We start from the raw sequence: 288,358 nt of genomic DNA on the forward strand, positions 1-288,358 counted from the left end.
TGGCCACCGTGCTTATCAGCAAGGGGCAAAGTCTCCAGTCCCATGTGCTCTGTACAAGCTCCCTGCTCTGATGGCCTCTCCCTTCACAGGGAGGGCAAGTCACTTCTGACCTTCAGTTCACCTTGGGGTCTGCTCCCTGCCCCCTGCCCTCTCTTGATGATTTGGCCTGGCCCCTCTATTATAAGCAGAATGTACTCTATATAGTCAATCTGAGATGCTATCCTTAAAGGTGTATTCCTATAAAGAAATCTGCCTCAGCTAGATGGAATAAATCACAGAACTGTTTTGTGATTACTCAAGGTGGTTTTCTCCACCTGGTCTCATACATGAGTATTTGGCAAGTGATGTTACGGGCTCTGGAGGTGTGAGGAATATCTGGTTTATCAACGGGAGCTAATTAAAGAAAAACCTAATTAAGAAAGCTGATCACACAAATATGTAGCAGTTCAGCTGTGATTCAAGTCCCTATTGGGAATTTCTTCGAGACCCTGGAGCACCCTGCTGTGAGCTCTTCCAGGATCCCAGTCATTTAAACAGGATTTCTGGCACATCAGGCAGAGTGAGCTCTTCCCAGACTCCCATTCCTGCCTGCCTGCATGTGAGCTCTTTGCAGACCACCACTTTTCCTGCTGCAGCTGCTGCTTCTGAATTTTTAACCAGCTTTGGGGGGTCTTTCCCTCCCAGTACTTCTGGGACTGCTGGAGGGACTCTGTGTAAGTCCAGGCTCTCTCTTCGGAGGCAGCACAGCTGAGAAGTATGCCTCTCTGCTGCCACCTCCAAGGCCTGGGCCTTCCTTTTCAGCTCCTTTTCTTCTCTCTCCCCCAGCATGCTCACAGCTGGGTCATTCAGTTGCCTCTCCAGTAATGCTTCTTCCTGGAGGCACCGGGCCTGGGCCTTTGCAGCTGTCTCAGCTGTGGCTTTCTTTAGCTCCTCCTGCATTGTCTGCAGCTCTCTGTACTCCTCCCTTCCCAGTGGAATGTCCCTCACTGCCTCCCACCACTGCTGGAAATCGGAGACCAGCTTTTCTTTCTCCAAGAGAAAACTCTGAAGTTTGTATTGCATGTTTGCAGGCTGATCCTTGTCTTGGTAACATCTCACCACTTTCTTGGGCATATTTGTCCCACTGATTTTCCATTTCACTTTGATACTTCTTAGCATTGTTGGTCAAGTCCACTATCACGACTTTAGTGTTAGCCCGGAAAGGTAACTTTTCATTGAGTAGCCAGCTGGCTTCCTCCATTACCACTTCTTGTTGGGTTTGAGTTTCTCTTATTTGGTGGTCCAGCTTCATCACTTCCATTGTCTTTTTTATGAGGCCCAGCACTGCTACTGTTGGTTTTTCTTGCTTTGAAGCAGGATTTTTTAAAGGAAAATGTGATATGGGGGCTACTACAGTCCTCCGTTTTGGGAAGTATTCCTAATTCCTGGGGTCTAAACCTAACACCAGTGTCCATCATCCAGAAGCCTCCTGGGTCCCAGCTCACCTGGATACTGGCCAGGTAGGGATTGGGTGCCATGGATGTCCTGGTCATTGCTTTGGCCAGGAGTGGCACTGAGGTTCTGGTTGGTGCTGCAGACCTCAGCAGCACCATGGTTCCAGTGGTGGATGCTCCAGACATCATTGGCACTGTGGTCCCTGGTTTGGGGGCTCCGGACCTGAGGGGCAACAAATTCCCGGGGATGGGAGCTCCAGACCTCCACGGCACCCTGTTCCTGGTGGTGGGAGCACAGACTTCAGCTGCCCTGTGGTGGTGGTAGTGGGTGCTCCGGACCTCAGCTGCCCTGTGGTGGTGGTGGTGGGTACTGCGGTACCTGGTCTTCACCAGTCTCTCAGGTGGATTCCCCCACCAGGTGAGCACAGGAAGATGCTCCTGAGTCCCTTCACTCTTTCCTCTCCAACAGCTTACACAACTCTCCTCTTTCCTTCTCACTCTTCCCTCTCCAACATCTCAGAATGTAGAATGTTGGCATCTTTCTAGCCAAATGTCCATGGTAACCGGGTGAAGGGGTGGAGCCAGTGAGCTCATAAGAAGGGCTTTGACTCCAGTGTGCATAAGTGTTGGGAACATTTTTTTTTAAACAAAAAAATATCCGAAGTTCCTATGGAGTTTAACCCAGTCACCCATTGACCACAGGTAGCATTTGAGTAATCCTCACAGTCCTCAGCCTCCCTGGGCCTGGTGGGGAGGACACATTTCTTTCTAGGGTTAATACACCTCAAGGTCCAGTGACAGACACCTTTGCCACGCTTGCCCAATCACTCTGACCGCACTCCGCCTCCCACGTAGTCACGCAGTCCTTGCCCTCACAGCACTGGCCAGAGGCGGGTTAAGGCCCAGCACAGTCCCTCTTGGGACCCTGATCTTGGTTTCACTGCTTAGTTGTTGTGTGCACGTCAGTTGTCTGCTCTGCACCCCTTTTCCCTGGGTTAATAAACTCAGGGCCCATTCTGTCATTAGTTTGGCCATTCAGTTTGGCATGGCTGCCAAATTCATTGCATTTGCAAATTTGTGGGTCTGGCTTGGCGAAGTATTTGCATTTCTTATTTTTCATGATGCTGATTATTTTGGGTCATGGCTTTTGTGAAAGACGCTGTTGACTTCATTTCTCCTGCACATTCCTGCAGCTTGCAGAGATATTGTCCATGGCCCTGTGTGCCAGGGTCAGGATTGGCGTGGACCAGCCCTCCGCCACTGTTCTCCTGCCACCTCGCCACACTCTGTGGGTCCCCTGACCTGGCTACTGGCTCCGGTGCAGGATCTCTTAACTCTTTCTCTGGGCTCTGGACCAGGCCCCACCCCACTGAGGAGTCCTGTCCCCAAGTCTGCTGACTTGACCATGTCACCGCCACAAAAAATAATTTTTAAGAAATAATTTAGAAATGTAGCTCCCCACAATTTAAACCAGCCACTGACAAAATAATTCCTTCACATATTTTACTCTCAAACCGTGCCACTCGTATTCCTATACACATTTTAGCTGAACAAATGTGCTTATTTTGTAGTTATAAGGGAACTTCAACAATCTGCAGGCAACCTAGGTATGTGCCCTAACCAGGTATCAACCCATAACTTTTCAGCTATGGGATGATGCTCCAACCAACCAAGCCACAGCAGCCAGGGCTACAATGATATTTTTATAAAATTCATCTGGAGTCCTTCGGGTGCAGGTAGGATAACCTTACCTGGTCTTGTGGCATCTGAGGTACATAGTGTCATAAGGAAAAAAAAATCAAGAAAACTGGGTTCTATACCCAGCCCCGCATCTAAACTGGGATGTAAAACTTGGACAAGATTACCACCTGCTCTGAGCGTAACACTGAAATGGAAGTGCTAATATCTGTCCTCTGTAACTCATCACATTGCAGTAAGAATACAAGTTTGCTTTTCAGGGAAAGACACCTCTATCAAGAAAATTTAACGCTGGGAAAGGAATGGTGCAAGCAGTTTGATGCCAAGATTGTCAGTCTCACAGACTAATGTAAAAAACAGTTTTAAATATAATTTTCCTGTTAGGGATGTAGCGATGAGAGTGATTAGTAAGGGTAAGGTGTTGGTATATGATGAGTTAGCGGTTTCACTAATTATGACCTATAGATTTTAAAAAGAGACTAAAAGACACATAAAATCACACTGTAATATATGCAATTTAATCAGATCCTGCTTGAAACAAAATAAGTTCCTTAAAAATTGACAAAATGAGGGAAACTTGAATGCTGATTGGATATTTGATAATATTAAGGAATTGGTAAGTGTGATAAACACATTGTATTTATGTTGTTTTTAAAAAGCGTTTGTGTACATATGAATATAAGGGAAGAAATGGTATGATGGCTAGAATCTGCTTAGTATTAGTTAACCTATAAGTAGGTTAATTGGGAAGTAGGTGGGGTTATAATTGAAAAAATATCACCTATAGGTTGAATGAGGTGATGGACACTTCCTAATGTTAGGTATTATTACTTTAAAAGTTACCTCAGTTTACTAGATTAAAAACAATGACAGCATTTATTTTGCTCACAAGTCTGTGATTTGGGTAGGTATTGATGGGGATAACTGAAATCAATTCCACTTGTCACCTGAAAGAATACCATAAAGGTTGAATCACTTGTATTCCCAGGACTGGGGATTCCTTCCTCCATAAAAGCGAGGAAAAAGCTGACAAAAATAGTCAGAATTAAGTTTTCTCAAAACTGTGGGAGATTAACCAAAAGCTTATAGAAACCTGGGGTGCATTTATTTGAGAAAAATGGCTGAATCTCAATAAGATCAGCCAGCTTCATGGCATTTTGACTTGCCCCAACCACATCCCACTCTCCAGCTCTGCTGTAACCCTGAGAAATAGTAGTCCACATTCCTGGTAAAATCCACCAGCCTGACAATAACCAGAAGGAGCAAAATAGGAGCTTTATTCCAAAACTGTCATTGTCTGACCAATCCCATGGTTCCCTGAAATACTTCACTTGCAAGGATGTCTGCATTTGACCTGACTCAGAGCTTTTCCATTGTGGAAGCCTTTTCAGCAGGAGGTGCTTGTCAAAAAAAAAAAAAAAAAAAAAAACAGGAAAGTATTTAATTTTGAAGTTGTCTGAGGCAGTGACTAAACATTGGGCAAATAACAGACTAATCAAAAAGCTTAAAAGAAAATTCTGGGGAATAACATATCCAGATAGACTTTTAAAAAACTCTGACATATACTTCGACATCTAGGAAGTCACATAGGTGTAGCGTGTGCATGCGGGGCTGCGTGCACGCTGAGGAAAGCCCAGAAAGGCTCTAATCTATCATCTCAGCTGAAACTCTGTGCAACAGGAAGTGAAGGCTAATGCAGAGTCGTCATGGCACAGATGAGTGTTGAAAGCAAGCCCCAACATGCTCACACAGCCTATCATAAAAGACTAGGAGGCTTATTGTTTCCATGTGGATTTAAGAAAAACCTCTCTGTTTAATGACTAACTGACCACTAAGCTAACCAAGCAGACCTCAGTGGCCAGGCACAACAAAAATACAGACTTTGCAAAATTAGATCAGAGAAGTCACTAAACAATTAACAACAGCAGCAACAAAAACTTAGGGGAGGCTGGAGGATTTAATTTCCAGAGCCACATTATATTATTTAAATGTTTAGTTTTCAACAAAAATTGAGATTGGCAAAGAAGCCAGAAAGTATGGCCTAAAACAGAAAAAAAAAAAGCAATCAACAAAAATCATCCCAAGGGAAGTACAGATGTTGATGTTAACCTTATTAGATAAAGACTTATTGTTTTAAATGTGGTCAAAGAACTAAAAGAAACCATAGCTAAAGAACTAAGGGAATTATGAGGATGTCTCACCAAATAAGGAATATCATTGAAGAGGAAGGAATCTAAGATAGAACCAAATAGAAATTCTGAGGTTAAAAGCATAAAAATGAAATGAAAAATTCACTAGAAGTGTTCAACAGAGATTTAAGCAGAAAGAAAAAAAGGATCATGGGAAAGAAAAAGAACTGGTGACCTGAAATTGGCCGGTCTGAAGAACAGAAAGAAAAAAAAAGAATGAAGAAAGATAATAGGGCCTCAGTGACATGTGGGACACCATGAAGCATGCCAACACACATTTGTATAGGTTTGCTGCTGTAACACGGTACCACAAACGGAGTGGCTGAGACCCCAGAAATGTACTGTCTCACAGTTGTGGAAGTCAGAAGTCTGAGAGTAAGGTGTCAGTAGGATATGTCCCGTCTGAGGGCAGTGAGGGCAGGCTCTACCTGAGGTCTCTGTCCCTGGCTTGTGGATGGCTGTGTTCCCCATCTCATCCACTGTCTTCCCTATACGTCTGCCTCTATGACCTGATTTCCCCCTTATTCATATGGACTCCAGGCAAATTAAATTATGGCCCAGGCTAGTGGCCTCACCTTAACCAATTACATCTGCAACAACCCCATTTCCAAACAAGGCCATATTCTGAGGTACTGGGAGTTAGAATTTCAATATTGGAATTTTGGGGGGATACAATTCAACCCATAACATGTAAAGTGAGTCTCAGGAGAGGAAAAGGGGGCAGAACAAATTTTAAGAAATAAAAACCAAAATGTCTCAGTTTAATAAAAAGCATTCATCTACACATCCAGGGAGCTCAATAAACTTATAGATAAACTCAAGAGATCCACACCTGTACACATTCTGATCAAACTGTTGAAAGATGAACACAAAGCCAGAATCTTGAAAGCAGCAAGAGAAGGGGCTCATCACATACAAAGAACCCTCAACATGATTAACAGCTGGTTTCTCACCAGAAACCATGGAGCCAGAAGGCAGTGTGAAGACTTATTCAAATTACTGAAGAAGAAGAAAAAACCTGTAAACCAAGAATTTTAATCTGACCAAATTATCCTTCAGAAATGACGGAGAAATTAAGTCATTCCCAGGTAAACAAATACTGTGAGATATAGTTGCTAGGAGATTTGCTCTACAAGAAACACCAAAGGGAATCCTTTGGGCTGAAATGAGTCCTCACAGAGAAACAAACAGTGCCGGTGAAGGCAAATACACATAACAGGGTAAACATAACAGACGGCATAAATGCATGTCGTGTTCGCAATTCTATTTTTCTGTTTAAGTAATCACTGAGTAAAATATTAATTATATATCTGCATTTATGAGCCCGGAATGTATAAAGATTTAATTTGTGTGATAACACAAATTAGAGGGGAAATGAAGCTGTACAGGAGGAAAGTTTCTGTGTAATAATAAATTGAGTTGGTATTAATCTGAACTAGATTGCTATAAATTATAACATTAATTGCAATCTCCAGGGCAGCCACTAAGAAAATAACTCAAAAATATGTAGTAGAAGGAATGACAAGGGAATTAAAGATTGTATGCTAGAAATACTGATTTAACACAAAAAGCAAGAGACAGGTAAAATCAAAGTAGACATACGAATAAAACTGAATAAAAATAGCATCCCTGCAGATAATAAAAACACGCCAGAGACATGCCCACAAACATGAGATCTATCACCTCGTATTTCAAAATAAGCTAAAAGAAATTAAGATGCTAGAGGACTGAAGAAAAACTTAAACCAGGAAAACAGAAGTGAAAAGACTGAAGAGTTGACAGAGAAGAAAAAAGTAAGAAAATACTTAAAAAGAGAAACATAATTTCAGAACTAAAGCCTAAACCAGAACACCACAGCAAATATACACAATAATACTTTAAGAAAAATAAAACACAAAAAGAAAATCTTAATTCAAAAAAAATATATAACAATTTGAGAAAAAGTGATAGATGTATAAAGTAGACAAAGTAGATGCAAAATATATGCAGTTGGAGTTACTGAAGGAGGAATCAAAGAAATGGAATTAAGAAAAGACTAAAAATTTTAAAACTTTTAAAAACCTTTAGTCTATATATCAAAAGGGCACATCACACACCTGGGAAAATCAATTTAGTATAGTCTATACTAAGTAATATTTTGAAAACTTTTTTCTTCAAAATATAACCAGAGACATTGAAGTTAAGAACAATCTAACAATGGTCAGGGGGGAGGGGACAGTGAGGAGAGGGGATTACAGGAACTACTATAAAGGACACATGGACAAAATCAAGGGGGAGGGTGGAGGTGGGGGAGGGAGTGGGGTTCAGCTGGGGTGGGGTGGAGGGATGGGGAGAAAAGGCATACAACTGTAATTGAATAACAATAAAAAAATTAAAATTAAAAAAAGAAAACTTTTTTCTTATACTCTACTACTAATTAAACATTTGTTGTTTCTTTTCACTACTTTACTTCTGACACCAGATTTTTTTTTCCCCTCATATCAACCAATTCTCTGACAACAGCTGGGTGTCCGACAACTCAATTCAATCCTGATACTTTCTACCTGGAGTTCATGTAACATCCTACAAGACTGCCCCCACTTCAGACCCAAACGGGGCCTGTCATAAATTGAGGGTTCCCACCACCCCCTTCTCAGCTTCCATATTTACTAGAATAACTCACAGAATCCAGAAAAGCACTTTACTTACTAATACTTCTTTATTATAATGGATATAACTCAGGAAGAGCCAAATGGAAGAGGTGCATAGGGCAACATATATGGGAAGGGCACAGAACTTCCATACCTTCTCCAGGTGCACCGCTCTCCCAGCACGTTAAGGCGTTCACCAATCTGGAAGCTCTTCAAAGGTTGAAACTATGAACTAATACAGTTAAAGAAGAGAAATCATTAAGGTGTAAGAATGGAAAGGAAAATGGAAAACATTTCTACTTATGGATGGCATGATTATGTACTTGTACTTTGGAAAACATAATAGTAAATCAATGGAAATTAATGGGAGAAAATTACTAAAAACAGAGACATTAGTGAAGTGGTGCATTATAAAATTTTAGAAAATCAACAGCTTTCATATTTACAAACAAAAAAGCAGTTAGAGAATATAAATGGAAACCATAAAATATTTCTGAAATACACAAAAGTAGATTTAAACAATAGGAAAGACAAACCACATTCTTGCTTAGGAAGATAACATACAGATGTTCATTCTCTCTAAATTAATTTAGTACAATCTCAATAAAAATACTGTAAAATATTTTACTGGATCTAAAAGAATTAAAGTTTCCCTGGAATAACAAGAAAAAACAGCCACAAAAAATGTCAAAAAAAAAAAAAAAGTGAAAAAGGAAGCGTCGGTCAATTATGTCTATCACTGAGAGTTTGGTAGAGGTGCGTACGTAGCCAGGCCCACAGAAAAGGGCATAGAGAAATGCAGTGTCAGATAGTGGCAGTTTCTCAGTCAGTAGGGAAAAGATGGATTTCCTAACAAATACTATTAGGATAGGTGGGTAATCACACAGAAATCATTAAAACTGCATTCCAATCCTTCCACCAACATGAAAAGATGTTCCATCTTGCACATGGGAGAAATGCAAACTGAAACTGTACTGAGCACCAGTTCTCACCTATGAGACTGGCAAATAGCCATGTGTTTGACAACGCTCTATGGGCATTCTCATCCATTACTGGTACACACTGTTCGCCTATAGAAGGGAAACGGACAGTATCTGGCAAACATGCCCACACACTTACCCTTTGATCCAGCAGTCTCACTTCTAGGAATCTTCCAGTGCTACGCTGGTAAAAATGCAAACACCACCAAGTTATTCATTGCAGCACCATCTGTAATGTTTTAGCACAAATGTAGAAATAATCCACATGTTCATCAATTGGGAAAGGTTGAGTAAACTTTGGAGGATCAGTACCGATGCCGTGAAAAGAAATGAGGACTATCTCTATACACTATTATGGAATGGCACATTTATTAACTGAAAAAAAGCAAGATGGTAAAAACTGTATATACTACTCTTCTGCTTATCTAAGAAAGAGTTTTGAAAATACACATTTAAAATAATTTTTATTTTTAATTGTTCATTTTTACTGTGTTTTTCCATTACCATTTATCCCCCTATACCCTCTTCCTCCTTCACTCACCCCCTCCTCCCCACAACCACCACACTGTTGTCCGAGTCCCTCTATAAACTATAAAAAAGCTTCCTGTGGGAGAGGCGGGTAAACAGGATGAACAGGGGATAGAAGTCAGATTTCTTTGAATATACTTTTTTTCTCTACATTTAACTTTGAACTATGTAAATATTTCTTGTAATTATAAAGCAAAACTAAATTTTAACAATTCCTAAAAGACAAAATGAAACACACAACCCTATGCACGCGAGTGACTTTAAAACACAGCACTTGGAACTGTACACCCCTAGTAAGTTGGGGGATGGATTTTAAACTGCTTTCACTAGTGTTGTTGCTGGTAGAGTAGAAATTGTTATTCTGAGACTATTGTGTGTGAATCTTGCATAAAACAAATGGATAATTGTTAGTGTCATGGAGTACAATTTTCAGCATATTAAGAAAGGAAATACGCAGATGTAAAATCACTGAAATTGAATTTTAAAATGTAATCCTGACTCTGAATTTGAAGTATCAATATAAACAGAATATATATTTATTTCTTAGCTCTGTTAACTGAGCAATGATAAACCAGATGAAATGAACACCCCTAATGCCAAGATTACTGTGTGTGTGTTTCTGTGTATAATATGTAATATACCATTTCTCAAAAAGTAAACAAAGCTCTTGGAAGGAAAGGTCTAAGGAAATATACAAGATAAGCCTGAAATATCTTATTAGCAGAAAGCAAAAAAGTTACCAAAGACTAGTTAAATGCTAAGGACGGAACAATTTGAATATCAATAAGAATAATAAGGAAAATGGATTAGAGGAAGAGGGGATAAAGGGGATAAATGGTAATGGAAAAAACACAATAAAAAGCATCCCAAAGAAAATAAAATGGATTAGAATATATCAAGAATCTGTTTAATATTTAAAAAGTATTGATCATCTGAGTTAAACCCTGGGGGGAACCAAGATGGCGGCGTAGGTAGACACACTGCGCCTCCTCGCACAATCAGAACTGACAGAGAATCAAACAGCAAGGGGGACTGACACCAAGGAAATATAAAATAATCATTCATCCAGACTGGTAGGAGGGGCGGAGACGGGCACCGGGGTGGAGAGGACTCGCGAGGCTGTGGTGGGACTGAGACTGGCGGAGTGTGGGACAAATGGCGCAGGCAGTCCGAGCACTAGCAGACCCTGCGGTCCCACATTTGCACAGATAAACCCAGAGGGCCGGACTCAGAGTGGCGGAGAGTGGGGCAGGCAGAGTGGCGGGTAGCACCCTGCGGCACCACATTCATCCACAGATAAACCGGAGGAATGGCGGGCAGCGAAGCAGACCGCTGCGTGACCCAGGGCTCCAGCTCAGGGAAATAAAGCCTCAAACCTCTGATTGAAAGCGCCCGTGGGGGTTGGGGCGGCAGCAGGAGACTCCCAGCCTCACAGGAAAGGTTGTTGGAGAGACCCACAGGGGCCTAGAGTGTGCACAGGCCCACTTACTCGGGAACCAGCACCAGAGGGGCCCAGTTTGATTGTGGGTATCGGAGTGAAAGATTGAAATCCGGAGGAGAGTGAGGCGGGCGCCATCGCTCCCACTCGGCCCCTCCCCCACGTACAGCGTCACAGCGCAGCGACCAGCATTACCCCGCCCTGGTGAACACCTAAGGCTCCGCCCCTTAAAGTAACAGACGCGCCAAGACAAACAAACAAACAAAAAAAAATGGCCCAAATGACAGAACACTTCAAAGCTTCTGAAAAAATACAACTAAGCGACGAAGAGATAGCCAGCCTATCAGATGCACAGTTCAAAGCACTGGTTATCAATATGCTCACAGACTTGGTTGAATCTGTTTGAAAAACAGATGAAAAAATGAAGCCTATGCTAAAAGAAACAAAGGAAAATGTACAGGGAACCAATAGTGATGAGAAGGAAACTGGGACTCAGATCAATGGTATGGACCAGAAGGAAGAAACAAACATCCAACCAGAAAAGAATGAAGAAACAAGAACTTGGAAAAATGAGGAGAGGCTTAGGAACCTCCAGGACACCTTGAAACGTTCCAACATCCGAATTATAGGGGTGCCAGAAGGAGAAGAGGAAGAACAAAAAATTGAAAACTTATTTGAACAAATAATGGAGAACTTCCCCGATCTGGCAAAGGAAATAGACTTCTGGGAAGTCCAGAAGGCTCAGAGAGTCCCAAAGAAGCTGGACCCAAGGAGGAACACAACAAGGCACATCATAATTACATTACCCAAGATTAAACGCAAGGACCTACGTCCAAGATTACTGTATCCAGCAAAGCTATCATTTAGAATGGAAGGGAGGATAAAGTGCTTCTCAGATAAGGTCAAGTTGAAGAGGCTCATCATCACCAAGCCCTTATTATATGAAATGTTAAAGGGAGTTACCTAAGAAAAAGATCAAAAATAGGAACAGTAAAAATGACAGCAAACTCACAGTTATTAATGACCACACATAAAACAAAAACGAGAGCAAACTAGGCAAACAACTAGAACATGAGGGTTGTCAATAAGAGAGTGTGAGGGGGAGAGGGGGGTAAAGGTACAGAGAATAAGTAGCATAGATGATAGGTGGAAAATAGACAGGGGGAGGGTAAAAATAGTGTAGGAAATGTAGAAGCCAAAGAACTTATAAGTATGACCCATGGACATGAACTATGGGGGGGGGAATGTGGGAGGGAGGGGGGTGGGCAGGATGGAGTGGAGTGGGGGGGGACATGGGACAACTGTAATAGCATAATCAATAAATATATTTAAAAAAAAGTATTGATCATCTTTAAAGGATATTAGAGAATCAATTCATTATCCAAAAGAATCGAGTATTTTATTACTTTTCTATACATACCAGACCTCAGAATAAACACATAGTTAATTAAGGGAAGTTCTTTTTGAAAGTATTACAGATAATAAAAGAAATAAAACTTTAATGAATTAAGAGTTCTAGTTAATGATCACCAATGGCTCCTCACATCACTAGGGGACATGAAGTACCTGACACCTGTTATATAAGGCAGTACTGTAAAAACAGAGAGTATGTGAAAATCAAACCTGCATCTGGTCCAGCCTCTACATCTAGGACTGGTTTCATGGGCATCATTTGTACAAGCACACAGGGCTCTGAGCTCGGAAGGGCCCCGTACTTGGTATGGTGCTCTGCTGTCCCCATCTTAAAATTTGCATAGGGGTCCCACATTTTCATTTTGCACCGGGCCCTGCAAACTATGTAGCTAGTCCTTCTCAGCATCTATCAATTACCGTATTTTCTGAATTATAAGACGCGCCGGACCATAAGACACACCTAGGTTTTATAGGAGGAAAATAAGGGGAAAACCCCTGCTCCACCACCACCCCCCACCCCACGAGTCAGGTAAGGTGCATTCGGACTATAAGACGCACCCCCATTTTCCTCCCAAATTTGGGGAGGTGCATCTTATAGTCAGTCTGAAAAATACTGTAATAGAAAATAAAAGTGTGGTGAGTTACAAAAATGTTTACAAATTTTTTGATACTCCTCCCTTCAAAACAGTGGAGCCCAATTTCTCTCACCTTAAGGAAGGGATGTACTTGGGGATTCGATTCTAATAGAATGTGTTGGAAATGATGGTGCATGACTTCCAATATATCATAAAAAGGCACTGTGGTACCCACCTTGCTCTCCCTCTGAGGTCACTTGCTCAGGGGGCAGCCAGCTAGCATGTGAGCACGAACAGCTCTCTGGAGAGGTCCACATTGTGAGAAACTGAGGCCTCCAGCCAATAGCCACGAAGGTGAGCCATCTTGGAGTAAATCCTTCAGCCCCAAAAAAGCTTTTAGTTCACGGCAGCCCCTGGTAACAGTCTGAATGTAACGCCTTAACAGACCCTAAGCCAGAACCACTCAGCAAGCCACTCCTGAATTCCTGACCCACAGAAACTGTGTGGTAAAAAACAAGCTGCTAGATTTTGAGGCAATTTAGTACAGAAATATACAACGAATATAGGAAATACAGGGAGCATGTTAAATGATGGCATGGGGATATAACCAGCAAAATCCAGACTATTGGAAACGCTATGAAAAAATAACCAAAAGATTTCAACGAAAAAAATCACATCATGTGACATTTTTTACCTGGATTTAAGCAAACCATTTAAAAAGTTACAGGACAACTAAAAACATGTAAATACTGAGTGGATTGATAAGCTCTTGTAGGGAAAAGAGCTGAGACATTGCTTTTAAAAAGTTGAAGATAGCTTCTATTAAATTATTGGTTTTTTTAAGAAAGATATAATGATGGCATTATAGTGTTTTTAAAAAGTAGCATTTGATTTCTAGAGATACACACTAAAATATTTACAGGTGATATGTTGTGAATTTGCTTCAAAATGGCTATCGGACAGAGAAAATTGGTGGGGCGAAGGAAATAAGCTGGGTGATGGGAATGTGGAAGTTCATTATACAATTCTCTATTTTTTCCATAATAAAAAAGATTAAAAAAGAATCAGTATGCACTTACACCAATATACATAAACAAATACCAAATTAAGACGCTTAAAAGTAGGTTTAATAAAACCCAATAACTACAAGCAAGATCAAAGTCATAAGAATTTAAATTTTATCGTTTAAAACAAACTAAGTAATTTTTTAAGTGTCAAAATCAAAATCAAGACTATGCCATTACTAACTAATGCATCTATTTATGGAACTACTCTGGCTTGGAATTACATCTGACACATAGTATTTGATCCAACATTCTGTAATAACCTCACAAGTACTACACCTTTTGTTCGACTCAAATCAAATCATAGTCATATTTAGTCACCAGATGGATTTTCTTCTTCAGCTATTCCATCGTGTTAAAAAAAAAAGTGTACCAAAAAGAGTATAAATTAGTAACTCATAATGCTCATGATAGACTTTTATCATATACAGAAGAGAGCAGTGAAAAGAAGGTTATGCTCACCATCGGATGGTAAAAGAGACATAAACAGATGCTTTCAAAGGTCTCAGTGCACCAATGACAATTACCACGTTCTGCTTCACTATTGGTGCTATGCATGAAAAAGAAGCCAAGAGACAGGAAAATCATGCAGACACTAATCTTTACTGCAACAATGGTATTTTCAACTCCTTCATTAAAAATACATACCATATATAGGTAAGAGTTATGCAAGGGATATGCAACTGTACAACTATTCTAGGCTGAGACCAGATAACTATCTCAGGTTCAAAAAGGATCACCTCCATTTTTTTCCTCTTCTTTACAAATAGGAGGGAAGGGTTATTTTCTTTATGAAGATTTTTAAGGAAAAATAATCAACCCAGAAATACCTTATTTCTTATTCTTACCAATTCATAATTTGTGGTAATGCATCGCTTGAGCCCAGCTACAGGTATCATGAACATGATTTAAAAAAAGGGGGGGGGTGCATCGTCAGACTACAGAATTGTCATCTACAGAATTGTAGATACAGACTACAGGTTTGATTTTAACCATGACAAAAAAATACACTCCTCAAATTTGTGTACATTTTTTAAAAGCCTGAGATATTAAGAACATATTCCAACACACGTTAACATTTATACTGGGTGATGGTAGGATACGTCGCCATCTCCCTTCCTCTTTTTCTGAGATTTTTTAAATCATTTTTTAAATTTTTCAATTACAGTTGATATACAATATTATAAAGTATTAGTTTCAGGTGTACCCCCCAGTGAGTAGACATTATATAACTTACTAAGTGCTCATCCAGATAAATCTCATACTCATCTGACAGTTATTAGAATATTTTTGACTATATTCCCTATGCTGTACTTTATATTCCCATGACTATTCTGTGACAACCAATTAGTACTTTTAAATCCCCTCACCTCTTCACCATCCCCTACCTTTCTCTCATTTGGCAACCCTCAAAATGTTCTCTGTATCTGTGAGTCTGTTTCTATTCTGCTTGTTCATTTATTTTGATTTTTAGTTTCAGTTGTTAAGATATTGCCATTTTATTATTCATATTTTTAATATTTTCTTATTCTTAAAGAAGATCCTTTAACAGTTCATGTTTGGTGGTGGTGAACTCCTTTAGGTTTTTCTTGTCTGGAAGCCTTTTATATGTCCTTCAGTTCTAAATGATAGCTTTGCTGGATAGAGTTATCTTGGTTGTAGGTCCTTGCTTTTTCATCTCTTGAATATTTCTTGCCAATCCCTTATAGCCTGCAAAGTTTCTGTTGAGAAATCAGCTGATAGTCTTATGGGAGTGCCCTTGTAGGTAACTAACCGCTTTCCTCTTGCTGCTTTTAAGATTCTTTGCCTTTAACCTTTGGCGTTTTAATTATGCTGTCTTGGTGTGGGCCTCTTTGGGTTCATCTTGTTTGGGACTCTCTGAACTTCCTGCACTTGTATGTCTATTTCCTCCACCAAGTAAGGGACGTTTGCTGTCATTATTTTTTCAAATACAATTTACAATTTCTTGTTCTCTCTTCTGCTCTGGCACCCCAATGATGAGAATGTTGGTATGCTTGAAGTTATCCCAGAGGCTCCTTACAATGTCTTCATGTTTGAATTCTACAAAAAGGAAAATCGCTGATTTGATTCTCAGAATCATCTACTGTACTATTGATTCCCTGTAAATTATTCATTTCAGTATTCTTTGCTTCTGATTCTTTTTTATAGTTTCTATGTACTTTTTCATGCTGTTGAACTTCTAAGTTTCTTGAGCATTCTTTTAACCATTGTTTTGAACTGTGTATCTATAGATTGCCTCCATTTCACTTAGTTCTTTTTCTGGAGACTTCTGTTTTCAGCTGGGACCGTTTTCTTTGTCTCCACATTTTGGCTGCTTTCCTATGTTTATTATGTATTAGGTAGAGCTTCTACATCTCCCAAACTCGAAAGAATGTCCTTGTTTAGTAGACGTCCTGTACAGCCCAGTGGTGTAGCCTCCCCAGTCACCTGAGCTGGGCACTCCAGGTGTGCCCATGTGAGCTTTGTACAAGCCTTGATTACTAGTGGCACTGCTCATGGAGGTGGTAGGATTGTAATCTGGCATGGTCTACCAGATGCACTGGTTCTGGATCCTCCTGGGAAATGCAAAGGCAACCACCACCTGTCCTCTGCCTGGTTCCACCTGGCACAAGCTACAGAACCATCTGCAGATGGCTGCTATTTGTGCTGGACTTGGAGATGCCCAGTAGAGGCCAAGCTGTGAACCAAGGCAGACTGCTGCTAGTGCTGGGCCTGGGGTTACTTAGCAAGAAATAGGGGGTACAGAGGCCAGATACTACTTGCTGGAGATTTTAGGAAAGTCTGAAGCATGAGGCAAGAGAAGCCAGTTGTATGGAAAAGCAACTGGACATGGCTTGGGTGGGCCCGCAAGTTGGGTGGGAATGGGCTTCAGAGAATCACCAGGATGGGGAAAGTGTGTGAGCCACGTGGATAGAGACTCGGATATGGCACCTGCCTTTTGGCTCTGTGGAGGGTGAGGTGGTTCTCAGATGAGGAACAATGGCTTCTGCCAGTATTTTTGTCTGGCACAAAGCTGTCTCCCTCAGCTCTCACCCTGATGCCAGATAAATCAGTTCCTCCCTGTATGTCCCTGGTTCCTTTAAAACTGCTGCCCCAGTGCTGTAGCTCAGAGGGAGTCCTGAGTAAGTTGATGTGCATGCAGGCCCTTTAAGATGAACTGTCTGGGACTCCAGACACCCTCCATCTCACTCAGCCACAATCCCCACTGACTTTTACAGCCAGAAGTTATAAGGACGTGTCTTCCTGGCATTGGAAGCCTGGGCTGGAAGGTCTGGTGTGCGGATTTGCCCTCTTCCCACAGAACCAGCAGACTGGTGCAGTATCTAAGATTCCATCAACATGGCTAACACTCTTTTCACTCTGCCAAAATGAAGAGACAAAGAAACATGACCCAAATGAAGAACAGATCAAAATTCCAGAAAATGAGCTAAATGAAATGGAGATAAGTAATCTATAGTATGCAGGGCTCAAAATGCTAGTTATAAGGATGCTCAAGGAATTTAGTGAGAACCTCAGCAGCATAAAAAAATATCCAGTCAGAAATGAAGGATACACTCATTAAAATAAAAATTTACAGGGAAACAACAGTAGAGTGGATGAAGCCAAGAATCAAATCAATAATTTGAACATAAGGAAGCTAAAAACAACCAATCAAAACAACAACAAGAAAAGGGAATCCAAAAAGTGAGGATAGTGTAAACAGGCTGTGGAACAACTTTAAGCATTCCGACATCATTCACAGGGGTGTCACAAGAAGAGAAAGAGCAAGAAATTAGGAAATCTATTTGAAAAAATAATGAAAGAAAACTTCTCTAATTTGGTGAAGGAAATAGACAAGCAAGAAGGACCATTTGGTGAATGGTCCTTCTTGTTTGGGACCAGAAGCACAGAGTCCCAGACAAGAAGGATCCAAAGAGGCCCACTTCAAGACACATCATAATTAAAATGCCAAAGGGCAAAGGTAAAGAGATGGAGGAGGGTGTGAAAGAATGGGTGAGAGGTGAGGGCATTAAGAAGTACAAATAGGAAGTTACAGAATAGCCATGGGGATGTAAAGTACGGTATAGGAAAGGGAGTAGGCAAAGAACTTACATGCATGACCCATGGACATGAACAAGGGTGGGGGTATTGCCTGAGGGAGGGAGGACTACTGGGTGGAGGCAGACAAAGGGGGAAAAAATCAGGAAAACTGTAATAGCATAATCAATAAAAAATATTTTTTAAAATTTTTCTTTGAGTATTTGCTTTACATAGAGGATCAACTCATGAGATTAGAAGTGCATAGTTTTACTGGTTGTTCCCCCAAATTGTTAAGACCTAAAAATAATGATCATGAAACTGAAAATGATCACAGTCCTAGCAACTTCACTAGCCCTGTAACCACTTTCACCATTTAAAATCGTTCCAAAATAGACACACCTGCTGGCACTAATTGTACTGAGAGTTAGTTCCTCTTCAAACAAATATTCCTAAGACTAAGTAAGAAATAGAATTAGGAGAAAGTGAAAGGCAAACCTTTAGATGAATTTTTCAACTCCTCTCTATATTGACTCCATGTTGAGGGAACCATCAGGTCCAGAGAACACATGCAATTATTTACATTCTTATTAGGATTAATACTTGGAAGTTTTTAAGAACCAACAAAATTACAGAATTTTAGGGAGTAACCAGTCAAAAATATTCGTATGTCTTCAGCCTGGACTTGCCACAATACTTGAAGATCCATAAGCATCACAATGTGCACACAGATCTACAGATGGACTTAGGTGGGAAGGACAGAGTTAAAGTTAGAAATGGCAACTGGCTGTACAATATAAATATGACACAAGCTGTGTGTCAAGGATTATCAGCCACAGGTGATCATGGGACACGGGAGGAGTATAACTGATCTCTGGGAAGTTGGGCCACCAGAAAGCTGCATATCAAGACACTTGTTACTTGGCAAAGAGGAAAATTTAAAGAAACTGTTCAGGTTACCACTTTTGTATCAGATGATTACAGAAAGATATCCTGACATCAAATGATCACAGAAAAGAATGTTGGATTGCTTAAAGTGTAACAGGGAAGATCAGCAGGAAATATACTTAAAAGATAACATCCAATCAAGGAAGGCTGAAATCTTGGCAACTGTTATTATAATATGATTTGAGTCCAGCTCTGGTAATATGTTCCTCTATTGTATGGGATTCTTCATTAGGCTCAAAGTAACTTTGAACAGAATTAAAGAACCACTGTGCATGTAGGGCAGAGCCTAAGGGCCACACTAACTAGATGTATCATTTTGATCAGAAACTGTAACTATAACTCACCAACCTCTACGTACTTTTAAGTTTTCTTGCTGACTCCTTGCTATAGGTCATAAAATTCATAAATATTTTATTATAAAATATCTGAAAGATTTATCATACATAGTAAGTAAAACCATTTGTTTTAATACCAAGGGCTTTTAAATCTCTCTGAAATATTAATTTTCAGATTTTTAAGAATAATGGCTCAATGATGTTATGGAGAGTTGAATTTTTATTTTATATTTGAACATGAACAAAAACACATGAAAAGACTCAGACTCAAATGTAAATGGTTTATTTATATTTGGCCCTAACAAAAAACTGGTTATGTTAAAAATCTCAGGTTTGAAAAAATGAAGATTAGGACATCTTCAAAATACTACATAGTACATACATTCTTGGAATTTTATTAAGTATCAGCATTTCCACCTGGTTTTCCATATCCTCCCTATTTCTGCCTGTATACCCACCTTCAAACTCTATCCCTACTCCATAGGCAGCAACTATAGCTCTAATTAGCACTGAGTTCAGTCGGACTGTTCACAACGCCTCCATCATTTGGTCTGCCTTCATCGTTGCGTTTATCAAACAGCCAAGGACTATTGGAGATGGACCTGGCTGACCCACTCCCATCTATTTTAAGCCACAGGATCCCAATAGGACAGAAGACTTGCCCTCCTTTGGATGCCATCTCTAGGTGTCTATCATGACAGTAATGCTCCCGTAACTTTTCTTTCAAGGTTAGTCCCCGGAGCCTCTTATCACAGTTCATTTGATCCAGTGTTTAGTCCTCTCTGACTCTAGATTCAGACTGAGCCATAGTAAAATCAATGAGGCAGAGTCTCATTAACCTAGGACTCTGAGGTCTAAATTTCATGGATAACCTATCTTGATAATAAATCTTGATGACCTATCTAGATAATAAAAAAGAAAACACTATAATATTAGTAGAATTGGCGATTTTGCTTCATAGGGTCAAAGCTGCCCTCTGATTGGAGGCTGAATGGAGCTTGAATGTATTTGATATTAAGTAACTCAGGAATACATACCTTTCTGCCCCTTCCAGTCTCCTGATCAGTATTCTAAATATAGCAAAATGCTCGTTATCCCAATACCAATGTAATTTTTTTTTCAACTGAGAATATCTTTGAGGTTAGGCTGTTCCTGCCTTTGCAGAAATAGAGTCTTTTTTAGCCAAAGAGAGTATAAAGGAATTGAAAAAGAAAAAAAAAAAAAAAAACAGCAAAACAATTCATTTTCTACATTCTTTTTTTAAAAGAATTCTTCTGAGTTTACCCAGGAAAAGTCAATGAATATCAATTCTTCATAAAAATGACTAAAGTAAGAAATAAGAACAAAATATAAAATAATTCCTTTATGAACATAAGAAATATTCAACCTCAAATGCAATAATGATAATAACAGATCAACCCCACTCTGTGTCCGCTTCCAGTCAAGTTGTACGCAGTACAACCTAAGCCCCAAGAGCGAGATAAACACAGAATCATCGGTGGGACTATGCCATGTGCAGCACTAGAAGCAGAATCACAGTTCGTTACTAGAACAAAGCAAAAAATGGTAGGTAAATAAATATCACAACATAAAATGTACTGGTGATAAAACTATATAATAAAGTAATGGAAGTGGGGTTTACAGTATTTTTGATCAGGAAGCCCCTAGTTGCATTAAACTAATGCCTCCCCCACAAAAAAGCCTAAACGACCACTGAAACAAAAACCATCTTCTGTGACTATAAAATCATGAAGATTTTGTCTCCACGGCTCTTAGTCTTGGTGGTTTTCAAAGACAGACATAAGGTATGTTAAGTAGTTTCATTGATTTCTCCATCTTGAATAACTGTCAGTTCCGGAACTTCATTCATCCTTAGAACCTCTGCATAGAGCAAATAATTATGTAGGCTTCTGGGAAGTGGCAACTGACAAATAAAACTGTCAGATCGTAGGTGTTCTGGTTTTAGACTGGACCGAATTTCCAAGCGACAAAGGTGGGTCAGGGATGGAACAGCGGCTAAAGAAACAAATCAAAAAAGGAAGATGAAAAAAATTTAAGTGTTAAGGTAAATACCTTTTTACCCCATATCTACGTAGTAAAAGAGAAGTGATATGTTACTTAGACTTACTTTGAAAGATTAGTTGGGCCAGGATGACCATAATAAACTTTGTTTTATAGCCTTCACCTGGTTCCCCTCCCTCCACTTGCTGGCCACACATTCAAAGTCAATACCCAGGGCCATGTAAAATTAAATGTTCAAATACTAAAGATCTGGAAATACCAGTTGTTTCTTAAGAAATGGATGAACTAACATTAGAAATGAGAGCTCACAACAACATATGTTACATCCCTCTTTGTTTCTTTGCCAATGGTCTCCTACTACATTAAGTAAATAAATGTGTAGCTTACAAAAGTTTTCCGCTTCTTATCCATGACATAAAATTTAAAAACTGACACAGAGTGAAAAGTAACTACCACGCCGAATGCCCGTACAGTTCACACACATTCTCTTTTCATTGTTGTCATTGCCCTATGAGGTATATGTTACCACGCTCTCACAGAGATAAGAAAACAGAGGTTTCAAAACAGGCTTAAGCAACTTTCCAAAGGTCATACATCTAGTACGTGGTAAAGCTAGGGTTCAAACTCAAGTGCTTCTGACCCCGAAGCATGTGTGTGCATGCACACACACTAAAACAACTGCTGCCAAAAGCTAATTACCAACGAAAGGATAGTCCCCATACACTTAATTAAGAATCAGACAATAGCGGTTCCATTTTCCACAATGAAAAGTGTTCACTAAAGAAATTAATGTCCATGGAAATTGAGAGTACTCAAAACAGCTAGTGGTTTTATATGAATGAAATGTAATGCCTTTTATTAGTCCAAAAAATCTTGTATAAATTCCCATGAACTATAACATAATTAACAGACTAGGAACACAGCAACAAAGACAAATAGTATGAAGAGCCCAGCTGATACCATATCAGCTGGTTTGACTCCAAGTCTAGGATTTCTTAAACTTTAATACCCCATAAGGCCTGAGACATACTAATTCTCTAACACCTTCAACACCATCTAAACCGCTGAAGTGAATCCATCATCTTACAATTTAGTTTAAGCATAATGGTTTCAGTTTAGTTTATGCAAGAGTCTGGGAAACTCCTCAAACCACAGCTTTTCAAAATGCCAGATGAGGAAAGCATAATTACCTGATTTCGTACAAAAACTTGAGTCTAAGAAGAGATGAGTTTTTTCTTAAACCATGAGTGATAGACTCCCCATTGTAAAAACACTACAGCATCTATGATGTATGGCACATGCATTTCCAGGGTTTTCACATTCTTATCTGTTTAAATTTTACCCTGCTCTGCAAACTTAAAGAATCAGCATTCTCACTTCTAAGATGGGAAAACAGGTAAAGAGATCACTGGAGGGATCAGCAGGAATACATATGGAGAGCCTACCCAAACTGCAATGCTCCCACCCCCAGGTTTCCAGAGGAGTAAGCAGGTTCAACCTCAACAAGTAGGTAGAGTATGTTCAACTATTACATACAAAGAAGGCTTCCTACCCGGTAAGATCAGGAACAATCATTGGCCCTAACGTCACTGAGTATGCACAAATGTAATAAAAATTTTGGAACAAGCATAACTGATTCTTGGTAAGTACACAACCAAGCTGGCAGGGGAAAAAAGTGTGTTGGCATACTAGAGAGCAGCCTATCAGCTGCAAACACTGAGCATGCCAAGGGCACAGCTAAATGGAACTGCTAGAGGAATTGACGAGACAAGTGCATGGGTCAAAGTGAAGTTGGTTACGAGAATTTTTACTTATGTTCAGGTGGAGTTTAATATGCATCTTGTCCAACCGACATCTCTTCATTCTGCACATTCTTGCTCATGTAGATGGCTGTGCAACCCAGAGAGCTGCTCACTCAGGGATAAGGGGTCCTTAATGCTTCTCCGGCTTCTCCGATTTGACAGACTATGCTGACTTACAAACTCCTCTGGCTGACTGAGGAGAATTCCTATGGCTGCCCCACAGCCTTTTGAAGTGCTGACAAGCCTTCCCAGGCCTTCTGACTATACCACTGTAGCCCCATCTTTAAAGCTAAATAAACCATTTGTTTGTTTGCTAATATATGCGCAGAAGCTTAATCATTTGCAGTCAAGCCAAATTGGACCAGTACACATTTGTTATGGGAAGCTTAAGTGACCAGCCGACATGGACACTGTCAACCAACAATGTAATTGACACCAGATCCAAGTGATTTGACTCCAAGTCTAAGATTCTTCAAACAACAGGCGTCCCCAACCTCTGGACCTCAGACCAGTACTGGTCTGGGCCTGTTAGGAACCGGGGAGCACAGCAGGAGGTGAGCTTGAATGTAATGTGCTTGAATCATCCTGACACCATCTTCCCCCACCCTGGTCTGTGGAAAAATTGTCTTCCACAAAACCGGTCCCTGATGCCAAAAAGTGTGGGGACCGCTGCTTTAAACTGTGATAAGCCCCAAATAATTCTCCAACATCTGAAACACGCAAACTTTCAGAAGATCTTTCCATTTAATAATAATGATAATAAAAAGGAAAGAATATAGTTATTTCGCATATTGGTTCCAACTTTAATTGCACCATTTTGATTTCCTCCCAACAAGCACAATAGATCTCTGGACTGATGAATAATTAGAGGTCATAACCATATTCATTTGAACTAAGGAAGTCTTTCATCTGTAGATTGACAAAGACAATAATACACCCATCAGCACATCTTAGTTTATTATGCCACTGAATCTAAGAGAATTTTATAATCATATATGCAGTATTTCAAAGCATGCAAAACCCCCATGGAAGTTTTAGCGATGTGTAGGTAGTATTTCCAGATGTGTTGCCACGAGGCTGCGAGAAGATCAAGCCATGCACTGAATTTAGAGTATAAAAAGGCCCAGAAGCTACACAACGCACTTCCGCTAGAACCAGATTTCAGTTTTTTAAATAAATCTCTCTCTTCTTGGGTTGTAGCGCTGATCATAGCTTAGAAAATAGTGTCTGAACCATGCTATACGTTTACGTTACCTTCTGACGCAATCACTTTCAACTTAGCATGTTAACCCTACCCGGTTTATCTATAGATCTATTAACAGATAAGCAATCTTTAATGCTCACTCTCCTATAGAGTTCTTCGATTTTGTTCACTCTGTTGTATGCACTGACAGAATAATCCAAATAGGCTACCCATTATAGGAAGTTTTATTAAAATCAAAACAACGATCAAAATAAACCCCTCAATTTTTTTGGAAATTAAATTCCCTTGACTGCATTTTTTCCCATCCTCATTTAATTCCCTTACACCCCTTTCCACCCCCCACCCCCGCAATCACCATACAGCCGTCCATTTAATGCCAACTTCGGTAGAGCACTGAACTCCATGTACATCACACATACCCACCACCTATACTTTCCACAACCAGGCATTTCTAGCCTGCCCCCATGCCAACATTCAAATGACCCATCTGCTAGAACTGTATTCCTATGGTTCCTTTGCATGGCTTTCCACATCACATGTATTCATTCGAATTCTGGGCCATCTACTGCAATTTGTATCTTCATCATTAATGTAGTGTCTCTCTGACCAGCTGCCATCCTTTTGTTCCCAACCTTTCTTAATTTACTTGTACAGCCTCTCTCTCCAACTGATTACAACTAGAAAGTCTAGACAAAACACAAAAGGCAACTACCTGAGGATTCTGAAAAATAAGTAATAGGTTAGAGCAGGAAATCAAAAGCGGAAGAATGACCATAGAATGGCAATGAATAGGATAAATGGAAAGAACACCATCCAGTAATAAGACCTGTGCTGGAGTGGAGGAGTTACTACTAATTGTGCGACACTGGGCAAGACACTTAAATACACTGACCCTCAGTTCCTCCTCCATAAAACGGGTATGATACCTCCCTGCATCAAAAGGTTCTCGATGAGGTTCAAGTTAGAACACATTAACAAATGCATTTTATAAACTACAAAATATCATACAAAATTAGACCACTAGATCTAATCTAGTGATCTCCAAATGTTTTGACAGCACATGCAATTAATGAAAAGTCTTTGAGAACATAGCCCCAATGTGTGACTATTTACTTACATAAATTATATGTGTATACTACTAACTTATTTGCACTACAAAACAAACAAAATTAAAAGAATGGGCTAAAATACAATAAGACATGCATTTTAAATAACTTCATTTATTTATTAAAGGTATAAAAAGCCTTTTGTTTTTACTAAAAATATTAATAGTATCTTAACAAGAGTAAGGTGATTGAATAAGCTTTATTAATTAAATCTGAGTGATCTGGTGATTCCACAATTTGGTTCTAGGTCCAGTTTATTTTGCTACTTGGTTATAAGGACTGATACAGCTGAAAAAAATATCTTACAAAAGCACGTACATCAAAATGGGAGTATATCGTGGCTTAGCTGAACTCAGCAAGATACTATCCTAATCCCATCTATCAATTATGCAAGTTTTTGTCAAAATTCACCTGATAGATTTCTATTTTTCCTGCTATCGATAAGCTTACAAGATTTTTAGAGTTTACCTTTTTTACATTTTTACAAAAAGCATTCAAAACCCATGGAAACTGTTTCCAAGTATTTTAAACATGTCAGTATGAGTTTTTCTAAGTGACACACACTGTTTTTGGCAAGAAAATAACAGTAGAAATATTTCCCAGAACCTGATTTCAAAATCATATCCCCATAGCAAAGGTGCTTTCAGAAATCAGTTAAAATGTCATCCTTACCTTAAATCAACAAAACTTTTAGAAAATTTTTACTAGATTTCATACTACTGATAGCTATTTAGCACCAAGGGAAAAAAGGTTAAGATAATTGGAACAATTGTATTTTCATAAAAGAAAAGGACATAATTCATCTTTAAGTCCAAGGACTCTTTCATATATTATGTCACAAGCTAATGAGCAAGTCTCTGCCTGTAAAAACACGATCACCCCCATCTCATTATAAAGAACTAAACACACTAATATATTTTAAAGGTCATGTTTTTATAAAATTATTTACAACATTATTATGTCATGCAATTCTGGTTTCAAGTCCTCTGGTTTCCTGTATTAGCCTATTAGTGATGCAGTAAACTCATTTCACGTATAAGGTTATACCCATTTCCTCACATTTACCGAAATCTAAGTAGTTCTTACATAGCTTTTCCAAAAAACATTTTTCTATGAAGTTGTATCTGTGGCAAATATATCTTTTCTGATACATATTTCCTTTAGTAGCCCTCTTAATAAAACAGAATCTTAACAAATACCCTAACCTGAGACATGCTATAAATATTATATATCTCCTTCCAAATTAGTATACCATACTTTCTACCTGCAGCATTACTTTAACTGTTTTCTTTAACTCTTTAGCATGTTTTCCATGCTTCTTTCAACAGTATTTGCTAACCAAGAATGTATTCTACCTTGTCCTCATATTATTTCAGCCAGTTTTACTGTGGCAGCAAGAATATGTTTCCCCAATGGTATGTGACTTTTCTTGTCACTATTGGGTAAAAAAAAACTTAAAAAGAGTTCTAAGCACTTATCATTATGCTTAGTAAATTTTGTAAAAATAATGAATTGAGCATCATATGAGTTAAATATTGATAGAAAAAGTCACAGAGTCTGTCTTCATATTCTGGATGCTTAGACTACAGAATCTTGCTGATTATGATTTTTTTCATTACCAAGTATCTCAAGACACACTACATCCTCAGGTCGGGCTCACTGTTAACACAGTAAAGGTGAACCGTATTTTAAATATTGTCCTCAACACTTCCAAACTTCTTGCCAGCTCAGATTAGTTGACTGTCATTTATCAGATAACGTGGCTATCTGATAAAGAACAGGAGTGCAGCTCTATGATTATTTTGTTGGTTCAGTTGGACTTGTACCTTAAGTATTATCTTCACAAAACACTGTTTCTTTGCGGAAATCTTTTTAAGCTGCTTTACCAATTTTTGAGAATTGTTCAAGATAAAACTGGATGACACAATCATAGGTCCACTGAACAGTGACAGGGAATTACAAGACACCAAAGCACACCACAAGTATGACTGCATGATCAAGCCCATGCACCTCACTTTGGGAGGCACTGACCTAACCCATATGGATGCACAGGTACAATGTACGAGCTCCTTGGTGGGGAAAAAAGGAAGAAAGTGCAATTCTTACAACTACAACCTCACTATTAAAGAGAGATCAAATGAAAGGGAACTTAATCATTGATAAACAATACCATCTTCCTCTCTCTCACCTTTAGGATGACTCTCTAAAGTCTGGAATATTGGAAAACTATGTAAAATCATCTAGCATAAGCATTTCCTGTGATTATCACATGAAAGAATAAATCATGGTCTCAGAATCACTCAGAAAATAAAAATCCATTTTTCATTTCCCTAACTTGTTTAGGGAACTACAGCACAGCAGTCTGATAGGAAAAAATTAAGCTCAATATTATGAAGCAAATTTTAACTCCCTCTAAAACCTTTCCATAAAGTTCTCAGAAATCCCTACTCTACCATTAACAAATTCACCTACATCTAGAACACTGTATAGAACATACTTTCTCCACCACCTGTCCTCAGAGAAGCCTGATCTTCCCAAGGAAATGACTTCCTTGACCAGTTATTAAATGGACATTTCTCATTCTTCCACACTTTCCCACACCTATCACAGGTCTCAGCATCGTTAGCATTCTCACAGATCTTCCTGCACCACCTTCAGACCCACGTTTTCTGTCCTTAAATTACAACACATTTCACTTCCGACCCTCCCAGAGTTTGCTCTCCCTCACTACCACTACACCCAATCTTTAATATCATTAAGACCTCAGGTGCCCCGACTCCTCCTGCCATCTGATCCCTTCCCTTTATCATTTCTTTTCCTAATCAGACTGAATTCTATGGGCCCATCACGTCTGTTGTTTTGCTTTATCATCTCAATTCTGTACCAGCTCTGACAACCCCCAAGATCAACCTAACCATTTTCCTTTGGCACCCCAATACACAGAAAGCAAAGGAATGCTGGGAAAAAAAGTGATCATATAACCACATAAACTAGTACTACTTCCCACCTCCACCAGGCCCACAGGGTTGCTCAGTAAATCTTTTCACTGTTTCCTAATTTGGTTCCCAAAACAACCATTCTAAAACATCAAGTCCCTTACCCAACTCTCTTAGCAAATCCCTCATCCTCCTTAGCAAGATTTTACCTCCTACTTCAAAGTAAAAACCAAAGGTATTCTAGGATCTTTCTCTGAGCTTCAAATCCTCAAACTATAAACTTACGTATACCCACCCATCCTCACGTCTGCTCTCCTAAAAGGAACGGACCTATTTGAGGTTATTCACATCTCCCTCTGACCTATCTGAAATTTCATTGCATGAATTATTGCTTTCATCTCCAAATCTTTTTTTATTATGTTTTCTTTTATTGATTCTAGAGAGAGGAGAAGGGAGGGAGAAAGAGAGGGAGAGAAACATCAACGTGAGAGAGAAATATCGATCAGTTGCCTCTTGCATACACCCCCACTGGGGACCAAATCCACAACCCAGGCATGTGCCCTGACCAGGAATGAACCTGGGACTCTGGGTTTGCAGAACAATGCCCAACCAATTGAGCCACACCGGCTACAGCTATCTCCAAATCCTTTTATTTTTTAATTTCATTTATTTATTTTTAGAGAGAGGGGAAGGAAGGGAGAAAAACATCAACCAAATGCCTCTCGCAGCATGCCCCAACCAGGGACCACCTGCAACCCAGGCATGTGCCCTGACTGGAAACTCAACCCAGCAACTTTCTGATTAGCAGGAGGATGCTCAACCCACTGAGCCATGCCAGTCAGGGCCTCTCTCCAAATCTTTAATGTTTGTGTGTGTGTTGGGTTATTTCCTCCCTTCCTCTCTCCCTCCTCCCTTACCTTCTATTTATTTATTTACAAACTGAGACGTCTTGATCTATGAAACATGTTCAGCCTCCCTTATCCTAAAAAGAAAAAGAAAATTCTGCCATGACCCTGTATCAGTCCCTTTTAGCCACTGCACTGGTTAAAGAACTACATTCACTTTGTTTTCCACTCATAGATTCTAAATCAGTATCTGATACACAGTTGACATATAATTTAAAAATCCACTCACTGAAAAATTTATGGATATAAACATCTAGATTAGTAAATGCCCACCTATAGAAATACTTACATGATAGCTTCTGTTTACTGAAACTTCTGCCTGTGGTCCACATTTAGAACTGAAATTATAGACTTTGGGGTTAAATGTTCTCAAATAAAGTTATCAGAAGCTAATGCTCTGTCCTTACTGCCTTTCCACCTTAAAATAGATATTTGGGATCTGGAAAATAATTTTCTTTTGTTTTGATTGGGATGTAGCTGCCCCCAAGGGTCTGCCAGCACACATATCCAACACAGTACATAACTGGGAAGAGTAAAATGGGCTTTCAAATAATATTGGTAACCTAACAGTTTGGAGACTTTTAAAAAATTGTTTTAATTTCTAGGGCAACAAACTCTCCTCTCTCAGCTTACCAACAGACTGCTGACAACATAAAAACAGCTTGAACAGCAAAATGTCCTAGCAAATGTGCACGCAACCCATCGGTTCCTAGATTAGTAAGGATTTCTCCACCACCACAACCACCAAAAAAAAGAAAAGAAACACTTGGATAGGAGGCTGTGTGAAGCTAAAATTATCAATGGGCACATGAAACCTTAAAAAAATGTAAAGTATAAAGTTTTCATTAAAAAAAATAAAACTAAGTCTGGCTCTTAAACCTAATAATAAGGGCAGTCTGCAGGACACTATTAATGAAAGCATGATTCTGCTGAAGTGATGTAGGCCCCCAGCATGACTGGCATCTGAGAGATGAGGTCAAAAGTTTCCTGCTCACTCTGACTGGCATCGCTCACTTGGCAGAGTGTCGTCACACAAAGCAAAAGGCCTCGGGTTCGATTCCTGGTCAAGCAAGTGCCTGGGTTGGGGCGCATGCAAGAAACAAGCAATCAATATTTCTCATATTGATGTTTCTCTCCCTTTCTCCCTCACTTCCCCCTCTCTAAAAGTAAATAATTAAAACCTTTTTTAAAAAATGTTCCTGCTTTACAAATAGATCAATGTTTCAGTTTTGAAGACGAAAGGTACTTACCGATGGGGATCTTAGTGATAATGCCTCATTCAGATTAATAGCATCCAGAGGAAATACCTCTAAGAGTTAAAAATCTCTTATGAAAGTGGGCTCTGAATCTCACCAAATATTTACCTTTATTAATTCTGTGGGCACAGCCCCTGTATACAATGAACAATTTATCCTATAGTTTTAAAAAGGCAACTCTTTACTCCCCATATGTCCTCAGTCCCCACCAAACTTTTCAGTTTAATTGAACATTTTATCTAAAAACTGCAAGTCGGGGGTTTGCAAATCAATGTTTAAATAAGCATAAGAAACAGGGAGGTGTGAGTTAAGCTATTCCATCACAAAGTATTCATATAAATACTCATTACCAATTATACTACTTACTACATTATATGTAGCTTTTATTAACCTTTCCTTGGTCATTGACTCTGGGACAGGATTTGGTTATAGGTTAGCTTGGTTACAGGCCATGCTGTGCTGTGATAACATATAAATCCTAAAAACCAGTGTCTTTTTTTTTTAATTTTTATTGTTATTCAATTACAAATGTCTGCCTTTTCTCCCCATCCCTCCACCCCACCCCAGCCGCACCCACCTCCCTCCTCCACCTCCACCCTCCCCCTTGATTTTGTCCACGTGTCCTTGAAACCAGTGTCTTAACACAACAAAGATTTACTTCTCATTGCCAGAAATTATTATAAATCAACTATTCCTACACCTAAATTTAGTTTCTGGTAGTTATTCCCCAATCACCAACTATAAATATAAAAATCTCATAAAATAAGTTGTCATGTGTCGTTAGCTTCATGTGCTTACTACATCTGGTGGTTTACCTTGAAGAGTAGATGAGGGAGGAGCACTGCTCAAAACCAGGAGCACTACTCAGAGTGTCAAAGGAAACTGTGGGTTCAACTGTGGATACTCGCTCGGTCCATCAAATTTAAAGAGTCCTCATAATGTTCCTTAGGTTCCATAACAGAGTACTTATCCTAAGACAGATATACCTTGACTTTTCACTTTTCTTTTGCCTCTACTTTTAAAATCAACTCTCTCTTAAAAATTTGTTCTCAACTCAATCTGCAACATGAAATAGCTGCACTCTGACACACCTCAGGTACTATAATTCTGAACTCATGTCTTAACTACCACTGTTGAAAACCGGGTTGAGATAGACAATATTTAGAGAGAACTGCTCAAAGGGCACACAAGCTATCCACCCCTCCAGACGTTATAAATCTAGCCCTGGTAAAGTTAGAGCAACACACACCTGAGTACCTGGACCACACTGTACTGACCACTTAACAACGGTTTGTACTGAGTTATATTTGATAGCATGTATTCCACATACACTGAAGATGGATACAATAAAGCCCCAAGAACCATGGCTACTACCAAAATACTATCTAGAAAACTGTTCCTTACAACATCCAAGAATATCTTTACTTCTGAGCAATGACATTGTTTTATCTTAAGAAATCTATAACCTGCCCTGGCTGGTATGGCTCAGTGGATTGAGCACCAGCCTGTGAACCAAGGGGTTGCTGGTTCAATTCCCAGTCAGGGCACACGCCTGGGTTGTGGGCCAGGCCCTGTAGGGAGTGTGTGGGAGGCAACCACACATCGATGTTTCTCTCCCTTTCTCTTCCCTTCCCCTCTGCCTAAAAAAATAAATAAATATAATATTAAAAAAAAACTTCCATAACCTACTATCAATGACTAGAGAGTTCACTTAGAGCCAAACTTACAGCCTAACGAGTTTCAGATTAACATGCTATGCTTTCCCTGACCTCATTTCATATCAATCTCCACCTTTATTTTTCATTTGCTTTTACTTTTAACTTATACTGTTTTATGATAGTCTACATTACAAACTGCCTTAACTCCTTTTTAGAACAAAGCAGAGGAATGCTGAAATGAATAGATCAAGAGTTTCCTAGGGCACTTTTAGGGCCTTTTGTAGAATCCAGAGACATATAATACTATTGCTAGAATTATACATAGTTGATCATTAAAGGTTCAAGATGAATTAAAGCCCAGTGCTTTTATCCATACGAATTAAATGTCTTAGACTTGATCTTGGACAGTTGGCCAGTGATTGGCAAATTTTTTTAAGTCAACTGCTATGTGGTAGTTAAACTGATGTTTTCAGAGGTATACAAAAGGCATATGATAAAAAACTGTAACTAAATATGCTGTATACCAGAAACTTTTACAAAATAATCTGAATGTCAACTGAATTGAAAAATAAAAAATAATTGTTTTTAAAGCTGTAACCAGTCAGTAAATTTACCTGGTACACATTTCCTTTCTGATGCAAGAAAAGTTTCTGAAGGAAAACGGACTCATGGACGTGGACGACAGTGTGGTGATTTTGTGGGGGAGGAGAGCATAAGGGGACTAAACGGTAATGGAAAAAATAGAATAAAGATTAAATTTTTTTAAAAAAGTTTTTTTGAAGACAAACCTGATTCCTCCCAGCCTTACTAAAATCCAGCATTGTAACTGCTCCCCTTCTCTGCTGATGAGGAGCCACTGAGGAATACCCTGTTACACCAACATGACTAGGAGGAAAGCACACACTTTTCCTAAGTAGTTTGCAGTAAGAACAGGGTTAAAAAGTCTTTCCAGGATAGTAATAAGAAACCTTAAGATTAGACGACAAGTGTCAATCAGGATTTCCCAACCTCAGCACTACTGACATTTGAGGCCATGTAATTCTTTGGTGTCAAGGGCTGTTGAGCAGCACGTCTGGCCTCCACCCCACCCCGTAGATGGTAACAGCACCCCTACCAACTGTGGCACCAACAACTGTTTGCAGACATTGCCAAGTATCTCTTGGGGGCTCAGGGGCCAAGTTGCCCTTGTTGAACACACCACTGTTTTGGATGAAACAAATAAACAGCTGCCAGGGACAACTCACTTTCTTAGTAAACAGCACTCCCACGTCATCTCACCCCCCTAACCAGAAAATAGACAGAAGGAACAGCAGGACTTGTAGAAAAAATGACAAGTTCAAATTTTGGATAAATCAAAATGTGGGATATGCCAAGCAGAAGTATCCAAAAGGCAGCTGGATATATGGGACTGGAACCAAGAAGAGAGGTCTCTTCTGCCTAATTAAACAAGAAGCCCCGATGGAGTCAGTCTATTGCAGGGTAATGTACTCATGCTCAATTTTTACCTTCACCTGGACAAACTTGCTGCACGTTAAAGTCTTCAGAGTAAACTCTCACCTGTCTTTACTAATTGATACGCTACAGTAATTTTTCCATTTGACATATGCTCCCTCTTTTGACTTTTTGTTCCCAAGTCCACTGTCCCATATCTGTTCTGAATAGATAATTGTTCTCTACTGCTACAGATACATACTTAGTAAAAACAGGTGCAATTCTCCACATTAACAGTTACATGCAAGTGAGTTTCCCAACAAATTCTGTACTAAAAGGCTCGGAGACTCCAGATTATTTTTTTCTTCAACAACAACCTCTCTAACAGTTTAAATAAGCCTCAGTTCAAGAGCATATTTTCCTGAATGTCTGTTTTTTGATTGAGAAAACTTACTTAAGTGTGATTTTCCTAGAAATAAGAAGACATTTCTATATATGCGTAAGTTCACTTGTTAAAAGCTTATTCAACATGTATTATGAGGAGTTACATTTAATGAAAAGTAGCAGTGAAGAAATAATTTTCTTAAGACACATAATCTGGGTAACAAAATGTAGTTAAAGGAAAATAAATCTGAAAAACACAATAGGAATACTTTGCATATATTTAGTTTAAACTACTTTAGTTTAAACTAGTAACCTGTGTAAAATCTTCTACTGCATGCTCTTTAATTTTTTTAATTAGCTTAAACTTCTTAATAAGTGAGAGTTAGTTGAGAATTTGTTTTAAAACAGTCATAGAAAATATCAATCAATTCACAGAATTTTCGCCCAGCTCACCTCCATAGTTATATTATACCAAAACATCACTATATATTCAGTAAGGACAGGTAGAAATAAAGCACAGTAATACTTCCCTTTAGAGATGATAACATATTTAAGAGAGAACACAAATACAAACACACCATGAAAAGGAAAATTAAGTTTAGCATTTTCTGACAAACTAAATATTCACTAACAAGATTTTTAGAACTCACTTTTGTTTATGTAATACTTAGTAAACAAAAGGATATCATTAAATTAAAATATCAGTAAATACATCCTTTTCTTTATATGCTCCTTAGGCTAAAGTTATAAAATCAGATAAGATTTTTGTGGAAGGAAATTACTATCATCTCCCCTCACAATCCCATCCTTCCTCCACATAAAGAAAATGCAAATGATGCCCAATTTAGTAAGTTTGCACAGTTCGTAAAAGTACAATACAGCTAGAGAAGAAAAAGTAGGGAGGTGTGTTTTAAAATTGTACTTTCTTACCAATATGTTGCTGTAGAGCCCAAGAGGAGTTCGAGGCCCGAGCAGAGAGCATCTTGTCAACAGCTGGAGGAAGTCTCCTCCAGTTAGTAAACTCCAAAGTGAAGATAAGGGTGTCATCACTGACTGCTTCAATCCTGTTTTAGCAAGATGTTAACACATCATTAGACACAACATACATCAGGGATTCCTCCTAAAAACACCACATATCTATTCTTACAACACCTTAATATGGAAGACAGAAAACTGGGGCATAGAAAATATTCCTGTTACTGGAGGCAAGCTCAGGGGATGTGAATAAGCATCTACAGGAAACTGAACTGACTCCGTGTGTAGTTTGTCCTATAGATGACAAGAGGAACCTCTACTGTTGAAGAGGGTAGGAACTTTCCTCCCCCTTCCCCAGCAGCAGTGTCAAGAAGAGACAGAGACAGCACCAGTGTCATCAGTGAATTTGCCATTATCTCCCCGCAACTGGACCATCTTGCTTTAACAGTCCCGAAAGGATAAAGCCTGAATACCCCCATCCATCCCTACACTAACTACATGGAAAAACTGGCTTGTTTCTGCCCGACTCCCAGGGATATACAACTGTCCCCGTCTAAGAACTTTCCACATTATAGATTCACCTCTAAAGGATGTACCAGAATCAGTTCCATCTCTAAGATCTGAAAGAAGTTGTTCAAGACAAACAGTTCTCCCTCTATCTTTACAAAATAATTTCAGATTTCCTACCAACCTACTCAAAAGAGACCTCCCCAAATTTTATAAGTACTTGAATCCTAATGAAAAGCACTAGTCGAAGAAAAGTTTTGATTTCTAATACTACCTCCACTTATAAACATATTGCTGAAACTCTTTAAGCCCTTGAGCCTGGCCCTTTAAAATAAGAATACTTACCCTGCCAATTTCAGGGGACTAATTAAAACAACAATATGAGAAAATATAGTAAACATACTTGAACACTCTAAAATGCTACATAAATGTTTGCTATTACTACAACTGGTTTGGAAGTTTCAGCAGGCCTGATGACATGAAATTCAGTCAAAGCTTACAGAGAACACCACATTCTAACAAGATTACCCATCTTGTACCCAATGACAAGCTCCCTACCATCACACTGTCTGAGGAAAAAGAAAATGACTACAGCCTCTAATAATTACTACAAATACAGAAATTCTTTCCAAAGTCATTTTTGTTTGTTGGTTGGTTGGTTTTTTGGAAACATTAATGAGCAAGGTCTAAAGATGGGGGGAAAAACAGAAGGAAAAAAAAGAAACTGAATAATATTCATCTCAAAGGCAACTTACTTTTTGTAATTCAGAGTCAAAATATCCTTGAAATGACTGATTAGAGTATAAAAATTATTTCCCAAATTCGTAATTCTCTAATATGAAAACTTCTATATAACAAAGAACTTCATGTTGCACAAATGCCTTGGGAAAACATTTTACTTCTCAAGAAGCTTTCAATGAAATCACAACTTATCAGGAAATACTGAGAACAAATGAAATTATAAAGTATGTTCAAAAGCAAAAAAAATCTCCCTGACTTTCTAGGAACCCCACACCCAAGGCTACTTGTTCTGGTTCCTTATTTCTTTTCTATGCAGCAAAATGATTTCATTTTGCCACATTAATGTGCTTTGGGTCTCACTGAGACCAAATACAAAGTCACTTTTATGCAGTTATCTAAACACACACAAGAAATACATCCATTTACACTACTTTAGATAATATAACTAATTTTACCAATGCTGATAATGCCACTAAAAATGTATTGTTACTGTACTACACTGAGCATTATGTCGTAGAGCAGCTGTACAATCATAAATGAGGGACAGTTAATCAACTAAATGCACAGATGACATTTACTTTCTATTACTTACTTGTGTTTTGTCATGTATAATGCACACTTTTTTGCCCAAAGTTTTTAGGGAAAATAAGGATGCCCATTATACATAGGTAGCGCCTGAAATAACTTGTATCTGTTCTTATGTTTTGTAATTATTTGTTACATAAAATTTCTTATACCATAACATGTTCAAAAATAAATGTTAAAATTCCTTTATAATACAAAAACAAGTATCTAAATATAAATAAGTAAAAAATTGAGTTAAAAAATTAAAACAAAAGATTTTTTTCCTGAAAGGGCAAAAACCATGGGTGTGCATTATACACAGCAAAACACGGTACGCATTACATTCAGTAGGGGGTGCCTAGTTTTGCATTTAAAGTTAAAAAAAATATTTCAACTTTGTAGATTATGTTGTGATAGGCAAATTATTCAGCCAGATACATTTTTAAAGAACATTCAAGACCAAAAAAAGCTAGGAAAGACGTTTATAATTTACATGACAAAGATTAAGCAACAGACTTACATGTGATATAAATAAGATATAACCAAAATCCACTTTAACAGCACATTGAATTTTTATGGGGGAATTTTTCTTATAACAGCTCTATGAATGTAAATTTGGTCAAAGAAAGCAAAATATTTATCATATTCAGTGTAAATGGTGGCTTTGCCCATTCAATGAAAGAACAGTGAACAAAAATGTGACCATGTTAAGCATATTGCTAAAGTGAAATTTTCTACTGTATTTTTCTAATGAATATAAAGTGACTAAAGTCACCCCTTCTGAGTAAGCTATATACAGTTGGCATTCTCAATCCAGAAAGCTGTAAATTTTACAATTTGCTTCAAAATAATTTGTAGTTTATTGGTTCTTACTCTTTTCCATCCTAACCCATGCAATAAATATAGCTCACACTATATTCAGTGGCTTATTACCACAGAAATTCTCAAATGAGCTACTCACACTGGGGGAGGAAAGTCTCTATCAGAACTGGTATGGGAGAGTAAATTTTACAAGCCTTCTAGGAGAACAAAGCTAAATAATTCCCTCTCCTCCCAGCAGTGTATGTAATTGGTGAAGAAGAATGGAAAAAAGGCAGTGTTTAATTTTTTTCCCTGCATAGGTTCTTCCTAATTCAAGAGTTGAAAGGAGCAAGCTGGCACAGATCAACAGGTTAGGCAACGGATTAAGATACCCAAAATTAAGTGATATAACTAGATAGCACAGTGGTTAGAAAGGCAGATTTGAGCCACACTACAGCACAACCCAGATTCAAATCTAAGTCCCAGCACTAACTAGCTGTGTAAGCTTGGACAAGTATGTTAATCACTGTGCTTCGATTTCCTCTTTTGTAAAATAAAAATAATAGTACCTAGCGTATTTTTTAGTAAATAAGTTAGTACAGTAAAGAATTTTAAACACTGCCTACCATGTGTCAGGTAGTATTCCAGGTGTCGGCTAAAGAAATAAAACTAGAAACCGGAAATAAATATACTTGAAACCAGAAAACTGAAAGTAGTGGGCCAGTAACATGGAGTTGAGTGAGCAGCTTCAATAGCGGAACACAGCACGTGAGGCTGAGAAGAACGTGGGTGCCTTGGGGACAAGCATCAAGTGAGGTAAGAGAGGGAAGGGAGCGCGCTGTCAAGGCTGCCAACAGCTACCCAACATGTTGGCTGGATTTCCAGCTATAGCCAGTGGGTGAATCTTAGAATGGTGCGGAGCAACTGCTGCTAGCTGTCAGGAGCCCAGACACAAGATAAAATTCACCAAGTAAAATGTTAAGGGTACTTACATAGCCTTATTAATAGCTAGATACAGCATTCATTAGTGAGTGTTTATATCTCAGTTGCATGTGTATGAGTGTATATCTGTTAAGACGAATATACATATACAAATAACTTTTAAAAATCAGAGATTTCCCAATAAACTGTCTAAATAATCTTTATATTTCATTCACTTATCTTGAAAATACAATGTCTTTGTGAAAATGTATTACAAAGGTATAGAGGAAATTGCAACAATGAGCATTTAAAGATAACTATGTAATAATCAGCTGTCGGAGAAAGAAGTAAATATAACCAAAACTCAACCCGTTTGTACATACACACAAAAAAAATAAAGTCGAAATGAGAGGGTGTATCTAAACTTTGCCTTTACTTCTACATTCCTCAAATCCCTTACCGCAGTCCTAAGCATAAAACCCTGCTGAGTGAAAATTGCTGAATTATTTATAATGGCAGACATAATAAAAAGGTGAAATGCTGGGATACTGCCAAATAAAGACCTGTTCTTCACATACAGATGGAGAAGCCACCAGGTGGAAAATGGAGTCCCCAGCAATCCAAACTAAATTTACAAGCAGAAACCATTCCGTCACCTGCATGAACGCCAGGAGGATCTCATTTGAAAAAATAAGCAACAACATATCAAAGCACTTTTCTGCTGACACGCAAAAATCTCAGTATTTGTCTAAGCATTATTTTAGTAAATGGTAGATTTTAAAGCACAAAAATTAAGCCTTTTATAATGATTTATTGAAACTTTATAAACTACCCTGGAGACTTTTTCCTGGAGACGTTTATTCTATTTTCTCTTGTACTTGAATTATCTGGCCAAAAGAGTCCTCTCACTGCTACAGTCACCTCCTCAGCCCCAACCAGACACTAACAATTTTTGCAAGGGCTAGAGGCTGTAGAAACAGTTTTCCTCTTCTTGCCCAAGAAAAACCCTAACCCAGCTTTCAATATAATCACTCATAGAGGATACCCTTCTAAGAAAATACCTGACGTAAACAAGTTATATCCTCAGCTGCTTCAGAAATTAGTAGATGTTAAGGGAGACAAAGTTCAAATAAACAAGAGGCTGCACAACAGAAGTGCTCGATCTAGTTGATTAAGGGATAACAGAAATCTCCAAAGCAGCTACACCATTCTGTCAGAGACATTTTAACAGGAGCATGACAGATGGCCTGAGTAGAAGGGATATACCTCTCAGAAGAGTTTACTAGCATCTGCCCCTTTCTACTCCCTTCCCGTTAGTTACCTCCCATCTTTTGGCAAGAATCTGTCCTTACATTCAATCTCACTATTAGCAACCCCCCAATCCAACCATCACAGTCTAATACACACACACACACACACCCTCATCCCAAAATGAGGTCTCAAGAAATTGCGGGAACTTAAAGGTCATATATTCATTCAAAAAGGTAAGGTTCACTACTGTAGGATTGCTTACCAAGAATTGCATAGAAGATTCAGTGGGTCAAATCCAGCAAGTAGGAGAGATGGCAACCATTCCTTGTATTTTGCCTGTGCTTTAATTGCATGACTTATAAATTCAGATGTATGGTTCCATGATGCCAATGGGCAGCCTTTCTTTAAAAAGTAACGAAATACCGAAAACTTCTCATACTTCAGGCAGTATGCCAAATGAAGTTCATTTAGCTGGACTCCGTATTTCAAAAGAGTATTCACAATTCCAAAGAATTCACAGCTCCACCAAAAAAATAAAAAGAAAGAAGTTAGACTTTTACATAAAAAATAAATAAGAATAAATGTTACAAATAATTACTAGTAGTTACAGCTGCAAAATAAGAACAGCAGATGGGATAGTGGATGGTTTTTATGTTTCTAGTGGATTTGAGATTAGAAACTAGGAGAGAGGGAGGGTTTTACTTTTTTCCTTCTTTCTTTTCTTTTTTCTTTTTTTGGACTTCTAGAAAGAGAGAGAGAGAGACATCGATATGTTGTTCCACTTATTTATGCATTCGCTGGTTGACTCCTGTATGTGCCCCGATGGGGGTGGGGGTGAGGGGAGTAGAGGGGACCCATCCACAACCTTGGCGCTCTAGGATGCTGCTCCAACCGACCAAGCTCCTGCCAGGGCAGAGGGTTTTACTTTTTAATTTACACTCTCCTGCGTGTTTTAAATTTTCAACTATGAACAGGAAGTGCCCTTAGAATTCTAAACATTCATCTTAAATAATTTTAAAAGTTATCATTGACATATAGAAAGCTCTTCTCAATTTGTATTTTTGTACAATCTAGTATCTCTACTACAAACTACTTATTAAACGAAGTTATTAAACACTGTGATCTGTCTCTATAGACAGATGACTCATTCTAGCAATCTCCAAAATACCATCTCCTTTGGCAATAACCCTAGTCATTGTCCCCTTTACTTTCAAATGTCTGATGGTAAAAAATAATCACATAGAAAAGCTTTTTTTTAATGAACAAAAATTTAACTTATAGCTTTATTTCTAAATTAATCTACTTTCTCAAGTACTTTTATAGAATAAAAGTATATCAATTGGTACCTATTAAACTGGTTATTTTTTAAATATTTCATCATTCAATACTGGTAAGTCGTGGTTAAACTGATTGAAAATAAGTGTGGTCCTTTTCTGAGAGAGTGAGCTGGCAAGATGTGTGAAAAAAAAGTACCAAAGCTGTAAGAGCACAGACCCCGGAGCCAGTCTGCTCAGCCACTGACTAGCTATGTGACTGTGAATGAGTTACTTACCCTTTCTGGCACAGAATTAGCCCTTTGCAAGTATTTGTAAAATAAATGATATGTGAAGTAAAACACCATATAAACTAAAATAAAATATAATACACATTAATCATGGGACTTTATCCAGGAGGTAAAATTTTTTTAAATTATATTTTATTTGTACCAATGTTAACCATAGTATTATCTATAACAGACTTTAAAAAGAAAGAAATTGCCTAAATGTTGAATAATAGAAGAGTGGGTAAGTACAAAATATAATATATTCATCAAAAACTGCAATTACGATGGTTGTATGACCACTTAAAAAAAACTATGATATAATTTTAACTGTTATAAAGCCCAATAATACATATGTTTACTATATAGACAACTGTGAAAAAAATATGTAAGAATAAAATTATTCTCCTTTTGAAACTGACATTAATGCTATTTTAAACAAATAAAAATATTTAACCATAGTGTTATAGAATATAAATAAGAGGCACTATAGATAAAAGCAATGTAACTGTTTAAACCGTTCTCAAGTGAGACCCCTACTTCTGAGGACTTACTGTAGAACTTTAAACCAAGGTTTTAAAGCAGTTAAAACACTATATACATTAGTAAAATGTCACTTAACCCATACATATTTTTATAAATCTATTTCACTTATACCCCAATCTGTGATTCTTTTCTTTAAAAGATTAAACAATATTTTCTTTACTTTTAACTATCTTCACAGCAATTTAAAAATCTATATTCAAAACCTCTTTATAAAAATTAATAACTTTGTTGTCTGTCTAGTATCTTGCTATCTGTCCCTGATAAGAAGTCCATCATTAGATCACTGTTCTTGAGAACAGCCCTGTACATTTATGTATGTTCCTCTGGCTGTTTTCAGACACAGGAAAGCTGAGGGAATTCATGGCCAGCAGTCCTGCACTGAAAGAAATGTTGAAGGATACACTTCTGACTTACAGTCCTACACAGTTATCACCAATTTATTCCAACCACTTCGACCCCATTAGGTTCTCATTATTTTGCCTGCAGTTATTATTACTTGCTGGATCCACTGTAGAACAGACAAACTATATATGGACTATTGAACATATTTCAAAAAATATGCAGGCAAACTGTAAGAAAAGCTCAAGACATTCACTTGTTACAAATGTTACATATCATTCTCAAGAAGCCTGGCAATTTTCAAGGGTATGTGTGTTTACATGTGCAGCTCAGGGATTGGCTCAATTCTTCCCTCTGAAGCCATCTTTACTGCTTTGAAACCATCAGTAGCTCTTACAGAGGACATACTTTTGCTATAGAATACAAAGGTAAATGTGAGCTGTAAATACACCTATCAGATTAAGTGTTACAGATTTTCCATTTAGAAAAAAAAGAACTACAAAACCAAGAGACTTTTTTGTGAAAATTTCAACATGAAACATTAGTCCCTGAAAATGATCCATATAAAAAAGACTCTGAAATGAAAATATTTGAGAAACCCTATAGTATAGAGTCTGAAAAAGAAAATATAAGATAAACATATTTTTATACACTATTCTAGTACATATTCAAATTATATGCTAAAACATTTTTCTTCAACCTCCAGACACCTTTGAGAAGTAGGTCTAAAATTAAAGCAAAGGATACAATCACTAACCTCAAATAAGTATACTATAGAGTATAAAGTGCCCCAAAAGACTACAAACATGGGAACAATAGTATAATTACTGTAAACATAAGTTCATCCTATGTTCCCAAACTTTTCAAACTTTTGTAGATTTATTCCCTTCTTAATTCACAAACCACCATTTAAAAAAAAAAATTCTTAGAAGCCTTCAAGAAAGAAATCTATTTAACATTACTTAACCCTATGTTTTCCAAACTTAACTATTTTACCCCATATAATATCTATTAACAATCTATAGAATTAGTATTCTACAAAAACACATTTCGGAAAACCCACCTTTAAACTTCTTCCAGTTAGCCTTGTGTTAGAAGAGACAAAAGCACACTCCTAAAAGACTTATAAAACTGCCTAGTGCTACAATATTAACCCATTTCCAACAAAACAACCCATTATATGGTGAATAATAAACATAAAATAATCTGGAGAATCACAAAACTCTGTTGGCATGCCCTGAGCTTCTGGGAAGGCTGAAGGTCTTAATTAATGTGCAAACTCCAGAAACACAAGCAACGTCAGCGCTCCCTATGATAATACATGTTACTGAGCAACAGTAGACCCTGGGCATAGATAACCTTTGATTAAATGATAAATTCCATGAACATATGTATGCATTTCTCTTAAGACTTTAAACAAATTCTCTTCTTATGAAACAAATTTTCTCTTAAATTCTGATGAAGAATCAAAAAAATTCTTCAAGTCTAAACTTTAAAAAGAAACAGTGCATCCTATTTAACCATTGCAGGACATTTGGTCCTGTCCTTGATATTTGGTCCTGTATCAAAACGTCCAAAAAAATATTTGGTCCATGCCAAAAAGTCCTTGATATAATTGGTTCTGTACCAAAATGCCCAAAGAGACACTTGATCCACACCCACCCATCTACCATACCCCATAAGCCATTACCAGTTAGGCTACCAAAGCAAAAAGGATTATTATTGACAATACCACCACAACACAATAAAACCTGGTACTATTTTTTATGTCTGAAACCAAAAGTAAAAATAAACATTATGGGCTAGCTGAACCCACGGATGTTTTCTAATCGTGGACATTTTGGACAGGACCAAAAGTCTGCTGATCCACATAATATAAATATAAAGAACTAAATTTGACACATTAAGAGACTGCATGTTATATAAACAGTGAAAAAATCATCAAATACTGAGATTGAGGAGAAATTTAAAACCTAAAAAAGACATGTCTAAACTTTATCTTTGGGCCTGTATATTTTTCCTTATTCTGCTCTTTGAAGTTAGAAAATGTGCACAGAAACAGTGCCCAGATCAAAGGAAGCACAGTAAAAGAAAATCCAACACGATTTATTTTAACAAATTTAATTTAGTAAACTTAATGAGATTTATTTTAAACAAACACAAATGGGCAAACATCTGGAGCATTTTGTGTTTAATTAGCCAAAAAAATAATCTAACCAACTTGTTAGCTGAATGATCAAAGATCATAAAGAAAGTTTTACTGAATGGCTTTCAGCCATTTGTTGAAAACAAAATAAAGACATTAGGTCTCATCAGATGTACCTATGTGTGATGTGATGGTAAGAAAAAACACAACAATTTCTACAAAATAGGCTAACAATGATCAGTATCAATTTGAAATACAAAATCAGGTCAAAGAAGCCATGAGCTCTTCCTGCAGTCTCATATGAAAGGCATTAATATCTGTTCCAATTGTCCTGAAATTTCTCAACTTCCCTCCACTTTCACACATTCCAGTTAAAGGAGTCTTTTTCTTGTATTTTCTCATTTCAGTTGAATTACTCAACTGTGCCCTTGAAAGACTGGCTTTCATGTCACTGTAGTTGTTAACTTTTTAGCCCCGAGGGACAAAGACTGCTTTGTCCAGTGGTGGAGGAGACACCTTTCCACTATTCCTCAGGGTGGTGAGAAAGCGAAAGGTCACTGCTTCAAATGGAAGCTCATCCTCTCAAAGGGATACCCTGCAAAAACCTTTCAGGATGCTAATCCTGAGTTAACGTTAAATCACCTGAATAAAACAATGAAGAAGGAAAATCGTAAAATACAGAGCCATTATTTATACTTATTATTTTCATTACTGTTTGATATTAAAATTATAGCATTTATAAAAGAGACAGAAGTTCACTACAACACAATAGGCCAAATAGTTCAAGAAGAGCCACAAATGTTAAATGTCTAGATCTCAGAGAAGTGCCAAAAAACACATACACACGAATGAGAAAACAAAAGTTGTTAACTCATTAACATCTAAAGTCAGATAAATGTTGATCAAATCATTTTATACAACAATCTCACACCAAACTAAAATTACTGTAATAACATACTGTTGCTATAAAAATTTCAAAATTTATACCACTAAACTTACCTCATTATCTATTAGCAATTCTCTCCAAATTTGACTAATAATTATTTTGAAAACTGGAGTTTTTGAATTTCCCTAGTACCATTATTATGACCAAAACTCAATTCCTCATTAATAATTGCTAAATGGAATACAGAAAATTCATACACTGTTTCATTATGGAGCAATAGAACATGATAGTTATTTTAAATAAAAATTACATTAAATTATCCTTGCTTTTTAAGTGGGAATTCTAGTTAATTTAATTAATTTAGATATGACACTGTAGAGCAGCAATTTTCAACCAGTGTGACATAAGAATTTTTAAAACATGAAATACCTGACTATTTAGTCAGAGGCACTGACCTCTTTTCCCTTAGACTGTCAAATAAAAAAAAAATGACAACAGCCAACACAATAGCCATCTGGTGTGAATGAATAAAAGTTATACCTAATTTTTTTGTCAGATTGGCAAAAAAATAAGAGTATATTTTTCAGTATGCTGCAGAATTTTAGTAATTAGTTTATGTGTGCCATGAGATTTAAAAAGTTGAAAATCACTGCTGTAGAGAATCCAAACTTTAAGAGGTGCACTTACTGAAAAAAATTAATAAATTTTTCAATTTTGATTTTTTCCCCAGACACCCAGCTATATTACTCTCTTGATATACTAAACAAAACCTACTAGGAGACCATCAGTTTTCCTCCTTGACCAGTACAGTTTTATACAGAGTCCCCAAATAATCAAATGATCTTCAGATTACATGAACAGTGACAGAATTCGAACTAATAGGCAGACACTAGCTAACAGAAATGTAGTATAGACACCAAAATTTTAATGTATATTGTTTTCTAGATAAACAAAGGATGGTAGAAAGAAGAAAATTACCTTGATATTCTTCTACTATGTGCCATGTACTATACTTATATCAATCCCTCTATAGATACCTATTAAATGCAAGCACATGTGATTATGATACTACCATCTTTCAGATTTGGCCCTGGGAAAAGATTTCTCTTCAATTAAATTCCCCACAAAGTAGTTGACAAATGGCGAAAGTGTACAAAAATGAAATCTATTGCCATGGATCCCAGGCAAATGAAAAGTCAATTAGAAAGACTAGGAGAAGTTATTCTCATGAAACAGGTATCTTGATGTTTTAGCTTTTTCCCTATAGGCTAACAAATACTATCTTCCAATGATTTCTGAAAAACTACCTTACTAATTAAGAATACATTTGGTCCAATTACAAGTTCCCACATGGAAGAAAACAGCTGACAAGCCCTTCTAAAGCCAACAAACCAGGTTTCAATTATGTTCCATAGGGCCACTTCACAGAGCAAAATTTCCAAGAAGAGCAAAAAACAAAGGTTCATAGCTCATGTCTGTGACCAAGAACCCCTATCACCACATTGCTGCTTCTTTACTTTTGATTTTCAAGAATTTGATTATATTGAACATGCTTTTCTTTGGCTTCATCCTGCATCAGTTTAGTAAGTTTCCTAAATCTGTAAATTTACATCTTCATTCACTGTTGGGAAGTTTTTGGACATCATTAGTTCACAAAATTTTTCTGTGCCAATCTCTCTTCTCCTCCTGCACTTGAATGATATGAATGTCAACCCATTCATATTGCCCCTCAGGTCCCCCGAGGCTTCGTTCCTTTTTTATTTTGTTTTGCTTTGTTTTCCCAATCTTTTTTTCTGAACTCTGTTCTTCAGTTTGGATAATTTTATTGGTCTATCTTCAAGTTAACTGATTCTGTCAATTCCACTCTGCTATGGAGCTAATACAATAAATTTTGCATTTTAGTTATTTTTCACTTATAACATTGCTGTTTGATTCCTTTTTTATAGTTTCTATTTCTCAGCTGAGAATTTCTACCTTTATTTACTTCAAGTGTATTTACCTCATAAAGAATAATTTTAATAGTTGCTTTCAATATTTGATATTTCCAACATCTGTATCACCTCAGGGTTGGCGCCTACTAAGTGTCTTTTCTCTTGAGAACTGGTCATATTTTACTGGTTCTTCACATGTCAAGTAGTTTTAGAATGTATCCTGAACATTGTGAATGTTAATGTTGTACAGACTCTGGGTCCTGTTACAATCCTTTGAAGAATATTGATTTTTGTCGCTTTATTTATTTCAGCAAACATATAACCTAGTTAGGTTCACACTGCGATTATTTTTTTAGAAACTGCTTAATTTCCACCAACTTTACTTCCATTTTGTTTAGGAGTTTGTGGAGGAACAGCTTAAGGCCACTCAGTGGTTACCCCTACCCATTCAGTGGCCTGAGCACTGAGTGAGGGGGCTACAGACCAGTCTTCAGTGGCAGGTTGAGCACCCCGGTGTTCAGTAGGAAACTGCTAAATAAGCACAGGGAGCACCCGTGTGCCTTCCAACCAGTCTGAGAACTCAGGTTGAACAGCGACAAACTCAGGAGCTAGAGCAGTCCATTCACCCTGAAATTCCTCTCTGGTCACAGCCTTGTCAGCATCAGCCTGCTATTGTTTTTCAATCTCTTCAGGATCTCTGTAGAAGCAGAGATGAGGCATGACCTCCCACGGGTGCTCATGGGAGACGATAGTACACACGCACAGAACTTTCTGGACCAGAATCCCTTGAGAGACCCACTGAGAGAGCCCCTTGTTGTTGCACGGGATGGCAGTGTCCACATACAGCAGAGGAAAGTCTGTGTCATACAGAGACTAGCAGGCAGATTAACATAAAATGTCTGTGAGAAGCCAGTGGTTAGCCCTGGGATCAGTAACCACCAGAAGTCTCGGCTCCTGGATCCAATAGGGAAGGTTCCAAAGTGAACTCCGGTGGCAGCAGGAAACCTCAGCACAGTTCACTGGCAAGTACTTCTGGATGATATGACACTGACATCTGCCAGATTTTCAGTGGTCACAATGGCACAAGCTGCCAGCAGAAGCTTCTCCCAGGTTCTCTTAAAATCTATGATGCCTATGCCATCACTATTCCTTTGGTAAATGTACTGTTCCATTTTCAAGTCCAGTTGCATGACACTTAACTGGGCTCCTAAAAGCAAGGAATTTGTGGACATCCTGCCTTCTTCAACTGCACGACATCAAGGGCTCCAGACATGGTGAAGTTCCCCTTTAAGTTATGACAGCAACCCAGGACAATGTTCTATGGACCCCACTGTAGGAAGCACAGAAAGGCCAGACTGCAGTTTCTGTTTCACCTTCTGTAGACAGTGATTCCAATGTCAGTTCGGTTCTTAAAGGCATTGCTATGCTGCTCTGGATCCGTCCCGTGAAATACGCCATTCAGAGGGTTAACCTGAGACTCGGGTGGTAGTTAAAACTTGTTTTCAACAACTTGGGTCTGTGTATTCAAAGCCTGGCGGGAGCTCGGGACATACGCACGTTCGTACACGGAATGAGAGGATCGCCTTTTCCAGTCCTCTTCTTCCCCAGGGTCCCCCCACATTCTCTGTCCCACATGGTTCTATTTACCGAACTCCTCAGGCCAGAAAAACATTAATTTTAAGGTGTTTCATGGTTAACTGGAGCCCTGCATTGTATGTTATATGTTATATTTTAATAAGATGATGAGGCAGAAAGGCTAATAATATCATTCCTCCAAAAAGTAAAATGAAGGTTAAGAAAACACAACCATCATTACATTGCACACACATACAAACTATCCAAAATCATCATGTTCTGATCTAGTCTTTAAAAGTCCAGTCCAATTGACCTAATAATAATACAGAAGGGAGTTAGATATGAATGGAGAAAAACAACTGAAACAATACTAAAGTCATCGATGCAGCCTTACTGAGGGTGAACTAAAGGGTTCGGAAAGACAAAACTTAAAATAAATTTATATGAAATCATGAAAGTTATGCATAGAGTAGGTCTCAGAGACTCAGATTAGGCAAAACCCCAAATATTCAGACTATAAAATACACTTGGAAACTTAAATTCAAAATACATAAAATGAACTATTCTACATAGCAAATTGTTAAGAGATGGTAGACTCAAAAGCTTAGTAAGTTTCTGATAAATGTTCAAATTAAATCATAGATAACAAACAGTGAATTCAGGAAAGCCAATGCAGTTTGAGGTATGACTGCAACCTCTTTTGTGTCATTAAAAACAACAGCATCTATCTGCACAACTTACCCCACTACTGTGGTCCATCATTGGATGAACCACAGATATTACCTAACACGGTTTTTCTTACATTCTTACTGTGTATTTTAAAACTTTGGGAGTCTTAATATACAAGGACTGGCCAGAAGCTAATAAAACAGCAGTAATTCACTTCTTCTACCTTATAGGATCATTGCAGGTCATCAGAAATTTTAATTTAATTATTCTGACTCACATAGACAATGCTACGTGCCAAATACAATAATATCTACAAAACTTATTTTTAGGTTTATAACAAGTCTTATAAATACAAATTACAATTAGTAAATAACCTGAAACATAGTCAATGCCTTATTTGATACAGTCATTTTCAATTTTTCCTCCCAGCTTTATTGGGGGTATAATTAACAAATGAGACTGACAGATATTTGAAGTATACGAAATGATGATTCCATAAATGTACACATCATGAAAAAATTCCCTCCATCGAATTAACACATACATCACCTCACACATTATTTACCTCTTTAGGGAGGGGGAAAGAACTTGGGTTCTACTCTCTTAGCGAATGTCAGTTGTACAACACAGTGTTGTCAACTACAAGTCACCATGTTGTTCTCAGGCACTCAGACCTTATTCATCACACAACTGGAAGTTTGTTTTAATTTATAAATTGTTTTAGAGACCAAGGATATCAGAGAATTCCTGAATTTATTTAATATAATTAAAGTAGTCTTTAAAATTGCTACACTAAAAATAGAATCCATCCTGGCAAGTGTGGTTCACTGGACTGAACACTGGCTGGCAAACCGAAAGGTCACCAGTTCGATTCCCAGCCAGCACACATGCCTGGGTTGCGGGCCAGGTCCCTGGTTTGGGGCGTGAAAGATTGATGTTTCTCTCCCTCTCTTTTTCTTTCCCCCTCTCTTATTTATTTTCCAGATCCAAAGAGGGAAGGGAAAAAAATCACTTCCCTCTTTGGATCTGGAAAATAAATAAGAAACTTACTTACTAAGCTGACATTATCACCTCATTTTTACTGTACTTGGACTGGACAAGGTACATTATAGAGGGTTTTTTCTGTTTGTGTGTTTTCTGTTTTTAAGTTTACAGTTTAGCACTAAGAGATATTAAGCTTCATCATAAAAGAAAGTCAAGAATTAGAAATACATCTCCATATAGAAAAAAAGAATAAAAACATAGCAAATATACATACTCTTTTTGGAAAGCCATACATAGGGGAGAACTAAATCCAAAGACGAGGCACATCTGGGCATCTGGGCTGTAGCCGTGCTGGAGTAACATCTCCAAGCAGTCTTCGTGTCCTCCAAACACTGCTGAGTAGACAGGGCTCACTTTGTCTAGTCCAGTGTCACAGACACGGCTAGTACGTGGTATTAGCAAGTCCAAGATTCTGCAAGTACACAAATGCAAAAGCACTTTAATGTGTTCATATGCACATAAGTATAGGCAACATTTCTACAGCACACATTTAAAGTCACCTATTGATATACGCATCATAAAAGTCTGTCTTCAGCATAGCTTCTACTATACTAAATTATTACAGGCTATATACTCCAAAGTGTTACACTTATTGTTGCTCAATACAAAGACCCTTAAATTGATTTGAAACAGAATAGTGTTCTTATAAGTAAATAGGTAACTGAGTGTTCTTTCTTATTTTTTCAATAATTATTTACCCTATCATCATGACCATACTCCCCAAAATTCACATTTTATATTAGATATTTTAGGACCTAATCAATTATTTCAAACTTCATTGTAGTAAATATAAACTTGTATCAAGAAATAAGTTATTTTCCTTCTTAAAGTACAAACTAAAGTTTTATTTTTCTAATTAATAAGAACTTTTTTTAATGGTAAGTAACATGAAATGAATAGTATTTTCATCAGGAAGAAATGTGAATTTCTGCTCAAATATTCTATTCTCTGAAAAAGAATATGAGCTCTTTAAACACTGAGAAATATTTATAAAGAAAATTGATTGATAAGCAGAAAAAGTTCTTAAGAAAATCATTAAAACAGAAGTCCTTCTATTATTTGTAAACTTACCTCCAGCACTCAGCTCAGAGAAAGGACTAGTCTACTTTTCTAAAATTAAAAATAAAACTAGAGATAATGAAAGCCAGCAAATCCTCCCTCTTTCTGGGAAAAGAAAGGCAGGGCTACTCCAAAGTATGTTCTTTCTCTCTGATACCTTTCTTTATTTAAGGTAGACCTAAGACGACAATAGTATTACCTATCACCAATAGATAATAGATGATAATAGGAGAGCTTACACTTACAGAGCTTACCTTAGAAGTAGTCTATGGAAGAAATCATCAGGGTCAAACAGAATTCTCAAAATTGAGGATGAATAAGGACAAATTCCCAAGAGGTTTTGGTACCAATTTAAAGCTCAGATTTAAAGATCTTATGTTTATACCTAAGATTTATGTTTAAATAAACAACTGAGAATTAAGAAAAATACCAAATTTTAAAACCCAAATATTGTGTTAAAATGAAGAATTTGTTTAAACCTCTTAAACATGTTTAATTTTTTTAATGGGTCAGATAAATACTCTTCTAGGAGGCACAAACATGCTCACAGGTATCTTTAAGCAAACAGTAAAATACCATGCCACCTAGTGTCATAATAACCAAATTGCAGAATCTGCTTTCCTACTAAACAAATACTAATGGCAATGTCACTATAATTTTTTAATTAAATAAAACTCACAATAGCTATAAAGTTATTATTGTAGAATTGTGACTCTAAAGACTTTAATCATATATTTTAAAAACTCGTTCATTGCCAATTTATAATAAGATAAACCACTGTATTCTCATATGTATAACCAGATTATTAACTTCCAAGATTCCTGGAACTCCCAATTTCAAGGCTTTCCAACCATCATTTATTTCTCTTTCTCTTTCTCTCTCTCTCTCTCTCTCTCTCTCTCTCTCTCTCCCCCAAAAGTTTCATGAGAACTTCTAGCTAAGGAGAAAGTAATATGAGCAGGGAAAATTACTGGTTTGGATTTGAGATTAGATAAACAAAAGTCTAATCAAAAGGTTCAAAACGGGAGACCTACTCAGACCACACAAAAGACTGACTCCAACAGGCGTCACAAACTCAAAAGTTTTCTGGGATCAGGGAAGTAAGGTAAATAAGTAATAAGACCATCAGACAGCTAACTAAAGATGCCTGGCATAAAACTGGAGAATAGTGTAAGAGTATGGCCATAGCTTGTGAAATCAGGGGGAAGACTTAACACCCTGAGAAAGCCCCTGGGGTTGTCCCATTTCCAGCCACAGCTCCTGCCTTACACTGGAAAAGTGCGTAACTAAGAGGAACTGAGATTAGTGTGGGGGACAGAGGTTGGGGTGGATCTAGTCGCTCAGCAGTTTGGTAGAGAAGAAAATACCAAGGATTTTGTCTGGAGGTAATAGGTCTGGCCAGAAGACTTACTCCTTATTACCTTTCAATTATGAAACTATTTTTATTTTCCACATTTAACACTTACTCTGTATGGCCCATCTGTGCAGCTGCATGAATAGGTAACTGCCAATTGTCCTCATTACAGTAGAGATTAGGATCTGCCCCACTGGACAGCAAAAGCTCCACACATTCGGTGTGGCCCTCTTGAGCAGCAATGAACAAGGGAGTAGCTTTGTCCAAGGCTTGACAATTGACATTTGCTCCTAATACAAAATAAAACATTTAAAAGATGATCCTCATTTATGGGGTTAAAAAAACATAATAATGAACATAAATTTCAAAGCAGCTTCCTTAAAAGGGTTTCATAGCACAGATGAACTCTTGAACAATACAGGTTTGAACTGCAGGGATCCAATTATATGTGGACTTTTTTCCATCTTGTAAACAGATGATGTGAAGTTATACTATCAATAAATACACAGTATGGTCAATGTATTCTCTTTTCATTTTCTTAATAACAGTTCTTTTCTCTAGCTTAGTTTATTGTAAGAATACAGTGTATAATACATAAAACAAAAAAAGTGTTAATCGGCTGTTAATGTTATCAGTAAGGCTGTCGGCCCACAGTATGCTCTTAGTAGTTAAGTTGTGCAGGATTCAAAGTTATATGTAGGTTTTCAGCTGTGTGTGGAGGGGGTGGTGTTAGAGCCCCAATCCCCACATTGTTTGAGGGTCAACTGTACAACAGTTTCCTCTCCTCAGTAGATATTGTTGTATAAACACACACCTAACTTGCTGGTAATCATTTAAATTGTTTTTGCTTTTCTGTTGGCAAGAAAACAAGTTATTAATATTTCGGAATTCATTTTTAAGTTAAAACAAAAGTCTTGGTCAATGAAGGATTCATTTCATTCTAACCCCTCTTTCAACAAGCACTCTGTGGCTCCAATAAATAATCATTTAAAAAGGTAAAAAGCAAACCGTCAAATATGGATAACCTTTCTGATAATTACTGAAAAATGTAAGAAGAAACCTAAAGTATGAACCTTTGTAGATGCCACTAATCAATTCAGGCTAAGTTGCATGAAAAAAGAATTCCAGCAGATAGTGACACACACGGGGCCGGGCCTGAAAACGCATACTGACTACATTCATACTGACTACTGCGCCCTTTCCTTCATGGCCAATACATGAGATGGCCTGTAATAGAAGGAAGAACGTTTATTTAAGTGGGTTCGGAGCTGAATTTTTATTTTTTAATTTTTATTTATTTATTTATTTTCAAAGGAGTTGGTTTAATTCCAGGGGGTACAGAATTCTGGATGGAACAGAGACTGAAGAACACGCTCTGACAGGATTCTGGGCTGGGTTCACTCTGACCTCACAGCTACGGTTGAAATGGCAGAGTGAGAAGAGCTAAGAAGAAGAGCCACTGCACGACTATTGTTATGATTCTTTTTTATAAAAGTTTATTCTTAAATGTCCAACAGGCTCCCAGACAACCTAGCTATAGGTGGCAAGAGATGCTATGACAGGGAATCCAGATGTTAAAACAGGAATGGAATGAAGGATCATCAGTGCCCCAGTCACAAGAACCGCTCACTTTTTGCCAGCTTTCTTAATTCCACCCGTGGCCAGGGGGCCCTTCCCCATGGCCTTTGCTTTTAGCTCAAGTTTCTTCTGCTCCTCTTTCTACTTCTGCTCAAATGCCTTATCTTCCTCGTCCATCTCATTGGCCTGCTTCTTGGGCTGTTTCAGGGGCTTCCTCTTGCCACCTTCTGGTGGCAGGGTCTGGGTAAGGGGCAGCAGGCGCCATGTCCAGCCACGAAGGTGGCAAGAAGAAGCCCCTGTGTTGAATTTTTAAAAGCATAAATCTAATCAATTATTTAGGTACCAGTATATAAATGATTTAGACACAAGTATATAAAGACATGAAGTTGAAAGTGACCTCAATATTTGTAAGGGTTTGAAAGTAATCAAAAGACTTTCCCAAACTTTTCTAACTGACAACATGTTAAATTTGCTAATTATGATGTTATTACACGAGAGTGAGAATTTTTAAATTTCTGGAATATATCTCAGTGGTAAAGTCATCATTATCAAGGAAGAAAACCTTTTTATTTAAGAAGGTGTTCCATAAATACACCTTTGATAAACCAAAGCCATGAGATGGGTAAAAAACTATGCAAAACATGAATGAGTTTATGGACCCACTTAAAGGGGTCCAACTTTCCAACTGGACATTCAACACATCTAGACAAGTACAATTTTAATACAAGGTGGATGCTTCACCTACTATCAGCCTCGGAAAGAAGTAGACACTGTTACTGAGGAAATATGAAGTCAAGAAAAAAGGCTATTTAACTTTCTTTTTCAAGCAATGTTTCATTTCAATTGACAATTTCAAAGTATCAGAGAATAAGGAACCCAGTCCCTGTAAGACTACGGGTGGAAAAGCTGGAAAAGAATGACAGATGATTCACTGAAAGTAAGTCATTTTCAGGGGTTAGAAACATAAATAGTCACATTATAAGCACACCTACATACCTTTTTTCAACTGGCTGTTCATAATTATTCAGAAAGGAAAAAAGGCAAAAAGAACAAAGCAAAACAATAGGTGCTTAACATCCCAGGAGACAGGCTTGGCATAAGGAGAGTCATTAAGGTGCAGTCTAACCTATTTTACTCTAAATATCAGTTACACACTAATAATTGCAATTTATGGGACTGGAAGCTTTAAAATGAATCAGGACAGTCCTCAGGAAGGCACAACGGAGAAGAAGGAAGATGAGAGTTGGAAGGCTTTGGGTCCAAGTCCTGATTCCGCCAAGAGATATTTTTCAGATCTTTGGCAAGACACTTAAACACTCAGGACCTGGGATTCTTAATATAAAAACACATGTCTAAATAAATGATTTTGGAGATTCCTCTCAACAAAAGACTTACAGACTCATATCTATAACAGATATCTTAATTTGGAACTCTGTTTCTTTTGCTTCCTACTTCAACTTGAGTACTTGAATGTTTGTACAGAGAAATTAAAAATAAGAAAATATGTGCCCTGCTGTATAAATACTTTCTTTTATATATTTGGAAGTAATTTATTAGAAGCCTAGGTATTATAGGAGGTATATGAAAAGCATAGGTATTTAAAAATTTCATATTGAATGTAATTGAAAATTTTTTTAATTTATCTGATGGCAAACCTGGTGTATTTCCCTTCTGCTCTTCACTATCCATGCTTCATCAGGTTAGCATTCATGCGGGGCATATGAGGTGTTTGGAGAAATTTTAAAGCCCTCACATAACATGCTTCTGGTCACAAATGTCACACAGAGTTAAGAAGCCACCACAACACGATCTTCTCTGACAATGCTGAATGTATAATGGTTGTCATGGAGAAATCTTTAGCAGGTTTATGTTGCTAGTAATATAAAAAAGTATAAATATTCTTTGAAATAAACCAATGTAAATAATCATGCAATTGATCAAAACATACAACTCAAAGACTTAATATAAAAAAATAGCTATCTAATAAACATAATCAATCCTAAAATAGTCTTCTACCCTAGAAAGTTGAAACTGCTCAGGTCCCTCTAAGAAAAGACAGCCCCATCATTCAGCTTCTAATAAAGCTGCTTTAGTGATAGATCATTATTCTTCTCTCCCAATAAATTAGTAGCTGTATATTGCATTATGTTAGTAATAGACACTTAGTAACCAGACTAATATATCAACTTGCATGTAGTCTTATTTACCACCAACATAAAACCATAAATTTCACAACGTGATTTACAGCTGGTCAAGAATTCTTCCTAGGAGGACACACAGTTAACACTCATGATCGTAACAGTGCAATGGGTTAATCTTACCTGAGGAAATAAGTATGTTCAAACTTTCTAGCTTGCCATACTGAGCAGCCACAAATAAAGGTGTGATTCCAAAGTCATCCTGGCATTCCTTGTTTGCTCCTCTTTTAAGGAGCAATTTTATTATTTCAGCATTTTCCTGAAGCACAGATTCATATTTTAAATAAGAGAAAACAAAGAAAATAGAAGGTGCCTCTGTTCTTATTGTATTTTGTTTTGTTTTGTTTTTTTATCTCACTAAAGGAAGAACCTTTTTTAAAAAGTTGGATGGGAAGGAAGTATTGGGTTGGCCAAAAAGTCTGTTACGTTTTTTTTCCGTACGATGGCTCTAGTAGCATTTAGTTGTCTTTAACTTCATTTGAAACAATTTTGTTAGATTGTATTGTGACAGCTGTCATATCAGCATGCATTTAAAAACATTTTCAAAATTGGTGAATTTTTTGCAGCTATTTTAATATTGAAGATGGAAGAAAATATACAAGATTTTCAGTGTATTATGCTTTATTACTTCAAGAAAGGTAAAAACACAACTGAAATGCAAAAAAAAGATTTGTACAATATATGAAAGTGCAGTGACTAAATGAATATCAAAAGTGGTTTGTGAGGTTTCTTGGTACTATTCACATTTTGGCCAAATATTCTTTGCTGTGAGGCTGTCTTATGCACTGGAAGATGTTTAGCAGCACCTCTTGCCTCAATCCACTAGAAGCCAATAGCCAGAGACAGCTGACATACTCAAAATATCCAAATCAATAAAGTTATTGGTGAAAATGAATAATGTATCTTTTATTTTAAGGAAAACACTAAACAGACATTTTGGCCAACCCATTATTAAATGATCAGATTATTCTACACCTTTAGCAAGCCCATTAAACAAATAGGTAAATACTGATCTCTAGGAAATATAATCCTTACAAAATCCTGTAAAATTAGCTTGCTAGCCCAAGCACTAAGGAGTTATCACAGTTTCTAAACACATTGCTATACTTAAAATAAGCCATTGCTCCTTATCAGTTTATATCCCAAGTATTCTGATGGTCTCTTAACTATGCTATCAACATCTGAAAAACTTAGATAGTCCCTGTCCCAAAGCTGCTGAAACTACTAGACCAGTTGGCGTATTCAGAGGGATCATTAGCATTTAGACTGCCTTTTCTGCCTGTACTAACCATCGTAAATCACAGGCAAGTAGGAAGCAAAAACTGTATAGAACTGTCATTTTAAAAGGGTAAAACACACAATTTACAGGAAGATGAAATAATAAATTCAGAAGTTACCTGAAAAGTAGCCTGGTGCAAGGCATTCCATCCACACAGAGAATGGGACCCATTAACATTTGCTCCATGTCGAAGCAACAGCCTTAACACATCTATCCGTCCATTCTCAACAGCTGCAACATAGCAAAGAGAAAAAAATGTCAGTAGAAAGGCATGTTTGTAGGACTAGATATTTTGGTGATGTTCTCATCATTTACTCACCTTGAAACTCACAATGCTGTGATCATTCCTATCAACAAATCAAAATACATATTCCCTATGCAATGCCAAAACATTTATCACAATTTTCGTAGCCCAAACCCATTAATACATACATCTTGTCTGTACACATAATTATTTACAATTGTGTTTTAAAAGATAGAGAAACAAAAGCAAGAAGCAAACGTTTATTCTCCCTGATAATGGAGACAACATGTTTCTGTTTTGTTAAAAATGCAACTGAGAGGAGAATGGGGCAAACAGGTTAGAAGAGTCTCAAAATGACTGAAAGGTTTCCTATCATTATCATTTGATCAAAAATGACAATAGTCACTGGCAACTAAAAGAGAAATAACTGCAAGTTCTGTACCTTAGATATTTATTTTGCCATATACAGCAATCATTGTTGAAAATAAAAATACAGCTTTTTCACATCTGGTTTGCTGCCAGAACACGTGTTGTGAAAACCGCCACTAAATCAGAGCCAAAATAGGAAAGGAAGGCTCCCATCAACACTGTGGTCATTGGGCACACAGACTCCGGCAAGTCCACCACTACTGGCCATCTGATCTACGGATGTGGTGGGGTCGACAAAATAACAATCAAAAAAATCGAGAAGGAGGCTACCGACATGGGGAAGAGCTCCTTCAAGTATGCCTGGGTCTTGGGTAAACTGAGAGCTGAACGTGAGCACGGTGTCACCACTAATATCTCCCTGTGGAAATTCGAGACCAGCAAATATTGTGTGACCATCATGGATGCCCCAGGACACAGAGACTTTATCAAAAACATGACGACAGGCACATCTCAGGCTGACTGCGCTGTCCGGATTGTTGTTGCTGGTGTTGGTGAATTTGAAGCAGGGGTCTCCAAGAATGGGCAGACCGTGAGCATGCCCTTCTGGTTTACACACTGGGTGTGAAACAGCTGACTGTTGGTGTTAACAAAATGGATTCCTCTGAGCTGCCCGATGGCCAGAAGAGGAAACTGTTAAATAAGTCAGCACCTACATTAAGAAAATTAGCTACAACCCTGACACAGTAGCACTTGTGCCAATTTCTGGTTGGAATGCCGACAACATGCTGAAGCCAAGTGCTAACATACCTTGGTTCAAGGGATGGAAAGTCACCCATAAAAATGGCAATGCCAGTGGAAACGCACTGCTTAAAGCTCTGACTGCATCCTGCCACCAACTTGTCCAACTGACAAGCCCCTGCATCCGCCCCTCCAGGATGTCTGCAAAATCGGTGGCATTAGTACTGTCCCTGTGGGCCGAGTGGAGACTGGTGTTCTCAAACCTGGCATGGTGGTCACCTGTGCTCCAGTCAACGTTACAACTGAAGTAATGTCTGTTGAAATGCACCATGAAGCTTTGAGTGAAGCTCTTCCTGGGAACAATGCGGGCTTTAATGTCAAGAACATGTCTGTCAAAGATGTTCATTGTGGCAATGTGGCTGGTGACAGCAAAAATGACCCACCAATAGAAGCAGCTGGCTTCACAGCTCAGGTGATTATCCTGAACAATCCAGGCCAAATCAGCGCAGGATCTGCACCTGTTCTGGACCGTCACACAGCTCATGTTGCTTCCAAACTTGCTGAGCTGAAGGTGAAGATTCATCATCGTTCTGGGAAAAAGCTGGAAGATGGCCCAAAATTTCTGAGATCTGGTGATGCTGCTGTCATTGGTATAGTTCCTGGCAAGCCGATGTGTGCTGAGGGCTTCTCTGACTATCCTTCTCTGGTCTGCTTTGCTGTCCGTGACAGGAGACATTTGCTGTTGGTGTCATCAAAAGCAGTGGACAAGAAGGCAGGTGGAACTGACAAAGTCACCAAGTCTGCCCAGAAAGCTCAGAAGGCTAAATGAATATTATCCTCAACACCTGCCACCCCAGTCTTAATCAGTGATGGGAGAATGATCTCAGAATGTCTGTCTCGATTGGCCATTTAAGTTTAATGGTAAGACTGGTAAATGATTACAACGCACCATAAAACCTTCAGGAAAGGAGAATGTTTTGTGGAACATTTGTTTTGTGTGTGTGTGTGTGTGTGTGTGTGTGTGTGGCAGTTTTTTAAATTATTAGTCTTTAAAATCAGTACTTTTTAACGGAAATAAGTTGACCAAAAAATGTCACAGAATTTTGAGACCTATTAAAACAAAATTTAATGAGAAAAAAAGAGTAAAACTTTGCTTATTTGAACTAAAAGGGCACTGCAGATAAACTAAAGGGTGTTGCTAAAGAAATGCACTTAACTATAGTAACTGAACCTAAAGACTCCTACTTTGGGAAACAGTATGGAGGTTCCTCCGAAAATTAAGAACAGAGCTACCACATGACCTGACAACCCTCTTCACGGTACCTACCCAAAATATTTGAAAATGTTTATTCATAAGGATATATGAGGTCTATCTGGAAAACGTCCAGCCATTGTTAATACAACAAGAACAGTTTGCACAACACTGATGTAACCTGGCAGCCAAGGAGAGTAGGCTGGAACACGCATTCGTGAACAATGACAATTTCACTGGACTAGTAGGTGGGGGTCAGTAGATGCCGTTGAGTGAGCATGTGCACTGTGTAGCTGTCACATTCAAAATGACTGAGCGAGTACAGCAACGCATCTGCATCAAATTTTGCATTAAGCTTGAACATTCCTCTGTGGAAATTACTCAGATGATTCAGAAGGCCGCAGCTACGGGCAACTGGTGATTGGCAGTTTCATCACAACACGCCCACTCATGCATTATGTCTCCACAGTTTTCTGGCGAAACATCAAATCACCCAGGTGACTCAGCCCCCTTACAGCCCAGATCTGGTGCCCTGCGACTTCTGGCTTTTCTCAAAACTAAAATCACCTTTGAAAGGGAAGAAATTTCAGACCATGAATGAGATTCAGGAAAATGACAAGGCAACTGATGGCGATTGGCAGAACTGTGTGAGGTCACAAGGTGCCTACTTTGAAGGGGACTGAGGTGTCACTGTCCTATGTACAATGTTTATTGTATCTTGTATCTTCAATAAATGTCTCTATTTTTTCTTATTACATGAATGGATACCTTCTGGACAGACCTCGTATGCACTTCTATGTTCACTGCAGCATTATGCATGGTGTCCAAGACATAGAAACAACCCAACTATTTTTCAGTGGATGACTAGATAAAGAGGATGTGGAATATATACACAAAGGAATACTAGTAAGAAAGGATGAAATACTGCCATTTGCAACAGCATGGATGGATCTTGAGAGTATCACACTTAAGCAAAACAAGATGGAAAAGGACAAGAACCAGTAACCAGAGGGGCGGGGAAGAGGGATAACAGGGGAAAGAAGGGCAAGGGTCATCAAAGAACATGTATATAAAGGATCCATGGACAAAGCCAAAGGGGGGAAGAATTTGTCTTTGAGGATGGGAGCGGGGGTCAGGGGAGAGTGGTGGTGGGAAAATGGAGACAACTGTACATGAACAACAATAAAAAAAAAAAACGTAAAAAAATAGAACCATGCGATTTCACTCATATGTAGGATATAAAAAAATTTAAAAAGTAAAAAAACAGAACCACGTAATTTCATTCATATGTAGGATATAAAACAAACAAACTCAGACACAGACAACAGAAGGATGGTTACAGGGGGAGGGGAGGAATAAAGAGGGTAAAGGGGGCAAAAATTTATGGTGATGAAGGGAGACTAGACTGCATGGTAAGCATACAATGCAATATACAGATGATGTATTATTATTGAATTATATACTTGAAACTATGTAATGTTACTAATGTCACCCCAATATACTTTATTTATTTATTTTTTAAAGATTTTACTTATTCTTAGGGGAAGGAAGAGAGAAAGAAAGGGAGAGAAACATCAATGTGTGGTTGCCTCCCACACACCCTCCACTGGGGACCTGGCCCGCAACCCAGGCATGTGCCCTGACTGGGCATCAAACCAGTGACTGGTTCACAGGCCGGCACTCAATCCACTGAGCCACACCAACCAGGGCCCAATACATTTAATTTAAAAAATAAAATATATTTCTAAAAAAAACTAATGGCTCCCAAGTTGCTGGTAAAGTAGGTCCTTCGAAGGATTGTTTGTATGCCTTTAGATACCTAAAAATCATGTGCCTTTTTACTAATTTCACCAAATTACTCTAGTTTCTTTTATTTATACATATATATACACACACATATACATATGTAACATTAAATTATATGTAAATTTAACATTAGCACAAGATACATGTAGTCTAATATCATGTACATATAACAATTTCCAAATCCTACCTAGTGAAGGTGAACACAGGTATAGTGCTACTAAGTTAACAGAACAAACAAGTAGCGCTAAACTTTCCAGAATGTTATCTACCACAAACCTTCTGCTTTGAAGGTGCCAGTTATCCTGGAGGAGTTAATGAAAAAAAAAAAACAAAAACCCAAAAACACACAATGCCGGAAGAGAACTTCATAGTACTTAATTAAATAAGTACACACAAACACCTGTAAGTAAATAAGGTATACTGTGAATGCTGTGTCAGGCTATAGCAATGACTTCTTAGAATTATAAGTTTGGGTAAATATCAGCATCTATAAAAGAAAGAGAGCAGAGATGTGTATAAAGTCTGATTTCATGTGCTTGGTAACAGGAAGGGAAAAACAAGTGAGATTTTTCATTTTATTTCAACCAGACAGTTATTCTACATCTTCTATTGTAGTAGGAAGTAGGAATCAACAACTCAAAAATTAGAAAGGTACTAAACATTTGGATGAATGGCCACACTTGATAAATGCTAATATAATTGTAACAACAGGAAAATAAGATACTGTATTTTACCATCTATAATGCACACTACTTTTTTTGCCCAAATTTTTGAGGGAAAAATAAGAATGCACATTATACATGGGTAGTACTAATTTTGTATCTATATACATGTTTTTAATTCTTTTATTTATGCTAATGCAGTAAAAGTATGACTCTAGAAAGCAATAACAATATCCATATGCAAAATAAAACCCTGGAATATGATAACGGGTTTTGTTTCTAAATATAAATAAATAATTGAAATAACAAAATTAAAACAAAAGATTTTTTTTCCTGAAAGTTTGGGCCAAAAATGTGGGTGTACATTATACATGGGAAAATATGGTACATAAAAGTATGAAATAAGAAATAATAAATGTACGCATTATTATTAAAGATGATAACATGCCATTGATATTCTATTAATTTAATATATTGAATTTATACTAAAGCTTATTTTCCCCATAAGAACTGTCAGAAGTTCTTTAATGAAGAATTCTCTTACTCTCGGAGGTTTCAGAAATTTAACCACTATGGTTGAGACACTACCACTATAGAAGTTTAATTAATCTTATTTCTAAGTTAACATTCAAGGGCATTTTACTAGGGAAAAAACAACAGTTTTTCAAGATGTTATTTTTGTATAATCAATCTAAAGTCAATCTAATTTTGGATAGGGGTCATGATAGAAAAGGGAGAAAATCTGTTTCATATCCAATTCATATATCATTTATCAGTGATTGCTGGCAAAAATTATTCTATAGCCAGACCCTGAATTGAAGATTATCAGGTTGTCAGAGGTGATATATGAAGCAGAGTGAAGGTAAGTTTGCTTTTCATAAGTTAGGCTGATCTTATAAAAATGAAAGTTGAAAAAACTTGTTTTGACTATTAAATATACTATAGAAATCAAAGACAAAAATTGTTTTCACTTTTATTATCATAAATACATTAAGATAACTGAATTCTGCATCTCTAGTGAAACCACAGATAAACAACATTTTTACAGCTCTTTCTCATTATTTCAAAATAATGCAAATTTAATGGTTAATAATTAAGAAGTGGTTTAATACATTTTTTAAAAGTGGCTTAATTACCAAAATGTATTAAAAGCTTACATCTACTGCCAAAGCCTCTCCTTTGGAAGAGGTGGATTAACCTCCTTGGTCCTTATGTACAAGTTACCACATTGGAGGAACCATACCATAACAATGTGTGTTATGCATCAATAAAAGTTTATTTTAAAAAAAATAGATTCAAACTTCCTATTTGTTGACCATCTAATCTACTAAGAAGTATACTTCTTGACAAAGGAAACCCTTATATGCCCAGTGCCAATCACAGACAGAAGACAGGCAATAATTGTTGACTAGGTGAATGGAAAAAAAAGTCTAAAGAAAAATAAGATTTCTTTCTTTTTAAAAATACACTCCCTCTCCAAACTGAATAGGCTTTGGAGTTACACTGCTGGATATAACATTATAACTGGTACTAAACTAGCCATCCCACCATAAACTATCATAAGAATGGACAAAATATATAGAGACAACTTTTTCTGTCATCAAACAACAGGCAAAAGACTGATTCCTGAGGGAAGGAAAACACATAAGGTGAGCCCTGCGATCATCTCAGCTCTCTGCCTGGGGGTATTTCTTGATTATGGTACAGTAAGCTAAAGTCTAAGCAGAGCAAGGGTAAGACTGAGGAAAGAGTACTTCAAGCAGAGGAAATAGTCCAAGCAGAGTCCAGCAGTCCGCTGAGCTAAGGAGACAGGGATTAAAGTTTAAGCAGTTGAAATCTGTGGGGCAAGGCGTCAGAGAAAACGGAATTATGCAGACGGGAGGGCCCCAGTGTGGAAGTTCTCCAAAATCCTTGGCTGTGATCTGGGCTGTACATGTGTAATGCAAGATGGAAGCCTACAAGAGAACTGCTAAAGGGCTCAAAACAAAACAGAGACAACGAGAGGTCAAACAGTGCTGAGGGGCAATGGCATTTTCAAAAGTTCTGTCCAGGTCAGAGTAGTGAAACCACAGGACCTTATGAACACCCTGGGCATCCAGCTGAGACACCCAAAAGGCAAAGCCCTAAGAGTAAGGACCACATCTGAGAGTAAACCAACTCTAGATCTGCTCTAAGCCTAAAAGATCAGGAAGGAGGCAGAGGCTGAGAGTTGCTCCAGTCCAGCCAAGATAAATAGGCTTGGGAAACACCTTAAGCTCTCCACAGATCTAGTCTAACAAAGTATAAAACCAAACCTAAACAATTTCAAGGTGATAAACCAGTAAATAATCTACCTGTTTAAAAAAAAATCAACATTTCTCAGATGAAAAGAATAGAATTCAAGTCTCTATCATATACTATCCACAAGATCCAGTATGTAAGTCAGATAACAGTCAAGAGAAACTGACCCCAAGATGGCCCATATATTGGATTTAGCAGATTAACTAAAGCAGCTATTATAAATGTTCTTTAAAATTTTAAGGAAAATATGTTCAAAGTTTTTTTTTCTAATATATATGGTATAAAGACAGGTAAACATAGAGAATCTCCTCAGAGAAATGAAGCTACTTTTTTTTTAAAGAACAAAATGTAAATTCTAGAATTGAAAAAATGAAATGATGGGCCTAAAAGAAAATTGGAGATGGCAGAAGAGTCCGTGAACTTAAAGACGTCAACATAAATCCTCCTACCTAAAGAACTGAGGAAAAAAGTCTGAAGGAAAATATCAACTGTTCAGACCTTTGGGACATCAAACAGTCCAACATACATATAATCCAAATTCCAGAAAAAGAGTAAGAAGACGACAGAAAAAAATATATTTAAAGAAATAATGGCTGGAATTTTCCAAAATTTGATTCTATAAACACAAAACAAAAGCCATATTGACTTACAGATCTAAGAAAATCAGCAAACTACAGTGGTTTTGTTACCATCATAACTATTGATGAGAAAAAGAGAAAAACCGGGAGCAAAAGGGAATTAGACATTGAGTTTAACAAACCAGGAAGAATAAACCTGCTTGCTTCTCCAGGAAGCTACAGCTTTACACACTCCAGGGAACTACAGCATTGCACTCTGCCAAGGGAATTAACAATCCTCCCTTCCCCGCTCTGGTACCAGATTGTTGGGGCGCTCAGGGGGAGGTGCTGCACCATACAGGCCTGTCAGTCTAACAAGGGGGTGTAAACCCATCTAAAGTCTGTGCAAGCTTGAGAAGTTGACTGGTTCTTTTGAAAAAGCACCTGGTATTTTTGTTTTTAAATTGTGCCCTGACTGGTGTGGCTCAGGTGGTTGGAGTACCGTCCATGACCAACGAGTTCAGGGTTCAATTCCTGGTCAGGGCACCAACCTAGGTTGTGGGTTTGATCCCTAGTTCAGGCGCATCCTGGAGGCAACCAATCGATGCTCCTCTCTGGCATTAATATTTCTCTCTCTCTAAAAGCAATGAAAACAGTGTCCTCGGGTGAGGATAAAAAAAACTGTTTTTAAACATCTTTATCCTTTAGAGATACATACACAAATATTTATGTTTTAAATATTTAAATACAATGAATGGAGTTTTCCTTTAAAATAATGAGTGGAGCCCTGGCTAGTGTGGCTCAGTGGGTTGAGCGCCGGCCTTCAAACCAAAGGGTCACCAGTTCAATTCCCAGTCAGGGCACACCCTTGGATTGCAGGCCAGGTTCCCCAGTAGGGGACATTCAAGAGGCAACCACACATTGATGTTTCTCTCCCACGCTCCTCCCTTCCCTTCGTCTCTCTAAAAATAAATAAATAAAATCTTTAAAAGATAAAATAATTATTGAGTGGAGACAGTGTGTAGAAGTACAAATGAAATAAGATTGGCCCTGAGTGTCAGGTACATGGCAATTTATTACATTTTTCTCTATACTTTCAAATTGTCCGTGAAGTATTAAAAAAAAAAAAAAAAAAGACTGCTACCAATTCTGAAGAGAATTTCAAATAGGAATTCCAAAAACACTGAGTTATCTGAAATCTTCCTAAAGTATATAAATGTGAATTTTAAAAAACATATCAGAATGAAAATCTAACTGAATACTCTCCTACTTTCTCAACATAGTATGTTAAGGTCACATTTTGTATATTAATTAAAAGTGCTTTGAAACCTAAAGAAACAGGGAGAGGGAGAAGTGACAAGTAGATGAACCTACACAGAAAAACAACAGTAATTAGAACAGACTAACCTTCATAACACTTTGTGCCTTTTATAAAACTTATAGTTTGCCTTGAATGCCAGTTATTATACTATCCCCAATTAGACAGGAAGCCCTTGAAAGCAGGAATCAAGGGCAGAACCCTTTTGATCATCTAATCAGTAGCAGATGCAAATTCAGCAACAACTTCTACCATCCAATTGATAAGCAAAGCTCACTGGCTAAGCTGGTGGTTTTTTGCTCCCTTGTCTCTCTTTGTGGGACCCACCTAGTACTGCATGCCAGGGCATAGGAGATACGTGCTTCAAAGACAGAAGAGGACAACTGCACAATTAAAGATGTATGAAGAGCTGCACTCACCAACAGAGAAGTAACTAGCCACATGTGTCTATTTAAATTTAAATTAATGAAAATTAAATAAAATTAAAATTTTAGTACCTCAAACTAGCCATATTTGAAGTACTCAAGAGCCAAACATGACTAATGACCATCATACTAGACAGTGTAGATGTGGGACATTTCCAAGGTCTATTGGACAGCACTGGCCTAGAGTTTAAAATTTAACTAAATTGGAGTTTAACCTAGAATCCTAGGCATATCTACCTCCACGTACTTGCCTGGCAGCGGGGACTGGGAGCCAGGCCACTAGTTAGTGTTCAAGGAAATAAAGGAAATGAGTAATTCTAGAAGCTAGACAAGTATTGTGGATTCCCAGAGAGAAAAGAGAAAGCAGAATCATAGGATGTGGTATTACACTGGCATTCAATAGACACCAGAGCCCAAGGATAAAGAATAAGGGTGAAATAAAATACCCCACTTTGGAAGGCAGATCTTAAAGTATCTTAGACAAACAGAGATGGGAGAAAGGCTTTCTTCCCTTCAATGTGGTACTGTCTACAAGACTCCCGCTAAGACAATGGAAGAGAAAAATCAGAAGTGCAGCGGGTAGGGGCACTGCCTCTCTCACAACAGGTCATTAGTATGATATAACCTATATGAGCAAAAATCTAAGATAGCAAGAATGACATGAGAATATCCTGCAATAATTTCTAAAGGGGCATTTTATATTTTTGAAGAAGCAAGTTTTTCCATTCTCTGAATTAGAGGGGAAAAGAAAAAAGCAAAAAAAAAAGTTATCTGGGAAAGCATATCGTAACAAAATATTTTTGAAAAGAAATTTTAGAAACTAACAGCCTCTGACCCACACAAAACTTCTAACCAAACTCTAACCCAGTCGAGGTGTGTAACATACCGAGTATTTGTCACAAGCCTACATGAAGACTTCATAAAGGCATAGACTCAATGTAGGATTCTCATCTGGGACAAATATGGCAGACCTATACACATATGTAAGTGATAAATCTAACTAGGAATGGTAAGCAATGATTATTACTTACCAGCACATTCATTAAAAAATATTTTTTTAAAAAACAGAGACTTTTGCCTGGTTGGCACAGCTCAGTGGATTGAGCACAGGCTGCAAACCAAAGGATTGCTGGTTCGATTCCCAGTCAGGGCACATGCCTGGGTTGCGGGCCATGTCTCCAGTGGGGGCCATGTGAGAGGCAACCACACATTGATATTTCTCTCCTTTTCTTTCTCCCTCCCTTCCCCTCTCTAAAAATAAATAAATTAAATGTTTAAAAAAAAAAAAACAAAAAACAAGAGACTTTCAAAAATGTAATTATCCTACTGAATGTTCTTTTGGAAAAATGCCTAAATGTGACTATTGTTCTAGGGAACTACTGTAGATAAGTTCTGTACCGAATGCAAATCACAGTAAGCTGAGCTTTACATCTATAAGCTAGAAATATACTCATGTTGAGGTTCAGATTTAGATAGTAATTCTAATGATAAACATCTCAGTTAGTGAGGCAGTAGTGAAAGTGAACAGTTTAACCGCAGGCTGTTCAACAGCTCTAGTTATAGCAGCCAGGTGCTGATTTTGGGGAGTGTCAGAGATAACCTATATATTCAATTAGTATATTTGATTTCTATATGAACATTTAACTATATCTATACTTTTCTAAGTTCTATATGTATTCTATCCTCCATTATGCTTTCCATTTTTCTATACAATTTAACAATAAAGTAATCTTTGCACTAAAACTTTTTCTCCTACCTCTTTCATGAAGCAAAAAGAATGTTCATAAGCCATTTATCTACAGCAATACTCCTCTGGTGCTGTGGTTATACTGACATCTGGTGGCACTAGAAAAGAAACCAGACTGCAAAAAATGGATTTTTTCTGCTAGTACTGCTAATTTATTCTATGTGACTTCAGAGTTTATATTTTTCTAATACTTTACCCATATCCAAGACAGTAGAACTATTAAAGTCCTGTATTAACTCCACTGACAGAATACATTAGTTGCAACCCTTACTTTGGCAAAATGACTGGCAAGGATGTAGAATTAGTTAAAGAATGTCACTAGGTACGTAGGGCTGTCCATAGTTATTCATTTCAAAATTAAAGTTTAAAATCAGAATGGTTATAAAGCAGAGCTTTTCCACCAAGGACATATATGAAACTTCAAACCATTCCATATATTCAGAGAGATTCCTGTAATGAATCTTGGCCGTGAATCTTTAATCTAAAATACAGTATTTCATTGATATTTAATTTTTTCTCAGATTATAATAAAAAGTTACATTTCTTTCTTATAAAGTAGCTCATGTCTGTCCATTGACTAACAATCTTAATCTTAAAGATGTATACCAATAGGAAAAACCATGACCTCATATCCAAAATTCATTATGACAGGAATATAACAAAAAGGTGTTACATTCCTATGCCCCAATCCAATTCTACATGTTGCCACAGACAACACGGCGTGACTCATGGCTTCTGACAGAGAAAAGTCTAATGGCTAATTAGACATCAGAAACCTTTCTGTAATTATCCATTCCCATTTTTGAAGCATTCACATAGCAGTATTCTCTTAATAGGAGCCACCTCTGTAAGTATGATCCCCATAGTATAACTTACAGAAATAAATAATTACACCGAGGAATCCCTATCAGAGAAAAAGTACATGGCAAACTGTCCTTCATCCCCAGGACTCCTATTTAAATAAGAGCAACACTTCTATGTCAGCCATACTAACCAGTGATAATCACACAGTTGGCCAACAGCAATAATTATTATGAAGAATGAAGAGACAACTGAATTAACTATGCAATGACCCAGTTTGATGGCCACACATGTACAGCAGTGCTACTCAATACTGTTCACAGACTGGCTGCCAATCTGCAAACTGTTACCAGTCCTCAATGAGGTAAGAAGTTCTGAACAGAATGTAAATCAATTACGTCCCTGAGCACACTGTTTAGTTCAGCTGACATTTTTCTTGAAACATGACTTCTTTGATGAAGGAAGCAGTACACTGATTTATATTCTGGCTCAAGCCCCTTCTATCAATATACTGACATTTTGAGTAGCACTGCTCTATGACACCTAACAGGAACAAGGATTGCACTGTATGGGTGGGGTGGTGGTGAGGAGGAGCTCATCTAGGTCTATTTCTATCATATACTACAATATTAAGTTATTGCAAAATACTAAGATCAAGAATTTTTGTTTTACTTTAGAAATTAATATGGACTTCCAATTTTCATATTGTGGCATTCCCACATATAAATAAAGTAAGCATTCCCACATATTCTTCTTAGAAAGCATACAAAAGCAATTAATCTAAAATCAACAAAGAAGAAATAAAAACACTCTCCATTATTAGCAAAACTAGGATCCAGCTAAAACTACAGATCAAAAATAGGTAAAAGAACTTCCTAAAAGAATGGAGGTCAATCCTGGGTACTCGACGGAGGATGGGGTGGGAAGATGTCTCAACTGGATGTCTCAGAAAAAGCTGACAAAGTAAACTTCTCAAAGGTGAGAGGCTCCCTCTGAGATGCAAAACTTAAATTCTCAGCAAAGGAAAGATTTCACGGGCTGACAGCAGAACTCTGGATCCAATTTTAGTCTGAAAGTCAGAAGAGCAGGGTCTAAACTAAGAATCACACAAAGAAGCTATATTTGCAAGAGTAGCTGGTCTCTGCTACTACAGAAGGGAAGCTGTGCTGCAAAGCCCACAGCTGCCTATGCCCATTGACCAGCGAAAGATAGCAGCTAAGGAAACTCACGCCCAAAAACCCTGAGTTAAAAGGAAAACTAGCTAGTCAGGAATGGCTGTAGCTCCCTACCACTTACAAGTGAACACAGCCCTGGCTAGAGTGGCTGAGTTGGACGGGGCATCGTCTCATAAACCAAAGGGTTGCGGGTTCGATTCCTGGTCAAGGCACACACATGCCTAGACTGTGGGTTCAGTCCCCAGTCTCTCATCGATGTTATGAAGAAATGACCTCAGGTGAGGATAAAAATAAATAAATGAAAATGAAAATAAAATCCGAAGATAGCTGATTTAGCACAAACTCGTGTTTCCAGATGAGTCATCACAAAGGAACAAGCATGAATCTACACAAAGGTATAAAAAGGAGGGGAGAGAAAGTTACAGGAAAAACTATTTAGTAGACACCCCAAAAACCTCTTATCATAAAAATAATGCCACAAAGGGAATAAAAATTGTGGCTAAACCTTCTGCTATGCATCTTTAAAAGAAAAATATTAAGTTATTGAAAAAAACACAACACTGGGATATATCTGTGCTCAAGTAACAGATAACTAGATGGCAGAAAACACTGGGCAACTTTAGAGAGACATAGAAAAAACTAACAATCACAGAACTGCAACGGAACTGAAAGAAATACTAGAGAGAACAGACATTGCTGAAAAAAACCAAAGAAGATTTAAAAAAACAGGACAGTAAAGTGAAAATAAAGACAAAGAAGATTAGAGAAAAAATAGTAGATATGAAAAACAGAAAGGATATCCAGCATATGAATAACCAGAGCCCAAGAAGATCTTCATAGTAACAGAACAAGTATTTAAAGATATAATTCCAGAAACATTTAGTAAAATAAAGAAAATCTGAATCTATATATTGAGAGGGTATACTATGCCTCAGAAAAAATTGATACAGAATAGACATGGAAAAATACTGGCACATATACACAAAAAAGAAGCAAATTAGGTTGGTCTCAAACTTTAACTCTAAAACATAATACATTACCATTAAAAATTATATACCTAATCAAACTGCTGTATAAAACCAAATATAAAATCATTATTCAATTATGAAGAGGCAAGAACTCAGAAAATACTATTTCCATAGGTCCTTTTAGAAATCTCTACTAAAGGAAGAATTTAGTTAACCAAGCAAGGCTAGAAAAATCATGGCAAAATAACTGGTGGTAACCTTCGGAGCTATTTAACCATACAGCTAAGAATAAAATGAAAAGAAGGAATGAAAATGCCAGAACAGGATGCAAAATGTTAACTCCACTGACAATGCATATATGACATAACTAACAAAAGTTAGGGAGGGAGGAAGAAAAATAACTACATAACAACAATATAAAGATACTGCTTTCCTCATCTTTAAAAGCTACGAGTTTAAACCTATCAATCAAACATGACTAATAAAATGACTGATTGTATAAATATATTTAATTGCATGAAGGTAAATATAAGAAAGGTAGTAAATATCTTAGTTTCCTAACTGCTTACATTAAGGAACAAAAAGATAGTCTTAAAACACTGAAAAGTATACTATAAAATAATAAAAAGTTACATCAAGAAACATAAAACCATATAAAATAGGTAAAAGTAAATAAAACATAAAATTAACATTTTTAAAATGTAGCTTGTAGTGAATGCTATACTTTTGATCCAGGAAAACTCAAACCCATATTTTCAAGAACTAACATGACCTCAAGTAAAAAGCTTATGTTACAGTCCTTAAGATGATTTATCTTTCCACTAAAAACCTAAAACTAAATCACTCCAAAGATAAAGTTTAACTGATATAACATGTACTAAGTATATGAATGCTAAACCCCCAAATTCCTCGTACCTCCAAAAACAACAGTATAAATGATTGTTTCGCCAGAAAATAGTGAAAAGTAGAATGGATGGTGGTTTGTTCACTTCTGGAATATATCAGCAGAGTTAGAGTTAAAGGATATGCCACATGAGCTGAAGTATAACACATTTTTATAGTTAAATACTGAAATAGGCAGTCTCACATAACACTGTTTATAAAACACTTTGTTCTCATTAAACATTACTGCTATGTTTAACATTGAAGGTTACAGAGAATAAGCAGAACAAAAAATGAAAAATAATCCATCAAAAGCCAGAACTGCATGCTGTGCAGTTCCCACAGAAATTGTTTTATGAAGTCACATTGGGTGGGATTTGAGCCTCCAATTTATCAGTGTTGTCTTATACACAGCAAAATAAACAGAAAATCTATTTCCTATATAATTAGCTGGATTTTCACTTAGAATCTGCTATATTTATAAATAAGGATATTCTTATTTCCAAAGCAATTTTACAAATCCATCCTTAGAATATTTACTATATTTGCATTTATGAGGCAAGGGAAAGAAAGTGTGGAAAGGCAGAGACGAGGGCAAAATAAATAAGGGGGCAGGCTCCTTATTAAAACATAAACTTTAAATTGCATGCTAATCAAAAAATATTCTAGAAGGATAATTTTCACATGGAAAAATAAGAAGCAGTTTCCTGAAGTTCCCTTTTCTTGTGACGTTTTCTAATTTCTTGTTGTCATCAAACTAAAGAGTTCCCTTCTGCACTCATTTTTATGAAAATCCTGGTAAGTTGTATATAGGGGAAAATGTTGCCATTATAAACTGTAGAGCAGTAAATGTTCTTAACTCTCTTCCTTTAACTTTTGGTTCAATCATAATCACCCATCACTGATGTCAGTGACTCTTCCAGTCATCTGGCAAGTTTCCATAGTTTTGTACTCATTTTTTATCCCTTGATCCTCTGGTTTTATATTTATAGCTCCTAGCAACAGTCTAGGTAGTAACTTGGCCATCAGGACAGGTACGACGACATACACATAGATATAGCTCCCCTCGGGGAAAGGGGACAACACAGACCAAAGTTTCAGCAAAGAAGATATCCACAGATGGGGAAGGAAGCTATACTAGGTAGATATTCCTTTTCTCATTTTAAGTCCACCTGGTCCAGCCACTCTTTCTGCCCTAGAGATTATCATCTACAGTTGTGCAAACCTTGAAGTGTTCTGGATTTGTTTCAAGAAAAGACTCTTCCATTATAGATTAAAATATGGATTGCTACGGTTATTTAAAAGAGTAGAAAGACACGGGTAAGCAAAGTAAATTGCAAAAGTTTGTCACATTATTTATGGACAGAGCACACAACAGAGCCCAGATTACCTAATGAAAAAGCCGTATGTCCATTCTTTGACATTATGTTCTTGCAAAAACTAAGACAGTACTTTTCCATTTTAAAAAATACTCTGATCTACTTCCAGACAAGGACATGATATAATTGATGCAACATTTGCATATGTAAAAGTACTATATGACTACATCTCCTTGGTTTAAACACCCTGCTTGAGTAAATTTTTTTAATATTTTATTTATTTATTTTTAGACAAAGGGGAAGGGAGGGAGAAAGAGAGGGAGAGAAACATCAATGCTTGGTTGCCTCCTGCATGCCCCGCACGGGGGAGGCTGGCCCGCAACCCAGGCACGTGCCCCAACTGGGAATTGAACCAGTGACCCTTTGGTTCACAGGTCAGCACTCAATCCACTGAGCCACACTAGCCAGGGCAGTAAAATTATTTTTTGTTATTAACCAACACAAAACAACTAGAATGGTAAGTTTGCTGCCAAAAAAAACCAACTAAATAAATCCTACTATTAAAAATAAGTAATTAAAGGTCATTCATGGGTTTGAATTATATTAGCAACTCTTCCTTAACATAAAAAATTACAAGCTAACCATATTATACAATATAAATAACTAAAAACTCTGAATCTCTAACTTTCTCCACATACCTATATAAGTAAGCACAATACTAAATTTCATAAATGGAACTATTACATTTTGAAAGTATAAAATAAGTGACCAAAGTAGCATTTCTCAAACAGTCCCATGAAATATTACTGTTCTTTGTGTTTGACAAAGAAAAATAAGATTATGGTCAAATACATTTCAAAACGCTGGGTTAGAGTCAAGACAAGTGTTGTTTTATTTTTATTTTCTTTATTTTTTTGACAAGTGTTTTATAAGAGGCCTCTTCAGAGACCTTCATTCTTTCATTCAACCAATAATTTACTGAATGCATACCACATACCAGGCACTGATCTGGGTTTGAGAGTTATGACAGTGAGTAAAATAAATAAAATGTCTGTTCTCATGGAACATTCTTTCTAGTGGAAGAGACAGTCAGTAAACAAAAAAGCTGATATATAAAATCACTGCAGTCAGTGATAAGAACTATAAAAATACTAGTAAGATAACAGAGTACAGAAGATACTTCAGACTGGGTGAACACATTAAGCTAGATGGCTAATGTTTTTGTTTTCGTACATTAGGAAATATACCTAGTATCTTCTAACAAATGTTCATCAAAAACCCTTTTATCAACGAACTTCTATTAATAGTTCAGTGAATCAATTCAGGATATACTATTCTAAACAATACACAGACAATAGCAAGATCAAGACTCAAATACACCTTATCTGATCCTAAATAGAGTGTTTCTACAATTTCCTCCGTCTGTAAAAGGGAAATAATAAGTGTATGTATCTCAGAGAATCATGGTGAAAACTGAATGAGCTAATCCATGTAAAATACCTGGCATGGGGCTTGGTATACATTCTGCTCAATAACCACTACTGTTTAATTAATACAGCACTCTAGAGGCACACGATTTCTTCCTCTGCCATCCAGGGTGACTTATTTTTCCCTCCTCTAATATCTTGAACACTTCTAACTCTTTTTACAGGACTTAATTCATTACATTCACTTCTCTACGGTTTCCTTAAAGACAGCAACTAGAGTAAAGACTGCATATAGCTGGGCCTCAATGAAAGCTTACTATGTTGTACAGAATATCCAACGTGAGTTGGATATGGGAAAAAAAGAAATTTTATATAAAAAAGCAATCTCCCCTGTGGGAAACTCAAACCATATTACATCAAGACTTCTATGAAATATCTTCATAGTGATACATTTCACATATTCAAAACACTTTTATATATTAACATTACCAGTAATGGGTCATATTCTTCCTGATAAGATGCACTAAGATATCATTTCACTTTGTGGTATTCCTGCCAGGAAAGCATAACCTGAACTCTAGCAAGGAAAAACATCAGAAAACCCAACCTGAAAGACATTCTAAAACTAAATGGCCTAAACTCTTCAAAAATTTTTAAATTATAAAAGATAAAGACTGAAAAACTTCAAAGTTACAATAGGCTAAAGAGTCATAAGAACTAAATGTAACAAGTGATCATGGACAGGATCCTGAATAATGTCCTTTTGCTATAAAGGACATTAGTGGAACAACTGGCAAAGCTGTGTTAAGATGTGTACATAAAACAATACTGTATCAATGTTAACTTCCTGATTTTGATCATGGCAGTTATATAAGTGAATTTCATTACTTTTATGAAGTTCACATTGAAGTATTTGTGGGTAGAGAAGAATTATGTCTACAGTTTAATCTCAAAAGGTTTAATACCATATGGATAAACAGTATAGAGAAATAAAATGATAAAGTGAATATGGCAAAAGAACAATATTGGGGTAAAAGGTATATAAAAATCCTTAGCACTATTACTGAACACTTCTGTAAATCTGAAATTACTTCAAAACAAAATGTCTAAACACAAGACTAATCGGGCAGAAAAGGAAGGGTGGCAAATAATCACATGAAAAGATGCTCAACATCATCAGCTATCAGAAAAAATGCAAATTAAAACCATAATGAGATACCATTTAATCAAATCCCTATTAGAAAAGTTAAAATGTAAAAGGAAAAAAGAAAAATGTGCCAATACCAAGTGCTGATGAAAATGTGGGGCAACTGAAACCCTCAAACATTACTGGAGGGAATGCAAAACGACAGTCACTTTATAAGAAACCTCCAAACAGCGGCGCCTGCCGCCATGTCTTCTGGAGCCGGTGAACACCCCACAGTACCTGGTGGAGCAGCTCAAGCTGGAGGCCGCCACAGAAAGGATCAAGGTCTCTCAGGTGGCTGCAGGGCTTCAACAACGCTACATGCAGAATGCCTGCAAGGACGCCCTGCTGATAGGCGTGCAAGCAGGAAGCAACCGCTTCAGGGAGCCCAGATCCTGTGCTTTGAACACTGGACACTGGACACTCTGAACACTGGAAAGAAGTTTGCCAAGCAATGCCTTCAGGCACAAAGGGATAAATGACTGCCTCCGAGCCTCAAGAAAACATTTTTCTTGATGTTGTCTTGATTTTTGTAAGTGAGAAGACTTTTATTTTTAACACTAAATACAGAGGCTGTTTCTTACCAAACTTGTTAGGAATGATTAATGTGTTGCGTATTAGATCTTCCCATTCTGTGTACGAAGCAGATCTGATCTTTGTCTCCTTAAGTTCCTCTACTTTATAGCTGTGGTTGTACTTTTAAAAAAATACGTTATTTCATGTTTTTAAACAACTTTTAAAATATGACTTACAGAACATTGCAAATGATTAAAAACAAAGTAACATGGAAATCTTACAACCTAAATGATTTCTTAATATCATGTTTTACTTTGATGATGCACCTTTAATTTGAGACACTTAAAAGGATACTTTACTTGTGTTTGTAATAATTTTCAAAGAGCTTGCAAATAAAATTTCTCCTTAATTCATCATTTTCTATGACAGCAGAAAAAAAAGAAACTTCCATACCATTTTCCAAAGTTAAACATACACTGACCACATGACCCAAAGATCCCAAGAATTAATCCAAGAGAAAAAAACTTATATTCAAACAAAACCTACATTTAAATGTTTGCAGTAATTTACTCATAATCACCAAACACTGAAAACAATTCAAATGCCTATCACCTAGTAAATCAATGATATTCACAATGCAACAATGTGAATATCGAGAGCATTACACTAAGTGAAAGAAGTTAGTCTCAGAGATTACATGTTATAATATTCCACATGTATTTATAACATTCTGCAAAAAAGCAAACTACAGGAAACAAAACAGACAAGTAGTTGTCAAGGGTAAAGGGAGGCATGAAAGGTTGATTAAAAATAGGCAGTAGGATGGAATTTGGGAGATGATGTAATTGTTTTGTGTCTTGAATGTTGTTGCCTTTACACAGTTTTATACATACATAAAAACCATAGAACTGTATACTAAAAAGAATAAAGGTCACTGTACATAAATTTTAAGAATCTACATTTTTAAGTTTATGAGGAAGAAAGTACTTTCATAGATATCTCATTTTATTATCAGACCAATAAAGACTGCATAGGTACTATTACTCTCATTTCATAAGCAAGGACATTGAAACATTCAGTAAATCTATAAATGTGCGAGTTACATGTGGCAGGACTAAAACTGGTCCAGATATCCTAACTCTCAACAAATATTTTATTCTCCTTTTCTCATCTTCCACTCAACTTAATGTCCCTGAAGACCAGGTCACAGGGAGGGAAGGGAAAAAAAGAGACAGGTACTAGAAGCATGCCCTTTAGGACTTGGCTTTTGCCCTCAAGGAATTAAAAAAATAGTTTATAATTGAAGAAGTCTGAATACTGATTCATATAGGCAACAAATTAACTGGCATTAAAGGATTAGCTGGTAATTTCTTTTGTAAAATCTTCTTAATACCTTAATGCTAAGAAAAAGCAAAAAAGCAAACATAAAATACCTGGTCTTCGGAACAACATTGAAAACAACAATGATGATGACAATCCAGAACAGATTTTACAACTTTAAATAAACATTTAAAAATATTCCCAGATGCTATCACCTAAGGGTGAAAAACAAGGAAGCAGCCTTTAAAAATACCTTTTTGATTTCTGAATCAAAGAAGTGGTAGCATAGTATTTGCCAAAGAACATACTTTAAGTACAACAGCATGGTGAGAGGGGGATTAAGCTTAGTTCCTTCAGCAAAAAAAAATTAAGAATAAAAAGTTGCATCAGTACCATGAATAGTGTATCTCACCTACAAACAGAGGCGTGGTTTCCTCTAAAGTGGTTGCATTAGGATCTGCCCCAGCCTCTAAAAGAATCTGTACAACCTTCCAATGTCCTCGACTTGCAGCAAAATGTAATGCAGAGAAGCCTTCAAAAGTCTTTGTCCTAATGTAGTTTTGAGATGAATCTATGAAATAAAAAGCCATCAGTTAGAAGATATCAATTTTAATTCTTGGGATTAAAAAGCAAAGATTTCAAGAAATATTAAAGCATAATTATAAATAGGAGGTCTCATAGTTTAAAACGATCTGAAAAATCAAAAAATGTTCTAAAGGGGTCACGGTGTGAACAGCTCTCTGGTATTCTTAACACAAAAATTCTGCCCACACACTCATTTCCTCTTCTCTAATTTTTGAGGAGTTGAAAGGTAACACAAAAGTAAAATCCGAAGAGGATGCAGCACCAAAGATTTGCTTAAGCAAGATTTACTGAAGTATTAACAAATTTGACTTTTTCATTTCTATATATCCATGAAAGAAATGGTCTCATCTCTAGCATTACCTCTTGCTATTCAACTAGAAACATTAAGGTAGTTTCAAATACTCCACTTCTAGGTATGTATCCAAAGAAAACAAAAACATTAATTCAAAAATACGTGCACTGCAGCATATTTACAACAGCCCAGATATGGAAACAACCCAGTGTCCACTGAACAGATAACGAAGATGTGGTATATACGTATGTACACACACTCACACACACACAATGTTATACTACGCAGCCATAAAAAAGAATGAAATCTTGCCACTTGGGATAACATGAATGGACCTTGAGGGTATTATTCTAAGTGAAATAAGTCGGACAGAGAAACACCATAGGATTTTACTAACAAGTGAAATCTTAAAAACAAAGCAAACGAACGAACAAAACTGAACTTATGAATACAAAGAACAGATTACTGATTACCTGCGGGGAGAGGGATTTGGGGTGGGAAAAATAGGTGAAGGGGATCAAGAGATACAAACTTCCAGTTATAAAATAAGTAAGTCATAAGGATGTAATGTAAAAAACAAAACAAAAGATAACCAAAAACCCCTTCCTTGTCTAACATAACACTACAATCTATTAGTTTGCATTGCTAAAATAATCAAATGCACTCCAAAGAAATCAAACAGTAGTATATAATTTGTAAGAACTTAAAGTTCACTTACTTTAAAGTTTCTGAAGTTTGTTAATAAAAATCTCAAAGTTCTGGTAACTTTCAAATTATGTAAGTAATGTTTACATTAAAATTTTGTAACTCCACAGCAAAAGATAATACTAGAAGTGATTTTCTATCTTTGCTTCCAAAACAATAAAACTCTATACCAACAACAGAAGGAAGGGGTTGTAAGGTGAATGGTGAAGGCATTTCTGAGAACTGTGATAAACAAACAAAAAAAAAAACCCCACAAAATTTTAAATATTTTAAATAATATTTTCTGGAATACCATTATTAAAACTAATCCTCCTAGGTATTACACTACCTGATTTCAAACTATACAACAAGGTCACAGCAATCGAGATAGTATAAAAACAGACATATTGGTCAATGAAACAGAATAAAGAACTTACAAAAAATTTACACCTATACGGTCAATTAATATTTGACAAAGGAGGCAAGAATATACAATGGGATAAAGACAGTCTATTTAATAAATGGTGTTGGAAAAACTGGGTAGATACATGTAAACAAATGAACTAGAAAACCTTCTTACACCATATACAATAAACTCAAAATGGATTAAGGACTTAAATGTAAGACTCAAAATCATAAAACTCCTAGAAAATACAGGCAGTAAAATCTCAGGCATCTCTCATAGCAATATTTTTTCTGGTATATCTCCTTGGGCAAAGGAAACAAAAAATAAACAAATGAGACAAAATCAAATCAATTTAAATAGTTTTTGCACAGCAAAGGTAATCATCAACAAAATGAAAAGACAACCCACTGAATGGGAGAACATGTTCACCAAAGATACACCTGATAAGGGGTTTATATCCAAAATTTATCAATAACTTGGACAACTCAACTTCAAAAAAAATCCAATTAAAAAATGGGCAAAGGACCTGAATAGACACTTCTTCAAAGAGGACATACAGATGGCCGATACATTTATGAAAAGAATCTCAACATCACTAATCACTAGGGAAATGCAAATTAAAATCCCAATGAGATCACGTCACACCTGCCAAAATGGTTATCATTAATAAATCAACAAACAAATGCCAGCAAGGATGTAAAGGAAAGGGAACCCTCATGCACTGTTGGTGAAACTGCAGATTAGTGCAGCCATTATGGAAAACAGTATGGAGGGTCCTTAAAAAATCCAAAACAGAACTTCCTTATGACCCAGTGATACCTCTTCTGGATGTATATCCAAAGAAGCCCAAGAAAGAATATAAGTACCCCTATGTTCATTGCAGTATTATTTACAATAGCCAAGATATGGAAGCAACCCAAGTGCCCATCAATAGGATGAGTTGATAAAAAGTGATGGTACATGTATACAACGGAATATTACTCGGTCAAAAAAAGAATGCAGTCATACCATATGCAACAGCATGAGTGGACCAAGAGAGTATTAAGCTAAGTGAAATAAGTCAGAGAAAAACAAATACCATTTGATTTCTCTATGTGGAATCTAAAGAACATAACAAACAAACAAAATTGAAACAGACTAATAGATACAGAGAATAGAGACTGATGGTTGCTAGGCTGGGGAGGGAGCTGGGGGACTGGATTAAAAAAGTGAAGGAATTAAGAAGTACAAACTGGCAGTTACAAAACAGTCACACAGATATAAAGTACAACATAGAGAACATAGTTCATAATATTGTAACAACTATGCATGGTGCCCGGTGGGTGCTGACAATATCGGGGAAAACACTTTGTAAAGTAAACAATTTTCTAATCGCCATGCTGTACACCTGAAACTAATACAAAATAATACTGAATATAGACTGTAATTGAAAATTAAATTTTAAAAAATAAAATCAGTGTTCCTGACTAAAATAATCATCTATATTTAAGTAATTCTTATTATTGTAACTCACTGATAAAATTGGCAAACTGAGCCATAATAATATTCAAATAACAGCTTGCAAGCATATTTACTCAAAGAAAACAGCCTCAAACTTTATAGAATACAGGACTAAATGACAAGCTAGGTAGTTACATTTTTGAAGTTCATATCACAAAACAGTTTTCCCAAATTACTCAGAAGCTGACCTTCATTCAGATATCCACAAAACTTTAAGATTTTTAAAAAATCAACCAGGAGAAGGCAGTGGGGGAGTCCTAGGAGAGAATACAGACTGACGAAAGCATTTAACTGGGTTACAAGGTACTATATAACCTCACTGAGGGAGTGAAGAAAAAAGATACTGGCCTAAGTAACTTTGGAAAATGATGTTATATGAATAGGAATAGTAAGGCTAATGGCAAAAGGAACTGTACAGAAACACTATAGTCTACTTGGTGAAGTTGTGTCTTACACGGGTACAGATTAACAATTCTGAAACCACCATATATGTACAATAAGACTTAATGAATCAATAAATGGATGGTTGATAATAAGAGCCAGGTTTCTCACTGTTGGTGAGGGAGGTTACAAAGGAAGGTGGAAGACGACAATAAACCATATGATACTGGATTAGAGTCCAGACATCAGTATGAACTCCTGTTTACCTTTAATACAGATACAGATGGATAGGTAAAGAAATACTAACAGGTATGTGTACACACGGGTGTTATAATACATATTTCCTAGCTCTGTCTGCTGAAAGGCTAAAAAGCAATAACGTGCAAACAGCAATGAGCACACCCAGTGCCCAGATGTTGGCTTTGAATAGCATTCACTAATAAAAGGAACCAGAGCTCCTAGGAGAATGGCTAATTCTAGGGTTGGCACACACAATATACAAAATGAGCCTAGAGTATCTTGTAGCTCCAGAAAATTAGACAGTGCTCAAAAACCAAAAAATGGGAGCATGTCAAAGAAATACAGGAGCCAATATGAATGCCCAATGACCAAGGCAGAACAGTATGAGCAACAAAATAAATAGCATTATATTGGATTATCACCCAATATATAAAATACCCATGAGTCCATGCAGATAAAAAATGAATAAATAAATGGAAGAGAAGATATATCAGAATTCCAAATAATGTATGTAGTAGATACTCCCCTCGAGGAAAGGTGCTTACTTCCCACCTCAGTGAGGGCCACCCTTGGTGACATGCACACACACACATCTTAGGAAAGGGAAGAAAACCTCCTGTACAATTATCTAGGAAGCAAAGAAAACCTACTTCTCACTCAGAACGAAAAACATTAAAAGCAATTTACTACTATTTAATTGAGATATTAAAAGATTTTTACCTATACAAAAAATAGATCTATTTAGCTAACTCTAAAACCACTGGACTAGGAGGTGGGTAACGTGGTCTAGCAAAAGCAACTGATCTGAAGTTGGAAGATCTGGGCTACACTTCTCACTCTGCTGGTTATGGTTTGGATGACCCTTTGGGTAGATTACTTAAACTCTCTGAGATGCAGGTTCCTCAACAGTAAAACAGGGGTAAAATATCTAGCAACCCTTAAAGAGATTCAATAGAATCACAGTATTTACATACTGTCACAATCGTTACAAATTTGGAATAGTCTCCAAAATACCATCTTAAGAAAGTTTTCAGGACCAAATATGGAAGGTTTGGAAGTTCCAATGATAAACTGCCCTCCTTAACTAATATGCGGGAGCCAAAGAGACCTTATCTACCTTGTATTGGCCCATCAACTACCGCTCTCTCTATTCCTTTCCCTACAAGAGGGCATGTACAGGAGGCACCAACTGATGTTCCTCTCTCACATCCATGTTCCCCCTCCTTCCCTTCTCTCTAAAATCAATAAACGTATCCTCTGGTGAGGATTTTTTTTAAGAATTACTATAAGGTAATATATTTACCAAATTAAAATATTTGTTAGTGATATGCTATAATTAATTACAAGATTTTAAGTGCCCTTTAGTTAGCAAATTATTTAATAATGAATGGCATGATTAACCGCCACTGATGATTATTTCTGTCCTCCAAAATAAGATCCTTGAAATCTCAGTTACTACACCAAACTTCCAATAAAAAAAGACAAGCAAATTTGTGCTAATACTTTAAACAAACCTAAATTGAAAAAAACTAGAGCTATAGAACTTTCAAATTCTGAAAACATATTTAAGCTTTTAAAATGTGAGACATAAAGTCTATTTTTGTAATATCTAACATTTCTAGTATCTTTCTAACATTCAACTGTCATAGACTCTAGAACACGTGTCTTAAAAAAAATAGCAGTCATTTGAGGAATGATTTAATGAATTTAGCCTTGCCATTCCTCATCCCTTAAGACAGAACAAAAAAAGTTCACACCACTCTTCTCCTCCCTAGCTGCTTGGAGACTGGATGTCATCACAAACAGCACATAACTATCCGGACCTGAAAATTCATACTTCGGCCAAAACAAATAGTCACTGACATCCTTCACCCTGGGAAGGCAATAGTACCTAAGACAGAAATTCTGGAAAAACTAGCCAAGATGTACAAGACCATCCCAGATGTTACCTTTGTATTTAGATTCAGAACCCATTTCGGTGGTGGCAAGACAACGGGCTTTGGCATGATTTATGATTCTTTAAATTATTCAAAGAAAAATGAACCCAAACATACACTAGCAAGACATGGCCAGTGTGAGAAGACGACGACTTCAAGAAAACAGCAAAAGGAACTCAAAAACCAGATGGCTGCAAAGGTTAATGCGGGTGCTGGGAAAAAGTGAGTTGGAGATGGGACAAGAGAGGGGTAAAGATTCAGTGACTTATCTGTGGTGATGGTGAAGATTTTTCGTGAGAGAATAAATAAACTAAAAACTTAATAAAAACCACACTAAAAACAATGTAAGGATCATTTCCTTTCCCATGCGTGAGGTAAGGAGTTAGTAATTCTGATAAACTTCTGGTGGCCCCGAAGTCTAAAATTTGAGTAGCTATACCTGGTGGTATGCAGAGTAGTATGAAGAGAAGAAATCTGAATTTCCATGACCAATGCAATATTCGTAAATGTTTCACTGAGTGTTATAACAGAGTCCAACCTCAGTTTAAATTAACTGAGTGCTGAAAATGTTTACCTTGATAAAATGTTGGAAACATGCTGCAGTGAAAAAAAAAAATGGCTTTAGGGTCAGAGAGAAACAGGTTCAAATCAAATATCCTTGTTCATTATATGACCTATGACAAGTCAAATTCTCTGAGCCTTGGGTTTTTTCGCCAATAAAATGAGAATAATATTGCCTCAATAGCAGTTTTGTATATATTAAATAAATAATGTAAATCGAGCATCTAGTATGAAAACCGTTACAAAGCAGTGCTCTATCACCACCATTTATTCTCTTCCCATCCTGTCTCCTGAGTGTCAGAATCTCCCACTTAGGCTCATTTCCTGAGCCTTTCACTCAGAAGTGTGCTGGCAAGTGTATAACTTACTCAGGAAAGGGGGAAAAAGCCCAGTTACAGCACTGGTTTGTAGCACTGACTGATTTCTGTGGTATAGATACTCCCACATAGCTTATCTCTAGTTACAAGCATGAAGTCAACTGATACAGCCTTGGAAATGTGCAGAAGCACATGAGTGCTCTCTGTGCCATTACTCTGTTTTATTTTTTCCCCACAACACTTTTACTTTTGAAATTATCTTGGTTAACTGTCTAGTTATTTATTGTCTGTTTTCCTGACAGGAATGTCAGCACCATAAAGGCAGGAACCTCGTCCATACGGTTTTTTCTGGTTGTTCTCAGCAAATACAAAGTCAAAGTAATTGAAAAGATTCCCCAAATTAAGGACACTGTAAAGTATTTTAAAAAAAGATTGATTCAAGCAAAATACTCACACCCTCAATATCAGTAACACTGGTCTTTTGTTTAGAATAAGGAATAACCATGACCAGTAGCTACCAAATGCTTAAACCTAGCTCAGACAATAACAATGTGTCAGGCACACATACTTCCATATAAAGGACAGCATTTATAGAGATGTCCAGCTGGAACACATACAACCCAAGGCAAGCAATCCTATCATTCTTAATAACACACAGGCCATTATCTTATGCTTTTAGAAAGGCAAGCAAGTCAGTCATATATTGCCATTGATCTATTTTTATTAGTCCAGCTAGCAGGCTCACCCTCCCATACCCTGATTTTACGTTACCTGCATGAATTAACATCCGCAAACATTCTATAGAGTTGTGATAAGCTGCTTCATGAATTGGCATCCATCCCCTATTATCAGCAACATCAACGCTCAGTCCCTTTTTGAGCAGTTTTCTTAAGACTTTAACATTGCCTTCCCGGGCAGCAAGTCCAACCATGGAGCATGTGTCAGAGTAAGCCTCTGAAAAATCCATTCTTTTGACCAGTCTACAAAACAAGGCAGAAAGAAAACACTGGAGTCAATAAAACAACACTAATCTCCTAGAGATTAACAGATCGAAGTGGGCCTGTCTAGCATCTCTCACATGACTGCTGAGGAAGAGCCTGAGATGGAGAAACAGACCTGTCCTGCCTCAGCCTCTGCTAGAATCTAACCCAGGAAGTGTCTCCGGGGAACTAAAATTCCTTGGAATGTTCTTGTCAAAGATATCAAGGGAATTTTAAGTGTTCTATCATTCTTTCTCTGACAATGTTGTCTGAGCAGCTCCTTCCTGCAGGCTTCTGCTCCTATTCATACCCCACTTAAATGTACTCATTAGAACTCTGTTAATGAGAGAGAGAGAGAGAGTGAGAGAGTGAGAGAGAGTGAGAGAGTGAGAGAGAGAGAGAGCACACTAAATGCCTCCAATTAATCCCAAATGCATACAGAGACGGTCATTTAATGACCAGCAATGCACAGCCTCAAGAATTAATTTATAGCCCTCTACAGCAAAATGCTAAACCCAATAAGGCTAGAAAAGAAATGAAGGACATTTTATTGAAAAGAACAAAGATATCCCTGATGGACTGGCTCAGTTGGTTAGAGCGTCTTCTCCCTACACCAAAAAGATTGTGGTTCGATCCGCGGTCAGGGTACATACCTAGGTTTTGGATTCAATCCCTGGTTGGGGGGCCTACAGGAGGCAACCAATAAATGTTTGTTTCTGTTTCTCTCTCTTTCTTCCCCCCCCTCCCCCTCTCCCTCTCCCCCTCCTTCTCACTCACTCAAATCAAAAACATATCCTCGGGTAAGAATTTAAAAAGAACAAAGATAAGTAGTAAATCTAGTTTTCCTGCCCCATGTGGTCCCTTCCAGAAGGAGCTAAACACTCAGGCTCTCCTTCTTTGATGAAACAGTGCCACTAACTAAATATATTAAAACGCATAAAGAACATCATAAAAAGATGAGTCCACCTTTCCTACACCAGCCCCGAAATTTCTTCACAGCATATTGCCCTCTTCCTCATCATCTTCATTTCAAGTAAGTGTACAATGTAACTCTCAGTGTGTGACTCACAGAGACAGTTTCTTGTTAGTCACACTATGAGGTGTATTGGGCTCAGATTCAGGATTCTCAGGGGAACAGTTAGCTCCCATGGGGTAGACTCTCTCGTAACATTCTGATCTCATCCTTCCTCTTAGTTTTCTAATCATCATAGGAGGTAATTCAGAAAACACCAACATGTCTAGTCTGATACAGGTGAAAAACTTTCTAGAACCACATTATAAATAATTTATCCAGAAAACGAAGGTTTGAGGGAAGAGGTTTCCCACATTAAGTTTAAACTTATACATGGTCACATTTAAACATAAGCTGTAACTGCAGAAGATGATTCTACAACAAGCTAAACAGCTCAGTTAGCTATGGATTAATTTGATCAGATCAACTGGACCATTATTAGTAAAGACATTTATTACAAAATATTTAATTATTCAGTTAACATTTATTTACTGAGCAATAACTAGATGATTAGCAATGGGGAGGATATAAAGATGATATGTAGATTCTATCTCAAGTTATATACAGTTTCATAGAAATTATAAACATGTGTAATTCAAAATAAAAAAGCAGAAAATGCCATAAGAGAAGTACAAAGAACCATAGCAGCCAAAAAAGAGAGAACTACTTCAACTTGGTGACGGATATGGGCTAGGCTTAGAGAAAGACAGGGAGGGTTTGACAATGGGCAAAAGGAAAAACATAACCAAACTTACAGAAATGAGCAAGCAAGGGTGAGTAAAGGACAGCAAATACGGGCAACAATTTTTCACTTTGTAAGGAGGATTAGGTAAACAAAGAACAGTAGGAAAATGAGATTATAGAGGTAACTGAAGCCAAACTGTGGAGAATCTTGAATATTAAACTATACTTTTTTCAAACCATTCTAATTTCTAGCCATAGTCATTACACCCAAGTTATACACATAAGTGCACACACATACCTTTAGGCGATTTATAAACATATTTATCTAACACAAGAAAAAAACATTTTCTATGTAGGAAAAACACAAACACAAACAATAACCCTGCTCCAAAGACAGTAAAAACAGCATTCAAGTAAAAACAGGTATGCATCTTTTTCAAAATTTAACTGACTTTTCTCAAGGTTAGGAACAATGTTAATGGATCCAGATTAATAGGAAATAATCTGGAAAAGAATATCACAACAGGGCAGTATCTTTGAGCTTCTTATGGGAAGGAGAAGTCAAAAGTAATGTACTATAATAGGAGGATCATTCCCTTCAACCCTTAATACCAACTAGTTAACATGAATAAACTGTTTATAAGATCTCCTTTCATAAAAACTTTCCTCTGTTCTAGACTAAAAGAGTACAAACAACCACATATGATGTGTAAACCTCAAAAGGATCCTGGACTGGTGGAAAAAAATAAGCTACAAAAGCAATTTTGAGATAATTAAGGAAATCTGAATATAAAGTAGACATTTGATGATATAATTAGTTAATTTTTCTAGATGTGATAATGGCACTGTGGTTATTAGGATAATGTCTTTACTCTTATAAGTATTTAGCAGTGAAAAATCATAACACACACAAATTACCCCAAATATTTTAGATAAAAGAGTATATAGAAAGACCAATACATTAAAAAGATCATCCACCATGACCAAGTGGGATTCATCCCAGGGATGCAAGGATAGTACAATATTCGCAAATCAATAAACATAATACATCACATCAACAACAGCAAAGACAAAAATCACATGATCATATCAATAGATGCAGAAAAAGCATTTGATAAGGTACAGCACCCATTTCTGATAAAAACACTCAGCAAAGTGGGAATAGAGGGAGCATTCCTCAACATAATAAAGGCCATATATGAGAGACCTACAGCCAACATCATACTCAATGGACAAAAACTTAGAGCTTTCCCACTAAGATCAGGAACAAGACAAGGATGCCCTCTCTCACCACTCCTATTCAACATAGTATTGGAAATCCTAGCCACAGCAATCAGACAAGAAAAAGCAATAAAAGGCATCCAAATTGGAAAGGAGGAAATGGAACTGTCACTGTTTGCAGATGACATGATAGTGTACATGGAAAATCCTATAGACTCCACCAAAAAACTACTCGACCTAATAAATGAATTTGGCAAAACAGCTGGATACAAAGTCAATACTCAGAAATCAAAGGCATTCCTGTACACCAACAACGAAACTGCAGAAACAGAAATCAGGAAAAAAATCCCATTTGATATAGCAACAAGAAAAATAAAGTACCTAGGAATAAACCTAACCAAGGAGGTAAAAGACCTGTACTCGGAAAACTACACAACACTGAAGAAAGAAATTAAGGAAGACACAAACAAATGGAAGCATGTACCATGCTCATGGATTGGAAGAATTAACATCATCAAAATGGCCATACTACCCAAAGCAATTTATAGATTCAATGCAATCCCTATTAGAGTACCTATGGCATATTTCACAGATACAGAACGAACATTTCAGAAATTTATATGGAACCATAAACGACCCCGAATAGCTGCAGCAATTTTGAGGAAGAAGAACAAAGCAGGAGGGATCACAATACCTGATATCAAACTGTATTACAAGGCCACTGTAATCAAAACAGCCTGGTACTGGCATAAAAACAGGCACATAGACCAATGGAACAGAACAGAGAGCCCAGAAATAAACTCAAGTCTTTACGGTCAATTAATATTTGACAAAGGAGGCAGGAGCATAAAATGGAGCAAAAACAGCCTCTTCAACAGATGGTGTTGGGAGATCTGGACAGCTACGTGCAAAAAAATGAAACTCGATCACCAACTTACACCATACACAAAAATAAACTCAAGATGGATAAAAGACTTAAATATAAGTTGTAACACCATAAAAGTCCTCGAGGAAAACATTGGCAGGAAAATCTCAGACATTCCACGCAGCAACATCCTCACAGACATGTCCCCTAAAGCAAGGGACATAAAGGAAAGAATAAACAAATGGGACCTCATCAAAATAAAAAGCTCCTGCAAGGCTAAAGAAAATAGCACCAAATTACAAAGAGAACCAACAGTATGGGAAAACATATTTGCCAATGATACCTCAGACAAGGGCCTGATCTCCAAAATATATAAAGAACTCACACGACTGCACTCCAGGAAGACAAACAACCCAATTAAAAAATGGGCAAAGGACTTGAACAGACACTTCTCCAAGGAAGACATACAGAGGGCCCAGAGACATATGAAAAGATGCTCAGCATCACTAGCCATCAGAGAGATGCAAATTAAAACCACAATGAGGTACCATCTCACACCAGTCAGAGTGGCCAGCATAAACAAATCCACAAACAAATGTTGGAGAGGATGCGGAGAAAAGGGAACCCTAGTGCACTGTTGGTGGGAATGCAGACTGGTGAGCCCACTGTGGAAAACAGTATGGAATTTCCTCAGAAAAGTAAAAATGGAACTGCCCTTTGACCCAGCAATTCCACTGCTGGGATTATACCCTAAGAACCCTCAAACACCAATCCAAAAGAGCCTGTGCACCCCAATGTTCATAGCAGCACAATTTACAATAGCCAAGTACTGGAAGCAACTTAAGTGCCCATCAGCAAACGAGTGGATCCAAAAACTATGGTAAATTTACACAATGGAATTCTACGCAGCAGAGAGAAAGAAGGAGCTTATACCCTTTGCAACAGCATGGATGAAACTGGAGAGCATTATGCTAAGTGAAATAAGCCAGGCGGTGAGGGACAAATACCATATGATCTCACCTTTAACTGGAACATAATCAACAAAAGAAAAAAGCAAACAAAATACCACCAGAGACATTGAGTGGGGGAACTGTCTAGCAGTGGCCAGGGGGGAGTGAGGTGGGGACAGTGGGAAGAGGGGATTGCAGAAACTATTATAAAGGACACATGGACAAAATCGGGGGGGATGGTGGGGGTAGGGGAGGGAGGTGGGTTCAGCCGGGGTGGGGGGAGGGAAGGGGAGAAAAGGCATACAACTGTAATTGAATAACAATTAAAAAAAAAAAGAGTATATAGAGAGAAAAAAATAAAACTATGGCAAAAACATTATTGGATCCACATTGAGGGTATATATGAATGATCATCACACTTTTTTTTCCTCCAACTTTTCTGTATGTTTGAAGTATTTTTTAATTTTTTATTGTATTTTTCCATTACCATTTAACCCCCTTATAGTCTCCTCCCTGCTGCAACCACCACACTGTTGTCCACGTCCATGAGTCCTTTTTCCTTTCTGCTCTTTCCCTCCACCCCCTAACGTTCAACTGTTCTGTATGTTTGAAATTTCTCAAAAAAGTTGGGGGAGGTGGAGGGAAACTAACCATCTCAAGCAATGTGAAACTTAAGACAAAATATAAAAAGACTTGATTCTTCTTAAACTCAGTTTTTCTTTGTAGCAGTTTCCCGGTGATTTAAGAGCACAAATAATACTTTTTGAACCTGGATGTTATAGCATTTTTTATAAAGCTAAAGGCCATGAAATAGTTAGAAATCCTCAAAAAAGAACAATTATTTGGTGAGGCTTTTACTTTCACATACAGAAACACAGTGGTGGTATTAACTCTAACCAGCAGACTGTAACATTTTTTATGACCCTCAACCTGTTGGGAGAACTCATGAAGGCTATAAAGTTTCTTAGAAAAATGCACATAGACCCCAAATATTGTACAGTTTCAGGAGGTTCCCCAGATAGCTTCCAAAGCCTGTATATGATCTGAGAAGCTCTGCCTACTCTTTTCTGAGAAAACTGCTGAGAATACTGAAGCCATATAAAGTTGTTTTGCATGTAAAATTTAAATATATAAGCAAATTTTGATGCGTTAATAGTAGCTCTTTCGCAAGAATAAAACTTCTGTAATAAAATTCCTGCTTTTATTTGAAAAGCAAGTGATTTTTAAAAGTGTAAATTAAGTTAAATACGGATTGCCTTCCCAGCTTTTGTCCCTATGGCTGCTGTTATATGAGCAGAAATCCCGTTTTTAAAGCAGAACAAAAAGTGGTTCTACGTGCCAACTGCCATACACGTATTACCTCTTCTCGGTATCCAGACCACAGCCAGGACTCCTGCCCTTCCCCTTCCCCTACCCCGTTAGCAAAAAGCTGACAGTTCCAACATCAGAGCCACAAATCCCAGACAAGGATTGTGGGTATTGTAGTCCCCCGCACACGCGCACCAAAGGAAGGTTTAAAGGTGGTTTATGGAGGCAGCAGGACAATCTTTGCTTAGCATACTGAAAGTCAATGCTACTTGCTACCCTAAGCAAGAAAATAAAATAGTAACATTGACCAAGATAGAGCCGAAAACGCACGTTGAACTTCAAGTCCCAGTGTATTTTGCGCCACCAACCAGGCATCGCTCCTACCGCGCTTGCGCCCTACTCAGCCGGTAACTCGCCTAGGACGAGCTGAGGACCCGGCCAGCACTCCCGCCACTGTCGCCGCTAAGGTGCAGGCAAAAAATGTGGGTTTTTGGTTACGGGTCCCTGATCTGGAAGGTGGATTTCCCATATCAGGACAAGCTGGTCGGATGCATCACAGGCTACAGCAGGCGCTTCTGGCAAGGCAGTACAGACCACCGTGGAGTCCCGGGCAAGGTGAGCCGCCAGCCAGTGCCCTACACTTATTGTCCCCAGAGCGCTATTCCCCACCGGCTTGCCCATCTCTGCGGGACCCACGCCCTAAAGCTTTATAGGGCCAAGTATGTGGGTTAGGGATAATGCTGTGACATTTGTGCATCTTCCTCAGCTACCTGACTCCCACCTCTCCCAAACCTGGGGTACGCCTTCCAAATCCGCTTGAGACTCTAGTGGTTAGTTTTTTGAGCAGGCTTCAAGAAACGTGGGCACAAGCACACAGGCTCGCACAAAGCTGACGTGCTGCCAAGGGGCCCTCTGTCTTGGCAACCTCTGCCAAAAAAAAAAAAAAAAGTGGTAAGATCAATCTTTGAGTCACAACGGAGTTCAAATACTAATATCAACTTGCTCAGCTTTTTGGCAATTAAATCCGTTGGCATTTCTGCATTTTGGCAGACTTTCATTGGTTTGAATTTAAACGTGTGTGTTATTTCTGGGTTTTCTTTAATATCTTTCCAAAGGTTTATTTTATAACACCTGCAGTCAGAGAACTGGTTTCCAAAATTAACTGGGGTTATTATGAAGCTTCAAATGCTCTGGTTGTCAGGTACTGTACTAGCAAAGTTACAGTAAAGAGCTCCTGGTTTGTTACCTGAGTTCACAGTATCCATTACTATATCCAGCATTATTTTAATGTTTCTCGACGGTTCTTCTCTAAACTATAAATGTGAAATATAAGTTCTTTGATCCATTTTTCAGTCAGTCACCCAAAGACATTCATCTCAATCTATTTGTACAGAATATTAGTCGCAGCTCACTGCTTCTGGAAATCAGCCTTGTAGTGGCTGTAAAACAAACACTCCATAAGTAACCTTTAGTTTGGGATAACTAACAATTTGGATAATTCAAACATTCATTTTAATTAACCTCCTAACTTTTAAAAGAGTTTAACATTTTTTATTGCTTATGTTCTCTAAAATACTCTGAAAGTTATGAGTTCAATTACTGCTTTTTAAAGAGATTAATATTGCCCCAAAGCACAATACCTAAAATGCTAGAAATCAGTTGTAGAAAGAGATTATGGCTAATTCCAAAGAAATACCTGCAGTTGTGGAAAGAGGAAGTGAGAAAGGCCATACAGTACCGGCTCACAAAGAGACATAGGATTAAAGTCACAAAAAGAACCTGAGTCAGAAGCCATTTTGTCTCTCAACTAGAGTTGAGTAATTAAGAATTTGGCTTTAAGGTAAATAGATGACTTGAAAACAGGGGAGTGACTTAGAGCAAATACACATTTATAGGCCCACAGAGAAACTTCATGGCCAAAGTTCATCTCTAAGAATGTTATAAAACAGTATTTAAGACTTTAAGGAACTAAGTTAAATAAAATGTCTTTTGAGTTATCAGGCATGAACACTTAATATTGCCATTCTGAAAAGAAAAGCCTTAGCCTAGCCTCTAGTTTTAATGATTTTTTTAAAGATTTTATTTATTTTTAGAGCAAGGGGAAGGGAGGGAGAAAGAAGGGGAGAGAAACATCAATGTGAGAGAGAAACATCGATCAGTTGCTTCTACTATGAGCTCTGAGCCCGGGCTGAACACGCAACTGAGGCATGTGGCCTGATGGAACTTACCCGTCACTTCGCAGGACGATGCCCAACCGAGTCACACTGGTCAGGGGTTAATGACCAAGTATTAAATATTTACAAATAAAGTTATAATAGTGTATTTTACTACTCTAGCCTCAACCAAAATGTACACATTTGTTACACAGTACATTGAGATATGTACAGTGTGAGAACAGACTGATAAGAAATTGCCAAGTCAAAACAACACAGTTCTTTAAAAGAAGGCAACTATAAAAGCCAGTATCTCTCTTTTTACTTAAATTTACTAAAAGGCAGGAAAGTTAGGGGAATCGCAATAGTTTTTAAATGTAATACTTTTACATCTACTTTTATTTAAACAACCCATCATAGCAAATTAAAGTCTAAGTACTAAACATTTTCTAAGTATAATGCTCTGTTTAAAAAAATGGAAAAAACATAATTTTGCTTCACATTTTTCATTATAATGGATCACCAACCTTAGGTAAATATTAACTGTCTGACAAACAAGAATACAAAAGCTTACAGAAATATCCTGCAAATTAAAAGAATAACATAGATGCTATATGGGACTGTGTTTTATTACAGCAACATATGCTCTCCATAAATCAGTCATTACTATGTATGAAAAGTAGTATTATTAAACAAACATTAAACTTATTTCCACATACTGCAATGTGTTATTTGTGGGAAAAAATAATGAACGTACTTGCTTTATTAATTTATGCTTTCTTTCTGGCTTTATTAAACTTTAATCTTTTACTAAGTTTAATCAAACATCTCATTTATACATAACAAACTGGCAATTTCTCGTCAAATTAAAGATTTAAATGTGAAATTTTTTTCACATCAGAGAAAATAAAACTATAAATTTCAATTTCAAAGAAGAGGAAACATATTAGTAATACAAGATAATCATGAATATTTACTAAATCTCTTAACTTTTCTAGATCGGAAACATTACCTATTACCCAATGAAAGCACCCACGATGACTCACAGTGGAACTGGACAACATCCTCCAGTTCCACTAAGAAAGACCCCTCCTTCAGTTTCAATCCTCCAAAAAAAGCAATTTAGTGCATTTACAAATTTACATTGTTTCTCAATAACACATATTTACATTTTAGGGAGAAAAAACTTAAGTTTTAGAAAATATTTCCTTGTAAGTATGTCAGTATTTGCCAGCAGTCTATGTCATTCATACATAAGCAGTCACAGGGATCCATTAATTTTTCCATTAAGATGATTCCCCATATAAAACTGTTTCCTGTTTCAACTGCCACCAACTAAGTCCAAGATTCTACTACCCCTCCTCTTCCTTTCAACAATTACTACTGAGCACTTACATATAAGTGGGGGATGCCTATGCAAAGAACAATACTTAGGTAGTACTATAAAGAAAATTAATAAAAGGTACAATGAGAGTTTAGGAGAAGGAGCTACTGTTGCAGTCATCTGGGGAGTCAGCCAAGCCTTTATAGAGAAAGTGGCAGAAGGATATCACAGAAATATAAAAGAAAGGGCATTCCACACTGGGTAGCGGTACATCCAAAAGTATAAATGTTTGTAAAAGTTATAAATGATTCAGTATAGCTTGAGGAGAAAAGTGGTAAGAAGTAAGGTTTGCAGTTAAGTCATGCTAAGGAATCTGTATTTTATCCTGTAGAATATAACCCTGAAAAATTCAAAGACCAGGAGTGGCCCAATTTTTGCACTGGAAAGTTACTCTAGGCCCAAGTAGAGAACAGACTGAAGGGAAGCAAAACTAGAAACAGGCAGTGAGATCCCTAAGAAAGCCCCTGAAGGATGAAAAGGAACCAGATGCAGAAGATTATCAGAAGACAGGGCTATCAAGAATTGATGACTTGGCTGGATGTAAAAGGATGGCAAGGAAAGATGCAGTACAGAACTTGTCACCTGGACCACTATATTTCTTAATGAGAATCCACCTCCTTCCAACTCTACTCTGCATACTATACACTTTCCCACAATGATCTTCCCAAAACACTTCTTTCATCATGCCAGAAAATTTATGAGAAGTAAGTTCTAGAGTGGCTTCTTATTCCCTTCTTCTCCCAAATTTCAGCAGCTTCTTATTTCCCACTGTCCCCTAATTTCAACTCTATTCTTTGGCTTTTTAAAGCTGAACTCTCTCATATTTCTGCAATTATCTTTCTGAATCATCTTCCCTACGTGGGGGACCCTTTGCTAAAGTCAGACACTTGGCCTGGTATAATTCTGCCTCTAGGCCCTCACTGCTCTATCACAGTGCCTTTATGCCAGAATTTTATGTTCCATTCTGACCACTCAAGACTCAGAATTCTTATTGCACTTAATAAATACCATACATCTTGGCCGTTAAGTATTCTCTACCTACTTCACATGTCCACTTCTTATTCCAGTATACGCTCTTGGAAGTAAGAATCAAGGTTTTATCTTCTCTACAACACCGAGTTCACTTAGAAACAGCTAATTCACTTAGAAATGGGAAGTATTACGGCAGTACCTACATGACCCACGCCACTGTATGTACTCTCACTGTAACATTACCTTATGTAGGAAACAAATCAAATCTAAATGTCCTACTGTAAACACGGGAATGTTTACACTTCACTGATTATAGAATATTACACAACTATTGAAATTTGTGAGAAGACTAACAAGGAAATAAACAAAACCCAAAAATGCTATATATTCCATGATTACAAATTATCTATACAAGTAGACAAAGACTAGAAGGAAACAACAACAAGAATGACACCAATAATCTTAAAGATTTAGGGTATACGCTAGACAATGGGCATCGAGTAAGTAAAATCATGGTTCATTAACTCAACACTCTCACTAATGATTTTAACATATCAGTACAGGAATAACCTTTGGCACCAAGCAGCAATTATACAAGTCAGAAACTCTGAGACTGTGACCTAGCAATGTCTTTATCAAGCCCTCCAGTAATTTTGATCTTGAGTTTAAGAACCACTTCCCTATAAAAAGCACCTTGGAGTGCCATGTTTTGTCCCCTAATAAACTTTATATATTTTCATTTAAAACTGCCTCTTCCTTCTGTCAAAACTTTTATTTATAACTGTCTATTCCTTCTGCCTTTCATTTCAGATAAGCCTTAGTCTCAGGTGTGTTTTTTAACATATCCATTTTAAGTCGACATAATATATACCTAATACATACAAGTTGAAGGGAATAGCTTAGAAAGGCCAAGATAGTTTGGATAAAGTAGATTCTTGTACTTAATTCACTTTAAAAGTTATCAAAAACATAAGAGCTTTCGTATGAGCAAATGAAGTTAAAATATTGCATGTCAATAAAATTGCTAATGTTTGGGTAGTTGATGAACTTTGATTCAGGAAAAAAACATTTTTTTTTTTACTTTTTTTAAAACAGCCTGGAAGAGTTGTGACTCTTGTTGAAGATCCTGGGGTATGGTATAATTTTTTTTATAGCCTTTCATCATATAAGCTGTTGAAATGTTTCTCAGTTTTAATAAAAAATGAAATTGTATTAAGTCATTACAGATGATTTGAACTGAACTAGATCTAGAATTTCTCTCTGTATTCACCTGTTGGAAAAAGTTGGAACGTAGAACAACAAAAGAAAACCAAATAGCATGTAGTCTCATTTGTTTTTCTTAATGAGTTTGTTGATTGAGTATTTTGCGGTCCTCTTTGACATGAATGGATCCAGCCCAACTACCAACTAAGAATCAAATGGGACCCGAGACTTCCAGCCAAGATGGAGGCATAGGTAGATACACTTTCCTTCCTCTCACAACCAAAAGGACAACAAATTTAAAAACAAAAAATAACCAAAACTGCCAGAAATTCAAACTGTATGAAAGTCCGACAACAAAGGAGTTAAATTATCTAAGAAAAAGAAGATGATCAAAAATATGAACAGCAAAATGACAACAAACTCACACCTATCAACAACTGGACCAAAAAAAACCAAAAGCAAACAACTAGAACTGGAACAGAATCACAGAAATGGAGATCACATGGAGGGTTATCAGCAGGGAGGGGGCAAGAGGAGAATGGGGGAAAAGGTACAGGGAATAAGAAGCATAAATGGTAGGTACAAAATAGACTGGGGGGAGGTTAAGAATAGTATAGGAAATGGAGGAGCCAAAGAACTTATATGTACAACCCATGGACATGAACTAAGGAGAGGGAATGCGGGTGGGGGGAGTGCAGGAATAAAGAGGGGGTAAATGGGACAACTATAATAGCATAATTAATAAAATATATTCTAAAAAAATGCTGAGAGACATGGGGAGAAAGATCAGAAAGTCTACGTTAACTAGACTGTAGGAACCTCTTTAAAAAAAAAAAAACAAACAAACAATCAAATGGAATGCTTAAAGCTCTCCACACATTTGCTAGGAGTCTAGTATTTTCAGCAAAAATCCCAAGCAAGAAAGATTACCTTCTTTATTGTCTAAATTTATCAATAGCACAACAGGCTTTGTAACAGGTTGGAAGCTCTAGAAAACTTTTATTTCCTCAATAGTCCTCTGTTTCTTAAATATTTTCAGTCATTTAATTGAGGTATAGATTTAAAGTTTTATACTGTGAAGTTAAAAGATTTAAATTTGGAAAGGACTTTGATACACACAAATCAGCAGCTAGCAACAGCAGATGATTAATGATAAAATTATGAAATGCTTTCATAATTTACATTAGGAAAAGCATCTATAAAAATGGCTTTACACTAGTAACTATAACTTTTAATTAAAGTTAATAAATGATACTGTTTCTACAGAATGATAATTCACTCAAGAAGATGCTTTAGCAATGTAAATTTTAATAAATAAATTGTCAAGAAACTAGAAAACCCGTATTACAAACTGTAAATCTTGCTTGTATCACAGATATATTTTGTAATTATATTTTATTGATTATGCTGTTACAGTTGTCCCAATTTACTCCGTTTTCCCCCCTCCACCCAATGTCCCCTACTCCCTCAGGCAGTCCCCCCACCATTTTTCATGTACATAAGTCATGTGTATAAGTTTTTTGGCTACTTCATTTTCTATACCATATTTTACATCCCCATGGCTATTCTGTAACTACATTTGTACTTCTCAATCCCCTCACCTCTTCACCCATACCATCCTGCCATCTGGCAACCATCAAAACACTCTCTATATCCATGATTCTGTCTCTGTTCTTCTTGTTTACTTAGTTTGATTTTAGTTGTTGATAGATATGTATTTATTGCCATTTTATTGTTCATAGTTTTGATCTTTTTCTGAAATAAGTCCCTTTAGCATTTCATATGATAACGGTTTGGTGATGGTGAATTCCTTTGGTTTTTTTTGTCTGTGAAGCTCTTTATCTACCCTTTGATTCTAAATGATACCTTTGTTGGGTAGAGCAATCTTGGTTTTAGGTGCCTGCTTTTCATGACTTTGAATATTTCTTGCCAATCCCTTCTAGCCTGAAAATTTTCTTTTGAGAAATCAGCTGAAAATCTTATGGGAACTCCCCCATAGGTAACTAACTGCTTTTCTCTTGCTGCCTTTAAGATTCACTCACTATCTTAAACATTTGACATTTCAATTATGATGCATCTTGGAGTGGGCCTCTGCATACATCTTGTTTGGGACTCACTGTGCTTCCTGGACTTGCATGTTTATTTCCCTCACCAAATTAGGGAAGTTTTCTTTCATTATTTTTTCAAACAGATTTCCAATTTCTTTCTCTTTCTCTTCTCCTTCTGGCACCCCTATGATGTGAATGTTGAAACACTTGAAGATGTCCATGAGGCTACTTACACAATCCTCATTTTATTGGATTATTTTTCCTTCTTGTCGCTGTGTTTGTTTTCTGCTTCCTTATGTTCCAAATCAATGATTTCTCAGTTTCAACCATAATACTGTTATTTTCCTGTAAATTGTTATTTATTTCAATTAGTGTATCCTTTGTTTCTGGCTGGATCTCTTTTTATGCTGTTGAGGTCCTCACTAAGTTCCTTGAGCATCCTTATAACCAGTGTTTTGAACTCTGCATCTAGTAGATTGCTTATCTCCATTTCATTTAGTTCTTCTTCTGGAGTTTTGATCTGTTCTTTCATTTAGGCCATGTTTCTTTGTCTCCTCATTTTGGCAGTCTCCCTGTGTTTGTTTCTATGTATTAGGTAGCGCTGCTATGACTCCCTGTCTTGGCAGCATGGCCTAACGTACCAGGTGTCCAGTGGCACAGCCTCCTCTATCACCCAAGCTGGGTAATTCAAGTTGCACCCTTCGTGTGGTCTGAGTACACACTCTACCTGTAGTTGAGCCTTGATTGCTGTTGGCAGATCAATGGGAGGGATTTACCCAGGCTAGTCAGCTGCAAGGACTGGCTGTGACCACTGACCACCAACCTCCGCCCACTGCAGAGGATCTGCTATGCAGGGCAGTGTGGTGGTGCTCCGACATAGTGTGTAGCTATCCACTGGGTGTGCAGGCTCTGGGGTTTCCCATGTGGTGCAGGCCAAGGTCAGCCTCCACCTGTGTTCTGCCCAGGGCCACCCTGCATGAGCTCTAAAGCAATCTGAGGTGGCTGCTACTTGTGCTGGGCTTGGAGATTCCCAGGTGAAGCCAAGCTATGAATCTAGGCTGGCTGCTGCTAGTGCAGTGCCTGGAGCCACCTCACAAGAGGTACAGGGGCTGCAAGCTCACTGAAGGTAACTGTTGCGTGTTTGTTGGGATTTTGGAAGTTGTGAAGCATGAGCCAAGATCAGCCATTCATATGGAAAAGTCGTTATTAACAGCTTGGGTGGGCCCTTAAGTTGGGTGGGACCGGAGTCTCAAGGCATCTCCAGCACAGGGCAGACAGTGTTAGCCAGGTTGATGGAGTCTCAGATATGGCACCTACCTGTCAGCTCTGTGGCTCTGTGTGGGGAGGGTTCAGAAAAGGAACATTGGCCTCTGCCCACCTTTCTGCCTGAGACAAAGCTGTCCCCCAGCTCTTGCCTTGATGCCAGACACTTCAGTTCCTCCCTGTACGCTACTGGTGCCTTTCAAGCTGTTGCCTCATTGCTGGAGCTCAGAGTGAGCAAGTCTGACTAAGTCTGTGTGTGGGTTCTTTCAGAGGAACTGCTTGAGACTCCAGAAGTTTCTTCCACCAAGAGTCCCCACTGGTTTTTGCAGCCATAAGTTATGGGGACTTATCTTCCTAGTGCTAGAACCCTACGCTGAAGGGGGTCTGGTGTGGGGTTGGGACTCCTTGCTCCTGAGATATTCCTCCCAAATTTTCATCCACCACACATGAATGTGGGACCAGCCAATTCCATGTCTCCAACCCACTACCAGTCTTGATGGATGTGATTTCTTTAATTCCTTAGTTGTCAGACTTTCATTCATCTCAGTTTCTAATGGTTCTGAGTTGATGGTTGTTCTATATTTTAGTTGTAATTTTGATGTGGTTGTATGAGGCAACCCATTTTACCTATGCCAACACTTTGATTCTATCAGCTTTTCGTCTTCCCACTGATATTTTATTAATACTAAAAAATAATTGCTGCTAAAGTACATTATTTTTACTGACACTTTGTTCTTGGGAGTCTCTTGACAAAAAGAGGCTGTCATGTAGTACTCTGGATGGAGATATTTACGAAGGATATTTGAAAGTTTAGGCACTGAAGAAACGAACCAATAATATGAAACTGCTATGGCCTTAAGTAATTGATTACTTCAGGGTCTTTAAAACAGAACCCTTTCTGAAAAAAAGAAAAAAAAGGTAACAACTAATATGTAAAAAGATAAGTGATGCTCAGCCCCTAGCTGAAGGGAGGGGATCGGAGTATCCAAACCCTCGGTGCCAGCACCCCAGAAATCATATCCACACAGCCTTTGAGGTAGACTCCAGGGTGGCTATAACATTCCATGCAGGAGTTTAGGAACTACTGCCCTATACCACTAGTGAAGTGCCTATGGATTCAAATTTTTAGAACTACTGTTCTAATGACCAAATGAAGACCTGTTATTTTTTAATTTCCAACTCATTAGATAAAAGACATACTTTCAAAAATTTAAACAAAGATAAATATCCTGGTGTGCAAGGAAATAATTTTTTCTGGTTGAAAAGTTTAAAATGATTTCCTGTATTGTTTAGTATGTACCTCTTCAATGCACTAAGTAAAGGGAATTGCACTGATTTCTAAGAATACATAAGATTTTTTTTTTGATCACAACATATTTTCACCTGTGTTAACCTTGTAAATAATAAATAATATATTCTTTTCATTTTTCAATAGGATTGTGTATGGGGTGTTGCTTACAAACTGCCAGTAGGAAAGGAAGAAGAAGTGAAAGCATACCTTGACTTCAGAGAAAAAGGAGGCTATAGGACCACAACAGTCACTTTTTACCCAAAAGATCCCACTACAAAACCATTCAGTGTGTTGCTATATATTGGAACATGTGATAATCCTAATTATCTTGGTCCTGCACCTCTGGAAGACATTGCTGAACAAATTTTTAATGCAGCTGGTCCAAGTGGAAGAAATACAGAGTATCTTTTTGAACTTGCAAATTCTATTAGAAATCTTGTGCCAGAAGAAGCAGATGAGCATCTTTTCTCTTTGGAAAAATTAGTAAAAGAACGTTTAGAAGGAAAACAGAACCTCAATTGCTTATAAAGAACTGATCATTGCTTTTTCCAAAGAAGCAGAAATTTCTGTCTTCAGAGAACAGTTTCAGTATACAGTTACAATATGATTTGGAAACATATTTACTTGGAAGATCTCATTTATTTTTAATGTTGTAGTCAAGACGTCACAATTTGTAGTTTAATTGCAAGTGTCCTGAAACACATACGTATTCAAAATATTAGGGTATAGTTAAAGAAAAAATCCAAGTTTTAGTAATATAATGATTCCCTAACTATATGACAATGAACACTTGCTCATAAGAAGTTAGTTCTTTAAAGAAAAAATACAATGAAAGACTCGGTTCACAGCTTGGTTTTTTATCAGAGTAAAAACAGAAGATTTTGTTGCTTCATATCACAATACTATTTTGAAGTTATAGAGACACTAAAAGTTCAGGACATATAATAAGGTATACATTTAATATATTCCTATACAATAATTCTGTAACCATGGTTTAAAAATATACAAGCTTAAAATAATGTATAATTAGAAATATACAGTTAGATAAGATTTCAGTCTTGATTGTGAATTTCCTTGTTTTGGTATTAAATAATACCCTTTCCAATTTAAGCCAAAAAATTAGTATTTTTAATATAAACATTTCCTTGGAATTATAATGTACTGTACCTATCCTTTTTGAATAAATGCATTTTACTACACAGAAAAAACTCATTCAGCTAAAAAATCATAAATTAGATAATATAAATCCTCTAGCAATGTAGCTTGTCATTTACTTTGTATTAATCTTATACTGAAATTTTTTTGAAAGATGGGTTTTCTGATATGACAAATTAACAAACATATAAAGTGAAGGCTTGGTGTTTGAAATGGCTTTTAGAACTGTAAATTTTTTAACTAAGAAATGGCATTACCTGATCATTTGCTAGGTCATGTGCTATACAGCTTTTTTTCCCTCCTGTCTTGTAACCTAAACAAAGGTAGCCACTGAATAATGTTGATGATGCCACTCAAGCAGGAATTATCCATATACATTTTTAATTCATGTAGAATTAGCCTTGATTCAAACTAATCGGATTATTTCTAATTACAGATGATTTCTTTCTCAATAGGATATATAGTCTCTAAAAATCTTTCAATATGAAAAGAATTTCAGTATCACATAAATCTAAAAGAAAATTAATAAAAATCCTTCAAACCCAGGCATGACTAAATACAGAATAAAAATAAAGCTGTCCTACATAGTAGGAATAGTAGTCCTTTTCATGTTTTTCTATTTATTAACACCTTACTTTGTAATTTACTCAGCTATATAGCTTTTTAAATGTTTTACAACATTTTCAATATTAGTTTTCCAGAAGACATTTCACTTGTCCTGTGCAACAAGAAAAGTACTAACATTCATGAATGAATATCTAAAGAGGATGTTCCAGGCACTTTACATATGGACGCATTTTCTCAATATAATGCCTGTAAGCTTGTTTCCATAGTAACTTGCATACAGTTACTAATAACTAGCAGAAATCCAGGTTTCTCTGACTCAAGCACAATATCTTCCTACAATATATTTCAAAAACCACCTGACCTTAACCATCTTCACCACCCTGAATCTTCAGGAGGTATAAAAGATTGTTTTGTATAATGAAATTGTATATAATCTGTTACATAAAGATGTAAAGAGTTAACTGTAGTAGCTATTCCCTCAAATATAATGGGCCTATCCAAGATTCACACACTGTAGTTCACAGTCACGTAGGTGAATTCAAAGATTTAGCCTTTTATTTTACAAATGAACCTAGGTCCAAAGGAGTTGGTGACTCCCCAGTGACTCTTCTACCACCATATGACATGCAACTGTTAACAAAATATCAAGGGGAAGGGACTACTTTGTGATCCCTATTTATATACCTCTCTAGCTTTCAGTGATAAATTAGTTAAGAAAATATGTGAACATAATGTGGTATGCCATCAACATTTATAGGGGGGTCCTGTTCCAAAAGACCCAGGAACATGGATATTTATTTTCATTGAATAGGGGAAAATATGACAAAAATGGAGGAGTTAAACAATACTGAATTAAAGAGAAGCTAGGATTTGGAGACTCCAAAACAGTAAAAATCATAACAAAGATTCAAAGTTACCTGGAGCTTACTTTTGTTAGCAAAACTCTCTCTTTACTGCTCCTGGAACTCACTTTCACAACATTGTCTCCCATTGTAACCTAGTAACACACACAAAACTCAGGCTCTCATTTCTCAGAATATTAAATAGGCCAAAAAGCCTGTTACATTTTTTTCCATATGATGGCTCTAACAATGCTTAGCTGTCTTTAACTTCACTTGAAACAAGTTTGTTAGATTGTGTTGTGACAGCTGTCCTGTCAGCATGCATTTAAAAAAACAAAAATTGGTGAGTTTTTCTGCAGCCATTTTAAAATTGAAGATGGAAGAAGATATGCAACCTTTTCAGCCTATTATGGTTTGTTATTTCAAGAAAGGTAAAAACGTGACTGAAATGCAGAAAAAGATTTGTGCAGTGTATGGAGAAGGTGCTGTGACTTGTCAAACGTGTCAAAAGTGGTTTGCAAAATTATGGTACTATTGACATTTTGGCCGAATAATTCTTTGCTGTAGGGCTGTCCTATGCATCAAAAGATGTTTAGCAGCACCCCTGGCTTCTACCCACTAGAAGCCAATAGAGGGAGACAGCCGACATACTCTTCTACCACTAGAAGCCAATAGAGGGAGACAGCCAACATACTCAAAATATCCGAATCAATAAAGTTAGTGGTGAAAATGAAAAATGTCTTCTATTTTACAAAAAAAACTAAACAGACTTTTTGGCCAACCCAATACAAATAGGTGATATGTATTAGGAATTCAAATATGACCTTAAAAAAAAGACTTCAAATATGTATGCAAAACCCTCCATTGAGAAAAGGCACTTGTCATATAAATTTCTAATGGAAAAAGGAAGAGAAACATGGAGTTGGTCCACTCATTCATGCATTCATTGGTTGATTCTTGTAGGTGCCCTGACCAGATCTAACCCGCAACTGTGGCATACCCAGATGCGCTCTAACCAACTGAGATACCCGACATGGACAAAAATGACATTTTTTATAAAAGATGGGGAGGAGAATCCAACACTTTTTGTCTTATTTTGAATGCAGGCAGATGTGTCGACCTCACGATTCGTAACCTCACATTCACCTGGCGCTGACGCTCACATAAGGAAACTTAGCTTCTTTGATAAAAACAATTCAACACTTCATCTATGGGAGGAAGAGCCCCACGTGGGGTAAAAATGTGGGGACAGTGAGAGGTTCCGTCCATGCCAACCTCAGAGAATTACAGTATTCTTACATTGTGACAGGTTTCTTCAACTCAGGCATCCCCTAACCCAGGCTGTGCAGAGACTGAGCAAACTGCCCGCGTTAGCCGTAGCTTCTAAGTACAGACTTAATAACCACCACCCACCGGCAGCAGAGGCGGAGAGACGCTTCCGGCCAGAAAGGTGAAGCGTGCGGATGCTACAGGCAGAGAGAGGGAAAAAGAAAAGCAGCAAGAGTGAAGAGCAGTCAGGAACACTATCACTTCTCACTTATTGCTACTTCGAATTTTCTCGTCTAAAGACCAGCTCCTGCCCTACTCACATTCTTTCTTCCCGCTTTAGTACCGATCAAACTGCTGCCACCCACCGGAGAGCCGCGCGTCACCGTCTCCCGGACTCACCGGCTCTTTGAGCCCCTACTTCTCTGCGGAAAAGACTGGTCCGAGGCCCGGTCTAAAGGAGTCTCAGACGCGAAGAAGCGACGTCCAATTTCCCGGCGAAACTGCGGCCGTGAGAAACAAGCATAGCCCAGCGGGTGTCGCGGCTTCCGTAGGCGGGGGCCTCGGCGGCCCCGGATGTTGATATGCCGCCTGCCCCGGAAGCTGTGCCGGGTGGCCCGACGGGGCAAGGGCGGTGTTGCCGGGCTCTCCGGAAGGAGACGTGGCGGCGGTTGGGCTCCGGGTTGCTTGGGCGTTTTAGTAGTCCCGCCGCCTCCTCCTCCTCCTCCTCCCCCTCCTCCTCCTCCTCTCCTCTGTGGCAGAGGAGCTTGAGTCGGTGGCTGGAGAAATCGGCGGTGGAGGATGGAGGAAGGAGGCGGCGGCGCGCGGAGTCTGGTCCCAGGAGGACCCGTGTTATTGGTCCTCTGCGGCCTCCTAGAGGCGTCGGGCGGCGGCCGAGCGCTCCCCCAACTCAGCGATGACATCCCTTTCCGAGTCAACTGGCCCGGCACCGAGTTCTCTCTGGTCAGTGCCCTCGCAAACCCCGTAGCCATCTCTTTTCCTCGCGGCACTAAGGGCTCGGCCCCTTCCTTCGGTATTCTACGCTTTTTTCCCCCCTAGAACCACCTCTGCAGACGCATGTCTCCTTCCCTACTCCAAAACTTCATTTACATCGCGTTCATTCATTCATACAGCAAGTGTTTATCCAACACAATACGTGGATGTGTCCTCCATGCTAAGCATTGGGGATCCGGCACTCACCTGCTCCCCCACCCCCTTATTAAATGTCTCACTAGACTTGCTCACCAACACTCCCTCCCTGTGGAAGTTTTCTTAGAACCACGTCAGGCGTGCACTTTTATCTTCTCTTTGGAAAGTCAATTGCAGCTCTCCCACCACCTGCAGCCTTCTCTCCTGCCGTGATACACACCGCCCTGCCCACACACACACCGTTGTATGTGCGGGCAGGGCAGATCTGAGTTCCCTATCTCATCATATTCGTTCTCTCTGGCATACACACACGTACATATATGCACAGCTCTTTTCCCTTCAAAGTTGTTTTTGAGATGGCTATTTGGCCTGAAGTGTTAACGACACTCTATGCAGAATATCTTTTATAGTTCTGATTTATTACGACTGTTAAGACCCCAGAACATGAGATTTTATGATGTTTTCCTACAGTGAAAAACATTTATAACCACACAGTAACGAAAATCTGCAGTCCTTCTCTTTGGGGACTCGACTGCTGAAAAGTCTTCCTATCCACTGTAGACCAATAAAAACTGTGGTCTTATATGATACTTAACCGTGTAGTGATTAATTCATTTGTTTCAAATTAAGTCCTGGAGAATGCAAAACTTTTTTTAAAACTCTTACGACAATTACCTATTGTCATTTCATGTGAAACTATTTTCATATGTTCTATTGCCATTTCATTTAAACATGAGTAAGTGATACCATCATGTCAAAACAGTTTATATCAGGATAAAGGATGCATCATCACCACAACAGCTTTCTATTTGCAAATGTTAGTTTTTTTAATAGTTCACACCTGGTTTGTTTCTCCCCCACTCCACCCCCCTGCTTTCAGTTCTCCGATTCTGGTAGTTCAAGTTTATCTAAGTAAATGTTTCTCTGCAAAGCCAGGTTTATCTTTGGGTTAATGCCATGAAATATTGATAATATATTTAAATACTTACATAACAGTTGTAAGTCAGATATAACTTTAGCAGGGTTGGGATTATTGTTTCCAAAGAGCACACTTGGAATGAACATAGCAAATGTTTAAAGAATGTGATCATTAAATTTTTTTATTCTTGAACCTGTGTTGTTTTTTGGGTTTTTTTTTTAATTTAAAAATGCATGCTGATATACAGCCCAGCAAACTTAACTGACCTATAAATGGATAGCTTAAACTAGCCTTTTTAGAGGTTACTACCAAATTATTGTTCAGTTTTCTTTCTGGCACTGCTGCTTGCTGGCTGAAAGGAGGTTATGCTATACTAGCTTTTCACATATCTGTCAATTTTATTTTGAAATTTTGTTTTTAATTACTTTCGCAATGCAAGATAATCTAAGGTGGGCTCATTTGAAGACTTGGAGGAATTTTTTTCTTTTTTTTTTTTTAAGTTTGAGTTACTTTCAGAAAAATCTAGACATTTTTCTATGAGTTGGCCAAAGATCTGTGGCCGTCTTGCCAAAAATAAGCCCTTAGGGACATTATCATTGGTCTTTTGATTTAAAAAAAATATTTTTATAGTCTTAAGTCTTCCCTTTCGTATTTTATATAATTGAAACTACAGCCCTCCTCACTTGGCACTATCATTTGTTTTTTTTGTTTTGTTGTATGTGTTAGTTGGTTGGACATTTGTATAAAACTAAGCAGCTGTATGAACTAGGGAGAGGGACTTTATCTCTCTGCCATCTAAAATTGGAAGGGACTGGATTAGATCTGAATTTTTTTTAGGTTTAAAATTCTTTTGTGCTTTACATCTTCTTCCCACTCATATATGTCAAAAAAATACATAATCATTACAATTTTGCCTTCAAATATGTTGAGGAAAAGTATTAATTACCAAAAATTTGTAAGTTTTAAAATGTTTGCATTAACTAAGGATTATATTCTTTACTGGTTTTTAGCATTAACATTTATTTTTGTGTACACATTTTCCTTCTGAAATATTTCTAGGTCATTAAAGTGTTCAGTTATTCATTACTTCACAGAGTTCATGGATTTCACCAAAATAAAACTACAAAATAAGTCTAATTTTATCTACTTCTGTTGTTAATATAGAAATGTATTCCCATTCAAAAACTTTCCCCAGACACTACACTTGGGAAGAGTGGTGACCAACTCGGTTGTTGCAAGCGTGCATGTATGTTGACAGGCTGTGCCACTGAGTTTTTTTACAGCCTTGTCCAAGATAGTTTTGTTTCTCATCCTCTCACTGTCTTAACTCCTGCAGACTCATGTCAAACATTAGGAATTTCTCCACTGCCAAGATATTTGTAGTTTCTTAACCTTAAAGTCCCAAGCCTTCTTTGTTTAGTGTCATTATATTAAAATCCGATTTTTATCAAATCACTAATATTACTTCTTATACTTAAAACACTTTAAGGTTTATGTTACATAAAACAAGTTTTTTACACTATCTAATTCTTTTCATTGAGAACTCACTATATTTCATTTTCTTATGTAAGAACCTATCACAAAATCAGAAGGAAGCATTTTAGTAGTAGATCAAAACAACTTTCTTAACTTAGAAAATCACAAGAGGTTTAAAAGGTTACTTTTTCCCAGTAATTTCTATTACAAAAAAGTAGGGTAAAATTTGTTACAAATTTTATTTTTTGATCCCAATAAGTGACTTACTATTTCAGTGTTTTCAGATGGAAGAATTTCTACTTGGTCTGTTTTATTGAAAAGGAAAGAAGCCCTTCCTAAACTAATGAAAACCAAATCTTTGCATCTAAACACAAAAATAGTTATGACTTCTATTTCTTGTTACCCCTTACCTAAACCTTAAAAAGCAATAGGGAGAGAAATTAGTTCCTTTATCATATAAACATAAAACCTAAGAGTAGTTTTTATTACAAAAAAGCGAATTGTCCTTCTTTCTTTGCTGTGGTTCCAAACAAGCTGTTCCTTTTTTCTTTGTTAGCGTTCTGTTGAACATGTTGACAAATAAGTCGATGTTGCTATAGAAATCAGCTCTGAACATTAGAGTTGCAGCGACTTCACAGATAGGGATGAATACATGTGAGTCCTAGTATCTGCCTTCACTACAGCACAGCAGTGATTTTACAAGTCTTCAGACCATCCGTTGATAAGTGAATGTGAGTCATGTTTTGCAGAATTCAGTGTTGTGGTTTTTTAATATAGCTGAAAACATTAAAAGGCATTATAAATGTTACAGCAATTTATTGGCTCAATTAAATAAATGTTTCTAAGGATTCCCTTATATAAACTTGACTTTGCAACTCTCACTTTCAAATCTTTGTGATTCCTCTCTTCTAATAATCTTTTTAAAAAGGAACCTTGGGGTGGTAGTAAAGGATAAACGGGGCCAACTACATGGTGACAGAAGATGATTTGTCTTTGGGTGGTGGGCGCACAATGCATTATACATATCACGTATCACAGAAATGCACACTTGAGCCCTGGCTGGTGTAGCTCAGTGGATTGAGTGCAGGCTTCGAACCAAAGGGTCTCCAGTTCGATTCCCAGTCAGGGTTGCAGGCCAGTTACCCAGTGGGAGCCATGTGAAAGGCAACCACACACATGTTTCTCTCCCTCTCTCCCTCCCTTCCACTATCTCTAAAAATAAATATTTTTTAAAAGAAATGTACACTTAAAACCTATATTATCTTATTAACCAATGTCACCCCAATAAATTTACTTTTTTTAAAAAGGATCATTGGCCATAATCCAGGAGTCTGTAATCTAAGAAAATGTTAACAAAAGCTGATTCAAATATATTAAAACATTTGAGAGCACAGAATATGGAAGCAGTCTACTTGGTTTCGTCTCTGGATCGTGCTGCTCTTCTGTGTTACCTTGGACAAATTAAACTCTGGGCTTTAGTTTCCTTTTCTGTAAGATGGGTAGAATACTTGTTTCGAGGATCAGTGAGTTAATAAAATGTAAAAGCCTTAAATGGTACGTTGGTGTAGTTAATACAGCTCATATTTACTACTATTTTTTTGTTTTAATTTATTGACCTGGGAAAACGTTGCCCTGGTGTTCAGGAGGACATTGGTTAAGAGTTGTTTTGTGAAACTGAGAAAAGAACAAAGGTACTTAGAGTGGTTCTTTCCTTGCTAGGGATAGCCAAATAGTATAGTGGTTTCATAGTACTGTAAGAAGAGAAAAAGTAAAACTGAATTATCACAGAACTATATCATAGACTGTGAAATCTCTGCCTTACTAGTTAGTGACACATTTGCTATCACAGAGATACCTTTTTAAATAATATCCATTATATTAATTGAAATGTTCATTTGAATTACATTGACTCATATTTGATTTGTGAATTTGTCTGGCTTCATAGTATAGAAAGCTTTAAGGATGATTTTGTTGATATATACCAGGAGTTGGTAATTTATACCTTTGGGCTGGCCCACCACCTGTTTTTATAAAGAAAATTTTTTTGTAACATAGTCATTCCTATTTGCTTCTATATTTCCTATGCACGTTCTTACTACAGTGGCAGAGTTGAGTAGTGGCAACACAGACCATACGGCCCACAAAGCCTGAAATATTTTACTGTCTGGCCCTTTATAAAAAAGGTTTGCTGACCCTTGATATACACTAAAAAATAAATAAATAACTCATCACAGATAATTCATAGTGCTTTTTCTTTTAGAAATAACTTTATCCATATGTTATCCAAATATGAAAAATTATATCCCATGCACTACAGTTGGGAGTTCATTTGTAAAGTGCTATAGATTCTTACATTTAGGTGGTGGTAATTGTTAGTAGGAGTAAAAGTATTCAGCGATGGTGTATTCATGAACATTTCTCGCCTCTTAATGCTTTTTAATCCATATTTTAACTTAAGTCTGTTGCATTACTACTACTTTCTTTATACGCCAAACTATTTTTATTTTTTTCTGTTATAACACCAGGATAAAGTTCGTCATCATTTTTTCATTAAAAAATGCATAGACTCTTTTCCCTTTTCCTTTGAAAATGTGTTTAAAAATCCTCTGTTGAAGTGATGAACTAGTTTGACTTAGGACTGTAAGTTATGCAATGTAATACAATTTAACCAGAGAAAGTAATGTGTGTTTTTTGTTCTCTCCCTAGCCTACAACTGGAGTTTTGTATAAAGAAGATAATTATGTCATCATGACAACCACACATAAAGAAAAATACAAGTGCATTCTTCCTCTTGTGACAGGTGGGGATGAGGTACGTTTTTATAAGTATATTGATAATCCCTGTCACCAAAGTCATTTATTTAAAACATTGCAACTACATACTTCAAAATAAAATTGAATGATAGGTTTTTAATAGTACTGTTTTGCCATAAAAATAGTAATCACTATTTTCCTGAAGTCCTTGATTTTAGAGTTCAACTTGGAAAAATTAGCCATCAATTATTGATGTTATAAATGAAAATGTGACTCCACTCTTGCTTTCTTTTATAGAAATGAGAGTTTTGGCCCTGGCTGGTGTGGCTCAGTGGATTGAGCGCTGGCCTGTGAGCTGAAAGGTCACTGGTTCAGTTCCCAGTCAGGGCACATGTCTGGGTTGCGGGCCAGATCCCCAGTTGTGGGCATGTGAGAGGCATCTGATCGATGTATCTTTCACACACATCAATATTTCTCTCCCTCTCTTTCTCCCTCCCTACCCCTCTCTAAAGTTAAATAAATAAAATCTTTAACAAAAAAACCCCCACAATTCTCAATGAAGAATTATACTGACACTTAAAAAGAGAGAGAGAGAGTTTTGACACAAGGTATGATTTTTAAATGTATACATGACATGTTTCATAAAGAATTGCTGGGGTGGGGTGGGGGGATGGGGAGAAAATGCAGACAATTGTAACTGACAATTTTTAAAAATTTAAAAAATAATAATAAAGAAAAAGAATTGCTAATAAATCTATAGGTACTTTATGCTTTCTCACTGTCTTAGCTCATGCCCATTTCTTCCTCCTAAAATGCCCTAACTAACTGCCTCTTATCCATCCTTTAAGGCAATGACTTCTTTCAAGATGAAACAGGAGAGGCAGCATGGTAAAATGGAAAGGACATCAGCCTAGGAGCCAGGAGGCTGAGGTATAGGCTATAGTTAGCTATGGAACCTTGAAAAAATTTGAAACTCATTTCCTCCACTCAATAAATGTATTGAGCTAATTATGTAATATTTTCATGATCTGTGAAATGGAAGTATAAAACTCAGTGAGTGCATTCTTAGTTTTTGTTCAGATTTGAAATCTGTGAGAGACAGCTGCTTAATTTTGTTTTAAACCTACGTAAGACACAAACCACTCATGCCTAATCACACACGTATGAATATATTTGGCATTCAAATCTGAAATGTAAAAATACATAGAAAACTAAGAAGTACCTTAAATTTTTCCAATACACGCTACAAGATTCTACTATTCTGAGGCTTTTATAGCTAGAATTTATTTGGATGCAAGCATTTAAAAATTCTGAAATAGGTTTACAAGAATTGTTCAGGAAACTAATACTCAAACCTTTTCTTAAGAGAAGAAAGAATGGAAGATTACTCTATGGCTCCGTATTTTCTACTTCAGTTCTTTTGAAAGAAGTGCTATCCTGTAGATTATTACTGAAGGTTTTGACTTTTTTTTTCCTTTTTTTATTTCCAAGCATTTGCGATTTGACCAATGAGTTAATAACCAAACAGCACAGTTGGGTGAAGTTCTAGAATAATTCTAAGTATTAAACTCTAGTTCTTTCATAGGAAGAAGAAAAGGATTATAAAGGCCCTAATCCAAGAGAGCTTTTGGAGCCACTATTTAAACAAAGCAGTTGTTCCTACAGAGTATGTATTTTATGTTCACCTGATAACTAGAAAATAAATTTCCAGCAGCCAGTAGACCCTTGAAAATAATTCTGCACTTCTTTTTTGTTGTATCAAATTTTTGGTTGTAAATGTAAGCAATTGCTTAATAGTATTTTGTTAATTTAAATTCCTGTATAGTATATGTGGCAAGCACCCAATAATACCAGTATCAAATAATATCACTCACCAAACTGTTTTGAATGTTTTTCAGATCAAAAGGAGTTATATACAATTTTAATTAAAAATACTAATTATTATTTTTAAGTTATGTGGAAAATGACCCCTAACTTAGATGATTGTTCTAGACCTGTTTTCTTCACAGAATTTTCACATATAGCTAATTAGTGAAAACAATGAATAGACTAGAAATTTCATATTTTTCTGAGGCATAATAGTAAGTTTCATTTAAGGAAAGCTTACTTTAAAACTTGGGGGGAAATCTACTCATCTACCTAAAGTATCAAAAAATAACTCAGTCGAGTTATACAGCTTTTGTTCATTTGAATACATCCATCTTTCTTAGATTGAGTCTTATTGGACTTATGAAGTATGTCATGGAAAACATATTCGGCAGTACCATGAAGAGAAAGAAAGTGGTCAGGTATGGTTTTTCTTCAAAATACAAAGTAGGGAACATTATAAAATGAGAACTCTAATAATGAGATTAATGGTTTTAAATCTGTGTTCTTGAAAAATGTATTTACAAATCTCAACTGTATTTTTATTTTCTTTTTAAATGTAGAAAGTAAATATTCATGAGTACTACCTTGGGAATATGTTGGCAAAGAACCTTCTATCTGAAAAAGGTTTGTTTCTATAGTGACTCGATTGTAATGCTGAAATTTGATATAAAGTCAGTGTTCAAAATGGAATTTAAAATATTTTGTTGGAGACTATTTTAAAACACTAAGAAAGTTTCTGAACAATTAGAAAACTTTTGCAAAAAGATATTTTCATTATTTTCTGCTTTAACAAATACGCTTTTTTTTTTACCTATTAATACTGTTTTTAAATCTGATAAGATATACATGTTAGTGTTATATTTACATAATGTTAGTCTTGCTTGGTTTAAGCAAAGTATATATTGAAACAGACATGTTGATGTATCCCTCAAATTATGAAATAGGTTACTAATCTGTATTCAAATTGATTAAACTAATTTAAGATTAAACTTTCTCTGAGATAAAAATACTTCAAAAAATACTGTTGTGGCGACCAGGTTTTATGGGTCAAACAGAGTATTTCCTAGGTAAAGACCAAATATGACGGTTCTTTCACACAAAACCATTTCAAGGAGACCTTGCTAAGACTAGTAAGCTAAAACGTATTTGCATTTTTGGGGTCTTCTTTGGAAAGAAGTTTAAGATGACAGAATTGATTGAAAACTTAGTCATTTGTTTCTTATATGTAAAATCACTGGTCATTCTTTACATTTACTTTCTTTTATATTATTTCATAGAACAAGAAGCAGAAAAAAAGGAAAAATCAAAAGAGGCAAGTGGCAAATGATTTTTGTCTTAACATCTAGTAGGCATGAATTTATACAACTTAATTGACAGAACATAGTCTTACGTTCTTTATATCAAATATCTGAAAAGACTGGATAAGAGAAATTTGCAATATGCTAGGTTTTTCTGAGAGAAGTTATACACTACGATTTTAAAAGTTACTGTATGCACTTTTACATCATACAATACTAAGCAACCGTACCAAAGGCATGTCTGGAAAAGTTTCTGTAACAGCATTCTATCACCTCTGTACTTAGCAGTGCTTCCCTCTCTTTAACCCAGGAAACAATGATAATAACAGCTTTTTTGTTTGGTCCCTATCTCCTGTGGGTAAAACAGATAAAACTATCTATGTAAATAACTAACTACCAGACTTCAAGCATCTTACAAACAGGGACTGTCTTTTATCTCCTTGCCCCCTGCAGTGCAAAGCAGGGTACCAGACATAACATAGATACCTCATAAATGTCTGTTGAATGTGAATGCATAATTTCATGCTGAATAAGATTATTTAAAAAGAATGATTCCTTAGGATGTTTAATCACAATTTTTAAATGCCCCTGTAGTTCATGGAATGCTTGAATCCTGAGAATTTCCGGAGTTAAATAACTTACTGATAGAGGATATTTCTCTAAACAGCCTCATATCAGAATGGTACTCTTATTAGAAGTAAAGTGAAATGGCAACAGGCCTTAAAAATTACGTAATAGGGATGCCTACACCTTAAAAGGATGGCTTTAGGGGGCATTGATAAAACTAACTATAGACACACATAGCATTGCTACTTTAAAAGGTTTTAATTTTACCAACTATCTATGAGATAAAATATTTATTTACTGGGGCTCTGGAGGATAGCAAGATAGAATTCAAAGTGTGAAATGATAAAGGGAGAAAAAGAAAAGGGTTAGGGAAGAAAACTAACATGTATTGAGCCCCATTTTACAAGCCAGTGCTGTGCCAGGCATGTAACAAAAGGTAAATCTTAATTCTCCCCACAACCTTTGAGTATACAGGGTGGGGAAAAGTAGGTTTACAGTTGTGAGTACCCGTAACACAGAGTTTATTCTTGTATTATTATTTATTTATTATTGTATTATTTTCCATATGAACAACTGTAAACCTACTTTCCCCCTACCCTGTATATTATGATGCTATTTTGACAAATGACAAAAACTGAAATTTAGTTCAAGTTATTAAGCTAGTAAATCCAAAGTTTGGGTTTGAACCCAGGACTTTCTAATTCCAGACACTAGCATGAAAATAGCACATAAGAAATCTCAAACTATTTATCCCTGTAAACATTTATTTGTCGCCTATTTGGATATGCACTGACAGGGTACCAAAGTGATACAAGATGAGCTCTTTGCCACCGAAGAGCTTGTTGGGAGATATTATTAATGATATTCTTTTAAAGCCCTTACATTGGGTTTTTCATATAGATTATAGTGTGGGACCTAACTCTCTAATAATCCTTGTCTTCTGAGGTCATCTCCTTTGTTCCCCCAGCCCATGAAAATTTCTCCATTTTTCTTTTGCTGGCTTTAATAGATTCCTATGAGTTTATATACTAAAAAATATGTCCATCAATATTAAAAACAGGGAAAAAGAATAAGCAGATCTACAGTACAGTAGATTCCTGTTTTAGAAGATAGTGTTTTATTACGTAACTACATTTTGACAAATCAAACTTCACACCTGTAGAATCTAAACTCTAACACAGCCATGTGCTGAGTTTAGTGAAGAAAGCTCTGACCAATTCAACATAAGTTCCTACATTTAGTCTCTTTCTTTAGAACTATTAATAAGTCATATTAATCATGATATTATAGCCTTTATATAAATGTACACTTAACATCTTAATTTTTGTACTGAATAAAAATGTCTTTTTTTTGCTATGTTAAACAAGCTGTGAAAATACATATTTGCTCAAATAAGAACTCATGAATCAAAAGAATATTAGAGGGAAAACTTACAAAAATACATAAATGTTACCTTTATAAATGTTAGTTTATAAATAAAATATAGTTGTCTTCCTTTCAAAGTAAGGGCTTCTCCCATCCTCACTCCTACCCTCATTTCTTTAGACATTTCTAAAGTACGTCTTATGCTCTTTTTTTTTTAAGATTCCCACTAAAAATATCGAAGGTCAGATGACACCCTACTACCCTGTGGGAATGGGAAATGGTACACCTTGTAGTTTGAAACAGAACCGGCCCAGATCAAGTACTGTGATGTACATATGTCATCCTGAATCGAAGCATGAAATTCTTTCAGTAGCTGAAGTCACAACTTGTGAATATGAAGTTGTCATCTTAACACCACTCTTGTGCAATCATCCTAAATATAGGTAGGATGTGGATTTCATATTTAAACATGAAATGTGCATGCTTTAAAGTTGCCATCTGCTTAGCTTTAATGCTTTGTTCTTACTGAACAGATTCAGAGCATCTCCTGTGAATGACATATTTTGCCAATCACTGCCAGGATCACCATTTAAACCCCTCACCCTGAGACAGTTGGAACAGCAGGAAGAAATTCTAAGGGTGCCTTTTAGGAGAAATAAAGAGGTAGGAGAATCACCTAACAGTATTTTCTCAGTGCTTCCTTTTCCAGTTTCTAGAGTATATATCAATATTTCAATGATTTCTTTAGTATAGTAGTAATTTACTTTCCTGACTCTTTCCAGAGTTTTAAATTCCAGTTCTTTTTATTGATTTTAATTCTTTTTCTTATTCTAGTACTTCCCAGAAACTATATTAGCAGTCTGACCTTCTGATTTTATAATATTTTAAAGCTTGACCTCCTGTTCATTCTAGTTAAGCTTAAATTTGAAGTAGTTGACTGGACTTCCCAACTGAGCAAACTTCTTGAAATAATAGACTACGACCCAGCATTCTTTTCATTATTATTCACTGGGTGTATACATAACTTCATCTTAGTAACATAAAACCCTGAATATTTGAAGCTTGAACTTTTTCTCCTCCCTTTACTTCAGGTCATTCTCTCTACTTGTCTACAGTTCTTTTCTCCTCTGTACTAGTTTTTCTCTACTTCCTGCCCCTTAAAATGTTGACATTGCCCGTAGTTCTATCCATAGTCTCCTTAAGTGAGCTCATTCATGCCCACTCTTTCAACTTCCATTTATATGCCCATGAGTTCGAAATATACATCTATCTACACTTACCTTTTTCCTGAACTCAAACCACAATCACAATAATTAACATGTATTGAGTCCTAACAGCAATTTCCTCATCCTGACAACAGCCTAGAAGATAAACTATTATTATCCTCCTCAACAGATTAAGACTTGAGGTTTAGGAGGGGAAGTGATGGGATGGATTGCAGATTAGAATCAAAGCACTCTGATTCTAGAGCCTGTCTTAACCACTTCTCTCTATGCTACTTCTTCATAGAGAAATTCCTTTTGATGGGCTCTCCTCCCTTTCCATCTTCCTGGTGGATGTAGCCATATACGTTTTCAAAATCTCAAGCTCATTCTCTTTTTCTCTTTCACACTGACCGTTTTCTTGTCCTCCCTGTTGCTTTTAAAGCACTGTGCTCTACCCAGTTATTAAGTCAGAAGCCAAAGTCATTTTTCTTACCTGCCTCTTGATTCATCATCTCTAACTCTAACCTAATTCACTAAGAGCTACGTATGTTATCTTCTAAGTGCTCTTCAGATCTATTCTGTCATTAATTCAGGACTTCATCATTTCCTAAGACCAGGAGCAAGCCCCCCCACACATCCCCTTTCTAATCCTTTCCACACAGCTGATGAAATGCTCTTTCTGTAATGAACCTTTGATTACATATTTAAACCTTCAGCAGTTAACACGATCTGCACCTCAGGATAGAGTCATTTTTGTCCGATGACTTTATCAAAGGGGAAAGCATGTGCTTTTGTGATTGGGCTTCAGCCTTACCTCCCACCACCATTCCCTTTATCTTGGCTATGTTGAACAACTTAGAATGTTCTAAAAATACCCCATTTTTCCTAACCTCCTTGCCTTTCTATATACTGTTTCTGTTCTTCTGTTGCCTTCTCCCCTCCCTCCCCTACTCCTGATAAACTTGTACTTCTTCAGCTTGAAGACATGCTACCAGTGTCACTTCTTTGCAAATGAGCCAGGACTTTTAATGTATTATTTCAGGAAGAGGTGAATGTTTCCTCTTCCATGGTCTTGTGTTTTATTTAATCCTCCATTGTAGCCTTACATGGGTAAAATTGCTAATTTTCCATACAGTTCTTACATTAAAATGGATAAAAAATAAACTATGCTTTCATAACTTTGGTTTTTCCAGCTCCTTGCATGACACCTGGTATGCTGTGAGTACTTAACAGCGGTTTAAATAACTAACATTTAGCTGCAACGCCTGTTTCTCCCCTTCCTCTTGAGTACTTAATACGAAAGTATTGTCAGACTCGTTGTGGATGCTGTGAACACTGCCATTCTGATAAAAGGGGAAGATTACCTTAACATTAATCTACATTTGATTTGAAGTGCTGTATTAAAAGACTGTAAATGGAATTTTTTTTCTAGTCTTCTCCTTGGTAGTGATTTAAATACTGACAGGAACTTAAAAGTCAGATTTATCAAAATGCTTTACAAATCCCAACTGTAATAACTTTTTTTTAAGATTGATTGATTGATTGTTAGAATGAGAAAGGGAGGGAAAAAGAGAGGGAGAGAAACGTCAGTGTGGGGTTGCCTCTCACACACCCCACCACTGTGGACCTGACCTGCAACCCAGGCATGTGCCCGACTGGGAATCAAACTTGCATCCCCCTGATCCACAGGCCGACACTCAGTCCCCTGAGCCACACCAGCCAGGACTCAGCTTTAATTACTCTTCAATGAAAAAGTGCCAATTTACTTTTCTTTAATGTGTTTAATCTTCCAGTTGAGAAAAACTATTTTTAAAAAGCTATAGATGGTAATGCTTTCAAAGCACTTAGGATCTTTAGAGTCCATGTTGTATATGAAAATCTTAGGTAATACTGTAGGATAAGTAGTTACTTAAATTGGTCATCTCTACTTCAGACCCATTCTTTTAAATAATTCTAGTGTGTTACACATAACTTTTCTTTTTAAAAGTTGTTATTTGGCTTATGGTTTGCCTTATAAGTGTGGATCAAGCTTTATTATAAAGATAAATAATTTTTTTCTTTTTTATACAAAAATACAAATCTGGCTATCAGAATTTCGGTTTGATGTTCTGCCTGTGTTATTAGATTACTTTAATTTGGAGATTACTGGACTTTTAGGAGCCCTTTTAATTTTTAAGCCCTACTACAAAAACTACTATCATCTTGTTTTTATTGGAATACTTTTTTCTTAAAAACGATAAATGTTGCCCTGGCACCATTGTGGTTCAGTGGGTAAACCGAAAGGTTGCGTGTTTAATTCCAGGTCAGGGCACACGTCTGGGTTACGGGTTCAATCCCTAGTTGGAGCATGTGCAAGAGGCAAGTGATCGATGTTTCCCTCTCTCTCCCCCTCCCTTCCCCTCTCTCTAAAATCAATCAGTGTGTCCTCAAATGAGGGTAAAAAAAAAACGATAGATGTTCTCTCCACAAGAAGCAGTAATAGATAGTCATACTTTTATTCTTCCTACTTCCTGTCCTTATCTCAGTTTCAGGTTGCACTGTGCAGCATTATTATTTTTCTTCACTAACTTTGCTATGGGTCTCAGTAGTAGGCCCATGTAATCTAGTTCGTTCAGTCTATTAGACCGTAACTCCTTAGGAGCAGTTACTCTGTTTCACGTTTAATACTCAGCACTTAAAATAGTGCCAAGAACATAGCAGTCTCTGAATGTACAAACAGTTATACATAAAATTCAAGGTCCTTTAAAAAAATAAGCCATCTTGGCAATGTTTGTTCTTAATGTTGGAGGAGAAAAAGAGTAAGATGATTAGTTTCTAGGGACTATTCAGTGACTTCTCCAAGCTGAAGTAGGACAGAACCATAGTTGGTCAATGGCACCTACAGCAGGTGAAAAAGGAGAGATCATGTCCACTGAACATTTTCTGGAAACCTTTTACCATTTGTTTTTTTTAACTATTTTATTCAATTATAGTTGGTACACACTCACTTCTTCAGTTCTCGTCTAGATTCACTTCCTCTTCACTCACGGTCAGTACCCAGCTAACTACCAGATGCTAATTTATTAACCTCTTTCAAAACCGTCCTCTTCTCTCTGCCCCTCTTGTGTCATCCCTTACTTTTAATTCTCTTCATCTCGGGCCTGGGTTACTGCAGCTCCTTAGTTGGCGCCCCACCGCCTGACTTGTTCCTACTCTTACTTCTTCCCTGCCACTGCTCCAGTGATTACTTAAAAACCTGATCAGTCCACATCCTTGCCTGACGCCTATAAGGTAGTGTCCAAACTTCTTATGATTATATAGTTTTTCACAACATATAGTGCCTGCTTATCTCTTTACCTTTAAATATACCTTTCTCCCATCTTTGTTCTTACCTCTTCCTCAGGCTCACATTCTTATGCATACACACACAAAACACATACACAGACATTCACATAAATCACAAATTATTATTTATATTTTATGAATTAAACAAGGGTTTTCTCTTTGTTAAGTCTTTGTTTCAGTTCACTGTGTTTCAGTTCATTGTCGTCAGAGTCTTATTTGAATCACCGCCACCTCTATGAATCTGCCAGTCCCTGCACCCTTATTAGTTAGTGTATTCCTTTACTAAATCGCAGGTTCCTCCAGGCCCTGCTATATTTGAATAATTATAACTAATATTTATATTTACTCTCAGTTTCTCTTTTCCCTTGCTTGTTATCCTTTCTTTACCCATAGTAGCCACATTTTTTAGTACTAAATGCAGAGACATAAAATCTAATACCAAAATACTTAAAAATAATGAGACAAAATATATGAAATGAAAATTATCTCTGTGATGGAAGGGGTCCCCATACTCCTAATGACTAAATGGGACTATATTTTTCTAGAGCTTTCTGTATACTAAGCATTGCAAAATTCATTTTTTAAAAAAATATATTATGGATAAGTTTTATTTTCCAAGTTTTCTACGGTGTAAAAATAATAATTTAAGTCATAACTGAAAAAATTAAGTGTGGCAAAGAAGGCCTTAAACATGTATGTATTTACTTTTAGGAAGATTTGCAATCAACTAAAGAAGAGAGATTCCCAGCAATCCACAAACCCATTGCTGTTGGTTCTCAGCTGATGCTCACTGTTGGAACAACCCACATATCCAAATTGACAGACGACCAACTCATAAAAGAGTTTCTTAGTGGCTCTTACTGCTTTCATGGGGTGAGAAGTGTACCTTCCATTTAAATATTTAGTTTACAGCTCTCATTTGTGTGTTATTTACTCAAGGGGCATTAACAGCATTGAAAAAGGTTTTGGTCCGTAGAGAAATGGCAAGTATCTGGAAGCCTCCCAATGGACATTTTCTGTCTGCTTCATACTCTAATCCATAGCCATTATTACTTACCTTTACTCACAAACTAAAACTTGACCTGTATTTGACAGACTATATATATAACTAAGACACATGTAATTCTGGTTGATTGCTGGAATAGGCATCAGTGATTATATAGCGATTACATTTAAAACTTGAGTTAACATTTACACAGGTAAATGTTGCCTCTGACTAATAGCTCCAGTAAGAAATACACTTACTTACAAATGGAATTTTTTATTTTATTTTATCAAGGATGTACAGCAGTTGTTCTCTGTATTTGTCTGTTTTATGTCAGTAATTTTTTATTTTAATTTTTAATCATATTATTGCTACTACTGGTTTTTTAAATTATATATTTCTATTGCTACTGTGGGGCAGTATTGAGACAGGCCCCAGTCCCACCTTCTCTGTATATAACCTGATCTGTTTCCTTTCCTGCAGGGCGTTGGCTGGTGGAAATACGAATTCTGCTATGGCAAACACGTACATCAATACCACGAGGTATAGAACACCACGTATACCAGTCTACCATTAGATGAATTAAAGTTTTAAAAATCTTTTGTAGAAAAAAAAAAACAAGGGGGGGAGGGTGTTACTTAAATTATGATATGATTTTCATATGGAAATACTCATTGAACTATTTAAATTCTGGAAAATGTAAAACTTGGTGTTTAATTCAGTCAGTCATCTTAAAGTAACATTGTGTATTAACTACTCAGATTCTTATATTACTGTGAGCCTGGAAGAATAATAAGCTAGTATGGCTAACCTCTTTAGTTTTGACTGAGAAATTAGTCATTGTTATAATTCACCTTTATCTTTTTTTCTTCTCAATCCAACTTTCCTTTTTGGGCATCCCTGCTACCTGTTCTCTCCTCAGTAGCTGCTGGCTGCTGACATCCAAAGTCATACTAATTTATTCTCTGACTCAGGTAACCATTGCACTTAAAACCTTGAACTAAGTTCCAGACCTGCCTTTCCACATTCAAAACTTAATAAGGTGATCTGCCACCTTAACAGCTCGCTCTTCTGGTCTCCATCCTTTAACACCACTGGGAGAGCTCCTAAACTGAGAGTTTGTCTAGCTGGAGTCCCTCCAACACCAATTCTGTAAATAAAGAAGAAATCAGTGTTCTCTTGTAATTTTTTTATTTTATATTTTATTCCCATCTCCTCACCACCTCCCTTTTGCCTTGTTCTCTATATCTGTGGGTCAGTTTCTGTTTTGTTTTATTTGTTTTGTTTTTTAGATGCCACATATCCGTGAAATCATACAGTATTTCTCTGTCTGACTTACTTCACTTAGCATAATACCCTCTATCCTCTAGGTCAGCAGTTTTCAACCGGTACGTCGCAAGAGGCACACTAGTGTCCTGCAAGACTTTTTAAAACTTGCAATACCTGACTATTTAGTCAGGGGCACTGACTGACCTCTTTTCCCTTAGATTGTCAAATAAAAAAATGACAACAGCCAAACCAACAATAACCATGTGGTGTGAATGAATTAAAATTATACCTGTTTTTTGTCAGATTGGCAAAAAATATAACATGTTTTTTTGGTATGCCACAGAGTTTTAGTAATTAGTTTGTGTGTACCATGGGATGAAAAAGGTTGAAAATCACTTCTCTAGGTCCATCCACATTGTCACAGATGGCAAAATTATGTTATTCAGCTGTAATTCATTTTCAAATTAAGAAAGTTAATGGTAAGATAGTACATTACCACTAGAGTTAGTAAAACAGGGTAAATACAGCAAGGGTAAATCTCAGCCAGAAGAAGGTACCATATTATACCAAGTTTAAAATAAATTAAGTTTTGAGATTACACACATTGGCTTTTTATTCTCCCCTTTGTTTATAATTTCATAAATTAGCATATTCTCCCACACTTTAGCCAAGCTGCTTAAATTCTGAAGTTTAAGCCCCAGTAATTTTGTCATAGTTATACTTTGTTTGATAAGTTAAACTACTAGATGTTGAAGACAAACACTAATAAATATTGACCTGACTTTTAAAGGGCTTTGGCTTCTTGAGATGTTTTAAGCCAATTTTAAACTCCAAGAGAATCATATAAGGAAATATAATCAACTCAACTTGAACATTTAAATCATTCAAGTTTATGAAGCAGTTGCAAACTAGGACATTTTTTTCTTCACTTAAACCTGAGAAGTTTAATTTCACTCCTTTCCATTTATTCTTGCTGCTTTGTAGATGTTTCATTTTTACTCACATTTATTCATACAGAAAAATGAAAAAGTACACATATTATCTAACTATAGTCCAGATAATACCCAAAAGCTTTTTTTAATTAAAGGAATGAATATATGCCAGAAATTTAGAATGAAAAGTAAAATTCTCCTCCACCATTGTTCCATTTCCTGAAAATAACTATTAACTTTTTCTTAGTTAACTCTCCACGAGAAAAAAAAATGCATATGCATAAATGTTGGTATAACCTTTTGATTTACGCAGAAAATGACTACTAAGCACTCTGCACTACTCTGCAATTATTCTTTTCATTGGTATCGTGGAGATCTTTCCTTGTCAGCAACAACTAATCTTTTCAGCAGCCACAGAGGATTGTGTCTATACCCATGATGTACTTAGACCTCTACTGATGGACCTTTAAGTTGTTCCCAGTGTTGTGATGGCATCTTAGTGAGCACTTTTAAATAGTTCTGTTGGTGAACTTTTGCATGTATATTCATTGGGCACGTTTCTAGCAATGTATTTGCTAGGGCAGAGTACATGCATACTGAACAATTGCCTTCCAGTGGGTTGGACCACTTTACATTCCCATTACCAATGTCTGTTTTCCCATACACTTGCCTACCCTAGGTTTTTATCTGTCTTATTTTGGTCAAGGTCATATAACCTAGAACTTTCTGAGGAACTCTGCTGGAGCATTGGAAAATATAAAAATAATAGCAGCTAACAAATACAGTGCTCACTATATCCTGTATACCAGGCACTGTTCTAAGCACTTCACACATATTAACTCATTTCATCCTCATAACAACCGTAAAAAGTAAATAGTGTTTTTCCAAGATGAGGAAACAAAAGCAAAGATTTAGTAACTTGCCTAAAAATCACATAGGAAGTAAATGGTGAAAGTTGAATTCAAACCCAGGCAGTCGTGCTCCATCTCCAACCTCTTAATCCATGTCTCTCTATGAACTTACAGTCTGCTCGCTCAAAGGATGTTTAATGGCTGTCTCTCCCTTTAGGCAGTAAGCTCCACTAGGGCAGTAGCCATGCCTGTTTCATTTGCCACTGTAAGCGTTTTTAATTCTAATCAGATGTATGTTTTCTCAGAGAAACAAGTAATAGCCCTGGCTGGTGTAGCTCAGTGGATTGAGCACAGGCTGCAAACCAAACGGTCACTAGTTCGATTCCAATTCAGGGCACATGCCTGGGTTGCAGACCAGGTCCCCAGTGGGGGCTACATGAGAGACAGCCACACATTGATGTTTCTCACCATCTCTTTCTACCTCCCTTCCCCTCTCTCTAAAAATAAATAAATAAATCTTAAAAAAAAAAGAAACAAGGGATAAAGAAGACAACAAGCTCATTTTTACTAGTTAAGTTTGACTAAAACATTATTACCTGTAAACATAGATATTCAGTGTGCATATGAGGATAAAGACTGTCGCTTCTAGGCCATTCGCATTAATGGCTACTTGACGGTATCAAGCATGCATACCATATCACAAATATTTTTGCATTTTCTAGGACAAGGATAGTGGGAAAACTTCTGTGGTCGTCGGGACATGGAACCAAGAAGAGCATATTGAATGGGCTAAGAAGAACACTGCTAGAGCCTATCACCTGCAAGACGATGGTACCCAGACAGTCAGGTAGATTAACTTTTATTTGCCTTTGGATCGAATTAGTAGAATATTTCAAACTCAGAATATTGAAAAACAAAATTTAAACACGTATAATCTCTGGTCAGTTTTTTTCAGGGACATTTTTTCAGGAACCATTTCTTTTTGTGGGGAAATAACTTAGTGTAATAGTTAAAGCAGCTCACTGAAGTCCACCACTCTGGATTCAAATTCTGGCTCTTTGCCCAGCCATGTAGCTCAGTTGGTTAGCACATCATCCTGTTACACCAAGGTTGTGGGTTCGATTCCCAGTCAGGACACATACATATAGTAATGATAGTAATGAATCCATATACTATCTTGGACATAACCTTCTCAGGCTCACTTTTCTTATCTAGTCGTATTTGTCTCATACTGTTACTGTGACATTTAAATAAGGTAATTCAGGTAAAGCATCGTGCCTCGCAATACCACGCAGTAAATTTTGGCTGCTGCCTTTCACAGTGAGTGGTGGAATGGCGGTGAGAGTCATGGTAGTTAGCAGTGGCCCTGTTCCCAGGTCTTAGGTCTGAGGCTGTTTCAAAGCATTTGCCTCTTTTATACACAGTCCTTACCCCTTTAAGTTATTTAGTTCTCTTTAAATATATACTAGCATTTCCCTTTGTTACTTAACTTTTCTGACGTAATGGTTGAAAATAGTTAAACAGTGGCTTTTTAAAAAATTGTCTCATCTCTTTTGGGCTCTATAGGTATATCTTGTTATAGCTGAAGTAAATTAATCTCGTTTCTCAAGAATAACTAAGCTTTAGCTTTTCTAGTTGTCTACTGCCCAGTGAATTTTAAATTACTCATCTTTTTCCCCCTTCCTGGGTGTTCACTTTACTCTTCCTAGTACAGATGGTATGAGAGACTGTTTTTAGAAGGTGTTGACTTCTTGGGCTAGCCAAAATCAAAGTTAGCAATATTAAGAGGTTGGCACTTAAGTATTAGAAAAATTAGAATATACTAAACAGAAGGATTTTTCTTATATTTGTATATGTTTCATGTGAAAATAGCTCATGGAGAAATGGTTCATTTTAAAAGGACAATGTTTTTAAAACCAAATTAATCTTAACTATCCCTATGCAGATAAATATGCAAGATGAAGATCATTATTATTAAACCATTACAAAGTATCTCAACTGTATATTCTCTTTATAGAATCTGAAAGACTCTCTGACATAACTGTAAAAATATGTATTTTTAAAGAATATATTATAGGCAGATTTTTCAACTAATGCAAAACCATCTTCTCTCCCTACCCATCACAGTGACTCTAAATTAGTGACATTTTAGTTTAATAAAGCGCCTGTGTTTTTCTGATTCAGGATGGTGTCACATTTTTATGGGAATGGAGATATTTGTGATATAACTGACAAACCAAGACAGGTGACTGTAAAGCTAAAGTAAGTGGGACTGCCAAATTGTGCTTTCTGCCTTTCTCTGTAATCTGCTTCCTGTGGCAAAAGTTTTTGTAAATATGCAGTGTACTTACAAATAATCGTATTTACTCATAATAATGTATTACAAGATGATTCTTTTATTCTAAGTTTGTTAAAATTAATTTCAGTAATATAATTATTTATTCACAAGTTATTTATAATAATTCTTAAATTATAAATGATAATAAACTATATTAATTCTTTATTAAATTACACAGGGTCACTTATATGGAATTTTTATCACTTAAGAGGAAAACAGTTTAAAATAATTTTGCATGTTTGGGGCAGCACCTCAAAGTACGCTCTGTTTTAGGTGTAAAGAATCAGATTCTCCTCATGCTGTTACTGTATATATGCTAGAGCCTCACTCCTGTCAGTATATCCTTGGGGTAAGTAAAAAAAATAATACTCAAGAATTCAACTTGGGGACACATTTTGATTTTTGGCATTGAGTCTGGAAAGTAGTTATTCTAACAGGAAAGAGAAACAAAAAAGCATGGAAGAGGAAGGTTACTGAAGTGTGCTTTGTTGGAGATGGCTTTACTCGAAAACCACCTAAATATGAAAGATTCATTAGGCCAATGGGTTTACGTTTCAAGAAGGCCCATGTAACACATCCTGAACTGAAAGCCACTTTTTGCCTGCCAATACTTGGCGTAAAGAAAATCCCTCATCTCCACTTTATACAACTTTGGGTGTTATTATAAAATGTAATACTACTTCTATAAAAGCTTTTATCATTTGATTGGGTATAATATGCATAAAAAGTAGATGTAAAGACTTTAAATGTTGAGTTTGATGAATTTTGACAATTTCATATACCCATGTAACTCTCACCCAAAACGAGGTATCTGTCACTGCAGAAAATTTTCGTGTAACCTCTTCCCTGTCAATACTACTGAATCCCCAAAGATAACCCTTTCTGATTTCTGATATCATAGAACAGTTTTGCCTCTTCTTTTATTTCATATGAATGGAATTATATAGCATACAAATTTTTTCATGCCTGGCCTCTAACTCAGCATGTCTTTCAGACTCAGTCATATTGTATGTACCAGTGCTTCGTTGTCTTTTTATAATTGAATAATATTCTTTTGTATAAGTATGTCACATTCGCTTATCCATTCTTCTATAGATGAATATTTGGGCTCTTTCTCATTTTTGATTATATGTATGAATAAGGCTGCTATGAACATTTTTTTACAAGTCTTTTTGTGGTCATATGTTTTCATTTCTTTTGTTAACTACCTAGGAGTGGAATTGCTGAATCACAGGTTAGGTATATGTTTAACTTTTACCAAACAGTTCTCCAAGTAGTTGTGCTGTTTCACACTTCTGTCAGCAATGTATGAGAGTTCAGTTGCCCCCCATTCTCACTGTCAGCATTTGGTATTGTCAGTCTTCTGGTTTTAGCCATTTGAGTAGTTTTAATTTGCATTTTCCATATGAAAAATGGTGTTGAGCACCTTTTCATGTGATTATTTCATATGTCCTCTTTTGTGAAGTGTCTAACCAAGTCAACCAAGTCTTTTTTCCCCCAGCGTCAGTTCCCTTTATTAAATGTTAGTTTTTGGGGGTGGGGTGGAGGGATGGGGAGAAAAGGCACACAACTGTAATTGAATAACAATAAAAAAATTTTTTTTAATTAAAAAAAAATAAATGTTAGTTTTTTTCAGACCAGAAATACAAAATAAAAATAGAAATAGGCCCCAGTTAGAAGCTACAGGCCTGACCTCACCTGACCCCTTGTTGTAGCAACTTGAATAGGACAAGAAACAGCTATATCCATCCCTAAGGTCAAGAAAAGAGGATAAGGATTTGGCTAACCAAGACTTTCTAAAGAAAAAAATTACACTGATGCAGACTTAAAGTAGGAAGACTCATTCAGGACTTTGTAATAGGTGTCTAGACTGTCACAGTAGGTGAAAGTGATCTAGCTCAACTCTAGGTGTAGTGAAGACAGCTGGGCGTGTATAGCCAACAAGCAGAAACAGGGAGGAGCAGGCTGGCCGGTGAATGGAATGACTAAGAGAAGATGTTAAGGGGAGGAGATTCTGGCTAAACTGACTTAACCCGATTATTGCTGAAGGCCAGCCAGGACAATCGGATATCAAAGGGCAAAGATGAGGAATTTGATCAGTATGGAGCATGCTTAGATATGAAGCTTGAGGGATCCTCTCTAAACTGACATATCAGGACTTTTTGCTGCAGCTGCACTCAGCAGGCCCAAGGTAGGGCCCAAGGACAAAAAGAGGCCTGGTTGGAAAGAGGCCTCAGGGGAGCGAGCCTGCTTGATTACGATTTTTGGTCAAGAAGAGAGTCTTTGTCAGTCTTTTACCCATTTTTATTTTTCTTGTTGTTTGTCTTATTATTTATTTCTAGAAATTCAAGTATGTTCTGGACATGAATTCTATTTATATTGCACATTTTTTTCCCCCAGTCTGTGGCTTGCCTATTCATTTTAAATGTATTTTATGAGCAAGAGTTTTTTCGATAAAGTTTCTATCCTCAATTTTTTCCCTTTTATTGCTAATGCTTTTTTCCTAAGGAATTTTGCCACCCCAAAGTCACAAAGATATTTTCCTATATTTTCTTCTGGAAACTTTATAGATCTACCTTTGATTATGTGATGCTTACGAGTGGTTTTCTTTATATTTGTTTTGGTTAGAATTCACTGGGCTTCTTGGATTTGTGGATTGATATAATTCATAAATTTTGGAAAATATTTGCACATTATCTCCTCAGAGATTTCTTCTACTCAACCCTCTTTCTATTTCTGGGATTCCAATTAAACATATTAGTTTAAGCTGTCCCAGAATTTCAGATACTCTTCTTTTGTTCTCACTCTTTGTTTTAATTTGGGTCATTTCTACCAGGCTGAACTGCTTTTCTGTGCAGTGATTCTTTCCTATGCTGTATCCCATCCAGTTCATTGAATGAATTTATTTCTGACATTTTTTTTTATTTCTAGCATTTCCATTTAGTTTTTATGGCTTGCTTTTCTCTACTGAAATTCCCCATCTATCCATACATGTTATTTTCATTTTTCATTATTTCCTCCGTCATATTTAGTATAATTCTCTTTAATTATTGTCCTTTACTCCATTTCTCTCTCATCTCTTATTTACAGATAAAAATATCTTCTCTACTTTTTTGGTATTTTATATGGATGACAAAAGATTGTTTTTTTAAAAAGCTCAATTTGTAGAAATAACATTGGATGGTTTATCCAAAACAACACCTTGAATACATTTAACACATTTATATATATGTATTCATTCAGCAGAATAATATTGAATGAAGAGAGTATTCAGCTTAGTAACTTTTTAATGATTTTATTGTTGTTGTTCTTTAGGTTGAATCTCCAGTGATCTGTAAAATCTTAGATACGGCGGATGAAAATGGACTTCTTTCTCTCCCAAACTAAAGGATAATAAAGTTTGGGAAAAGAAAAGATCATTGAAAGTCTTGATGATTTCTGTCTGACCATGTGTCTTATTATAGAGTTCTCAGCCCCTGGACCTCATCTGAAGGATCATATGAAAGGACTCTCAACCACTTTGTGAATGTATATGTGTATATAAGAGGTTATTGATAAACGTCTAAGGCAGGCATTTGTCTCACATTGATCGTTTCTGTTGTGTCTTACGAACTGATTGTGTTTTTCCTTTGCTTGGATAAGGTGATTCCAAAATAAATATCCAAGCAATTTAGAGTCCAGCCTAATGAAATGCCATAATTGTTGTACCTATTGAAAGTTTTTAAATAATAGATTTATTTTGTAAATTATAGTATATATGAGTAGTTGATGAAGTAAAGATAATGAAGAAAGAAATTGATAGGAGGTTGTTTAAATGGGAGACCATGTAAAATATGTATCCTAGTGACTGCAATCCTTTCAGCAAATTTTATTTTGCAACCACCCTCTACCAGCTACTGAACTAAAAGCTGGGCACATAGTAGAGCTTCACATACAAGTTTTCTTCACCTCTGTTAATCCTAAGAAACTCCTATTTGTAATAGGTGGCTCTTCTCTCAGAACTTTTGTCTGTTTCTTTCTCCTTGATACGAATGTGTTTTCCCTCAGAGTATGTTCCAAGTGTACAGTCAGCGACCCCTCTCTGTTGACTCGAATGACTCTGTTGAATGATTCACTCCAACAAAACATTCTGTGCCCGCTACCCTTTATACCTGCCTCCCGTGTACCACAGACTTCAGTTCTGGACAGATTTACAGCACAATATTTATTTCAAAGTGAATAAAATGTCCACAAGCAGTGTTGTCCTGTAGTCAATGGCAGATTATTTTGTTTCTTTTGTCCGCTACCCTATGACACACAAATTTATCCTGTTGTACTTTAGACAAACGTATCTAAATAAGGACAGAAAAGTAGCCATAAAATATTTTTCTCCTTTTCAGTAATTCTGGCCAAAGATATTTTAGTTTGAGAAACAGTTAATACAATTTGGCTATTGGAGAGCTATTTGTAGATTCTTGTAGGAAACAGCACATATGAAAAAGCATGCACTTTGAATTCAAACCTAAGTCCAGATACTGCTTTTAACTTAGTAGTTGTGTGGTCCTGGACAGATCAGTTAACCTCTTTGGGCCTCCCTTCCTCTTTTGTAGAGAGACTACTTACTTCCTTAGTTGCTTGTATCGGTGCATGTTTATAAAAAGCCTAGCCCTGACTGGTGTGGCTCAGTGGGTTGGGTGTCGTCCTGCAGACCAAAAGGTCCCTGGTCCGATTCCTGGTCAGGGCGCATGCCTGGGTCATAGGCCAGGGCCCCATTTGGGGGCATGTGAGAGGCAACAGATCGATGCTTCTCTCACACATCAATGTTTGTATTCCTCTGTCTCTCTCCCTTTCCTTCTGTCTAAAAATAAACAAAGAAGATCTTAAAAAAAAAAAAAAATAGCCTAGCCCCAGTACTTGATACCAGGTTCCCAAAAAGAGTTTATTTTCTAATACTGCCCTTGTCTCCTATTAACATAATAGGATAAGAGACCAAAACCATTAAAATTTATTTAATAAATTATTGAATCATATTTATTATACCAATGAATTAACGTAAGTAGAATTAACCTCACATTTAGATTATAGGTCTAGGAGGGGAGGGAAGTGGAATTGTGAAAGGTTAGTGCTAAAAGACACTTTGAAAATATTTAGGCCAAATGCTTTCTCTTACAAGAGGGGGAAAATATCTAAACAACTGTATTAGAATAGTTTGCCTCAGAAAATCTTGAAAATACAAGTTATAATCATTTCATAATAAAAAGATTTTTAAAAAAATAAGTCAGCCTTCTGTCTTGGCTAATAGCTTCAACTACTTTGAGGGGAGGGCTAGGCCAGGTATCTCCATAACCACCTCTAAACCTGGGGTCCCCTATCAGTAGTCTGTAAAGTCTCATTTGATTTCTAAATCGCTTGCTGCTACCTTTACTGTGCAGCCGTTCTGCTGTACACCTAGTAGGCTGAATTCCTAATAGACAGGACATGGCTTAGCTATAATATGCCTAATGCACTTCAAGAAGTCTTTTTCAAAGTGGAGATTCTTTTAAGGTGGGTGCTACCCAGACCTACCAAGTCAGATTCTTAGGGCAGATCCTAGGAATCTGCATTTTAACTACGCTTCCTCCGTGGTTCTCTGTTTTAAATAAACTCTTCAGTGATTGAGAATCACAGACATAGGAACCTCACTTTTAACAATTGCACACATACTAATCCTCCTGAGTAGGGTTTCAGGGAAATAAATCATAGCTCATATTTACAGGAAGATTGTGACATGAAACTTTTTTTAGCTTTACCTGCTTTTCTTCAAAACACCACTAGATGGGGCCTATAGGCCAGCTCTGGTTCATATCCTTGTGTCCTTGATTAAGGGGAATTTGGCGAGAAAGGACAACAAATCTCAGCTAAACTGAATAGGAAGCTTTGTGTATGGACCCTGGTGAACTATTCTTTTCAGTCAGTCTGATCAATAAAGGCCTGACCTGATTTCTGACAATGCTTAAACTTCCTGGTACACAACCAAGCCAAATTACCGACTCAGTAGCACTAAAGATCTAACAAAAAGCCTTAGCTAAACTGGGAATTTTTTTAAATGATTTAAATTTTGAGTGAGTGGGATTTGCAGTCAGTTTCAAGTGAAAATAAAGTATCAGCTACACTAGAATCTAATTTTAAAGTCTTCCTGGCCCTTCTTGGGTAATTTTATTTACTAGTGCTTGATTTCCATATGAACATAGAAACAGAACTACCATATATATGGATGCTATATGTTATCGAGCTGTTATGGCAAAAGTTTTCAATATGTTGCCTTGGTGACATGGCTTAAAACAAAATCCATTTCTCTTTTTTTCCGTTGTCGGGCACAGGGGTGGTGGAGAAACCATGGACCACTACGTTCCATAGGGCGTGCTTTGTTTTACATGCCGATAGTCTCAAAGTAGGTCGTACAGCAGGCAAAATGGTCCAGTGGATTATGGGAAGAGAATATTTGAAATTCTACTAATTTTTTCACCTGCCAAAGATGGATGAAGTTTCATTAATATTTTATAGATGGACTGACACTGGTGCATTCAGTCATTCATACATCAGGTTTCATGTAATAAAACAACGATATGAGGGAAAGAGTGGGCAATACATGTGTAGAGGAGTTGATAGGGATGCCATCATCATTCTTCATTTTCATCATATTACCGTATTCACTAAACGCCTCTATTGCCTCTCAGAAAAAATATTAGCATCAAGACCACACATTGTTAGGTATACAAGGCCTGTCTGGAAAAAGTCCAGCCACTGTTAATAGGACGAGAACAAGTTTGCGCAGCATCGGTGTAACCTGCCAGCCAAGGAGAGTGAACTGGAACGCCTATGCATGAGCAAAGACGGTATCACCGTACTAGGCAGTGGGGGCAGTAGACACCATTGAGTGAGCACGTGTACCGTGTGGCCGTCACATTCAAAATGACTGAGCAAGTAATGCAATGAATCTACATCGAACTTTGCATTAAGCTTGAACATTCCTTGCAGAAACTATTTGCAGCTGTGGGCAACTGGTGATTGGCAGTTTCTTCATGACAACACACCCAGTCACGTATCATGTCTCGAACAATTTTTGGTGAAACATCAAATCACCCAGGTGACTCAGACCCCCTACAGTCCAGATTTTGTGCCCTGTGACTTCTGGCTTTTCCCCAAAACTAAAATCACCTTTGAAGGGGAAGAGCTTTCAGACCATCAGTGAGATTCAGGAAAATACAACAGGGCAGCTGATGGTGATTGGGAGAACTGTGTGAGGTCCCAGGGTGCCTACTTTGAAGGGGACGGAAGCATCATTGTCCTATGTACAGTGTTTCTTGTATCTTGTATTGTCACTAAATGTCTCTATTTTTCATATTATGTGGCTGGATACTTTGTGGACAGACTCTAGGATAACTAGTCAGAATTAAGGGTAGAGGTTAATAGGTTACTTTCACCAGCCATGGCTCCAATCAATGTGAGCCTGGTATTGTTAAGGCTTCTCTATTGGAAATAGCAGTGGTTAGGAAGAATGAGCATGTTTTCTTCACTGGCAATTAGAAGGGAAGACATTACGTTTAGAAGACTACTGGAATTATACTCTTTACCACTTAGAGAAAATAATGGTAGGCCTGACAGTCTCAAAACTTACAAAATAAGAAGGAAAAATAGAAACAAATGAAATATAGGACTTGTAATACTTGTCTCTACACCTATTTGGACATTTTTAAGCATGTTAGTGTTTTTTTATATATATTTGAAACAAAAGTGTTCACCAAAAGCAAATCAGTCAAAACTTCAGGAAATGGTAGCCATCTCAACTACTGAAGACATTTGTAAAACCAAAATAGTGCTGAATATTTCATATGTAACATGCTACTACATTATGAATTTCAAATCTATTTGATTGCTTTCCAGTACCTTTTGATAGTCTAAATTGTGCTTTACCTTGAGTTTAAGGAAAAAATGTAGCTTCTAGTATATTTTCCTGAAGCAGAAACATAATTTTCATTTTGTAAACATATAATACTAAAAATCAAACTTTCTCGAAAGTCCAGCAACTTAGGAGTTAAGACCCTGTACGTAAAATCTCCTGTACTCAATTTACTCAGTAATATAGCTAAACACAGTGAACTTGGCTTGGTTCTAACAGTCTCTCTGTCCCCAATAAAATACTAGTTTGCAAGTTAGTTACCAGTGGTCCTTAAGTCCTAAATTAGTGGTAAAACTAATTTTCTCATTTGAGAATTCTAGCAGAGCTCCAAATACAACCCTATAGATTAGAAAATGTTAATAACTGGTGGAGAAAATTGGAAGTTGTTTTTCCCCTGGATTAGTTTTTCATACTTGTAGTTATTAATATTCTTAAGCTATGCTGACAGAAATCATTTGTTGGAAAAGCTCCAAGAAGGTATTTCAACCCCAAAAGCCAGTTGTGAAAATCTTGAGTCAATATTCCTCGAATTTCAGATGATAGGTTGTCCCAGACTCTGCTTTTGATATCTGCCTCTTACTGAACATTTGCTAAATACTAAGCACTATGCTAAACACTTCAGATACCCTCTGGTCACAATCCTAAGAGGCAGGGTTACTATCTTTAACTCACAGATAAGGAAAGTGAGGCTCAAAGAGCTGAACTAAACTACAGGTGGCTGAGCCAGCATTTGAATCGATTCAGGTTCTAAAGTACAGGTGTGTAATTAATACACTATAGTGCTCTTTGTTCACAGAAACATCTTCTACCCCATGGACCACTCTCTGTTATCCTCTCCCACCTGACAGACCACACTGAAGCGCTCAGCAAAATGCCTTGTAAAATGGGAAAGGTGATTGATTTTTGTCCTGGTAACACAGGACACACATTTTTTCCTGTGTATTATTTTTATCATGGAACACCACTCACGTTTCTTAACCTGGTAAAAGGAAATTCACTAGTATGATTAAATTGCCGCTTGGGACTTCTGGCCTAGTTAAATGCCATCAAACCGTCCTTTTTTGATAATCCTTTTGTGATGGTGAACAATGCGACTGCATTGGCCATTTATCTAGATCCAGATTGTATTTATGATTTAATGATAGAATTCCTTCATTTTTTACTTACTGGAGTAAGTAAAGACTATATCTTATTTTTGTTTCTCCTCAGACCTCACGTAAAATTGACCCTCAACAAATATTTGCTGAGTAAATGCATGAACCCTCATCTTTTACCCACACTGCAAAAAATCCTCCCCAACTACCCCAATTCCCATGGGCTTCCTACCAGTCCTTGTTTTTCAGTGTTTGGTTCTTGAGGAAAAAATTATTTTTCTCAGTTTTACAATGGTTAGGGAAGAAAAAGCAGTAGAATGATTAACTTGCTTCATCTGTATTTCTTTTCAGTCAGATTCTGCACTACATTATGTAATTTTTTTGTTGTTATTTTAGCACTACTTTCTCATGCATGGTTCTGTATGTCGCTTCTCCCTAACAAGAGTACAGTGTCTGAGGGACTTCTGGCCAAGAGGGAGGCATAGGTAGATACACTTTGCCTCCTCACACAACCAAAAGAAGGACAACAACAAATTTAAAAAACAAAAAGTAACCATAACTGCAAGAAAATCAAACTGTATGGAAGTCTGACAACCAAGGAGTTAAAGAAACATCCATCCAGACCGGTAGGAGGGGTGGAGACAAGCAGCCAGGTAGAGAGGACTTGTGGCTGGCTGAGTGGGTGATCTCACATTTGCATTTGGATAAACCGGGAGGAACAACTGAGGAGCAAGGCAGACACACAACCCAGGGTTCCAGAGAAGGGAAATAAATCCTCAAAACCTCTGACTGTAGAAATCTGTGGGGGTTGAGGCAGCAGCAGGAGAAACTCCCAGCCTCACAGGAGAGTTCGTTGAAGAAACCCACAGCATCCTAGAACATACACAAAACCACTCACGTGGGAATCAACACCAGAAAGGAGCAATTTGCTTGTGAGTAACAGGGGAAGTGACTGAAAGCCAGCCAAGAGCCAAGGAAGTGACACTGTTCCCTCTCAAGTCCCTCCCCCACATACAGCGTCACATAGCAGCAAGGTGGGTTGCCCTGCCCTGGTGAACACTGAAGTCTCCGCCCCTTACTACGTAACAGGCCCTCAGAAAAAAATATGGCCCAAATGAAAGAACAGATCAAAGCTCCAAAAATAGAACTAAGCAATGAAGAGATAGCCAACCTATCAGATGCACAGTTCAAAACACTGGTAATCAGGATGCTCACAGAAATTGTTGAGTATGGTTGCAAAATACAGGAAAAAGTGAAGGCTATGCAAAGTGAAATAAAGGAAAATGTACAGGGAACCAACAGTGATGGGAAGGAAACCCAGACTCAAATGAATGGTTTGGACTGGAGGAAGAAATAAACATTCAACCAGAACTGCATGAAGAAGCAAGAATTCCAAAAAATGAGGAGAGGCTTAGGAACCTCCTGGACAACTTTAAATGTTCCAACATCCAAATCATAGGGGTACCAGAAGGAGAAGAGGAAGAGCAAGAAATTGAAAAACTTATTTGAAAACATAGTGAAGGAGAACTTCCCCAATCTGGCAAAGGAAATAGACTTCCAGGAAGTCCAGGAAGCTCAGAGAGTCCCAGAGAAGTTGGACCCAAGAAAGCACACACCAAGGCATATCATAATTACATTACCTAAGATTAAAGATAAGGAGAGAATCCTAAAAGCAGCAAGAGAATAGGGGACAGTTGCCTACAAAGGAGTTCCCATAAGACTATCAGCTGATTTCTCAAAAGAAACCTTGCAGGCAAGAAGGGGCTGGAAAGAAATATTCAAAGTCATGAAAGACAAGGACCTACATCCAAGATTACTGTATCCAGCAAAGCTACCATTTAGAATGGGAGGGCAGATAAAGTACTTCCCAGGTAAGGTCAACTTAAAGGAGTTCATCATTACCAAGCCCTTATTATATGAAATGTTAAAGGGACTTATCGAAGAAAAAGATTATCAAAAATATGAATGGTAAAATGACAACAAACTCACAACTATCAACAACTAAACCTTAAAAAACAAAACAAAGCAAACAACTAGAACAGGAACAGAATCACAGAAATGGAGATCACACGGAGGGTTATCAGTGGGGAGTGTGAGGGGAGTGCATGGGGGAACCGGTACAGGGAATAAGAAGCATAAATGGCAGGTACAGAATAGAGAGGGGGAGGTTAAGAATAGTATGGGAAATAGAGAAGCCAAAGAACTTATATGTACAACCCATGGACATGAACTAAGTGTGGGGGTGTGTGCAAAGCAGAGGGGAATAAAGGAGAGAAAAATATGGGACAACTGTAATAGCATAATCAATAAAATGTTTTTTTTTTTTAAATTACAGTGTCTGTGTCTCCTGTTTTATTTCCCCCATTCGTTGGCAGTGATGGAAGTAAAATCCCTGATTTCTAAGGTCAAGAAAAGAAATGCATTTTCTTTCTTTTTAAGATTTTATTTATTTATTTTAGAGACAGGGGAAGGGAGGGAAATAGGGAGAGAAATATTGATCAGTTGCCTCTTGCCCCAACTAGGACCAGGCCTACAAACCCAGGAATGTGCCCTGAGCAGGAATCGAACCAGCAACCTTTTGCTCTGCAGGATGATGCTCAACAAATTGAACCATACCGGTCAGGACAACAATTGTATTTTCATTCTCCAGCTCCATGACCTGAAAACATTCCAGTTCTAAGGTACCCACAGAGAAAGTGTCTAACATTATGGTCTGTGTGAAGAACACAATGCCCAGTCATCTCTTTCCTCAGAGCCATATTAATAAAATCAGGTCTCATAATTTCTTTGACATACTTTCTTGCTAATGTCAAACAAATGAGCCAAAAGCTCTCACTAGCCCTTGCTAATATCAGATGTGGCATGTTGAACCTGAAGCGTTTACACAGGTTATAAAACCAATCCTAGTGCTGTAGCCACAGAAAACAGGCAGAAAGCACTCTTTGTGAATTGCTCCACTTTTTAAGGTCTATCTGGCATCTGAACAAGCTGCATCTCGCAAAAACATCAGGCTTTGCATGAAAATCAAGATTCCCACATTGGGAGTCAATTGAAAGATCTCCCACTCATCAGCATGCTCGCGACAGGCAGCTGAAGGTTCCGGGAAGTGTCAAAGGGGAACACCTGCACATAAATGGAACTCAGGGAAACAAACTGAACTTATCTGGGCACCAGCTAAGTGTAGTTTCAAAAAAGAAAAGTTACCTGTTTACTGGGCCAGAGGAAGGAAAATTCACTCATTTGTCCATAAGCCATGAAGTGATATCTTTACTTTGGTAAAATTAATATCAAAGGTTCTGGACCTAAAGAGATTGCCTGGTAACTATCTCTTACAGAAAGCAAAATTTCACTAAATCTGTCCCTCTATTCAAAGTGCCACATACTTTAAACGTAACTGGTATCCTCCCCTCCCTCCCTGCCAGAACCGGTGACCCCTGTCCTCCTTTAACTCCGGTGGCTGCTGAAGACGGTCCTTTCATTGTCGGTGTCCTCAGGCGGCCAAATGAGTCGAGTGTTTGCAATGAGAAAGCATGTGGGCTGGCTGGCAGCTCCCGGGCAGCCAGGTGGTCCCTTGGGAAAAGAAGCTCTGAGGAAAGAAACTGTAGGCCTTGCAGTCCTCCTAAATCAAGACCCGTGTCCCCTTCCATTAGTCCTGCAGATCATCAACCTGGGACTACAGAGAAGGATTCAAAAAATGGAAAACATGGGGAAATTGTAAGCCAGCCAGATAGAGATTCGGCTTGGAATCATTTCCAGGCCTCATACATTCAATCATTTATTATTTGATTCACTTATTCAACAGTTATGCACCAAAAGCCCACTAGGGCCAAGGACAGATAGGTACAAAGATGGCGCTGAACAAAATAGACTGTGTTCACCCTATGAGAGCTTTATTCCAGTGAGGGAAACAGCCAGTAAAAGTTACATGTAGTTATTACGGACTGAATCGTGCCCCCCCAAAAAATTCATATTTGAAGCCCTAATCTCCAAGATGACTGTGTTTGGAATTAAGGCCTTCGATGAGGGAATTATGGGTGGAAGAGGTCATAAGGGTGGGGCTCCAATCCAATAAACTTCAGAGTGCAGAGTGCACTGCCTTTAGTAAGAGCTATTTGATGAAACTATTGTAAGTGTAAATGAACTGAGTTGTTAGAAAGTGTCCTTCTTACAGTGGATTATGGCCAAAAAAGATGAGAAAACACGATATTGTGCAACTTGTGTGAGGCCGCATAAATTTTCTAGACCCACGGTTTCCTTACATGTAGATGGGGACTAATTATAGTACCCACCTCATAATATAAGGTGCCTGCTACATAGTGATGCTTCTGAATAAAGGTCCATACTATTATTATTGAATGGAGCGGTCTGGGTGGGAGCTTGATAGTAACAACAATGCTGCTTTGATTCAGTTGACAATAAACCAGACTTCAACTTCGGAACCTCCTCCAAAGCATTCTTTAAAAGCACCAAAGACTCAAGAAGAAAGTAAGAGATTATAAGGCAGAAATATAAGAGAAACTAAGAACATTAAGAGGTACGTGAACGATGGTGGGTACTTTTGCCCTGAAGGCATTTGCCAAACCTAGAAAAACTGAGCTTCAAATTTGATGACCCCTGACTCCTCTTAAAAGGAGATCCATTCCCCCATCACACTGGGACTCCCAAAGATCTACATCCTCAGGGCAGAGATAAAGAAGAAGAAAACATCCCCCACTCCAAGCTACTCCATTTCTACAGGACCTCAGGAAAAGTTGTCTTGGAAGTTAAAAGGGAGATGGAAAAAAAAAAAATCCCTTATAGGTTGTCTCCACAAGCTAACTGCCTTATACAGGGTCCGGGAGAAGTACCACCTGCTTCAGTGTGGCAAGTAAGGTAATAATATGGGTGTAATAATTTATAGTTTTAATTTGAACATTTCACTTAAAATGTCATATGGTGTGCTTGAGTGTGATATTGTTAAGTTACAGAGTTACATGCATATGATTTTGTAATAAAATGGGGCATTATTTGTGCTGCACCCTGTAGCTAAGCACCCCTCACCTAACCTAGGTAGTTCCAAAACACTTCCAGTTCAATTTAAAGCATTCTTGGATGGGTAATACACTTAGATGCCTGGAAGAAAGAAGTAGGTGCCAATTTTTTCTGGAGGAATATGCCTTCATCTAAACTGGTGTTCTCAAGGGGCAAGAATTTTCATAGAAAATTAGCAGCTCAGAATAAAAATAAACAAAGCATGAAGGAAACAAGGCACCATGCGGGAGGACCAACAAAAATAATAGACCAGAAGCTTATTCAAAAAAAAATATTGAAATTATCAAAGTTATTTTAGAAAACTATCCTTACGCTGTTTAAGAAATAAACAGTTCACTTTTAAGTATATGTTGAAACTGAAAACTCTAAAATTATAATTTAACAGGTTTTTTTAAATGATCAAATAAAATCTCTAGAAATGAAAAATAGTTAAAATTAGAGAGTTCCTGATCAATTTTAACAGATTAAATTTACATAAGGAGAGAACTCCCGAACTGGAAGGTAAATTGGAAAAGATTATTCAGAATACGGCCATGCGTTGCTTAATGACAGGGATACACGCGGTCTGAGAAATGCCTCGCTAGGCGGTTCCATCATTGTGCAAACTTCACGGTGCACTTACCTACATGGCATGCAGCGTGCTACACACACAGGCTAGATGGTGTATGAAGCCCACTAACCTTCGGCTACCCACTTGCGCAGCATGTTACTGTACACTGCATACTGTAGGCGGCTATAACACAACAGAAAGTGCTTGTGTATCTAAACACAGAAAAGGTATGGTAAAGCACGTGGTATAAAACGTTAGGAAGGGCGCGCCTGCATGAATGGAGCGCGCAGGACCGGCAGTTGTTGCTCAGGTGAGGCAGTGGCAGTGAGCGAACCTGACGGCCGGGACATCCCGGTGCAGTACTGTGGACTTTAGAAATGCTGCACTTAGGCCACACCAACTTTATTTTAAATATTTTTCTTTTTTTCAATAACAAATTAACGTTAGCTTACTGGTAACATTTTTACTTTAGACACTTTACATTTCTTTTTAACTTTTCAAAAAAAAAACCGTTTTGTAATAACACTTAGCTTACAACACAAACACAAGGTACAGCCGTACAAAAATATTTTCTTTTATCCTTATTCTATTTTTTCTAATTTTTTTTTACTTTATAAACCGTTTAATTAAAAATTAAGAAACACACACATTAGCCTAGGCCTGAGCAGGGTCAGGACCACCGGTATCACTGTCTTCCGCCTCCACATCGTGTCCCGCCGGAAGGTCATCCTGGGCCAGCAAAGCCTTCTTCTGGGACACCCCCTGAAGGAGGACCTGCCTGAGGCCCTGCTTAAGGAGTCATGTTTGCAGAAATATGTCCACGATGGTTTGCTTGGCTTGCTTCTAATTTGCATCCTAGATTTGCTTATAAGCAGATAATGCACCATGAACACTTTATTAACTCTATTAATGAAAATCTTTTGTTTTGGGGGTCCATGTTTTCAATCTTTTCAAGGAATTTGTTGAGTTCTGCAAAAGCTTCTGCTAAACCCTTCTCTGTGAATTTTTAGGGGGGCGGGGCAGTTCTTTTTCTTCTGCAGTTTCCCTGTCTCTTGCCTCTTCTTCAGCTCTGTGCTCCTGTTCCAGTTCCAGCACCTCCTCATTGGTCAGGTCCGCAGGACCACGTCTGGGAGCCCCTCAGTGCCATCCTTACCCACACCCGGGTTAAAGTAGCTCATCTTGTTTGCTATCTCAGCCACAACCTTGTTGATTTTTGCAAACTCCTCATCCTTGGCAAATGCTTTGACGTCATTGGACCAAACTTTCAAGAGTCTTCTTCCAGATGCCATTCATACACTCTTTGCTGACATTGCTCCAAACTCAAGCAAGGGTCTTGAGGCAAATGTAATCATTCCAGAATTGCATCAGTTTCTTCCTCAGCTGCAGCAATAGCCTGCACAAAGGTCCTCCTTAGATAGCAAGTCTTAAAACCTACTGTAATGCTCTCTCTCTTTTATTTTAATTAATTAATTTATTAATTTATTTATTATTTATCTATCTATTTATTTATTTATTTTTGGAGAAGGGGAGAGAAATATCGATGTGTGAGAGAAAGATCTACGGGTTGCCTCTCGCAAGCCCACAATCAGGGATTCAGCCCTCAACCCAGGCACGGCCCTGACTGGGAATCAAACGGGCGACCCTTCAGTTTGTAGGATGTCACCCAACCCACTGCGCCCACCAGTCAGGGCTAAAAAACTGCTCCTGATCCATTGGTTGGATCAAAGAGGTGGTGATTGAAGGAGGAAACACCGCTTTGATTGGGGGATGAAACACATCAATAAAAGGAGGATGTCCGGAAGCATTATCAACAATAAACAAAATCTTGTAAGATATGTTTTCTCCAAACAGTACTTCTCCATTTCACTGGCATAGCAATTCAGGAGGGCATCTTGGAGGAGGAGCAGGGTCATCCATGACTTATTGCACCTGTAGTACAGTGGCAGTGTGTGCTTCCTGATGCACTTGAGGCCCTGGGGTTCTCACTGTGCCAGATCACAGAGGGTGCCCATTGGTCGCCTGAAATACTGCTCTCAAGCAAGACTCTCATCCTGTCCTTAAAAGCCGTCAACCCGGCATCGATTTGGCTGTCTTCTCAGCATCAGTTTCCAGAATAGAGAGGCTTCATCCACACTGAATATTTGCTCTGGCAAGTAATTTTCTTCCACAATCAGCTTATCCAGAAATTTCCAACCCTTTTCTTCAGCTGCCTTCCCATCAGCACTTTCATCCTCACCACTCACTTCCACATTATGTAATGAATAACAATCCTTGATTCAGTTAAGCCACCCAGAGCTAGCAGTACGTTCAACACTGCAGTTGCGTCTAGCCTTTCCTCTGAAGATGACAGACCAACTTTCTCTTTGGCCAGGATCATCATGGTGCTGAGAGGGACACGCTTCTGTGTCTGGCCTTCACTCCAGGTCTTTAGAAGCTCCTCTGTCTGCGAGAGGCCTTCCCAAATTTTTCTTAGTTTACTCACCTCCAATGAAGCAGATCCATCCACACAGCTTCTGTCCGTTTGTTCTTATTTTTCAGGTTGTAGCTACGGTGGAATGGGACATGCCTGCCTGGCAAGTTCATTTGCCACCTTAATCACTTTTAATTTTGGTTATTGGTCAATCACCCAACATGGCCTCTTACTAGCAACAATAGCAGTGGATTTTTCACACTCAGGGGCCGTGATGAACAAAATAACATAAGATTAAATCAAGTACAAGAAAAAACGATGCAGTCGAAATTCCCAGTAAACACAAGATATAGGAGACTGTGGCCAGTATAACACAGCACAGTTTTATGACAAACTTTTTCCATAAGTAGAAAGAGTACACTCTAATATAATAAAAAGTATAGTAAATATGTAAATCAGTAAATACATAAATCAGTTTATTATCAAGTAGTAGGTACCGTACATAACTGTATGTGCTATATTTGTATGTGACTGGCAGTGCAGGTTTGTTTACACAACATCACCACAAACATGGGAGCAAGGGGGTGCGTTATGACCTTATAATGGTTACATCACCAGGAAGTTTTCAGCTCCATTATGATTTGATGGGCCCACCATTGTGCATGTGGTCTGTCTCTGACCAAAATGTCATTATATGGTGTATGACTGCAACAGAGAAACAAAGACATCAGGGGAAATCCAAGGTGAGTGTAGAGGAAATGGGACAGAAATAATATTTGAAAAGATAATTGTCCAGAACAGATGAAAGATGCCAGGACATAGGCTCAAGGAGTCCAACAAATCCTAACATAAATAAAAAGACACATATCATGTTAAAACTGAGAACACCAAAGATATGGACAGCAAAAAAAGCAGCCAGGCTGGAGGAAAGAAGGCATGTTTCTCTTTAAATGAGAGAAGTTGCATTATTTCAATGGGAGAATGCCTGAAGGTATGAACAAAACGTTGAGTACCAAAAGGTGGCCCACTGTGGACAGAGATTGCAACTGAGCACCTGTTCCGAACCTCCTTTTAGTTTACCATTTTAGCGTAACTGGTTTCCAGATTTGCAGGAAGGTAGGGTTATAAATGCAAATTGGGTTCCACCAACTCAATGCACGGTGCCGAACTTTTTCTGCAGCAGTGTTTTGGTTCAGCCGCTTGCTTTGGAGGTGTCAGGAGGGCTAGCTGTGGAGGTGGCGGCAGTGGCAGCAGTTCCTGATCTCTGGGTAACTACTTCAACGGGGTGCCCTTGAAGTCCATAGTCCGGGGAGGCTGAGTGCCTTCCTCCCTTCCTAGTTGTAGCAGAAGTGGGAGCTCTCCTGGCTCATCAGATGGCAGTGTGTATTGTGCAGTCTTCCTGGAAACGTGGTAGAGCCCTAAACTTTTAATGAATTAGGAGACATCTCATTTCCTATAGTCAATCCTTTTCTGCTTCAATTAGTATTTTCTGATTCTCCAAACCAAACTCTGATTGATTGAAATCAAACCACAAATCCTAAAACTCTGTATATTTTTCCAGATTTTAATCTTGTTTTAAAGAGGTTTTTGAAGTGTTTACTCAGGACTTTTCCTGCTGGTTGAGAAATTTAGTTTAATACATAATTAACCTTTGGAGTTATTCTTTTTAAAAATTAATTAATTTTTAGAGAGAGAAGGGAGAGAGAAAGGGAGAGAAACACTGATATGCGGTTGCCTCTTGCACGCCCCCAAGTGGAGACCTGGCCCACGACCCAGGCATGTGCCCTGACTGGGAATTGAACCGGCGATCCTTTGGTTCACAGGCCAGCACTCAATCCACTGAGCCATATCAGCCAGGGCTGGAGTTATTAGTCTCAGCATTTATGCACATTACAAAATGTCAAATTATGTCATCTCTTAAGGAAAATAACTGTCTCTAAGCTTCAATATATTATCTCTTGTGCAATAATGATCACTGTTATTCTCTGTTAGTTTTCAAATGATTGGACAGAAAAGTCATAATATGGCCATCTGATATTCAGAAATGTTAGAATTTTCAATAATTTTATTTCCCAAACACTATTTTAAAAGAACATTAAAAGCATCAGAAATACAAATCTGGCCTAACGGTTAACATCAGAACAATTATAAAATGCTTGGAATACACACATGGTTTGCATCACAGTAAAGCACTGAGAACTGATTAATATACCCTGATAATTAGTCATATTCAACTGAATTCTCATTACTTTTAGTTCTCGTTTTAGCCCTTATGAAGAGAGAAGTTGTATCTGTAGATCTGAATCTGCAGATACAGATATGGAGAAGGGCTAAGAACCTAGCCCACCATGTATTTCATGCAAATTAAATCAATAATTCATTGATGAGCATAAAGAGACTGAAGGCCTCATATGTACATGCTTAATTTTCTTTATACTACAATTTGTACCTCCCCAAAATGAGTCATCTCAAAGGTCACATAGGAAACCTGCCATCCTTAATTTTACAAGTAGAAATTACTTTTTAAAAAAATCTTCTATTGAATCACACTTGAAGTGCCCAGCCAAAAAAGAGATACATACCTTTAAAAGTGTGAAATATCTTCTTAATGTTATTAATTAAGAAGCTGTCTGGCTTATTGGAATAAATACCAGGCTCTGATTTTAGATAAAGTGTAATTTCTAAATTGCCACAATTCTTCAAATGTTCTCAGGAGAAGATACTAGATGTCATAATTCTGTGTTAAATAAAGAGATAATATACTAAGCTGTCTCATGGAAGTATTAACAAATGAAAACAGTGTTATAGTAAAAATATAAAAGCACAATTGAAACAGGTCATAGTGACTTCCAAAAATAGCATTCAATTACCAAAAAAAAAAAAAAAAAGAGTGGATATTTTCTCTTTTATTATAAAATTGAATAGCAAAAATAAAGGAAGAGGGAGAAAGAAGGAAAGGAGAGAGCCCTAAAAGGTAAATTAAAACAAAAATTAAACCTACATCTCAGACTTCAATCTCAGAAACAGAAATGGCTGGTCGACGCTGAGAGGTAAGAGCAGTGAGAGGAGGGAGGGCGGAGCTCTCGCTGAGCTTCCCCCGCCCGTGCCTTCTCCCAGCCTCCCGTGGCCTCTGCGCTTGGGAGCCGCCTGGGAGGGGGTGATGTAAGTTGACCATCTTTCCTCCACAGGAATAAAACGCCTTCCGATCTGCAATAACGGTTCTTGAATACAACAATTTATAAAGATAGATTTTGTTTCTTGATGCTCATCTTGCGTCTAGCAGCTACTGTTCCAAAACTATAACAAGTTCAAGTGCTAGCAGTAGAATGAAAATATTTTTACATAAAAATATGAATTTACAGTTGTTATGCTAGAAATCACAGAGCATATAATAAAATTAATTTTAGGTGTAGAAATACTTAATCTATTTTTCCTTATTGCCCATCTCCAGTATAAGACTGATAGGAGGGAACTAACACAATTCGCTTAAAAATAGATCTTAAGAATTTTTCCAACACAATAATAGATAAGTAAAGACAAAAAATATTTCTGAATAGTTACTTGGAAGCTTTTTGTCCAATTGTTAACAAGCCATTCTCACACAGAAGGAAAGTATAAATCAAAACATTCCCATTCTCATCCTTCTCCCTTCTTAGGAAATAACAAAGATGGTCTAGCACGGAACAGTCCAGGCTGCTTTCCACACAACAGCACCCGGCTGAGATGGACCCTTTCAGCACCGACTCTCCCCGGAACAGCACTGCTCTTCCATGGGTGCAGGATTCTTCACTAGGATTCTTGGGTAAGACCACTCTGAAATAGAGTAATTCACGTTTAGCATGGAAAAACATCTTTCCTTCTTTTTTTCCCCCCCAGAGCTTCGAGGGGATTTATTGAGAGCAGCTTTCATGTATCAACAGGGTGCTGAGCTTTCCTCCCTCACTGGCAGGTGTCACAGCTGCTGGTCCCTCTGTCGCCACTGCTTGGTAGGCCAGACCGCATCAACCATGATAGCTGCGAGCAGCAGTAAAATCACCTTTATCTTCCCTCCCAGATGCTGACTTTCAGTCCACCAAGTTCACACGCCTGGTGTCAGTGCGAAGCTTTCTGTTTTCGTCTGTTTTCTCCACCAAGTTGGCAAGGTCATCGATCATCTCATTTTGTTCATCCAGCTCATTCCCAATCTCTCGCCCCGTTTGCTTCTGGCGATTGATGACAGAAGAAAGGACATCAAGGCCTGTGTCCAGTCCTTGGAGGATTTTCTGCTGCTGTTGCCGGATTTCGTCAAAACCGAAGCCTCTGGTCTCCTCCAGCTCCTCAAAGAGCCAAGGGTTTGGGACACCTCGCTTGGCCCCTCCCGTCACCAGGCTGGACCCTGGTTGTATTTCCACTATTTCTTTCTTACTGGTTTCGTTGTTGAATTTTCTCAGCAATCTCTTGTGCAATTTGGCAAGTAGAATCGTATGTGGAGAACCGGGGGTCCGGAGCCATAGTGCGGTCTCCTCCCGCTTCTCCACATCTTTCTTTTTAAAAGAACTATATAGCTATTCAATTGACACAGAACACTGTCTATAATAAGAAATAATAAAAATCATAATACTGTATTCTTGGCTGTCTTATGAAAGTACCTAATACTGGTGTATTTTTGGTAAAGATCATTACAGAGAATATATTTCTGATATTACGCTTTAACAATATATTATTTATTCAAATAAGTCTGCTACCAAAAAAAGTGTATTTTCCCCATTTCAATACTTCAAAGAATCAAAATTTATAATTCAATTAATAAAAATAACATCTCAGCAAAGATCATACCTTTACATTCTTTAAAATACCCAGCTCATGTATACTTCGAAGAACTGTAACACTCAGCCCGGTGATCACTTTCCACTTTAACACAGTAGCATGAGTCATCCCAGGGCATCTATTTGAAAGTTTAGTATAAGAAATCAGAGCACAGGTCAGGGTAGAAATCTAAACAATAAACGCTTACATTAAATCTTAAAATGTCAAGAAACCACAAAGCAAACCAATAGATGCTAGTACTTCAGACCAAAGAAAATCATAACTGCCAACTGTTTAGCTGAATCTTTGTTTTGTTCTACTACCGGTCTCACAAAAGTGGGAAAAAAAAAATCAATCAGTATCAGAAAAAAAAAAAAAGTTTACACAAGATCCCCCGGTCTCTGTGACGCTAAACAGAGGGGACCGGAATCTGCTTGGCTGAAGTGCTGTCGTACTCTTGCATTAAATCATTAGTGGTGTGATAGTGCATGGCGATGTATGAGCTGGCAAATCCGAAAGAGTTCACTGGCTGTAAGTGACACGGGACATTCTCTTCCTGGGACGGGCTGCTGTTATAGATACTGTAGTACGGTTCAACCCGCGTGTTGACCGGCGTTGAGCTGCTCTGACCGTAGTGTTGGTGTCCGGCCGAGAGCTTGGGACTGACCACACTTTCCCTCGACTGACTTGGGCCACAAGCCTGGTCCACAAATTTCTTCTGGGGCTTTGGAGACAACATGTAGGCAGAGTTTGTTTCATGATGGGAGGATTTGTTTCGGTTGACTTCGAGGTTCCCTTTGCCCATGGCTCGAAGACGAGTCTTCTGTTTGCAGCAGAAAAAACCCAGGCCTATGTACTGGAGGCACCAGAGCACTTTCCTCCTCAGCCCTGCACTGTTCCGAGAATATATAAAAGGGTTTAATCCTGACTTGAAAAATATCAGGGTGAACCCAAACAGCTCAAACTGGTAAAGGACAAAGCTCCCACTTCTGGACAGAACCACCCGCACCAAGGAAATCCCCAGGGGAAGACAGCACACCAGGGCAGACAGCACGATGATCACGCAGGTGACCACCGCTTTGGAATCCTTAGCCGCGGAGAGATTGACAGCTGAGACCAGCTGGAGCCGGCTGGCTGCAGGGGTTGGCAGCAGGTTAGGGCTCTTGGTGTATCCGTGGGTCTGAATGTGCTGCAGTTTGTTGTAGTTCTGGTTCCTATAGAGAGCAGGGACGGTGCAGTGGATGGGATCTCCACCTCCCTTCACAGGTGCCCCCACGAAAGGCTGTGGCCTGGAAGCATCAACTGTGATTACGGGGGGGCACTTTCTGACTTGGGCATTTTTCCACAGGGTCTGAGCAATCATGATGTAAGAGACAGACACCACGGCAACACAAAAGGTGAAGTCGACCACATAGAGAGACAGAACGGCTTTCCCTTCTCCAGCAATCAGACTGGACATGGGAAGGCAGAGGTGGGACTTGCTGGTTTTCAGCGTGGCCAAGGTGGCGAGGGTGAAACTGGTGGTCCAGAGAAGCGCCGTGAGGAGCAAGGTGCAGGGAAAGGAGGCCAAGCGGTTCGGCTGCTTCCCCAGCACCATGTGGAGCCGGTGCAGGGCGATCACCGCCACCGTCTTGAGGGACATAAGGATGAAGCCAGAACTGGTGAGGTGGAAGGTGAAGCAGAAAGCATCTGGGATGCTACTGACTGAGCTGAAGAATAACACGAAGGTGAACATTGGGGCCGTCACTCCACAAATGAAGAGGTCGCAGAAGGACAGGTTCAGGATCATGAAATCAAAGTTGGTTCTGAATTTCCTGAAGGCTGGATCAAAGAAGGACAAGAAGACAATGAAGTTGCCATAAGAGCCCAAGCAGAAGATGACTGCGAGTAGGAAAGTACAGGTCACCAAAGTGGCTGTGTGGGTGAGACCCGGGGTGTCCGCCTGGGGAGCCGTGTGGTTCCCCCCACCGAGGTGAGGTGCAGGGAGCAAGGTGGTGTTGGGAGCATCCTGGAGGTGGTCCGTTGAGTTCATCTTCAGAGAGAAGGGTCTCTTCCTTCTGTGAGAAGGGAGTCAGGGCCTCACACTCACAGATGAGCGATATATGACAAAAGAGACCCGAGGCAGAAAAGCCTGCACACAAAAAGGCGTGTCCTGAAACAGAAAGTAGAGTGATCTCATAGTCTTTGAGAAAAGCTCAAGAGGTTGTCAGCTCTGACCCAGTGCACAGAAAGCCCAACACAGAAAAGACACACACACCTCCAAATACAATTATCCAGCTAATTTGAGGTTTTAGGACACAGTGGTTTTCAAACTATTTTTAAGCATCACCTAGAGAGCAGATTTAAAAAGTAGATTCTTGGGCCTCGCCCACTGAGATTCTGATTGAAGGGTATCCAGATGTTACTTTTACTTTTTTAATGATTTATTAAAAGAGTTAATTTTATTTTTAGAGAGAGAGGAAGGGAGGGAGGAAGGGAGGGAGAGAAACATCGACGTGAGAGAGAAACATCATTCGGTTGCCTCTCATAAGCACTGGGACTGAATCTGCAACCCAGCCATGTGCCCTGACAGGGAATCGAACCAGCGATGCGGGACAGTGCCCAACCAACTTAGCCACACCAGTCGGGGCCAGAGGTTACTTTTAGAAACTCTCTGGAGCCAGACGCTGGAGACACAAGACCAAAACCTCCTGGACAAAGAGATCACAACGTTGTTGGAGATCAACCTAACTGCGTAATTACAGCCTAATGTGGTAAATCAGAGGATAGCAGAGTGCTATGGAAGTAAGAGAAGAGGAACCTAATCCAAGCCAGGGTACAGGCTGAGAGAGGCTGACGGGAGTCCTGGGGAAGAGGAGCCAGCTGGGTGAAAGGTGAGGGCAGGGGACAGGTCTCTCTCTGTAGCAGGATCGGGGTGAAAACAGCATGTGCTGAAACTTCAAGCAGAGAATATTGTTGAAGGATGCTGTGGCCCTTTACATAACTCACTGACAAGTCCGATTTCTTTCCCTAAGAAGAATCCTTTAATTGCCTTTATTTACAATTTCTCCTCCCTGTTTGTGATTTCTTGACTAACTCCATACACTCCTTTGGAAGAAAAACTTTGTGTAGGACCATATTTGAGGGGGAAATGAAAGTAATGAAGAGTATCAGAATTATATTTGAGATTTGCAAGGTACAAAGCACCACTTTGCAAACCTTAAACTGCTACATAAATGTGAGGTATCATTACGCCAACGAGAGCACCTTCATGATGGGGCAGGAGGCACGCACCCACCGTGCACTCATTCCTGCACTTTACACGGACCGTGCGCATACTACACGCCAGCTTTATGCCAGGCGCTGTGGGTAAAAAAGATGAGTAAGACACAGCCTCTGCTTTAAAGAAAGAACTTGTTTTTCTTCTTGCTCCTTTATTTTCTTAACCTTTCTCCCCCTATTTTGCAATGAGATTTAAAGTACACTCACACAAATCTTCTGTTATTCTGAATCCAAAAGCCCTGAGTAGCTTGGTGCCCACCCTGTTCTCAAAGACACTTCCAAGTGGGGCAGCTGAAGTTGTTCCTTGGAGCCTGATGCAATGCTCTTGACAACCAAAAGGCATTTGCTTTAATCCAGCACTTTAGGAATAACCAAAGCACTGGGGAGGTCCAGGGTCGATGTTCAGAATATTTAACCGCCAGCTCAAACGGAGGCCTCCAGCTGTGCCAGAGGTTAACCCTTTGGGTGCTGGATCGTGGGGTGCAGAGGAAGGCGCTAGGTCAGTGAGGGATTACTGGGGGCTCCAAGAAGCAGCTGCGGACCACCCAATGGACAGAAGCCTCACAGCCTTCTGTAACAGGCACGGCTGTGCCGGTATCAGACAAAACTGCCGTCTTGGGGAGACCCACATAACTGACTAGTGTCCTTCCCAGACGGAGAAGATGACACCTTCTGCGTTCACAAGGGTCGGCCAGCCGGGGCGTGTCACGGCAGTAGGATGAATGTCTCCCCTGGGAAGTGAGACCGACTTTTCTGTACTTTCCTTACAAAAGTTCAGTGAGAGAGAAGAATGCAACTCCTGACCTCTTGTTTCTTAATGATTAGAAACTTAAAAATAATAATAATGGGCAGCTTAATGTTTTCACTTAAGATTGTGGTCTGTTTCTGAACACTTTTTGATACTCATGTGGTAAAAAACATACCCTTTTACTATATTTTTATTGTTAATTAGAGGACTAGGATGAACTGACGAAAAGAGAAGTGGAAGAGAAAACCCAAAGTGAGGAGCCAGGAAGGGCAGAGAGGTGACAGTAATGTTTATAACAAACTCTCCTCCCCACCCCCCACCCCAGCCCCAAGGGCTTCCTCTTTGGAAGTAGGGAGATGAGCAGGGGTGAAGAGGGAAGCAGGAATTAACTTTGGGGGAAATTAGAAGGATGAAGAATCTGGAATTAGGGTGCTAAGAGAGATACTGAGTAAGTGGACAACACTGAACAAGTGTGGGGATGAAAGTTTTGAAGACCCCCAGCTAGGAGATGTTGGGAATTGGAGTTGTCAAAAGGAAAATGAAATGACAAACCAATATTAGTCAAAGGTAAGAGGCAGGAGGAAAGATTTGGAGCAGATGAGGGGCAAACTGCACTTTCTATATAATTTTCTCATAAACTAAACATTTTTTTCAATAGATTACAAACCAACGGAGACTTCTAGGTCAGGAATACAATGCTCAGTATCATTACTTGCATGTTAACTACACTGAGTGCTCATGATGTACCACCCACTCTTCTTAGTGCTGAGGTATTGAATCCTCACAACAGCTCCGAGACAGTTCCTATAACTCATCTCCATTTTATGGATGAGGAAACTGAGTCAGAGAGACAGCACCTAACTTAGAGTGGTAGAGCACGAATTTGAACCAGGCAGTTACTCTCTCCCACACTTCTCCACCGGGCTAAACAGAACAGCGAAGAGATCAAGGGAAGGATCCTAGATCAGAAGATCGTTACAGCAGGAATAATTTATTGGGTGCTTATTAATGGCCAGGCACTTATACTACAGGCTTTTCCTAAGTTCTCAAACTTTATTTCATTCTCAATATAATCCTATCAAGTAGGTATTGCAATCTCTTCCCAAGTCAAAGTTCTTGGAACCCAAAGTTGGAGCACACACACATATACATACTTCTGTATACTTTTTTGTCAAGGTCGATAATTATGGTTCTGGTATAAAGTAATGATAAACCACTCCTACTGGGATAATTTGGGGGAAAAGTTAGGAATCAGAGGCTGAAGAGAAAAAGGAGGGAAGGCAGAAGACAGAATAGAAGTAAAGGTTTTGGCAGAGAAGGTTGAGAAATAAAGGAAATAGAGGGTAAGTAAACCTAGGTCCTAGCACTAACTAACTTTGGGACTGTATGAAAGAGAAGGCTGAGATCACAGTTTGGAGCAAGGTTGTCAAGACAGAACCACAAAACTCATTGATTTGAGGAGGGGGTAAGCGAACAGCCATTTGCTATGACTAAATATTAAATAAAGATTACTGATGTTTTTTCCAACGCCAGCACACAAGCTACTCCTTATCTCTGGGACCATAAATAATAGGTCCTGGAGGACAATGTGATTAAAACCACAAGCCCAGAAAAATGTTAAGATGGAACACCTGTCTTAAGTGGGCATCTTAGCTGCACCAACAGGGAATGAATTCATAGCACGTGCATCTTGTTACAGCTGAGGAGGGGGGATCCTAAAGTAACTAGTAAGCAAGGAATCGTAAATAAAAATTTATTGTACTGTGACAGTGATTTCGCCTTGAGATGTGTGAAGAGTCTGAGAATTTAGTGTGCTGTCTTAATATTTTAGTACATTAATGCATTTTATATGAGCTTTCCCAAGTCAACCCATGACCTGGACGCATTTTTTTTCCCTCATAATGCCTTACATTTCTCAAGGAGGGGCATTTTCAGAGTCTAACCCTCACCCATTGTATTATGATTCCCATTGTATTTGTATTGATCCGGACAACCTCAGGTTCGGTGACTTGCCCAAGGTCACTAAGATTCAAGAGAGATTTACCTGATTTCAGAGCCTAAGCTCTTTGTCCCCAGTTGAACTACCTCTAGAAAGCCCAGAGCAGCGGATGGGGTGGGGTAGGATCAGTGGCTGAGCGGGGTGGGGAGGCTGTGGAGCACCCCCACCACCCCAACTCAGTCTGGGCATGCAATGGAGATGGGGTGGGGCGTCGACCCCCGCCAGGGGCTGGCTATGAGTAGGAGCTCCCGAGGTGAGTTAGGTAAGGAGGGCCTAGGCCGGCCGGGAAGCTTGTAAGAGTCGGGAGAGGGTTGATGGGGTGAGGAGGTCTCGGCCAGGCCATGGGCGGTGGGGGAGTTCCACGGCCACGCGGATCCTGGGAGAGGGCAGGGCAGGGGCCAGATAGTCGCCCCCCCCCCCAGCTGCGCCAGGGCTGCAGGTGCGGGGCGGCCGGGCCTGGACCAGCGCAGCACACTCTTCGCTAACACGCCTGCTTCCCGGGGCCCCGACCCTCCCCGGCCCCGCGGAGTCGCCTCCCGCAGGGGCCCGCGGCCTCTCACCTGCCCGGTGGCTGCAGTGGCACCCCTCCTCCTCCATCTCGCAGCCCAGACCCCAGCTCTGCGCGCCGCCCGGGATGATGCAGGGCTTGAGGTGCCGTCGCCATCGCCGCCACCTCCGCGCATCCCGGGAGCCGCGACGAGCCGGGGGCGCAGAGGCGCAGTCACGGAGCCGCGGAGGGCGCCGCCCCCAGTGCTGGACTCCCAGGCCCGGGGCCCCGCCGGCAGGCTCACCGCCTCGCGGGCCGGCCGCTCCCCTTTCTCCGGGCGCGCGAGGTTCGCCGTTCGCCGTTCGGGAGTCGAGGCTCCCTGATAGAGGCTAAAGCTGACCGACGGGAAGAGGGGCGGGCGGACAGGGTAGAAAGGAGGGAAGGGTGGGGGCCCACAGCGACCCACGGGACCTCTGCTTCTGAGCGATGGCACCTGCGTTATGGGCGGGTGATGGCCTGTCTGCCCCCCGCCCGGCCTGGGGCCTCCCTGGGCTCAAAACGTTTTCTCCTAAATTGGCATCGTTGTCCAGTTTCGTACTTTAAAGATTAGAATTTGTAAATCAAGCCATAATGACAATTGAGATCAAACCAACTTTATTATAAAAGAATTATTTTTTCTCCTCTCAGCTCTCTGAAAGTATTAATGAATTTACTAAAGGAGCTCAGCAAGGGGAATTACCAGGAAACAAATGCGAAGTAAAAAGAAGCTAACTACCCATGCAAATAGCCAAGCCAGGAAACCACGGACATGAATGTGGAATGTTAAAAATCAAGAAAAGCAGTGGTGGTAGGCATGCAGCTGGGCATTCTTAGCAAGAACAGAAAACCAAACTTCCGTCCTCTTATTCTCACAGTAGCATCCACATGTCCAGAACACTGAACTCAAAGTGGTTTAATTGAGCCATCAAGCAACATTCCTGCATATGTTGGCTATTCTGAATAATTGGGATCTTACTATTTTTCTAACCTCCGGGCGGTAGTATTTCAAAAATGAGAATGCTATTTGAATGCCCTTGCCTTCACCCTGGTGCCAGAAAACCAGAAAATTCCACTCAAGTGAAATACTTAGTATGTTGAAACCCTATTTCAGCTAAACTGTTTGGTACCAAGCACCAAAAAATTTGATTTATACGTATCACGTATCTATCCTAATTCCCCTGTGCTTTCGTCAAAACAAAAAGGGCGCAGACATCCAGTCTAGGTGACAATGCTCCCAGAATTGTTTAGAAATGAACTTACTTCTAAAGAAAAATTTCCCATCAATTCCCATGTATACTCCACCCCCAAAATCTTGCAATGCAGTTCTATTCTAGGTTGTCATTAATGGTGACCTGGGGCCCTAGAAATAACAACAGGAAAAGAAGACAGTATTGAGTGGAAACTCCAAATCATATCCCTCTCCATATGAATTAGCTACTGCGCAATTGCCAGCTCGTTTCCGGGCACTTGGCCATGCCGGATTATAATAGGGTAGGGCTGGAATGCAGCGGCTTTACACCTGTGGGAGAAATTACCTCATACTGGGGGGGAATGAAAAAGAAAAACAACTTACAGGTTGTAAAGGATTCTAGAGATCTTCAAGAGGATGTCAGGAACTACCAGAGTCCCAGAACTTTAGTACCAACAGCAAGGCTACTGCTACTTTATGTACCAGACGGGCGTGCCAAATTGAAAAGAACACTGGCTTAGTAGCCAGACCCAAGCAGGGCTGGCTATAGCACGCTGAAACATGAATGGGCTATCAATCTGCAGGGAAACCAGCGTTCTAATACAGTGTCACGGGCAACGCAGGCTGACCAATGTGCACTTGGAGGAAAGCGTTACCACAGCCACTTAAAGTTTAGATTCTTGACCTAAAAATCCCACTCCTTCGAATATACCCTGAGATACTTTAAAAGTTTTAAGCATGAAGGTATGAAAATGTTCATTCCAGTGTAATTTGTAGTAAGGAAAACTGAAAACCACCTTTATGTCCAACAATGGGGGAGTATTCACAATTATGTTAACAAGTGATCATTGTCCATAAAAATAACTATGAAGACCATGTAGGAAAAGTTCATTTGTTTCAGTACAACAAAATTTCTCACCGGTTCTTTCTGGCCATACTGCTAGTCACCAAAATGGGCCTTCAACCTAAGGGGTTTGGAAATGCCCTTTCAAATGTTTGAAAACAGCTTTGTCAACCCGTTTATACTTGTATTTTGACACTAAAACGTTTTCAGTCACATCAATAGGTCAGTAAATTTTCCTCCTGAATTTTGAAACACACGTTGCGAAGTCTTTATGTAAAAGATCCAATCAGAAACAAAGATGGTTGGCTCTTACCTCAAGGACACAGGGTTTTTTCTCACCTGCCACCGCTCACCGCCCCCTTCCTAGAAACCTTAGCACTGCTCCGGCTCTGCCCTCCGTTCTTTTTAATGCAACATACATTTAGGACCTTAGGCAACAGTAGCCACCCACTCCTTTTCTTTCCCCCCTCCCTTTCATTTTTAAGCCCACCGGTAAAAAAGGAATAACTCACAGTCTAACCAGATTGAGGTATCAAGGTAATAAGCATTGTTTAAACCTGGTATCAGAATCACACAGGGCACACATGTTGGAAGTTCAGATCTGTACCGTTTTGGTTACTGGGGGCCTCAGTCTTCACCAGTGGCGCTCAATCTTGGTGGCACAAATGAGCATTACGGAGCTTTATACAAGGATGTCGATGTTGAGTCCCAGCCAGAGGAACACAGTATGTTGTATTTTTTTAAAGTCCCACTTTAGGAATGTTGCTAAGGCATGGCTTCCTTACAGCCTGGAAAAAGCTGAAGTGGTTAATATAAAGCCTCACTGCTTCCAGTGTGGTCTCAGGAAAAGACATCAATTCCATGAGCTGGCAGCATGGATTAAATTCACATTTTTACAAAATCCCCACGATTCTTATCACATCAATCATCTAGATCAATGCTGTCCAATGGAACTTTCTGGTGACATTGATATGCTATTCAATAGCGTAAACCACTAGCCACGAGGTGGCTAATAAGCACTTCAGATGTGTCTAGTGGGACTGAGGAAATGAGTTTTCAGTTCAATTTAAATGGAAATAGCCACAAGTAGCTAACAGCTACCGTAGCGGACAGGCCCAACGTAGATAATTCACTTTGGAGAGGGCCATCGATTCATGGATCTGCATCTATGGATGTGAAAGGAATGCACTAGAGTCACTGTCCACAGGACTAGCTTCGCCACTTAATGAAGACAAAAGCCAGGTGTTAAAAACAATCCATTTATTGGGTTTTAAACTAGTTAAACAATGAAATAATCAGCTTGGCACTACTCTATACAGGGATTAGGCCTGTGTATGCTGACACTGTACCAGGACCAGTGCTGTGCTTAGGTCTGCAGTGAGTCATTGAGCAAGTAGATACTAAAAATATACTGTAGTGTTCCTTTAAGGAAGACTGTACAGAGTGTGTTGCAAGATGACTTTCACCAACTTGCCAATTACTTTAACCTAGAAGATACCTTGCATTCTATAAACTTGTCAAAGGCAAACACGTGATGTTTGCATTCAGCGATGCACACACAAAAGTTACGTAAAAATTCAGACATTCTAACATTAAATGAACTCAAACAAAGCCCCACACCTCAGCTTCTGTAACGTGAAAATAATTTAAAAACGCAAAAAGTGGCATTCAATTGGTACAAAAGCCAAAAATCACTATAATAAAGAGCTACATGGGAATCTTTACAAATTAATTACACAATGGTGCTGTGTAAAAGGTTGCATTTGTACAAAGTCTGGCTAATGCTATCTCTACAGTTTATACAGTCTTTTACATCTATATAACATTTATTAAACAAGTCAATTAAATACGAAGACTTCTTAATCTCTCAACGATTCTGCAGGCAAAAAAAAAAAAAAAGAAAGAAAGAAAAGAAAGGAAAAGGAAAAAAAACCCGAAACAGAATTCCCACAAAAACAGCAGTTTCCCATTAAGTCTAACAGTTTTCAAAGAGAGTCAAACAATATTTGTAAAGAATACAGGTAAAAGTCAACCAGTCAGGGTTTTTGTTGTTGCTGATGTTTATTTTCAAAATCACACATTGTGCACACACACAATAATCAATCAAAAAATTTATTCACCAAACCCCCAGTTTTTCAGCAACTGCTCTTCTATTCAGCACCAAAAACTCCAGTCTGTGGGAAGCACACGGTGGACGCGGACCTCATTTTTGTGTCTTGTCATGTCGAGCAATCCGTCAGGCCCTTACGAGGGTTCAGACTTGTCCTCTTTCCCTTCCGTCTTCACGGCTCTCTGGGCTTCAGATTTACGGCCCACAGCCCCACTAACATCTAAACCCAACAGCCATTTGGAAAGAATTCAAAATATCTTGAGATGAATGAAATGACAGGACCCGTATTAACAGATGGGCATTCTCCATTCCAAGTAATCTGTTTCTTAAGGAGTTCCTAGACTCTGTCTGGTCTTCGATGCCATGATTGTATTGGGTAATTATTTCTAGTCTGAGACACTGTGGCTTTGTCAGATGCCTCAAAGCAAAAAAATGATCAATATTCTGGAAACAGTTCCAGACAAGTTAGGAAACCAAATGGCAGCTGATAACCTGTGGAATGCAGACTCATGAGACCAAACACAGAAACCACCAAAATGATGAGAGCTCAACGAAGGCAGAGTTTTAAAACCTGCAGAGAGCCACCGCAGATGGTACCTGAGGATCTGGAATTTTTGATTGACAAGAGCTTGAAGTGAGGACTAATCTGTATCAGGGAAGAAAACAATTTCAGTGAGGCAACAAGACATTTAACTCTAAGGCCCCATAAGTGAATCTCTCTATTCTTCCTATCCCAGTAGAAAGGCTTCTGGGTCCTCCCTCTTCAATACACAATAGATAATAAATTCTTAAGAATCCAGATGAAGCCCTGGCTGGTGTGGCTCAGTGGACTGAGTACCACCAGCCTGTGAACCTAAAGGTCTCTGGTTCGATTCCCAGTTGGGGTACGTGCCTGGGTCGCAGGCCAGGTCCCCAGTCAGAGGTGTGCGAGAGGCAACCAATTGATCTCTCGCATGTCGATGTTTCCCCCTCTTCCGCCTCCCCTCCCCTCTCTAGAATAAATAAGTAAATAAAATCTTAAAAAAAAAAAAAATCCAGATGAAATGTTCTCTCTACAACATAGAACCGAGAGTCCTCAGGGCAACCCAAAATGCCCAGGGCCCTCACTCAGGAGACAACTAAGAATAACACTCCTTTTGTCTAACCACGCCCATGCTACTAAGCCTACTCTGTCTAATGCCTGAAGCAGAAAAGCAAGGGACAATTCTCTGGGAACTTACTTCCACTGGCCATAGCAAAACTGATACTAAAAATACTTTATCTAAACAACGACCTCTAAGACTATCAGCAGAGAGAAAAAACTTATGCACACCCACGACTCAATCATCAAACCAACCACACTTGCCTGAGCAGGTCAGACTTCTTTCAGTCGGCACTCGGCGGACTTACCCTTCTATGCGTAGTAGCAGGGCGACACGAGGAGATCGGTGAGGACAAGCAGCTGGTCATCCGTGAACTGCTGCTTGTGCTCCTGCCAGTTGTCATGGTGTGTCCTTCGGAAATTAGATAAGGTCTTCTTTACAGTCATCTGTAGAGTGGGCAACCCACATACGTTTATTTTGATCTCACTGAGCACCTAGGGTTCTATTTAGACCTCTAGACTTCAGATCTCACTGCTCACTAAATGCTACAGAACCAACAGGCCAATCTTACTTCACAAAGCCAACAAGCTCACTTCCAAATTACCTGGACAAGCTACAGAAACTTAAAACATTATTAAACCAGTTCCAATATATACCTAATATCTATTTACTGAGGTGAAAAGGACAAAATCATGTGAGTTGTTTAATTTAGGAACATAGGTACTCACTAAATACCACCACCAGAATTTCCTGTTTGATATTAGCTCCTAATTAGATACTTCGCAGATACAAGGGGGGACCCCCCCAAAAAAGAATTATCTTCTGGAGGGCAGGCCCCTGGTAGCACAGGCTCCCCTGCTAGGTGAGCGTTCTAGGAACCCATGTGTATCAGTGCACCAGCTGGTGCTGTGAGAGGCTGCGTTCAGCTCCAGTGAATTTTTTTTGAGGACTCCTTCAACAAGTCTGCCCGTTTCATGAGGGGTGGTTTACGAGCACACCGGCCTACTGCACGCTGAACGTTCAGCAGTTTTTGACCAAAAATGGCACGACCCCTGTACCCCAATCCTCCCTATTCACCCAATCTCACCAAGAGACTTTTTTTTGTTTCATGGATGAAAAAAGTCCTCTAAAGGAAACATTTTGCTGATGTGGCAGAGGTGAAACAAGTAACAGCAGAAGCACTAAAAGGCATCAAAATCAATGAGTTCAAAAAGTGACTGAAGTTTAAACACGTAAGAATAAATACACAATATTTTATAAATAAATTCTGGGTTTTTTGGAATTCCCCCCCTTGAAGAATATGCTAGTAAAATAGAAGTATAAGATTATACTAACAACATTGACAATGCTTTACTTTCATTGGCCTGGGAAGGATAGAAGTTACAGTAATTTCCTTGCTACCAAAAGACCTTAAATATACATGGGAGCAAAGTTGCCACAAGACTTTTATAATTACTGATAAGCAGACAGTCCAGAGTGTATCAGAAACGATTAGTAAAGTGTGTCACAAAACATCATTGCTAATATGTATGCAAAGAAACTAACAAGGAAGATTTTTACCTCGATAGGCTGGGGATCATTCAGATGTGCACTGAGATTCATGAGGAGCTGGGGCATCCAGGTAGGAACATCGTAAGGACTAGAAAGAACACATGCACCAAGTCCTAACACCCCAGCATGGCGTTTGACCAACTCTGCAAAGGAAACAGCAATATATGTGCAAATATTTATAGGACTCCATTGCACACGGTACAGTGAAATAAAATTAGTTTCAGATTATGTTAGTTGTTTTCAGTGTGTACATTTCTGCATTTAAAATGAACCTTTAAGCACATCTGAGGTCCAACCAGAAGGTATCCAGCCATGTAATATGAAAGAAACATTTATTGAAGAAGATACCAGAAACACTGTACATATGACAATGAAGCTTCAGTCTCCTTCACAATAGGCACCTTGGGACCTCACATGTTCTCCCAATTGCCATCAGCTGCCTCATCGTATTTTCCTGAATCTCACTGATGGTCTGAAATCTCTTCCCTTTCAAAGGAGATTTTAGTTTTAGGAAAAAAGTCACAGGACGCCAAGTCTGGGCTGTAGAGGATCTGAGTCGCCTGGGTGATTTAATGTTTTGCCAAAAAAACTGTACAAGACATGATGCCTGAGCAGGCACGTTGTCGTGATGAAGCTGCCAATCACCAGCTGTCCAGAGCTGCAGCCTTTTGAATCATCTGAATAGTTTCCATGGAGGAATGTTCAAGCTTAATGCAAAATCTGATGCATATTCATTGCTCTACTCACTGTCTTTTTGAATGTGACGGCCACACAGTACACATGCTCACTCAACGGCGTCTACTGCCCCCACTGACTAGTACAGTGAAGCTGTCATTGTTCATGCATGTGCATTCCAGTCCACTCTCCTTTGGCTGCCAGGTTACATCACTGTTGTGCAAACTGCTCTTGTTTTATTAACAATGGCTGGACTTCTTCTGGACGGACCTCGTACATCAAAAACATGAGTCTGAGGCTTAACTAAAGACATCCAATAGCTGTCTGTCAATGACAGCCTAATTACATCTACGTCAGAAATGTGTCATACATTTGCTAAAACTAACAAAATAATGGCTTTTGTGATTGATTCGTATCATATGCAAAAGTGTAATTCCTGATCTTAAAACAAATTCCAATAAAAACTGGACCCCTCTTTTCTGGATACAACTACCCTTCTATTCATTAGGTAAACAAACTCAGAACTGCAATGTATCTGTATTCTACAGGGTCTATATTCTTTCTTTAGCAATGAAAGTTACATTAAAGTGCTTGCTGATTTTCATCATATTTTAATAAAGATGTGTATATTTATATATTTATAAGTATATTATATGGTATACACGAAATATGGTGGGGATAAGGAACTGAAGTTAAGAAAAAGGGAATCTAGACTTCTGGCCAAGATGGTGGCATAGGCAGATACACTTTGCCTCCTCGTACAACCAAAAGAAGGATGACAACAATTTAAAAACAAAAAGCAACCAGAACTGACAGAAAATTGAACTATATAGTAGTTCGACAACCAAGGAGTTAAAGAAGAAACATTCACCCAGATCGGTAGGAGGGGTGGAGACAGGAAGCTGGGTGGAGAAGACTTGAGGCAAGGCAGCAGCTGGAAGACCAGGCAGGTAAAGAGGCAACCCCACATTTGTGTGCAGATAACTGGGAAGAACTGGGGAGCAAGACAGACTGCACAACCCAGAGTTCCAGCACAGGGAAATAGAAGCCTCAAAACCACTAACTGAGAAAACCTGTGGGGGTTGCGGCAATGGGAGAAACTCCCAGCCTCACAGGAGAGTTCGTTGGGCAGACCCCCAGGGTCCTAGAATGTATACCAACCCACCCACCTGGGGAATCAGCACCAGAAGGGCCCAATTAGCTTGTGGATAGTGGGGGAAGTGACTGACAGCCTAGCAAGCAGCATTGTTCCCTCTCAGACCCCTCCCCCACATACAGCGCCACAACATAGCAATGTGGGTTGCCCCACCCTGATGAACACCTAATGCTCCACCCCTTGTTATGTAACAGGTGCACCAAGCCAAAAAATAGAAAAATAAATAAATAAATGGCCCAAATGAAACAACAGATCAAAGCTCCAAAACTGGAACTAAGTGATGAAGAGAGAGCCAACCCATCAGATGCACAGTTCAAAACACTGGTGATAAGGATGCTCACAGAAATGGTTGAGTATGGTTGCAAAATAAGAGGAAGAAGTGAAGACATTACCCAAGATTAAAGGAAAGAATCTTACAATCAGCAAGAGAAAAGGGGACAATTGCCTACAAAGGAGTTCCAGTAAGACTATCGGCTGATTTCTCAAAAGAAACCTTGCAGGCAAAAAGAGGCTTGAAATAAGTATTCGAAGTCATGCAAGCCAAGGACCTACATCCAAGATTACTGTACCAGCAAAGCTATCATTTAGAAAGGAAGGGCAGATAAAGTGCTTCCCAGATGAGGTCAAGTTAATGGAGCTCATCATTACCAAGCCCTTATTATACGAAATGTTAAAGGGATTTATGTAAGAAAAGGAAGATCAAAAATATGAATGGTAAAATGACAACAAACTCACAACTATCAACAACTGAACCTTAAAAAACAAAACTAAACAAACAACTATAACAGGAACAGAATCAGAGAAATGGAGATCCCACAGAGGGTTATAGTGGGGAGGGGGAGGGTAGAGCATGGGGAAAAGGTACAGGTAATAAGAAGCGTAAGTGGTAGGTACAAAATAGACAGGGGGAGGTTAAAAACAGTATGGGAAATAGGGAAGCCAAAGAACTTATATGTACAACCCATGGACATGAACTAGGGCAGGTGCAGGGCAGAAGGGAATAGAGTGGGGGGAAATGGGACAACTGTAATAGCATAATCAATAAAATATATTTTAAAAAAAGAAAGAAAAAGGGAATGTAGAGTCATCAAAATTGTAAGCAATGCCATTTAGTAATATAATAAAGACCTTAAACCCCTACGGCACTTAATTATTAATATGTATAGTTCTCAAGCAAAGAAACTAGAATATACATTGGAATTTTTTTTGGAAGTTGCTACTAGGCAACTATATGACATCATTAAGTGCCTACTATAATTTGCACTTAAGAGCTTCATATCTAAAGCACTTTCTGCAAATTCAGTAAGCTTCCTACTTACTAATAATCTTCATTTTCCATTATTCTTGTGACTGTAGTTACTTATGGCAAGGTCAGATGCTTCTTTGCAATCACATTTAAATTTTTCTGTAAACATGACATTGTAATAGCTCTGATTCTCTTGTTTATATTAGTGTACAGGTTTCTCTGTTCCTATCTCAATTTTAGCTTTTACATACCAGGACTTGCCTTCTATATGCGAAGCTCCTCAAAAACACAAACAACTATTCCTAGCACAGCCCCAGGGCACATACAATTATTCAATAAATATTTGTCAAGTAAGCCTGGTTAATTCCCAAAAGAATATGGTGTTTCCTACCAGTATTGTTACCTGCAGAAGGAATCGTATCTCCTACGAAACCAGGGTCTCGCTTTCTTTTCTTCGGTAGTTTTGTTTTGCAAAGTTGTTCAAAATGAATCTGCATAGGACTGTCTATGGTAAGGAAGTTACACTGTAACAGACCACTTAAGGTGGTTGCAGCCATTTCTCGAACCTGCAGAGATAATCACTCTATTAGAGCTAGGATCCCAAACCTGGTGGAGTAAGAGAGACTACTGGGTGGTATGGGAACTGCGGGGGGCGCTGTCCTTGGCATTTGTATAAATGTTCTTTTGCAGTTTCTTAATAGAGATTTTTTAAAAAATAATTTTTATTTTTCAATTACAGTAGACGCACAATATTGTATCAGTTTCAGGTGTGCAACCCAGTGATTAGACATTTCTGTAACTTACAGAGTGATCACCCTGATAAAGCTAGTACCCATCTGACACCATACATAGTTTTTAACAATATTAATAGAGATTTCATCACATTATCAAAGGGTCTGTAGCTTCAAAGTGGAAGAAAGCCACTACATTCAGGTAAATGTTTAATTGTTTTATATAAAATTAAATTTCTCCATAAAATATTTTCCTACTGAAAGCTTTCTTCAAAACAAAGGTTTCCCCCCCAATATTACCATTAATAGCTGTATTTAACTATTACTGATATTCAGCATCACATTTGAAAAATGATAGTTTTAATAAACGTCATGTGTTATGTTTATGGCAACTGTGTTTAAGCCAACGACTTGGATGAAAATATAAAAATAATATATAAAAATGCTCTAAACCAAGGTCCAGAAAATGTTAAATTTTAATGCAATTGGTATAGCCTTTGAAGTTGTTAAACACTGACTTTCTAGTTTCCACCTTCCCTTTTTCCATTCTTTAGTTAAAAACAGTAACAGAAAAGGTTTCGATTTACGATTTTGTGTTGGGCTACATGCGGCCCGTGGGTTACAGGTGGGACACCCCTGGTAGACACTGTCTGCTCAAAGAACTTAAGGAAGCTGGACTGCAGAATGAATAGGCGCATTTGAGAGGTGGAGACACACCCTATTTCCGGTGCTCTCAAATACAATACATGGTAACTGGGAGTGCTCCACTACATGGAAAACCCTTTAAGCCCATACAATAAAATAAGTAAACATTTCAATTACGTTTTCTTTACCTAAAGCCAATTTTGGAAGTTATATCTTATTCCACACTTATCACAACATGCTACTCTTATATTAGGCTACTTCAACTGATAAATATACCTTTTTATACAAAACTTTAATGTAGTCCTACCACAAAAGTTATCTTTAATTTCTCTACTAAAGAAACATTTACATGTAGATTTTCATTCTCTTGAAACTACTTTCATGTACATTTTTATAAGTCCTTTAAAAATCAGCAAGATAAACAGAGTATTATCACATGCAATTTCATACATAAGAAAACTCTGGTTCACAAAAGAGAAACCAGGACAAGAACTGTGCCCAATGTTTGTTGCCATCTGCACTACAGGAAATCATGATTAGCGTATCAAAACTAATCCTGTAGGGCTATGTTAAAATTAAAGTCACTTTTAAATTTACACTTTAATAGAACACATCTTATCAATGTGTAAATACTACTTAAAAGGAGCCATGATGCTTTCTTTAAATTTATTATGTTTCGATTTGCTTTAACTGAAATTTTACCTCTAGTTGTTCATCCTCCAGAAGACTTATAACCAGCCACCTGATGTCTTTAACAGCATCTTCATTGTTGAGGAAAATAAAGAGGTTATAAAACACCATGGTCTGGAGGTAGGTCAGTACTGTGTATCTAGCATGCCAAGAACTGCTTCTTGCTGTCTGTGAATGAGAAGCAGAAACAATGAAAACAGTGCTGACAAAAGCATGAGATGACACACACTGAAATTACCCACGAATTATATAATCTTCTAAAAAAACTTCTACCTATTTTACGGGTACAGTTAGAGCAAGCTCACCTTATAGTTCCTTCTAAACGAAGGGTTGTATGAGCTATTTCAGGTAAAGGTATTCAGGATATATGAATGGTTGAGAGTAAAGGGAAAGGAACATACAAATACAAGTCAATTTTAGAAGAGAAAAATTATTTATAATTAAAGACTCACTCCTCCAAGAGCTGCACATTATTTAATTTTATTTTTTATAGTAGCAGGGCATTGAAAACAAAAAACATTGAAAAAACTTTAAAAATCTGAAAACCATGGGGTTGTGGTTTTTTTAATATTATGTAACACACGTATGACCTGAATAAAGCCGAGCACACAGTTTACTAAAAATGCTGCCAGAAAATATAAAATCGCCTACGTCTTTCCAACATCAGCCAAGAAATATAAGTGAATAAAATAATGGGGAAACGATAAAAGAAAATGACCATCCCCTTCCCTCATGAGCACTTTGTACCCTAGGTGCTTCAACACAAACTCTTCACGTATACAGAAAAACTTGGGTCACAGAATTTGGTGACAGCCAGATAGAGAATCTAGGTCTGTTTCTTTGGTCTCCACATGTATTCTCTCATACTAAATAAAACCCCAGATGAAAACAAGTACCAGGCACAGCTGTGCACGGCAGTGGACTTTGTGAAATTCTAAGAATGATGAGCCAAAATTCCAACCAAAAGATACATACATATATTTGTTATACACTTACTTGTTTTAGCACCTTAAGTACCAAAGGCACTTGATAAGGGTAAAGCAACCCCTGAGACATTAGTGATAAACATAACTTTGCATCTCTTTTCAGTTCATCATAGCTATTGTCATTTTCCACTGGGGCAATCTAGAGAATAAAACAAACCAAAGACACACATTGAAAAATAACAGCCAATAAGTACAAAGGCAACCACCTTTCCCTCACTCAGAATGATTTCCCTCCTAGCCTCCAAAAGTGAACAATGATTAAAAAAAAAAAAGTATCATTATGAACCAGTGAATTTCAACAAACTTAACAGCTTTGATCCATTGTAGTGATTCTTTTTACTGACGCTAAAACTGGCTCCTGGGTCCTTTAACACAACCATAGCATCCTTGGTTTCCAGTAGGACAAGATGACCTCGGTTTATCCTACATATTTCTAGATCTAAACCTGACATCAGCCATTTCTCCAACCGACCTTGGTTCTTCTAGTGGGAGATGACACTTAGAACTGCAATCTGGGCACTAGGAGTGCTGACTGCTAGTAGGTTGATTAGGGGTTCTGGGCTTTTTTCAGTGGACACTACTAGCATATTTTCTAAATAGAAACAGATCATGAGATCAAAGCCATAGTTTCGAATTTAGGATTACAGGGATTTACTAAACAGCTTGGATTTTTTTACATCTTGTCTTTCATGATAAAAATCTTGGTTCCTACCGACAATTATTTGCTCTTTATTATACAGTACACATAATAGTTTCACTCCAATATTATTAGTAAGGATATCGTCTACAAGGCATGTATGAATTTCTAAGTTTTTAAAAGTCACTGCTCTGTGTATTTATCCTATCAGACAGATACACAGTGGGGTAAGGTTCATTTATTTAATTTTGCCTTTTTCTGTCATTTAATTTTGTTTCAGGGTCCCAAAGACAAATTCATAAAACAAGGTACATTCATTCTACCTTATTTTCTTTGTCTCCAACTCTTAAATAAGTATCCTCTAAAATTTCTAAATGTATTTTCTTGTTTTAAGTATAAATATCCAAAAAGAAATTATTTTTCTGTAATACACCAAGCATTATATTAAGTTACATAAAATATTCAAAGCTTAGTAGTATGAAATTTCTTTGCATGCCTGTAACAAATGGAACTTAACCAAACCCTTACCGTAACAAAGACCCTGTCTTTACCCAAACTCCAGAGGGGATCCTCCTGAGCCCTTTTTTCTATCTCAGTTTTATCACCTTCATCCTCTGACTAGATGAGTAATTAAAACCACCTCAGGTTATACTGTTCATCAAATAAAATTTCAGTGTCATTATATGATTACCAGATATACCTAAGTGACTTCCCATAGTTATTTTCTAGAGCTAATTACAGTGCCATTTAGCACTGTAAAATAAATACAATATACCAACCATTTTGATCTTCAGGTTCATTATACACTGTGTAAAAAAAGTCGAATAGCTATATTCAAAAATTTCATTGTGGTTTTCTTTTCAGCTATTAATATTTTTCTAACTATTAACTTGGAAATTGCCTATCAGTGACAGAATGTTTTGTCTGTAAACTTTTCACCTTATCAAGATCCTACTCTTACCTAATATTACAAACATTATTTCTACAAATATTGAACCACTATCACCTAATGATTTTCCTGTGGCTATCCTATTTCTCTGAGAGACAAGCAAATCATACAACACAGTCTGAGAACCTACCAGACTCAGATGATAAGGTTCTCAGACTTACCATCTTAATAAGTTTCAGACTTATTAAGATGTTAATAAGTCTCAGACTTATTTTGATCTTTTGAAAAGATCTTTTGAAGGTCAAAAGGGAATGCATTCTTAATTTTAGCCATAAACTTACCTTAAAAAACAAAGGTAAAAGCTGAAGTTGTTCTGTGACTGCTGTAGAGAAGGATCTTCCTGCACTCGCCATGAGCCATTTCAATACTGTTTGGAGATGAGTATGCAGAATCAGTCTTTGTTATCCACTGGACACCACAAAGTAGAACAGCGCCGCAATGCTAGCGTCAGACAGCCATTCTGACAGTGCTTCAGTGTTTTAATTAAACGTATTCCGTACATTACTTCATTACTTCACTCAGCAGTAGGACAGGGCTCACAACAAAAGGTGTTAACCAAGCTACAATACTGAAACCACTCTCAAAGAATGAATCAGCAAACTAACAAGTCTACCAAATAAAACTATCCTTTGATAATCCCGAAGTAGCAAAAATAATGACTAACTTAGCTCTTTATATTTAGAATTATTCAAAAACTTTTAGATATAAAAACATAGGACACCACAAATTACCAAGATAATTTTGAAAAAGAACTAAGTTGGAGGACTCATACTTCCAGATTTCAAAACTTACTACGAGGCTGTAGTAATCAAAACAGTCTGGTACTGACATAAGGACAGACATACAGACCAATGAAACAGACTAGAAAGGCTGGAAGTAAACCCTCACACATTTGGCCAATTAATTTCAAGAGTGGTAAGACTATTCAGTGGAGAAATGAAAGTCTCTTCAACAAACGGTTCTAAGAAACTGGACATCCATGAGCAAAAAGAATGAAGCTGGTCTCTTCTCTTATGCCATTCACTGGAATGGTCTACCAAAAACTAGAGTGGATGAAAGACCCAAACATAAGGGATAAAACTCGTAGAAGAAAACCTAAGGGAAAAACTTCATGACTTTGGATATAGCAATGATTTTTTTGACACCAAAAGTTAAAAAAAGCAAAAAGGGAAAAAACTGATAAATTAGACTTTATAAAAACAAAATGCTTGTGCATCAAAGGATATTATATCAAGACAGTAAAAAAGACAATCCACGAAATGGGAGAATATTTGAAAATCATATATCAAATAAGAGACTGATATCCAGAACGTATAAAGTACTACTCCTCAACAACATAAAACCTATTTCGAAAATAGGCAAAAGACTTGCATATTCTCAAAGAAGACACAAAAATGGCAAATAAGCAAACGAGAAAGACGTTCAACAACTAATCATTAGAGACATGCTAATCAAAACCTTGAGACACCTTCCTTACACCAAATGGGGTAGCTATAGTCAAGGAAACGAGTGTTGGCAGAGATTTTGAAAGAAATGGACCTTGTTGCACTGCTGGTGTGTAAAACGGTGCAGCCACCATGGAACATAGCTTGGTGGCTCCTCAAAAAGTTAAACACAGAATTACCATATGGCCTAGCAATTTACACACAAGAACAGAAAGCACGGACTCAGATGCTTCCACACCAAAGCTCACAGCTGTATTATTCACAATAGCAAAACCATGTGAGTAACCTAAATGTCCACCAACAGAGGAGTAAACGTTTTGAGAACACTATGCAAAATGAAAAAAGAAGACACGTATGATGCCACTTATGTGAGCTGCCTCGACTAGGCACCACCACAGAGACAGAAAGTACAATGGCGACTGCCGGGGAGAAGGAGCTGCTGCTTCGCGGCACGGCTGCAGTTCTGCAGGGCGGGAGCAGTACTAAAGATAGAGGGGGTGGCTGCACAACAATGTGAACGCCTTGGACACCACTGTATTACTTTACATTAAGTACATTTTTATCAGAAAAAAGGAAGGAAAAGCCCTAGGAAAATGTAAACAAACATCTGTTTTAAGCGAGTTTCTACTAACTTGCTACTCACTAGTTTTTAAGAGTTTAATGCCCTGAGTTCGTTCATCTTCTTCCCCAATTCCATTTTCTTCCATAACATGGTTCTGAATTTCTTCATCCACTTCCATGAGGGGTTTCAATTTCTCTAGAATTCGAGCAGTAAACTCAGGGACACGAGGGGATGTGGTTGGCGCGGTGTTTGGCAAAGAAACATCTATCATGAATATGTAGGTCAGCACACTGTAAAAGAAAACCTGTATAGTGAGAAGAGATCCCACATTCTCAATAAAACTAGGGTTCAGAAATTATAACCCAACCAAGACAATTCCTGGAGAGGGTCTTTTGTGCCTGTGCCTGCAATTCTGAGATAATAAAAACTGGGGTGTGGTGACTCTGTCTTTTGAGCACACTGCCATTCTGTCTGACATTCAGAGCCCCTTGTCTAGTTCCCACAATACAAAACAAAATTTAAGAGGACAGCATGAAACTCAATAGTAACATAACCAGAGTATCATTAGATACTGAAATTTAATAAAAAGAGCTCAAGAGGCATACCGTACCAGAGAAAATAATACCCACCTCCCTATTCTTTCCCTGACGTTTTTGTAAACCTGGGTGAGTTTGGGCTCCAAGTACTTCAGCAGTCTGTGCAAAAGTTCAGGCACTCTCCACTCCTGCTGGGCAAGGCCGCCTTGCAGTACATAGAGTCGACTAAAACAGAAGCACAGGAGAGCTGTATCAGGGTCTTTACACACCGACACTTCAGATTTACCACGTCTGTATTCCACTGAAAATTGTACATTTTCTTACCTAATAATAAAAACCTTTATGAAGATTTCATTTTCCCTGTATTCTCATTTTATGTCTACTATATCATACAATCAAAAGAAGAATGAGTTAATCTCTAAGCATCGGAATTTCCCTCAATAATTAACTGATTATTATTCTTGTTAACGGGATTATCTAGAATTCTTTCTCTTATCCACTATTTTTCCCAGCTCCTTATACTCCACCAAATATATTTTTCCTAATAAGAAAGAGTGGATAATGAGAAGCTGTGAGAAGAAGTTAATATTGTCCTGGTACAAAAAGGCAGTCCTGATAGAAAAGTGGAGAAGGTTAAATCTAACTCATGTCTGAATTGTTTCCATTTCTCTTACTTGTTCCCAATTCAGAAGTAACTCTAGTTAGCATTATGTTGTACTGAGATGGATCACATCCTATCTCACAGAAGTACAGCTGACCCTTAAACAACATGAGGGTTAAGGGCACTGACCTCTGGGCAGTTAAAAATCCCCATGTAACTTTTGACACCCCCCAAATTTCAGTTGTCCCTCAGTATCTGCAGGGGGACTGGTTTCAGGACCCTCCTGCAGGTGCCGTAATCGGCAGATGTTCAAGACCCCGATAAAAATGATGTACAACAAAGCATACAGTTGGCTGAATCCCTGGGTGCTAAAGCTGAGGAATGGAGGGCTGACTGTGCATGTACTGAAAAAAATCTGCACATAAGTGGACCAGCACAGTTTGAACCCATATTGTTCAAGGTTTAACCGTAGTAACATTATCTAGCCTTCATGAGCGTAAGCAGTTCACTTCCATTCATACATCAAGCACAAACGTGTTAAGTTCTGTTGTAAAGTCTTTTGGTAACTACTAAGTTTCTTCTCACTTACCACGCATCTACAAAGGACCCGCCTTCACCACTCAATGGTGACTCCAACAGCAGCTCAAAAAGCCAATGAAGTTTCCGGGGATCTCTGCTTTCCTGCATTGAAAATATGAAACAACTAAAACAGGGGTCTACAATTCTGTAAATAAGTCAAATTCTGTTATTTTAGAAATATAAGTATTATATATAAATAAACACATATAAATAAATATAAGCACAGAGGAAGAAAATCAAACTAAAACTCACAACCGAGTCAAATCTAAATATGTTATCACAGCTCATATACAAAGATTAACAGTGAGCAAATTGTTAGCTAAATAGATTTTCCTTAAATCAAAGTATATGAGCTGTGGACTTACACTTAGCAGTAAAAATAACACCAATAACCCTGTATCATCTGGCTTTTACTGTATGTAAGTTACCTATGATTTGACTTATCTCCTAATCTAAAATATGGTGAAAACCACGGCCAAGAAGACATAATAATCTGTTACGGTTACCATTCAAGGCTTATTTGAAAGACTGAACATATCCGTTTCCAATTATGTTAAGATGATACAACTATGAAAAAAATTTCATGATTCAAGGGTTGTAATGAGATTTCACAGATTTTGAGACAGAGGATGTTTGAATAGGTGAGTCGGACACAAAAGTAAGCAGGGGAACTTACACAGGACGTTGCTATACAAGTCCCCCAGTCGTTGTAAGTTTCTACCGTGATGTTGGACAATGCCGTTCTAAGCAGAGGGCACAGAAGTTCCCAAAGCTTCTCCACCTACTCAAACAAAACACACGGGGAAAAGTTCTTGATAATTAGAAAACAGTTTTCTTCAACTATCTTTCCCAGGAAACAAACACATACAAGCACACAAACTGCATTTAAATTATTTCTTAGAATACCCAAATAAAATGGGAAATGTATTTTCATCAGACATACCCAGTTATAAGGTGAATTTTTCCAAAAAACTTACTCAGAAAAAAGGAGACACCTTATATGATTCCTTATAATATCATGCCACTGAAAAATTCTCTTTAAACAAATTTTTTTTTAAAGATTTCATTTATTTTTCTTTAGAGAGAGGCAAAAGAGAAGGAGAAAGAGAGGAGGAGATACATCAATGTGTGGTTGCCTCTTGCACACCCCCTACTGGGGGGCTGGTCCGCAACCCAGGCGTGTGCTCCAAGAATCAAACCGGTAACCTTTTGGTTCACAGGCCAGCGCTCAATCCACTGAGCTATACCAGCCAGGTAAAATTTTAAATAATAGAGTATACTGGGCTGGAAAAAACCTGCATCATTTCAAAATTTTGCATGCTTATCGAGGCCACTTGATTGAATTCTAATATAGGAAGCAATGGCATTTTAATGCAATTTAGTATTAGTCTGTAGCATAATCTTCAAATTTCAAGTTTTGGATTGCTGTCAATAGCCTTTTAAAAGTGTTCGGTTATACAGAGATTTCAAATACGTGCCTAGATGCTTCTCACAGTTTAATAGGAATCCAAATCACTTTGAGATCTTGACAAAATGCAGGCTGATTCATTAGATCAGGGTAGGGCCTGAGATCCTACTTTCCTAACAAGCTCCCAAGCGATGTCACGCTGCAGGTCCATGGACTGCACCTTAGTAAAAAGGACTTACATAGAGCCCTGACCGGTGTGGCTCAGATGCTGGGCGTTAACCCACAAACCGAAAGACTGCCAGTTAGATTCCCAGTCAGGGCACATGCTGGGTTGTGGGTTCGGTCCCCATTTGGGGGCGTGCGAGAGGCAACTGATCAATGTTTCTCTCACATATACAACAAATGGGAAGGGAGGGCTTGGGATAAAGTTTCCAGTGGTAGCAGCAGGCACTGATTTAAAAAAACAAAAATAATTGGATCTTAATTTATAAGGAAAGGATATGTGTTCTGGAAAAGAAATAACTAAAAAAAAAAAAGAGAGAGAGAGAGACAAGCTGACAAGGGTGTATGTGACATGTTTAAACAAAATTGTTTCATGATATGTGAACAGGAAGAGGCAATAATACAAATTAACAGATACTTTTATTTAGTAAGAGATTTGAATACATATAACTAATATATTAAAAAGTGTCCATAGGCCTCCTCAAAGCATGTGTAATTAAGTTGGCCAAAACCAATTATTTGTCTTCTCTTTGAAGAAAGGGTGGCCCACCTTATATTAAAGCATTCCAGACATTTCACAAGGTTATTTTCAGTCTAGTGCATTTTGCTAAGAAAGTAACCTTCAGGCCTATATATAAAACTAACTTTTTTAAAAAGGGGGATGCCCCCCCCCAAAAGGGTGTGTGTGTGTCAAATTCAAACTGCCTACAAGACCAAGTGTGCAATGCAGGTGAGCAAGGAGGCTAAGAGAAGGGATTGAAGGAAAAGCTGGGGAGTGCCTCACTGAGGCAGAGGCCCGTGACCAGCACCAGCCCACAGACACAGCACGTAACATGGGACCTGCATTCCGGGGTCTTCCTACTTTTCAAGAGAAACCAAAATCTTTTGCTATGACATACCCTGAATTTCCCCCTAATGTTAGCAAATAATTCAAAATTTAGAAGAAACTGAATATTGCCTACGTATCAATGGTTTGTGGCCTATACTCAAAAGCAATATGGAACTGAACATTTCATACTCCAAGTATTAACACCTAATATGTTGGGAATTACTGCATAAATGGAAAATGTAGCTTTAATGGAGAATGTGCTGTACAAATACACCACCTTTTCAAATGTCCAATGTTTAGAACCTCTGATTAAACCAGCTATAATCTCCGCAACACATCGCTGGGTGCTTTCATGTGAATCTGCAACCAAACGTTCTAAATGGGGCTTCAGAACTGGCAAAAAGGCATCATCGAAATTTCTGAATATACCCTGTAAAAACAAAAAATGAAAGTTCCTTAAATGACTATCATCTCCATTATAATTATGCTTATATTGGTTTACTACATTACTACTGTGGTTTTTAAAACCCAACAGTTCTCTCCTCCAGAACTTTCTTTTTAAACGTGATATGTAAAAGGGCAGTATTCTTACCATTTTATCGTAGAGGTACTGTTAATCAAGAAAAAGTAATTCATAATCTTTCTACCTTAAAAACATCACACACACCCCTTAAAAAAATCAAATGAATATAGTTTGCTGGGGTATTTTGTTTGCTTAAACTGTTAATTACAATTATTAAAGATAAATACTAAAAAGTTTTTTTCTTTTTTAAGCAAAGAGTTCTAGGACATTAAGCCACAATCACTACAACTAGCTTAACTTCTAGAGTCATTTTAAATGAAAATAACAAATGACTAAATTCAAACTTTATTTTTTTAAAGGTTTTATTTATTTATTTTCAGATAGAGGGGAAGGAAGAGAAACGTCAACCTGCGGTTGCCTCTCACGTGCCCCCAAATGGAGACCTGGCTCGCATGGTCCCAGACCCAGGCATGTGCCCTGACTGGGAATCAACCAGCGACCCTTTGTTTGCAGACCGGCGCTCAATCCACTGAGCCACACCAGCCAGGGAATAAATTCAAACTGTAATCAAATACTTTAAAATATATGAACCTACAAATTGACAATCACTAAGCTTTATAAAGAAGGTATATAAAGAACATAGTTACCTTAAAGAGGCAAAAACGTCGAGGATTAAATTTATCTTTTCCTTTTCTGTCTTCTAAAGATAGAAAAGTAATTAACTGTTCAACAAACTTAGGATCAGAAAAATGATCAAATATAATCTGTTCTGCCTATAAAGTTAAAAAAGAACAACATTCAGGGTTTAAAATGTATTTAAAAACATAATTCTGAAAACATTAAAATTCATCTGTAAAGTTTTGATACTCAACAATACGCTATTTTTGTTCTAAAGAATTTTTAGTTCTCAGAAGTTTTCTAAAACCAATATAATATTGCTTCCTAAAACTGCTAAATCCGTAAGAACAGCTAAAAGTTTCCTTCAGGTATTTAAGTGTGGACTCCATTTCTCAAGCTGAATCAAAACCAACAAATCTTCTGCTTGGGAAATGAAGATGTAATGCTACTGCACCATCTTCTGTGCACTTTAGAAGAAGTCCCCAAACTACAAACCAAATCCCATAAATCATTTACAAAACATCAGAGGTTAAAAAGTAAACTCTGTTCAGGATTAGAAAATGAAGCTACAATACAGTAACTTAATTGAGGAAGACATAAACTTGTAAGTCTTTAAATCAACTTTCAAAATGATAAAATGTTTCAGGAACACTAAGGAGTTTCATCTTAAAATCTAAAAACATTTATTTACTGGGTACCCATCATTTATATGCAATAAAAAAACTAAAAGCCAGTGATTATTTTTGCTTTCAAGAAGCTTGTTGGCAGACAGAAATGGTACAAAAATCAAGCAGATCACTGCATAAAGTGGTGCCCAACTGAGTGCTAAGTGGGGCAGTAACTTCAGAGTAACCTCAGATAGAGAGAGACTCCAGACAACTGGCTCTACTAGAATGGGGAGAACAAGAGAGAGGTGGGGTGCACATTTACCAATATTTAACCCAGGGCTATACTGAAATACACAAACTGGGGGAAAAACATGAACTGAGTTTAAAATGTATCTAGCTAAAACTAAGATGCATTTGAACCACCATAAGTGTTTACACATGGTGAAAATGGAATGCTTACCTCTGTCAAATCCTCCCTGCTTCTGCCAAGCTTGGGCTGCTCTTCCACACCAGCATAAACAACCATATTCCTACACGGTAAGAGTGTATATTTATAACACACATAGAAAAAAAAAATTAGAGCTTCATGGATAAAAAGCATTAAAGGCACTTTTACTGAACTCTAACTAGATGCTAAGTTGGGGATAAGAGTACACCACTAACAGTGTTGGTCTCAAAAATCTATCAGATCACTGTGTCTTTATGACATAAATTATTGGAGTCAACAATAAGAGGTAAATGAGTATTTCTCTGGGCTGGTTCAGACATGTTTAGTACTAACAGGTAAGGATATAACTTAGGGCAGCTGTTAACAAACACCTTAGACATATAATGGTGGGCTAGAAGTCTAAGGGTTTCAGTGGGAAAAAAAACAAGAAAAGAGGCAGGACCAAGGCAGAGCACTGGCAAGAGCCAAAGAAAAAGAGGAAGAGTGAAGGCGAAAAAAACTAAAAAGTGTATATTTTTGGTGACAGAGTCCCTTCTAACTGCTCTAGTGCTTCTGAACATCCCCCAGCAATTCAAAGGTGATAAAACAAATTATATCAAATAAACCCGTTTAATAATAAGGTGCACGGCAAGACGCAACTTACTGTGGCCAGGTGTAGTATCCCCAGTGAGTTTTCTCCACAAAGCAAATTGACTCCCATTCTTTTTTAGTTTTTGGTATACTTTTGCTATCATAATGCAACCAATGATTATCAGGCCTATCACCAGCAAGAATTTGGGTGGGTTTAGGGTATCCACCTAAGGAAAAGACAATTACATTTGATGAACTTAAAAATAGCCATGTGGTAATTATTCTCAATTTTCAATCAACAGGATTAGTATGACTGTCTTTGTAACAGGACTCTCAAAATGGGCTTAAGGCAAGACTGACCTTCTGATCATGAGGCATTTCAAACCGCAGGGGAAAGGGCTATCCACCAAATAGTGTTTGGATTGTTATTTGGAGAAAGTAAATCACGTGTGATCCACCTTATTTCTTTCACCAAAATTAAAAGGATTAATTCTGTTACAATTTTTTAGGTTTGAATTAATGCCAGACTTAGCTCAAAGAATTCCCCCCATATGTTCTTCCCACACATGCTCCAAAATTTAACGTTTCATCATGTGTACTTTGCCGGTCTCTCTTTACATACACACTCACACAACTTTCTTTTTTGGAACCACTACATAGCCACAATATGGGACTTGCAAACGTATTTCGGTGAGGATAAGACAACATTAGTAGTAGGGAAATAATGAAAGTCTTCCCCGCATGTGGTTAACATCATTTTACGGTGCTCCAAAATGAAGATGGCAGTACATCGCTATACTCCCCTCCCAAAAGTGGGGGTGGGGGGACAAGTAAACATAGCTGTTTGACTATCACAGGAGTTATCACAGATTAAAAAATTCCTTTAACCAAAGGAATAAAAACATTTTTCTCCTCCAAAATCAAATTACTTTATTATTTTTTGATTGTATTATTATTCAAAAAGTCTGATAATACAGTGAGTTATGAAGAAAACTAACCTTGTCCCTAATCCTACCACCCATATAGAAACTTAACATATTGATATATTAACATTAATGATAATGGTATTTAAGTCTTTGAAATAGTTTGACAGTGTAATTACTTAGTTGGTAAAATAAATAAGTATATGACCTTTTTCCCTAGATGTACAAAAGATACGTGTATTATGAAGACATAAAGGGTCAATCTATTCTTATACTTTTTTATCACTAGTTTTTACTAAGCCAACTGTTTTTCTTTATAATATTTCATACTTTTATACTTCTATAATTTGTATAGAAAAATAATTGAGATCAAGAACTATAATTTATACTTTCAAAGAAACTTTCCAATTCTGCTCTGAACTATTAATTACATTTGGCAGTACTTACCAATTTCATAGGGGTTGATGGTCAGCTTTTTATGGGTTCTTTTTAGCTGCTTAAGAATACCAGCAACAGCTGAGATTGCCATCTACAAAAAAACAAATGGGTAAGGTAGATGTATCAAAATTTTAAATCTCTTAAATGGTTTCCTTCTTAACCATAGCAGAAGCTGGATTCTGTTTCTTTCCAAAGCAGAGAAACACCCTGCCCAGTGACACCTGGTGGCACAGTCGAGTGAGTGCTGAATCTGACTTGGAAGGAGACACTCTCAGTTCTTACTCTTGAACCTTCATCCATGCTAGATCTCTTCTTTGTTAAACCCATACATGCTCATTCTTCAAATCTCAGCCTAAACATTTCTTAAGGGTCTTTCTCCTATGCACCAGCCTAGTTCGGCCCCATCTTGTATACCTCTAATGCTTTGTAAGTCAAAAACTGTATCCTCAGATATCTTCCCCTTTCTGTAATACGTCATACCTACAATTAAGTTCTCAAAGTCAATCTTGTCCATTAACCTGTAAATTTGTTCTGTTTTAGCCTCAGTGCTGAAATGTACACTGTCTGAACATGCCCTCATATTTGTTATATGAATTATCATCTCTCAACCAAAAGAGGTAGACCTCAAGATATTTATTAAGTGGGTCTCACTTGTGAAGAAATTAAAGGTTTCAGGTGAGGTAAAAATTCTCAAACCCAAGATTTAACTAAAATAAATATCTACCTTTCGAACTACAATTGCGTCATGGTTGAGATTCTCAATAAAAAAACGTATGGCACGAAGAGGTAACACTCGGTCATCTCTCAGGAGTAGAGACAGAAGACCAATGCCTATATGTTCAAATTTCCAGGGCCTAAAACGGGGAGAGGGAAAAGAAAATTACAAAACACACTGCTTATAAAACCACTTTAAAAAAAAAGGAAAGAGAAACTGTACTTGAAATATTTTTTATATTTTTAAGTTTCACAGGATTAAAACAGGTTTCTTAAAGAATATCACTCCTATCATTAGCCCCCAAATTGTCTCTTAATCTTGTAAATTCATTAATCATACCACAATATTTTGAGATACAGTCTTTCCTGGCCTACAGAACAGAAACCTCCTATAATATTTGAGATAAAAGATTTGAGAATTAAAAAAAAAATTCTTGTACTTACAGATTTCTCTGCTCCACACCATCTAGCAAAGTGTCTACCAAATTTTCATAGTTCCTTAAAAAAAAAAGAATTCAGGTGATGCATTGTTTTAATACAACATTAAGATGAACATCAGACAATGTCATATAAATTCAAATACTGGCCAGGTTCACTCACTCTCACTGGTGAGAAGCAAACCAGAGAAAAAGCAGATGGATGAACAGGAGGAAAAGAACATGAAGGGTACAAAGAAAACAAAAAAAGTGCTAGGTACACTGAGCAACTCAACTGGTCCTGAGTGGGCTTTTCAAAAGTAAATTTGTGAGTAGTAATCAATTAGTTGGGAATGGTCTGCCTATATGGCACTCCGAGAACATGTAAGGTAGACTACTATATAAAAGTTTATTATTTTTATATAGACATGTGAGGGAAAAACTGATAAGCATATTCATAAGGCAAAGAAACAAATCAAGATAGGAAGGCCCCTAAGTTTTATCAGTGGAAGCACTGAAATGCTTTGGTTCCAAAAATCTAAAAACGGTATATTAATATCTTGATACCAAATTTGTATAACTCTGACTGATATGTGTACTTAAAAATCTCCACAGCTAAAAGTGACAACCAGGGATCTTCGCAATGATTACTTCCTAACGTTTTTGTATTTTTTCAGAATCAACGTGTAAATTTTATTACATAGTTATGGTTCACTGTATTTTAGGGACATTTAAAACCGACTATCTATACTGTAATCTATTCTGACAAGTAGGCACTTATAATTACCTTAGGGCATCAGCATTCTTTTCTTGTTGGCGTTTAAGTCCTTCTTTTATTTCTTCTGAGCTAGGCATTATCTGGTTGGTAGAGGGGTTTTTTGATTGCTGAAGTAATTCTGCTATTCGGACACATGAGTTTGGAATCTTATTAAAAAGAAAAGCCAGGGGAAAAAATGAAGTACTGACACACACTACAACATGCATGAATCTTGACAACACTATGCTAAGTCTAAGCAGCCAGGTACCATTTACGTGAAATGTCCACAATAGGTAAATTCACAGAGAAAGAAAGTAGAGGAGTGGTTTCCAGGGACTATGGACATGGGAGACCTGAGGGTAACTGCTGCTGCCGGACACAGGGTTTCTCCTTGGCTGTTAAAATGCTCTGGAATCAGACCAGTGATAGTTACACAGCCCTGTGAATGTCCTTTTGTGATTTTATAAGCACCTAACACATTAAGATGGTCAACTTTTTGGAATGTGAATCACATTTCAATTAAAACAAATTTTAAGATGGCCTAATTTAAAAACAGATGCAAACAGCAAACTGTTTTATAGAAAAGGCATACACTTAGACCAGTGATTTTAAAACCAGAGGATGGATGTCCAACATAACCACCATAGACAAGTGGGGCATTCGACTGCGTTCACCACACTCTGAGCCGTCCCAATGCTGATGGGTGAGTGTGCACCTGAACACTTGCTGCTGCCTGTCTCCCTCTGAGCACCAACGGACCAGACATTCTCTCCTGTTTCTTCTGTCAAATCATTCCATTTTAATTTTCTTCACTATAAATTATGAACCCTGTGTGGCCAATATTCTGCAACTTTGGGTAAAATATCACCAATTCTCACAGAGGCCACAGACATACAGGAAATAATAGTAACTGCAACAATGTTGCATTTTCCAATGAGCCACTCTTTGTGACTCTTTGTGGCTCACTGGAAAAAAACCACCTAGCTCGCTCCTGGCCATCCTCCAACCTCCTACTCCACCCTTCTATCTACAGTAATGATAACACAGTAAACAGAAAACAAATGCTTAAAACAATGAGAATTAAATCTCAAAAATATTATTACTGAAAAAAGACATGAAAATAAAAAGCATTGAAACAAGGCAGTATTTCCACTAAAATCTGAGTTACAAAACTGCTATGCTTACTGTGAAGTCCAAGCCAATTGTTTCATATTGCCGATGAATCTTTTCTGCGAGATCATCGAACAGTCTCACTATGGATGGCTTTTCCAGGGACATTGCTTTGCTAAGACCAGAAGAAACAATTGCCGGCCAAGTCTGTACAATGCAGTCCCAATCATGAAGGTTTGCCAAGCACACACCACTGTGATTTCCAAGGAGACAATACAAGGCACCCTGTGGGAAAAAACGATTAATATGTGATCTAAGAAGCATTGTTTAATTGTAGCCAACTCATCTACATGATGCTTTTAAATTTACTAAACACCAATTACTTAAAGTGTTTGACACTGTTTAATAAATTAGGTTCACTTATTTAACATGTTACTTTTAGAAATCTGAACTTGACATAATTGTCATCCATCAATATTTTCTCTAAACCATTTAAGAGAGGGTTAGCTCAAAGAATGGCTATTAAGATAATAGAGAAAGGAAAGGATGTTTTTAATACACAGCTTTCATTCATTCCAATTCTCTTGTACTACAACTATATTACAAACATCATGAACTGTGCCACTCTTTGCATTACAGGGCACAGTGTTTGGAATACTTTCTAAAATAGTAGTTAACATCTATATCATCCCTATGAGATAGTATTTTCCTTATCCTGTGTCATTTCGTAAACATACAAACAAGGTTACTTAATTATCCTGTGTATTTTCTACTCGTAAGAGTTCAATTAATCAGAATGATTCTGATGACAGTAGGTATCCCTTTTGAATGAAAAGAGCAATTAGTACTACCAAAACATTTTATTCCTGAACATTCTCCCTAACTAAATTCTAGACTGGCTTCTTACCCCCCCCCCCCCCGCGATGTTCTACTCCTCTTAACAGGCTCTTATAAGGTCACTGTTATGCTCAGTTTTCCTGGTCTAATAAGACATTTTAGACTTTGATATTACTTGACTTACCCAATTTTGTCCATTTAAAATGCTCTCAATTAGATCAACAACATACCACCCAGTGAGTTAGACCTTCTACCACATTCTTGAATTATACCTACACATTAGGGGACAGCAAACTTTTCCAATAAAGGGTCAGGTAGTAAAGAGTTGGCCATACGGTCTCTGTTGCAACTACTCATCTCTGCCACTGTAGCATGAAAATAGCCATTGACAATACAGAAATGAATGGACGTGGATATGTTCCAATAAAACGTTACATGCAAAAGCCAGCAACTGAGCCAAATCTATAGTTTGTTGACCTGTCCTCATAGGCTAACTTCAAGGAACATCTTAAGCTCTCATGTTAACTCTTTCCAGAGAGCAACTGGCAGTGCTGACTGAGTCTTCCTCCTAGAAAGATTATGTCCTTATCTTCTGTAATTCCTCCTCATTTCTTTCTTTTTAAAAAAAGATTTTATTTTGCCCTGGTTGGGGGCACACAAGAGGTAAGCACACATTGATGTTTCTCTCCCTTTTTCTCTAAAAATAAATAAAATATTTTTAAAAGATTTTATTTTATTTTTTTCAGAGAGAGGAAGGGAGAAAGAGAGGGAGAGACACATCGATGTGGGAGAGAAACACAGATCTGTCGCCTCTAGCACACCCCTAGCCAGGGGCCTGGCCCACAACCCAGGCATATGGCATGACTGGGAATTGAACTGATGACCTTTCACTTTGAGGGACGAAGCCCAACCCACTGAGTCACACCAGTTAGGGCTGTAATTCCTCCCCCTCACTTCTTGATGTATTTCTGACCTTTGCCTTTTCAGCCTTCTAATGAAGTTTCCTCAACACCTACCTCTTCTCATTCTTCTCCTTGGCTCTCTTACCCATGTCTAAAGATTCCACCAACACAAACTGAAACGCTGTCTTTAAACTCCACACTAACATGTCTAACTGCCTACCTGAAACTGCCTCTTTGTTTACAGGAACTACTTCAAATTAAACATGTCCAAGCAAACTAATTTATAATATATTCTCCCTTTCTCTAGTGTACCCAACAACCAGTTGTACAACCCAGAACCTGAACAATTTTCATAGCTCCTTTTATCAGTCTCCACATACTCAACCACCAAGTCATACCAATTCTCCCTCCTAAATCCTCTGCAGTGAACCCAATTCTATCTGACGGTATAGCAATCACTGTATTCCACCTACACTCTATATCGCATCCCTATGAGGTAGTATTTTCCTTATCTGGCGCCATTCCCTTCCTTCTCTGCTCTAATCACACAGTTATTCAAACTTACTATGTTCCACGCCCTCCATGCTGGTCACATTACCCTAAACAGTTTTTGGTCTTTCACCCCCTTCTCCCACACGCCACCTGGCACACTTATCCATTGGTGCTCAACTCAAGTTACACCCTACATTTTCTCCATCATAATACTGATAAAAAACATAGGTAAGTAAAATAATTGGGAAGAAAAAAAAAGACTATACCTGTGAAGTGTACTGATGTCTTCAGCTTACTTTGAAATACATAAAAAGATGGATGAAGAGGTGGACAGATATGTGATAAAGCAAATATAGCAAAATGGTAAATAAAGAACCTGAATGGTGGATGTATGGATAATTTACTACAGATTTTCAACTGTTCTATAAGTTTGAAAATTTTCATAGTAAAAAAAAACAAAAAAAACCTGTACCTTGAACTGCTGCTGTGTGACATCTTGTCTATCAGGTCGTAAGAACTCCAAAACCAAGGGAATGATATCTCTGCAACAGAAGTTATATACTCCCAAGGCAGCAAAAAATGTTTGCTGAGCCTTATTTCTGACCTGGAGAAAGTATTATTAACAGAGGACTTTTGTTCAATGGTAGACAAACTACAAAAATTCCTAAATGATTAATGATAAAAAAGTAATAATTTAAATAGTATTAACAGAAAATATATCAAAGCAATGCTTTATCAAAAACAAGTAATTCTTTTTATCAAAAGTAAAGCATTACCACCAACTGTACCCACAGTTTAGGTTACATTAGGAAGAGACAGAATGGAACCAACAAGCATTTGATCAGTAACATAATCAGCAGAACATTAAACATAACCAGCAGAATATTAAACTTATTTTGAGTTACTCTTGACTTTCTCCAAAACAGAGAATTTAACTTTTTTCAGTATAAACCCTAAGTACTGCTTACATATTTTGAACAAAAATGATTCAGTATAAGTGTATAACCCATGAAATAGCTAAATAATAATAAATAATAACTGATTATAGCAAAAGCAACACACTCTACATATTTCAAACTCTTTTAAAGATTACTATAGGTGAAATCTCTGAGTTAGAGACCAGTTTCCCAATTTATATTATTTTACAAACACAGACTAACTGGTGGTACATGAATCTGTACTTTTTCTAGTTCTCTGTGCTTAGAGATGCCAGATAATCTCTTTGTCCTATGCTACTTAAAGGGCAGGCCCCACAACTAACTGACATAATAGCAGCTTTCTGAAACCCAAGCTTAACACCTAAAGGAATTACATAGCCTTCAGGATGAGATTTAATTAAGTGGCACCAGTATTACACTAGCATTACTCAACTTAAAGTAATTTCTTAAAAAATTTGAGAAGCAATTACGAACAGCAAAAATAAACATTATTTTAAAAAGAATCGTAATATTAGCTTGAATATATTTTCAATTTAAAAGATACTTTCTGTGCCAATACATTTAAACTCCCCTGTTAAAATGGGGGTATTCGACTGCGTGTAATAAAATGGGAGAGTCGGCAAGGGCAGTGTTTAGACTAGCCTTACCTGACTGTACGAACTTGTAGACAAACGAAGAAGATCTCTGATCATATCTTGGTGTACCTTTTTGTACTCACAACCCTCAACAGTTAGTGTTCGCAGCTATGAAAAGAAAACAATGTAAATCAAATCTCAAACTTTGTACTAGAAGTTCATTTAATGATGAAGTAACACAAATAATTAAATATTCGTCTAGAAAACTATTTAACAAAGTCATCATGTAAAAAGATACTTACCTCATGCTGCAACATTACTCTGTCAATCAGTAGTGCTCTGATATGCTGTTTTTTCCCATGGAGCTGAAAGACAAAGCAGCAAACACTTCAGTCAACATTTTCCCTAAGTAACCTCAACAATGGATTGTCCTGAATCCCTTAATGAAAAATTATTCCAAAGAATGTCATGGCAGGCTGGTGGGCAGTGGAGATATTTTATTTATTCTAAAGCCATCAGGCTTAAATTAAAATATACTATTTCAATAAATTTTATGTCTAATACTAGAAATGTCCCCTTTAATTGGCTCATCCAACACCCTGTTTTTCTGATAATCTATGAAAGGATCCATGCATGGGAAAATAATGGAGTTGGTTCTTACTCAAAGTACAAAAATGACCTACTGACTCTGCTACATTTTTAGGTAGATCTCCTAAGTAACTGTGTATGTTTACTACAGTGCCTTCTACTTTTCTGAAAGTTATCATTTAAGCTCTCCCTCACTCTCAGTCTTCTACCAGTCACATTGGTCGTCAAGTCCCCACAGTTCCTTCTTCTTTCAGAACACCTTATCTCCACCCTAATGCCCGTGCCTTGACTCAGGCTATTTTTTCATCTGGGCTGTTATACTTTTACCACCTTCCCTTCTTCCTGTCTCAATCTCCCACTGCTTACTTTTCATACTGGTTACAGAGCTTTTCAAAATTCAGTGAATTAAATATTGCTCTTTCCAATGCTCAGGTCAGACCTAGGTAAGAACCTTTAATGACACCCCGACTGAATACAAAACTGAAGTACTTTCTGGAGAGACAACTATAAATGACCTAGTTTACCACTCACCACGCTTCCCTATAGCCAGTTTCCTAAAGCATGCATGTTCGTAACATCTCCCCGCTCTCTTATATGCCATTCCCTCCGTCCAGCACCTCTTGCCTAAACAAGGAACTCACTCAACATTTTTAGACTCAATGTCAACAGAAGTCTCCTATAAAGAAAGTTGTCCAAAACATCAAATTGCTGACTTGAGTATTCCTTCTTCCATGCCCCTAGAGAAACTTGTTCTGACGTCTCCTGAAGCACAAATACAACATAAGGTATATTTTTCTCAAATCTACACAAAGTCCAATGCTTTAAATTCATGCCTTTGGACCACTGCTCCTACCTTTTACTCAGTTCTGCAGGTTCTTACAAGGCAACCTGAAAGATGGTGCCACATTAGCACAGTCCAAATTCCCTCTGAGAGTTCAGAGGCTAGCGTTGAAATTGACAGAAGAGTTTGTATCAGAAAAATACATTTTCTTTCTAGGACCCTTCTGGCTATACCATGACATATTTGAAAATCTACTATTTTTGCTTATGAAAACTTCCTCCCCGTGCTGACTAATTGCTAGATGAGGTGGTTGGATCAATATCACACACCTTTAAAAAAATTTAGAGTTGTAAGTGAAAATACTGACCCGATTTTCCATTGATTTCTTTACTAGGTTAAAGCTTTTCCAACGGGAGTCAAATTCATGCTTGTGAGATCCTTGGAATTGCAAAAGGTCTCCAATAATCTGTGTCAAAGAATTTCCAATTTTGTATTTATAAGTCATCACATCAACCATTCATACTAATAATTATAAACTGTTAGATAACAAATGTACCTTTATGATAAGAAATAAGGACTTGGTATCATCTTCTGAATTATTAAGTATGTGGTCTACAACAGGAGAAGAAATAGGACTTTGGTTAAAATATTTTGAATTACTACAGTATTCCTAATCCATTAGTTAAAATCTATTAGTTGAGGGGGAAAAACAAACAGTGCCTGATATTCTCACCATTTAGAATAAAATATGATAAGTAAAAGCACATATGCTACAGACTCAAATTCCTACTTACTAAAGAAAATACGTTAAATGCATATATGTACTTACTAAGAAGTTTCCTTATGACCCTAGCAATTGCTTCCCGGTGGTTCTCTCTAGATAGATCTATTTTAGAAAAAAGAGAGAATTTATTTTAGACACAATGAAATGTTCCCATACCTCTCAAGTTTATATCAACAGTGTGTGTCAAGAACATATGTATTCAGGAAAAAAACAAATGGATCAGCCTTTATCATGGTCGGGTTAGTGGTTACACACGATACAGAATAATCTTCACATTTACAAGGATCTGCTTACAAAACTGTATTGGACAGGAAAGGAGGTAGGAGGAAAACCACCCATCTTTGCTAATATTCCAAAGGCTTTATTTACTAATTAGCGACCGTAAGTGCACAGGATTCTCTAATTAGTTATGGGTGACCTAAATCAAGCAAGCTAAAATTATACTCTAGCAATTAATGTATGCAACTAACTCCAGTGTTAATCCAGCAATAAGAAAGTGTGTCAAATTTCTATTAATGTCAGATTCAGAACATTAACAAAATAAAATGTTTTACATATTTATATAAAATTTAACTGATAGAAAAATACAAAGAATACATAAATGTTATAATATTCCCATTCATATCAAGTATAATATATCAGTTCTAAAACAATTCTAAATATAAATAACTATTACAATATATGAAAGTCTGCCTCTACACATAAAAAACATCCAAATACTTATTTATTGACCCAATTTCTATCTTTTACTGGATATTCTTTATGTAATAATTTTCTAGTTTCTCTAGAAAAAGAAAAAAAACACAATTGTGTAATTAATATTCATTTTATATATACAAAGATTAGGAAAATTATAACTACAAAATTATTCCACTTCAACACTTGTATAGTAATTGACAAAGAAAATGTCCACAGATTTACTCAGATTAGGGTTCACATACCATATTCAAGTCCAGTATACAACTTTGTCTCTTCCAAGGACACCATAGTTGGTACCCTGTATAAAAACAAGAGTGCTTATATTTATTAATAATACCAATAAGAAGGATTAAAAGGGAAAATGTCATTGCTAAATGTCATTGTTTAAATCAAAACAAAGATGATGGTCTTTTAACAAATACAGAATTCCCATCTCCCACAGTCCAATTCTTTACTCTATCCTTCTGAGGATTAATGCTATCTGTTTCATCAGTAAGGACAATGTTATTCATCTTAAAGAGAATGTTAATTACATTTAATGACTTTAGGAGAGAAATTCACTGCAAAAATGAGCAAAGTACTGATATCCTATATTTAAGTGTACAAGCTTAAGTCTGATGATAAACATTTACACAAAGAAAAGTCAGATTTGTAATGGCATAGTAGAGATTAAAACTAGTTACCAAAAACTCTCAAATTTTATTGTAAAATATATAGCATAGCAAACAAGCTTCCTTAGATAATCACCCTTTCTCTTAAAACCAGCCAAACCGATCTCTCCTACCACCTGCAGAAAAATGTCACTACTTCTGAAGATGTTCAGATATAAAAGATACTGCAATTCCTGAAGATCTGTCACAAAGAAGTATGTTACTAGAACAAAACAAGCTAGAGAAACCCAGTAAACGGTTAAAGGTCACTTTTCGGGTATTTAGGAACAGGTTTTTAGCCCTGGCTGGTGTGGCTCCGTGGACTGAGCACCAGCACCAGCGTATGAGCCGGAAGGTTGCTGGTTTGATTCCTGATCAGGGCACACGCCTGGCAACCAATCCATGTTTCTCTTGGTCTTTGATGTTTCTCTCTCTCTCCCTCCCTTCCCCTCTCTCTGAAAATAAATAAATAAAACCTTAAACATAACAACAGGTTTTACTGGGAAACATGAACCTTTATAACTGAAATCTAAGTTTTCTTCATCGAAAAATATATTACTTTTCAACATTTTGTCAAAATATGAGAGTCAATTCAATAACTTTTTATAAACAAAGAGATAATACTTTCTAAGGAAAAACAGGCACAAATGCCAAGAAAACAAGGGGCCAGCATATCTAATACAGGGTTAATTATTAATAAACAAGTTTTATATATTGTCCATTACTCATAAATTACACAGCCTTGTAATGAAGAAAGCACTTTTAAAATCGACATGCCCCCATTTCTATTGCATTTTTTAAGCTGAATTAAGTTATCTTTACCATAATATTTCATGGTTTAAATTCTGGAATTTATCTAAATAGTAATAATATTAAGATTATTAAAATGCCAATTATTTAACTACATCCCCCAAACCCACAATCTAATGCCTAATAATATCTCAAGTTTCAAAACCAAGCCTACAGAGAATGAACAAAACAAAGAATGGAAATAGTTTATAATATAAAATGCTAATTTACTTCTCAGAGACTTTATAGTTCAAATTCTAATTCTTAAAACCTGATTTTCATTCTATAAAGCTCCAACCTTTGACAACAGCTTGCAAGCTTGAGCATTCAGGAAAATTGTGTATGACTGCCCTGCCTGGTGTGGTTCAGTGGATTGGGAATCATCCTGCAAACAGAAAGGTCACGGGTTTGATTCCCAGTCAGGGCAAACGCCTTGGGTTGTGGAGAGGGTTGTGGGGCAGGTTGTGGAGAGGGTGTGCAAGGGGCAACATATCGTCGTTTCTCTCACACATCAGTGTCTCCCTCTCTTTCTTTCTCCCGCCCTCCCCCTCTCTCTAAAAATAAATAAGTAAATATAGTTTTTTTAAAAATTGTGAATGCTAGAAAAATATGGATATATCCGAAATCTAGTCAGTAAAATCAGATTCATTTACAATGAACCTCAAGGAGTCCAATGTGTCTACTGAAATTAGATTTCACCAGCAAAGAGAAAAAGGTTGCACTCAAGTTTAACAAGCATAAAGCATAAGACTGTTTGTACCCAGCCCCAAACTGACAATCTCCCCAGGGTAGAAGATGAGGAAGTGCTTGTCTTGAGCTGTCACATGATAGGACATGTCTCCTCACTGCTGCTATAAATATAAGTAGTTTGATAAAGCAGGAATACAATTGTACCTTACCCATTCCATATCTAATACTAAATAATATTAAACCAAGCATGCATTTTAATTATCACAAAACTACTCTTTCAAGTAACATAAAAAGCAATCTCTATAGCAAACTTCTGAACAATTTTTAGTATATCCAAAGGAGGGAAAAACCTATCAAACAAACATATCAACTGGGAATTTGAAATGCTTTTCTTGTATGCATATCAGACCCAGTAACACTAATTACTTTGTAATCACATTTAAAAACAAGTCTCATCTAAAATCCCTGATACTAATTTTTAAAATCCATGTATCACTCTAAATTGTTTCCTACCAAAAAATTTAAAGAGAGATTATCAGTTATTACAATTACTTTAAAACATCAACCCATATGGGATTTTAAAGTATTAAGTAACACATTTAAATAAAAATTACTTAGGATTTTATTTTTAAAACCTGAATTAAAATACATCTACCATAACTCAAGTGTATAGAAGGTACCTGGTTAGACATAAATTACAGTTTTATTTGTTCTTACCCATCACAAATTTCTTTTATGCTTGTTTACCTAACATTCAGCTTTAATTGATCCCTTCTTATCTAACGAATGTATTAAACTCCATTTGTTCTGACAAGTTTTATACTCTGTTTCTCAGCAAGTGGAAATACATATTTATAGAAAATTATTTCTTCTGATCTTTAAAAAAATAAAATTCATGACCTAAGATTTTATGATTTTATCTCTATGTGGTCACATTAATATAATTTGACAGAGGAACTAAATAAAATTCTGACACATAATTTCAACAACAAATTATAAATAATACCATCTAAAAACAATAATGTTAAATCAGCTTCATGGCAATTAAATAGTACCAGACCACCTAATTTATAACAAAATCTACTCAATGTGTGTGCCACTGGAGCTGGAGGTGGGGGTGGGGTGGTGAACGCCTGTTAAGTTTTCCACAACTATGTTATTTGTACCACTAGATGGCAATCTTCTTTAGATTTGATAGAGTAGAACTGAAAACAATCACTGGTGGAAAAGGATGGTGAAAAAGGAAGAAATGACTAATAATATCAAAACAAAATATACAAGTCAAATATGCAAATGAAGGCTAAGTTAACTGTCAGGAAAGAACTGCAAGCAGTGATAACTATTCTCATCTATAGGTGAGAGAACAGGGTACCCTTTCCAATAATCCCTTCCCTCCCAAGTGAAAACAAACATCAGTATAAAACCAAGCCACTAACAGATATTTTTTTCCATTCAAGATTACAAGTGTTTCACAAGAGTTATTTGGCCTATTTCCAGGTTCTGTTATGCAATTCAATCCTAGGCATCAATAGCAATAAACACAAATGGAAAGCTGGCTCTTACTCTACCATGTGCACAAAAGGTGGCTAAGAAAGAGAAATCTTACATAGTGCTAGGTTTAAAATTAATGCTGAGCAAAAGAACTATTCCCATGTCTGACACACAAGCTTTTAAAAATCAATGAAAACAGTCAGAAGGTGAAATAAGGAGAAAACAGGATTACTCACCGTGGAGTAGTAACTGTTTCCTTTTCTGTGTGCGGCTCCCCCAGCAGAGCTGGGTAGTTCCCTGGAGGTGCCAAGAGAGGTTAGCTAGCCCTGCCCCTCATCGCATAACAACACATCCTTTCACATATTACTGAAATGGTCTCAACTCCTAGACCTTAAGTATGAATTTTTCTTGAATGAAAAGTTCGTAAAAGCTGAGATCCTAAGAATGACTTAATAGATCTATCAGAGAAAAGGGGGCACAAAGTAAAGAAGAAATATTTGAGATGAAAAATGAGGACTCCTCTACCTTGAGTAACCCTGTTTTTATAGATGTTAGGTTTCTGCTTTATGTGATAGCTGGTTAGACCCAAGAAGATTACGAGTGGACTGCAAAAGGAGAAACTAATGACGATTTGCAGATTAAAGACAAGTGCCCAAAATTCCTGTAACCCTGGAAAGCCATACTCCAACTTCCACATTTATAAACATAGAACTATGAGTATAAACTATACCGCAAATATTTCTATTAAATCATTACCTAGAGGTTCCAAGAGCAAAACAGAGATTCCATTTTAAGATTACTTCAGAAGACTTAGTGTCTGACAAAACTGTTAAAAATTAAAATTGTACTAAAGTGAAAAAATAAATTACCCTTGATTACCCTAAAAGGACCTTATTTTACCCATCATTTGAAACAGTAAAATGTACAGCGTGTACAAGGTATTTAGTGACCCCTTATACTGCTACAAGCCAAAAATTACAATGCAGATACCACTAGGTATATTATTTAGTTTATCCTTATTAGTATAATCAACTCGCCTAAGCTTTTTATTTTTTGTCAGTCTAATCATTTAGCACAGAAAATTGATTTTCACATTTAGTAGTCATCTCCCTGAACAATGAAATTTTAAGACCATCCCATATACTCTACTAGGAACTAGGATTTTCTTATAGGAAAACTCAGAACTAAGCTTCCAGTTTTTCATTACTGCAGTTCCAGAAGACAGACACTGCTAATGCATGCTCAAGGCAAACTTAATATTGAATGGTCCGACCAGAAAAATAAATAAATAAATGAAATTAAGGCAGCTAGAATATTTTACCTAATTGAGATCTATGTAAAAAAATTAAAATGTACGTTTAAATTTTAAAAATTATTTGAGCTCTGGCTGGTGGTATGGCTCGGTGGACTGAGTGCCGTGCTGGCCTGCGAACCAAATGGTCACTGGTTTGGCACCTGGTCAGGGCACATGCCTGGGCCAGGCCCCCAGCAGGAGGCATGCAAGAGGCAACCAAATGAAGTATCTCTCAATCACCAGTGTTTCTCTCCCTCTCTTTTCCCCTCCCTTCCCCCTCTCTAAATAAATAAATAAAATCTTTTAATAAATTTAAAAAAAATTGTTTGAGTTGTTATACGCATCCAAAAACTGTTTGAGTATTTCAGAAAATCCATAATGTCCCATAAAACAAAGGCAAAAATGTTAGAAACAAGAGTGATTCCCCTCAGGCGTCTTAGGCATTAACAAAAGCGTTTGTTACATTTATATATTTCCTTTTCTCCCCCACCTGGTACATTTTACTTTACTTCCTATGGAGTAACTAATGTCCGATGGGTTTTCTTTCCATCTACTAGCTTCAAACTGACCTGCTGCTGATAATTTAATTAATTATTATGCTACAGATATTCTTTCCTCACACTAGGCAGTGTGATTTAATATCACAAAAACAATGGCACCATCCATTTAAATCATTTAATTTTTTTTCAAATCAATTTACATTTAGAAGATTTTGACAACTGACTTATTAAAGAAGCATTTCAGAAATTAAAAAAGCTGACTTTATTTTATGATACTTTGATTGAGAACTAATTTACTATCAGTCAAAACAGTCAAAATGTTATATAAAGAAAATAAATATAATAAGGCACACATTACCAAACAAATTAAAATTTCAGATGAAGATACCAGTTAGAAATTAGTTTTAAAGGAAAGGATTCTGTTAAGAACTAGTTAAAAGCCCAGGAAAGACTTTATAAACTTGTTTTGGCAACTCAAAGGCAAAGGGAATGCTCATTCATCCTAATTCTACTTCATATAAACATTATCCTGCACAGATGTATGTAACTATGAAGAACCCTGAAAATGTGTTTTATTCAGTGATCAGGAAGATTGACATTTTCACCATTTTATATTTTACCTCATTATGTATTATTAAATATACAGGGGTTAGCAAAAGTAGGTTTACAGTTGTTTGAGAAATACAATTAATAATACAAAAATAAACTGTTTTGCATACTCACAACTGCAAACCTACTTTTCCCCACCCCATATATAAGAGAACATTTTATACATACATTTTAAAATATATTTAAAAGCATAAACAATTATATGTTTATAGTAAATACAACTTTTATTACTTCATTGTTTCATTATATTAAATTTTCACACCAAAAGTGAAAATTCTAAAGCAAAACTTTTCAATCTAAATTATCTTTCATCTTCAAATTTTCTGGGAAAAATCTATAAAGAATATTCGGGGCCAACTCTATAGCTTATAATGTACAGTAATGAAAGCTAACAAACTAATTATATTCCATTGCATCCATAAAATTTTTTATTACATGGTATTCTTTTTCTTATTGAAAGTGCATTTCATTATTATAAACCTAATTGGTTTATAATTATGAAATATATGGCAATTCTGTCCCAATGCACATTTATTTCAAAATATAAAGACTTTGCTTCAATTCACTATTAAGAGTGTACATGGCATAAAAGAGGGACATGCTGATATGAAATGCAACAGACAACCTCTATCTAAACCTCTTGAGCTGACCCTTCAAGCAGTGCATCCTAATGATCACTCTACACTAAAAACCCTCACGCCCTGGCTCAGTTGGTTGAGCGTCATCCTGTAAACCAAGGGGTCACAGGTTTACTGGTCAGAGCACAGGCCTGGGCTGCAGGTTCTGGTCTCAGGTCAGGCATACACAGAAAGCAACCAGTCGATGTTTTTCTCCCCATCTCTCTCCCTCCCTTTCCCTTTCTCTAAAATCAATAAGCATGTCCTCAGGTGAGGAGATATTTATATATATATATGTATATATGTCATCATATACACAGATTATACATGCTTTTGCTTTTAAATAAATTGTTGGACTAAATGACGATACTTCTCACTGTCAACATGTTCAAGTACAACTAAACTTACTAATGTAATAAATTAAGTATGAAATCACTTTTTAGCATGCCATAAAAAAGTTAATTCTCAATGTATTACACTGTTAAGATCAGCAGCAAAATCAAAACCATTTTTGTAGGTCTTGCTTAAAAATAATGTTTAAAATCAATGTCTCTTAACAAAAATAACAGTGGTAAAATTGCTTATAACAAACTATAAAACTAATGAAAAACCAAAGTTCTTTTACAGAATTCAGCAAAATCCTAGGTAAACTGAAAACAGATTTCCTTACCTGGAATGACCCTACTTCTCCATCTTAAATCTAATACGCAATCTAAAGTTCAATGCCTAGAAATAGTTTTTAGATTGAAATAAGTGGAAATTATGAAAAAGTATAGGGAAGACAAGCCACATTTTAAAACAAATCCTTGAAGCTTTTCAATATTTTTGTTGCAAAATCCACAAATAATTCTCTGTGTTTTTTGAGGGGGCAGGGATTACTTACTCATTTGTATGTGATTTTCATTATATTGCTGAGCAATGAGATGTCGATGCCAACAGATAACGATCTACACTGACGCACTGAAACTAGCAGCTATCTACTTCCTAAGGGGGCTGAAGTTACACATTGCCAATTTCTGTTCAGTTGTTTTCAACTTACATGGTAGCATTAACAATGGACTAAATCAAGACAAAATAGTAATACTCTTGAAAAGCACTTAAATTCATAAGAGCAACTCATTAGATCTAAGAAGTTCAAAATCATAATGAATAACTTTGAACAAATTTTTATTAAAGGACACCCCAGGATTTTTGCAAATCTTTAACCAACACTGACTGCAAACAAACTAGTAATTTTCTTTCCTTTTTAAAGAGGAATATTTATCTTCATTAACTCAGTACACTAGCAGATGAACTTAAATATCTCCAAGTTCATATTTTAAAACTCATCTATAATGAAAGTCGTCCTGGCCCTATATGAAGATCTAAGTAAGTCTTAAAGTTTATAGACCAGATTGTGCCTCAGGTATTTGTTGCCTAACAATGAAAAAAAAGGTTAAAAGTGATACAGAAACGACACCAGTAATTACAAACCCAGGAACTCGTTATGTGACTAAGACTTAAAATATATGCAAAATGCCAAACCAGCAAAATAGGTAAAGTAATTATTTTTACTTACAAATTAGTGACTGGCTCTCCTTTCAACGGAGGTAAGAGGTTTCCTGAGCCAATTAAACAGTTGTGCACTATAGTTAGACTCTGCAGAACATCATCTCTGGAAAAGACAAAAGGTATTTTCATATTTCGGAAGACTCCAAATCCCTCTTTAAGAAAAGGCCAAAAGTCTAGGGTGAAGTACAAAAACTTTATCAAGTGGGGATATACAAAATTAAGGCAAAGAAATAGCAAACATCACAGTTTAAGCACTTAATAATACAAAGTGCAATAATTAAATAGATATTTACTGGTAATAAGAGACCTGTTTATATTTAAACAAGTTCTAAATAATCACAAGTAACAACTAAATACCTTTTATGAAACAATTCTGAATGTAATCACGTTTACCTGAAGATCACTACCACTAACAAAAATGGAAAACAAATGTACACATCTCCCAGCATATGGACTAGCTAAATGCTTACTTCAAAAGGCAGTTTTGTAGTACATAGTTGACATTAAGTCAATCACACTTCTTCCTCCAAACTCATTTCTACTGAATTTGCTATTAAAATTTCATATTCGACATAGTAATTTTCTTACTACTATTTTCACGAACTTTCAAAGATCCAAACTATAGAAGTCTAATGACCTCAATTAGATTCTGTTTCTTATAAAAAGCTCCTAGGAGGAGAAAAAAAATTATATCATAACGCTTTTTCTGTTAAGTAATATTCATGTCAATAACATGAATTGCTAAGAAGATACAACCTAGTAAATCTAAGCTGAATCTAGAAAAGCAGGAACTTCATTTCGAAGGGGGCACACCTACACACATCCTCAAAGATGCACAAGTGAAACCGCTAAGTAGAAAGCACTATAAACAAACTAGGAAAAAGCCCAATTTCCCATTTGAACTGTTTAAATGATATGACAAAATTTCTGTTAAACAATGCTGTATTAAACTGTTTTCTAATTCCACTTATGGAGATTTTCAACACATTCTGAGCACGAACACATCAGATATGACAAAGGAGAGGCACAAAAATAATTTTTTAGTCTGCAACCATAAAACAAACACCAATTAATTATTTAAAAAAAAAAAAAGAAAGAGCTAACCTGGACATTTCGAGTTCTCCATCCCCACAAAGCTGGAGTTTGATGAGTTCGGGTTGGAGAAAAGAGTCCAACAGATAGAAAGCAAAAGCTACTTCATCGGAAGAAGGAACATGCCACTGGATGCCCAGATTCCAAAGGTCCCCAGGTTTACCCCAGTCCTAGAGAAGAACAGCATTTGTTCAGCAGATCGAGAAGTTGAAAAAAGAACATATTTACGCGATTTTAAATGTTTTAAGGCATATATGTGTGAGTATTCCAAACCTAAGGTAGCAAAAAAAGGGCATGAAAACATATTACCCCCCTTCATTGTAACTCCTAAAAAAGGCCTCCCTGAAGAACTCCTCAAATACTAGTTTACTTATGAGAGTAACAGTAAGCTTACATCATGAGTCTTCAGTGTTCCCCAATAAAATTATGTGGAATTAGAGAGATTAGATATGGCATACCGAGCCATTGCACACAAAAACAGAAAAGAAGAAAGCTGGAGTTAGCTCCAGCTAACTCTATGCTGGAACTTGAAAACACTCCAGGAAGCGCCCTTCCAGTTTCTGGAAGGGATGCTGTCCCATTCAGGAATCACTTAAATAAAGCCAATTTGATCTTCAAAACAAACAATCCAGTAAATTTTCATAATATACCTTAAAAATAAAGAAGTGACACCTTCATACACAGCAAGGAAAAAACCGACACTTTGAATCCCTTGGGAAAATAACTGACTCTATCCTTGAATCCTCGATCATTGAAAATGCTTGCCTTGATAGGAAAGTATCCAGAAGGTTGCTTGTCAAAGCCACCTGGCACACTGCAGTATTCTGTAGGGTAGATAAGCGTCGTAGAACGAAGAAGGTGATGCAGAAGGTTACAGGACAGAGTGTAACCCTGCTTACAGGTTAAATGTAGGGTTCTTTGGAGAATCTTTACAAGTTGCTCCCTATAAAGAAGCAACTTCTTCCCATCCACTCGAGTAATCTAAAAAGAGGAAGAAACAGTGGAAGATATGTGGGTTAAAAGATCAAAGATCAATAATTAATGTAAAGGGGAATGTCTGGCCACTAAAGTAGCCAAAATAGTAACTGTTTTTCTTAAAATAATTTAATTCATTTTAGGACTTTCATTTTAATTATATTCTAACAATTTATTGTTTTATAAGATTAAAACACATTTGCTGAGTCTGGGCTCTCATGAGCCATGGCATAGTACCATCCTTCTCAAAAGTGTCTATTTCCTTCAAGAGACAAAATTAACTTAATTGAATTTCTTTGCTCTTTGGTTCCTGAACTAACCCATAAAAAATAACAACAACAAACCCCTAAAGTTAGAATGTTGAGAAAAAAAGGATTCCCAAATCCAAAACACTTTTTAGTTAATGAGTTACCCATACTAGAATTAATCAGTAAAAAGTCCAGGACTGAACATAAAGTAATCAACAATTACACTACTCTGATAACAAGAAAATGACATCTGACTTTCTGCAGCCATATTAAGAAATATTTAAAGCTTATGACTTTTCATGTTTTAATGTCAAATTTGCAAAAGAAAATAAATCCTAATAGCAAGTCAACATTTTTATAGTAACATTTTCTTATTCCAAAGATTGACAATACCTCAGACAAAAGCTGAAGATTCCATAGTAACTCCTTGTCCAGTTCTTCTTCATTTAACACATCATCATCTAAAAAAGGCAAAATGGCATCAGAGGGGCAAAAAAACCTATGAAGCCAACTAAATGAATCCTTTTTAAAATATTTATATTTAACATTTCTAATAACTGAAAGTCTCTTTTAGGGAGTCTTTCCAATTCTCAAGTTTTAATAAAACTAACACACCAGCTAAAATGTGTGACCCTGCACATATCACAAAATAACTGGCATTTTTGATGGCAACCTCTGACTGGGTCTCCTATGTATGAAAATATTAATTTAATAAAGTTAAATTTCTATGCTACCTGTCAATATGGTGATACCTTATTTTGAGCAATTTTCCCCAAAACTACAAAATTAAAATATTGCATAGCTTAAAGGAACTGTTTTCATCAACAGAGTTCTAGAAACCAAGGAAAAGATTTATCCAAAGTTACAAATACAGAATGATACCCTTATGACTTACTCATTGTAAGCTGAGTTATAACACTGCAGCAGTGGGGAACAAACAGCTTCAAAGATTCCTCTGGACAGCACTGAAAACATATTTATTTAAGTAAGTTTTTTTGAAAAGTACAAATATTTAACAGTCACAAAGTTCACACTAGCACTATTTTCAGTGACAAATGAAGGCCGTAAGCAGCTACTGAAAGAACGATGTATTTTAAGTATAACAAACACATCTAAAATAATTAATCACATAAACCCGTTGGTTACTGATTCATTAATCCATCAGTCCAAAAAAAACCAAACTCACCTTCACAGCAGCACGGCACATGTCCGCCACCATACGGCCTGCCACTCGTGTTTCAAATATATGCGAAACAGAAAAATTAAAAACCTTCTGAAGGGCCACCTGGTTCAGATATATAAAAAAATGAAAATGTCTAACCAGCATTTTCAAGAAAATTAAACATAAAACCTTATTTTTTAAATGATGCTTAGACTGTATTAAAAGTAACCAAGTAGGAAATTTTTAGCCATCAGAATTTATATGGATTTGCTTCATTATATTATATTCATGTCTATGAACAATCTTTGCACAAGACCCTAACATGAACAAAACATTTGAGGCACAAGAATTTAATTGCTACAGATATATCAAACACAAAATTACAACCTCCGGAAGCAAATACAATTACCTTGTTGGCTAGTCCAATATAAGAAAATTTTTTAGAATATCCAATATACACATTTTGTCATTCTGACAACAAACTATAAACATTTATCTCTAATCCAAAAGACTTGAAGCAGTCTACTTAATTTTACAATCAAGTCACAGAATTTTAACTGCTGAATGAAAGAAAGCTCTATACACAGATTAACAATGTTCAAAAGTATAAACTCCCTTTAAAATATTTCAATTAAATAAAAGATTTATGTAAATTTCTTAACACTCATATAATCTTGGTAAATATTTCATGAAGCTCTAAAACAGGTTAGCTTTTCACCAGCATAAACAAAGTGAACAGTGATGGTCTCAGATGAAGGGCAAAGAAATAGAAATGGAAATACAATGAGGTTTGGTTTTCTTTTTAAAATTTTTATTTATTTCTTTTTAGAGAGAGGGGAAGGGAAGGAGAAAGAGAGGGAGAGAAACATCAATGTGTGGTTTCCTCTTCATCCCCCACTGGGAACCCAGCCCACAACCCAGGCATTTGCCCTGACTGGGAATCGAACCAGCGACCCTTTGGTTTACAGGACAGCACTCAATCCACTGAGTCTCACCAGCCAGGGCAATAAAGTGTAGTTTTAAAAACCATACTGTACATAACAGGTATCAACCAATATCAAATGAATGTTGACAAAACGCAACATTGACAACAAATGTTCTCATTCATCATAATTTGCCAGATTTAAAATAAAACATTTTACTTATTTATTTTTAGAGAGAGGGGAAGGGAGGGAGAAAAAGAGGGAGAGAAACATCAATGTATGGTTGCCTCTCCTCTGTCCACTACTGTGGACCTGGCCTATAACCCAGGCATGTGCCCTGACAGGGAACTGAACTGTCCACCCTTTGATTCGCAGGCCTGCACCCAATCTACTGAGTTATACCAGCCAGGGCCAGATTTTTATAATTATGATTTAATTCCTATCATGTTATGGTATAAGCAATTTCCAAAACTATTCCCCCAAATTGTATTTAATTGTAAACTGTAAAACTACACTTAGCCCTGGCTGGTGTAACTCAATGGATTGAGCACTGGCCTGTGAACTGAGGGGTCACTGGTTTGAGTACCAGTCAGGGAACATGCCTGGGTTTGGGCCAGGTCCCCAGTTGGGGGCGTGAGAGGCAACCAATCGATATATCTCTCACACATTGATGTATCCCTCCCTTCCTCTCTCTCCCTTCACCTCTCTCTAAAACTAAATAAGTATTTTTAAAATAAATAAATCAATAAAAACTACAGTTAATCCTTGCTGTCTGTAGTAGTTATGTTCTATAAAGCTGTTGAGAACTCTGAATTATTAAATACTAATTTGCTAGCTAGTCAAACCATTGTTCCTAGGGGAAATACAGAATTAAGTTCCTACAACGCTCTGGGTATATTTTCATCAAATGACGAATTTCATGTTAATGTGTCTCTGTTTAAAGGCACCTTATTTAGCCCTGGCTGGTGTGGCTCAGTGGATTGAGTGCTGGCCTGCGAGCTGAAGGGTCGCCAGTTCAATTCTCACTCAGGGCACATGCCTGGGTTGCAAGCCAGGTCCCCAGTGGGGCGTGTGTGAGAGGCAACTGATCAATGTATCTCTCACACGTCCTATCTGTCACACAGCGACGTTTCTCTCCCTCTCTTTCTTCCTCCCTTACCCTCTAAAAATAAATAAATAAAATTGAAAAGATGACTTATTTAATATGTATTCTTGATTCACTAGCACAGAACTCAAGTCAACTCATGCCTGAACAAAGCTCATGTAAAACATGCTGTTTTCTCCACTGGACACATCACAACTCCCTTATGCTTACAACACTAGACATGGCTTTAGCACTGCTCTTCAGGCCATTTTAAAAAACCAGCAAAATTACCAAAAACACAAAAGCGTAAAAAAACCCTGGCACTAGATAGACACAACAAAAACACATTTACAGCATGAGAGCTAAAACAAAAAGGCAGAGCGTCACCTACTCAACCCCGGCAAGAAACATATCCAACTCAAATTTATACCATTTTTACATGTCTGCACAAAAACAATGCAAGTATTGATTTAGGGGTTACAAATAAATTTTAGCCAGTAGGTAAATTTGCAAATATGGATTTTTGTGAATAATGAGCATCAACTGTATATCTTTTCCAAATTTTAGTATGAAAAGAAAGGATAAACTGACTGATATATACACTTAAAGTAGCTTATTTTTATAACTTTGGGTAAAATGACAAGACAATTTAATTTTCTGTAGCTATGCATTCTTACCATAAATATTTCTTTGGAACACTGCGTGAGGATTGTACTAAATGTGGAAGACAGACCTAACTCTACTAAACTCTCCAGGTGAGTCATTTTCTCAGTTTCTGTCTCTTCTCTTGTTTGCTCCAATGTGCTGCTTTCTATAAGTCCAAAGCATCTAAATAATGCAAAGAAAGAAAGAATTTTAGCAACTAAAAACTGGTTTACCATTTTTAATGATGAGTGGACAACCTCTACCGTTATAACCGTAAGTGGCAGCTACTGAATTTGCACAGGGCTCACAACTCCAATGCCCTGTGACAACTTCGGTAGCACCGACCTTGCGGGAGTTGTTAGAGGGTGCCAATGAAGGAAGAGACTACAGCTGCCGGGACAGAACCACCATTGTTTTGTATTCGGATAAAGGGCGGGTCTGAAGTACATACATACTCACCTGTCCATAAACTGTAAGACGAAGTCCTCAAATTCAGCTGTGGCTGAACACAGTTCTCGTTCCACCTGTAACATTAATGTGGAGAAAAATTTAAAAGAGCCAGAGATGTTTTTTCTCTCAACTAACAAAACTCAAATATAGTCTACTATATAGATATAACACTAAATTATTATATTGTGTACTGTGAGAAATAACACCATAACACATATCAATTTAGAATAATTCATCTACTACTTTCCAGGAACCAAAAGAATTAACATATTTTATAAGGGCCAAACCAGAAGTCAAGCAGCCATTTTTATTATCAATTACATTTTTCAAACTGTTTCAAACTTCTGCTGTATGTGTAAAGGCTTATCCCTCCCTACTTAAACATCTAAATGACAAAAGTCAAGTAGTAATATGCCCACAATAAAGAAAACAGTCGTAAAGAACCAGAAAGTAATAAAGAAAATCTCTCTTCATTAGATGCCAAGCCCCTCAATAGATTTATTACTAATATAAGAAAATGAAAAAACAAAACAGCACTATCTTTGCTTAACGAAACATTAAAAAGTGACAAACTGAAATACACCTCTGGATGTCAAAATAGCAAAGATGACATGGCCTTCCACTTGTATAATGTAGTCACAAACCAGTCATTTTCATTTGTTAGCACCTATCCAAAGTTGCTTTTAAACTAGCAAATATTGCTATGCAGATACAATAAAAATTTAGAACTCAGTTAACCAATTCCTTTACAACCAGAGAGCATCCCTACCTCTGTGAGGTCCTGTCTTTCTTGTAGTACAGATGAGCAATCTACTAAAGGCACCAGAGTGGAAAACGTTGCTATGAACTGGAATGTAATCTGTGGGAAGATGCAACAAATTTAACATTACATAGTTCTTGTTAAAAAATACAAGCATATTGTAATTTACCCAAATAAATTATCTTGAGGGAATCCACAACAATCTTTCTGAAAATTTTTCACTTAGAATTGAACACTTTAAGGTTCCTCAAAATGAACCAGCTGTTACTTCAGTAATGAAATTATACTACATTTATTTTCCTATAGTTATTTATTAAATTTAAGCACAAAGTTCTCCAATCTTTTGTCAATGAGAGGTTACTTTGCCTCCCTCCTAAAAAAGTAACCGTAGCTAAGGGTAAATTACCTAATGCAGAAACCAGAGAGAGGGGAAGAGGAGCAATGTCAGGAGGTATGTGTATAACCAGGATCTGGCATTCTATACCCAGTAACTTGTATCACGCTCCCTTGTCACCAGTGTAGATGAAGGTACGTGCAAATGATCATATGCTATAATTTTTAATGTCACTGTTTAAGGAAAATAGTAAATACACAGGGTCCAGCACAAATAACGCTGCTTTCTTATTACAAAATCTTCTATTACAAAATCATAAGCATGCAATTCTATAACATAACAATATCACACTCAAGCATACCATATGATGTTTTAGGTGAAATGTTCAAATTAAAACAATAAATTGTTACACCCATATTATTACTCTGCCAACCACACTCAAGCAAGGCCTTACTTCTGCCAGACCCTATATAATGAGCTTTAAAACATCAAATGATCATTAAATAAGAATAAAGGTAATCCTAAATTACTTACAGGGGAAGATGTTAGAGATCAACTAACCATCCACAATCTAAACTTAGGCATGTACAGATATAATTCTGTTACCATTAACACATTTTATATTGAACTATGTCTAAAGAGAATTTGGAAAAACCTAACAGGGTATGCACTTACACAGTTACCACTTAGATACCAAACAGAATCATAAAGACGCTCACCATGCATTTACTGAAGTCATTTGGATCCACCCCAGGCAACGCTCTCATCAGCAGAGGTAGCATATGTGTTGGACCTTCAGGAAACCACTTGCCCCCCGATACCAAACTGCGGGCCACTCCAATTACACAACTTAAAGTAGCTGTGAGCTGGTGAGGTTCCGTTAAAGTCTCTAGTGCAGGATATGTTCTACGATTTGAAAACAGAGTTTTAAAAAATTTCCATCGCAGATAACCATACATGATGCATTAATAAATTCATAAAGCGTATTTTGGTTTAAAGGTTTGTAGCTAGAAGTTATTTTGAGTATTTGCTCTCAAAGTTAACAGAATCACACAAATAAAGGAAATAAAGGAAAGGTACATGTTTCCACAATCCCCTGACATCTCACCACCTTTGTCCATGCAAACTCCCCAGTGAAACAGCACATAAACCAGTAGATGCTGCATTATTTCAAACATCCTAATCCACTTCCACATTCCAACAGAATGGTTACTACTAGAATTCGGGAATAACAAGTACAAAGTATTCTTCTCTTTTTACAGGTAAAACCACCTTACTAAAATGCTGAAGTTTCTATTTTATACTTTTAAAAGGACTGGTACGTTAAACTTGGAAACCGACTATCAGAAATATATGAGAGTATGCCTGACACTGGAGTGCACGAACTGAGAGGAGTAAGATAATGCAATCTTTGATCACTAGGCATTAAGACCCAAGGACATCCAAGTCACTCTTTGACTCCGTAATTTAACTTTATGAATCTATCCTGTAGGGAGAAAAAAATCTAAAATGCAGTCATTTCAAATTCCTCTTATGCATAAAAGATATATAAGGGAAATTTCAGCTTAAGTAGGAAACAAGGGAGGCTTTATAACTTAAATTAAAAAGAACAAAGCCTATTCTTATTTTAAAACATAAAGAAATCAAACCAAACTATTTAACAAAGGTTGTCTTTAGGAAATTTAAAACTAAATGCCTAAAATACTTTTTTACATTTTTACTTTTTAAAATATTTTGCATTTTTAAAGGAAAAAAATTCAAAACGGTAGTCATGCCACTTCTAAACAGAATTAAAACTGAATCTCAAAAAACAACACTGTAGTATCAATTTCATCAATTAAGTATTTACCTCGCTAAATATGCTAATATTAAATCTGTGCCAAAACTGAGAACTAAATAAATTGTTCCTTCTCCAAATGTATCTATTCTAGGTGCCTCGTTAGCATAGTAGGTAGTGCTTCAGTCTCACAAAAATGTATCTATTCATAAATCATCAATTGGAAAATACCGACATAAGGCAAAACAAAGGCAAAGTAAAGAAACAGCAAAACTCCTCAAACTTCAAAATTTTAACCATGCAAGCAACTAAAGTCCCTCCTTTCTCAAAGGAGCATCAAGAGACCTGCTGCTGACTGTTAGCTTCTGCTACCACATGGAGGCCAAGTAGCAAAACACATTGAGGGTTGAAGTCAGAGCATAAACTGCCTAACTTTTCCACTCCACTTCCTAACTAAGTTGTGTGTGGGAAGAGTTTTGCATGCACACCCTAAGATGTACATGCAAAATTAGGAGAGGTTGAGAAAGTGAGCCACAACTTAACTGGAATATTTACAGCAATGAGGACAGTGCAAGATAGTATAAACAACTCAAATTTAATGGAGCACCATTTTGGTTAAGATCTTTAACAGGATACCCTTCTCCAAGAAAGTGAGACTAATTATCCTATCTCAACCGTGAGTCAGAAAACTGACCGTCATCCGCATTCTCCCACGACCAACCTTGGACAAATCTGAGTTTTATGGAACTCAATCTGTTAGATCCTTCTGGACTCTAAAACTCAACTTCTACCTTTGACTAAGACATTTAGAAAGAAATCATAAAGCTCAGGTTCAGGCACCAGAGGAGTGACAGTGAGTTGAAGTAACCTGCTCTCAAAACACTCAACGCAACTGAGTAGCTCTCTCTTGGAAGGCACGTCAGGCCTATGTTGTAAGAGTGATTAGGCAAGTGGAGAACCATTTTGTTACTGTTTCAACACAAAAAACAAAATGAATGCAGTAAAGTCTACCTTGTGGAAACAATCCACGTAAGATTATACAAGATACAAAAATAATATAGATAATCAAATTTTTCTTATGTCATTGATTCTAAGAAATAATAGAAACCCAAAATCATTTCACTGTCATGTTCTCAGTATTTTGTGACACATTTTGATGAAAACAGCCAGAGCTTAATTTATGCACAAAACCTTGATATTAAAACGTAACTAAAATGTACAAATAATACAAAATACTTATTTTATCCATATCATGTCAATTTTACTCTCCAATGAACCTTCATGAAGTCACCAATCATTAGGTTAAAATATGTTGCTTGTCCTCCAAGAAAATGTGTAAGTACCAATACAGTAATACAGAAGCCAGAGAAAAGAAAACCAAGCAGAAGAGTAGAGGGAAGAGATAACCAGAATAACTGTAGCCACCACTGAGGCTTCAACGAACATGTAAAGCTACACTTACCTTTCAAGTACAGGGGGTATTACTAACTCAGGTCTCATGAGTGCAAGATTCTGCAGAGCCTGGGCTGCTTCTAAACTACCAGTTTTGCTAAACATAGCCAAGAGGACAGGTTGAATAATGCATTGTACAAAGTCTGTAACATCTTGATCAGTAAGCTTATGGCTATCAGGCACAGGAGTTAACCAAGAAGGCTTCTTATATCTTTCACGATGCAATCTTCGAACGACACTGTTTGGCAATCGCTGAAGTAGTTTCATTAACTTGTTCTGGGGACACAGAAACAAAAAGTCCGAGGTAGGTTCTATGTCCCAGATAGATATTTGGGGTTCCTCTGTACCCACCAAAGTAAAGATTTTCAAAATAATGGCTTTTACAACCTTATTACAAAGACCTGCACAGTATATCTAGACAGAATACTCTTATCAATTAACTACTGACAATAATCAATACAAATGTTTCGAATTTCAGTTTTAACTTCTAGTGCCACATTAATCTGCCATTACATGAAAAGCCATTTTAACCAGACAACTTAAAAAAAAAAAATGATACAAATAAAACTGAAAAGATGAGTCATGCTTTGGTGGCATTTTTTTGTTACAATTTTGTTCCAGAATGTGGCATTTTGTCACCAGTTACCACCACCAGTATTATATTAGTTTATTTACATGTCCTATGAACACAATAACATCATAAAGCTTATAGGAAGGACAGAAATCACCTTACAGGGTACATAAAGGTAATAGTTACATCTAACCCTATCTCAAAAAGTTCCAAAACCTAAGAGTGAGAAATGAACATACTCACCAGCCAGCGCCCGTTGTTTGAAGGGTGGTAAAAAGATGTGATGCTGTTAAACAAACCGGCCAGGTGTTTTTGCACTAACTTACTCGGTCCACCCTGTTCAGGTATAAGAGTAAAAGAGATCAGTAACCACATTATACTGTAAAATCGGAAAGGTTATCAGGCCCCAGCCTACATGTAAATCTCTAATGTGGTTCATATTCATCCTGCTGACAAAATTAATTCTACCTCTAAATAGGAGTAAAAAACATTCCTCAATGAATTTCATACGAATTGATTTCAAACACTCTACTAAAAATAAGGGCAACTTTCTCAAACCAAATTTAAAAAAAGGTATTTTTCAATTTAGGATAACAGTATCTTTTACTCTTAGGCAATCAAGTATCTTTCATCACTAAGATTATCATCTTAAAATAACCAAGAGTTCTAATATCAGGCATAACAAAAATTCCCTAAGTGATTTAAGAAGTGAATACCTCACTGCAGGATATGAGGTGAGATTTACACAAGTGCATTAAAATATTTTATTATTACTTCTAAATGTAAATGTTCAAATGACTAAGCCAGTTATATGTGACATTTTGACTCAACAGAAAAATTTCTTTTTTAACTGCCAAAACAAAACAAATCAAACAACAAAACTTGGGGGGAAAACAAAAAGCTAGTGTTCTTTTTTTATCAAGTTGAACAGCCCTGGGGACAGAGGTCTTGAAACCTCCTATCTGCCTCAAGCTGATCTTTGAAGAAATAGCACAGGTGAAGGCAGAATGTCACCTGCGCTGGGAACCTCTCCTCCCAGTGAAATGAATCCACATTCACATTTCCCACTCCAGATCAGGGCAACTACTAAGAGACCGTAACAACTCCACAAGAAAAATTTTAAAATTCTAACGTAAGAATTATCACTGATTTTTATTATATTCAATATTCGTATTTAACACAAAATGAAGCTGCCAGTAAGAACACCTGTTAGAAAAAACAGCAATATTAACTACAATGAAGCTGATAATAATCACCATCTAATTCAGCAGCTCCTAAAAAATGAGTTCCAACTCATTGTTTATGTAAGATAGTACACATCCAAGAGTTTATATCATTTTCGTATTTAATATCCTAAAGAAAATGGGATTTCCCCCTCGGTTTAATAGTGAAACAGCAAGAACAGGGAGCTTAAATTTTCTTTTAATCTTACAATAAAATTTAAGACCTAAACTCTCACAACCATTCTGCCTTTTCCACAGAAACAACTAACACAAAACAAACAACCAAGCAACATAATCTAGAAGAAAATATCAAACACAGAATAAATAGTTCAAGAAAAAGACATCTGTAGAAGCAATATGAATGACGATTTTGTTCTAGTCTTATTTGAATGATGAGGTTGAAATTCAAGCATGATACATATTTCTTTCAATGCTGTCAGTAAAATAATCCTTCATGCTTGTCCTTTCACTAGATTACTTTTAGTAAACTTAGTACTCAGTGTAGTATTTTATGTGAACATTTACACTGAATGCATTCATACTGAGCACGTACAAAGCCCTGAATTCTAATCCCACCTTTATCGTTCTCAATCTGACTTTGGGAGTGCCCTTTTACCTATGAGTCTGCTTCCTGGTCTATAAACTGTTACAGACATTCTGAATTTCTCAAAACTCTAAACTTCGGTTCTAACTTTAAGGTCCACTGGTTATGGACATTTATAAACAGTACGTATGACTACATTCTGGAGTAAAAATATCCAAGAACCAAGTGACCGACGAAGCCACTGATAAGAGACCGGCATGATTCTATATAGTTTTCGTATGGTTAACACAAAATTTAGAGAACTACATAAAACAAATACAGTGCATTACAGACCATCATAGCAGTGATCCACAGCACGGCATGTCCTATGTCATAGGCATTTGTCAAAAATCTCGGGACTAACACTTGACTGCTTCCCACCGGGAGGTTTAAGCTTCTCAGAATTCTTGTAAATACCTTCAAGAAAAAAAGAATTAAAAACACATACAGTTATCAAATAACTTTCCTTACATAACTTAAATGCTGTGTGTTGGTGTTATTAGATGTATTCTCATTTAATCAGTTTTGCAGCAAGTTACATACTGCTTACTAATCTGTTTTATTCTTTAAAAATTGTATTAAAATATCTATCCTTTTAAAAACAACACTCTGAGGTCACAGGCATGAAGATATAAAGCAGCTCTAACCATGTACCCAAAAACAGACAAATGAGATATAGTAAAACATAAAACAGCAAAACATAGGTACCTGAATTTAAACATGAAATGTGTCGACTCCTTTCTCCCTCTCTAAATGGCACAAAACCAGAAATGTCTTCTGGTGAATTTCTTTCCCCCTCTAAATTTTAACATTGACCTGATTTCTCCCCACCCAAGAACTTGCACTTTAATCTGTTATTTAATAATTACATTGTAATATAATTAAATTTTTATTTTAAATGTGTCATTACTAACAGATAGGGGCCTTGAACGAGGGGGGAAATTACTTCTCCTTAGTTTCTATTGGCCAGCAACAGAGGAAGACAGCACAGGCAAAGCAAACAGAGCATTTGCCTTCTGCTGGTCCCCAGGCCTGCCCTACTGTCACTGTGTGCATCAGAATTGCCCGGATGCCCTACTCCAGTCCTCCTGATGTGCCACTAGTGATTCTGCTGCAGGCAATACAATACAGAAGATGCAATGTTAAAAACACTGCACCTAGAGACACTCTAACTTCTTTTAATCTAGGGAAATATACAATGTGATCTAAGAGTAGAAAAGACTCTAGAATAGCAATCAAATTCCATATACAAAATTTGCTGGAAAGTATGAATGTATAACACTCTATATTTTCTGTACTACTCATTCTGAAACTTACAGTTCATGTCCTACATAGGTAAAACAAAAATCACACGTTTTTGGTATCTTGATATGACCCAATTACTTTCTGTAAATAAAGGATCCACCCTGTGGGGTATGTTTGCATTGATGGTCTAAAACTAGTTTATGTGGAGCTAGGAAATTAACATACAAAATATACTTCCCCTTAAAGACATGAAAGTTATGGCAGTGCTGTTGTATGCTGTACGTTCAGATATTATTAATTACCTTTGGTACATATGGATCCCAATCTATGTACCCTATATTATCTGTAGCCAATCGTGCAAAGAGGTTTACTAGTTGCTGAAAGTAAACAAAAAAAGAAAGATAAGTAACTACATTTGTTGTTGTTGTTAAGTGGCACAGTCATACTTCTTTTCATATGTTCTTTTCAGCAATCAGTGTTAGCAAAATCTGATTTAACATATGCTTTATAACTTAGTTTTTTTTTAATCTCCAAATTTAAGTTCTGATTCCTGTCACCCACTCAAAATCAATAGCAGTTGAAATACTTATAGAAAGGTAATGATAAAGCATTATGTGCAATGTAAACAGGAAAATAAATTTTAATCCAACAGGCATATAGGAAACATCCACTACGTGTCTAAGCACAGTGCTGGTGAGGATACAAAAGGAAACACGGGGTCTTCCGGTTTCATGCACTTCCCATTACATTCATATACCTCCGCATATTAACAAAATCAAAATAAAGAAATGTCTGCTTCTGTGAGATTACAGCAAATAAAATTTTAAAAACTGATTACAACACTGCTAATAGCCAATTCTGGGGAACTGAAGTTACTTATCAAATGATGGCACATATTTCCAAACCATAAAGTATAGAAGGAAAAATGGGATACTCACCCCCTCCCACTGTGGGAGATTTTGCACTGAAACCCAAAGGCCAATTAATTCATCAAACCAAAGTCTGAAGAAGAAAAATGTTGTTATGAGTAGCAAGTGAGTTATAGAAAATGGTTCAAAGCCAGGTATCCTTTGTACATTTTAATCTATTATTCTTACTGATAACTACACAACCTAGAAAAAATAATACTGAAAGTTACAAACTTAATGTAACAAAGGATTACTTTTATCTGAATATTCCCCTTCCAATTTACTTATGCTGTGAAGAATAATTTCATAATACTTCTACGTCACTGTTAAGTAATTACTGTCCACCCCTATCTAATACTGTTTATGTTTCTCCTTCCTCTTCCTGCCTTTCTCATTAAATGTTTTCCTGTTACTACCTGTTCTTGTAACTCTTCCTTACTTTCTTGTTTTAATAACCCAATTAGTAATTATGCCACTAACTAGCACGATAGTAAATGCTCCACAGAAGAAATGAGCCACAGAGTGCTTGGTACAACTAAATTACAACGGGGGAAACTATCACAAAGAAACAGGGCAAGAAAGTTTTTTAATATTAACAAATCTTTGAAAATGTCAAAGAAACTAAGAGATTTTAGAATTTTTAAATTAAAATTAAATTTTCACAAATATATAGCTATACACAAAATTTCAGACTTGACAGAAATAAAACAGAAAATGGGAGAGGGGGAGGAAAACTAAGCATAAGCTGACAACATAGCGGTAATTACCATTATCCTTTTAGTCTTTTTCCTTTTTTTTTTTTCGTAAAAGTACAGTCTAAAATACTTTTTCATTGCAGTTCCTAAAAATGGTGCAAAGGCTACCAAGAAAATTATAAAAAGGACCCAAGAGAAAACGACTTGTGATGAGAGTTAAAACCAACTTTTAGAAAAACACTTTCCTTCCCCTAAACTCTATGCAATTTAACATTCTATCACTGCCTATTTATTAATGCTTTCCACTCCTTTCTCAATTATTATTCTTTCTCTCTTGATTTCTTAAATTAAAGCCCTCATCTTTTTTGGCCTGACACATAAGCATTATCCTCTATTTACAGTCTTATATTTTAACTGTTTTAGCCTTCACATACTTCGAGTACAAACAAAATGGTTGAGTTAGTAAACTTTTCTTTGCCTACGATTGTAAAGAAAAATCTGTAATGCAACTATTGTACTGCTTTACTGGTTTGCCTATATCAGTATTTCCTGCTATATTCTAGAATTTCTCAAGGGATGGAAATACTTACTTAAAACCTTTATGATGAAGTTCTGGAGGAAGGGAGGTAGGAAGAAATATTTCAAAATAAGTGATGGCCTTTTGCATTGTTACATCAAAAGGGCACATTAAAGGCCTCCATTCTTCTAGCATCTCAGCTGTTGCATCTGCTGGAAAATACCTAATAAAAAAAAGGTTTTCATGTATCTGATTCTTGCTAAAAGCTCTACAACATCAATACATGACTGACCAAAAAAAATTAAAAAGGAGGGAAGGAATGGCTTTCATAAGATACATCACACACTATAAATATCATGTTAGCCTACAGGAAACATTCTAACAATTCTACATTAAATACCCAACACACTTAGGATAAGGTAAATTTTCCTGTCTATAGGATTTAGAAAAATGCTACAAAGTTGACAAAACTCAGATAAAATACAAAGTCATTCAAATCACCTACAAATTTAAAAATGATTATATTTTTTCATCCTGTGTGCTATGTAATTACAATAGAAAAAAATCTTGTGTATATAAATTCAGTCTGTATTTTTTTAAAAAACGGGATAATCAGTGAAGTGAGAAAGAGAACATCAATTGCTAGGCTCCTCTGGACAAACCATTTGCCCTCACTGGATCACAAAGTCCTGTACATAAGACAGGACTGGACCAGATGATCCATTCCCACAGGCTCTGACATTGTACAATTCTATGAAGTGCGCAGGGGTGTACTTGAGCTACGAGCTAGAGATTTACAAAATTAAAATCTAAAATGTACACACACATGCATACATACACACAAAGGAAAATGGACAGCGGACCCATGTATAATTTTTCAAATATCCATTAAGAGGTTTAAAATAACAAAAAATATATATATAAGGAATTCTGATTTGGGTATGGCCAAAAAGTTAGAAAACCCTTTCAAATCCCTTACATTTTTTATAAATCTGTATTCATTAGAATTGCACTTCATTACTTGATGTTAAAAATAAAATTACATTTCTCGGAATACTTCTGTTGAACTCATCATGCTAGGTCATTGTACAATAGGTCAGAATTAAAATAGAAAAGCGTAACATATTCTGCCTTCAAAGATTTCACACATCAATTCCCTTTTCTAATTTTTCAGAGTCAACTATTAGCCTAGTGATCACAAATAAGAGCTTGGGGGTTCTATGAATGTGCCCCACAACCTAAGACCTCAGTGATGACCGAGTTTCTCAGTGAGGAAGCACAGGCCGGGAGAGTAACTGCCTAGTACACAATGACATTGCTCAGTGGTGGCTTATGACTCAAGTTACATCTTACGCCTCCTGAAAGGGAGACATTTTATATGCCGAAAATACATTTGCCCACGGCTGAATAGTATAGTAGATCAGCAGCAAGTATATGATTTATAAAATAACTTTAACTCTTATTACAGCATATGATAAACAGGGATTTCCATTCAAAAGAATTCCCTGTATCCACAGCAGAGTAAGTAGCTTTAAAACAGCCTAATAAATAAGAATTCAGAAAATATTTCAAGTCCAAAGAACTGGACTTTAATTACTTTAAATTCTATGCATATTCATCTTTAAACATCAGAATATGGGCTAGTTTAAGTAAAATATTCTACTGAAAGAGAACATACGAGGAAGAATACATGGACCACTTCCCTGTTATTACTTGCTTTAATGGAATACCTCTACAATGCTCATTTTGAAAAACATTTTTAATCTAAGTAATAATAATCTAGAAAAACCTTTAAAATAAATTATACACAAATCACGGCATTCTTACTTTATAATGGGTGACTGATACCCACACCATTTAAAAATTTCTAAATTTAGAAATAAAACCTGAAAATTTCAGTTCAAGAGTTTCAGATAACATGTAGTGCCCAGTGACCAGCATCACAACATCCAAAACTACTTATACTTTTATTCCCTCTTCCAAACACACGAAAGCTAGGGAAGATCCCACAGAAGTGACAAGAGGCTTTGTAAATTGAGAAGCTACTTACGGGCGGCAGCTTTTCACGAGTGTTTTGAGAACATTTTCTACAGAACTGGGGGAGAAAAGCCATTTGATGAATTAGTTTGATGTATTTAAATAATTCTTTTAATGCAATTAATAAAAAGACTCTCTAAGATACGTTCATAAATTTAGCTATTCTCTGTATACATGCAACAGCTAATCCTTCTCTTTCATACAGACAGAAGTGTAAGGATAACTACCTACACTCCATAATCTGCTCTTTCCTTTGCCCTCATTTGCTCATTCTCTGCTGTGAACTAAAAGGAAGAAAACTAGGAAAAGAACAAGTTGTTTTCAAGTCAGCAGCAATGACCAACCATACTTAGCAACACATCAAGAATATGCTCAGTAGCTTAAAACTTCAAATACTAATTTTAAATTTTTATTAAAGCTATTTTACATCAAAACTAAGGGCAGACAAAACTTGGTATGCTTCTATCAACAACTGCCAGAAACTACTTTTCTGTAACCGACTGACGGGAGTTCTATAACCCTGCAAGGCACTTTACTGCCAGCACCAGTGATCAAAAAAGCAACAGCCCCCTCTTGGACTCCTTAAAATATTAGTTGAGTAACATTAAAAGCTGTAACTTATTTTCTACCTTGTAGGTGGTTCAAGTGAATATGGAAAACAACAAATATTTGTATTTTAATTTATAATAAACATGTTGGTTTTAATACTAGTTTAACCATATGACCAGAATGGAATTTTTAAAATATTAACTAGACCACAGTCCAAAGAAGGTCAAATGGAAATAAATAAAACAAAGGGCAGTAGGTAATTTGAATTGGAACTTTAAAATAAATGTGTGACTACTTATAGTATGATATGTACAATTAAAAATAAGTGTCCAGAAAGATGTTATGGAGGAAAGGGGTAACTTTCAAGCAGTGCTTCAACCTGACACTTATGATTAAACTTCTTGAAGTTCTTAAATACAGAAGTCTATCCAAATTCTCTGAAAGCTTAAGAACTAATCTGCAAAGAAATTCCAAGGAATAACAAAGACTAAACTCAGCACAAATAATCAATCTATCATATAACCAAGAGTGAAAACTAAGTTACTTGAAGCAGGAGGAACCCTCTTTAATTTCCACACTACTCAGAAAACAACTAACTGAAGTGGAAACCGGGCTACAACTTATGAGATAATTCAAAAATAAATAAGATGGTCATATGGCCAGAGAACAATCATGGAGCATTCTCCCTGATTATCAGAGAGATGTTCTCCCTTCCCTCATAAAAAAGCTGAGCAATTCAAAAACAAAGATTGTAGTTTGGAGAACATCTAAGTTGCCTGGTTAAAAAAAGTCAAGCTTCTCTCCAGCTACATTTCCCTGAAGACAATGACTACTACAGTTTTTTTCTTCTTCTGGGCATTGCCAAAGTCCTTATACCAAGGCTATGTATTCATCTCCATTTGTACTTTATTTATTTACTTACTTACAATGCTCAATAAACATACTCTGTCAGGGCAATAAAGAGAACAGATCTTTGGGACTTTTAGTTTGGACTGAAGAATCACATTTAGAAACAAATCATAGAATTCATAGGCAATGTTAGAAGAGCCATCTCGTTCCAAAATAAATGACAGATCAGCTTAGACATAGATTTAAAAAGGAAAATTCTAAAATAATAAACTTTCTGTCCAAAAATATAAGAAGATCTATAATTCTACAGTTCCTAAAGTTTGTGTCCATGTTAAATTTTCATTCATTTTATTGTTTCTCTGGCAACTCATTTGACAGTATTACACAGAAAACATTCTATTTTCACTGGTAACTTTTGTATTCTTCCAACAAACTTTCATATTATGTAAAACATGGTTCTAGAAAGCAAGTCACAAAAGGCTGCATGGCTAACCATGTTTTCTCCAGTTCCCTCACTCTTCAGAAGTACAGGAGGTTAAGGTGGCTCTCAATTCACTCATTAGAGGAACAGGATATGTGGGAATGTGATTCAGTTCATCTAAATAAAGTCAATTTCAACCCCTTGGACGTAAGCTCTTTATCCAGAAAAGAGTACAATCTCTCTAACCTGTGATATCTGTATAGTGACCTTTTGTGATTCTTGTAATCTCTCAAGATGAAGTAAACAATGTTTCTGTTTAAAAATAAAATAAAAGGTTAAGGCTAGATGCTAGTAGACTATATTTTTACTAATTTTTAGAGGGAGTAATCACTACATACTTTTCCAATTGCCGGAAATTTGTAACACTAAAGTAATAACAAATCAAAACACTTTCTTAAAAGTCAACCAGGATCGATAGATGGACTAAGTTTTGAACAGGTTTTCTCATACCCCATTTCCTCTTAGTAAAGGCATGTTAAGTTGAAAAGAAAGCCATAGTATATTAGTTATGTAATTGTTCACAGCTTGGGCTTGGAGTCAGATATCTGTATTTGAATACCAGTTTTGCCACTTACTAGTACAATATTATAGCCTGAGTTTTTCCATCTATAAGAGCGGTAACACCTACCTCTCATAAGGCTGTTATAAAAATTAAATGAGATAATGTAAAGAAAGCAGCTATCTGGCTCAGAATTAATCACAATAAACAATAACTACAATTATTTCTTACTTAGCCAAAATAAATTACATTTTCAATTTCCTTAAGAACTAGATTTTTGTGGTCATTTTGTTTTTATATCTATTCTCCTGCCTCTGGGTAGCTATTAATTTATTATTTAGGAAATTATATCAAAACAGGAAAATCCTTCCCCAACTGCCAGCCTACTTATTAGAGCAGAGACTAATTTCTTGTCCCAGTTCTTGAGCTCTTGACCCAGATTCAACAAATGACTCTGTGTCAGTTTTCCTCTCTGGGCTGCGATTACCTTATGATGACATTCTTTATGATTCCCTATGATGATATTAATAAAGCAAATGCCAAATACGGAGCAGAGAGGCCCGAGGAAAGCCAAAAGCCTTAATCTCCAGTTACTCCAATTACTGAGACAGTCAACTCATACAAACCTAAATGTTTGTGCTTCCTACCCCCTTCCCTTGCCTATCAGGACAATATTCACTTTTAACCCAAAGACATGTACAGCAAATGATATGTTCAAGATGAGGGCAGTGCGGACTGCCCATAACCAGACGTAATTTCAGCTTCACTTGACAATTCTTGAATTAAAATTTAATTTCAGAAGTCACATTTGCCTTTTCATTTAAAAAAAGGGGGCGGGGGAAGACTATAACCTTGGCATACTCTATATACCTATGCCATAACTTCCTTATAATTTAATGGTAACAGCAGCTTATATAATATTTTTCTTAAGAATGAACTTAACACTCCATCTAAAAGAACTCAATTTTACCTGCTTCTTCTAAATCTAAACAATTCCACCACAGTCACACACTATCCATCTTATTATATGCAATCTTTTCAGAGCTAATATTGCTTAGCTAAATAAGCAAGTAGTCATTTTTCACAGCCACTTCACACAAATGAGGGGCAAAATAATTTTACCATAACAAAGGTACAAACAAAGTGTAACACCTCCATCAATGATGTAGCATTAACATTGGTTTTTCATTATCACCTTTTTTTAAAGTATGCCTCTGTGGTTAAGTGTTAAGAAGTTGTCATAATCCTGACCACTCATGTAAAATGAACATGCAAAATTGCTGTAAGTGATGGCAAGCCTGATCAATGTGAACAAAGATGTTTTTAAAACTGCTTTTAAGCCCTGGCTGGTGTGGCTCAGTGGACTGAGTGCCAGAATGCAAACTGAAAGGTCGCTGGTTCAATTCCCAGTCAGGGCACATGCCTGGGTTGTGGGCCAGGTCCCCAGTAGGGGACACGCGAGAGGCAACCATACATTGATGTTTCTCTCCTCTTTCTCCCTCCGTTCCCCTCTCTAAAAATAAATAAATAAAATTCAAAAACAAGAAAAAGAAACTGCTTTAAAAAGAACAGTGTCCAAGGAAAGATCATTATGGCACCGAGACAACTTTTGGAAGAAACACTATCAAAGTCAGTAATAAAGATCAAACACAAGTCTCTAATTTCCAAATAAAAGTAAATGTAGAATTTTTTTAAAAGCACATAGAATGTTCCTCAAATACCACGTTAAAAAGCACTGCAAATATCATATTAATAATCACTGTTCATTAACAAAATTGTAAACTATTTTAAAACTTCAACAACTCCTCAGACAAAATTGCATCATTTCATTATTTTGTGCTAGAGATCAATTCCCAATTTCTAAACTTCAGTTTAGAAATGTGGCCACATACGTCAAGAAACCCCCAACAGAGGTTAAGAACATGTTACTTACATGTGCTGAAAGGGGAACAAAAGATTTAACTGTATCTTGAGGATAAGAGCACCAATTCAAGTGCCATGAAGAACAAGTACCAAAAAAGGGAAACACCAATTTCCCCAGAGGCAAATTAATATGAAAAATGAAAGTTTAATACTATATGGTCCCCTTAGAATATATATGAAAGAAAAATAAATATACTTTAAAATATATTAATATATACTTAGCAGTATATAGATGTACTAAAAAATTTAGTTTAAGAAAGTAAAATGAGTTATCTAGGCCCAAACTACTCATGATGCAGTATGTAAATCTTTAACAGCAAGCAACTCAGAAAAACAACATTGGTAGTGATAAGACTAAATAAACAAATTTAGGAGAACCAAGATGGCGGCGTAGGTAGACACACTGCAGTGTGCGCCTCCTCGCACAACCAGAAATGACAGAAAATCGAACGGCAAGGGGGTCCAACACCAAGGAAATACAAAATAAACATTCATCCAGACCGGTAGGAGGAGCGGAGATGGGCACCGGGGTGGAGAGAACTCATGTGGCCGTGGCGGGACTGAGACTGGCGGAGTGTGGGACGAATGGGGCAGGCAGTCCGAGCACTAGCAGACCCTGCAACCCTACATTTGTGCAGATAAACCGAGAGGGCCGGACTCAGAGTGGCGGAGAGCGGGGCTGGCAGAGCAGTGGGTAGCACCCCAAGGCCCCACATTCGCACACAGATAAACGGGGCAAACGCGGGGGAGCGAAGCAGACTGCGCAACCCAGGGCTCCAGCTCCGGGAAATAAAGCCTCAAACCTCTGATTGAAAGCGCCCGTGGGGGTTGGGGAAGCAGCAGGAGAGACTCCCAGCCTCACAGGAGAGGTCGTTGGAGAGACCCACAGGGGCCTAGAGTGTGCACAGGCCCACTTACTCGGGAACCAGCACCAGGGGGGCCCAGTTTGATTGTGGGTATCGGAGTGAAAGACTGAAATCCGGAGGAGAGTGAGGCGGGTGCCATTGCTCCCTCTGGGTCCCTCTCCCACGTACAGCGTCACAGCACAGCGACCAGCATTACCCCGCCCCGGTGAACACCTAAGGCTCCGCCCCTTAAAGCAACAAGCGCCAAGACAAAAAAAAAAAAAAATGGCCCAAATGACAGAACACTTCAAAGCTCCAGAAAAAATACAACTAAGCGAGGAAGACATAGCCAACCTATCGGATGCACAGTTCAAAGCACTGGTTATCAATATGCTCACAGACTTGGTTGAATCTGTTCAAAAAGTAGATGAAAAAATGAAGCCTATGCAAATAGAAACAAAGGAAAATGTACAGGGAATCAAGTGATGCGAAGGAAACTGGGTCTCAAATCAACGGTGTGGACCAGAAGGAAGAAACAAACATCCAACCAGAAAAGAATGAAGAAACAAGAACTCGGAAAAATGAGGAGAGGCATAGGAACCTCCAGGACATCTCGAAGCGTTCCAACATCCGAATTATAGGGGTGCCAGAAGGAGAAGAGGAAGAACAAAAAATTGAAAACTTATTTGAACAAATAATGAAGGAGAACTTCCCTAATATGGCAAAGGAAATAGACTTCCAGGAAGTCCAGGAAGCTCAGAGAGTCCCAAAGAAGCTGGACCCAAAGAGGAACACAACAAGGCACATCATAATTACATTACCCAAGATTAAACGCAAGGACCTACATCCAAGATTACTGTATCCAGCAAAGCTATCATTTAGAATGGAAGGGAAGATAAAGTGCTTCTCAGATAAGGTCAAGTTAAAGAAGTTCATCATCACCAAGCCCTTATTATATGAAATGTTAAAGGGAGTTACCTAAGAAAAAGAAGATCAAAAATAGGAACAGTAAAAATGACAGCAAACTTACAGTTATTAACGACCACACCTAAAACAAAAACAAGAGCAAACTAGGCAAACAACTAGAACAGGAACAGAACCATAGAGATGGAGATCACATGGAGGGGTGTCAATAGGAGAGTGGGAGAGGGAGGGGGGGGGAAAGGTGCAGAGAATAAGTAGCATAGATGACAGGTGGAAAATAGACAGGGGGAGGGTAAGAATAGTGTAGGAAATGTAGAAGCCAAAGAACTTATAAGTATGACTCATGGACATGAACTATAGGGGGGAATGTGGGAGGGAGGGGGTGGGCAGGATGGAGTGGAGTGGGGGAGGGAAATGGGACAACTGTAATAGCATAATCAATAAATATATTAAAAAGTAAATAAATAAACAAATTTATACACATAATTCAAATGTGAACTGTCCAGGCCCATTTTGTAAAAGCTCATCGATTCATAATTCCCCCCACATTTTGTTAGTAGCAATACCCTTCATTAGCGTGCTGCCTACATTTGTAACTTGCAACATGCTACTCCAATTAAGGACATGAGACATTGTTTTATGAATAAAACCATGCCCATAAAATTCAAATGCTTCTTTCAAGAAGTAAACGTTAAGCAATTCTTATGTTGCTCATATAAGTTCACAACTACCTAGCGCTCCTTTTCAATTTTGATTTTTCCATTAAAAAAAAAACCAAAACCTAAATTGTTTCTCCAGTAAAAGTACATACAGACGAGAGTGAAAGGGGTCCTTGCCCCTGAAGCAAAAGACTGAAAGACAAAAGGAGGATGGGAGGGAGAGAGAGGAAGATAACGGAAAAGAAGAAAGGAAAGAGAGAAGAGAGCTTAATAATCCTTGCTCTGAACAATGTAACTGCTTTTTTACATCACGTGGCAATGCATGACACTCTAAAGCAGTGGTTTCAATAATGACAAATACATTAAGGTACATGAGTTTAAGAATTGAAAGACAAGCAGTTAACAAATGAAGCAATCTTTCACTTTTGATTATAAAAATAGTATTCTAAAAATAGTACAAACACAGGCAGTCAGCTAACAAAACTGATTCAAAATGTGCCAGAATACATCTAAGATGAAAATACCCAAAATACCAAATCCAAAAGTATGGCATATTAAAAGGGCTCTTTAAAGACTTTTCTGAAATAAAATGCTTGTAAAAGTCATTAATTTTATCTCTTGACTAGAAACACTTGCTATACTAGTGTTCTAAATTCAATCTTAAATAGAAACATAAATTTAAATGTTTCAATTGTTAATATTTTTAAGTTAAAGTTAATTTTTCCATCACTATTTATCTCCGCACACTCTTTCACCTCCACCCACCTCTCCCACCACCCTACAATCACCACACTGTTCATTCCCTCTTAGAAGTTTAGTGGACCGAGGAAAATAAAGCAAAATAAAAGTACAATCATATAACTGTCCAACTGGTTTCTCTAACATTTCTGTGTAAGAACCAGGACTATTAGGTTCCTCTAATTTTAAAATCAAGGCAAATGTGAAGAAAGCCCAAGAGTCAAAGAATCTGAAAATCTTTCAAAGTTGAAGTTTTATACCTTTATACAGAGAGATCTAAATGGAAATAAGGTACTCCTTTGAAAAGGAGAGTTAATATGTAATAGTAAAAAAGATTACAGAAAATTTGAGAAAATGACTAAGGAATAAATTACAGTCCTGAGAAATATTTTAAGGAAGAGCCCCCTCAAAAGCAGTTCCAGATCCCCAGCATTCTTTCTGATCCCTTCAAACTGGAACACATTACCATTTTTAAAAAGAGGCTGCATTACTAGAGCTCCACTCCACAATGTGTACCCTGTTTAGAGGAGGTACTCAGTCCTGTGTGAGTACTCCAAGGCACTGGACCAATAAGGTTCTTCTGATTGCCGCATCATTTTTTGTCAACAGATATATACGGAAGAATTCTTACTTATAGAAACATTACTTAATAAACTTAATGCAGACATAAATGTTTAAGTAAAATGTGAAACTTTCAAGAAATTTCTCACACTAGATCTCTTCAGGAAATACCTCAGAGCCTTGGAGAAAGGGAAGGAGGTATTAAGTAGTCAGTCTGAGAATCACTGCTACAGGAGAAAATAAAATAGTGTTTTGGACACTACGAAGACCTGGATCTTAGAGATTTAAAAACAGGAAAAAAGAAAGCAAAAAGTGGTGGACCAGTAAGAAGAAAACAGGAGGGACTGATTAATGAAACAGAAAACCTCTGATAGTATAAATGCAAGATAAGAGGTGGAAAACCTAGAGCTTTGAACCATATGTGAGGAGCATTTTAGAAATGCATGGGGCATTTTTAATGATCCCAATCACTGGGGAAGGCTCGATGGACCTTTAGTGATCAGAAGCCAGGTATATTAGATACCCTGCCATGCGTGGAGCAGCCAGTCACAACGAAAAGTTGTTGCAAGACTTTCACAAGTTCCCCCACTTGGTGGTCATAGGGGTTAAATTTTTTTGAAACTAAAAGTTAACTGCTTTAAACATTTAGTATTTTTCGCATAGTTTTAATGGACACTGATTCTCCTGGAAATACAACAAACAGGTAGGTAAATTGAACAAGGCTGTACTTTATTTTGTTGAAAACTTCACCTAGGGTTATTCCTGGAGAAAAAAGGAAAAAAAAATCACACCACCAAGGCAATTCCAGTTGGACCCCCTGATTTGTCACCACCGTATTCCTGCCAACATGCAGCTGCTGCATGCAGATATGTAACCAAAGACTGTTTTAATAATCTTAGAACCAAGTGACATCACAGTGGCAATTAGCAGAGACACAGAACACAAGGATGTCACAGAGTTTCATTATTAATTTCTTTGTTAAAATGCTGTTACTATAATCCTTTGTCATATTATACAAAAGGCAATTTATGTTGTGAAAATTATATATTGGCATTATTTATTTATTTTGGCTTTGCCTGTTAGTTTTCAATCTTACTCTGATATCCTCCCCAGAAATCTACTGTGTAAATTCTCTGTAGTTTCATATATTAATGAGTCTTTTCCCAATTCATCCTTTGCCTCTAATTCCTCACAGGTAATAATGTTTAAAAATGTTTTGTGATACAAAGTAACTAAGCCACCCAACATCATTACACAAAAAATTATTCTGACACAGTTATAAGTAAGGCCAGCTGATCCATAAGAATATCAAGCTTCCTTTTTTCTCAGTTCAGTGGTCTGAAATTAAAGTTATTCCCCTGTATCATCGTATTTAATTAAATCTTATGTCATTCTTCACCCTAGCACTAGCTTTTATTACAATGTCCACTCATAATGCTGTTCTTTCATTTTCTTGTACTTATACAAAACGTATTCTAACCTTTTTCTTTTAACTCCAAACTTACTCATCATAAGTAGATGGAAAATCTGAATAACATACTTAGTGGCTTTTAGTGTAACGATGCCTGCATATTTTATACAGGGTGGAGCAAAAGTAGGTTTATCCTTGTTTGTATGGAAAATAACACAATAATTAATAAATAATAGTACAAGAATAACCCTTGTTTCCTGTACTCAAAACTGTAACCTACTTTTGCCCCACCCTTTACTGTTTTTAAAATACTTTCCTATTATTTCTCTTCTATAGTTTAAACATTTACATTTACTTTTGTCACTGAGTGTAGGTATGAAGTTATACTACTTTTGAATTTCATTTTTAAATAGTTAACCACAAAACGGAAAAGGGGATGCTGAGTACGTTAAGAATTGAGAATCACTGCTTTAAACCAATGATAATTTTGGTAAAGACACAATTTCTCTTCAAAAAACCAAAAATGTCCATGGTAAAATGTTTAAGAAAGAGGTTTTCACAAGGGCAAGGATGACATGAAGCTTCAGGCAAAGACATGGTAATAAGCCCAGTATCTAAAATCAGGGGATGAACTATAAGCACTGACTGACAGTTATAAGCTCTAACAATTTTTCCAGCAAACAGCTGGTATTACTTGAAGAGGAAAGCCACAGATATTTGTTAATGACCACACAGGACTTGAATCAGCCAGAGAAATTTCAGAAAGATAAGTAATTTTGAACACAGTTTAAAGATCCATGAAATTTATGAAATGGTGTTTCCCATTCTAACTTTAATGAGCTCATATTTTAAATACACCTAACCCAGTCCCTGTAGCAGAAATAAAACTCATAAGGAATCTTTACAACAAAGTTTTTATGTTAAATTTTTTTTATTTTCATAATAAATTTTATAGCCCTGACTGGTGTGGATTGAGTGCCAGCCTGAGAACCAAGGGGTTGTCACTGGTTCCTGGGTTGCGGGTCAGGTCCCCAGTAGGGGACACGTGAGAGGCAACCACACATTGACGTATCTCTCCCTCTTTCTCCCTTCCCTTCCCCTCTGTCTAAAAGTAAATAAAATCTTTAAAAATAAATAAATAAAATACATTTTATAAAAACGTATTTGTGATTGCACCATTTAGTTTCATGATGAATTTCTATTTTTTATGGTTCAAAAATGGGTTTCCTGGTTTTAACACATGAAATCTTAAGGAAGTAAATGACTGGTGAGCAAGCACTCTCCAAAAGCTAATTAAGGCCTAAGTTCAGGATCAACTACAGTCATATTCTTTTTTACTCTTTCCATTTACATAATTTCACCACTTACTTACCTATGACCTGAAAATCTCTTAAAGTCCGCCATCTACTGTGATTTTCAAAAAATTCTATGAAAAAGATGTCTCATTTAAGTGAAGCCTGAGGATTAATCATGGATTAAATATACTGAACTGGTGAACTGGAGAGGCTACAAGAAGTAGTAAAATAAACGTGTCTAAGATTGAAAGAGAAATCACCACAGAAATCTTTAAAGACAATTTATACAAGAGAAAAAGAAAAATAATACAGGAGTATAAAATGGTGCTCTTGAGGAATGAGTATATATATAGCCACATGACAACTCTGGTAATACAGCAAAGAGCTAAAGAAGGAAAAATTTCCTAAAAATAAACCTCAGTTTCAAATAACATGAGTATTTTAAGACAAACATGCTAAGACTGAGACAATTAACAGCTACATCGTAAATGGACAAACCCTGTTAACAGGGGAAAAGGATACTTTGCAGTCAAGTCTGAAATCCCTACTAACCAAAAGGGCAAATTTTCCTATTATACTCTGTAAATTCAGAATACAAAACATACCGAAATTAGAGATCTGGAAGAGTCAAGATGCACATACAAGAATCCATAATCAGCCAGAGATTTGTAAGCTTAGTTATGCCTAGACATCACTAGAAAGTAACATAATCCAAGGACTGCATATTTGAATAGTTTATGCTCTCAGAATAATCAAACACTAAAACTGATGCTATTTAAGTGGGACTGTGTGTCCCCTGGAATATGCAAAGCTCCCCTTCCTGAAGCATTCATTTTACTTGAAGAATTAAAACCCATGTGGATGTATTATGAAGAATGTGAAATATGCATTACTTTTAACGACAGTATGGTGATGTTAGCTGTTAGGAAAATCTTGATGGGAAATTCTTAAGTACAGCTTCAGATATAATTTAAAGAAGGCAAAAACTGTTTTAGAAGTTAAGTTACACAGAAGTACATTAAATTATACATTTGTTTGTTTATCTCAAATAACCCAGTATTTCTCAGTTATAATCAAACCCCTAAAAACCCCCAAGTGCTCCCAAAGAAGTTCTTTAAATGGAAATACTTACTTAGGAAACCAATTTAACCCTAGGTGCTCTGTCTTGGAATATAATATTCTTTCCATCATGTCATAAAGTGGTCTCCAAGGTAACTCCAAATCATGTCTTGAAAGAAGTTCCTTTTTCCTAATTAGAGGGAGGCAAACACGTATTTATGTATGTGTGCGCAGGTGTGTGTATATTACACATACTACTCGGGAGGACAGTTGTTAAACGCTGCTGCCATCACAGTGGGTTTTGCTTTTCCTCATCCACAGCCTGCTCACCGGCAGAACATGACAAGTAGCAGGAAGAACAATGTACCAAATTCTTGCTGCTGTTCAAACCTCAAAGAGCATCTGATAAGGAGGGACATTTAAATTTGTACCACCATTACTGTAGATGAGTTTCATACTTTCCCATGCTATTTATGGAGCAAAGTTTCCAGCCCTGTGCTGCATGTCTTGGGATAAGCAACACAGTAAATCATCCCTGTCTTCAGGGATCTTACAACCTACATAAGGAATGGACAGTTTAATGTGTCCTCCAGAAGACAAGGCTTCATGGAGAAGATGGAATTGTAATTAAAGGGTTAACACATATGATTTAAACTTAAAAAGTTTTCTGCAATCTTTTTCTAAACTGGCAATTTTGGACATGGTCTTCTTCTCAAAAGAACACCTAGGGCTCATATTCTAATAAAACCTTGAAAAAAACCCACACAAACTAATCTTATCAAAAATCATAGGAAAACTGACTTACTTTAACAAGTTGATCAAGAGACGGGCAAATCCCTGCATCATGCTGATTTCCAGTTTTGGAATTGATACCAGCTCATACAATAACTTGATAAAAAGAACATGATCTTCTTTGCTAAATTTTCTCCCATAAAGTCGAATATATCTGCAAGAAAAAAATCAATATAGCCTTTAAAAATAGGTATGGTGACACATCCATGTTCCTTGAAGCATTGTTCACAACATGTGTGTGAAAACAACATAAATGTCCATCAACAGATGAATGGACTTTAAAAATATGGTATGTATACACATATTCGGCCTTTAAAAAGAAGAAATTTCTGTCATATGCTACAATACAAACGAACTTTACAGACATTATGCTAAGAAGTGAAATAAGCCAGTCATAAAAAGACAAATATGAGTCTGCTTAAGTGTGGTATTTAAAGCAATAAGCCTTGATGTCCTGGCTGGTGTAGCTCAGTGGATTGAGTGCTGGCCTGGGAATCAAAGGGTCACGGGTTCAACTCCCAGTCAGAGCACATGCCCCCCAGTAGGCCAGGCCCCCAGTAGGGGGTGCAGGCCAGGCCCCCAGTAGGGGGTGCGCAAGAGGCAACTACACATTGATGTTTCTCCCTTTTTGCCTCTCTTCCCCTCTCTAAAAATAAATAAATAAAACTTTTGGGGGGGAAAAAAAAAAAGTAATAAGCCCTGAATGGTGTGGCTCAGTGGGCTGGGTGTCCCAACAAAACCAAATGGTAATGAGTTCAATTTCTGGTCAGGGCACATGCCGGAGTTACGGGCCAGGTACTGGGTTGGAGGTGTGTGAGACACAACCTATTGATGTTTCCCTCCCTCTCTCTCTTCTTCCCTTCCCCTGTCTCTAAAAAGAAATAAAAAACCTTTAAAAAAATAATCAAACTCAAAGGAAGAGAAAGTGGCGATTGCTAGGGGCTGGGACAGAAGATGGAAAAATTCTCAATCCTTTGTACAACAATGTACATACTGCTAACAATACTGTACTACAAACTTAAAAACTGTTGATAGAGTAAATTTGTGTTTTGCTGCATTAAAAAATGTGTCCCCAGGTACAAAAATTCAAAAGAGATCAAAGACCTAAATATAACATCTGAAATAATAAGTTACACAGAAGAAAACACAGGCACTAAACTTACAGACTTTGGTCATACAGAACATTTTATGAATTTGACCCCAAAGTGAAGAGAAGTAGAGGCAAAAATAAATGAATTGGGGCTATATCTAACTAAAAGGCTTCTACCCAGCAAATGAAACAGCTAACAAGACAAAAAGTAGCCAACTGAATGGGAGAAGATATTTGCAAATAGCAGCTCCAACAAAGGGTTAATATCCAAAAATACACAAAGAACTCACACAACTCAACACCAAATAAATAATCCAATTAAATATGGTCAGAGGACCTGAACAGACACTTCTCTGAAGAAGGCATACAAATAGCCAACAGATACATGAAAATATGCTCAACTTCACTAGCTATTAGGGAAATGCAAACCAAAACTACAATAAGATACTACACCTCACCCCTGTCAAAATGGCTGTTATCAACAAGACAGGCAGTAACAAGTGTTGGAGAGGTTGTGCAGAAAAAGGAACCCTCATTTACTGCTGGTCAGGATGTACGAAAACTGACACAGCCACTATGAAAATGGTACAGAGGTTCCTCAAAAAATTAAGAATAGAGTTACCATGTCAGCCAGCAATCCTTCTTGTGGGTATCTACCCAAAAGACTCGGCAACATTTATTCACAAGGAAATACGCACCTTAAGTTCACTGCAGCTTTATTCACAGTGGTCAAGACAGACAGACACCAGGGGGTACATATTACTATGAACTACTACTCAGCCACCAGAAAAGATAAAATACTGCTATTTGTGACACTATAAATGGAGCTTGAGAATATTATGCTAAGCGAAATATGTCAGTCAGGAATAGCTAAGAACCACATGATTTCACTCACATGTGGGTATAAAACTGAAACTCGTAGACACAGAAAACAGTATGATGGTTACCAGAGGGAAGCGGGTGGGAAGGTAGTAGAGGGTTAGCAGGCCAAACACACGGTGACGGAGGATGATCTGAGTGTGGGTGGTGGGCACGCAATGCAATATACACATCATGTATCATAGAAATGTACCCTTGAAACCTACGTGATATTAACCAATGTCACCCCAATAAATTTATAAAAATATGTATTGTAACACAATTTCAATGTCTTTGGTGTTAACCATTTTATATCCACTCATGAGGAAAAGAATTATTTGGAATTTCATTAAGATCACCAACTAGATATTTTTTTAATTTTTAAATGTATTTTGTTTATTGATTTGGGATGAGATGAGAGAGAAAGAGAGAGAAAGAGACATTAATTTGTTGTTCCACTTATTAATGCATTCATTAGTTGATTATTGTATGTGCCCTGACCTGGGACAGAACCCACAACCTTGGCATATAGGGACAATGCTGTAACCAACTGAGCTACTGGGCCTGGGCCACCAAATGAGTACTTTATTAACAAAATGGTAACTGAATTCTCATCAACACTTAATAACCAATTAAAACACACCACTCTCTTATTGCTGCATGGTCTTCACTGGCCTCTGGTCGTAAGTTACCTGAAAAGAGTGCCTCTCCTCCCTCCCCTCCATTTCTTTGTTAAGCAAGTGTCTTGATAATGAAGATAATGATATCAAGATAATGAATGAGCACTTAACTCCCTGAAATTACTTAAAAACAGTAAATCACAACATAATTAAAAAATAAGACAGATCAAAATAGTACAGATACGTAAGCCTGCATCTGTTTTAACCACAAGAAATCTTTTAAGAATGCATGTTTACTTAGAACCCTGAAACAATACAGCAAGTTACAAAGCATGAACCATTTGTTTTCAAGAGTTATTCATGACTATAATAAAGTTACTATTAAAAAATGTAGTATTTTGCCTCATAATTATATATTTTCCATTTCTTAGCTTTAGAGAACTAATGTAATCAAAACCATCAGCCACAAGAAAATTTGTTCCAAAAAGCATGAATGACTAATCATGGCATATTTAAAGATTCAGAAATAACTAAAACTGAAGTAACCAAAAGTTACTTAGAACAAATTACTGGATACTTAAAATTATAAACTCCTTTGAGGAACACCATTTTACAGACAATTAAATACATAAACAAACAGAAAAGACAGTATTAATACTTTTTATATGATCTTTGGCACTTACCCAACAGCTAATTTCAAATTAAACACATGATTAACTTCTAAAATGAGGATACCTAAGTGGTTTTCATATTCCAGAAATTCCTTAAAAATCTTTGTCCACTAATAGCACTCTTTCATTTTCTCAAGCTGCTGAGTATTTATTTAGCTCCTTTCTGTCACTTCAAGGTACAATCCATGATTACACCTTAGTATGAAGCAGCGAGGGAACAGTATGGGAGGCAGAACAATAAAACCTGAGATGTTGTTCTGCCTCTATCAATTACCTGTAAGTTTCTTAACCACCCTGGGCTGCTAATGCGAAAGGATTAGTGAAGGCAGATAGAGAGATCAGAAGCCCGGGGGTGCCAGAGGTTCTCTTTTTTTTTAAGATTCTATTTATTTATTTTTAGACAGAGGGGAAGGGAGGGAGAAAGAGAGTGAGCGAAGCTTCAATGTGTGGTTGCCTCTCACACGCCCCCTACTGGGGACCTGGCCCACTCCTCCTGAAGCCGCCTTCAAAGTAAAAGCTAGAATCATTTAAATGCTACTGCCAAGGGAATGAAAACAAACTATATCTTTTAAACCCTGTACACACTTTGAAGATAAAGCAGAAGAGTTCAAAGAAGCATTCCTTGATTTCAATGGCTACTTCAGGCCTTGCCAGAACTCCAGAAGCCCCCAGGGTTGTACGTTCACTTTCCCCTATGGCTGGGACACTTCCAAGGATAAATTAGAGAAACACTGCTCTAAACCACTGAAATAAACTTCAGAATGCCAAATTTAACACTAATGAAGAGACCAACAGATTTCCAGAGGAGCTAGAACTGCTGACAAAATTAGAGATTTTTAGGGAAATTGTTCAAAAACTTTTTATTTCCCCATCAACCAGCAAATAGGTCTTGCCAACTAGAAAGTAATTCTGGTTTCAGCATTTCTCAAAATGCAGTCCAAGATTTCTTCTGAAGAGTACAAAAAGTACTGAGGAAAAAACTTAATAATTGGTCTTCATTAAAATTAAGAACATCTATTCACAATAAAACACCATTAAAAGTGAAAAGCTCAGTCAGATATTTAGAATACATATATCTGACAAAAGACTCAGATCCAAATTATATTAAGAATTCCGTCAAATCAGTAAGAAAAAGACACCCAAATAAAAACTGGGCAAAAGACTCAGGCAGGCACTCCTTAAAGGATAACATCCAGATGACTAACAGCATATGAAAGGGTACTCAACATCGATACTCAACAGTAAAAGCAAATTAAAACACCAGAAAGGTCCCACCTCACACTCCTAAGACTGGCTAAAACTGAAAAGCCTAACAATACCCAGCCTGGGAGAAAGAGAATGTGGAGAACAGGACATTTCACATGGTAAGGTAGGAAAAACTGCTTGACATTACTGCCTAGTAAATGTCTACTAGACATTAGACTATTTAAAGTGCATATCCATTCATACTCTGGTTTCCCTTCAGGTCGTCTAAATATTTCGCCTTTTTAAAAATGCATATTCATTGGCTCCATCTTAAATCTAGTCCATCAAAAATACTGTATTATAAGCAATAAAACTGTTTCTTAAAGGGGGGAACTTATAAACAAAATACTGAGAATGAAGACTAAGAATTTTCTGCCCTGGCTGGTGTGGCTCAGTGGATTGAGTGCCAAGGGGAACCTGTGAACAAAGGGGTCACCGGTTCAATTCCCAGTTGGGCACATGCCTGGGTTGTGGGCCAGGTCCCCAGTAGGCAGTGTGTGAGAGGCAACCACACATTGATGTTTCTCTTTCTCTCTTTCTCCTTCCCCTCCCCTCTCTCTAAAAATAAATAAAATCTAATTTTTTAAAAAAAAGATTAAATTTTCATTTTTTCAAAATTATTCCAGTTGGTTTTTCTATATTTATGTTCAGAAATGCTACTTCAAACCATACTTGGTTCATTTCCTTTTCCCAATTAATTTTCATATTATATTTTAGTACAAAGAATTACTACTAGACGTCTCAAAATACTCGGAAACCTTGGTAACAGTCATGATTGAACTTTTGAAGAGACTATTTCTTAAACTATCCAGAATATATAGATGACAAGTCATTATGTTCCATCCTCCCACAGAGGGGGAAAAAATAACAGTAAAAGGTAATATTGTACAAAAGCACTTTTCAACTGCTTCCTCCTAACCTTATAATTATTCAAATGTTTTCATCTCAAGCAAAGAGGACTGTGGAATGCCAGGAACAGTAATTACTTAAGAAAATGTACAATACTGTCAAGGTTTTTTCTACTATATCTTTTTTTAAACCTCACCCAAGGAAATGTTTATTAATTTTAGAGAGATAAGAAGGGGTGGAGAGACAGACATCGATGCAAAAAACACATCAATCAGATCCACTGCCTCCTGTACACACTCTGAACCGGGAACCCAGGTATGCGCCCTTAGCAGGAAATGAACCCTTAACCTTTTTTGGTGTGTAGGATGAGGCTCCAACCAACTGAGCCACCAGGCCAGGGTTCTACTATACCTCTTGATAGCTTACTATATACTACAAGGAAATTTAAAGTAAAATATGAAATTATACAACTGAATAGACTAAGAATTAGACTAAGTATTGAATAGACTAAGAATTAGAGATTGGCTAGAGGTTAAAAATATTGGTTTTCAATACAAGCTTTGTTTCCATCAGTTATTTTTCTTCAAAGTAATCACTGGGTTTCTAATCCATCTATATCCGTCAATAACGTAAAATTAACGTAATTTCAGAAGAACATTAAGACTATTCTCAATTAACCTTGGCTGGTGTGGCTCAGTGGATTAAGTGTTGGCCTGCAAACCAAAGGGTCACCAGTTCAATTCCCAGTCAGGGCACATGCCTGGGTTGCGGGCCATGTTCACAGTTGTGGGCATGTCAGAAACAACTAATCTCTCTCTCATACTTAAATGTTTCTCTCCCTGTCTTCTCCTCTAAAACTAAGTAAATCTTTAAAAAAAAAAAAGACTATTTGTTATTATAAAACACTCAAGACACCTAGTAACGATATTAACCTTAAGCAAATGCTTTATTTGGGGTAGTTCTACTCAAAAAACAAAGAAAGTATTTTGACTTGATAATTTAAAAACCAGAATTTTTTTTTGCTCTGACCAGAGTGGCTCAGTGGGTTGCGCATTGTCCCAAAAAGTGAAAGGTCGCTGGTTTGACCCTGGTCTGGGCACATGCCTGGGTTGCGGGCCAAGTTCCCGGTTGGGGACATGCGAGAGGCAGCCAATAGATGTTTCGCACATGGATGTTTCTCTCCCTCTCCCTCTAAAACTAAACCAATAAAATGGTTTTGGTTTTTTTTAATGTAAGCTTACAAAAACTATGCCCTCTTTTCAATCTTCATTCTGTGGAGTACCCGGTCATAAACTAGTCAACAAAGAAAACCTCACTTAATTCTAACATGTGAACATTATTATAGTCAAATAGTCTGATTATAATAAAATGTAAGTCAGGAAATATTAAGGGAAAACCAAAAGAAACCAAATCGTTTTACAACATACATATGGATATTAATGAAATAAGCCCATACCCAGACTTAAGGCATTCTGCCTCCAAGAGGCACTTCCCTTGAAATCAGGTTCGGGACAACGACTATTCTTACTATTATTATTTAGCATTATTCTGAATCTAGACTAAAGGTAAACTAGGAAAGAAAAATAAGGGTAATTGTTTCAGGAAAGGTAGAATAGTATGGTGTCAACGCTATGATTATACCTAAAACATCGAAGCAACCAACTAAAAAAAAAAACCTTTTAGACCAAGAAAATCTACAGTTTTTTTTAAAGCAGCAGCCTTCCTGTATGGCACCCATATTAAAAACAAAAAACTAGTGATGGTTGAAGGAATATTGTTCCATTCATTCATAATACCAACGAAAAAGAAATTTCTCTAAAAGAAATGTGCAGGAATTATATTTTAAAATAATAAAAGACTAAAATGTAAAATATCTGACTTAATGGTGAAACGAGAATAGTTTTTAATGCATTCATACCTGACAATTAGGACTAAATGATAAATATTTTACAGCAAGGAATACTACCATGACCAGTGAAATCCCTAAACAACTCCAAATTTTAATTTCAAACAGTAACTTCAACTCATCCCTCTGCCAAAATAAATAGCATACTTTTGCTGTAACTGTATCAGTTATAGTATTTTCTTTCTGTTCCTAAGGTGTCACCAAACAGAAAAAATAAGCAATAAAAAAGGGCAAAATTAGCAGAGAAAATTGGAAGATCAGAAGAAATGAATTACTTTAACTTTATTACAGGACTAAGTCCTTCATCACGTAATGCAAAAGATGCAGATAACAGTTCTCACTGCCACAAAGAGTGAATGAACAGTCAAAATCAAGTGTTTTTCATAAATCTACCTCTTCTCTTTTCAAAAAGCATTTCTAAAGCAAATGACATGTGCCCAAGGAAAGTTATGATTCAAACAGTTCCTGTAGGCCAAGACCTCACAAATCAGATGTGAGGAGACTGAATACAAGGGGAAGTAAGGGGACAAATGAAGTATTATTAGAGTTTTATGGTTCTTTATTTTAAAGCAAAGTTTCACCATATAAGTGATCACTGAACTGAATCTTAAAAGATTAGAAAGCTGTCATCACTCTGAATAAGCAATCCAAAATCAAGATAAGCCGAACATTTGGGGGAAGAGGAACAGGAGACAGCTTTAGGTAGCAGAACAGAGCAAGAAGAAACAACCAAGGGAATGTTTCTTCTTCCCTCATTTCCTCTCCAAAGAGGTCGAGCTAAGGATCAAGAAAGGGGATGCACTATCCCAAACAAACAACAGTAAAGGATATTAATTCCAAGTGACTGCTGGTATGGAACAAAGGCAAGTTCATTTCTAGCTAATATGGAGGATGTCTTATGTTTCCATTCTAGCTTCTCTGCAACTCTGGACATTGCAATCAATTTTGGATAGACAGATTTATTGATTTCAACATACTAGCCAAGCAAGCAGGGGAAGCATGGTTCTCAAGATTGCTGAGAATTTGAACTGCTCTATGTTAGTCTCTTGGACAAGTCATTTAATCTTCTCTCTCTCTATATATATATGTAAAACCTGTATGTCGTCACAAGGCTATGGTGATGGGTAATTGATTAACATACATGAAAGACACTCAATTTCACTGTTCTAGAATGGGGCGGGGTGGGGGGCTCCAGGTACCAGTTGTTTTTTTGTAAGCTTCCCAGATGTCTCACCACATTTGAGAACTACTATCCCTTAGCAGACTGACTAGGGCATGATACAGCTTTTAAAAATCTATTCCAGTCATTAAAAATGTAATACTAATGCAATCTGTTTCAATTTACATTTCATGAGTTATGATGTAAAATATCTTAAGATGTTTGCTAACTATGTAATTATTTTCTTGTGAATTATTTGTTCATATCCTTAGAAACCAACCTATCCTTTAAGACTTCCTCCTTGAAGTCTTCCTTCATTGCCAAACGAAAGTGTTATCTCTGTCCTGTCTGTCCCTTAACAGTTGTACCAAACTTGGGGTATTTTCATATGCTATCTCATACCACAGATACGTATGTATATATTACTGTATTTCTTTAGATGGCTGAAAAATACTAGGTGTTTAGATGACTGAAAATACTAGGTGGTGTGGAGGGGTTGGCAGGGACCAACCCTCCACAACACCTATTTAACCTTTACCTCTTAATCAGAAGTAAGGGTTAGAGATAAAGTAAGAAAGACATTCTGAGAAACATTATTTTCAACTGATTGAATATATAAGTATACCTTAAGGAGTATACTGTGCTTAAGTAATTATAAACAGCTCACCAGAGCTAATTCTATTTTTTAAAAGTAGAAAAAATACCCTTCAAATTAATAACAAATATTTGGCCATATTAAGCAAATTGGCTTTAAACCATTAAGAGTACATTTCCAAAACACACTAAAAAACAGATCTACCATCTTTATTAAGTACAATATTCCTAGTGGAAGACCCTCCTATTAGACAGGAGATCGTATGAGCCATGTAAAATGAAAAACAGAGACATTTACTTAAGATACAAGAAACACTACATAGGACAATGACACCTCATTCCCCTCCAAAGTAGGCACCTGGGGACTTCACACAGTTCCAACTGCCATCAGCTGCCCCATCATATTTTCCTGAATCTCACTGCCGGTCTGCAATCTTTTCCCTTTCAAGGGTGATTTTAGTTTTGGGGAAAAACAGAAGTAGCAGGGTGCCAAGTCTGGGCTGCAGGGGGTGCTGAGTCACCTGGGTGACTTGATGTTTCGCAGAAGAACTCTGCACAAGATGTGATGCATGAGCGGGCACACTGTCATGATGAAAATGCCAGTCACCAGCTGCCCACAGCTGCTGCCTTCGGAATCATCCCAACAGCTTCCACGGAGGAATGTTCAAGCTTAACACAGAGATTCATAATGATTCATTACTCTATTTGCTCAGTCATTTTGAATGTGACAGCCACACAGTACACATGCTCACTCAAGGGTGTCTACTGCCCCTACTGACTGGTATGGTGAAGTCTTCATTGTTCACACATGTGCATTCCAGTCCACTCTCCTTGGCTGCCAGGTTACATCCATGTCATGCAAAACGTTCTTGTTATATTAACAATGGCCAGGCTTTTTCTGGACAAACCTCATACACGTCTCTTTATCCCCATCCACCACAGGTTAAACAATGCTCACTTGGAATTTCAGCATGTTGTAGTTCAGACTTCTTCGTGACATATTAAAATTGACATGACAATTTCTAGAGTAAAAGTCATTCACTACTAACACCTAATAATGATGGTTCATTTTTTTCCCTTGAGGCATGGATAATGGGCATTCATTTCTTGAAATGCTTTAGAGAGTGTTACTTAAGAGCCAGCCATGGCAACATGCAATGGAAGCATAAAAATAAGTCAGAAAGTGCCCTGGAGCATACAGCTTAGACAGGGAGACAGGTAACTGATTAATTCAATATAATGCTTGGAGCACAGACTTTAACAGCTGTACGGTCAATTTGCTCACATCTGTTCCCCCACAGGAAGTGCCTTTCCCCAAACTGCTCCTTAACCAACTGAATGCTACCTCCAGGCTCAGCTGTAGTCCTTCCCAGTACAGTCTTTCTAGGCTACAGAGCCCAGGAGTTTTCATTCCTCTGGACACATGGTTAAGAGCAAGAGCCCTGTGGTCACAGGCAAATACGTTAACACGTAACCTCTCTAAGTCTCATTTCTTCAGTGGTAAAATTGGGATAATAAACATGCCTAGAGTTCATAGGGCTGTTTGTGAAAAATAAATGAAATAATGAATGTAAAGCCTTAGCATAGTGCAAGTACATCCTGAACCCTCAACCTATGGTAAGTAACATCTATAATAATGCCCTCTTATAAGATCCCTCAGGTTACTGATACATATCCATGTGTGTGTATATGTATCTCCTCACCTGGATATGTTTACTGACTTTAGAGAGAAAAGAAGGGAAGGAGGGAGGGAAGGAGGAAGGAAGGGAGGGAAAGAAAGAGAGAGAAGGAGAGAATCATTAATCAGTTGCCTCCCTCACACATCCCCAATAGGGATCAAACCCGCAACCTAGGTATGTGTCCCGACCAGAATCAAACCCGCAACCTTTTGGTGTACAGGACGATGCTCCAACCAACTGAGCAACCTGACCAAGGAAGGTTACTAATATTTTTAACCTGTCAAACTTTTCATTTTTGTCCTTGTATCTTTATAGCTTAATGAACAGGTATTGATGATATGATCCGAAAGAAACCTGTAAAACCAGGAGCTTTCATGTTGTTTGCCTACAACCCACAGTAATAAATATATAATCCAGTATACACACAGAGATATACAGAACTGAAACAACAGTCATAAACACTCCCCCTTCCTATTTCCAAATTCACTCTAATAATTCTAATTTAGTTCACCAGTCAACAAACAGCCCCTCCCCGAACAACCAGTCAAGATCTACTAAATGACTTATCCTTTTACCATAACCCACAATTTGGGAAATTCTCTACTAAACACTTACAAATGAACATAGAGATAAAAACTGTGAGACCCCACAAACAAGCAACCAAGCAAGCAAACAAAACACACAGCGAAAGTCTTACGATATTCTGTCTGTTAAATTATGAAATTTTAAAAAAATTACATTTGTAATCATTCCTCAATTTGTTAAGTGGTAATTTTCCTCCTGCCATACACATAATTGGGACTTCTGTTTGGTATTTGTTAACAGAATTTGACATTTTATTTATTGGGATCTCTGAAAAGTAACCTGCCTTCTCTCAGAACACAAATTATCCCAAATAAACTTTTCAGGAATCTGCCCAAACCACTAACTTTCACACGCAAAAGGCTGCCTTCATAAAATTTCCAGCTCTTAAAAACTACTTCATCCTTCGCTTAAAAAAGGAAACTGTCAAAAAGTAAAATGACACCCACATCAACAGCTTAGATTAATACGTTCCGTTTAGACTATCTACCTTTAGAAGATTATGAAGCATTTTTAACAATTGTTAAGCAATTTCCAACTTAATTTGAACTACATACTACTCTCAAACCCATTTCACAGCTGCAACAGTGTTTTTTCTTAGAAAGGGAGAAAGCCTCGCCCTGGCCAGGTCCGGCTCAGCTGGTCAGTGTCACCCCAACACCATGTTGCAGTTTGACCCCCTGGTCAGGGAACGTACAAGAAGCAACCAATGAATGCTAAGTAGGTGGAACAAAAACCCCATGTGCGTGTGTGTGTCTAAAGTCAATAAATTAAAAAAAAAAGAAATTTAAGAAGAGGAAAAAGCCTTTATTATTTTATTGTTATAAAAACTCTAAAATTTGGTCTAGGTATTATGAATCAGCCAAATTAGCATTAAAAGGTAATGACCACTACCAAAAATTTATGGTTCATGTAACTATATTTGAATACTAATATTTAACCATACATTATAGATTTATTTCTAAATGAAATCTCAAACTCCCTGATAAAACCAGTATAATCTGCTTTCTTCTCTAATTAATTTTGGGTTGGTTATGAAATACAACTTCTTCCTTAACCAAAATGCTTCCCTCCACTACTTTGGTTAAATATATATTTTCTTTAGAACCCAGTATTAAAGTAGAGTTCATCCCGGATTCAATTCTCCATTTTGACTGTCAAAGTAACAAAATCTTTAGATCAGCATAATGCTTTAGTTTTCAAAGAACAAAAAAGAGTCCATTCTAATATTACTGAGTACCTATGAAAGTAAATACCACTGTACTAAATGCTGGGAATGGAGGGAAGGAGAGATAAACATGCAAGACACCGACCTCAAGAAAGCTCACAACAGAGGGAAGATGCGTACACAGGAATACAAAAGCATGGACAAGAGATAAGAGAGAGTGCACTGAAAGGGAAGAAATGCTGAGCCTAGGCCAAATACGAAAGAAGCAACCTCAAGATTCCAAATGAGAATATTTATAGTATGTACCGCTTTTAAATATTCCAGTGGTGATCTCAATGAACGTAAAGGTTTTTTATTGTTTGCTCCCTGTTGTTTTTATTACCACGTTCTCAGCTTGCTATTTACATAGTATTACTGAGATTTTTCATCTAATTTTCTACAAAGATTACAGGGAAACAGATTTGGATTTTGTGTTAAGGTGGAGGAGGATTCACTAGAAATGAGTCTCCCTAGAAAAAAAAAGTTAACACACAGGTTCCACAATAAGGACAGGTTTACAAGTTGTGCACGTATTTAATAATAAATAAATGTCCCTCTTAAAAAATCTGCCATCATTTCACTACAAATTTTATTTTTCAATACTGCAAGGCCACTCAGGAAAATTGTTTTTAAATGATATATTCGGATCTCGGAAGAACTAATGGTAGTTTTACTAATTATTTTTCTGTCTTTCTTAATGTAGGGTGTTAAAATACAATGGTCAGAATGAGAATTTTTTTTAAAACCAATGAACTTAAAATTCATATTTCCTTTTCCCAAATTTCCTGATGGAGTTATACATCTTACGTAGTCTGTCCCAAATAAACAAAAATGTACCCAAAAGAAAGAGCACACTGGAACTTCCCCAGAGGGCAAAACTCTACACTGACGCAGCCCAAGTGCCAAAAAGTGCCATCTACACAAGGCACTCAGAAGATAATTTGTTCAAACAAGACTCCTGACTTTACTACTTTGTATGCAACTATTAACCTACAAACATCAGTGTCTTCGTTTCTAAAATGGAGATAATCCAAGGGAGTCCTTGTTACCCCAGGACTTATTCTATTATCTCCAAAGTTAGGGGGAGAGAAAAGGTGAATGTCGTAATATCAAAATGTTCGTTAATAAGGTATTTTTTAAAAAAGTTTATTTACTTACTTGTGGAGAGAGGGGAAGGAAGGGAGGGAGAAAGAGAGGGAGAGAAACAGCAATGTGTGAGAGATACATTGATCTGCACCAGTTGGTTGCTTCTTGCACACCCCCAACCAGGAACCTGGCCCACAACCCGCGCATGTGCACTGACTGGGATAGAACCAGTGACCTTTCAGTTCTCAGGTTGGCGCTCAATCCACCTAGCCACACCAGCCAGGGCTTAATAAGCTATTTTTAAAACATGTCCATGAAGTCTGTTCGTAGTGAACCTTAGACAAAGCAATGTAAATGAAATGTAAAGTCAGAAGTAAAATCACAAACTTTGCAAAAAGAACTTCATGAAGTTGATCAAAGTGACAGTGGATTATCGCTAATTTTTTTAAGTTTGATAATGGTACTGGTATTGACTTTTTTGGTCTAGTTCCTTCTCCCTTAAAGATTCATACTGGAAGCACTTATGAATGAAGCAAAAGAAGGTGCAGTGGTGGTGAAAACAACACAACAGGCCCGTGAGTTGATAAATGTTGAGGATGGGTGATGGGTACATGGAGTTGGTGTTTTATAAGAATGATCTGGAGGTCCCTGGAAAATGGGAGGGACCTCAAGTATGACACTGCTATGAAAAATCAACTGTGTGCTTGTGTGGGGGTAGGAGGTACATAGAAACTCTGTACTTTCTGCTCAAGTTTGCTCTGAACCTAAAACTTTTAAAAAATAAAATTTGTTTATTTTTTAAGTATCTAATGTAAAGGATAGCTTATTGGATGTGCTATTATACAACTTTGTCAGAAAAATTTATGTCCCCAAAATCGCCCTGAATGATATGACTCAGTGGATTAAGTGCTGGACTGTGAAACAGAGGGTCACTGGTTCAATTCCTAGTCAGGGCACATGCCCAGGTTGCAGGCCAGGTCCCCAGCAGGGGGCACAAGAGAGACAACCACACATTGATGTTTCTCTCCCTCTCTTCCTCCTTCCCTTTCCCTCTCTCTAAAAATAAATAAATAAAATCTTTAAAAGAAAAAATGTATGTTCTCAAAACCACTTAATTAACTTTTGTTTTTTTATATGGAAAATCAACTTTCTCACTGCAAAGAAATTTTGGTTCCCACTTTGAGTGGGGTTATTGATAAAGGTAAACCTTTTCTACTACTTTTCCTAACTGGTTTTCCCTAATGAATGAAGTAATTTGTCAAGATTTCAAAATTCTTTTACAAATAAAAAGCACTTATATCGGGTTGGCCAAAAAGCCCATTTAGTTTTTTCAGTAAAAGACACATTTTTCATTTTCACCAATAACTATTGATTTGGATATTTTGAGTATGTCAGCTGTCTCCCGCTATTGGCTTCTAGTGGGTAAAGAGCAGGGGTGCCTCTAAACATCTTCCAATGCATAAGACAGCTCCCCAGCAAAGAACTATTTGGCCAAAATGTCAATAGTACCAAGAAACTTCGCAAACCACTTCTGACACAGTCAGTCAGTCATGGCACCTTCTCCATCCACTGCACAAATCTTTTTTGCTTTCAGCTGCATTTACCTTTCCTGATATAATAAAGCACAATACGTCAAAAATGTTGCATATTTCAATTCAATATTAAAATATTCTTCCATCTTCAATATTAAAATAGCTGCACAAAAATTCACCAATTTTGAAAAGGATTTTTTTTTAAATGCATGTCGATGTGACTGACAGCTGTCACAATACAATCTTAAAACTTTTTCAAATGAAGTTAAAGACAACTAAGCACTACTAGACATATCATACAGAAAAAACGTAAGGGATTTTCTGGCCCACCCAGTCTTTATTGTGTACTCCACAATTTCAACACTCAAACATTAGATACTCTATTAAGTACATGTTACCAAGCAACTGAGATTCAGCAGTTACCATTTTCTACTTTCTTCCCCAAAACAGATGATATGAATGTGGGTGCTCCTGTGTTCACATTATTATGTTCCAGAAGAGGCAGTCTGTGTATTTGATAACTCATATCTTGACTAAACTGAATACATTATGTGGCTTCAATTAGAATAATCCAACTCCTGTCCCTAGGAAGACTACATACTGTTCTTAATAGTAAAACAAGGGAGACACGGTTTCATTAGCAAATGAGATGATTCCTCAGCATAACACAGTCATTTCATTACAAAACAGCACAGAATATAACATTTTTGTTGTAACAAACAAGGCATCTAAATTTGTAATACACCAAGCCCACTTCACTAAAATCAAAATCCTATGAAAGAAAGAAATGATCATGAATGGGGTAAGCCTGTAGGAAATAGTAGCCCATTCACTTACTGTCCCTCCTTTTGCCCTTCCTCCAGACCAATTTAAAGTAACAGAGCTAGCTAGAAAGGCCCTTAGAGACTAGTCAGTGACGATTTTTCAAACAGTATGTTTTGGAGCCCTAAGCAGGCATCAGGAGTTCAAGGAAGTGCTACAAAGAAAAAAAAATCAGTGCTATTTTAGCCTGAGGAGTCCAATTCTGTGTTTAAGATTTTGATTTTATAAAACAGCCCACTGCTAAATGTTTAAATTTGAAAAACCACTAATAGTCTACACTCCCACTTTCCAAAAGAGGACTTGGAAGCTAGGAGAGGTTAAGCAAGACTGAGATGCTGATGTTGGTGGCAAAGCCAGGTGTAGATATAGTAGACTTCAGTGCCTCCCATGAAAGGTCCGGAAGGGTAAGGGAGAAAAAGCAAATTTCAAGATTACCTTTCAAAATTCCATTCTCTACACCGACCATACCAGTTTCCACCAATACCTTTCACTTAGTGTCCATGAGCTGTCTTTACTGCTCTTTTCTAAAGACCACTAGTTTGGGGAAGGGTCGTCAAGGAGTGTGTATAAAGGATTCATGGACAAAGCCAAAGAGGGGTAGATGGGGGAAATGGGGACAACTGTAGTCAGAAAAACAATTTAAAAAAAAGAGGAAAAAAAAAAATAAAGACCACTAGTTTGTTCCTCTTCTGTTTCCCTGCTTCTCAGAAAATGGTCCTGTGTTATGTTATGTCACATAATTTCTCTTGAACAGGTTCTAATACTTTAAACAGTCTGCACAAGAGAAGGTGTGTTATATCACGGGACCAATTTTTGAAATACATGAAGTAACCTTTCTTTACAGAGACCCGCAAGTCTCAAAATGGACTGAAACAGAACTATGATATCTAGTATAATGAAGTAAAAAGTCAATAAAGATGATCTTGAGTGCCTCTCAAACAAGGACTCCACCCCTCGCACCCCCAGATCTGGGTCACCTAGACTGGGGGCGGTGTACCCAGGCTAGGTGGGGTCAGGGGTCCAGCCTGTGCCTGTGAACAGCATTTATATTCCATTCCTCTTCAGGAATGTGCCCGATACTTTACAACCTGCCCAGTCCTTGCAGGAAGATATACACTGACTTATTTGAGGCTCTATAGGATAAAAAATAAAAACCATGAAATACCAGCGCAAGAATGTTTCTCAGGAATTATTTAGTCCAACCCCCCTCATTTCTCTCCCAAGAATACTGAAACACATGATTAATTTCCAGTCACAGAGCTAGTGGGACAAATGAGATTTTATTTTTACAACTACTTTCCACTCTTCTACAAAGTACTAAATCTGATCACTACTCAGGTAATTGATAGCTATCAGCACACACTCTGGCATCATTTAAATGTAAACTTATGCAACACACCAAGGCCTAATAAACAACAAGCACAAACATAAACAGGTCACCTTAACAGGTGACTGAGGAGAAAAAAATACACCCAAGATCACAACATGTCCCACCAAGTTCAAAATATCTCATAGCATAATCCCAAGAATCAGTTTGCAGCATTTAACCACTGTCCCAAAATAAAATTCCTTCTGATAGCATTTCTTGCTGGTTATTTAGATGTAAATGGTTTCACGGGTTATTAAGCCATAGAACTGCAATCTTGCCCTAAGCATCAAGGACTGTGTCAAATGTTTTTAGCCCTTCCTAGGAAAAAGCTGCTTATACTTAAGCCAAAAGTTAAAAAACAAGAAAACCCTTATGTGATACTTAGCCAAGCTTACTAACAGTAAATGTAAATAAACAATGTTTAACTACGCCTGTCTAGATTTTAGATTTATGAATCCAAATCAGATATGTACTCACACATTGGTATATTCACACACTGTGCATCTAAAAGGAGCTGTTTGCGTCTCCCCAAACGGTTATTCTCTGGCAAATCTAATCCAAGAGATTAAATTGGGGAGTTACTGGAACTGCGTAACTTTATTTTTACTGTGCCTGAGTAACACAAACACCTAGGAGGCTCACTTTAAAAATCATGTTAATTTTAATCATTCATAAAACATTCTTCTGTTTTGACTGAAAGTGATTCTTCTCCCTGTTGCATTTGTTCCCCCACAAACCTCCCATGGCTGAACACCACAAACTTTACTCTCTAGGAGAGCTGTTAACCTTGACATTTTATGGCCACTGTTTGAAAAGGGCAAATAAAGTGTTTTAGTTTTGCTTTTTAATTAAAGAGGTCATTACTCCCACCACCACCACCAAGTGGAGATGAGAAATTTGTCAGAGGCTTCCTAATAATAGGCACAGAAGAATCATCCTGTGAGGAAATGTTAAGGCTGACTATTGCATTACAAAACCCTGAGTCATCACCCAGTTCACTCAGCAAATTTGGATAAACACTGGGTAAGTGACTTAGGTCTTAGGTGTTCACCCATTCATAGCTCAAAGCATAAACATCCAAGGTTACCAGATTTCATGTACAGTTAACAAGGCACAGCAGAATTCTTTTTCAAAAAGTTCTTCGGACACAGCGAAGATGCTCATCTAGCAAATAGTCTCTAACTCCCGCCTCCCCGCAACTGTCTTTTACTCGATTTCCCCTAATTTCAGTTGCACTAGTTTGCAGCCACGTTACAAAATAACAACAACAATAAAAGAAGAATGTAACTCCTGAAGCTGAGTTCGGTAATTTACATTCGTGCCAGCGGCCCAAAATTAACAAACGTCCGATACTAATAACGTCCAAGACAGCCTGACAACTCTGTTCTCTATTTTCCTTAGTATCGTACATTTCCAAACAGGAGAAATATACACTGTCCCTAAGTTCTAAGTCTCAATATTCTCGACATTAACGTCTCGTATACAGCCCAAGTGTGCGCTAAAGACTGATTTTAAACCAATCTTTTCAATCAAATCCACAAAGACTGAGCAGGCCCCAAAAAGCAGAACCTGTAAGTTCCCTACGGCGTCCTTCCCATTCAGAAAGTTACGAGACGCGAATGGAGAGCTACGAAGGATCATTAAGAAGAAAGAACCGGAGGAACCAGAAGTCAAGAGTCGGCCCCCCCCCCCCAAAGATGAATCCTCCTCACCCCTTCCCACACGAGCACAGATCCAAGGAGAACCTCTGGGGGACCGCTTATCTCTTTCCTTCTTGATCCCGCAAGTCGGAAGACAACATTCTGAACCCTTGTGGAAAAGCAACTAGGGAGGACGTAGAGGACTGAGAACCCGGGAGGTCCCGTAGGAAAGTGGTAGAGAGGAGGCTTGAGTGCTTTCCCTAGCTTCTTCCTGTGGTGACCCTGGAACTACCGCACGGCGACCACCGGCTCGAGAACGGGCAGAGTCGGGGGTCCAGCCATCAGGAGTGGACAAAGAGCCAGCCGCCCCCTCGCCCCGGACGCCCTCCCTCTGAGCCTCTGCCCTTGACCCATCCTGCAGGCCCGGTCCCACTTACGTGGAGAGTTTTCTGGTCCAGAAGAGGCCCCCCGGCCACAGCTCTTGGAGTTGCACGGCCCGGCCCAGGTTGCTTTTGATCTGGGCCAACTGCGAGTCGGACTCGGCGTCCAGCCGCTCGGCATAGGGGAGCAGCTTGTTGTACACTATCTCCTTCTGCGCGACGAAGGGCCGGGGGCCCGGCCCAGGACTCCCGCCCGGCTCCGGGGGGTCACCACCGCCCGCCTGCTCGGCCGGCTCCATGAGCCCCGGGACACCCCCCCACCCCCTCCCACCCGAACCCTCCCCGGCCCCCACCCCTCTCCGGGCTCCGCCTCCTTCGCGTCGTCGTCGCCCTGCGGCGGCCGGCGGCCGGTCGCCCGCCCTCGGCCGGACCGCTGGGCCCCCTCCCCTGGCCTGCGCGCTGCTGGCACCGCACGGTCCCGGTTCGTTGGCGGCGGCAGTGGCCGCTCTGCGCGCCCGGCACCAGCTCGACTAGTGACGCTGCAGCCGCCGGCCCGGAGGTTCCGGACAGGCCTTAAGCCACTTCCGGGGCGGGGCGGGGCGAGGCGGGGCGACGGAGGCGGAGGCGGTGATGGCTGCTAGGGCGGGAGCTCCCGGGGCCGCGCGGTTCTCGCCGTCTTAGCCGTCCTCGCCGTGGGCCGGGCTCGGAGCCTCCACCCTCCGCCTCACCGGCGGAGCGCCAGACTGCCCCACCGGAAACACGAGGCCGAATTCCAAGCTATTGTCCTTCCTTGCCTGGGTTGCGCACTCCCGGCGTCTGCTCCTCCGGAGCCCGGAGTCGCCGTGGCCTTCGGCAAGGCGATCAGCCTAGTCCCCCACGCCCAGTCTGTGGAAAAGCCTAGGTACTCTGTATCCATCCCATGTGTTATTTATAGATTTTTTTTTTTTTACTCTGCCCTCTTTAAGCCCTCATCTTTCTGGTGTCCTATTAGCCGCTCTCCTTCCAAAGAAGAGAATAGTTATTCATTCAAGTAGTTGAAATATTTTGTGTGTCCGACGCTTCTTTTTGGCACTGGAGATGGAACGTCTAAGAGCAGCAGGTTTCTGCCCCCTAGGGATTTAGTCAAACAAACTAAATACACTGGGGAATGAGCAATTAGAAGACGATACTCGTAATTGCTAGATAAGTACAGGCTGCCTTGGGAACACCTAAGGAGGGTGGGGTGGATTTGAGAATGTCAGGTAGTTTACTAGGACTGGTACGTAAATTGAATTTAAGGGTTAAGTGCAGAGATAGTTAGAAAAAGAAGAGAGGAAAAAGTATTTAACCTGAGGGAACACCTCTGAGGCTTGAAGCAGGCACTCTAGGAATTCAAAGAAGTTCAGAATGGCTGAAGATTGCTTGCGAGAGAAGGGAGTGGAGAATTGAAACTGAGAAGGAAATGTTAGGGACTTCAGAGCTTTATCCTAAAGGCAACAAGAAACTGAAAATTTTAAGCATTGGGCAGCGGCGTGATACAATTTTCATTTGTTTGAAGAATCACTCTGGCTTTGTATGACAGTGATTTAGAACAGACAAGATCGGACACTGGAGGAGTCTTGAGGAAGATGTCACATGATGACCTGGATGTCAGTTGAAGTGACTTGAGTGCTATTTCAGCACTTGGAGTGCCCTGGGCTTGATAACTGATTGAGTGTTAAGAGTGAAAGAGAGGGCAGGGACAGAATGATGTCAAATTTCTGCTTTGGGAAGGTGGGTAAGTAGTGAAGCCTTTCGCTGAGGCCGAGATAGAGAACACTACAGAAACATGGTTTGGAGGCAGAATGCTTAAGGGATGGCTAATATATATTTTGACATATGGATGAGGAGGGCGATCTAAACTGGGATATAGATTAGCATACAGGTGGATTGGAAGGAAAGAGATACAGAGTATTGTTAAAGGGTGAACTGAGGCATTAAAATTTTGAAGAGTTTGGGTGACCAAAAATTGGTTCCAGTTGGGCAGCACCACACCTTAAGTGGTCAAGGGTGTTCCACTGACAGAAGCCAGGGGAAAGACATACACAGTAGAGAAGGTATAGAAGCAAAGAAAGGAAACTATTTGATGGCTGTAACTTCAAGTCTAGTGATCCGTTTGTGATTGTCCTTAGCATTTACTAAGGTCATTTCATAACCTGGAGGCACGCCTAGTTTGCTTAAGTAGGCTGCCAAAGCAATCGCAGCCACCTCAGTCTAATGGCCTCCTTGTTTAATTGATTTAACTGTATGAGAAGATTAGGGCCCTTGACTAAACTCTGAGGAACTCCACAGTCTGGGACAGAGAAAGAGGAGAAAGACCGCAAAGAATACAGGAAAGCAGTCAGGGAGATAAGAGGAGGTCTAGGAAAGTGGGCATTCCTTAAAACAGTGTCTCACACCGAGGAAGTGATCAACCGTACAAAAGGTGCAAGATGAAATGAGAACTGAGAAGGGTTCCTTGGAATTATGATAAAGCAGATAAGAACAGTTTCAGTGGAGTGTAGGAGTGGAAACCAGATTACAATGACAATGGACAAACAGGAAGTAAATATAAATACAGGTAGCTAATGTGGACTACTGGTTTTAAAAGTTTGGGTAAGAAGAACAGAAGACAGATAAGGAGGTAACTGGAATCAAAAGGAATTTTTGAAGGTAGGAATATTTAAATTTGATTAAATATTGATGAGAAGGAGCCAATGGAGAGAGAGATTGAAGATATGTGGGTGAGGATGACAGAGAAGGGAAGAGAATGTGGAGTCTGGCCCTTAGCATTTAACCAGATTCGTTCACTTCCGTAGTCAGAGGAGGAAAACAAGAAGGTGGGTCGGGGTAGGAATAGGTGCAAATGCAGAAAGGTTTGCAGATTTGGTGGCTGGAAGTTTGAGAAGTTCTTTCTGATGGTTCCTAGTTTAGGTTTTTGGTTTTGTTTTTTTTCCTGTGAAGCAACACAATGAGAATGATGGGAGGAAGGGATGGGTATGGGACTTGAGGAGAGTGGAAGGTTTAGAGTAGTCTCAAAATTCAGAAAAATGACCTGGCTAGTGTGGCTCACTGGTGGAGTGAAGATGCACCAGTTTGATTCCTGTTTAGGGCACCTGCCTGGGTTGTGGGCCAGGTCCCCATTTGGGGGTGTGCAAGAGGCAACCAATCTGTTTCCCTCTCTTTCTTCCTGCTTTGCCCTCTATCTAAAAAAATAAATAAAATCTCTCTTTTTTAATCTCTTGAGCTTTTAAAAAAATTCAGAAAACTGATTAGCAAAACAGAATTGCTTGGTCCTTACGGGTTGGAAGCATGAATTCACTGTCATCTGTCTACACAGTTTAGTGATTTTTCTCCAATAATGTTTGGCAGACCAGGATGCTGTACATACAAGCTGGTATGATAGAATGACAAAGGAGTGAGGGAATGCTATATATGTTGATGGTGGTGATGGCAGTGAAGTTAGCTACCATTTGCTGAGCGTTTCTCAGCCAGTGCTTTACCTACACTATCCCATTGGATTCTCTTCTCTAAATAAAGATAATTGCGTTGAGGATATTTGAAAGAGTGGTTAATGTCTTAAGCTGTCTGAAATTGTAGGGGTGGAAAGTAATTTTCCTTCTACTCTTCTAAGTTCTTCTGGCTGGTCTAATAATTAAATTGACATAAGACAGATTAACAGGAGGAAATAACCAAATTTATTATGTATGTACATATGGAGTTACATAAGAACAGGGAACCCCAAGACAAATCGGGCACTTGAGGTTTATATGCCATTTTGGACTGAGCAGGGGAGGAGAACTGTGGTTTGAGGCTTTAAAAGGGAAGAAGGCAATTTACATGGAGATGGAAAAAGCAAACATTTGGTGAACAAATGCTTGCTGGGCCGTCTTTAATAATAAGACATAGAAAGGACTTTTCCTGGAGCAGCTCCTCTATCTAAATTTTTTTAAGCAATTGGGGGGAAAGTCAAAGGTTTTTCTGGAATTTTTTGTTTCTTAAAAAATAATCAGCTTAAAATAATCAATACCCCTAAAAGGCATACTTTGGAGTGGCAAACTTTGTTCCCCTCCAAGTCAAAGTGAAGGGAGAAGAGGACAGATGGGCAGAGAGTAGAGAGGTCAAGGTCCTCAGATCCTGATGAGGTACAAGGACAATATGAAAGGATTAGCCTGAGCATGGGATCTAGAAGGACAGGAAAGCTTTGAATTTACTATTTCAAAGAAACAGTTCCAGGTGATCTCACGTTTCCTGGGAGTGGATGTCTGAGCTGGAAAAGAAGAATTATTGGGGCAAAAGAAATGAAGTATCTTTCTGTTATTCCATGTGAAGTTCAGTAGAAAACACTACTGAAACTGTCAACATAAGAAATGTCCAAACATAAGAATTTTATGAGTTTATTTGAGCCAAACTGATGGCAATTGCAGGAAAGCAAAACTGCAACGGATTGAGAAAATGCCCTGAAAAACGACAGTTTTGCAGCCTTATTTTATACATTACAATCAAAAGAGGAAGCATAAGGGGGTTACATGAAACCCACTGGCTATAGATGAGGGAGGCTGGAGAAAGCAAAGTGGGGAAACCTGTGGGTTTGGATAAAAAGTAAAATGATAGGCACATCTTTTACATAGGTGGGTACAGGATAGTGACAGTCAGCAATTAACATGATAACAATAACAATGAGGGGTTTGTGTCCCTGCTCTGGTGTGGTTGTGCCCCAGGGGTTTGGAAAAAGGGAAGTTACTGACATTCCAAAGGTATGTTATCATAGATTCGAGAAGACAATAGGCCCAATTAAGGTAAAGATTGGCTTTTTATATTGGAAGATTCTAGCTTAAGGAAATGACTGCCCCCCATGACCTTTCAGTTAATAAATTTTAATTTCAGACTATCCTTTGTGGTTACTTTAGGTCTCTGAGTTTGTGAGGCTGCCATGCAGGCCACCCCTGAGCTTGTCAGGTTTCGTATGTGGCCCCTTTTTCTCCACAAAGCCCCTTCAAATGGGAAAGTTGGGAGACCTTACATTTCTCTGGGTACCGTAGTGTACTCATCCCTGAAGACAGTAACCCAAAATCTGGGGTCAGTTTTCTCCTCAGACCAACTCCAAAGCATTTTGGATCTCTTAGAGCTCAGGATTCTCTGCCAAAGATAGCAGCGCATTATCCTTTCAGTCAGACCCTGAGGGGAGACACTGGCTTCTTATCAGACCCCTGGAAGAAGCTGACTAATCACCCTTCTTGGAAGACCCAGAAAGTACACTACCCCTTCGTGGAAAATGTTCTCAAAGAGAGGTGTCTCCTTAAGCTGGAGGAATTGGCAGGGATAATTATCAATCAAATATTTATGTCTTTGATGTACTTATTGGCCCACTACTTGATAATCCACTTATTAGTGGAGAACAAAATGACAGGTTGTTATTTAAGTTAGCCTCCCTTACGTTTTTCTGTATGTGATATATCTAGGGATGGGGGTATATTGGCAAGTGGATGAATCTCTGTTGCCGGAGCATAATCTTTAAAAGCATAATCTTTAAAAATGAGTCATTCTAGTATAATCAAATATCCAGACTCTTGCCATTAACACTTATTAAAGACACCAGAATATAGTATCTGAGAAATGAGCACTTTTTTCTAGTTCCCATGTGATTTTTAAGGCTTGCATATTTAATCCCAAAACCCTTTTTATCCACTTCATTTGAAGTGAAGTTCAATTTTTAACAATTTTTAAGATAAAGCAATGAATTTTTCTATTATTATTTTATAGTTTTTCTCTTCGGTAGGCATTTTGCCATTTCATTACAATGTAACTTGATGGGGGCTTCTTTTTATTAATCTAGCTGGGAATTTGTGTTTCTTTTAAAAAGATTTATATAATTTATCAGTCATACAAAATTTTTATTCATTGTCTTTTCACAATTTTTTTTCTCTCCTTACAGAATTACCATTAGACATGTGTACCTTCTCATTCTAATCTTTATATTTTTTAATTTAGTCTTTATTATATTTTTTCCACTACCATTTAGTCTCCTTATACTCCCCCAGCAATCACCACATTGTTGTCCATGTTAATCTTTATATTTCTTCATTGTATTTTCCAAGTCTCTGTCTTTCTACCTCATTCTGTATAACTTTATCAGATCTATTTCTGCTTCTGGGAGTTTCGTTCATCTGCATCTATCTGATCTACTGTTTTACTTGATCTTCTAGTGCCAAGGATTATATTTTTAATTTTAGAAGTTCTATTTAGTTCTTTGACAAATCTGCCTATTCTACTTACCATTGAGTTTTATTCTTTATGGTTCCAATGACTTTTTAATCATTTTAGAAATCATTATTTCAGATAATCATATTTTGAACATACTTTCTCCAGTATCTCAAATTCTTAGAGATGCTATTCTTGTTGACCTTTGTTCATCGTGGATCATTTACTTATACTTTATAATTTTTTATTTTTTCATATGTGAAGATTTTATTTATTTACTTTTAGAAAGAAGGAAAGGGAGGGAGAGAGGAAAAGAAGCAACAATTTGTTGCCTCTTGCACGCTCCCAACTGAGGACCTAGCCCACAACGCAGGTATGTGCCCTGACTGGGAATCGAACCAGCAACCTTTTGGCTCTCAGGCGGACACTCAATCCACTGAGCCACACCAACCAGGGCATGTTTTATAATTTTTTGTATTATGAGATCATCTTCAGATAGCTTTTTTATTCTGTGGGAATCCCATGTGACCCAGAGCAATTTTGTGTGTGTGCTTCCTTGTACCAGGTCCAATACCTGTCAATATTTGTTCATTTTTAATTTAGTGTAAATTTGGATTTTTAACCTATGCAAGTTACAGGCTGGGAATTCAACCCTTGGAGAGTTCTGTTTTTATGCATTATTTTACTTCCAACTCTTGTAGGTCCAAGGCTTCAACTTCTATCTCTGAGTAGATATTAAAACTCAATTTAATTGCTATTTCCAGATCCACAAAGATGTGTGAGCTCATCTATGGTTATTGTTTGTTATGTGTAACGAAACTTTCCTTTATAAGAGGTTCCTACATTTGTTCAGCCTCCCATGCTCCTGAAACTGGGAGACCCTTCAGCACTGAAATTCTAACTCTAAAATATTAAACATCAGACATCTTTGGAATCAAAAGGGGGTAATTGTAGGCTACTGAAAGGTTTTTTTAGCATTGTCATATCACATAGGTGGCCATTGGTGCTGCCTACCCACCAAGCTATATTTACTTAATGATTAAAACATAATTTATTATTTATTACTTTTAAAACACCTATTGAATATTTAAATGCAAACTGTATTTTTCAGCACCACTGAAGCTCTTTGTGTTTCTTCTTTGACAAGCTGTGAATAATGTAGGAGGTCACGGCTTCCCTCAAAATCAACTATAATAAAGAGATTTTCTTTTTAGAATGGTAGTTGGAAAAATTAACAATAGAGTTAGTGGAGAGATAATAGCCAGTGCACAAAGAGCATGTACACCCTCTCCACCTACCTCCAGTCTTTCTATTTATAGAAAGAATAGGCCTTGTTCATAGGCAGAGAATGGGGTTGTCTGCATGAATAATTTGAATAGCCAGCAAGACACTCATACTTTATCTGTTGCTTGAAATGCTACTTTTTGAAATCGTTTCTTCATAGTAACCAGAATCTATTTTGAAATTTACAGACTCATAAGAGGGATAATACATCAAATCCCTGGTTCTCCACAGTGAATTATATATCTGTTAATTCTGTAAATATGTATTGACTACCTCTGAGTGCCAAGGTTGAGATCATAAAATGAATGACGTAGTTTTTCTCCACAAAGAGTTCACTGTCTAATGGACTGACAGACAGGTAAACGTAAAATTATAACTGCATGTCATCTGGAATCTTCCTACTTTAAGATCACTGCATAAAACTACAGCAAGTCCTCAGTGTTATTTAGTTATAATGTTGAAGAGGTGCCATAGGAACTTAACTCTTGTCCATATCAATTAGCCTACAGTAATATTGCGGGTTTTTTAATTGGGTTTTTTTTTTACACTTTGGTGTACTTAAAGGCACAACCTGTTGGTGACACTGAGAATTTACTATAATTCAAACTCCCTTACACAGACTGAAAAATCAAATGCCCCATCCAATAATTCTGTCAGTTTTGGAGGATAAGGGCTTATGTTTTTATAGTCACTCTTGGCTCTAAACCTTAGCTTCTGCTAAGCTAGTTCTGTCAAGTCGTCATCTTACCATGAGGCTTTTGTTGTCCATGTTTTAGTAATGCTTTAATCCCAACATACAACCTGGCTTTTTTTTTCTTAGTTCACACAATTTCCATTCAACAAACCATTCACACAAACTTGGTATGTGTGTATAAATAAAATGTGGACAGGTTCAAGGTGAGAACAGATTTATATGCTAGAAATACAAACAACTTAAAAGTTAACATAAAATATTTATTTTCCTAAAAGATCCTTTTCACCGTAGTTCCTGGTATCATGGAGCTCATTGTCTAGTGGAGCAGGCAGACATCAAAAGACTCATTCTACAGGTATTTATAGTATCATTAAATCCTTTAATAGGATAAAGAGTGCTCTGACTATATAGAACAGGGGGGCCTAGAAAGACTTTTTTTAAGGAAGTAGCATTTGATAAATGAACTATTGAGGAAGAGAAGGACAAATGATCCATTTAGGAAAATAGTATGAGTGGAGGCTTGAGGTGGGGGAAGAACTTGGCTTGTTTGAAAAGCTCTGAAAAGACCTATGTGCCCAAGGAGGGAGGGTGAGAGTGGCAGATAAGACTGAGAAGGTAAGCAGAGTTAGATCATGTAGTGTCTTGTAAGCTGGGTTAAGAACTTTAGATTTTATTCTAAAAGCTATTTCAGTTATATGAATATAGTGCTGTGGGCTGTCACCAGATACTTGGGAGAAGCCGAAGGGGTGCCATTAGGATCTAGCAGTCTTGAAGTCATGTGGATACATATACCCCAGGCAGAGGCACCAGTATGTGGAGTTTTCAATGGCTCAGTTAGGCCAGGAAACAATGAGTACAGTGTGGTAAGAGCGCAGAAATGTGAATAAATGTCAAGAGAAAAGACAACAAGCTAAGCTGAGATCAAATTACAGATAGTCATGTATGCCTTCCTAAGGTGTTTGTGATTTATGCTGTAGGCACAGAGGCACAGGCATGACGTGCAGAGCCTTGTAATTTACAAAGATAACTGGACATCATTGTCATTGTCATAACAAAAATAAACAGTGTATTGAAGGGACAGCCAGTGGTGAACAGTGAGGTGCTTCAGAGATAAATGATGAGGGCTAAAACAGAAAATGCCTTGGTAGTTGACAGTTAGGAACTAGAGCTAATTTAAACTTGACCCCAAAACTGAGTGATGAAACTTTAGACTAGTCCCATTTGAACATAGATGGAAAAAATCTTACCAAAAAACAAACAAACAAAAAAACTACAAAACCCTAAAGGAAGATTTGAGTAGGCTTTTGGATATCAGTTTCTAGAGTTAGGGGAGATATAAATTTGGAAGGTGTCAGCATATAGATGATATTATATTTAATGTTAAGAGACTAAATTAAATCACCTAAAAAACAGTATAAAGAAAAGAAGACAGTAAAACTTTGAGGCCTACAAGTGGGACAGAGCGGGAGAAACCAGCAGAGTATGAGAAAAGGAGAACCAGAACAGATTAATGTTGGGGGTCCTCAAAACCAGCTCTATGTTCAGATATTCACTAGGAGATTCACTGGAATCAGCATGTAATTGTACTTACAGCTAAGATTTATCACAGTAATGTATAGTAAACACACAGCACTGGATTATAAAGGAAAAACACTGGTGAAGTCTGGAGGAATCCTTGAGCAGCTTCCTTATGTCCTCTTTGCCCCATGAGGGGTCATGCAGAGCATACTCTTCCCCCAGGAATGAAAATGCAGCAACATGATTGTGATGTCTGCCCAGAGAAGCTCGTTAGAGACTCAGTGCCCAAGAAATTTTTTTGGGGGGGGTAGGGAGTGTGTGGAGGGGTCTGGTCATGTAGGTACCCTCTGCCTATAAAATTCCAGATTCTCAGAAGGAAAGCAGGTGTTTGGCATAAACTACATTGTTTATATAGTCTAGGCACAGTGAGCCATCCGTATCAGTTAGGGGACAATGGGAACACTCCTGAAAAAATCAAGTTCCCAAATGCTACCTAAGGGCCAATATTGTAAGCTCCTTTGAAAAAATAACAATCTCAGGCCTGCTAACTTAACTATTCTGCACAGAGTGGAATCACAGAAGCTGAGTGGAGAATATTTTCAGGGAGAGAGGTGCTGCTGAAGAATCAAGGTAAGGACCAAAGTGGCTGATGGATTTGGCAATATACAGGCTGGGGCAAAAGTAGATTTATAGTTCTTATGGAAAATAATAAATAATACAAGAATAAACTGTTTTGCATACTCAACTGTAAATCTACTTTTGCCCCACCCTGTGGAGATCATTGTTGACCTCTGTAGGACAATTTCAGAGGCATGGTGGGTTAAGGTAGCTGAATTGGGGAAGATTCGAGTGGGACTTGGTGAGGGAGTGTAGAGCATCTATACAGACAGGATATTTCAAGTTTTCTGTGAGGGAAAGCAAAGAAGGAAACATAGCTTAAAGGGGATGTAACTCAAGAAAAGGTTTTTTACAGATGAGAGATACTAGCACAAGTTTGTTTGGGATCCGAATAATTAGAAAGGAAGAGATGATGATGTGGAGAAAGAGCGATTGGGTCCAGAGCAGGAATAAAATTATGGGAGAAGAGACACTCCCTCCATTGAAACGGGAGGGAAGAAGTAGAAAATGTACTGGTGCAGGAAGAATCGTAGATTTGGGAATAGGAAGATGAGCAACTTCTGATAGCTTCTCATTCCTCCGAGAAGTGGAGGCGGTGTCCTCAGCTGAGAGCAGAGGGTTGTGAAAAGATGTGAGGAAAAAGTAGAAAGTTGGTAATTTGTAGAGTAAGGAGGAAAATAATTTGGGAAAGCAAATGTGTAAGAAAACTGGCAGGGGAGGGGTCATACTAGGGGTTACAGAGGACTGTGGAATTATATTCCAGGTGTTTTATTAATGAGAGGCAACAATTTGAATTTATATCATTGAAATGTTTCAATGTCTACCGAGGTCAACTTCAAAAGGAAACTTGTATTGGGTAGCAGTTGAAAATAGTAATGAAATGATTAGGCCTTTAACCAAATAGTTTTTATTAGCTCAAAACTACTTTGGTGTTAACAATTGAACAACTGAAACTCAATGACCAAATACTCTCCCCCAGGCTAACATACACACAAAATACACCTTTAACATTATACTGTAACTTCCCCCAGCAAAGAAAACAGGAAGAGTGGTTATGTACAGCTTATCGATAGTGTTATTCTGTCATGTAGAGTTTCTGTTACATTCTGAATATCAAGTCGATGTATTGCGTGACAGTTCTTTTTATTTACATATATGTTTTTTTCAACACTGTCATGGCAGGAGCATCGTTCCATTTTCACAAAAGTGTCTCATGAACACAAGACATAAAGAATATTTCAGAGAAGCTCCAAGAATCTTTGCTATCTGAGAGGCACTTTTAGTGTGTATACTGACTGTCATATTTGCTGAACCGCAGCTGCAGTGCTTGCCTCAGAGACCTGCTCGCCCCTCCCATTTATCCCATTATTATTTTCAATTGTGAGATGAAAGTGTTCTCTTTAAAGTAAAGTGGTTCCTCTAAATAAAGAACTGTCCAAATAGCTACTTTAGTTTTGTATTTAATCTCAAGTCAAAAAAGATTTCAGGATGTAGAAAATTCACTCATATCTCAGTGACCTTGGTGTTTTTCTCAGTACAAAGAATCATTATTATCACATTTCGTAGTTTTCTGGTGCATGAAATAAAGTTAGAATATGCCTTTATTAGACACAATTAATTCAGTACTATTAATTTAATTTTTACTTGTATAAGTTTTATAATGTGTAACTTTTCATGTATTTCCAAAATTTTTTCCTAAGTTGGGGAGTGTGGTGGGACACCTATGAGAAGTAAAGGAGGAAGAAGGAAGATTAATTAAGTAGGGAAAGCTTTACAGGCCTCCATGCTCATCGGTCACCTGTGAAAGAAAAGGGAGGAAACAGGATTGGACAGGGAGAGCCTCAGACTGATGTGGATCCAGAGAAGTCTAAGCCACCCACTCCAATGGGACACTCTGGAGCCGAGGGTGCCTGTTCCAGAAGTCCTGCACTGGGTGGAAATGGCTAGGCCCTAGTACATTGCCGTGCTCAGTCATAGGTGGGGGCTTCATAGGAAGATGGTGACCTCAGTTTGAATTCCACTGTGGCAGGTCCCAAAGGTGCTACGGCTGGAGGCCAGTATTAGCTAACTGCATTCTTCCAGCTCAAGGGAGATCCAAGCCAGGCACCTTCATGCTAATGTCACTTTCCTCAAATAGTTCAGTTCTGAGTTCATAAATTCAGATTATGGATTGTCAGAGTCTCCTAATTCTCCTCTTTTTGGCCAGTTGTTTACCTCTCTGTTGAACTCTTTAGCAGATTAATCTCCTAAAAGATCATTTTATCCCATCAGCCCTTTGTTCAAAAATATTCAGTGTCATGGCTGTAAAAAAAGAAGGAACCCTTAGCTTTTGTGACAGTATGGATGGACCTGGAGATTGCTATGCTAAGTGAAACAAACCAGTTGGTGAAAGACAAGTACCATATGCTTTCACTTATATGTGGAATCCAATGAACAAAATAAACTGATGCACAAAATAGAAACAGAGGCATGGACACACAGAACAGATAGCTGTCAGAGTGGAGTGGGGAGAGGGTAACGGGGACTGCATGAAAGAAGGTGAAGGGATGAGCCAAAGAACATTTATGCATAACCCATAGACCCAGACAACAGTGTGGTGATGGCCAGAGGGAAGGAGGAGGCAAAGGGCCTCGGAAAGTGGGCAAATGGGGACATCTGTAATGTAAACAATAAAGAAAGACATATTCAATGTCTCCCCACGTCCACAAACTAAAAAGCCCACTCTAACCTGGTATTCAAAGCTAACACGAGACTGACCCCAACCTATTCTGTTTTTATCTAACTTTGTGTTCTCTCTGGTCAGTCTATGTGGGACCTACTTCAACATTTCATTTATACTTACATATTTTTTAGTTGCACACACAGTACTTTCTATTCCATTCATCACACCCTTTTCCCTATCTACCTATCAAAAGCCCAGCCCATCTTTTAAGGCCCAGTTTACATTTCCTATCCTACAGAAAGTGGTATCTGGCCCTTCCTCAGAAGTAGTTCAGTGTGTCTCCCACTTATTTATATTCTTATTACTCAAGTTTTAATGTGAGCATGCCTCTTTCCTAGCTATACTGTCATTTCCTTTGGGAAAAGAGGAGCACACTTGTTTTTTTAACTCTGCAAGTACTCCATCATTGATTGCAGAGAGATAAATGAGGAAATTGATGGTAATATAAAAATTAGGGGAGAGTCCTGGCTGGTGTGGCTCACTGGGTTGAGTGCTGGCCTGAGAACTAAAAGGTTACTAGTTCACATCCCATCAGGGCACATGCCTGGGTTGTGGGCCGGGTCCCTGGTTGGGGACCTGCATGCAAGAGGTAACCCATCGATGTTTCACACACCGATGTTTCTCTACCTCTCTTTCTCCGTCCTACCCACCCTCTCTGTAAATGAATGAATGAATGAATAAATAATATTTTAAAAGAATAGAGGAGAGCAAAACTTCAGGGTCTTGTCATAGGAAAACACATTAGGAAGTGAAAGAATGCTTCATGTGACAGTTTTGTAGGAATGGATGACCACTTTCTGTTTCTTTCCTAGGTACACACCAGGGCAGAATTCTGTACCCAAAGTACAGAGACATTTAGGCTCCCTATGGATGGGCTTTGGGAGAGTGTGATGATCAAAACATTAACATTTTATTTTTTTTTGAAGGGCTGGTTCTTTATTTTAAAAAGACATTTGTTGCCCTGGCTTGCGTGGCTCAGTGGATTGAGTCCCGGCCTGTGAACTAAAAAGACATTTGTCAATGTTCAGTAGCAAAGTAGTTTCACTTTTGGTTTCTCTTTCCCCCAATTGGCCCCCAAAGAGACCACACCAAAAAGGAGTACATTTTAAGCCAGTAAACTGCAGGATGTGCGCCTAACAGACCTCACAGAAACCTCACCAGAAAGAGGGCAACACCTTTGGGTAAGGAAAGAGACTTTCAAAGATCAGCACACTGCCAGCCCAAACGGTAGAGAGCTCTCACAGCCAGACGGATGGCCAGTGCCCCCCAACCCCAAAGAAGAAAAGTTTCAAAATAATATCAAAAAGTTTTGTACATAAAGTAATCAAGATCTCTCCAGCACTAACCGAAATAAAGCACAATGAGATGGCACTTTTAGAGACATCAGTTTCAGAAAAGGGTGATGAGATGAGTTTTGCATGGATAAATCAGTGGCAAAAATATAATTTTCTTTCAAGGTGGCAGGAGAGCAAATAACCAGTTATTTCCACATAAGGAGTACATGATCCTTTCTGTGAACCATTGGGAAGGGGAGAGAGATGGGACAAGACCATTGAGGATGGTCTCAGACAAAAAGGTCTCACCATTTTCATTTGCAAAAAATCTCTTTAGCATTCATGAAAAGTTTATATGCATGTATATGTAATTTTTCTGGAAATAAGATCCATAGTTTTTAATCTGATTTTCAAAGAGGCTGTGATGATGAAAAGATTTAAAGCCACTTGACCAGAGAAGGCAGGATTGAGTGTGATTTGACAAGTAGGAGATCACTGGTAATCTTAAAAAAATGATTTCTGAAGAATGATGAAAGCAGATGCCACATCCTCAGGATTTAAGGAGTGAGTGGGTGCTGAGGAAGTGGAGGTAGCAAATATAGAATTTCCTTCCAGAAATGTATCAGTGAATGGGGGGATATATGATAATTTGAGAAACAGTAGACTCAAGGGAAGGCTCTTTGGATAGGAGATATTTGAATATATTTACAGAGGAAGAGGTGAAATAAGGATAGTTAATAGAGGAAGTAGGTGGAGAAGTGTCCGGGTAGTCTGGTGTTATGCTGTAGCAACAACCCCCAGAGAATCATGCCTTAAAACATGAGTTTATTTCTTGCTAATGCAAACCATGCAGTAGATAACTACCCTCTACCCTGAGATCCATTGATTCAGGCTGCATCAGTCTTTGGGCTGAGGAGAGAGACAGGAAGAGAGATGAGGGAGTGGTGCCCAGGGATCTCACTGCCACGACTATGAAGTAACACCTGTTACTTCCACTCATGTTTCGTTAGCTAGACCTAGTCACATGGTCACACTTAATTGGGGGCAGGGCATGTAGAAGAAATATGAAAATGTATTTAGTGGGCATATAATTATCTTTGCTACATGAAGGGATCAAGAAAAAAGCAAAGAGAATTCTGGGGAGCTGGAAGTGACATTGGTTTTTAATATTCCCTTATCTTCCTACAAAAACAAAGCAAGTTGTATAGAAAAAGCTAAAACCCATTAACATCAATAACATCTTTTGGCAGCAAAGTATGAGCTCACAAATACATACACATGGGTAGACATCATGATAGCAACAAGATTCTCAGGTGGGAGGAGGTAGAGGGAGCCAACCCAAAACAAAACACCTTACCAAAAGGTGCCCCCAAAGAAACGTGGTATTAAAGTTTAGAGAGTTCATCTGAGGGTAGCAGCCAAAATGGGGCAGAAGCTTTGTGGGCTCCGTTTCTCAGGTGAACACAAGGAACTATTGGATGATCAGATGGTGCTAGAATGCTCTAGGTTCTGTGAACTTTCAAAACCAACCTGAGCTCCCTTCTAGGACCAAGCCTTGCATGAGGGAGAAGTTGCTAAAACAGGACACAAAACACACCATGTTTTATAACTACCAAAAATAGTATATTAATTATAGAAATTCTAAATCTAAAAATTTATTATTTTGTCTATTTTCCATACCAATTACATTCATTATTATTGTCTGATCTCACATATAAGAGGGCTTGCTATGAGCTTACTTGACACCATTACAATACTTTGATAATAAAATGCAGTTAATACAGAGACCCTCCAAATTTGACCATAAGTTCTCTTCCATTATCGAATTCCCAGGGAAATTTAAAGTCTAAAGATTAAAACCCCTTACAAATTAAAGTCCAACAAAATTAATGTCTGAAATCTAATTCTCTTGCCCTGGAGATTTAAACTTCAAAGAAATTAATGTCCAAAATTCATCCTTTCCACTTCATATTTCACTCACTCTTTATTGGAGGGGTTCCTAAAATTTAAATGGGGTTGAAAATTTTTTTGCGAGGACTTGTAGTTTAGAGGGAAATAATATCAGGTCTCTTCCTGAGTTTCTAGAGGGTCCAAAAAGTCAATAAGATACAAATTATTACAGGGCTGTCTCCACACCCATTAAATTTAGAAAAGTCTATTCTCCAATCTCAAGTGTAGTTGTTTCAGGCAAGATTATGTTCCCAAAGTCTGTTGATTACTGTTGTCAAATACCAGGTCAGAGACTTTGAAGTCAGGGGTGAGAGAGAAAGAAATTCTGAGTATTTTCTTTACCAAGGTGGTTAATCTGACATAAGGGTCTAGAATCTATTTCCTGTGAACATAAACTTAATTAGGAGGTGTTAAATTTGGCACTTTGAATTTTCCTTTTCTAGGGGAAAAATTCACCTATCCATATTAACTCCTCCTTTTAAGCAGCATTTGAGATGGTGTTGTTTTCTTGTAAAACCTAGAAATTTGTAGCAGGGATGCCCAACCTTTTGGCATCTCTGGGCCACACTGGAAGAAGAAGAGTTGTCTTGGGCCACACATTAAATATACAAACACTAATAAAAACTGATGAGCAAAAAAATGGTTTTAAGTAAGTTTATGATTTTGTGTTGGGCTTCATTCATAGCCATCCTGGGCCACATGCAGCCTGTGGGCTGCGGGTTGGACACCCCTGTGAGTTTGAAGACTGTATCAGGCCCAGGCCAGGTCTCTCCATTGGTTAGAACATTGTCCTAATATGCCAAGGTCGAGGTTTGATCCCTGGTCAGGGCACATACAAGAATCAATCAATGAATGCATAAATAAGTGAAACAACAAACAGATCGATCTCTCTCTCTCTTTTTTTCTCTCTCTCCATTCCTCTCTCTCTCTCTAAGAAAAGAGAAAAAGACTATCAGTCAGGACACAGGCTATTATGTTGCAATAACAAAGAACCTGAAAATCTTAGTGGCTTCAAACAACAGCACTTTATTTTTCACTCATACTACACATCCATCTTGGATTGGAACAGAGTTCTTTCCACATTGTATTAACTTAAGGAACTGGGATGACAGAATATTCATAGGCTTGTCCATGATCATCCCAAAAAGGACAAGGGAATGTGACAAGTTATACCTGACTCTTTAAATTTCTGCTGACAGGTAGCACATCTCTTCCACTAACATCACTTCCATTCACATTCCTTTGGCCAAAGCCTGTTGTGTGGCCTGCTAACTTCAAAGGGAACATGGAAGGACAAATTCTTACCCCTTCAGTACTACAATTAGGGCGAGCTCTGTCTACTAATTCTACTTGTGTTAGATCTTGTGAGCCAACAAATTTAGTCTTTGACCATCAGCTGCTGTGACTGCTTTCAGCTATAGAATAACTGAAGTTAGTGTTTCCCAAACTTGCCTGATCAAAATAATCACTTGGGGAAAGACAAAAAATCCAATTAAAAAATGGGCAAAGGACCTGAATAGACACTTGTCCAAGGAGGACATACACATGGTCCATAGATACATGAAAAAATGCTCAACATAACTAGTCATGAGAGAGTTGCAAATTAAAGTCAAAATGAGATACCACCTCATACCTGCCAAAATGGCTATCATTAATAAATCAGCAAACAACAAGTATTGGCGAGAATGTGCAGAAAAGGGAACCCTAGTGCATTGTTGGTGAGAATGCAGACTGGTACCGCCACTGAGGAAAACAGCATGGAATTTCCTCAAAAAACTAAAAATGGAACTGCATTTTGACCCAGTAATTCCACTGCTGGGAATATACCCTAAGAATCCTGAAACACCGATTTAAAAGAATATATGCACCCTTATGTTCATAGCAGTGCTGTTTACAATAGCCAAGATTTGGAAACAGCCTAAGTGCCAGTCAGTAAATGAGTGGATTAAAAAACTGTGGTACATTTACACAATGGAACACTACACAGCAGTAAAAAAAAAAAAAAAAAAAAAAAAAGGAACTCTTACCTTTTGCAACAACATGGATAGAAGTGGAAACTATTACACTAAGTGAAATAAGCCTGTCAGGGAAAGACAAATAGCATATGATCTCATTTATAAGTAGAATCCAATGAACAAAATAAACTAACAAGCAAACCAGAACCAGAGGCATGGTAACATGGAACAGACTGACAGCTATAAGAGGGGAGAAGAGTGGTGGGGACTGCTTGATAGAAAGCAAAGGGATTAGTCGAAGAACATATATACATGACCCATGGACATGGACAGCATTGTGGGGATTGACTACTGGAGTGGGGGATGGGCTGGGTGGTAGGGGGAAAGGGGGAAAATTGGGACAACTGTAATAGCATAAACAAAATATTTAAATAAAAAATAATGACCTGGCTGCTTATTTAAAAATGCTGATTCCTATGTTCTATTTCTAAAGAAATGATTCAGTAGATCCGGGATGAGACCCAAGAATCTTTTTTTTTTTTAATTACCTTCTGTTATGAAAGGATTAAAAAGTACAAATTGGCAGTTATAATTATGACAGCATAAGAAATATAGCCAATAATATTGTAATAACTATGTTTGGTGCCATGTGGGTATTAGACTTATCAGAGGGGTCACTTTGTAAATTATATAAATGTCTAACCACTATGCTGTACACCTGAAACTACTATAAAATAATATTAAATGTCATCTGTAATTGAAAAATAAACAAGAATAAAATAAGAAAATAAAATTACCTTTGTTAGGCTAAGGAAGCATCCCTCTTAGCATAGCTTTTTTAAAATTTTAATATCTTATTTTTTATAGCAGTTTTAAGTTCATAGCAAAATTGGGGACTTTCAGACGAGATGGCGGCGTACGTAAACCCGGCTTGCCTCCTCGAGCAAACACACTGAAATTACAACTAAACTGTAGTACAATCAACATTCAGAACTGTCAGCAATCAAGCTGAATGGAAGTCCTACAACTACAGAATTAAAGAAGAAACCACATTGAGACTGGTAGGAGGGACGGAGATGTGGAATGGGCTGGTTTCACACCCACGCATGTAGATAAAAATCAGGAGGGATATCTCAGGAGAGAAGGATCCTCGTCCAGGTTTCCAGTGCCAGAAAGAGAAGTCTCCATAACTTCTGGCTATAAACACCAGGAGGGATTGAGGCTGTGGAAGACAGAAACTGCTGGACTCTCCGGCAGTTCCTCTTAAAGGGCCCTTGCACAGACTTATTCATATTCACTCCCTCTCAGCTCCAGTGCTGGAGCAGCAGACTGAAAGGCATCCGAGGCATATGGGAAGGAAATGAATTGTGGGCATCAGGGCGACAGCTGGGGGGCAGCTTGCTCCTAGACAGAAGTGCTGGCTGAGGCCACTGTTCCTTCTGAGCCCTGCCCCAACAGAGCCAGCAGGTAGGTGCCATATCTGAGACTCTATCAACCTGGCTCACCCTGGTGATTTCCTGAGTCCCAGCCCCACCCAACTTTCTGGCCCACCCATGCTGTTTCCAGTGGCTTTTCCATACAAATGACTTTTCTTGGCCCATGCTTAAGATTTTCCTAAATTCTCTCAAACAGGAAGCATCTGGCTTTAGCAAGCCCAGTACCTCTTGCTAAGTTGCTCCAGGCCTGGCACTAGCAGCAGCTGGCCTTGGTTCCCAGCTCGGCCTCACTGGGGCACCTTTAAGCCCAGCACAATTACCAGCCATCTGCAGATCACTTTGTAGCTTATGCTATGTGATACCAGACAGAACACAGGCATTGGCTGACCTTGGATGTACCAATAGCAGCCAAGGCTCAACTACAACAGGAGGGTGTACACAGTCCACACAAAGATATTTGGTACCCAGCCTGAGTAAATGCACAGACTGTGCCACTGGACCCTATAGGACACCTACCATTCTACCAAGCCTGAGAGTTGTAGCAGCTCTACCTACTACATAGAAACAAACAGAGGGAGGATGCCAAGATGAGGAGGCAAAGAAACATGGCCCAAATGAAAGAACAGAACAAAATGCCAGAAAAAGAGCTAAATGAAATGGAGATCAGCAATCCGTCAGAGGCAGAGCTCAAAACACTGGTTATAAGGTTGCACAACAAACTTGACCAGAAATGAAGGATACACTAATTAAAATAAAGAACAATTTACAGGGAATCAACAGTAGAGTGGATGAAGCCAGGAATCAAATCAGTGTTTTGGAACATAAGGAAGCAAAAACAACCATTCAGAACAGCAGGAAGAAAAAAGAATTAAAAAAAAAAATGAGGATAGTGTAAGGAGCCTCTGGGACAACTTCAAGTGTACCAACATTCACATGGGGTGCCAGAAGGAGAAGAGAGAGTCAAGAAACTGGAAGCCTATTTGAAAAAATTATGAAAGAAAACTCCCCTAACGTAGTGAAGGAAATAGGCATACAAGTGGAGAGAGTCCCAAACAAGATGGACCCAAAGAGGCCCACACCAAGACACATCATAATTAAAATGCCAAGTGTTAGATATAAAGAGAGAATGGCCCTGGCTGGTGTGGCTCAATGGATTGAGCACTGGCCTGCAAACCAAAGAGTTGCCAGTTTGATTTCCACTCAGGACATATGCCTGGGTTGCAGACCAGGTCTCCAGTTGGGGGTGCATGAGAGGCAACCACACATTGTTTCTCTCCCTCTCTTTCTCCCTCCCTTCCCTTCTGTCTAAAAATAAATAAATAAAATATTTTAAAAATAAATATAAAGAGAGAAAGGGAAAAACAATTATGTACAAGGGAGCTCCCACAAGATTGTCAGCTGATTTATCAAAAGGAAGTTTGCAGACTAGAAGAGATTGGCATGAAATATTCAAAGTGATGAGAAGCAAGGAACCACACACCAATATAACTCTACCCAGCAAAACTATATCTAGAATTGAAAGGCAGATAAAGGACTTCCCAGACAAGGAAAAGCTAAATGAGCTCATCACCACTAAACCAGTATTATATGAAATGTTAATAGGTTTTCTTTAAGAAGAAGATAAAAATTATGAACAATAAAATGGCAATAAATATATCTATCAACAATTGAATCTTAAAAACAAACAAGCAGAACAGAAACAAAATCCTAGATGCAGAAAATCTGTTGATGGTTGCCAGATGTGGAGGGGTGTCAGGTGGATGGGTGAAAAGTTGATGGATTAAGAAGTACAAATTGGTAGTTACAGAATAGTCATGAGAATTTAAAGTACAGCCATAGGAAATAAAGTAGCCAAAGAACATATATGCATGACCCATGGGCATAATCAACTGTGTGGGGGTTGCCTGAAGGAGTAGGGAGGGGAGCGGGGTGGAGGGGAATAGGGGGAAGAATTGAGACTGCTGTAATCACATAATCAATAAAATAAAATTTTAAAAATTGAGTGGGAAGAACAGAGAGTTCCCATATACCCACTGACCCTCGCATGCACACCTAGCCTGCTAACAACATTCCACACCAGAGTGGTACATTTGTTACAACACACGAACCTACACTGATACATCATTATGACCCAGAGTCTGCATTTTACCTTAGGATTCACTCTTGGCAAAGAGTGAGTTTGGAAAACCCTAATGCAGGGGTGTCAAACTCATTTTCACTGGGGGCCACATCAGCCTCGCGGTTGCCTTCAAAAAGCCGATATAATTTTAGGACTGTATAAATGTAACTACTCCTTAACAGTTAAGGAGTTGAAATTACATTCAGCCCTTTGAAGGCGATCACGAGGCTGATGTGGCCTGCGGTGAAAATGAGATCGACACCCTGCCCTAATGGATTTGGAAAATGTATAATGATATGCACCTACCATTACAGTATCATACAAATTGTTTCACTTCTCTAAAAATATTTGGCCATTCATCCTTCTCCTCTCTCTAACCTTTGGTAACCATTGATCTTTTCGCTGTCTCCATAATTTTGCCTCTTCGGGAATGTCATAGTGTGAGTCACTCAATATGTAGCCTTTTCAGATGGGTTTCTTTCACTTAGTGTTATGTATTTAAGCTTCCCCCATATTTTTTAATGTTTTAATAGCTCATTTATTTTTTTAGTGTTGAATAATATTCTGCTGAGTAGATGTATCACAATTTGTTTATTCATTCACCTACTGAAGAACATCTTGCTTGATTCCAAGTGTTGGTAATTACGAATAAAGCTGCTATAAATATCTGTGTGTAGGTTTTGCGTGTACTTAAGTCTTCGGCTCCTTTGGGTAAATACCAATACAAAGTGCAACCACTAAATCATATGATAGAATGTATTTAGTTTTGTAAGAAACTGCCAAGCTTTCTTCCAAAATGCCTGCACCATCTTACATTTGCACCGGCAACAAACGACAGTTTCTGTTGCTCCACACCCTCATCCACATTTGGTGGCGTTGGGGTCCTGGATTTTGGTCATAATCAATAAGTAGATTTAATTTAATAGATATGTAGTGGTATCTCATTGTTTTAATCCATAATTCCCTAATGACATACTATGTTGAGCATCTTTTCACAACCTTATTTACCATCTGTTTGTTTCCCTTAGTAAAGTGTCTGTTCGGGTCTTTTGCCTATTTTTAATCAGGTTGATTTCTTCTTCATTGTTGAGTTTTATGACTTCTTTGTATATTGTGGATAACAGTCCTTTATCAGATATGTCTTTTTGCAAGAATTTTCTCCCAGTCTGTGGCTTGTTTTTACATTCTGTTCAAAGTGTGTAACACAGAACAGAAATTTTAAATTTTAATAAAGTCCAGCTAATCAATTACTTCTTTCATGGATCATGCCTTTGGTGTTGTATCTAAAAAGTCACCATACCCCAGACCATCTGTGTTTTCCCCTATGTTATCTTCTAGGAGTTTTATGCATTTTCATTTTATACTTAAGTGACCATCTATTTTGAGTTACTTTTAAGGTCATAATCCATGTTGAGCTCGTTTTTGTGAAAGGTATAAATCTCTGTCTAGAATCACTGTTTTCATGTGGATACCCAGTTGTTCTAGCAGCATTTTTTAAAAAAGATTATTTCTCTCTATTGTATTGTTTTTGCTCCTTTGTCAAATATCAGTTGACTATATTTGTGTGGGTCTATTTCTGTTTTTTCTATTCTGTTTTATTGATGTATTATTTTTCTATTCTTTTGCCAGTGCCACACTGTCTTGATTACTCTAGATTTATAGTAAGTCTTAAAAGTGGTTAGTGTCAGTCCTCTGATTTCGTTCTTCTCCTTCAGCATTGTGTTGGCTATTCTGGGTCTTTTTGCCTGTTTATATAACCTTTAGAATCAGTTTGTAAATATCCACAAAATAACTTTCTGGGATTTGGACCTAGATTGCATGGAATCCATAGATCAATTTGGGAGGACCTGACATCTTGACAATATTGAGACTTCCTGCCAATGAACATAGTGTATCTTTCATTTATTTAGTTCTTTTATTTTTTTATTGGAGTTGGTTAGTTCTCCTCATATAGATTTTGTACATATTTTTGTTAGTTTTTATATCTAAGTATTTAAATTTTTGGAGGCTAATTAGTAGATGAAATTTCTATTTATATCAAGTTGCACTTTTTAATTGTTGATAAATAGTCAATTGCCTTGTATATTAACTTTGTATACTGCAGCTTTGCTATAACTGCTTGTTAGTTTCTGGACAGTTTTTGGCAATTCTTTTAGACTTTCTACATGGACAATCATGTCATCTGTGAACAAAGGTAGTTTTATTTCTTTCTTCCCAATATGTATGTATTTTATTTTATTATCTTATTCCATTAGCTACGACTTCCAGTAAAATGTTGAAAAAGACTGGGAGGGGAAACAACATCCTTGCCTTTTTCCTGATCTTAGTGAGAAAATTTCTAGTTTCTCACCTTTAAGTATAATATTACATGTAGGTATTTTGTAGATGTTCTTTATCAAGTTGATAAACTTCTCTTCTATTCCTTGCTTGTTGAGACTAGCATAGGTTTCTCATCTTCTGTTTGAATTTGTTTCAGCTGGAAAGTCAGCAGTAGCTGACTCCAAAACTGCTGCTCCTGTTTCTAAAGCCTACTGTACCCTGAGGGCCTGGACTCTACTGAGGATCGATACCTTTGCCAGGTGCCCCACGAGACACTATTTCCTCTGTTTTTGAATCTCATAAACTTCCCCGGCGTGATTCCATGGGGCACAGAAACTTCTGTGTGCTCATCTCTAACCACCAAGTTGCCAGTAATGCTTGAAAGTATTTACTCCTCAGAGTTCATGCATAAGCCAAGTGCATTGAAGTTCAGTCCCTTAAATTTTGTCCTTTACCCTGAATACCACCAACAATTGAAAGTTAGGTTCTGGCTGGTGTGTCTCAGTGGGTTGAGCACCAGCCTGCAACTGGTTCGATTCCCAGTCAGGGTTGTGGGCCAGGTCTCTTTTGGGGGCACGTGAGAGGCAACCAATAGATGTTTCTCTCAACAACCAATTGATGTTTTCTCTCACCCATGGATGTTTCTCTCCCTTTCTTTCTCCCTCCCCCACAAATAAATAAAATCTTTAAAAGAAATTGAAAGTTAGAACTTGGTATTTTTTGAGGGGCATCCAGAGAATGCAGTTAAAAAGAACAAATGTTTAAAAGAATCTAATCCTGCCACTTTCTAGCCCTTTCAAATGCAGTGTTTGCCTGTTTGGTTGGCTTCACCATTCAGAGGATGTGGAGACTACTCACAGGTCTGGTGCCTAAACCAAGGACCTTGTGGCTCCCAAGCCTTTGCTGAGGCCTGCCTTTATAAAAATACCCACTCACCTGTGGATCAAGCTACCATGAGCTGCAGTTCCTCCTTATGGTTAGAGAACCGGATGCTCTGAGGCTTACAGCCTCTTTTCCAGACTGTAGCTGTTAAAAGCCCATACAACTGCCGAGGTCAAAATATTCTGCCCTCTCTCTCTTCTTGCTCTTTCTTTTTCCCTCTCTTCAACAACCTCCCTTGATTTTACTTAGGAGAAAGGCGAGGAACAAAGGCTAAAAGACATGTTGCATTGCTTATAATCATGGCTAGATGGTGACAACATCAAATAAAAGGTCTCAATAAATGATTAAATCTCTGTTGTTTGTGTTATTTTAACATAGAAAATCAAGCTATTAAATACCTAAGTAATCATGTATTATTAGACTCTACATACTATAACAAACTTTTATTCCCAGAATAAAAATATAACACATTTGTTCCCAGGAGCTGCTTTTCTGTTTTTAATTAAAAATGTTTGATGTAGCTGACAAAAGTCCCATTTAAATGTAATTTTTATTTCCTTTGATATTCTTGAATAAAACATTCTCTCTTGTGCTGCTCCCTGGAAGAAACAATAATCACTGGCACTGTTTGACAACATTTCAAAAATGTCTCCTGCTTCCTCCTTTCTCAACTTTGTATTATGTTATCCTTCGTGAATAGATAACATTTTTGTAGTTTCTTTCTCTCTCTCTCTCTCTCTCTGTCTCAAATAATAGCATAAGGGGGGAATACCTCTGCTATGCAGTTCTTAATTTCTTTTAACATGTATTCAATGCTATATTTTGCTTTTTTTGAGTAGTTTTTTATTTCTATTGACTGGCCTTTCTTCACTGGAAAATGGTCTGTATCATTTAGCAATAAACTTTGATACTTTTCATATTAGATCTTTATTGGAAATATCAGATGATAATATGACACATTTTGACATCTAGGTATATTTTCTATTTGTGTCCCTTTGGTGTGTTTTTTAAAAATCTAATCTCCATTTTTTTCCTTTTAAGACACTCTCCTTGAGAAAGATATCAAATTCATAAACACTTTCAGAGCATTTGGTTTGAGTTAATCATTTTAAGACTGATCTAGTTTTCAGAATATCTATGCTTGAATGTTTTTGTATTTGAATGATACCTATAGAATACTGATCCGATTTAATTCAATAGGATCATTCTGGCTACTAGTTGAAAAGATATTAAGGGACTCCTGAAATAAAGAGTCAAATTCCCCTTGATAGATTAGTTGTTGAATTTATCTTTGTTTTGCATCTGCCTTTCTGTTTTCCCCATGCCAATAAAAAGCACAGCCCTGTACCTGTGGGTATGGCACTCAGGGAGTAGTTTATCAGAATCCACTTACTCCTGCCAACCTTATTTCCTCTGCCGCCACCCTGACCCACAGTCCTGGCCTCTGTCATCTCTGGCCTGGGCTGTTTCAACGGCCCGCCAGCTGGTGGGCCACCCCTGGCACTCTGCCCCTTATCATCTTTTCAACCAGTAGCCAGAATGGTCCTATTGAAATAAGTCAGATCCTGTCACTCCTCGTCCCTTGAATGGTTTCATATCTCATTCAGAGTAAAAGCCCAAGTCCTCACAGTAGCCTACAAGACCCAAAGTGGTCTGGTCCTTCTTCCCTCTCAGACCTCACCTGTCACTCCACCTTCTCCCTCTGCCATACTAACTCTTTGTTGTCCTTTGAAAATGCCAAAATGTTCTCACCTCAAGACTTGTGTTGTCTTTGTCTGGAGTGCTTTCCCCAGATGTGTCTGTGTGGCATGGGCCCTCACCTCTTTCAAGTCTTTGCCCAACATGTTGACTTCTCAAGAGCCTTCTCTGACCCTCTATTTTAAATCCCACCTGCTCCCCCACAAAATCTCTATTTCTTCCCTCTGCCACTTAAATAAATATAACATGTACCACCCTGGCTGGTGTGTCTCAGTGGATTGAGTACTGGCCTGGCAAACTGAAAAGTTCGATTCAGGTCCCCCAGTTGAGGGTGCGTGAGAGGCAACCAATTGTTTCTCTCGCACAATGATGTGCCTCTCCCTGTCTTTCTCCCTCCCTTTTCCTCTCTCTGAAAATAAATAAATAAAATTTTTAAAACAAGTAAAATAAATATATAACATTTACCATCATCGATTTTTTCTAGTTTTTATTCATTTTAAATTAAAAAAAATTTTTTTCAATTATAGTTGACATATAATATTATATTAGTTTTAGGTGTACAACATAGTAATTCAACATTTATATACCTTATGATGTGATCACCCCAATTAGTCTAGTACCCCTGACTCCAAGCATAGTTATCACAATAGTTTTGACTATATTACCTATGTATGATATCTTTTACATTCGCATGACTGTGTTAATAACTGGCAATTTCACCCTGGCTGGTGTGGCTCAGTGGATTGAGTGCTGGCCTGAGGACCAAAGGGTCTCCAGTTCGATTCCCAGTCAGGGCACATGCCTTGGTTGTGGGCCAGGTCCCCAGTAGGGGGCATGCAAGAGGCAACCACACACTGATGTTTCTCTCCCTCTCTCTCCCTCTCTTCCCCTCTCTCTAAAACTAAATAAATAAAATCCTTAGAAAAAATAACTAGCAATTTGTACTTATTATTCCTTTCACCTTTTTCACCCATTCCTCAACCCTGTTCCCATCTGGGAACTATCAATTTATTTTCTGTATTTATGAGTTTGTTTTGTTTGTTTGGGGGTGTGTGTGTGTGTTTAGATATCACATACAAGTGAAATTGAATAGTATTTGTCTTTTGCAAATGGCAAGATTTTGTTCTTTTTATGCTGAGTAATGTTCCATTATATATATATATACCACTTCTTTATACATCAGTAGACACTTAGGGCCATCTGATATATTTGAATGGATGTGTTATTATTACTGGCACTGCCACACACTGAAATATAAGTTTCATGAGAAGCTTACTTAACAGTGCCAGACACAGAGAAGGCTCTGTAAGAAAAAATTTTTTGAATGAATTAAGTTAGCATTTAGCATGAGAAATGAGAAATGTTTAGTAAACAAAGTAATACACTGGGACACTGGATAAGAATCTGTGGTTAAAATGGAATCTGAAAAGTTTGCTGGAATCCATCAAGGGTGGGGCTCACCCGGGAATGGAAACCTTTCAGTTTGTATGGATGACCTCCCTCTTCAGCTTCTGGGGTCCTGTGTCCAAGAAAGGGTGGGGCTATGGTCCTGCTTATTTTACCTGATGATCTCAAAATACAGGTCCTTGAGTAATGTTTTGTTACAACATTGATGAGATGCCATAGGAACTTAACTCCTATTTATATCAACTAGTCAATGGTAAAATTGGTTTTGTTATATGTCGTTTTGCTTAAAGTTGCATAACCTATGTTAAGTGAGGACTTACTTCACGTGATACTTACTATTCAGCTAGCTTCTCCATTCTCCATTCTGTCATAAATTTTCAGTAGGAAACGTCCTTTGGCTTTTACAGAAGTGAGACTATTTATCTCTCTTTCCTTTTTCTGTTATTCTTTCTTGGTTCATAAATCCATTTCCTAAAGATCTTCTTCATTGGAGCTTCTAGAGAGCTTTTCGTTGAGTTCTAAATCTCAGTTGAAGCACAGTTTTATCTCAAGAAAGAAATAGAAGTTGCAAAACAAATTTTTAACCCCAAGTTCTGTTTTCAGGCTGCTACACTATTCTCCAATTAATCAGCGCCTGGAATCTGCAAACACCACTGGAGCAACATAATTTTGCATGTGTAGCTTGTTTAAAGAACAAGTTGGACTCAGTAGGGTGCAGGTGGGACCCCTCCATCACAACTCCAATTCTCCATTTAAACCAGCTCTGAAGATTCACCCTTCCCCACACCATAGTAGATAAAATCTTGGGCACATCTCCTACTTTCTGGTAATTCTTAGAGAGTAAAACGTCTAGTCCATGTTAGAAGTTTGAAATGGTGTTGCTCTTAAAAGGGGCAGGGACCCTTTAAAACAGTCAGTTTGCCCCTGCAGAATCCCACTTTATCCAGTTCCCTCTCCCCCCACCCCCCACATCTGCTGTGAGTGCAGCTTCCTCCCAGCACTGCATCTCTTTCTCCTTCATCTTTCTCTCCCTTCTGCTGCTCTGCTATCTGGCTGATGTAGCCACAGCCTTTCACTTTTAGACTTTTCAAAGTGAGATACCATTTCCTATGTCCCCCAAATTTCAGGGGACACAGGTCAAGTGCTCCAAGTGATTCTCTTGAAAACCCCCTCACTTGAGGGATATGGGTTCCACACTTCAGTCTCTTGCACATGGGGGAGGGGGACAGAATGCATAGCAAAGCTGGGAACGGACTTCACCACCTGCTTCTTGAACCTCTGAATTTTTTGGCAACTCATGTAGTCTGGAAGTGAATGAAAGCTTAAGGCTGGCAGAACTGGTTTCTCGAGGTTTTAACATGTTCAGAAGAGCACCTGCCTTTTAGAGCACAGCAAGCACTAGACGTCTATATAGTGGCTGCCATTGAACCTGAGAGCCTCTCCCACCAGTCATTTTAGTAGATCTGTTGGTCAATTTGCCTGCTATTTCCAACTCTCCTTCTTCATTTCACTCACAGTCCCTGAAATACCATATGAAGACTCTGTCAAGGTAACAGATGATTGAACCAGAGATGGACTCCGTACCCTGAGGGCTAATCCAAAGACTGGTTCATTCTGTGTTCTTTCCTGAGAACCTGAACTGAGACTTCAGAGCCTGCGGTAAGAAGGTAGTCAGTGCTTGAAGTGGAAGTTATTTAGTCAGGCCCAACAGCCCTAATGAGCAAACTGATGGGTAAACAGGAGAAGGAAGCAGAAGGAGACGGGAAAGCAAATAATCAGCTAGATGGCAAGAACAGTGCTGGTGCCTTCCATTTCCTGGGCATGTTCTACCATATTGTCTGCGTTTCTTTCTTTAAGATTCTGCCATGTTTCTTTTTTAGAGCCATCCTTTTTACTTCAGCTGGTTGAGTGAGAAATGTCTGTTCTTTGCAAATGCATGAACAAATTAGAATAATAAATTTGTAAAAAGTTATTTGTTTTCTTTATGACATGCTCTCTTTTTCTGTTTCAATATTATGGCTCAATGGATGAATTTAGAACCACACCCTAATCTCCCCTACTCAAAGTCTGTCTGGAGACCAGCGGTCTGGGCATCACTGGGAAACATGTCAGAAATGCAGAATCTCACCTGCAGCCAAGAGCTATGGAATCAGAATCTGTATTTTTAACAGGATCCCAGGTGATCTTATATGTATATGGCTGCTTGAGGAATCCAACTGAGATTCAATCTACACACTTAGTCAGTTCAGCCTTCCTAAAATACTGCTTTCATCATGTCCCTAGCATTTTAAATTGGTCCCTGTTGCTCTCAGAACAACTCAAATCTCCTAGCCTGACATTTAAGGCTACAGTAAAATAGACCTATTTGACTTTTTTAATCTTTTCTATATGAATGTCCTACTCCAGATGAATTGGTCTACTCAAACTACTCAGTTATCTTCCAAATATGCCAAGTGTATTCAGGGTCATTGGTCATGGCATCTGTCTGTCTGGAATTTTCTTTCCCATGTCTCTATATATAACCTCCTTCAGAGGCCAGTTCAGTTTCCACATCTGTTCAGAGGTTCCTGCTGCTTAACTGGCTTTCCTAGTGTCTTTTTCTTTTTTTTAATTTGTAGCCTCTCCCTCTCACTAATGCTTCTCACAATACAGTGCATATAATTTGTGTTTTGATCCATTGGTTACATTTTATTTATTAAAGAAAAATTTAATTTGAAAGAGGCTTATTGGTTTCTAGGGCTCTAATTTCTTTGACCAAGCAGGGGTTACGGCTAAACAGAAAGAAATTGAAAGCTATGTGCTCATGTGCTTCTGCTGTGGTAGGCAGTTAGACATGAGCACAGTAGACACGATAGGCCAGGAATCAAAGGGCAGCAGGGCAGAAAGCCCCAGGTGCTTAGCAAGGGGCAAAACTGTGAACTCAAGTATTGTAGGGTGGGACCTCGCCCCCAGGGTGACCTTTCCTCCCCTAGCACTGGTCACATAGTTTAGACCCACTGACCTTTCATATCACTGGTCATGTGGTTCAGATCCTCCCCTTTCCTTTCCTCCCCTGGCATATCCCTAGTCATACGGTAGATCCCTTAGGAGAGGAACAGCAGGTGGGAGAATAGCCTCATCACTCCCAGGACAAGGAGGTTCTGACCCTTACCAAATAGTCTCAGGAACAAAGACGTGAGTTTGTTGACCACAGACATGGAGTTTTGGTCAAACCAGAGATAACATTACCTTAGTTGTATTTCAGCTCCAGGCTCAGAAAAGCAGCAAAACCAGAGGAAACAATGCCATGGTGACATCAGGACCAGCTACAAAGACTAATGATCCCCTAGCCTATCACCAACAAATCAGTACAGACCACGACACTCAAAAGAGGCACCTGGAAAAGCTGATGAATATTCTATTGAGATCCTCTCCTGAGACCTCCCCTAAAATCCCTGCCTTTGGAAACAGCTAAAACCCCTTAAGATGAAGGACCCAATATGTGCTCTCTCTCTCTCTCTCACCAATTTTGGTGTGATTTTTTTTTAATGCTCACTAGTATGACAACTGTCACATTACAACCTAACAAAATTGTTTCAAATGAAGTCAAAGACAACTAAGCACTACTAGAGCCATCGTACAGAAAAACTAACATTTTTTGGCCCACCCAATACGAAGATGTGTTCTATAAGGGAAGGTTCTAATGGATCTTTCAAAAATAGGCATGTGATATTATTGTAGTTGATGTTATACATATATGTGTGTGTGTGTACACACACACACACTTAGGAGTCAATTGCTCTGTAATTCCTTTTGTTAAAATTATATTCCTTCCCATCCCCGTCACACACTATTGGTCCTTGAGCTTTAGCTGAGTAAGGAAGTATAGATGCTTCGTGTGCTGCTGTGTTGAGCTGCATGTGGGTTAGGTGATTGGTGATGAGCAGAAGGAGTAGCAGTTAGTTATGAGTGAGTATGGGTTTCCATTTGATAACCATCTTCACTCTCCCCTCCTTTGGATCTGTGCTAGTGGAATATGGGAAAGGTGAGGAGACTCCATATGGGCCTGTGCAGGCCCCAGCAATGGAGAGTATGGTTCATTTTCTGTTGTGGTAGTTACATAGACATCTACTTGGATGTAGACCAGTGGTTCTCAAACCTGTGTGTGCATCAATAACCCACACTCCCTGAGTTTCTGATTCAGGAAGTCTGGAATAAGGCCCAAGACTTTGCATTTCTAAGAGATTCCCTGAAGATGTTGTATCTGCTGCTATTAGTGGGGAGGAAAACCTCAAAAGGGAAAGAGAGCCCAATAAGTATGAAACATTCGTTCATGTTCCTTTTGATATTTCTTTTCTTTTGAAGGTGTGAAATTTGTAATCATTAATTCAAATAAATGTTTTTAAATGAACAAAGAGAAAAGGCACACTTCTTTGAATAGAACTGTCTTTGGTTTTTGCTTTCTATATCAAGCATTTGCAAACATCAATCTTTATCCGAGAGAAGATTTGAGTACTATTTTTAAAAATTTGTTAAAGTCAAGGAAATATGTTTTGTTTACTTATGACAGTGAAATTAGTAAAGAATGATAGAAGTACTGTTGATTGTTTTTATTTTGTATTCTTCCTGATGTTTTGAATACACTGATTTTTTCCCCCAAAATTGTTGGTCACATTATCTTTTTGCTATTGAAGTTTTATGGGCATGCTGTGTTTTGTCTTTGGTTTTTCCCTTTTTACAAAGATTATATTGATACTGAGTAAGCTGACCTCAGTTTACTTCCTGAAGAATGGAGTCTGCAGCAATACTCTTGGACCAATGGGATGATAAACTGTGCTTTTATTGTTAATGATTATGCTAAAAATAAAAATATACCTCCTGCTGATTAAATGATAAAACTGCAGTTAGGTTGTAATTGCTTCCCCTCTGAGGAGGAAGTATCAATACTTTCCTCAAATGCTATTTAAAATAATGCTTTAAACAAAGTTTTTATAATACCTTACTAACGATTATAAAACAGTGGGTCAAAAAAACTTCTTAAGTCAAAAATGATATATCCTGGTAATTGCTATCATTTTCAGAGACCATCTGGTTATTTCAATTATTCTTTAATTACCTAAAGTGGATCGGCAAACTAGAGCCTGTGGTCCACAGGTGCTTCACAGACTGTTTTTGAAATTAGATTTTATTGGAATACAAGTAAGCTCATGTATTTAAGTATTGTCAATGATTGTTTTCACACAACAGGAGAGTGGATCAGTTGTGAGGGAATCCACCTGATCTACAGTGCCTAAAATGTTTGCTCTCTCAGTCTTTACAAAAAAGTTTGCCAATTCCTCGCCTAAAATTGTTTTGGAGCTCTTTTTTTATTATTATTATTATTTTAGAGACATGGAAAGTTTTTTTGAGTAGCATTTATAATGGCAAATTTTAGTTCACTAAGGTAAACTTGGTTTTTCAAAAATACCAAGTCATTTGAGTTAAAGAATAATAAATATGTTGAGGATCACATGTTCTGATACCATTTTGTCCAAAATAAATGTAGTTGTATTTAAAATAACCACACTGATTTTATTAGGAGGTTCATAAAAAGGCTCAAATTACCAAAGTGGGATTCCCAGAAATGTGTGAGCAATGGTAGTATTGCAAAATAAATGTATAATTTCCCAACAGGACAATTTTAAATAAAAAATTAGTTGGCTCATCTTTATTACTTACTCTGTGTTCTCTTAAAATTGGTCCTGAATAAAATGTTTATACAATTTCAAAACAATTGGACAATAAGTTGAGCCTTATCTAGAGTCATGGAGTACAAAAGAAGTTGTTTGATGGATCTTTTTATTTTATTGCTGGGTTGTACTAGTGTGAGATATATAATCCTAAATTTCATTGGACCATTTGAGCAAATTTTATTTTTTTTAAATTTATTGATCTTAGAGAGAGAGAGAGGAAGTGGGGAGAGAAAGGGAGAGAGAGGGGTTGACATGAATTTGTTGTTTTACTTATTTATGCATTCATTGGTTGATTCTTGTATACTCCTTGGCTGGGTATTTAACCTGCAACCTTGGTGTATTAGGATGATGCTCCAACCAACTGACCTACCTGGCCAGGGCTAAGAAAATGTTTTTTTAAATATTTTATTTATTTTTAGACAGAGGGGAAAAGAGGAAGAAAGAAACATCAATGTGTGGTTGCCTCTGGTGCACCCCCTATGCGGGACCTGGACCACAACCCTGGCATGTGCCCTGACTGGGAATCAAACCAGCCACCCTTTGGTCCTCAGGCTGGCATTCAATCCACTGAGCCACACCAGCCAGGAGAGCAAATTTTAATAAATAGTTTACCATATAATAAACTGCTCACAGTTCATAGACTCTTCTGTGAAGACAGTTGTAAGGGGACAACTTCCTTCTATCCTTTTATGTTCTTTGGGCAAGTCTAATAATTAAATTGATGTAAGACAGATTAAAAAGAGAAAAACAAAATTAATTATGTACCTACAGAAGCCCCATAAAAATATGAGACCCAAAGGGCAGCTAGGTGATTGAGGCTTATATATCATCCTGAGCTAAGGAAAGGGTTAGGGGTATAGGGATGCAAAGAAGAGGAAGGCCATTTAGAGGAAGGCAGAGGAGATGTTTGGAAAACAGAGGTTGCCCTATTATGTAGATAAGTTTATTAGGTAGAAAGGTATCTCTGGCAATGACTCTCTTCCCAGTACAGGCCCCCTTTCTAATATAAATTTAAGCAGTTGAGGGGGAGATAGAGCTTTCCTGAATCTGCTGCATTTAGATGGCCTTTAGCTCAAAATAATCCTTATCCCAAAGAGACATATTTTGGGATTGCAACCTCATTATTTCCTTCCCCATAATGCCCTTCAGGAGAAACACAAGACAGTTCAGCTAAATTAGTCTTTTATGCTCTCTTCAGCTTCCTTTTCCTTCAACAAGTTATTACGAATGCCAAGTCTGTGCCAACCATTCTGGCTGTAACAGTTACTACAATACAGTCAATGCCCTTAAGAAACATGTCATCTAGGGGGTGGCCAGAGATGTAAAGGGAAAATTGCATTGCAATGTGATGTGTGCCATAATCGAAGAAATTTCAGGACTCTGGGAGGATGCCACATCTCATTGGTGTGTCAGAGAAGGCTTCTTGGAGGAAATCACTTATAAGTAGAGACTTGAATGAGAAGGTATTAGCCAGATAGGGCTGGAGAGAGGATAAGGAAGAATGCCAGGCAGGAAAAGTAGCTTCTACAAAGACCAGTAAGTGAGAGACCATTGTATGTATCGTGTATTCAGGTAGTTTAAGAGAATTAAAGGTAATTCTCTTAACAGTGAGACTATTAGCTGGAGAAGTGAGCAAGAGTTCTGAGTACAAAAACTTTACAAGTCACATTAAAGAGCTGAGATCAGCAGTTATCTGTAGGGGTTGGGGGATGAGAGAGGACAGTACTATCTCCACTATCCCCAAATTTGTAGGGTTTGGCCCTGGCTGGTATGGCTCAGTGGATTGAGTATCGGCCTGTAAACCAAAAGGCTGCTGGTTTGATTCCCGGACAGACCACATGCCTGGGTTGCAGAACAGGTCCCCAGTTGGGGACATGTGAGAGGAAACTAGTTAATGTTTCTCTCCCTCCCGTTCTCCCTCCTTCCCCTCTCTCTAAAAATAAATAAATAAAATATGAATTTAAAATATTTTGTAGGGTTTGCTTTGCTTCTAATATAATCATGGCCAAACATATTTTAAATTGAACTAATATTATGTTCATTGCTTTTATTTATTAAAAAATGTGACAATAGATAGTTTACTTTTTCTATGAATTTCCTTTCAAGATAGTAAGGGGGGAGGAGAATGATGAAAATTATTTATTATATAAAATTTTACCTAGTAGGTTGAGAACCACTGGTGTAGACCATGCTAAAGGCAATGAAGAGTCGCTGAAAGGGTTTAAGTAGGGCAATGCCATGGTCAGATCTGCATTTTAGGAAGATCATTCCAGCTTTAATGTGGTGACAGGTTGGAAGGAGCTATCCTGGGAGTATGGAGACCAGTTGGATGTATTAGATTATGGCAAAAATGGCACCAGGTGTTAGACCAGTGAAGTCAGACCCAACCTCGGTTCAGCAACCTCAGTACTTGAGTTCTGGCTAAGGAAGAATTCAGAGGCAAGACTCAAATACAAGCAAAAGCTTATTTAGAAAGTCACAGAGGCAGAAGAAATGAACAGTGAAAGAGTGAGCCAGCTGAGCTGCGTAGGCTCAGGGAACAAGTTACAGAGTCAGAAGAAGGGTACTTGGAGCTTAGAAGAAAGAGAAGGCAAGGAAAACATGCCTAGGGAATGGGATGGGAAAAGGCACTGGCATGCTCTGTAGAGAGAGCTGTACAGGGTCTTCATTTTGAGGGTATTTACCTGGAGGACTCAGTGGAGGATTCCAACAGAATATTCATCAGTTTTCCAGGCATGTCCTTTCAGGGCTATGGTCTCTACTGATTGGTTAGCACCAGGATAGGGGGTCATGAGTCAATGCAGTTGGCCCTCATGTCAGCCATGACCTTGCTTGTCTGGTTTTGCTGCTATTTTGGGCCTGGAGCTGAAACACAACTGAGTCTAGATGTTATCTCTAGGGCTTAATGATTAAGGGAGTGGTCATGCAAGGGCTTGTATGGGGGTCAAATGAGGCTATTCTCCTGCCCCTTGTTACTCTTCTAAGGGGGTCTATCACATGAATAGCAACATGCCAGGGGAGGAAAGGTCAGGGGAGGGTCTGAACCTCATGACCAGTAATATGAAAGGTCAGGTGAGGGTCCAACTGCATGACCAGTGATAAGAGGTCAAGGGGTTTAAACCACATGACTGGTGTTATACTAAGGGAGGAAAGGTCATCCTAGGCGCCAGGTCCTTGTTTTTCCAGTTTTGCTTCTTGCTAGGCACTCAGGGCTTTCTGTCCTGGTGACCTTCTGTAAGTGGGCCATCGTCCCTGCTCTGCGACTGTCTGTCTACTGCCTACCACAGATGGGTATTGCAGTAATCCAGGTGAGAAATGATGACGGCCTGCAATACAAAGTATTGATCGTGGAAATAGAAAGAACGTGATGATTTTCTTCCCCAGGGTTCTCTAAAGAGTTTACTTTACTTTTCCCAGTATATTTGGTTTTCAGACCAATAGAATGTTCGCATTTCAGGCATTTTGAAAAATAATGGGCAAATATTTTATAGCAGAAACATCCCCAATATTGATATCAGATAATATTAATAATGTAATGGTTAAGAAGCCAGACTGTGCTTAAGAGGTTTCAATTCTCACTCTCATTTAATAGCCCTAACTTTGGGCAAATTGCTTACTTTCTCTAGGTCTCAGTTTCTTCTTCGGAAAAATGAGGACATGAATTATACCTACCATGTTGTAATTCCATGAGCATAGATATTCACTTCCCCTACTTGTTAGACCAGCCCTGACTCTAGCTAAAAAAGAATTTCAAAAGCAAATTGGACGATTGTCTTTCAAGTAGAGTTACTGGATTTATATTCAACCATCTATTGGCTTGGCCAAAAAGTTCGTCTAGCTCTTTCCATACAATGGCTCTAGTAGTGCTTGGGTGT

General features: G+C 37.8%; 5 protein-coding genes and 2 pseudogenes across 9 annotated transcripts; 3 read left to right on the forward strand and 4 right to left on the reverse strand.

Annotated features, from left to right (window-relative positions):
- Positions 1-19,536: 19,536 nt before the first annotated feature.
- On the reverse strand, positions 19,537-107,486 carry ASB3 (ankyrin repeat and SOCS box containing 3). Of its 4 annotated transcripts, none has more exons than XM_024552802.3 (10): positions 107,339-107,486; positions 86,544-86,752; positions 79,282-79,440; positions 57,996-58,108; positions 56,722-56,857; positions 52,935-53,112; positions 50,624-50,821; positions 39,996-40,253; positions 34,904-35,037; positions 19,537-21,285 (listed from the first exon to the last, which is right to left on the reverse strand). In XM_024552802.3, the coding sequence occupies exons 2-10, from the start codon at positions 86,737-86,739 to the stop codon at positions 21,080-21,082; spliced, it is 1,578 nt and encodes a 525-aa protein (XP_024408570.2). In that variant the 5' UTR covers positions 86,740-86,752; positions 107,339-107,486; the 3' UTR covers positions 19,537-21,079. The 4 variants fall into 4 exon arrangements, with proteins under 4 accessions (XP_024408570.2, XP_053781733.1, XP_053781734.1 ...); XM_053925758.2 differs by having other exon boundaries at positions 107,260-107,450; XM_053925759.1 differs by having other exon boundaries at positions 107,305-107,448.
- Positions 53,119-55,418, reverse strand: LOC112297996 (translation machinery-associated protein 7-like; annotated as a pseudogene).
- LOC112297995 (elongation factor 1-alpha 1 pseudogene) lies at positions 58,428-60,228 on the forward strand (annotated as a pseudogene).
- CHAC2 (ChaC glutathione specific gamma-glutamylcyclotransferase 2) lies at positions 93,181-106,626 on the forward strand. Its single transcript, XM_024552803.4, has 3 exons — positions 93,181-93,407; positions 98,397-98,432; positions 103,251-106,626. Exons 1-3 carry the CDS (start codon positions 93,273-93,275, stop codon positions 103,632-103,634), a joined length of 555 nt encoding a protein of 184 aa, XP_024408571.1. The 5' UTR covers positions 93,181-93,272; the 3' UTR covers positions 103,635-106,626.
- On the forward strand, positions 107,484-133,485 carry ERLEC1 (endoplasmic reticulum lectin 1). The gene is made up of 14 exons (XM_024552801.3): positions 107,484-107,899; positions 113,187-113,291; positions 114,819-114,899; positions 115,444-115,521; positions 115,663-115,726; positions 116,380-116,414; positions 118,552-118,775; positions 118,866-118,995; positions 123,573-123,734; positions 124,330-124,389; positions 127,621-127,745; positions 129,083-129,160; positions 129,510-129,585; positions 132,552-133,485. Exons 1-14 carry the CDS (start codon positions 107,738-107,740, stop codon positions 132,621-132,623), a joined length of 1,452 nt encoding a protein of 483 aa, XP_024408569.1. The 5' UTR covers positions 107,484-107,737; the 3' UTR covers positions 132,624-133,485.
- A 15,632-nt stretch (positions 133,486-149,117) lies between these two features.
- On the reverse strand, positions 149,118-157,694 carry GPR75 (G protein-coupled receptor 75). Its single transcript, XM_053925756.2, has 2 exons — positions 157,593-157,694; positions 149,118-153,176 (listed from the first exon to the last, which is right to left on the reverse strand). The coding sequence occupies exon 2, from the start codon at positions 153,054-153,056 to the stop codon at positions 151,434-151,436; it is 1,623 nt and encodes a 540-aa protein (XP_053781731.1). The 5' UTR covers positions 153,057-153,176; positions 157,593-157,694; the 3' UTR covers positions 149,118-151,433.
- Positions 157,695-160,836: 3,142 nt separating this feature from the next.
- Positions 160,837-251,233, reverse strand: PSME4 (proteasome activator subunit 4). Of its 2 annotated transcripts, none has more exons than XM_024552799.3 (47): positions 250,756-251,233; positions 231,423-231,563; positions 230,691-230,807; positions 218,838-218,882; positions 216,861-217,010; positions 215,606-215,669; positions 214,970-215,044; positions 213,717-213,839; positions 211,860-211,952; positions 211,056-211,321; positions 208,536-208,722; positions 207,492-207,581; positions 206,732-206,796; positions 206,305-206,455; positions 203,645-203,743; positions 203,354-203,423; positions 202,852-202,919; positions 202,001-202,216; positions 201,248-201,405; positions 200,151-200,246; positions 192,195-192,250; positions 191,299-191,355; positions 191,026-191,081; positions 190,837-190,935; positions 189,403-189,465; positions 189,173-189,268; positions 188,060-188,191; positions 185,432-185,641; positions 184,277-184,413; positions 183,518-183,571; positions 183,084-183,213; positions 182,369-182,450; positions 181,072-181,225; positions 180,441-180,510; positions 179,402-179,527; positions 178,509-178,661; positions 176,449-176,553; positions 175,783-175,874; positions 174,686-174,817; positions 174,138-174,346; positions 172,331-172,416; positions 170,474-170,602; positions 169,490-169,645; positions 167,815-167,977; positions 164,344-164,477; positions 163,091-163,229; positions 160,837-162,347 (listed from the first exon to the last, which is right to left on the reverse strand). In XM_024552799.3, the coding sequence occupies exons 1-46, from the start codon at positions 250,995-250,997 to the stop codon at positions 163,095-163,097; spliced, it is 5,532 nt and encodes a 1,843-aa protein (XP_024408567.2). In that variant the 5' UTR covers positions 250,998-251,233; the 3' UTR covers positions 160,837-162,347; positions 163,091-163,094. The 2 variants fall into 2 exon arrangements, with proteins under 2 accessions (XP_024408567.2, XP_024408568.2); XM_024552800.3 differs by having other exon boundaries at positions 167,803-167,977; positions 250,756-251,010.
- Positions 251,234-288,358: the final 37,125 nt, after the last annotated feature.

This window comes from Desmodus rotundus, chromosome 5 (assembly GCF_022682495.2).
Source record: "Desmodus rotundus isolate HL8 chromosome 5, HLdesRot8A.1, whole genome shotgun sequence".
In the NCBI taxonomy this organism is placed as follows: Eukaryota; Metazoa; Chordata; class Mammalia; order Chiroptera; family Phyllostomidae; genus Desmodus; species Desmodus rotundus.

What these genes read in the sequence shown, in the direction of transcription:
- ERLEC1 (XM_024552801.3), top strand. Translation starts at nt 107,738, where the DNA reads ATGGAGGAAGGAGGCGGCGGCGCGCGGAGTCTGGTCCCAGGAGGACCC. An exon ending in GATGGTACCCAGACAGTCAG is followed by an intron (nt 127,746 to 129,082) that starts GTAGATTAACTT and finishes TTTCTGATTCAG; the next exon opens with GATGGTGTCACATTTTTATG. An exon ending in CAGGTGACTGTAAAGCTAAA is followed by an intron (nt 129,161 to 129,509) that starts GTAAGTGGGACT and finishes GCTCTGTTTTAG; the next exon opens with GTGTAAAGAATCAGATTCTC.
- PSME4 (XM_024552800.3), bottom strand. Translation starts at nt 250,997, where the DNA reads ATGGAGCCGGCCGAGCAGGCGGGCGGTGGTGACCCCCCGGAGCCGGGC. An exon ending in ATGACTTCAGTAAATGCATG is followed by an intron (nt 207,582 to 208,535) that starts GTGAGCGTCTTT and finishes ATCTTCCCACAG; the next exon opens with ATTACATTCCAGTTCATAGC. An exon ending in CATCAACCCCTATGAAATTG is followed by an intron (nt 181,226 to 182,368) that starts GTAAGTACTGCC and finishes TCTTTTCCTTAG; the next exon opens with GTGGATACCCTAAACCCACC.
- GPR75 (XM_053925756.2), bottom strand. Translation starts at nt 153,056, where the DNA reads ATGAACTCAACGGACCACCTCCAGGATGCTCCCAACACCACCTTGCTC.
- ASB3 (XM_024552802.3), bottom strand. Translation starts at nt 86,739, where the DNA reads ATGGATTTTTCAGAGGCTTACTCTGACACATGCTCCATGGTTGGACTT. An exon ending in TGTATGGCTTTCCAAAAAGA is followed by an intron (nt 40,254 to 50,623) that starts GTATGTATATTT and finishes TTTTTGGTGGAG; the next exon opens with CTGTGAATTCTTTGGAATTG. An exon ending in AATCTTCTATGCAATTCTTG is followed by an intron (nt 35,038 to 39,995) that starts GTAAGCAATCCT and finishes TTGCTAAAACAG; the next exon opens with GATTGAAGCAGTCAGTGATG.
- CHAC2 (XM_024552803.4), top strand. Translation starts at nt 93,273, where the DNA reads ATGTGGGTTTTTGGTTACGGGTCCCTGATCTGGAAGGTGGATTTCCCA. An exon ending in ACCGTGGAGTCCCGGGCAAG is followed by an intron (nt 93,408 to 98,396) that starts GTGAGCCGCCAG and finishes TTTTTAAAACAG; the next exon opens with CCTGGAAGAGTTGTGACTCT. An exon ending in CTCTTGTTGAAGATCCTGGG is followed by an intron (nt 98,433 to 103,250) that starts GTATGGTATAAT and finishes ATTTTTCAATAG; the next exon opens with GATTGTGTATGGGGTGTTGC.